A 227,052-nucleotide genomic window follows, 5' to 3' on the forward strand; every position below is an offset into this window, starting at 1 on the left:
TGGTACAGGGTTTGGACAAGAGGGACAGTTAATATACGGCTCATCATATACCACAGGCTGTCCCATATCTAAAACAGTCTGTATGAGGTTGTATGAGGGGTTCTGGATTGCTGTGCCAGAGTTGGAGAGGATGGAGACCCCGTTGTGTGAGGAGAGGATGTGGTGGAGTGTACTGGAGGGGTTTTGCTCGGTTGCTGGTTGTAGTATACATGAGGAGCTGGGACATCTGAGTATATGCTGGATATGGCACCCTCCTCCATCTAGGTTCCAGCATCATTCTCTGGTGCAGCTTCACCAGACTGCCCTGGGTCACACACTATATCAATCTCACTGTGATGACAATGATCCACATAGAGGATTTGGTGGCCATGGTCCACCTGGAAAACAGGTAAAGAAAGACAGGGTTGCAAAATTCCGGTAACTTTCCCAAAATTCCCTGGTTTTCCAGGAAATCCTGGTTGGAAGATGACTGGAATTAAGAAGAAATAAGGGAAAAAATCCAAGAATCCTCCAACCAGGATTTTTTGAAAACCAGGGAGGAAAGTTACCGGAATTTTGCAACCCTAATCAGGATATAACTGCAGCAAGAACTGCTTTCTAGTGCAGGGTTCTATACTGAACAAAAATGTAAATGCAACAATTTTTATTTATTTATTTATTTTTATTTCACCTTTATTTAACCAGTTACGCCAGTTGAGAACAAGTTCTCATTTACAACTGCGACCTGGCCAAGATAAAGCAAAACAGTGCGACAAAAACAACAACACAGAGTTACATACAAACAAACGTACAGTCAAAAACACAATAGAAAAGAAAAACAGAAAAATCTATGTACAGTGTGTGCAAATGTAGAGGAGTACGGAGGTAGACAATAAATAGGCCATAGAGGTGAAATAATTGCAATTTATCATTAATACTGGAGTGATAGATGTGCAGATGATGATGTGCAAGTAAGGATACTGGGGTGCAAAAGAGCAAGAGGGTAAATAATAAAATGGGGATGAGGTAGTTGGGTGTGCTATTTACAGATTGGCTGTGTACAGGTACAGTGCTCTGACAGCTGATACTAAAGTTAGAGAGGGAGATATAAGACAGTGATCTTTTCAATTTGTTCCAGTCATTGGCAGCAGAGAACTGGAAGGAAAGGCGGCCAAAGGAAGTGTTGGCTTTGGGGATGACCAGTACAATATATCTGCTGGAGTGTGTGCTACGGGTGGGTGTTGCTATGGTGACCAGTGTGCTGAGATAAGACGGGGCTTTACCTAGCAAAGACTTATAGATGACCTGGAGCCAGTGGGTTTGGCGAAGGATATGTAGTGAGGGACAGCCAACGAGAGCATACAGGTCGCAGTGGTGGGTAGTATATGGGGCTTTGGTGTCAAAAAGGATGGTACTGTGATAGACTACATCCAGTTTGCTGAGTAGAGTGTTGGGTGCTATTTTGTAAATGACATCGCCAAAGTCAAGGATCGGTAGGATTGTCAGTTTTACGAGGCTATGTTTGGCAGCATGAGCGAAGGAGGCTTTGTTGCGATAGGAAGACGATTCTAGATTTAAATTTGGATTGGAGAAGCTTAATGTGAGTCTGCAAGGAGAGTTTACAGTCTAACCAGACACCTAGGTATTTGTAGTTGTCCATATATCCTAGGTCAGAACCGTCAAGAGTAGCGATGCTAGTCGGGCGGGAGGGTGCGGGCAGCAATCAGCTGAAGAGCATGCACTTTTAAAAGCAGTTGGAGGCAACGGGAGGAGTGTTGTATGGCATTGAAGCTCGTTTCGAGGTTTGTTAGCACAGTGTCCAAAGAAGGGCCAGATGTATACAGAATGGTGTCGTCTGCGTAGAGGTGGATCAGAGAATCACCAGCAGCAAGAGCGACATCATTGATATATACAGAGAAAAGAGTTGGCCCGAGAATTGAACAGTGTGACACCCCCATGGAGACTGCCAGAGGTCCGGACAACAGGCCCTCCGATTTGAAACACTGAACTCGATCTGAGAAGTAGAATGTGAACCAGGTGAGACAGTAGTTTGAGAAGCCAAGGTTATTGAGTCTGCCGATAAGAATGTGATGATTGACAGAGTCAAAAGCCTAGGCCAGGTCGATGAAGACGGCTGCACAGTACTGTCATTTATCGATGGTGGTTATGATATCGTTTAGGACCTTGAGCGTGGCTGAGGTGCACCCATGGCCAGCTCGGAAACCAGATTGCATAGTGGAGAAGGTAAGGTGGGATTCGAAATGGTCAGTGATCTGTTTGTTCACTTGGCTTTCGAAGATTTTAGAAGGGCAGGGCAGGATGGATATAGGTCTATAACAGTTTGGGTCTAGAGTGTCTCCCCCTTTGAAGAGGGGGATGACCGCGGCAGCTTTCCAATCTTTGGGGATCTCAGACGATACAAAAGAGAGGTTGAACAGGCTAGTAATGGGGGTTTCTGCGGATAATTTTAGAAAGAGAGGGTCCAGATTGTCCAGCCCAGCTGATTTGTAGGGCTCCAGATTTTGCATCTCTTTCAGAACATCAGTTGTCTGGATTTGGGTGATGGAGAAGCGGAGGGAGGGGGGCTTGGGAAAGTTGCTGCAGGGGGTGCTGAGATGTTGGCCCGGGGTAGGGGTAGCCAGCTGGAAAACATGGCCAGCCGTAAACAAAATGCTTATTGAAATTATCGATTATCGTGGATTTATCGGAGGTGACAGTATTTCCTATGGTGAGTGCAGTGGACATCTGGGAGGGGGTGCATTAATTCTCCATGGACTTTACAGTGTCCCTAAACTTTTTGGAATTAGTGCTGCGGGAAGAAAATTTCTGTTTGAAAAAGCTAGCCTTAGCTTTCCTAACTGACTGAGTATATTGGTTCCTGACTTCCCTGAAAAGTTGTATATCGCGGGGGCTATTCGATGCGAATGCAGAACGCCACAGTATGTTTTTTGTGCTGGTCAAGGGCAGTCAAGTCTGAGGTGAAGAGCAACCAGGCATTCTCTACTGGGTGAAGAGCAACCAGGCATCCTCTACTGATGGGAGGAGGTCAATATCCTTCCAGGATACTCGGGCCAGGTCGATTAGAAAGGCCTGCTCGCTGAAGTGTTTTAGGGAGCGTTTGACAGTGATGAGGGTTGGTCGTTTGACCGCGGACCCATTACGCACTCAGGCAATGAGGCAGTGATCGCTGAGATTCTCGTTGAAGACAGCAGAGGTGTATTTAGAGGGCAAGTTGGTCAGGATGATATCCAAGAGGGTGCCCATGGTTACAGATTTAGCGTTGTACTTGGTAGGTTCCTTGATCATTTGTGTGAGATTGAGGGCATCTAGGTTAGATTGTAAGATGGCCGGGGTGTTAAACATGTCCCAGTTTAAGTCACCTAACAGTACGAACGCCAAAGATAGATGGGGGGGGGGTATTTTACTAAGTTACAGTTCATATCAGGAAATCAGTCAATTGAAATAAATTCATGAGGCCCCAATCTATGAATTTTACATGACAGGGAATACAGATATGCATCTGTTGGTCACAGATACCTTTTAAAAAAGGTAGGGGTGTGGATCAGAAAACCAGTAAGTATCTAGTGTGACTACCATTTTCCTCAGGCAGTGTGACACATCTCCTTCACATAGAGTTGATCAGGCTGTTGATTGTGACCTGTGTAATGTTGTTGGCTCTGCGAAGTTGCTGGATATTGGTGGGAACTGGAACACACTGTTGATCCAGAGCATCTCAAACATGCTTAATGGGTGACATGTCTGGTGAGTATGTGGGGGGCATGTAGCCTAGTGGTTAGAGCGTTGGGCCAGTAACCGAAAGGTTGCTGGATCGAATCCCCGAGCTGACAAGGTAAAAATATGTCGTTCTGCCCCTGAACAAGTCAGTTAACCCACTGTTGCCCGGTAGGAAGTCATTGTAAATAACAATTTGTTCTTAACTGACTTGCCTAGTTAAATAAAGTTTTTTTTTTTTTTTTAAATATATATGCAGGCAATAGAAGAACTGGGACGTTTTCAGAATTGTCTACAGATCCTTGTGACATGGGCCGTGCATTATCATGCTGAAACATGAGTTGATGGCGGCGGATGAATGGCACAACAATGGGCCTCAGGATCTCGCCACGGTATCGCTGTGCATTCAGATTGCCAACAATAAAATGCTATTGTGTTTTTTGTCTGTAGCTTATGCCTGCCATAACCCCACCGCCACCACGGGGCAACGTTGATATTATCAAACTGCTCTCCCACACAATTCTCTAAAACGAGGTTGGTCATGGTAGAGAAATTAACATTTAATTATTTGGCAACAGCTCTGGTGGACATTCCTGCAGTGAGCATGTCAATTGCATGCTCCCTTAAAACTTGAGACATCTGTGGCATTGTGTTGTGTGACATAACTGCACATTTTAGAATGACCTTTTATTGTCCACAGTACAAGGTGCACCTGTGTAATAATGATCATGCTGTTTAATCAGCTTCTTGATATGACACACCTGACATATTGAAAACAGGTTTTTGACATTTTTGCTAATGTATTAAAAGACCTGCTCCAGAATGCTCAGGACCTCAGACTGGAGCGAAGGTTCACCTTCCAACAGGACCACCACCCTAAGCACACAGCCAAGACAGTGCAGGAGTGGCTTCAGGACAAATCTCTGAATGTCCTTGAGTGGCCCAGCCAGAGCCTGATCGAACATCTCTAGAGAGACCTGAAAATAGCTGTGCAGTAACACTCCCCATCCCAAAAAAAACACACAATGACATAAAAATGGTGAACTGTATGTATTCAAATACAATGCACACTGAAATCTTTGTGTGTCTAATCTGTCTTCCTTTTTACTCTTATTTGAAAAGGTGTGTGTATGTAGTTGCATAGGGATTTGATACTCACTGTCCTCCGTGGTTTGGAAGGTACTCTCTCTACTCCAGTCGCCTCATTTCCAGAGGTTCTGTTTTAATCCACAAAGCACCTGCACTTTATGTCTGGGCAGGTGCTAGGTCACGTAAAACTACTGACGTAACACCTATGCCAGAATATCTCCTCTGTGAATAGAGTGTAAATGGGTGTGGCATTAGTAATGCCTAGTTAATAACTCTATTGTTCAGACTTTGTGAATGGGTGAACCATTCTACTGTAGGTGTCCTACTGTAACTCACCATGCGTATGTATCCACTGTGGTTCAGCTGTACTTTACAAACCATTAACAGCATATTGTACTGCTGCCTATCCCAGCTCCACTGAACACGGGCATTTCTGGCATTCTTATCTGAAGCTACCACTTCCATGGGAGCCAGTAAACTCACTTGAATGTAGAACCACACAACATTGTAAATAAATAGACAGAGTAAAGAACAGATTTGTATGCAGTGTGAGGAGTAGCTGTCACACTACTCTACCTCTCTTCTTCAGGTCAGCTGTGTCTCTGAGCGGGTTTCTGGCAGTCAATGTCCAATTCCTCTCCCCCTGATCCACGCGTACTGTTTGATAGCAGTTTGAGACTGTATCGTGTGGACAAGTTCTGAAAAGTACATGGACGGAGAATGTCACCTCAAGTGATTACTGCACAATGATAGCATGGTAGTGCTTTACCCTTTCATCTTATCTTTATTTAACTAGGCAATTCTAGACCTGGGAACAGTGGGTTAACTGCCTTGTTCAGGGGCAGAACGACAGATTTTTACATTGTCAGCTCGGGGATTCGAGCTTGCAACTTTTGTCACAAGTCCAACGCTCTAACCACAAGGCTACCTGCCACCTCACCCTAACGAAGACAGCTTGCTGTCGAAATGTTGGTGAAGAAATGATTGTATCTGTAATAGTACTGTACCTTCCATGTAGTTGATAAAAAGTCTTCCTCTGTTTAGTCAGACTGGTGGCCCCCCCTGTGTCCCAGTGACACTCCACTGACTCCAGGTCCTGGGTCTCACACACAAGATTCCTGTCACCAGGGGGGCCTTCAGAGAGGATGAGGTTTGAACACAGACTGCATTTACACAGGCAGCCCAATTCAGATATTTTTTTCACTCATAGGTCTTCGGACTATAAAAAAAGATATATAATATCATTCATTGGGCAAAAGGTCAGAATTGGGCTGCCTGTGTAAATGCAGCCATTTAGATCCTACAATTGTGAAGTGAATTACGGATCTCTACTTTTAAACATGTAATTTCCTCAATGATCACACTCAAATGATTCAGTAAACTGCACAGTAACGCAAGGGACTAGAGTTGTTTACCTGTTAGATGAGCTTTGATTGGTAACAGGGAGGCTTACAAGCAGTTTATACTTACGTCCCACGTAAACACAGGTGCCATACAGAAATGAATTACAGTAGACATTGATGCAACTGGATGGAGAGGGAGATTTCATGTGCACAACCATGGCATAACTCTGGTCACTGATGTGAGTGGTGTTCATTGCAATGTTGTATTTCATATATTCAAGTCTCTGTCCCGGCCCAACAATACAGCAGAAGGTGAAGTTGCTATCAACTTTAACCACTCTGCTCTTTGGGTAAACCTGTGGGTGTGATGACGAGGCTATCCCTGTAGAAAATAATGTTACTGATGTGAATGACCAACATCGTGTGTGTGCTTGTGTGTGTCTGTGACATGAAATACAAACACTAACCAGTGATGTTCTGTAGGGGGCTCCATTGACTGGTATAGCTCTGGTATCAGGAGCAGAGCCTGACTGAGTGGGAGGTGCACTCCAGGGGTAAAGCAGAGGTCCAATTCCAGTGATGTTTACTGCCAACCTGGTCTGGTGTGACATCCACAGTTTCCTGAGGGCACCCACACCCAGTCACTGGTACTATACTTGCTACTATATAATAACCTTGAAATAGCAACCAGTTGTAGTAAGAAGGTCCATTGTTGTAATGTGCATATTATTTATTGATTTAACAAACACTCACATTGTATAATTCTTTCATATTGTGTTTTAAGAGACCCGCCACAGCATAAATCCGTTTGTCCGGTACTCTGTAGGTAGAAGGGTCATCTTCCCATGTTACAGAGATCCTCTGGTGTTGTAATCCACCCTCACATTCAGAGGTCCAGAAAGCATGACCCCTGGAGCTACATAGTTGTCTCAAAATACAATTCAACATGACATACAATACTTTTGATTGATACAATACTGTAACGATAAAGTTTTGGACTCACCATCCTGACAGTTCTGTTCTTGGATGCTTGAGGGGAACAGTGAAGCCCATAGCAGGAAATCCAACATGTTAATTCCATAAGATATATTTTGGTGAGGTGTTGGTTTATAGAGCTAGCCTCAGTAGTCTCTGGTCATTGTTTGATGTGCCTATACTATGAGTTTTGTTTCAGAATTAAAATCTAAATTAAAGCGTGGTTCATTTAGGCTGACCAAGATAGGCAGTATGTCACGTTGGTAATAAGGACGGGACCAAGGCGCAGCGTGTGTAGAGTTCCACATCTTTATTACAGTGAAACTTTAAACAATAAACCAATAACGAAATGTGAAAGTAGTGGTGCACATGCAAACACAAAACAATATCCCACAAACACAGGTGGGAAAAATGGCTCCCTAATTATGATCCCCAATTATAGGCAACGATTACCAGATGCCTCTAATTGGGAACCATACAAAAGACCAACATAGAAATATTGAGCTAGAACACCCCCTAGTTACACCCTGACCTAAGACACCATAGAGAACCAAGGGCTCTCTATGGTCGAGCCGGATCCGACCATGGCACCGGGCTGAAAGCTGTGCCTGGACTGGGCACCGGCGCAGAGGAAGGCTCCGGCCTAGGAGCTGGGTTGGACGCGGTGCCCAGTCAGAGGAAGGCTCCGGCCATGGCGCCAGGCTGAACGCCGTGCCTGGACTGGGCATCGGCGCAGAGGAAGGCCCCGGCCTTGGAGTGGGGAGACGCACTGGAGGCCTGGTGCATGGAGCTGGCACAGGTGGCACCGGACTGGTGACACGCACTTCAGGGCGAGTGCGGGGAGCTGGCACAAGACGTACCGGACTGGGGAGGCGCACTGGATGCCTGGTGCGTGGAGCCGGCACAGGTGGCACTGGACTGGTGACACGCACTTCAGGAAGGGTGCGGAGAGCTGGCACAGATTGCACCGGACTGATGACGACCTCTTCCACTCTCCGCTGCTCCGCCAACCTCTCTCATGCCCCCCCCAAAAATAATCTTGGGGTTTCTGTGGCCGCGGTCCCCGGCGGCGTTGCTATCCTTCCACCTTCCTTGGTGTCTCCTTCCAAGGAAGGGTCTCACAACCTCCCATAATTTCTTCCCAGGTCCAAACTCCTTTACCTCTGTCACATGCTGCTTGGTGGGATATTCTGTTACAATCGTCCTAATGAGCGGACCAAGGCGCAGCGTGTGTAGAGCGCCACTTCTTTATTACGGTGAAACTTTAAACAAAAACCAATAACGAAACGTGAAAGTAGTGATGCACAAACAAAACAATATCCCACAAACACAGGTGGGGAAAAATGGCTACCTAAATATGATCTCCAATTAGAGGCAACGATTACCAGCTGCCTCTAATTGGGAACCATACAAAATACCAACATAGAAATATTGAGCTAGAACACCCCCTAGTTACACCCTGATCAACTACACCATAGAGAACCAAGGGCTCTCTATGGTCAGGGCGTGACACAGTATACTTACAAAGAGCGGTAATGTTTTTGGAACTGGAGATGTGAGGCGTTGCTAGGGGAGGTCTTTCCTGTAAAGCAGTGTTGAAACAGAGGATGTTTTTCCTGGTGAGAAGTTGAAGAAATTATGCAATACATGAAAACAGCCCTGGAAGTCATGGGCCAGACTGCTTAAATTACACATAAACAAGTTAACTCCCACACACTGGTTTTGGATGATCCAACTCCATACCAAAATCTAAACTCATAGTTGAAGACACATTGATACAATAAAATACAGTGACGTATAAGTGAGTAGATTGTTTTTATTATCAATGCATCCCTTTAATAAGAATGATTCTAATGGCCTATATAAAATGCCAAAAACATACATGGTTCTGTACAAGGAAAAGCACAAATTGGGGGGAGACACACAGACTTATATACATCTTCTTGAAAATGTTTTCACTTGAGGAAAAATATAAATAACACTTCTCTTATCTTTGTCTCTCTGTTCCTAAACGGTCCAGGTTCAATAAAGGCTTTGTTTTCACATCCCCATACAGTGCTTTATCAGCAAAAGTCCACTTCAAATCACTCAAATGTAGACAAAGTTAAATATTTAAGTTACTACTTCCTTTTGTTTCAAACAATTGCTAGATAACAAATAATTATTGGCTTTTCAGTTTAGCTTTTTGGTCCCCAACAGAAAGTAGTACAATTATGTTCCCAAATAATTGACCTTATTCAATATATATCTGAAACATCAGTATTATGTTCAAATGTGTGTCTAACTATGAAATGTACTGTAGACTTGACAAAAAACATTTAACCACTATTTAGAATTTTGCAGTTTGTGGAAAAGGTGAACTGAGGTCTCTTAGAATGCAAACGTGCAAAATAAGGTTATATGAAGGTATAGTTGAGTGGGAATCTGCGATATTAAATATCCACATTTATTTTTCATTTCGAGCAGTGATCCACTATGCACATTGTGGGCTGCAACTATACAATTCTCTGCTCGCAGAGGACCTAACTTTTAACATTACGCATTTATACAGAAATATATTTTCTGTAGTAATTGCATACTTAGTTCATGTTGATTGCTAAGTGCAATTGCAGTGCACCCCAATCCTATTTTCACCAGTCCATTTCTCTAACCAATTCATCACTTAACCAAGGCCATTTTTAACAGTAGGCCTAAACACTTCCCTTGTCAGAATAGTCATACGTGCATGTTGAAGGATTCAGTGCAGCAAGTACCATCTTCAGTCAAAGTGAATCATGTTGGAAAGGACCACACAATGGTAGCCACCACTTCTTTAAAACAGTAATGAAACAATGAGTCAACAGCTAAACAAAATTCAAACAAAAGCTGAAATATATCAAACCAGTTAATAACCTATACATGTACATTTGGGCTCACAATTAACAGGCATCTTGCATAGCAAAAAAACCCCAGTACAGTGACTGTTTTAAACCGTCATTTTACAAACATGTAGCTAGATTTCGACCCGGAAGTGGCTGAGTTTTCCAATTAAACGAGTGTTCTTATTGGACATGTTCAGGCAGTACCTGAGCTCCACTTCAAAACGTTTACTCCAGTTTCATTATTCCCCAGTTTTACCAGATTAAGAACAAGCAGACAGTGACTCCCAAGGACACTGTCTAAGGAACAGCAAACTAACACAGGAATTAATGGCAACTGACTGAGAAATGGACAGAAATGAATGGAAACTGATGGGAATGGCAACTGACAGGAATGAATGGAAACGGACAAGAATGAATGGAAACGGACAGGAATGGCTACTGAATGACTGTGGAATGAAGCAGCAACTCTACATGGCCATCAAATAGTGACTGTTTTCATGAACCATGTTCTGAAGAAATTTATGACAGAAGGGGTAGCAATCATACAGGTCTTCCTCCACTTTGATGAGAACCAAATCTCTTGTTTCAACCCTGCACTTTTATTTTAGGGTTTAAATTTCTAGGTCGTAAACAAAAATAAACACAGCCGTAGTTTCAATCATCAGTTGAGTAACTGACCGTTAATAACTCTTCTGTGCTGAAACACACAGACAGATGTTCAATGGCAATGTTTTGGTAGATTTCACTCTGACATGTAGTTGTTCAGTTCTTAATATAAATGCTTAAAAACACAGACAAACAAAGTCCTAAACAAAATAACAAAACAAAATCCAGCAAAGGGCAAGGAGGAACATTTCCTCTTTAGCACATCAACAAATAAGAGAGACAACCACCAAACTATCTGCCATCATTAAATAGAGCAATACTAAAAGTATTTATCACTATTCTCCTTCACCGTTCTTTGTTCAGGCGCAATGATTTTCACAATGGCATGGTCCTCTCTCCAGATGCAGAGAGGTTTTAGTGTTATGCAGAGGAACCCTACTCTTTAGTGTTTTAGTCAAAGTCAATGGATCCACTTTGGGAGAAGCCAAGCCAAAAACAACATGCTGTGGTATTTCACACCAGTGGTTGGGATGCAGTCATATATTAAAAATAACTGAGGAAGCCCTCAGGAATGATGGACCGTTTTAAGTCATTTGGATTTGATTGTGATCCAAGTTCAGTTTGTGAAGAATTTCCCAAAAATGAGCTCTGTTAAAAACATAGCTGGCTGCAATCATTTGATCAGATAAAAAAAAAAAAAAAAGAATATTTGTTCATCCTGCGTTATCATCCATCATATCTAAAACTTAGTCAATAGGAAGAACATATTTCTTCCCTCCATATTTTCATTTTAGTCCAAATCCCAGGAGGACATACAGTGAGTGCACTCTGGTATGGAGAGGTAAGGGAGGATGTGGGTGTGGAAGGTGACTCAGGCCCTACAGAGCTGTGGTTGGTAGTGACTCAAGCATTTGTGGTTGAGGGGTTAGGGTTGTCTCACACGTCAGAGGTGTGGGTTGACTGAAGTTTGAGGGCTACAAAGTCCAAGGTTCAGGGGGGTGTGGGTTGAGGGTTAACTGAAGGGTCATGGGGGTTGAGGTTTGAGTGTTAAATGAAGGTCCCGGGGTGGGGGTTAAATGAAGGTTCCGGGGTTGAGGTTTGAGGGTTAGCTGAAGGTCCCGGGGTGGGGGTTGAGGGTTAAATGAAGGTTCCGGGGGTTGAGGTTTGAGGGTTAGCTGAAGGTTCCGGAGGTGGGGTGTGATTCAGGCTTTAGGGGTTGTGGTTGACTGGAAGATCAGTAGTGGTGACTCAGGGTTTGACAGGCTGTGAGACAGAAGGGAAGGGCAGTAGGGTTGACTCAGGGCTCAGTGGGAGGGTCAGCCGGTCCATTCTTTGGGGGCTTGGAGAGGATGGCCTCTGCCTCTTCGTACATCTGAAGAAGAGACAGAAGTGACTAGAAGAACAGCCAACATGAAATGTTTATTATTTTTGAATGTGTGTGTTGTTTACCGGAATGAATGGCACGTCTTGAAAGAGCTCCTGGATGAAGCGGCGTGCGGACAGACGGAACATGCAGTGGGCAAGCAGGTAAGACACCTCAGAATAGAGACAGATGTCATCGAATGCATATGGGAATTTCTCCTTGATCCTGTCAAGACAACAGACACAGGGATATCAACCTCAGTTTGTGTGTGTGTGTGTGTGTGTGTGTGTGTGTGTGTGTGTGTGTGTGTGGGTCTCTTACGTTAGCAGGTTAGTCTCGTGGCCTTTGATCCCCACAGAGGAGCTGAGGTTGACCACGAGACGCAGGACCTCCTTCCTGAGGAGAACCCTGCCGGCTGGAGATTCCTCTGGAATGGACTTCACTCCTGAGGGGGGAGATAGACCGCAGAGAGCCAGTAGGTTTAGTCCATCCATCTTCAACTACAAAAGAAAACCCTTCGCTTGGACAAAAGCATGATATGAGAGAAAACAAAAACATGACATTTACCCAAAATCAGTTCAGTGCTGCGGGTGCTTCCTGGGGAGCCCTGAGACACAGCATCACTGCACCCGGACACCCCTGACAGTTTGGTTTGGCCCATGACCTCCAGGTGGTTCTGCACAGGCGGACCGCACCATTCTGAGAAAGGGGGTTCCTCTGTCAAGTCTGATGGAGAAACGTGACTTTAGGTTGTTTATCGGTTTCTGACTGCTAATAATATAAACATACAAGGAAGTACAAGGATGCAAACAGCAGGAATTGATAAGCAGCAGGAATTGATAAACAGCATAATGTTCTGTGTTTGTATCTGCCGCTGACCTGGGCTGCTATTGGAAGCGCTGAAGCCGAGCACAGAGAGCCCAGTGCAGTAGAGGCAGTTGTCATCGTTGTGTTCCTGTAGACCAGTCTCCTCTGAGCCCAGCAACTTCTGCTGCTCTGCCCGGCTCACTCCCATCAGCTCTGTGATGCTCAGCTGGGAGCGAAGCACTGCATGCCTGGAGTGAGGGCTGGGGCCTGGGAGAAGGGGCACATATCCACATGATCATGCATTTCCCCCCTTTTTATTCAAGCCTGTTGGTCCTCAGTGGGCCTCTTTTATCAGTAGCAGAGCCATCATTCATCCTGTGCTAAACTCAGTGTTATACAACTCCTTACTGAAGAAAACAGATTGTGTTGGCCCCGGGCTGTTTCTTACCATCTGAGTCTCCAGAGAAGAATTTGGCAGATCTGTCCTCAGAGGGAGGGCTGGTCCTCTTCAGGAAATATGGTGTTTCTTTTATCTAGGAACAAAACACTCAGCTTTATCCAAATATTAACATGGAGTTATGACACAACTTTAAATAGAGGTCTTAAATAGCTTGGTAAACAAATTACATTTATTGTAAAATAAAAGGATAGATGAGGGATGAGAGGGGAAAGAGGGGTCATACGATGGTCAGTACCTGGAACATGTTGTTAATGTCCACTGGCAGCGCCAGGCCGATGAAGTCATCAGAGCTGCCGTAGGTAGCGCTGGACACCATGGATCTCACTGAGGAGGACCGCTGCAGAGTGTTCTGGCTGATGGGGCTCAGCAGATCCTCCTTGTCCAGGGAGGCAAAACTCAGAGCCTTCAGGAACCTGGAGATAAAATAAACATTCAGTGAGTTAGGAGGCAGGAAAGGTCCACCTGTTCGTCTTACACCTCATTCCAAAATCATATTCGTTTGTGGGACAAACGATTCTGACACTACAGACATTTTCGTGAGAAGACCAATTTTCCTGTGTCTTGTGGTCTGATAATCATCACTGTAGCTCAGCAACCTTCCACCGCTATGCACTAGGCTGACATAGGAAGATGCAGTGGATTGAGACACAGCCCATGCAAAAAAAACAAATACACTATACATTCAAAATTATGTAGACACCCCTTCAAATTATTGGATTCAGCCAGACCTGTTGCTGACAGGTGTATAAAATCGAGCATACAGCCATACAATCTTCATAGACAAATATTGGCAGTATAATGGCCCGTACTAAAGAGTTCAGTGACGTTCAATGTGGCACTTTCCAACAAGTCAGTTCATCAAATTTCTACCCTGCTAGAGCTGTCCCGGTAAACTATAAGTGCTGTTGAAGTGGAAGCGTTTAGGAGCAACAACGGTTAAACCATGAAGTGGTAGGCCACAAAAGCTCACAGACCGGAACAGCCGAGTGCTGAAGCGCGTAAAAATCGTCTGTCCTCGGTTACAACACTCACTACAGAGTTCCAAACTGCCTTTGGAAGCAACGTCAGCACAATAATTGTTCGTCGGGAGCTTCATGAAATGGATTTCCAAGGCCGAGCAGACGCACACAAGCCTAAGATCACCATGCGCAATGCCAAGCGTCGGCTGGAGTGGTATAAAGCTCGCCGCCATTGGACTCTGGAGCAGTGGAAACGCCTTCTCTGGAGTGATGAATCACGATTCACCTTCTGGAAGTCCGACAGACCAATCTGGATTTGGCAGTTGCCAGGAAAACGCTACCTGCCCCAATGCACAGTGCCAACTGTAAAGTTTGGTGGAGGAGGAATAATAGTCTGGGGCTGTTTTTCATGGTTTGGGCCAGGACCCTTAGTTCCAGTGAAAAAAAAGGGAAATCTTAACGCTACAGCATACAATGATATTCTATACGATTCTGTGCTTACAAGCTTGTCGCAACAGTTTGGGCAAGGCCCTTTCCTGTTTCAGGAAAACAACACTCAATATTGTTACAGAAGGAAAACCTAATTCAAGCCAGAGCAGAGGTCAAACTCAGTTGATCTTGTCAAAGAATGAGAAGCCTCTAAAGAGAAAGAGGAGCAACAAGAGGAAGTAAGAGAAACGGCAACTGAAGATCTGAGAAAGAGGGAGGGGGGAGTATTCAGAGAAGTAGTAGTCAATACTAGTCATGGGAGATTCTAGGAAAGGAGTTCTTAAGGGAGTGTGTGTGTGGACAAGTACAAGTCAAGGGGGACTGAGTGAGTGTGTATGTGTGTGTTACCGCCGTGGGGTGAGTCTGGAGTCCAGGCTGCCTGTCTTCATGGTGATGGTATCAGTGAAGAGCACGTCTTTGGCTGGGGAGGCCAGAGCCTCGCTATGGGACAGGGACGAGTGGATCCTCTGCTGCTGCAGCCTCTTCAGAGTAGCATAGCCCAGCGCATCACGCTGACTGGCGTACGTGTCACAGGAAGTGGCGTACTTCAGCGTGGCGTAGCCCAGCGCGTCGCGGGAGTTGGAGTACATGAGGCTGCAGTCAGTCAGGCCGCTCAGGGTGGTCAACGAAGGCGACTTGAGAGACTGGGCGCGGCGGGGGAGGGTGTGGGAGGAGCCGGGGGGCACCAGGGAGGTAGAGCTAGACTTGGACAGGGAGGAGAGGTGGGCGGTGTGGGGCTGGGGGGTGAGGGAGGTCAGGGTCTGGATGGTCTGGGCGCTGATCACACTGTTGAGGCTGACACCGTCCGTGTCGATGGTGGAGGGCAGGGTCTCCCTGGAGGGGCTGGAACTCATAGAGCTGATGCCGCTGGTGGTCGTGTCCGTGTTGAAGCTCTGACTGCGTGATTTAAACTGAGCCCCCCCGCCCCCCCCGGACGGGCCATCCCCGGCCAGGCGTTCCCGGCTAGTCTGCTCTCTCTGGTTCTCCCCCACCCCTGACCCTCCTACCCCCACTGACCGGCCTGGCAGCCTCCTCTCCCCATCTCCCTCACCGAAGTTGGGGGTGCTGCCCTGGTTTTCAGGGGTCTTGCTGCCCACAATGGAAGTTTCTAGGTTGACAGGGTGGCTTTCGGGCAGGTGGCCGTCATTATAGATTGGGAAGACATCTGAAGATCCAAAGGTGTAGCTGGGTTCAGTAACGGTGCGTTTGCGCCCCTGATCCTCTTCCATCCCTCCTCCGTGGTCCCTGGTGGTGCCCTTGGGGTCGCTGGTGCTGCGCAGCATCTTCCCGGAGAGCGACAGAGAGTGGAGGAGGCGGTTACGGAAGTGGCTGGAAGCCAGGAGGGTGAAGGGGCTGCGGTCCTTGTACTTGGGTCTCATGTACATGGGAGGATCGTCCGACAGGTCACAGTTCTCCAGCCGCTCATCGTCCATGATGTACATACCTGGAAATAACCACTCAAGGTTAACTCTTAGTAGTATGGAGTAAATATTTGGCGATACTGTACAGGTTCAAAATAAATGAATACCAGTACTATGATTACAGACTTACTGGGCTGAGACTTACTGGGCTGTGTGGAGTCACTCTCACTGTTGTGTCTAGAGCTGGTGGAGTCAGAGGCGAGGCTGAGGGTGGAGGGGACAGAGGACAGCAGGCTGGGCGGGTTGGGGGAGGGCTCCATGTCGTCTGGGACAACAGGCCACAGCGTCCGCCGGCTGTGTCTTACAGCGTCCCAGCCGTGCTGCTTCAGCATGTCACAGCCCTGACGTGTCTTTGAGATCAGCCCCAACACGTACAGACACGTCCTACACAGAGACAGCAGACAGACATTATAGAGAGATCCTGGACAGAGATATAGTACTCTTTTGGGACAGTACTAGCATGCTGCTTCGTTAGAAGCACCTTGAATTGGAGTTGCAAATATCAATGTGCCTTACCCCCTGATGGAGAGAACCTCACAGTGCTGGGCCAGAACCACTATGTCAGGGATCACCCCCTCCTCCTGTAAGAGGTTCAACCCCCAGTTTGATGACCCTATGTTACCCTGGAAACAAACAGTTTAACAACATTAATACTCATGTTATTATGAAAACTATGTGAGAATCTTATCAATAATTGGCACATAACTGTGGAACTCTGATGACAACAGATATGGTAGTTATTATTCTCCATTATTCCAGCCCTGAATGCAGATTGGCTGACAGCCGTGGTATATGAGAGCATATAGCATGGGTATGACAAAACATTTGTTTTTATTGCTTTAATTACTTTAGTAACCAGTTTATAATAGCAATAAGGAACCTTAGGGGGTTTGTGGTATATGGCCAATATACCATGGCTAATGGCTGTATACAGGCACTCCGCGATGCGTTGTGCATAAGAACAGCCCTTAGCTGTGGTATATTGGCCATATACCACACCCCCTCGGGCCTTATTGCTTAATTATACTGACCAAGGCCCAAAGTGCTGCCTTTAGCTGTTTGATGCCCTCCCACTTGTCCAGCATTGGGGAACGGACAGTGTAGCTTAGGTCAGGAACCACATTCTGAAGAGAAAGACAAAACGGGTTTATACGCATTATGCTTGTAATTGCTCCTCGACTAGTGTAATAGTGAATGGTTCAAGTAGATGCAGTTACCTGGACTTCCAGTAGATGGCAGCCTGTCTTATCATGGACAAGCTGGCCATACAGATGAACAGGAAGATAAACATTTGGCCTCTGTAACCTTTGGTTGCTTCGGCGTACATAGTTGTCTCCATCGACAGGCTTGCGGTACGTGGTGAGAGCCTCGTTCAGCTGCTCCTCTATCATGTCCACATACTTCAGGTTATAGTCCTGCAAAACACAATGATATAAAAATGAATTTTCTATGCTTTCATGTGACAGCGAAAAGATGCAAATCATCATTTATGGCATTGTTGGTTGAGTATAAATGTACCTTCTGCCATTTCTCTAGCTGCTTGGTGACGTAACCCCTCTCACTTAGGTAGGAGAAGCCCTTTGGAATGGACAAGAACCTGGAGATAAGAATCACAGCGGTCAGAGACAAAGGGACCTAATAGAGAAAAGCAAACAATAGCTCAGTTTTCTCCCAGCAGCTTACCGTAGCAGCAGCAGGACACCCTTGTCCCCCAGGTGTGTGAGAGCTGGCTTCATCTGGATCAGAGCATGGAGGTTTGCCTGGAGGGAAAAAAACACCAGCTAATACACTTCTGGACTCAAAAGCTGCTGGACTAAACTAAAGTACAAGACTGTAAGGTATAACAGTGCCCAGGAAACAGCACATAGCAAGGTACCACAACAGACACTCAGGCCCCTCATCCCTCACCTTGTCCTCGCAGGCCTCGTCCAGTATGTCCAATGCCTCCATGGAGATGGTCTTGTTGCGGTCGTGGAGCTGGGTGACCAGCAGCTCGATGCCCCAGTTACTGAAGAACTCCACATTGGCACGAAGCAACACTCGCAGGTGTTTAGTGGCATACAACCTGCAGTTCTGTGGCACACCATCACAGGGTGGAAGAGGACAGACTGTCATTCAAAAACACTAACATATGCTCCACTGAAAACACAACAAACCAAATTGCTCATAATGTTGCTTTTCAAACACCTGTGCAAGCTACTCCGACCACCTCTAGGAAACCAAGATTTATCAATTAATGTTTGAATTCCATCTGTGTGTTTTCTGTGTTAGTGGTGGGGTTCTTACGTCAGTGGCAGCAGTGAGGATCTTGGACAGGATGACCCTGGACAGCCCGTCACGGCTGTAGTCCAGTATGGAGACAGTGAGTTTCAGCAGGTGGTCCTGATTTTTCAGAGTACAGATGTTCAACAGGCTAGTAGGAGAGCACAGGATACAGAGAATCAATGTACTGCTCCATACACTCCAACACAATGACTTGAGTGAAGATGAAGTGAGTGTGAAAGAGGACAAAGGAAACTCTGCAGCAGCTTAAAAAGGCATCTTTAAATGGGACAGTTTCCAAGATATTAGGGATCTCCCAAGAGGTACGATCAGAGTACCTGTTTGGAAAAACAGACTAGTGGACAGTGAGAGACTGACCACTGGAAGACACTGCACTTCTCCAGCATCTTGACGCCGTGCGGGTGTGAGGAAAGAGTGCCCAGGAACAGGAAGTAGTGCTGGCTGAGAGTGGTGAGCAACCCGTTGCTCTGGAGACCACGGTCAGGCTTGAGCCCCGAGGAAGAGGAGAGCCATTGGACTATGTCCTTCACCAGGTCCTCCAGGTATGCCTGCCCATCCTGACACACACAGGGGTAATGTTTAGGTAATGTTGGACATTGATAGAGAGGTCACGTAAAGTCATGTAACTCAATTTTTTATGATCAATGGAGTTCCAATATAAAATTGTTTAACTTTGTGTACGTATCATTAATAGGTCTGGATAGTGCAATTCTAGTCCGCTGTGTGTAAATATCAGTAGTCTTTTCAAATTTTGCCTCATAGTAAACCCTCTCACCTCCTCAGACTCCAGGAGGAACTCGATGAACTGACATCCTACCACAGTGAGCTGCCTGGCCTTACTGTGGTCCAGCTCCAGGCTGGAGTACAGCTTACTGCTGGGCTTATAGAAGAACAGCAGCCTGCGTACAAACCTGCAGAAACAGAACCCGGGGTCAGACAGAGGGGGAACCCGGTGTCAGACAGAGAGAACATTTGGTTTGCTACAGTTACAAACAGGAGGTGAAAGAAGTGGTTATAATGGTACTTACCTGTGCATTTGTTCATCTTTATTGCTCCGCAGGTTAACGTTTGGCCACTACAGATGGGAAAAGGAAACATTTAAAAAAATAACAATTGTAAAAGGACAGTATTGTAAAAGATACTAACTGGAATAAGTATTTATATTGCAGTTGTAGTCCACTCACCTTCAATATTGTTGCGATGAGAACCCAGTTCCAGTCCAGGTTCTCTTTGTGGTTGAGGATGTGGCTGTCTCTCAGGTTCATCATAAGAGCATCCTCAGTGTCCTTCAATGCAAACAAGGACAGCATTACAAATACCACTCCAAGAAATCCAAGAAGCTTGTGTTGCAACACAGGGGCATGGTTTGATATGTACCTTAATGATAAAGATATCTCTCTGTGGTCTAAAGTGCTGATCTCTACAGTAGTGAGAAGCCTTCGATTTGCGGATGATGTGGTCCAGGTACAGGCTGTTGGGTTTGGGTCCTCTCTTCTTCTTCTCGTGGAAACGTTTCAGGTAGTTGACCGCTGCACTTGCCCGTCTGAAAAATTATGAAAACAGCTGTTGTGTCAGTGTCCGTGTTAATAATATGAAACTCTTGTAGCACATGCATTGGATGTACAAAACATTAGGAACACCTTCCTAATTTGAGTTGCATGGACTCTACAAGGGGTTGAAAGCATTCCACAGGGATGCTGGCCCATGTTGACTACAATGCTTCCCACGGTTGTGGCAAGTTGGCTGGATGTCCTTTGGGTGGTGGACCATTCTTGATACACACGGGAAACTGTTGAGAGTGAAAAACCCAGCAACATTTAAGTTGTTGACACACTCAAAGCCCATTCAAAGGCACTTAAATATTTTGTCTTGCCCAGTCACCCTCTGAATGGCACACATACAATCCATGTCCATGTCTCAAGGCTTAAAAATCTTTTTAACTTGTCTGCTCCCCTTCATCTACACTGATTGAAGTGGATTTAACAAGTGACATCAATAAGGGATCATAGCTTTCAGCTGAATTCACGTTGTCAGTCTGTCATGGAAAGAGCAGCTGTTCCTAATGTTTTGTACACTCAGTGTATATTGTTAAATGAGGATTAGGTTAGAGAGTTTCATGTAACTAGTCATAGTCTTTTCTCCTGTCTGCGAGAGAGTAAATTCCTCAATGGTCCCTGTCTATAGTGACCCCAAGAAATGTCCTCAGTACTCTATGGTAGGTAGTTGTCACTCACAGTCTCTTCTCCTGGGCGATGTCGAAGGAGGCAGCCTTGTTGATGAGTGTGGGTAGACAGTGCAGGTGGTGGCTGTGGGAGTGGGGGAGGATGGTGTTGGCCTGGGAGGGAAACAGAAATAAACAGTTACAACAACAATGGGGACCATGCAAAACAAATTCAAAATTGGGACCATAAAAACGTGTCAAAAACTCCTAGAGCATATCCTCCTCTGGACCAGCTCTGACCTCACAATGTTAACAGCTGAGCAAACAGGGAGTTGAGTTACCATGTGAAGCAGTTCTCCCAGTAGAATGATGGCTCGCACAGAGATGGGGTCATCAGTGCTTGTGATAACCTCAACGAGACCCTGTTGAGAGGTGCACAGGCTTTACACGACAGACAATAGCGGTTTGTGTGTGGGATCTTTAGGTACCAATAGACAGCTATGCAACTGCCATTTTTGGTTGAATATACACATACTTATCGATCCTGATATTGATGACCATACCTCAAGAAGTCCACTCTTGATGAAGGCAGACAGTACCAACGCCAGGTAATTATCCATTAAGTCAGGCCTAAGGGCAGTAAGAGAACAAATGGAGTTTATGCAGACAATGTTTTCCTCAATCATGAGTTAAAGAGTTCAAATAAGTGATGGTTCTCACCTTGATCGAGCTCGATGTGGAAGGATAACTTTTGCTTCAGAAGCCACAAAGCCATCTGATAACCTCCAATTGTCTTGGAACCTGCTAGGGTCTACAGGAGGAATATAGACAAGTATACTTTGTTACCTAATAATACATGGTACATGAGATATATGATAAGAAAAGAAAGGCTCTTAACTTGAATAAAGACAAAAAGTGAAAAAAAGTGACATTGCACCCACCCACACTGATAAGTGCTTCAATAAAGTCGGCAGTCGCAACCGGCATGGGGAGCCGAAATATATCATATATCACCTCTAATAAGCCTTTCTGTGGGAGGTCGAGAGGAACCAGGTTTACACACATTAATAGAGACTTCATTCATTTTAGAACATTTTTATGAGAAGACAGAAAATAATGAGTTTTAGGGGTGTGCCCTACATCATTCTTACATTAAACTGATTAACATTGTTATCGATGTTATTGAGCACAACCATAAAGTAATCTTGAGGTAAACTGGAGGACACTGCATTCTCTTTCACCTCAGTTGTCAGGTGCTGATAATGTTTATTTGATGCTATACTTACCCTTACTTCCATATTTGGTATACAGAGCAGGCCAATAAGAGACTGGATTCCAGAGTTGCCTGACTTGCACAGGTTAATGATGCCTGGAGTGAGATGTAGAGAGTAGGGTCAGATAGGAACATGTTCATCCTGTTTATACCACACCACTAATATCACATAAGAGCTATCAGGGTATATACACACTCAAACTCAGATATCATTGAATATGAAGGGGTAAAGTTTACCTGACCAGGAGCGAAAGGAAGCAACTATGGACATTTTACTTGCCAGGAAACGAGCCTCCCTGTCTTCCCTGGGGTGGACAGCAAAATGCATGATTAAAATCTCCCAAATTATTGAAACAGTCAATACAACACTCCATAAAATACACTGCATAGGACATAATTAAATATACTGCACTATCATGCACACTGACTTGAGCTGCCCCTCTGCCGTGTCTGCATTGTGTCTGTAGTGGAAGTCAGTGTAAGGGGCCAGGATTTGCTGGAAGAGAAACAGAAAAAGAACAATCTCATTCAATGAGGAAATAATCCAATTCATCAAATTCCTGTTAATGAATGCTGCTCTGTGTGCAAGACTGTATGTGTGTTGTCAGTACCTCGAGCTCCACATCCGAGTGCACATACTGGCGTGTGTGTGGGTGGTTGAGGAGGTGTAGGATGGTAGTGATGAGTGCCTCGTTGATGCGGCTCAGCTGACAGTCGATCACGTTCTTCAGAATGGTGCTGAGACCACGCCTCTGGGCCACCACCACAGGGTTCTTCACAGCTGCAGAACAAAGGAATCACACAGGGTTTAACCATACCACCTATAGTATAGATAAGTGTGTGTGTTTGCTCGTCACCTACCAAGTTCACAGATGATGGCAATACAGGCGCGAACCATGCGGTCTCGCTCCTGTAGCCCATCGTTGCCCACGGCAATGAGGGAGTTGGTGACAGACGAGGGGAAGAGCAGTGCATTCACAGTGATCATCTGTAGAGGGACAGCAGAGAGGGGACAGATGTGTGTCTCACACTCATCTCACATAGTAGTACTCGGGTGATAGAGGGATGTTTATCAGATAGACATCTAACTGGTCACAGCTCTACATATTACCGAACGGTACATTACGAATATCAATTTAGTTAGGGAGAGGCTGGGGTGTCTCACCTTTCGCACCAGCCTGAGAGCCTGTGTCCTCTCCACCTCATTGCTTTGCTGGATGTCTATGCACCTGGAGATAAAAATACACAATTAGTGGTTGAAAGGTTAAGTGGGCTCAACATTGGCATAAGACACACAGCATAGATGTAGCACTCACCTGGCGATCAGGTAGTCCACCTGAAGACGGAGGACCTTCTGGAGAATAGTGCTGTCTCTGATCAGGTAGCGTAGAGCCCTCAGCCCTGCAGCTCGCACTTCCTTAGCCTCGTTCAACAGCGCTAACCGGAGACTAGAACAGGGGAAGGACAGAAAGTGTGTGTGTGTGTGTGTGTGTGTGTGTGTGTGTATATATATATATAGAGAGATAGAATGAGAAACAATTCATCTGCATTTTAAATCATGGTATAGTGCAAACATCCCAAAATCAACCCAGAGAAACAGCTAGTACTGTACATGTAGCACTGGTGAAGATTAATTTCTCAAAAGACTCACCAAATTATGATCTCTTCATGTGTAAACCCAAGCTTCTCTTCTGAGTGGCCAACCTTGCAGAGAAGCTGTGACAGATGGAAAAAAAAAACTGATAAGAACACATCCAAACACAAACAACCAAACATTACATCCACTTAAAGGGATTATTTGGGATTTTGGGAATGAGGACTCGTGGATACCATTTTTAGGTTTATGTGTCCAGTATGAAGGAAGTTAGAGGTAGTTTCAAAAGCCAATAGTAATTAGAGTTAACGCAATGACTGGTTGTCTATGGGCATCTGAATGGCATGCTGGCAGACACCATAGACTTCCAGTCATTTCACTAATGCTAGTTAGCAGTTGAGCTAGCACTCGTTAGTAACTTCCTTCAAACTTCACATAAACATATAAAAATGGTATCTGTGAGTTCATCTGACTCTGGGGAAGTAGATAAAGGGACTCATTGCCAAAATCCTAAAGTATCCCTTTGCAGTCTTTCCAACACTTGGTCCTTGGGACCCCAAGGTGTGCACGTTTTTGTTTTTGCCCTAGCACTACACAGCTGATTCAAATAATCAAAGCTTAATGATGAGATGATTATTTGAATCAGCTGTGTAGTACGAGGGCAACAATCAAAACGTGACCACTTGGGGTCCCCAGGACTGAGTTTGGGAAACACTGCTTTAATGGTCTGCTGAGATGTTGCCCCACAAACCTTTATGAAGTTGTTCAGGTGACCGAGTTTGCGCATGTTGGAGACTCCTTGTTGCTTGGCAACATTCTGTAGGATTTCCCGGAGGTTGTCTGAAGGATCTGAAATGATACATCAAGGTCAATAAGTGGTCAGTAAGTTTATTCACCTGGCTCAACTCTGTTCCAAAACATTACAGTAACAAAACACAGTGTTCAGGTGAGACCAGCATGAGCATGACAAAGCCTCATTAGTGAATGTGACCTGCAATAAACTGGAAACAGAAACACATTTGGGATCAGGGCACACCTAAATAAAAAGGTAGCCCCACCGAAAGAAGAGTTTGTAATGACACAAGACTGTAAAGTCTGGTGTGAATAAAAGTACCCACAGGTTCTATATACATGCTAGTGTGTTATTTGAAGGTCCCTGTCATGATTCAACAAATTGTACCATGTTGTTATGTCAACACTACTTGGGATAAATGCAAAACATGTGTTTGAGGAACAGGGTTTAATCAAATATATTCAACTAAAATTCAGAATGTTAGCACTGTAGTTTGTCTGTTTGAAAACAACCATGCCATGTTTATTATATCCTGAGGTAAACAATTCTTCAGAGTGAGGGGTAGCAACAGACAAATTAGAGCTATACATGATTAAAACATTACAATTCTTCAATGGACAGAATGTATTATTCTATGCTTCAGACAAGTGACTTCAACTTTGGAGCATGAAGTGAATTAGTGTAAAGTGTCCCGGAGGAAATATAGGCTATCACAGGGACAGTGTATTTCTGTAAAAAGGACAGTTACATTTTCTCCCATGATGTAAAAACATAAACACTGCATAAAGGGCCTTAGCATTTGGATCATGATGATAAGGTAGGACAGTCCTAACTGCTGGTATTAAGCTTCAATACAAGGCATGAGCCTATTCTACAAAAATAAAGGAACGGAGTGGGACACATTTCTCAAGTTGAAAACCAGTGGCATTGAATTAGCGTTGAATTGTAGCTATACAAGCCATATTCAGGAAGATAGAAACAATGAATGACATTAGCTAGAATCCTATCTATTTCGCTATCACTGTTAGCTATTACTGCAAATCAGATGCATCCAAACAACAATGTGATGATAATGTTATGAATTACTGCTAGCTATGCTAACTAGCTAAATGTAAATAAAGGGGAAAGAAACCCTGTTAGTAACAAGGATGTTGTATGCAGATACATTAGGATGTTCGGCCATTTATTAGCTAGCTAGCAGCATTTTAATAATAGGATAGCTATCTACGATTCAATAAATGGGATGCTGAATATCCAATTTCCAATCTGATTCACCCACCTCTGGAAAGATCGAGTGGTACATTTTCCTCCCCACTGTCATTCCGACCTGTCAAAGCAAAGCAAGCACAACAACCAATAAAGGTTAGTAGTGAGACCACAACTAACAGGCACAATGAAAATTCAGCTTTATGTTTTGGAGGATTGCTAATCTCTGGTCCAGATTGAAATATCCCTTGTCTCACCTCGCATCCGAACGCTTCGGCTCGGACGGCCTCGGATGCTGACCGCCATCTTTCCAGAATCATTCAGCACTAACCGGATCGGAATCAACAGGGATTATCGCGAGAAATCCCGCACTCATTGCCTCTTGCCCAACCACAGTTGTCTCATGAAAGAAAAACTATTTTTGCAGCAAATATATACATTATGGGTTTACGTGTTTTGCATATGTGCTCTCTGTCTGCACCTTGCAATCCAGACATTTCGTGTATTCATTTTTGAGGACAGTGTGGATTTATGACAGCCGGAATTCGGCAAGTTTTTGTTGTGTTTCTGTCTGGCCCGTAATTCTCTGAAATGTATTGTATGATTTTGGTACCTGGAAATGTGTCTCCTGTCCTACGTACAGCCAAAGACGCAAGTTTACACTTAGAAGTTGTTAGGAGTACTTCCCTACTTTCCACAGTGTGATGCGACGTTGCGCCACTGAGGTATATTAACCATAGACTTAGATAGATGTCGCATCATTGTATATGCCCCATTATGGTGACTGTAAGAGCAGGGCAGCGCAATCTCCATTTTGAAGTAATACATTTTCTTATTCCACTACTTTTATGAGTCTCACAGGACGTATAACTCCGTAGCATCCATTTAGAACTTCCACTCGCCACCAAATATGGTGATGAGAGGAAGTCCAGTGGCAGGCAGTGTGAGAAGATAGATGAAGCTAGATGAAAATTGGCCAAAGTTCTGGAAATGTTTCTGTTCCCAAAACTAAAATATTGTTTTCTTGACCCTTTGCCATTTAAAAAAAATGTGCTTATAAGGAATGCAAGGGTGAATTGCTTGACTGCATACATGCACTTTACAGAGAAGGCATTCCCTAACGGAAATATGCAAATAATGCTAAAATGCACCAATAGGATCTCACTAGCTTTTGGTTGACTCTGCCCACCTCATTTATTTATTTGTATTTAACCTTTATTTAAACAGGGAGTGCCATTGAGATTAAAAATCTATTTTACAAGAGAGCCCTCTATACATTACAATAAAAACAGAATAATAAAACATACACTAATATGTATAAAACAATATAATTCAGCACACAATAACAAAATAAACATATTTAATAAAAACATTCACATTCAACTACAAAAAGAGGTCCATAATCAATCATGAACTCTGCAGATTGTTCTACAAATTAGGGGCCCAAAAAAACCCCGCTGATTTTCCCAAATCTGTGGAGACCGAATGGATCTCTGGTGTTATACATTCCTGAGAAAGTTTTTGGTATCTTATATGGCTCTTTAATTATTATTATTATTTTTTAATCTCTTTCCTTTTTATGTATTGTCTTAAAACTGCATTGTTGGTTAAAGACTTGTAAGTAAGCATTTCATTCGGCACATGTGACAAATACAATTTTATTTTATTTATGATTCTTAACTTTATTAATTAAGTTACATATGAAGGGTGTTTGAATGCTAAGATTGCTTTGTAAATAAATAAAAGAGAATGCAGCTCTCTTTTTACAGACAGAGATTTCCATCCCACATTTTTATACGGACTACAGTAATGAGTCCTAAAATTGTCCGCTGTGATAAAACGTCGTTGCTTGTTCTGCCCACTATACTTAATTTGCTCCCATTGGAAACGATGCCAATGATATATCTTGGGTTAGTTAACAGTATCTTCGCTAAAAATGTGCATTCTGCCACTAGTGTTGCCAACCAGATTTTCAGTGAGAATCAGTGGTGTATTTCGCCTAACAGTCTACCCACCTTTGAGGGAAAATATATTGAAAGAATATGAAGCGTTTTTTTCACCGCGACCGGCGATCAGAGTTTAGCGACCAATTGTTTTACCACTACATCACTGATGAGAATTGACGTTGTCTTTTTGATTTGTCGCTAGATTACAATTTGCCGTTGCTGGGAAGATGTCACCGCACCAATTTTCCTTGCTGCGGCACAGCTACCGTACCTGACATAGCGTGTTCGTCCCCCTCTCCCGCCGCACAGCCCCTTCCCTTATGCTTCTCTGGCTGTGTGTGCGCATTGCTATGAGTGACTTATTTTGCTAAAACAGCTTCTCAAATCAAAAGCTAATCTAATCATGTTTTATTTGTCACGTGCGCCTAATACAACAGGTGTAGACCAGAGTTGGAAATGTTTCCACTTGCCTCTAAATAAATGTATATTTAATGTTCAAGCTCTCTTATTGGTTGGTTCAATTCCGATTACAATAAAGCGTGTTATTGGCCCCGCCTGCAGATAGGGGGAGATCGCGAACGTTAGGTCTCCCCAGTATGAAAATGTGATACAAGGGATTTTACCATCAACATCATTAAGCCAAGCACATCTAACGTGCTGTTTCCTATTTAATCACAGATAATAAATAACGCTCAACTGGTACCACTGGCTGGGGTGATTTCTTTGAACTAAACACAACAGGAAATGCTAACAAGCCATTAACCAACAATGCAGTTTTAAGAAAAAAAGTGTTAAGAAAGTATTTACTACTTTCGTTTGCTGCAGAATTAAATGCTATACAAATCATAGATAGAAACCCCGTGTCAATACTCCCCAAAGGCAGGAGAAGTAGCTGAATTTGTTGCTAGACTCTTTAACCAATAAAAGTGTCTGGAGTATGTTGTTTTAACAGGTATAAAGCCGTGGTTGGCGATTTATCGCCACCTGCAGTTATGGAACGTTAGCTCCCTCCTGGTGACAATTATGTGATCCTTTCTTAACCCAAAGGAAGTCCCACCCTATGGACTACTTCCAGAAATACTTATGCTACTTCAAAATGGTGCAAGTCATCAATGGCGCTGTCCATGCTAAAATAGGCTTTTGGGTACCAGAGTCCTCTATCTATCTCTATGATATGAACCCCGTGAGCTCTTGTTCCTTAGCAGTCTCATAAAAAAATTGAGTTGTTCAATTAAAATTAAACGCCGGTGGACCGGTGTATGGGTCGTGACGTGTACGGCAAAGCGGTGACGAGAGGAGTGATCTTCTCAAATCGAACCGTAATCTGCGCCTCTCGATAACGTTATCAACAACAACAATAATGGTGCATTTTTCAGAAACATACATATCTTTTCAGTACAATTATATGTTCGACTTTTCAAATTCGTTTTCAGTGGAAAGGCAGGTAAAGTAATTGTATCAAAAAGCAATCACTTTTGCATTTGAAAACACAGAATCCTACTCATTACTCATGTGCTTAAAGTACGTCACTTTTGGTTTGAGACGATTTCGCCGTCGGCCAGAGCGGGGCACCTGGTTTACGCCTGGGAGGCAGCCCAGTGTTCCAAAACGAATTCAATCATTTTCACCCGAAAAAAACTCGGGACAGTTAATCGAATCTTCAAACATTAAAAAGAAGATTTGTTCAAGAGGCCGTTTGCGTCACTTCCTCTTGCACGAAGATTTTCAGCCAATCACAGCACGCTGCAGAGCTGAGGGCGGGCGATCACGAGTGAGGTTTAAACAGTCTGGTTTCGGTTCAGAGGAGTAAAGTTGTCTGGTTACTTATTTTCTATTGATTTCTAACACGGATTTTTAGGTTTCCTATTTCAGCAAATACCCGGGAAGATGTCACACGAAGGGTATGTTTTAAAATTCACAACCATTTTTAGATTTTTAAGCTATTGATTGCATGGTGTGGGTGGAAGCATTCTAAAATGCAGTGCGGATGGTTCCAGCTTGAATTTACCCAACATATTATTACTAGTCATATTTGGTCGATTCGTCGTGCTATGCAAGCCTCAAATTAAAATAGTAATTCTTGATTTTTAATTACGATGATAAGAACACAAGTACTGTTCGAGAAAATAATACCACAAATGCATTGGCAGACAGAGCAATCGAAACCGCGCGCGCCCAACACAAGGAGGTGGCTAGCACGTCAGCATTCGATAATTTATACAGAAAACACTTTTTATTGCTAGGTAGTAGGAACGCTAGCTAATGTATTATTTGTATTGCATACTTACCTATCTATTTAAACGCTTCTTTGTTGGTGTGATATGGCGCGATCTTTTTGGAGATTACTCAAATGGAACGCCTGCAAACATTATGGCGGGCCATCCATTGTAGCTAGCTAACGTTACCTAATTTGGCTTGCTAATTCTTACTTCATGTAAGGATGGGAATTAAAATAGGTTTTGTTTTAACTACATCAGTCGTTACATCCCGTGTAATACAACATGCGTACACACACACAAGGACTGTCCCCCTTTTTGTATTAGGCCTCTGCAGGAGTTGCCCTGCCTGAATGAGTATTTGGAGGGATCAATGTTGTCCATATCCCAGAAGAGCAAACGGAAAAAAAGAGAACGCATCGGAGACGGTCTGGACACCGAGAACACCCCTCACGAGCTCATTCACCAGTGGTCACCACCTCACAAGCAGCGGGTGGTCTGCAAGGGCAAAGAGAATGAGGAGAACCAGTTTGTGCTTGCCAGGCGACCAAGGAAAAGGAGGGAGTTCTCAGGTGTGTATAGATATACATGTGTTGGAAGGAATACAATAAGCTCAGAAGTACACTTGCTTACTACTTGTAGAAATATATCTGGAATTATGTTTCAGAGAAGTCACACTTGTTTTTAGTTATTGATGATGTTTTTATGATAGGCTTGTCCTGGGACACACTACCAGATGAGTTACTGTTGGGAATCCTTTCCTGCCTTCCCCTGCAGGACCTCCTCCGGATGTCCCGGGTCTGCAAGCGTTGGCATCGCTTGGCGTAAGTCTGCAACAATTCAATCATGCTTGTAAAGTACTTAGTCCCGTGGGGCTCAGTTGGTAGAACATGGTGCTTGCAATGCCAGGGTTGTGGGTTCGATTCCTATGGTGGACCAGTATGAAAAAGTCTAAAATATGTATGCGCTCACTACTGTAAGTTGCTCTGGATAAGAGCATCTGCTAAATGACTCAAATGTATGACTACATTGCAGTATTTCTGCATATTAGATATCGCACTCATATCTCCTAACACAGTCAAATGGGTCAACAAAACCTGTCATTAAGTCAATGCATGCCTTTGTGCCTGTCAGGTTTGACGAGTCTCTGTGGCATAGTGTGGATCTTGTAGGGAACCCCCAGCTGGATCAAGCTCTTGGGCAGGTGCTTATGGCTGGAGTACTGAGACTGCGCTGCCCCTGTACCTGCATAGGAGAACCACATTTCACCCACACACAGTGAGTCCTCATACATACATGCCTATTATGGGGATACAGAGCTTTATTTTCCAACTGTTGAAGATGAACCCAGACAACTTAGGTTGTGGTGCTGTATGTCCCCCCTTTTTTAGACACCTGCGTGTCCAGCACATGGATCTCTCCAGCTGCACTGTCTCAAGCCCGTTTCTAGATGACATCATCTCCCGCTGCAGGCGACTAGAGAATCTAAGCTTGGAGGGACTGGAGCTCTCGGACTGGATCATTCAGTGAGTAAAGAAGACATGCCCTGTTGCAATGATCTGTCAAATGATGTAGTGTAAATGTTACCAGCCATTTTAGACAACATTCGGCACGATTCTTAACATGGTTACTCTACAGGTCCCTATCCCAGAATACTGAGCTGGTACGGCTCAACCTGTGTGGCTGCTCTGGCTTCTCACCCGACTCGCTTGGTGAGATGCTCAAATCCTGCTCACGGTAAGCTTGGGGTCTGTCAAATTGTATTTCTGTTTTGTTAAGACTGTTTGAGTCCTATGTCTATTTCTGAATGACAGCATAATCATTGTATTTAACTCACTGTTTAAACCGTCGGTGCATTGTAAACTAATGCAGAAATGTCCCTTTTCCATTCCTACACCAAGGCTTGAAGAGCTGAACTTGTCATGGTGTGACTTCAGTACTGATCATGTGAAGGCTGTTGTCAGTAACATCCCCTCCAATATCACTCAGCTCAACCTTAGTGGCTACAGACAGAACCTTACTATGGAAGGTGAGGAAGCCTGAGACATTGAACATTTCCCTCTGCCCATATTTATATTGAATGTTTACATATATCTATTGATGTTAAACTTACCAATGGCCTCTTTTCAGATCTGAAAGACTTGGTGGAGAGATGTCCTCACCTTGTAAATCTGGATTTAAGGTGAGGAATTCCTAATGCAGGTCATGACCTGGGCTGAACTGTGGATCCAGATGATTGCTTTGACTGATGTGATTTGACATGGATACTGTGCAACTACTGTGTTCTATCCCATAATTTCATTATGATAACTGACTGTATTTGTGTTACAGTGACAGTGTTCTGATGACGACCTCAAGTTTCCCCATCCTGCAGCGGCTGCAGTCTCTTAGACACTTAGCGTTGAGCCGTTGCTACCAGATCCACCCTGCTGCCTTAGCGTAAGTCACTTATTTTTTTAATGTGATAACAGGAACGATTCTTAGCTGCAAATGTCCCTCTTTATAATTTGTGCAGTACTAACTAAACCTGTTTATTTCAGTGACTTTGAGAAGTTTCCAGAGCTGCAGACGTTAGAGGTGTATGGGCTGGTCCAGGACACTTACCTGCCAATCCTGAGTAAAAGTTTGCCCCGTCTCCAAATCAACACCCGGCCATTCTCGGGCGTGGCCCGTCCCACCGAGGCTACCCGGCGGGACCGCGCCATGTGGGGTATGACCTGTCGACTGGTGTTCAGGTCCTAGTCACAACGCCTTCCTAACGCTGTCACTAACCTGTCATAACTTATTTCTGTCTGATGCAGTCATTCTATACAGGGAATGTAAGCTATGTTTTTGTCTGCCATTGTGTGTATGCACATTAATTTGAGCCGTACACAATTTGTGGTACACTGACCCCAATTGTTCTCCCTGCTGATGGAGATTTGTTTTGTGTTTTTGGCAACACTTTGTTTTTATAATGGTGGGCATTGGTTCAAAGTTACTCTAAGGTCAGTAATAGGACATGGCCTTCATATAGTGGGAATTCTAAATGTTGGTAGATTGCATTTCTCCACAGTAATCTTCCTTGAATAACATGCAACTGAATTTTAAAGGGGTACCTGTTTTAGACAATTTAACCCTGATAATGTTGAAGACTGGGCGTGTAGTCGTAAGGGAAATGCCTTATTTTTTACTTGCTATAATAATACATTCTGATTTATAGGATACGTTATCAGGATCGTATGATCTGTCCAATATCTTGACTTTCAAACATTCCAAAGACAGATATAATAGATAATGTTGGTTCGTTCTGTAACATTTGATTAGCTGGATATAGTAAAGTTAATTTCAGTTCAGGTCTATCAACTCTAAGGCGGGTTTGCCAGAAAGACACGCTAGGAAGATTGGTCTGTTAGACATCTTTCCCTCCATGATGCAGTGTTTTATAAAATTCAAATTAACAATGATGTCATTTACTTGATATATTTTGTTTTGTATTTTAAAGTTGGAGACAATAAGAAATCAATGAAGCCACGCTGTTTGTATTATATTTTAAATCCAGCGCTACGTCCGTTTTGACTGAATGAAAGCTGAGGCGGCTCTAACAAAATATGCTAGAATCGTTGGCATTTTTGTGGAAATTAACATTTTAATCTTGTCCCTAAATTAGGTACGATATGAGAATGTGCACTACACCTATGTAGTAAATGGTAGCATTAGCCACAAGGGGGCAGTAGCTCTGTATCGGTGCCATGTTTGGTATGTTTCCTGTTCATGCTCACATTTATTTGAGAAACTATTTTTTCTTCTATTCATGTGTTTAAAAAATAAGATTTACTATGTTAAATACTAAAATGTGAAACTTGCCAATTTTATGTAAATAAATGTTTTATTTAAAGTTGTGATCATGAGTTGATTTGCCAACTTTGTTTTCACACCATTTAATAATCAGACATTCCTCCTGTGTTGTAGGTTCAGGACCTGGCACCATAAGGAGCATACACATCAGTTATGTCACTTTAGCTGTAGAAATGGAACCACAAAGTAGTCCATATAGTAAACATGGAAGAATTCACAACACAATAGGGATTTAGTTACATTACCCCCTTTGGCATATTAATCTTATTACACTTAATTATAAATAACCATTCCTGTTAACTCCAGGATGTTTTCCAAAAGACCCCATGGTGAAGGCTGGAACCAACTATATTTAACTCTGTTTCCTAAAGTGTCAGATTGGTCCAGGCACATTCTGTTTTGACGAGGCCCTGGCCTTTTCGGTGCAATACAATGCCTTCAGTTTCATATTGTCCTCTAGTCTGGTTAAAGCCAAGCTGCTCAATAATTCAATTTGTTGTTGAAATTAGCGAAATTGAATGTACTGTAATTAGGTTGACTGATTATGATTTTTCAACACCGATACTGATTATTGGATCAAAAAAAGCTGATACAAATTAATAGGCTGTATTTGTAATGACAATTACAACAATACTGAATGAATGAACACTAATAAAATCAATTTAGTCTCCTAAATAATGCAAAAACAGTGTTGAAAGTAAAAGTGCAATATGTACCATGTAAAAAAGCTAATGTTTAAGTTCCTTGCTCAGAACATGAAAGCTGGTGGTTCAATATTCCCTGGTAAGAAGTTGTTATAGGAATTATGACGGTCGACTATTTCATATACCTTTGACTATTAGATGTTCTTATAGGCACTTTATTACCAGCCTAATCTCGGGAGTTGATAGGCTTGAAGTCATAAACAGCGCTGTGCTTCAAGCAATGCTAAGAGCTGCTGGCAAAACACAGTAAACTGCTGTTTGAATAAATGCTTACGAGCGTGCTGTTGCCCACCATCGCTCAGTCAGGCTTATCTATCAAATCAGACTTAATTATAATAAAAACATAGATATATGAGCCTTGGGTCATTAATATGGTCAAATCCGGAAACTATTTTGAAAACAAAACGTTTATTCTTTCAGTGAAACACTGAACTGTTCCGTATTTTAACGAACGGGTGGCAACCCTAAGTCTAAATATTGCTGTTACATTGCACAACGTTCAATATTATGTCGTAATTCTGGCAAATTAGTTTGCAACGAGCCAGGCGGCCCAAACCGATGCATTTTCCCCGACTCTGCTTGCACTGAACGCAAGAGAAGTGACACAATTTCCCTAGTTAATATTGCCTGCTAGCATGAATTTTAACTAAATATGCAGGTTTAAAAAATATATACTTTGTGTATTGATTTTAAGAAAGCCATTGATGTTTATGGTTAGATAAGGTAAACTCATACATTGCCTTGGTCCGTACAACTTCCCTTATTTTAGCGCCCCAAAAACCTAATACTTCCAGATAAACTAATGTCAATACCATTGTAAAGCACAATTTCTCCCCTTTCTAAAATAATCAATTGCATGACCTAAACGCTGCCCGTTTCTTCATAATTCAAGCAGGCAATGAGCCCCGTCGGGTGTTTTTAAAAATGGCGGGTGGGGAAGCGAAACTAATACGTAATAGTGAGGACAGATGTGTGGGAAAATTGCTTTTTTTTCACTCGATCTGTCCACCTTATCGCCTCTAAAATGTCAATAAAACACTACAAAGAGTTTATATAATGTGTCATTACATACCTATTTGAAGGTTTGTGTCGAATTTGAATCGGGTTTTTAGGGCGGTGCTAAAGTGATCGTATAAATTCTTTTTAAAAAGAGGGAACTTGCACTTGTCTTTAACTATATAATTGAGGGGGGAAAAAGTACTTAGGATGACTGATGTGGTTGTTTCCCACACCTGTAGCTATCTTAAGATGAATGCATTAACTAAGTCGCTCTGGATCAGAGGGTCTACTAAATGACTAAAATGTACATGTAAAATGTCTACCAGGCTTTAGATCCGGTCCCTGTGCAGATGCTGAGGCCAGAGCTCTTTTGCTTCTCCCACGGTCCGTCGTCCACAGAGATCTCATAGTAGGAAGCCCTACTGAGCAAGAGGGTGAGATGGGGATTCAAGGATTTACACTTCACCCTAAGAGTCACGGACAGAAATCCACCAATGAGTGTATCGCGAGATGGGTGGGCGTGATAGTAGTGCAGGGGTAGGGTTGATGAACAGAAAAACAGGCATTCATGCTTAGGGGGGGGGGGGTCATGATGCTATGGCTTGGTTGAATGACAACGGTACCTTGAGGAGAGAGATTCCCCAATGAAGATCTCATTCAGTCCTCTGACAGGGAGTAGGGCTTGGATAAGCAGTAAACCTCACCTGTATCAAAGAAACAGATTAAGTGACAGTTAGAGAAGGGCTTTTTGACAAATTACATGAAAATAATTGTCAATGAATGACGACAGACTGAACACACAGCTGTAAGTCAAGAAGACAGGTTATTCATTCAAAACATTGCACCGTCCATTCAATAAGTGTTAGATTTGTCTCAAGGGCCCAGACAGAGACTGATACAGGTACATATAGGAGGCAGAGGGGCTGTACTGCGCTAGGCCTCCATGAGGGTGATGCGGTGTGCCTGGTTGTGTTGCTCCAGGCTGAGCTGCTGTTCATGTAGGTCTACTGGGATGGGGTTAATCCCGGTGCCCTCAAGGTGTAGACGGATCCTATGCTGCCACTGCCACCTGCATGAAGTAGACAGGAGAGGGGGGGGTGGAGAGGAGAGAGAATGGGGGAGGAGTGGATAGGGAAGTAAATTAATCAAAGGAGTTAAGTAGTAGAATATGCAGTAGACCGGGAGAGGAACATATGGAGAAAGAAGAGGGGGTGGTGAAACATGCCATGATATTAATACGCATTACTGTTCCTGGAATCAGAAACTCATGTCTGACAGTTCAGCAACAGTAACACTAGAGGGCAGAGTAGTAAGACCAGGGGTGTAATAGTTATGCCGATCCTGGTGCAAAAGATTTAGTCTGTTGCAAATGCTATGCAACAAAAAACATCAACTTTAAACTGAAAACGCAAAAAATACTTTCTATTGGACATATTCAGGTTATGTCCATCCCCGCCAGGTTATGTCCATCCCCGCTCCGTTTGGTCCTTAAATGATAATCATTAGTCCAAAACGTTTTGCAACGGAAACAAGTTTATATATTAGACAAATTCAGGTAGGTCCCACCCTGTTTCGCTCCTAGTGAATACGCCTCAGGCAAGTGAAACAACATTTTAGAGGTGTGGTAAAGAAATCATCCGACTATTCTTTACACATAAACTAGAGGTCGACCAATTAATCGGAATGGCCGATTAATTAGGGCCGATTTCAAGTTTTCATAATCGGAAATATGTATTTTTGGACACCGATTTGGATGATTTAAAAAATATATATCTTTATTTATCCTTTATTTAACTAGGCAAGTCAGTTAAGAACACATTCTTATTTTCAATGACGGCCTACTACCTTGTTCAGGGGCAGAATGACAGATTTTTACCCTGTCAGCTCTGGGATTCAATCTTGCAACCTTACAGTTAACTAGTCCAACGCTCTAACCACCTGATTACATTGCACTCCACGAGGAGACTGCCTGTTACGTGAATGCAGTAAGAAGCCAAGGTAAGTTGCTAGCTAGCATTAAACTTATCTTATAAAAAACAATCAATCACTAGTTAACTACACATGGTTGATAATATTACTAGTTTCTCTAGCGTGTCCTGCGTTGCATATAATCGATGCGGTGCGTATTTGCGAAAAAGGGACAGTCTTGCTCCAATGTGTACCTAACCATAAACATCAATGCCTTTCTTAAAATCAATACACATGTATACATTTTTAAACCTGCATATTTAGTTAATATTGCCTGCTAACCTGGCTCGTTGCGAACTCTGTGAAGACTATTTCTTCCTAACAAAGACAGCCAACTTCGTCAAACGGGGGATGATTTAACAAAAGCACATTTGCGAAAAAAGCACAATTGTTGCACGACTGTACCTAACCATAAACATCAATGCCTTTCTTAAAATCAATACACAGAAGTATATATTTTTAAACCTGCATATTTTGCTAAAAGAAATCCAGGTTAGCAGGTTATATTAACCAGGTGAAATTGTGTCACTTCTCTTGCGTTCATTGCACGCATAGTCAGTGTATACGCAACAGTTTGGGCTGCCTAATTTGCCAGAATTTTACGTAATTATGACATAACATTGAAGGTTGTGCAATGTAACAGGAATATTTAGATTTATGGATGCCACCCGTTAGATAAAATACGTAACGGTTCCGTATTTCACTGAAAGAATAAACGTCTTGTTTTCGAGATGTTAGTTTCCGGATTTGACCATATTAATGACCTAAGGCTCGCATTTGTGTGTTATTATGTTATAACTAAGTCTATGATTTGATAGAGCAGTCTGACTGAGCGATGGTAGGCACCAGCAGACTCGTAAGCATTCATTCAAACAGCACTTTCGTGAGTTTTGCCAGCAGCTCGTCGCTGTGCATCAAGCATTGAGCTGTTTATGACTTCAAGCCTATCAACTCCCGAGATTAGGCTGGTGTAACTGATGTGAAATGGCTAGGTAGTTAGCGGGGTGCGGGTTAATAGCGTTTCAAACGTCACTCGCTCTGAGACCTTGAAGTAGTTGTTCCCCTTGCTCTGCAAGGGCCGCGGCTTTTGTGGAGCGATGGGTAACACTGCTTTGAGGGTGGCTGTTGTCGATGTGTTCCTGGTTCGAGCCCAGGTAGGGGTGAGGAGAGGGACGGAAGCTATACTGTTACACTGGCAATACTAAAGTGCCTATAACAACATCCAATAGTCAAAGGTATATGAAATACAAATCGTATAGAGAGAAATTGTCCTATAATTCCTATAACTACAACCTAAAACTTCTTACCTGGGAATATTGAAGACTCATGTTAAAAGGAACCACTACCTTTCATATATTCTCATGTTCTGAGCAAGGAACTTAAACGTTAGCTTTTTTACATGGCACATATTGCACTTTTCCTTTCTTCTCCAACACTTTGTTTTTGCATTATTTAAACCAAATTGAACATGTTTCATTTTATTTGAGGCTAAATTTATTTTATTGATGTATTATGTTAAGTTAAAATAAGTGTTAATTCAGTATTGTTGTAATTGTCATTATTACAAATACATGTATTATTATTTTTTTAAAATTGTTATTATTATTATTTATTTATTTATAAAAAATAAAATAAAAATCCAAAAAATCATATTCGGTCGACCTCTAACATAAACATAGCCTTTCTAACAGCAGTATTATGGTCAGGGAAGTGAAAGGGGAAATCCCACCTGAACTGACCACGATGGAGTTTCTGTAGTGCCTCAGGGAAGGCATGTGTGTAACACACAGGAAGGCACAGATGTCCCTCTGACCTTCATGCAACAACAAAAAAAAAGAAGAAAAAGACACTTGTAATATGAGCACTTTTTTCACCAAACTAGATAGTTATTTATCTCTTCTCATTCTATAACAAAATGCTGAAATTCACAACAATGAATTCCCCAACCTGTCTCTTCTAAACTAGCTAAGAACCTGTCGATGTGTTCCTGGTTCGAGCCCAGGTAGGGGTGAGGAGAGGGACGGAAGCTATACTGTTACACTGGCAATACTAAAGTGCCTATAACAACATCCAATAGTCAAAGGTATATGAAATACAAATCGTATAGAGAGAAATTGTCCTATAATTCCTATAACTACAACCTAAAACTTCTTACCTGGGAATATTGAAGACTCATGTTAAAAGGAACCACTACCTTTCATATATTCTCATGTTCTGAGCAAGGAACTTAAACGTTAGCTTTTTTACATGGCACATATTGCACTTTTCCTTTCTTCTCCAACACTTTGTTTTTGCATTATTTAAACCAAATTGAACATGTTTCATTTTATTTGAGGCTAAATTTATTTTATTGATGTATTATGTTAAGTTAAAATAAGTGTTAATTCAGTATTGTTGTAATTGTCATTATTACAAATACATGTATTATTATTTTTTTTAAATTGTTATTATTATTATTTATTTATTTATAAAAATAAAATAAAAATCCGAAAAATCATATTCGGTCGACCTCTAACATAAACATAGCCTTTCTAACAGCAGTATTATGGTCAGGGAAGTGAAAGGGGAAATCCCACCTGAACTGACCACGATGGAGTTTCTGTAGTGCCTCAGGGAAGGCATGTGTGTAACACACAGGAAGGCACAGATGTCCCTCTGACCTTCATGCAACAACAAAAAAAAAGAAGAAAAAGACACTTGTAATATGAGCACTTTTTTCACCAAACTAGATAGTTATTTATCTCTTCTCATTCTATAACAAAATGCTGAAATTCACAACAATGAATTCCCCAACCTGTCTCTTCTAAACTAGCTAAGAACCTTACCAGGCAAGTAAACTTACCACCTGCCCAAACCCATATCACCACTTTATATTCACTAACCAATTTTGTTGTGAGTTATTACCTTTCAGGGTCTGTATTAACCCCAAGAACCGATTGGTCTTTATTGAAAACCTTACTGGCAACAAGTAGAGGTATGGTCCCATCCCCTAACAGAAGGAATGGGAGGTCAACAAGGTCTCAGGGTGAAATTGGCCTATTAATGGAATGAGTTGACCCTTCTCTGAGCACTGTATGAACGCAATTTATTTTGAATAGTTTTTTTACCCCTCAGCGGGAACATGACCATGTAAATATAACAGTATAGACTTTACGTCCGTCCCCTCGGCCGTTGCAGAGCAAGGGGAACAACTACTTCTAGGTCTCAGAGCAAGTGACGTCACCAACTGAAACCCTATTAGCGCGCACCACCGCTAACTAGCTAGCCATTTCACATCGGCCACACTCACCCCCCTTTTGACCTGCTCCTTTTCCTCAGCAACCAGTGATCCGGGTCACGGCACCAATGTAACAGTATAGACTTTACGTCCGTCCCCTCGCCCCGACCTGGGCGCGAACCAGGGACGCTCTGCACACGTCAACAGTCACCCTCGAAGCATCGTTACCCATCGCTCCACAAAAGCCACGGCCCTTGCAGAGCAAGGGGAACAACTACTTCTAGGTCTCAGAGCGAGTGACGTCACCAACTGAAACACTATTAGCGCACACCACCGATAACTAGCTAGCCATTTCACGTCGGACACATAAAGGATCAGCTATTATTCTCAAACTCTTAAAACGGGAACACTTGCCCCCTGCCGAGATAATGGCGTTGCTCATTGCACTGTTTCTTCATCATATTCCCCTCTCTTCTCCACACACACCTCAATCCCCTCTTTCCTAGAGGGGACACAGAGAGACACACAAAGGTCATGTGGCCACTTACACATCTTCATTACCTTTTGTAGACAGTACACCACAACAATATCCGTGAATCCTTGTGTTTTAGCATAAAAAACTCAACATTGAGAAAGGAATCTGACATCCTCAGTGAATATTTGTCTATGACCAGCATTTACCTATCGGATCACCTGGGTTTCCATGTCTAAGCTGAAAGTGAAACTGGTGTGTGCTGATGACTTGTTATGGGGGTGTTTTACTGTCAATAACGAACACATTAACACACGAGGGAGTTTGAGAGTAAGTACCACTTATATCACATCGTTTTCCATTCCTTTACCAGTTGTTTTAGGTCCTCTTCTGAGAGCTCTGAAAAGCGATATCTTTGCTGGTCGAATTCATGCCTTGTCATCTTTGTCACCACAGCAACTTTTGCGGGTTTAAAACCAATTTCAGCCTGTGATGCAATACTTTGTATCTCCATCTGGATGTGACGTGAGCTCCCATTTAAAATAGTGACAGCTCGATGCCCAAGGCACAGACAGTTTATAAAGGAACGGGGAGTCATTCTTGTAAATTATTAGAAAAATTAAATAAATGAAACAAAAGTTATTAGTTGTTGGTCCCCATTTAATGTAGTTGTTGGCCAATGTCGGTGTTAATCCAATCTGATGTCCTAGCTATTTGACCTGGGTCCCTCATGCACTACGATCGTCGAATCCAGATACGGCGACACCTACTCTCACCCAGCTAGTGGACTGCACCCAGCTGCAAGGACCTACAAGCTACAACACCATCTTTGAAGCACGCACGCTTGCGGAATGCGCTTGCACGCTTATTTCATTACGTACAACAACGTGCTTTTTAGGGGTGGAGCCTGTCTTCACTAGTTACCACACCCAATATAAAGGTCATAATTTAATTTTTAAATTTGACCTGGATTTGTTTATTAAGTATGACTACCGGTAAACCCCGCCAAATTCTACCATGTATCTTCCTAAAATATGAGTTTAAACCTAACATCAACATCAACCCTCACCTTAACTGTTCTGCTAACCTTATGCCTAACGTTAAAAATTAAGACTAAAAAAACATTTGTTGTTGTTGCAATTATGACTTTGTGGCTGTGGGATCTGACTTTGTGTCTGTGTTATCTAATGGAAACCGGTGGAGCCAGAGCATTGTTGTCTAAATAGCTTCCTTTCCTAGACTCCTTTCCTTTTGTCACCTGAAAACACTAGAAATATGAGACCAATATGAATGGAACCTTACCAGTCCTTCAGTGTTCATGAAGGAAAATTAGCAGCTATTAATTTGGCAAACATTGTCCAAAGTGGGATACCTTTGTCTTCTCTCCTTCGCCTGCACTGATCTGAAAACACTGGATAGATGAAAGCAGGCCTACTAGACTAGAGGACAATATACCTTTTTTGTTAGTTACATCAGCTCAGCAACAACAACCATGAAAAATTATGATAAACTCAAAAGTTGTATCAGAAAATCAGTTTTATCAATCACGATGACATAACTGCTCACATAACATGGTGATATTACCAGAAGCAGATTAATATAATATATACATATCAGAATATGAACTAGATGCTAGTCATGTTTGCTTTTATGCAGGATTACCCTTTTAAGTTAATTGCTTTTGACAATACACTAGGTAATAGAACTTAAAATCCATTAAAAACATTTAAATGTTTTCTCACATTTGTAGCAATTAGAGGTAGGCAGAGGCATGCATTTAGTACTGTGTAGAAAAGGTGAGTGTACCACAACTTTGAGATTGTTGTTTATGTCAGTAATGTACTGTATAAATGAAACAGCTAACAAAAGCTATTTTGTTTGTTTCACAGTTGAAATAGATAGATACATATTATATTCTGTTTGTAGTGGAAGACCTACAAAAATGGTTTCAAAATCATTACGTTGATCATAAGGTGTTTTTAAAACACTTACAACATATAAAACATAATGCTTATAAAAGAAATACAGAAGAACAAAACCTTTTGGGAATATTCTAAATATATTTCAAATAAGGTTAATGTGGGTGCTTCAGCCACAAATAGCACTTGCATGAACAGTTGGATTCATTATAAATGCATAATAAAATAACAAAAATAAATACAATTGTTTATCAGTCATTACATCTAGATTCCCTATGTCATAATGTGGCAGTTTACCTTCCCCTTGCACACTGCCACAATAACGTGAAGTACAAAAGTAAGTACGGCAATAGAATGATCATATATTTTTGTTGTTGTTAAAAGGCAGTCATGATAGCTCAATAGACAGTAAGTACTTGCAAGCTGTCTCTTGATGTTTTGTCCCGCTGTTCCATTACAGCCAAAGTTCTGTTCAGATGGTCCAGGTCAGGATATGATGTCATGTCACCAAGAATCCAAACTAGGTTTACTGTGGATCCAATCACAAACCACTGCAAAGGAGAAAGACAGTCATGTTATGGAACGTGTGTAAGTGAAAATATTGTAATATTTATATACAATAGCTTTATGTTTTGCAGCACAGTGTTTTGTCTGGTAAATGCACAATGACAAAATGGCCATGTTAAGGGTTGTTCAGGATGAATTCTCATGTCATGTAGGTCTCCACTAAGTTTCTACAGGGACAACACATGTTTTGCTTCAGAGGAAATAAGTTGTCCTCCACTGGAATGTGATTTATGCAGTGTTAGCTGATATGGGGCTAATTTTAGCTTCTTTAGGTGTCTTGTTGACATACAAGTTCAAGGAGGCTGAAGGAGAGGTTGTTGCAAGGAATAACAAGTGGACAATTATTTAGATAAACAGCAATACCTAGTTCTCATCTCTAGTGCAGTGGTTCCCAACCTTTTTTAAAAACTGTGCCACAACTTGATGGGATAAACGATCCTCCGGCACACCTAAAATTTCCATATTCATTTATTTAGTGGTAATGACCTCCATCTCATTTGATCCATACAGCAAATCATCTATTTCCTGTGACAATGTTTTTATATACAGTTGAAGTCGGAAGTTTACATACACCTTAGCCAAATACATTTAAACTCCGTTTTTCACAATTCCTGAAATTTAGTCCTAGTAAAAAATCCCTGTTTTATGTCAGTTAGGAGCACCACTTTATTTTAAGAATGTGAAAGGTCAGAATAATAGTAAAATGATTTATTTCAGCTTTTATTTCTTTCATAACATTTCTAGTGGGTCAGAAGTTTACATACACTCAATTAGTATTTGGTAGCATTGCCTTTAAATTGTTTAACCTGAGTCAAATGTTTCGGGTAGCCAGTCCCTCCTGCAGCAAAGCACGCTCACAACATGATGCCACCACCCCCGTGCTTCACGGTTAGGATGGTGTTCTTTGGCTTGCAAGCCTCCCCCTTTTCCCTCCAAACACAACGATGGTCATTATGGCCAAACAGTTCTATTTTTGTTTCATCAGACCAGAGAACATTTCTCCAAAAAGTACAAACTTTGTCTCCATGTGCAGTTGCAATTCGTAGTCTGGCTTTTTTATGGCGGTTTTGGAGCAGTGGCTTCTTCCTTGTCGAGTGGCCTTTCAGGTTATGTCGATATAGGACTTGTTTTACTGTGGATATAGATACTTTTGTACCTGTTTCCTCCAGCATCTTCACAAGGTCCTTTGTTGTTGTTCTGGGATTGATTTTCACTTTTCGCACCAAAGTACGTTCATCACTAGGAGACAGAACGCGTCTCCTTCCTGAGCGGTATGATGGCTGCGTGGTCCCATGGTGTTTATACTTGTGTACTATTGTTTGTACAGATAAACATGGTACCTTCAGGCGTTTGGAAATTGCTCCGAAGGATGAACCAGACTTGTGGAGGTCTAAAAAAATAAAATCTGAGGTCTTGGCTGATTTCTTTTGATTTTCCCATGCTGTCAAGCAAAGAGGCACTGAGTTTGAAGGTAGGCCTTGAAATACATCCACAGGTACATCTCCAATTGACTCAAATGATGTCAATTAGCCTATCAGAAGCTTCTAAAGCCATGACATAATTTTCTGGAATTTTCCAAGCTGTTTAAAGGCACTGTCAACTTAGTGTATGTAAACATCTGACCCACTGGAATTGTGATACAGTGAATTATACGTGAAATAATCTGTCTGTAAACAATTGTTGGAAAAAATATAATTTTTCCAACAACATAATTTGCAACATAATTTGCAAATAAATTCATTAAAAATCCTACAATGTGATTTTCTGGATTTCTTTTTCTCATTTTGTCTGTCATAGTTGAAGTGTACCTATAATGAAAATTACAGGCCTCATCTTTTTAAGTGGGAGAACTTGCACAATTGGTGACTGACTAAATACTTTTTTGCCCCATTGTATGGCTTTTTCTTTGCAACTCTGCCTAGAAGGCCAGCATCCCGGAGTCGCCTCTTCACTGTTGACGTTGAGACGGGTGTTTTGAGGATACTATTTAATGAAGCTGCCAGTTGAGGACTTGTGAGGTGGCTGCTTCTCAAACTAGACACTCTAATGTACTTGTCCTCTTGCTCAGTTGTGCACCGGGGCCTCCCACTCCTCTTTCTATTCTGGTTAGGGCTAGTTTGCGCTGTTCTGTGACGGGAGTAGTGGACAGCGTTGTACGAAATCTTCAATTTCTTGACAATTTCTCACATGGAATAGCCTTTATTTCTCAGAACAAGAATAGACTGATGAGTTTCAGAAGAAAGGGCTTTGTTTCTGGCCATTTTGAGCCTGTAATCGAACCCACAAATACTGATGCTCCAGATACGCAACTAGTCTAAAGAAGGCCCGTTTTAGTGCTTCTTTAATCAGAACGACAGTTTTCAGCTGTGCTAACATAATTGCAAAAGGGTTTTCTAATGATCAATTAGCCTTTTAAAATTATAAACTTGGATTAGCTAACACAACGTGCCATTGGAACACAGGAGTGATAGTTTCTGATAATGGGCCTCTGTACGCCTGTGTAGATATTCCATAAAAAATCTGACGTTTCCAGCTAAAATAGTCATTTACAACATTAAATGTCTACACTGTATTTCTAATCAATTTGATGTTATTTGAATGGACAAAAAATGTTTTCTTTCAAAACGAGGACATTTCTAAGTAACCCCAAACTTTTGAACGGTAGTGTATGCATAGTCACTTTAAATTACCTCAAACCTGTACCCCCGCACACTGACTCGGTCCCGATACCCACTGTATATAGCCCTGTTATTATGTTATTGTGTTACTTTTTATTATTTTTTACTTTATTTGGTAAATATTTTCTTAACCTTTCTGGCGCAGGCGTTCCGCTAGCGACTCACCTCGACAACATCCGGTGAAATTGCAGAGTGCCAAATTCAAAATACAGAAATAGTCGTAATAAACCTTCATAAAAAATACAACTCTTATACATCGGCTTAAAGATGAACTTCTTGTTAATCCAGACGATTTGTCAGATTTCAAAAAGGCTTTACGGCGAAAGCATACCATGTGATTATCTGAGGACAGCGCCCCGCTTACAAAAGCATACAAACATTTTACAACCAAGTAAAGGAATTACAAAAGTCAGAAATAGCGATAAAATTGATCACTTACCTTTGAAGATCTTCATATGGTAGCAGTCACAAGTGTCCCAGCTACATAATAAATGTTTGTTTTGTTCGATAAAGTCCTTCTTTATATCCCAAAAACTCAGTTTTGTTGGCGTGTTATGTTCAGTAATCCACTGGCTCCAAGGCAGTCAAAACATGCAGACGAATACATCCTAATAGTACTGGTAAAGTTTGTCGAAACATGTCAAACGATGTTTATAATTAATCGATAATATTTCAACAGGACAATAGTGTATTCAATAGAAAGGAAAAACAACGAAGGGCATGCAATCGGTCAAGAGCGCAAACCAGCTCTGCATTCTTCCTCAGTCCACTGACAAAAAGGGTCTCATTCTTCTTCATTATTCAGAAAACAAGCCTGAAACAATGTCTAAAGACTGTTGACATCTAGTGGAAGCCATAGGAACTGCAATCTGGGTCCTAACCATTTAGATACTCTATAGGCATTCAATTGAAAATACTCACATCAAAAAAATCCCACTTCCTGGATGGATTTTCCTCAGGTTTTTGCCTGCCATATCATTTCTGTTATACTCACAGACATTCTTTTAACAGTTTTGGAAACTTTAGTGTTTTCTATCCAAATCTACCAATATGCATATTTTATCTTCTGGGCCTGAGTAACAGGCAGTTTACTTTAGGCACAGTTCTCATCCAGATGTCAAAATACTGCCCCCAAGCCATCTTCTTGAACTGCACTGTTGGTTAAGGGCTTGTAAGTAAGCATTTCACGGTAAGGTCTCCCTACACTTGTTGTATTCGGTGCATGGGGCGGCAGGGTAGCCTAGTGGTTAGAGCGTTGGACTAGTAACCAGCCCCTGACTAGCCCCTGAACAGGCAGTTAACCCACTGTTCCTAGGCCGTCATTGAAAATAAGAATGTGTTCTTAACTGACTTGCCTAGTCAAATAAAGGTTAAAAAAAAGTGACAAATAAAGTTACTGTAACTCAGTCAAATTCTCTGAAATGGTTGCATGTTGCTTTATATTTTGGTTCTGTGTATTATCTGAGCAGCATTGATGATCCCAAGTCAAAATTCCATGTGCATTCAACAGGTCACGTTTAGAAGTGAGTGTTCAAAAAAATTATCAAGATTGGGAAAAGTTTTGCGGCACACCTGAGAGTTCCTCAAGGTACATCAATTAAAAACCACTAATCTAGTGTTCTCTTCTCTTTTTCATAATGGTACAAAAAAATAACCTAATCTTTTTAGGCCTGGGACCTTTAGGGATGTAATCCACCATGATGGGGATCCATCTGTTACTCAGTTTTTTATGTGGCACGGTTTGCCAGTGGCAGATTGAAGGTCTATGACTACAACCTGCTAACAGCTCCCCCTGGGAAAGGGAAAAGGGAAGGCGGGTATCTAGTCAGTTGTCCAACTGAATGTAATTCAACTGAAATGTGTCTTCCGCATTTAACCCAACCCCTCTGACTCTGGAATGTGGACTGGGGATTAGTAACGTGACTTCCCACCAGACATCTATTGGAGGATGAGTGTTCCCTTACTCAAACTAAGCAAAAATTCCAAACATGTTTTTTTTTTACACAGGACAAACAATGCGCTAAACATTGGACTTAGTCGTAGACATACAAGTGTGTAGGTGAAAGAGCAAGGGATAATCTCAGACAACTGTAGAGTACATCCCTATCACTGTTGCTATTCACTCTTACCAGGTCGTAATCGTGTCAATAGCAGCCTTTCTTCTCTTTCTTTCTGTTGTTTCTCCTCTTCCTCCTCCTCTTCATTCTCACTGTTGCAGTGCTCCTCCCTGGTCCTGTCCCCTGCAGCCTCTGCCTCCCTCCCAGCAGCACTGGCCCGTAGGCCTACCAGCCGATGGTGGATGGCCACGTAGAGGCGAGCCACGTCCCTGGCGCTGGCCTGAATGAGGAACACCCGAACGGCCTGAGTCTCCACGTCAGTGGCCGTCACCTGGAGGTTCCGGCGGGCAGGACGACGTAGGTGTGTGTGTGGCCAGAGCTTGGTGTTGAGGATAACCTTGAGACTGCCCTGGTGCCTCATCACTGTTTTGATCAGAGGGCGACAGGTGTAAGAGATTTACTGAGGATGAGAAACATTAAGAATCACAGAAAGATGTTGGTCAGAGTGATGGGAATAATAAACTACCTCATGGTAAACTCACCTATCCTGGACTGAAGCCCTCTTTTGGTCCCTGATGCTAGATCATTGAGTCGCAGGACTCCTCTTCCTCGCTCAGTCCATGACGGAGTTCCTTTTTCCAGGACAAACAGTCTGCAGGTCAGCTAAAAGAAGAAAAAAAATGAAAAAGGTACACCACTGTCTTTAGCAACATCAGAAGGCATTGGTCACTTCCTATTTCAACATAATGGTCACATTCCCCTGCTCAGACATTGCATGCCACGTTATCGACTGTGCCGTCAGGCACCAGGCATTGCAAGAGCTGGCATGAGTCAGTCCTATAGGTCTTCACCTGGACCACATTGCTTTCCTTCTCCTCCCCAGTGAACAGCTGAACCCGCCTGAGCCTGAGCACATGCTGCCTCCCACAGGATGCTGTGTAAGCTGCAGCAGACTCCCTCAGACTGCTCCACACAGCACCTATCAGCAAACAGACAGAACTTCAGCTGCAGTTCTGAAAGGCATCCACTAAGAGGCAGTCAATCGCTATTAGAACAGAGGTGCACAACTCTAGTCCTCTATGGCAGGGTTACACAGGCGGCCCAGTTCTAATATTTTTCTACTAATTGGTCTTTTGACTGATCGGGTCATCTCTTTTCCCAATAATTGTATAAATGCAGCCTAGGACCACAGTCTTGGTGGATCAGCAGACACTGTGGCCATTAAGGTACTGGCTCTCGAGGACCAGAGTTGTGTACTCATGTAAAAACACTGACCCGCTTAATGATTTACCTTTATAACTTGACTCAGAGGTGGAAGACTCAGAATCAGAGCTGCAATCAGAATCTTCACTGCTAGGGGATTTCTGTGGTCTCTATATGAGGGTGAGAAAGTGAGAGCATTTCTGTAAATATGATGTGTTTGGTAACACAGTTAAACTCATACAAATGTGATGACATCATATATTTCATAGTCATCCTATGCAAATTGCTACTGTATAAGTACAATATATATACAAAAGTATGTGGACACCCCTTAGTAGATTTGGCTATTTCAGTCACACCTAAATCGAGCACACAGCCATGAAATCTCCATAGACAAACAATGGCAGTAGAATGGCCTTACTGAAGAGCTCAGAGACTTTCAACGTGGCACCGTCATAGGATTCCAACAAGTCAGTTCATCAAATTTCTGCCCTGCTAGAGCTGCCCCGGTCCACTGTATGTGCTTTTATTATGACATGGAAATGTCTATTGGCCTAAATGTTCACAGAACAGGAACACCGAGTGCTGAAGCGCATAAAAATCATCTGTCCTCGGTTGAAACATTCACTACCGAGTTCCAAACTGGCTCTGGAAGCAACATCGGCACAACAACTGTTTGTCTGGAGCTACATAAAATGGGTTTCCATGGCCGAGTGGCCGAACACCAGCCTAAGATCATGCGCAATGCCAAGCGTCGGCTGGAGTGGTGTAAAGCTCACCGCTATTGGACTCTGGACTCTGGATCAGTGGAAACGCGTTCTCTGGAGTGATGAATCACGCTTCACCATCTCGCAGTCAGACGGACAAATTTGGATTTGGCGGATGCCAGGAGAACGCTACCTGCCCCAATGCATAGTGCCAAATGTAAAGTTTGGTGGAGGAGGAATAATGGTCTGCAGCTGTTTTTCATGGTTCGGGCCCCTTAGTTCCAGTGAAGGGAAATCTTAACGCTACAGCATACAATGACATTCTAGTCGATTCTGTGCTACTAACTTTGTGGCAACAGTTTGGGGAAGGCCCTTTCCTGTTTCAGCATGACAATGCCCCCGTGCACAAAGCGAGGTCCATACAGAAATGGTTTGTCGAGTGAGGTGTGGAAGAACTTGACTGGCTTGCATAGAGCCCTGACCTTAACCACATCAAACACCTTTGGGATGAATTGGAACGCCGACTGCGAACCAGGCCAAATCGGCCAACGTCAGTGCCCGACCTCACTGATGCTCTTGTGGCTGAATGGAAGCAAGTCCCCGCATCAATGTTCCAACATCTAGTGGAAAGCCTTCCCAGACGAGTGGAGGCTGTTACAGCGGCAAAGGGGGGACCAACTCCATATTAATGCTCATGATTTTGGAATGAGATGTTCGACTAGCAGGTGCCCACATACTTTTGGTCATGTAGTGTATGTCAGTGGTGCTTGCTGAACTCACCAAGACTCTTTCACTCATGTTTTCCCCAAACACAAACTGGACCCTGTCTGAGGTGGTACTGTCTGGCTTCGATCTGTGGAGTGTGAACCAGAGGTCAGCAGGTTTAGAATCACTGCTGGGAACTAAAACCCCTAGACCCCACATAGCTCTGACAGATGAAAACTCTAAGGCCTCTGGATTGAAGCAAGGCTGTCCAGTCCTGGGTCTGGACTGAAAATTAACACGTAACCCAAAACCCCTGGTTTAACTAATCCATGCCTTGACCTGGAGTGGGTAGCCCTCAATTAGAATGTCAACTGTCAAATATACAGTTTAAAGTGGCTGTGAGGCTGTAAAAATGAAATATTGCACAGACTTGACCCAACTAGACACCCTGCATCTTTACTGTTACATTAACCAGGTCCTCTGCGTACCTGTGAACTTGACAGGGTTTATTTTGATGTAATAGACCAACAGTGGAGGAGCAGTCTGTTGAGATGCTGGAGACATCATTTGAAGGATCATGGCTCACCTGTGGGAATGGGACAAAAGAAACAATGCAAATGATTATTTTACAGTCCGATTAGCTTTCTGAATTTACAGTCGTGGCCCGAAGTTTTGAGAATCACACAAATATGAATTTTCACAAAGTCTGCTGCCTTAGTTTGTATGATGGTAATTTGCATATACTCCAGAATGTTATGAAGAGTGATCAGATGAATTGCAATTAATTGCAAAGTCCCTCTTTGCCATGTAAATGAACTGAATCTCCCCAAAAACATTTCCACTGCATTTCGTTAACACAGGTGTGAGTGTTGATGAGGACAAGGCTGGAGATCACTCTGTCATGCTGATTGAGTTCGAATAACAGACTGGAAGCTTCATAAGGAGGGTGGTGCTTGGAATCATTGTTCTTCCTTTGTTAACCAAGGTTACCTGCAAGGAAACACGTGTCGTCATCATTGCTTTGCACAAAAAGGGCTTGACAGGCAAGGTTATTGCTGCCAGTAAGAATGCACCTAAATCAACCATTTATCGGATCATCAAGAACTTCAATGAGAGCAGTTCAATTGTTGTGAAGAAGGCTTCAGGGCGCCCAAGAAAGTCCAGCAAGCGCCAGGACCGTCTCCTAAAGCTGATTCAGCTGCGGGATCCGGGCACCACCAGTACAAAGCTTGCTCTGGAATGGCAGCAGGCAGGTGTGAGTGCATCTGCACGTACAGTGAGGCAAAGACTTTTTGGAGGATTTTTGAAGAACACAGCCATGAATAAAGAATGGTACCAACACATCCTCCGAGAGAAACTTCTCCCAACCATCCAGGAACAGTTTGGTGATGAACAATGCCTTTTCCAGTATGATGGAGCACCTTGCCAAAAGGCAAAAGTGATAGCTAAGTGGCTCGGGGAACAAAACCTCTATATTTTGGGTCCATGGCCAGGAAACTCCCCAGACCTTAATCCCATTGAGAACTTGTGGTCAATCCTCAAGAGGCGGGTGGACAAACGAAAACCCACAAATTCTGACAAACTCCAAGCATTGATTATGCAAGAATGGGCTGCCATCAGTCAAGATGTGGCCCAGAAGTTAATTGACAGCATGCCATGGCGGATTTCAGAGGTCTTGAAAAAAAAGGGTCAACACTGCAAATATTGACTCTTTGCATCAACTTCATGTAATTGTCAATAAAAGCCTTTGACACTTATGAAATGCTTGTAATTATACTTCAGTATTCCATAGTAACATCTGACAAAAATATCTAAAGACACTTATATAGCAAATTCTCAACTTTTGGCCACGACTGTACATTGGATTGGTACTTTCTTGAGTCAAATAATTCAACACAATGCTTGTGTAAATAGAAAATAAAATACATTTTGCAGCCATAAGCTATTAAATAATTGAGTGTGTTGATGTGGCAAGTTTGGGAGTAGAGAGAAAGCGATTTAAGCATTCAGAGAGACCTTAACTAAAAAAACATTGCACAATAATTTCCAATAGACAGAACTGATTCAAACCGGTTTTGGTGTTTGGGTTTATAAACTGGCAGTGAGTGAATAGGTTTCTCTGAGAAGAGTATGTGGGTCCCTCAGGCAATGACACAACTCCAACTAATAATAATTTTATTATTGAAATACTTTTAAGGCCTGAGAGAGTTCTCTTAATTTTTTACCTGAGAGAGTTTTCTCGTTTCACTCTGTGTGAGGGGGCGAAGGGAGTTGTAGAATACCTCAGATAGGTGTGGCTGTGAGGAGATGTTCCAGGGTTGAGGGGCGAGGAGACTTGCAGGCTGAAGTAATGACCTTCTGACCCTGTTCAGAGGTGTCACTACACAGAAGATGAGAGGAATAGAAAAGGAGGGAAGGAGAAGGAAGGAGGAGTAAAAAGAGACTTAAATCAAATTCTGTCCTTCGAAGTCAGTCTTACGATCAGGTATGAATAAAAATATACTATACTGAGCATTCGGAAAGTATTCAGACTCTGACTTTTTCCACATTTTCTTATTTATTTAATTTCACCTTTATTTAACCAGGTAGGCCAGTTGAGAACAAGTTCTCATTTACAACTGCGACCTGGCCAAGATAAAGCAAAGCAGTGCTACAAAAACAACACAGAGTTATGGGATAAACAAACGTACAGTCAATAACACAATTGAAAATCTGTATACAGTGTCTGCAAATGAAGTAAGGAGGGAAGGCAATAAATAGGCCATAGTGGCGAAGTAATTACAATTTAGCAATTAACACTGGAGTGATAGATGTGCAGATGAGGATGTGCAAGTAGAAATACTGGTGTGCAAAAGAGCAGAAAAACAAATATGGATGGGCTGTGTACAGCTGCAGCGATCTGTAAGCTGCTCTGACAGCTGATGCTTAAAGTTAGTGAGGGACATATACGTCTCCAACTTCAGTGATTTTTGCAATTTGTTCCAGTCATTGGCAGCAGAGAACTGGAAGGAAAGGCGGACAAAGGGGGTGTTGGTTTTGGGGGTGACCAGTGAAATATACCTGCTGGAGTGCGTGTTACGGGTGGGTGTTGCTAAGGTGACCAGTGAGCTGAGATAAGGCAGAGCTTTACCTAGCAATGACTTATAGATGACCTGGAGCCAGTGAGTTTGGCGACAAATATGTAGCGAGGACCAGCCAACGAGAGCATACAGGTCGCAGTGGTGGGTAGTATATGGGGCTTTGGTGACAAAACGGATGGTACTCTAATAGACTGCATCCAATTTGCTGAGTAGAGTGTTGGAGGCTATTTTGTAAATGACATCGCCGAAGTCAAGGATCGGTAGGATAGTCAATTTTACAAAGGTTTGTTTGGCAGCATGAGTGAAGGAGGCTTTGTTGCGAAATAGGAAGCCGTTTCTAGATTTAATTTTGGATTGGAGATGCTTAATATGAGTCTGGAAGTAAAGTTTACAGTCTAGCCAGACACCTAGGTATTTATAGTTGTATAAATATACACATATCCACATATTCTAAGTCAGAACCATCCAGAGTAGTGATGCTAGTTTGTCAGGCGGGTGCGGGCAGCGAGTGCGGGCAGCGAAGAGAATGCATTTAGTTTTACTAGCATTTAAGAGCACTTGGAGGCCATGGAAGGAGTGTTGTATGGCATTGAAGCTCATTTGGAGGTTTGTTAACACAGTGTCCAAGGAAGGGCCAGATATATATACAGAATGGTGTCATCTGCGTAGAAGTGGATCAGAGAATCACCCACAGCAAGAGCGACATCATTGATATATACAGAGAAAAGAGTCTGCCTGAGAATTGAACCCTGTGGCACCCCCATAGAGACTGCCAGAGGTCCAGACAACAGGCCCTCCGATTTGACACACTGAACTCTATCTGAGAAGTAGTTAGTGAACCAGGCGAGGCAGTCATTAGAGAAACCAAGGTTGTTGAGTCTGCCGATAAGAATACGGTGATTGACAGAGTCGAAAGCCTTGGCCAGGTCGATGAAGACGGCTGCACAGTACAGTCTTTTATCGATGGCGGTTATGATATCATTTAGGATCTTGAGAGTGGCTGAGGTGCACCCGTGACCAGCTCGGAAACCGGATTGCATATTGGGGAAGGTACGGTGGGTTTCGAAATGGTCGGTGATCAGTTTGTTCACTTGGCTTTCGAAGACTTTAGAAAGACAGGACAGGATGGATATAGGTCTGTAACAGTTTGGGTCTAGAATGTCTCCCCCTTTGAAGAGGGGGATGACCGCGTCCACTTTCCAATCTTTAGGAATCTCAGACGATACGAAAGAGGGGTTTTAGGGGTTGCAACAATGACGGCGGATAATTTTAGGAAGAGAGGGTCCATATTGTCTATCCCAGCTGATTCGCAGGGATCCAGATTTTGCAGCTCTATCAGAACATCAGCTGTCTGGATATGGGTGAAGGAGAAGAGGGAGGGCATGGGCCAGTTGCTGCGGGGAGTGCAGAGCTGTTGGCCATGGTTTGGGGTAGCCAGGTGGAAAGCATGGCCAGCCGTAGAGCTTATTGAAATTCTCGATTATCGTGGATTTATCGGTGGTGACAGTGTTTTCTAGCCTCAGTGCAGTGGGCATCTGGGAGGAAGTGCTCTTATTCTCCATGGACTTTAGTGTCCCAAAACATTTTGGAATTAGTGCTGCAGGATGCAAATTTCTGTTTGAAAAAGCTATCCTTTGCTTTCCAAACTGACTGTGTATATTGGTTCCTGACTTCCCTGAAAATATTAATATCGCAGGGACTATTTAAAGCTAGTGCAGTACACCACAGGATGTTTTTGTGCTGGTCAAGGGCAGTCAAGTCTGGAGTGAACTAAGGGCTATATCTGTTTTTAGTTCAACATTTTTTGAAAGGGGCATGCTTATTTAAGATGGTGAGGAAAGCACTTTTAAATAACAACCAGGCATCCTCTACTGATGGGATATCCTTCCAGGATACCCAGGCCAGGTCGATTAGAAAGGCCTGCTTGCAGAAGTGTTATGTTACAGAATGATTCTTAAATGAATTAAATAGTCATCAATTTACACACACTACTGCATAATAACAAGGCAAAAACAGGTTTTTAGAAATGTTTGCAAATGTATTAAAAATAAACTGAAATATCACATTTACATAAGTATTCAGACCCTTTACTCAGTACTTTGTTGAAGCACCTTTGGCAGCGTTTACAGCCTCAAGTCTTCTTGGGTATGGCGCTACAAGCTTGGCACACCTATATTTTGGGAGTTTCTCCCCTTTTTCTTTGCAGATCCTCTCAAGGTCTGTCAAGATGGATGGGGAGTGTTGCTGCACAGCTATTTTCAGGTCTCTCCAGAGATGTTCGATCAAGTTCAAGTCCGGGCTCTGGCTGGGCCACTCGAGGACATTCAGAGACTTGTCCTGAAGCCACTCCAGCGTTGTCTTGGCTGTGTGCTTAGAGTTGTTGTCCTGTTGGAAGGTGACCAGTCTATGGTCCTAAGTGCTCTGAAGCAGGTTTTCACCCCAGTCTATGGTCCTGAGCGCTCTGAAGCAGGTTTTCATCAAGGACCTCTCTATACTTTGCTCCGTTCATCTTTCCCTCGATCCTGACTAGTCTCCCAGTCCCTGCCTCTGAAAAACATCCCCACAGCATGATGCTACCACCACCATGCTTCACCATAGGGATGGTGCCAGGTTTCCTCCAGACGTGACGTTTGGCATTCACGCCAAATAGTTAAATCTTGGTTTCATCAGACCAGAGAATTTTGTTTCTCATGGTCTGAGAGTCCTTTAGGTGCATTTTGATAAACTCCAACCAGGCTGTCATGTGCCTTTTACTGAGGAGTGGCTTCCGTCTGGCCACTTTACCATAAAGGCCTGATTGGTGGAGTGCTGCAGAGATGGTTGTCCTTCTGGAAGGTTCTCCATCTCTCCATCTGGAAGTCCCATCTCCACAGAGGAACTCTGGCGCTCTTTCAGATTGACCATTGGATTCTTGGTCACCTCCCTGACCAAGGCCCTTCTCCCCCGATTGCTCAGTTTGTCCGGTCGGCCAGCTCTAGGAAGAGTCTTGGTGATTCCAAACTTCTTCCATTTAAGAATGATGGAGAACACAGTGGTCATGGGGACCTTCAATGCTGCATATATGTGTCTTGACACAATCCTGTCTCGTTGCTCTACAGACAAGTCTTTCGACCTCATGTGGGACCTTATATAGACAGGTGTGTGACTTTCCAAATCTTGTCCAATCAATTTAATTTACCACAGGTGGACTCCAATCAAGTTGTAGAAACATCTCAAGGATGCACCTGAGCGCAATTTCGAGACTCATAGCAAAAGGTCTGAATACTTACAGTAGAAGTCGGAAGTTTGCATACACTTAGGTTGGAGTCATTAAAACTTGTTTTTCATACACTCCACAAATGTCTTGTTTATTAACTGTAGTTTTGGCAAGTCGGTTAGGATATCTACTTAGTGCATGACACAAGTAGTTTTTACAACAATTGTTTACAGACAGATTATTTCACTTATAATTCACTATCACAATTCCAGAGGGTCAAACGTTTTCATACACTAAGTTGACTGTGCCTTTAAACAGCTTGGAAAATTCCAGAAAATGATGTCATGGCTTTAGAAGCTTCTGATAGGCTAATTGACATTATTTGACTCAATTGGAGGTGTACCTGTGGATGTATTTCAAGGCCAACCTTCAAACTCAGTGCCTCTTTGCTTGACATCATGGGAAAATCAAAAGAAATCAGCCAAGACCTCAAATTATTGTAGACCTCCACAAGTCTGGTTCATCCTTTGGAGCAATTTCCAAATGCCTGAAGGTACCACGTTCATCTGTACAAACAATAGTATGCAAGTATCAACACCATGGGACCACGAAGCCGTCATACCTCTCAGGAAGGAAAAACGTTCTGTCTCCTAGAGATGAACGTACTTTGGTGCGAAAAGTTCAAATCAATCCCAGAACAACAGCAAAGGACCATGTGAAAATGCTGGAGGAAACTGGTAAAAAAGTATCTATATCCACAGTAAAACGAGTCCTATATCGACCTAACCTGAAAAGCCGCTCAGCAAGGAAGAAGCCACTGCTCCAAAACCGCCATAAAAAAGCCAGATTACGGTTTGCAACTGCACATGGGGACAAAGATTGTACTTTTTGGAGATAACAAAAATAGAACTGTTTGGCCATAATGACCATAGTTATGTTTGGAGGAAAAAGGGGGAGGCTTGCAAGCCGAAGAACACCATCCCAACCGTGAAGCACGGGGGTGGCAGCATCATGTTGTGGGGGTGCTTTGCTGCAGGAGGGACTGGTGCACTTCACAAAATAGATGGCATCATGAGGCAGGAAAATGATGTGGATATATTGAAGCAACATCTTAAGACATCAGTCAGGAAGTTGATGGGTCTTCCAAATGGACAATGACCCCAAGCATACTTCCAAAGTTGTGGAAAAATGGCTTAAGGACAACAAAGTCAAGGTATTGGAGTGGCCATCACAAAGCCCTGACCTCAATCCTATAGAACATTTGTGGGCAGAACTGAAAAAGCGTGTGCGAGCAAGGAAGCCTACAAACCGGACTCCGTTACACCAGCTCTGTCAGGAGGAATGGGCCAAAATTCACCCAACTTATTGTGGGAAGCTTGTGGAAGGCTACCCAAAACGTTTGACCCACGTTAAACAATTCAAAGGTAATGCTACAAAATACTAATTGAGTGTATGTAAACTTCTGACCCACTGGGGAAAACTTCTGACTTCAACTGTATGTAAATAAGGTATCTGTTTTTAATTTTTAATAATTTAGCAAACATTTCTTAAACCTGGTTTTGCTTTGTCATTATGGGGTATTGTGTGTAGATTGAGTTTTTGTAAAAATGTTGAATCAATTTTAGAATAAGGCTGTGAGGTAACAAAATGAGGAAAAAGTCAAGGGGTCTGAATACTCACCGAATGTATTAGTATGTAGAATAGTGATTCAGTGTGGTTTGTAAGTTGTTTAGATATCTTGGCCATGTTCTGTTATAATCTCCACCCGGCACAGCCAGAAGAGGACTGGCACCCCTCATAGCCTGGTTCCGCTCTAGGTTTCTTCCTAGGTTTTGGCCTTTCTAGGGAGTTTTTCCTAGCCACCGTGCTTCTACATCTGCATTGCTTGCTGTTTGGGGTTTTAGGCTGGGTTTCTGTACAGCACTTTGATATATCAGCTGATGTAAGAAGGGCTATATAAATACATTTGATTTGATTTGACATTTGATTCGATAATTAGAGGTATTTTAGCACATCAAAAGGTAAACATAAGACCAAAGAATGGATATTTGCCTCTGTTTGGGGAAATGTTGGCCCGGTTGCACAGATTTGAAGGCATGAAGACATTTGATCTTGAGACTAGGAAAGAGCGGAGAGGAGATCCGTCAGAAGAGTTCACACAGACAGACATATCATATATGATTAAAGTTAAAACATGCTCCACAATTATGTCAAAGTGACCGCCAGACTTGGCACATGACAACATACAACATGCTTGGCCAACAATGAGCAGTGAGGGTTCCACGGTACCAATAGTGTGTCATGTTGGTGATTTGTGATGAGCAGGTGAGGGCTGCAGTGACAGAGTGAAACTGAAACGGATCAGGGGAAAGAGATACTGGGGGCTGCATTGATGTGGCTGCTGGGAATCTACACACTTTTTTTTCTAAAAGGGTCCTTCGGCTGTCCCCATAGGAGAAGCAATTTTGGTTCCAGGAAGAACCCTTTTTAGTTCCAGGTAGAACCTTTTTGGTTTCCAAATATAACCCTCTATAGAAAGGATTCTACCTGCAACCAAAAATGGCTCTTCAAAGGGTTCTTCTATGGGGACAGCCAAAAGAACCCTTTGCATGGATGGTGTGACTGGAATGTATGGACCTAGAGGAAATACTGGCAGTGAATATAGACAGGAAACCCTTTAAGAGAGTTTGATCATGACGCTTAACCGCGGGAAGTAGGGGTGCTGAGGGTGCTGCAGCACCCCTGAAAAATCATTATTATTATTTCTCACAAAAGTAGTGCACTGGGCCTTTACTAGTACTGCATTAGCCGACTGAAATATCAATTTGTAGCGCCAAACATCTTCCAGTGGCTACGTCATGGTGCACTGCTTCGGTTCATTTCAAAGATACAGTATTTTATCCCAGTAAGATCCCAGTTTTATTAAGGCTACAATCATCTGCAGGCGAGTCAAGGAATCAGGCAACTAGACTCAGTATGCCCTAGGGGACAGTATGCTGTATGCCCTAGGGGACAGCTTAGAAAGGATGGATGAAAGGATAGAGATAAGAGTACACTAGAGAGATGACAGGTCTTGTGTAGGGGGTGCGGTTGTTTACCTGGAGGCGGTGGGGGAAAAGAGTGGGAATTTGTTCGCACTCGTCTACTGCCGTCACAGGAGCCTGTCAGAGACGCAGAGAAAAAATAAAAGTAATGTTAACCAGCAGCATTGTGTGTATACTGTAGATGAAATGTCAGTAGAGATTGTACAAAAAAAATTGCCTTTATCAAAGGAGAGTAACACTGAGGAACAGGAATTATAATTCAATCCTCAAATGTTTACGTTTGGTGGTAATAATACCATAATATGTATATATGTATTTTTTTAATAGAGTAGGCAGAGAATTTCTGCAAATTGATATTTCTGAACACTCACCTTTCCTCATTCTGCTGTTAGGATTAGGGTATGTGAAGGATCGGACTCGTTTGTTTGGACTGATTCCCACAACTATTGGAGAACAAGCCAAGTACACATAAATACATTACTGCCAATGCAATAGAAAGCAACAGAGATTCATCAAAATGTTTGCTCGTTATGACATGCAGCAGATATAATGCTGACCTGATCCCTCCTCCCATCTCTCTGCTCTCCTCTGTAGAAAATCAGTTCAGAAAGAAAGTTCAGAAATAAAAACTAGTGATACATATTCTTCCATTACATGTTTCTGAATGTATCCTTTTGATTAGCAACTGCTTTTTAATAATGCATGTGCATCATCTGTCAACATGTTACCCTTCAGGATATGATTCAGATTACCTTCATGGATAGCGTGAAAGACTTCTGAAATACGAACACCGGTGGGGCAAGCACCGTTTTCTCTGTGAAAAGACAGATTATAGCACAGTTAGAGAATTATCCTTGTTGAAGTTTGATACAGCGACTGAGTCATTATCCATGAGTGAATCTTAGCTAAACCGTAACTGAGTTTAAAAGCGTTTACTTAGATTCAAATAGGAAAACACTTTTCCTAATTTTGTCACTGAAACCACAAAGACGTAACCAGGGAAATGACTTGACTGTGATCTGTCGGTACACACTGTTCTGCCAAGACACTAAAATGCAAAGTTAGGAAAATCAACAGTAGCACTGTTCTGAATTTAAGACTAGTTTCCTACTACATTTATTATTCCTCAATTAACCCTCAAAACACACAGCCAACTAAACAAGGACCCAAAGAGCGGTGAGATCTCTAGGCTCGCCCACAGTTCTGACCACAGTTATGACTGGAGATGTCCATCGTCATCCCACCCCAATGTATTATTCTAATCAATGGAGGCTTTGACATCCAAGGCCTCTTATGTAACCACGCAGCCTGACAACAGGCCCTGGACGCTGGGGACAAGCCCACCGTGGCAGGGCTGAGTGATGGGATAGCAGTGGAGGTGTGAGCCAACTATGCACCAGACGCCAAGGCTTGGCTCTGGGTCAAACTGACTGAGACTGGTCCAGACCTGTATGGAGGCTATAAATACACAGGGACTCTGTCACTGATCTGACCTCATATGATCAACTCAGCTTAGAGTCAATTATTAATGTCTTGTGGTGTGCTAATTCACATGTGGAGATTTGCCAGTGCTGTGTCAGTCAGTGACTGTGTTCACTATGGGCATGGAGAAAGATGGCATTCACACTTCACAGTCAGTGACAGATGATCACTTGGAATTCACCAAAGTCCATGGTGTGAGCAGCCTATTCTAAAGACAACTGACTGTTCAGATGCAACTGATTAATATGTGTCCTATATACTGATGATTAACATTGAAATGTGTTTGCTTTTTGCATTTATGCAGTTGTTCAGCTTTCTTTGACAGATAAAAAGTACAGTAATGGGTCAATGGAGGCTATTTCTACCACAAGCCACAGTAATCCTGTCTGTGACCTCCTGGGGAAATCAGAGCAAGCTCTACTTATTAACTCTACAGTCCAACTCTAAAGGCTTCCAGTCACATGACCTACTGTAGACAAACAGCAGGGCACCACAAATGGAATTGCAATTAGTTTACACAACACTCCAACAGTCAAGTGGTGCCAGAGACAAGTGCCTATTACTCTGAATGTAACAGCATAGAAGGGTGGTCATCAGTGTATAAGGTAGAGTGTTTTTGCTGAGTGTCAATAGGAGCACTGTGTATCCTCCCTGACACATAGGTGATGCCATCGCTGCTGTGGGAAAATACTTATTCACAGGTCAGGTACCGTACTACTCACAGTTGAGTTTGGTCACCCCAGACAATGCAAATATACAGTAACAATTAAACCCATTGCATCTCAACTCTTCTTTCCCGAATCTCCACAAACCTTTCCTACTCTTCTCTCCTTTTCATCCCCCCGTATCCTATCTTCTGTCTGGGCAGACAGTGTCTCAGTTACCATAGGTCTGAGTGTCCAGAGGTCAGACAGCCCCGGACCTCGGCTGAGGGCCATACGTAACAGACATCATGAGAAAATCCTGACATGATGCACACTGTCAGGCTAGCGCCAGAGAGCAGGCAACTCTTTATGACAGCCACTCTTTTTCCACATCATGGATTGAAAGGGTCATTACATAAGTGAGAGAGGAGAGTACTAAATAAACACGTTTCACGAACAAACATGCTTGCCATTTATGAAATGAAAAATAAATTAAGCTAGCTTCCTTTGAGCTTAAAAGAGCATTCCTTGGAATATTGCTGACAAGGTCTGTCTATACATTAATCCATTTTTACATTTTATTTTCTCAAAGAGAAAAAACCCTAACATGCTTGTATCTGGTAGAAAAACCTGAGGAGCACTGCAAACTAAGGCAAGACCCAATCACTCAGAGACGAGGACCATTAAATGGTGATCTATGAAGATTGACATCAATAGAAATGCACATGCCCTGTTTATGCTCATTGCAGGAGCGGATCATAAATATTTCCTGAGGCTTCTCAAAGAGAATTGATACTCACAGGTAGAACATTCTATTGAAGACTTTATAAGGAAGGCACAACTAACTAGTCTTTATTGTATGAAGACCTCAACAGAGCCTTTCAGCAGCAGGTACTAAAAAAACAGTAGGCCTACTCTAAAAGTGAATCATGTCATTTTTCCATGGTAATACTTTCATTTGGTTGGAATGTGTTTTCTGTACAGATTTTGAATAAAATATTGTTTAATGTCCACTAGTTTCAGGTTTTGGAAGGCACAGAGGAGAGATTGAACTGTTTGTTGAAGTATGTTTTGTTCTCTCTGTCCTCTGCTAGTGGTAACTTAACGGGCCTGTAAAGAAGCAGTGAGCTTCTCTTCTGGCAGACTCTGAATATGCCATAAACACCACTGCCAGCAGTGGCAGGGCTCCACAAACCGCTGCCCTGAGAAAGAGACGCACAGGAGAGCCCATTAAACACACATGCACGCACGTACATTTTCTCAAATTTCCTTGTCTCTGTTAGGAGCAGGAGTGGGTTGGTGCGGGGGGCACTCCCCCTAAAAGCTGCCTCAAACTAGGCTACTCTGGTCTCAATCAGAATGTCACTCCGGGGCTGGGCGGGGTTAAAGGGGCAGAGGACCAGGAAAAAAAATCACTCCGCCATGTCACAACCAGCAGCTGCCCACACAACACTCACGTGGGGGGACAATGCTTTGCTCCAAGCCCCCACCAAGCCCAGTCCCCTTCATAAAGCTGCCTTGCCTCCCCCTGTCTTCCCCCTAATTGAGCGTACCTACTGTCAATTGTTATGAAGACAGCCTCTATTCACACACGTGCTGGCTGTGGGCCCAAGTGGGGTTTCAGTGGTTCCAGCAACCGTTCTCAGATCTTCCAAACGAGAGCAACACAACAATAGCTCAATCTAGCAGAACATCTGGGCTTCATTTGGGGAGCTGGGGTAACATAAGGACAAAACAACTTGAAAGACCACGTGGCCAGCATACAGTTGCATCACAGCCTTATGGTCAGAAAGATGGTTACAGACATGGATATAAACCAGTCAGACAAAAACAGCATTATTCTTCTAATAGAAGAATGTGAGTTCTGGATTTGGGAACTCAACAAAACAATATTTACAGTGTGAATTTCAGCCACAAGCCTGAACTAATAAATGTCACCCACCAGTGCAATACACCAGGCGTTTTCCCTCATACCCTACGAAGTCCGGAGCCTGCTGGTTTTCTGTTCTACCTGATACTTAATTGGACCTACCTAGTGTCCCAGGTCTTAAATCAGTCCTTGATTAGAGGGGAATAATGAAAAAAAGCGGAACTAGCTTCGATGTCTATTCCTGAACCAACTCAGTGGCCTTGTGGTAAGAGTGTCTGCCCTGAGATTGCAAGATTGGGAGTTTGATCCCTGGTTGAGTCATACCAAAGCTGTAAAATTGTGACCTGATGCGTCTCTGCTTGGCACTCAACATTAAGGAGATAGATTGGGGGTAAGGCCCTGTGATAGAGTAGTGTCCTGTCCAGGGGGTGTCCTTGTACCAAGGCTTGTGCAAGGCTACTTACTCTTTCTGATAAAAGAGAGGGCTTTCCTAATATATATATAGGGACCTCACACTGTATGAACACAGATACCATTTTAGGAAAATGTTTGGGGCCTCCTGTAGAACAGGAAATGCTGCAAGGAAAACCTTAACTCTGCTGGTGCCCCAGATTCCAGCCAAGGACCTCCTGCAAAGGGTCTAACACATGCAAGCACACACACACACGGAGCTCCCCCTGGATGCTGTCTTACTCCTGAGCCCATAAGCCAGACTGGGCCTCTAACAGGCTATTATAAGGGGTGCTTCACCACCATAGGAATGCAGGGCTACTTACAACAACTTCCAACTATGGGAACGGGCATATCTAACTCACTGAGGCCTCAGTCACACCCTCATGAATCACTTGTCATATCTCTGTTAGCTCTGCAGCTCTGGACGAAAACAGACTTTTACTGAGAAATTAGGAGAAAATAAGATCTTACCGGATTGAATGTCCTAAGAGCATTTGATTTTCCTGGGAATATCAGGAATTATTTGTAATTTATTGATGAGCTATTGTGCTAATCTTTAATAATTTGGTTACCTCGATGGCCTCTTAACTCAACCTTAACACTATCTCAGCCTGCTTATTATTTCCCCTACAGCAAACAGAGGGGCTAAACATGGTTACCATTGAAAGTACCGGTAACGAGACAGTATTTCTGAACTTACTGAGAGCTATACATCCAAATCACTCTAGTTAAGGCCCCTGGGAAAACATTCAAATCCAGAACTTCTGGTTAACTGCTCTGCTTCTCTTGTAGATGTTTTTTCTTCTTCTCCACCTAGCAATAGAATAATCTAGTATGTTTCGTCACTTCAGTCTGAAACATGAACAGACGTGTGATTTGGAAATCTAAAAGGGGACGGTGGGTGCCTATAACACTATAAGGAGGGGGACTGTAGTTTGGGTATGGAGGAGGGAGGGGGGATATCTCAGTGTTCACGCTGGAACATGAGAAAGAGCCTAGTCATTGGCCATTACCAGAGCTAGCTAGTTTGGTAGCTTGGTGGAGAAAACTGGAATTAACTAGCCTGACCTGGTCCTCGTTTTCATTAGTGGAGTCTATAACCTCAAGTGGGGGGTAAATAATAACCACTCCCCCTGGGATGAGATGTGATCACGTCTTACACATACAGTACTTCTCCAATGCACTCATTTCATCCCTGATTCCTGACACATCCCACTGTGTTACACCAGGGTGACACAGAGCGGCATATGACAACCCTGCAGCCATAGAATGTCAACTCATCCCTATAGGTTAGACATGAATGTGCAAAAGGTTACAGGCTTGGTTCAAAAGCAACACGTACCAAGCTATACCTGTATTATAAATGTACCAAGATCAAACTAAAACTGTATTATAAATATACCAAGATCCAAGTTAAAACTGTATTATAAATATACCAAGATCCAAGCTATAACTGTATTATAAATATACCAAGATCCAAGCTATAACTGTATTATAAATATACCAAGATCCAAGCTAAAACTGTATTATAAATGTACCAAGATCAAACTAAAACTGTATTATAAATATACCAAGATCCAAGCTAAAACTGTATTATAAATATACCAAGATCCTAGCTAAAACTGTATTATAAATATACCAAGATCCAAGCTAAAACTGTATTATAAATATACCAAGATCCAAGCTATAACTGTATTATAAATATACCAAGATCCAAGCTAAAACTGTATTATAAATATACCAAGATCCAAGCTAAAACTGTATTATAAATCAGGTAAATTACTGAACCATACGTTCCTCCTCCTGCATTGTTTTCCAGAAAATCAACAGGCCTGAGCTAAGAACCTGTCCAGAGCACACATATACTGTGTCCATGCTTCTGTGCATGTGTGCTCTATGAAGTTAAATAAGATAAGAACCCTAGAGATATTGCATCAGGATACAATGTGTGTGTATGTATGTATGTATGTTATGTATGTATGTGTGTGTTCATTATGAGTGTCGACTAAATATTGATGTCACTACTGAAAGAGCAAAGAAGAGCAATGATATGTACATGTGCTAAGGTAAACAATTGTGTATTTTTCCAAATATTTTTCTGTGAATGAGTTTCGTGTTTGCAGTAGGGCCTACTAAGATCAAGCTATAAATAAACCTCAAAACCGGAGAGAGACAGGACTCTTCAGTGTGCATTTAGTATTTAAAGTATGATTAGTAAGGCTGCTGTGTTTTAAAATGCCCATGAAACCAAATATATGTGAATATATGGGGAATATTAATCACGTGGCATTATGGCACTAAAACCATAATCTCAAAAAATAAAAACAAAACCTTGATTATATTAAGGTCTACACATCTATTCATATTATTATCTAGCAGTCAAGATCTGTTCAAGTCACTTTAAAAATGTGAGACGCAATGACAACCATACCGTTTAACTCCTCAGCTCCGTCCTGCGCGCATCCTCCATCCCCAGAGTGATGCCACGAAGAGGTGTTCCCCATCAGCGGTCTGGCGGTGACAGCTCCTCCCGCTCCACACATACTGTCCGCGGGCTCCATCGTACAGGAAGGCTTTGCATGGAAGTCCGAGACAGGCATCATTGAATAACACCCTGAAATATCTTCGTTCGGGGAAAGATTCCCTCTCATTCTTCGGATCTGAAGATTTGATAAACTACCGTAGTAAAATAAACACAGCCTCAAGAAAATGAATTAGAATCCAGATAAAGGTGGTGATTTGCTCCTTTGGTGTCAAAAGCTTGATACTCCTGATTTGTTGATTTTGGCACTCTCCAGTCAGTTGTCTGTCGCGTAGCCTTTGCTGCGTGTGTAAATGAACAGTCATATCCCGTGTTTACTACCGAGCATGGCTCCTGGCTGCTTGTGAAATGTGGGCGTGGTAAGGTTTGAGTGATTTAGCCAGGGCAGCACCCTCAATCAGTTTGTAGCGCTAAATTCACTCTTCTCTTATGCCATTAAAAACATTTCCCAAAAATACAAATAAATGCTATTCTGAGCAAACCTACAGATTTACCCGCTATAGCTTAGACGATGTAACCTATTAAGTAGGTAATACATCATAAAGAAACATAGATTCTGCCATGATGGGTACTACATGAAAGTAATATGCCCAGGCAAAGAAATTGGATGTCTCTACCATGCTCTAGATTAGAAATAGGCGTAAATGAACCTTTGACAACATATGCTCAATTTGCAAGTGCGGAATTCCAATGGTTGTGTGCTAGAACGAACAGTGTGCTAGAACAAAAAGGGATGAACAATGGCATGATGCTCTGTGTGTTATTGCCTTATCCCCACTGGAATGGAATTTATGGAACTTTGCCCAAAGATCACCTGAATCTAAGTAGGTTACACAGGCCTGGCCTACTGTACTTGAGTTACATGCAGCTGCATCAACTTTTGAATGGCAGTTGAGCTGCTTCTCAACTGTTTCTGTATAATGCCTTATTGTGGCTTGGGCTTTTGCAAACTGCTTAACTTGAACTTTGAGTTCTACTCATGAGAGACGACTTGGGAAATGTCCAGAGTGAGCTTGTATTCAATTGTTGTTGGATTCCCCAAATCATGAGGGAGAAACAGGATATGAATCTGTGTAGCATTTGCTCAACGAAAGACAATAGTGGCAACTTCACTCTGTGCTGCAACTTCATTCCCACTATTCCCAAATTCCATGGTAGCTGCACTACTTATTTATTATTGAAAGTAGATGGTGACACAGAGCCTTGATTCTTATTATAGTAGATGCATAATGACACTTATTAACACAATTTTCATCATTTAATAAAGCATTCTGTCTTTCTATTGATCCTAACTTGGTCTTGTCTGTTCAGTGTGTAGTTTACCCGGTGATAGGAATGGTAAATGTGGCTCAGTACCCATAGCTATTAATAACCTGGAGTGGACTGCTTGAGCTCTATCATTAAGAATAGTTTTATGAATTGCCAGCTAAATAAATCAACATTTGTTTATTAGGTTTCTTTTACAAATTGTCCCAAGACAGCTAAGGATTACTGTGATATCAGGAGACATTTTAAAATGCCAAGCAGCATTAGAACACACAGTTCATGCTGGTGCCTGCCTGGTTGTCATGTGAGATCCCCCAGCTGGTGATTGTGATTCATTGACTATACAGGGACAGGCTCTGAGTGAAGGGTGCAGGACTGGAATGGGCTGGTTTTCAGAGCATGCTCAGTTGGAGCGGGAGGAATTTTCCACTGTGTCCATGCAGCAGCCATAGAGGGGGCAAATGCTCTCTGTTCAGAGGGGCTGCCTGTGTGCATGAGTTATGTTGTAGTATGTTATTGTGTGTGACTGTGCATTCATTTTTACTTCATGTGTTTAGTGGTATAACTACTGTGGACGATGAGTGTATCTGTTTATGTGTGTACAGTATGTATGAGCTCTTGTGTTCTGCGCATGTTTTTTTTTAGTTCATGGCTTTTTTTCACAATATGTTTTTATGTCATTGGGGGATGTTAGGGTTTCTATGTCTGTTTGTTGTGTTTGTCTATGTGTGGTCTGAATGTGCTTGCTCTGACTGTGAGCATTTCACAATCATGGTTTGTTTTTAACTCTCAGGGCCAGGCTCCCCCTTGACTATCTCTCTCTCTCTGGGCCAGAGGGTATTCCTTTTTAGTTCCATTACACATTACACAACCCTTTCTGCCCTTCATCTATCTCAGCTGATAACAATCAGCAGGTCTCTCTCTCTCTCACCGACCTTGCCACAGAACACTATAATTGGGCTATAGCCGTGTGTGTGTGAGTCCACAACATACCCTGCTAATGCTCAGATCTGACCAGGCCATTATAACCAATAAAACAGATGTCACTGAACCTTTTACTTCCACAATCCTCTGAAGTCCCATCATATTGCAGTATTGAAAGGGAATTCAGTCATGTTTTAAATGTGTACATTATATGAATTATGCTAATAAAAAAAAGTAATTTACCTGTATGCACTGAGGGAGAAATAAGTGAAAACACTACATTTGTAGAAAATGTGACCTCCTCATTAATCAGTGCACCTGGGATCGGATGGGAGTGACAATTTTGCCAGTTGAATATTTCAAGACATCTGGGTTAATACAGTGCCATCTATTGGTGAAAGGTTCTCAATGTTATTTATCAAATAAAAAATGAAATGTTATTAGTCACATGCACTGAATACAACAGGTGTAGTAGACCTTACATTGAAATACTTGCTTACAAGCTCTTTCCCAAAGAGATAAATAAGAAGATACAAACATAAGAGAAATTAAACACACAAGAATGCAGCTATATACAGGGAGTACCAATAAAATAACATGTTTAATTAACTAAATTACATGTTAGTTGAGGTAGGTATGTACATGTAGGCAAGTGTAAAGTGACTAGGCATCAGGATAGATAATAATAGCATGTTGTGTACTTTTCTTTGTTGTGCTACTGTTACTTTTTGCTGACTGCTAATACATGGTTCAGTAACACAGCTATAAATTCCTTAGTGATTCAATGTTCTTTTTTCATTTGGATCACAGACAAACTGAATTCCTGCACCTGAATACTTATACACCATTGGAAAGAAAACTGAACCACTTTGCAGATGTTCCTTGACCACCCATATAGGCATTTGAAGCTGAACACCAATCTATCCATTGCCAAAAATTGAGAACAAAACTGAAAAGATGCCTAGAATAAGGTGTAGAGAATCTAAAGAGGTAGAGTAGTTTTGTCCATACAGGAGTTGGGATCCTAAAGTAGTCTACAATTAATTAGGATGCTAATAGTTTCCCATAGTCTCTCTAGCAGGACAACGAACTGAAGTAAACTTCAATATCAGTATCCTATGGAGTGATTTAAACATATACAGTTGTAGTCGGAAGTGTACATACACTTAGGTTGGAGTCACAAACTTGTTTTTCAACCACTCCACAAATTTCTTGTTAACAAACTATAGTTTTGGCAAGTCGGTTAGGACATCTATTTTGTGCATGACACAAGTAATTTTTCCAACAATTGTTTACAGACAGATTATTTCACTTATAATTCACTGTATCATAATTCCAGTGGGTCAGCAGTTTACATACACTAAGTTGACTGTGCCTTTACACAGCTTGGAAAATTCCAGAAAATGATGTCATGGCTTTAGAAGCTTCTGATAGGCTAATAGACATCATTTGAGTCAATTGGAGGTGTACCTGTGAATGTATTTAAAGGCCAACCTTCAAACTCAGTGCCTCTTTGCTTGACATCATGGGAAAATCAAAAGAAATCAGCCAAGACCTCAGAAAAAAAATTGTAGACCTCCACAAGTCTCATTCATCCTTGGGAGCAATTTCCAAACACCTGAAGGTACCACATTCATCTGTACAAACAATAGGACGCAAGTAGAACATCATGGGACTACGCAGCCATCATACCGCTCAGGAAGGAGACGCGTTCTGTCTCCTAGAGATGAACATACTTTGGTGTGAAAAGTGCAAATCAATCCCAGAACAACAGCAAAGGACCTTGTGAAGATGCTGGAGGAAACAGGTACAAAAGTATCTATATCCACAGTAAAACGATACCTATATCGACCTAACCTGAAAGGCCGCTCAGCAAGGAAGAAGCCACTGCTCCAAAACCGCCACAAAAAAGCCAGACTACGGTTTGCAACTGCACATGGGGACAAACATGGTACTTTTTGGAGAAATGTCCTCTGGTCTGATGAAACAAAAATAGAATTGTTTGGCCATAATGACCATTGTTATGTTTGGAGGAAAAAGGGGGAGGCTTGCCGAAGAACTCCATCCCAACCATGAAGCACGAGGGTGACAGCATCATGTTGTGGGGGTGCTTTGCTGCAGGAGGGAGCTATACACAAAATAGATGGCATCTGACACCCACAGGTCCTGTAAATAAAATAAAAAATCAATACCGATCTGATTCGGTTCCGAGGTGGATCAGATCATGAACCAGATTTGACCCAAAATATATAAGAGATGAGGGAGAATCAGATCCAAATTGGGTCAGGTCTGTATCAGACCCAAATGGATCTGAAAGATTAAAAATGCAGCTTTATTGCTGTGCAAGCCATCAGAATTGTTTTGACTTGTCTGGCAGGCAGTCACCTAAGACAGGGAATTTTTACTAGGATTAAGTGTCAGGAATTGTGAAAAACTGACTTTAAATGTATTTGGGTAAGGTGTATGTAAACTTCTGACATCAACTGTAACTTCACCCAGTTTTGCACAGGCTCTTATATGGCACCTTTTATGCAGATGTGCAAGTCTTCCTTCTTACCACATGGTGACACCAATGTCTTGCTGCATAATCAAGGCCGCCATAAAAAAAAAATCACCTGTTTTATTTAGGCCATACACTAGCATATCAATTTCAAGTTCATGCATGCGCACTATTCCTTTAGCAGGCACTCCCAACAACAAAAAAACAGTTAAAAAACATAAAATGTAAGCCTGGGTACATTGAAATACAATTGCTATGACACAGTCATAGGGATATAATTAACTGATTTGTTATCTGTGCATTCCAAATCGCTCACACCCAAAAGTCCTTAGCGTTATAATAGTATTCTATTGTGTCTAGGAGCATAGATCCATACAATGCCTTCCTTATCTGACTGAGGGAAACCCCAGGGAGGGGCCAGACCTTTGGACCACAGGTGGGGCTGACAGATGAGGTCAGTGTTAAGTGCTGAGAATAAGGCAAGACTAATTCACACCACATAAGGTAAACCAGGTAAAGTCATAGACAACCATCAGTCAATGGGATTCAGCTTGTATCTTTCAATGGACTTTGTGTTCGACAGTGCCTCATGACAGTGCCTCGTGAAATTGTCTATAAAAACAAAATGCTCACCATTTTCTGTTTTCTATTGTATAATAAATATATGAAATGACAATCACAACAAATCCTTGCAAAGGAAGAAGGACCTGAACTTGAACAGATGGTTGAAAAACTCCCTGCTTGACATTTGTATTTATTATGCACTACTGTTCAAAAGTTTGAGATTTTTGAAAGAAAAGCTACATTTTTGTCCATTAAAATAACAAAAAATATATCAGAAATACAGTGTTGACATTGTTAATGTTGTAAATGACTATTGTAGCTGGAAACAGCTGATTTTTATGGAATATCTACATAGGCGTACAGAGGCCCATTATCAGCAACCATCACTACTGTGTTCCAATGGCACGTTGTGTTAGCTAATCTAAGTTTATAATTTTAAAAGGCTAATTGATCATTAGAAAACCCTTTTGCAATTATGTTAGCACAGCTGAAAACTGTCGTTCTGTTTAAAGAAGCAATAAAACTGGCCTTCTTTAGACTAGTTGAGTATGTGGAGCATCAGCATTTGTGGGTTTGATTACAGGCTCAAAATGGTCAGAAACAAAGAACTATCTTCTGAAACACGTCAGTCTATTCTTGTTCTGAGAAATGAAGACTATACCATGCGAGAAATTGTCAAGAAACTGAAGATCTCGTACAACGCCGTGTACTACTCCCTTCACAGAACAGCGCAAACTGGCCCTAACCAGAATAGAAAGAGGAGTGGGAGGCCCCGGTGCACAACTGAGCAAGAGGACAAGTACATTAGAGTGTCTAGTTTGAGAAGCAGACACCCCACAAGTCATCAACTGGCAGCTTCATTAAATAGTACCCACAAAACACCAGTCTCAACATCAACAGTGAAGAGGCAACTCCGGGATGCTGGTCTTCTAGGCAGAGTTCCTCTGTCCAGTGTCTGTGTTCTTTTTGCTCAGCTTAATCTTTTCTTTTTATTGACCAGTCTGAGATATGGCTTTTTCTTTGCAACTCCTCCTAGAAGGCCAGCATCCCGGAGTCGCCTCTCCCCTGTTGACGTTGAGACGGGTGTTTTTTGGTTACTAAGTCCCTCTTTGTGGCACCTGACCACACAACTGAACAGTAGTCCAGGTGTGACAAAAATAGGGCCTGTAGGACCTGCCTTGTTGATAGTGCTGTTAAGAAGGCAGAGCAGCACTTTATTATAGACATACGTCTCCCCATCTTAGCTACTGTTGTGTCAATATGTTTTGACCATGACTGTTTATCCATTTAATTTCTCCAAGCAGTTTAGTCACCTCAACTTGATCAATTTCCACATTCTTCATTACATGATTTAGTTGAGGTTGAATGTTTAGTGAATAATTTGTCCCAAATACAATGCTTTTAGTTTTTGAAAGATTTAGGACTAACTTATCCCTTGCCACCCATTCTGAAACTAACTGTAGCTCTTTGTTAAGTAATGTAGTAATTTCAGTCGCTGTAGTAGCTGACGTGTATAGTGTTGAGTCATCCTCATACATAGACACACTGGCCTTACTCAAAGCCAGTAGCATGTCATTTGTAAGTTTGGAAAAAGGGGCCTAGACAGCTGCCCTGGGTAATTCCTGATTCCACCTGGATTATGACAGACAGCACTCTTTTGACAGGTCAACAAACAGGACATGTTGTTGATGTCTTCACTGCTCCGGAAGGGCCTGTACAGGCGAGCTTTGTACATGTGAGAGTGAAATACAGTAAAGCACTTTCTCAGCTCCGGACCATGGGGTGTGGGAGTAATTGTATTGAAAGTGTTCTTCCCATCCCATGGATTAGCTCTGTGTGAGTAATTTCTGATGACATTAGCCGATGCCATTATATAACTCCTTTAGCAGTGGATGGGGAGATGGATGGAGCACGGTGGAGTGGAGTCCCCCACTTTTTGGAAACAGAGAACACAATTTGAAGACATGACAAATGGCTTTTAAAAAAAGTGTATTATTTTACCTTTATTTAACTAGGGAAGTCAGGTAAGAACAAATTCTTATTTTCAATGACGGCCTAGGAACAGTGGGTTAACTGCCTTGTTCAGGGGCAGAACAACAGATTTTTACCTTGTCGGCTCAGGGATTCGATTTTGCAACCTTTCAGTTACTAGTCCAACGCTCTAACCACTAGGCTACCTACCTACCAGATTAAATTCTTGAATTCTCTCATAAAGTGGATAATTTACATTGAATTCAATTCAAATTTCAACAATCTTCAAGTTCTGGAATTAAAATTAGACTGTTTGGGCTGATTGAATTGTAATTTAATTGTAATTGTAAAAAAATATATATTCGGAATTGAGTATTTGTACATTTCCCAATTCATGGAATGAATGCCCTTATCAAAAAATGGATTGCAGGATTTGTTTGAAAACATTTCTACATTTCCATATAGCGCTGACATGATCAGCATGAAAGTTTGAGGGAATAGAATTTGAATTTGTGGAATTGTTGGGGATAATATTAAATTGGGAATTGAATTATTGGAATTGACCTAACATGGGAATTGAGAGGAATTGAAATATCTTAGAATTCAAAGACTGACCTGGAATTTGAATTGAATTATAGGGAATTTACCAGGAGAGATCATTTAATTTATGGAATTAACCTCATCCCTGCTTGAGGCCACTAGGGATCATAGATAATAACCATTTTCTTACTACAAAGAAAATTGGTCAGCTGTGTGGTGAGCATGGCTTTGCAGTCAAACTGTGGGCCCCTGACACAGACTCACACTAATACCCTATTCTCACTACAAGATATGAAGCAATCTGAGGAGCGGGGTGGCGAAAGAGAATTCTACCTTTCAATTCACATTACATCCTTACCTCATCTTTCATTGTGGCTGGCAACACAACATTCTTGGTCCGCAGCTCAAATTGACCCTAAATACACAGTAACCACTAACCAGTAAGCACAACCTACTTAACAATGACATAGATTTTTCTTCTAAAACATATTACAATATTGAATAATGCAACCAAAACATATTACACTGTTGAATAATGCAACAATTCACAAGCATGTATTGTGACGGCCCTGAATTTTTCTGAACCGTCTCAGTGCTTCTCCTTCCAATAGGACGCTTTCCCTTTAATTCCCAATTAAATAGCCAGCATCAGCTGCGCAAAAGTGGGGTTGTGATGGAGACGTGAATGAGGATGTGTTCAACCCTCAGTTCCGAAGCTTCTCTATTCCGTTTGTTTTGTTGCCTAATAGAGTTTACCCAGGATCGGATCCACTCTTTGCGTCCGTGGACTACACCTCTCCGTTCTTCGTGGCCTTTCTCCGCTGGAGATCTGTTGGCGGATTGGATTATCTGACTGACCACAACCTTTTTGTATACGGTATTTCATTTGTTTTGATGTATACTGTGATTTATGTAGTTAGTTGTAGTTGAGGACTTATTAAGAGTTGATACGCTTTAAAGTTCTGTGGTAAAATAATTGTTATATTGATTGTATGATTTAATACTGGGTTTACGCTACACGGAATGAACGGACAAACATTGCGTGACTAAGGTCACGGGAGTTCCCTGAACTCCTTTACCGGGCGGGACTCCTTTTAGGCCCGAGGTACAGGACATTTCTGGAGGAACCAGAACTCATTGTGATATTATTATATGTGTGTGTAATCATTGATGTTGCTAATACAACCCACACAAAAGAATAGAGTTGTTTTTGAAGTTCTTTCCAATTTATGAAAAGTTTATTTCCATCTTGACTTTTACATAAGTCCTTTGTATTGGTGTAGACTTGACGGACCAGATGGGACTCATTCCCTCCCAAACAAAAAGAAGAAACCAATGTTTTCTCTGGTAGGCCTCAACCTACCTGGCACCCCTATAAATAATAACCTCAAGTCAAAACCGTTACAGTATATGCAGACAATTAAAGTGTTTATTTTCCTGTTTGTAAGCTACACTCATTACATGTTAGCTTCAAGATAAAAGCACAGTTGTTATAACAGCATGTTGCTTCATCAAGTAATGTCACCCTATCAAAAATGAACAATGAACTCTCTCACACGAATATACAGTGCATTTGGAAAGTATTCAGACCCATTCACTTTTTTCATATTTTTATACGTTACAGCCTTATTCCAAAATTGATTAAATTGTTTATTTTCCTCATCAATCTAAACACAATATCCCATGTTGGATGAGGAGCGTCACTGTACAGCTATTTTCAGGTATCTCCAGAGATGTTTGTTTAGGTTGAAGTCCGAACTTTGTCTGGGCCATTCAAGGACATTCAGAGACTTGTCCTGAAGCCACTTCTGAGCTGTCTTGGCTGTGTGCTTAGGGTCGTTGTCCTTCGCCCCAGTCTGAGAGCCTGAGCGCCCTGGAGCAGGTTTTCATCAAGAATCTCTGTACTTTGCTCCTTTCATCTTTCCCTCGATCCTGAATAGTCTCTCTGTCCCTGCCACTGAAGAACATCCCCACAGCATGATGCAACCACCACCATGCTTCACTGTAGGGATGGTGCTAGGTTTCCTCCAAAAGTGACACTTGGCATTCAGGCCAAATAGTTCAATCTTGGTTTTATCAGACCAGAGAATCTTGTTTCTCATGGTCTGAGATTCCTTGAGGTGCCTTTTGGCAAACTCCAAGTGGGCAGTCATGTGCTTTTTACTGAGGAGTGGCCACTCTATTATAAAGGCCTGATTGGTGAGTTAAAAAAAAAAAAAAATGTATTTAAAAAAAAAAAAAATGGTATTACTATGTCATACGCTACAACTAGGGTCCAGAGTTGGTTAGGTTACCCTACTACCAGGTTAGGAAAAACTCTGGGCCCAAAGAAAACAACCCCCCTCCACCACCACTCTAGGACATATCCTATTTGTATGATCTACATTTGACATGTTTTGGTGGTGGGGATTGCCTTCCATAGTTTTACGTGGCTCAGTGCAGCCGACAGCTACTGCAAAGGTTCAGAAGGTAACAAGTAAAAACTCAATAAAACAAGTCTCATACATTTCAGCTGTTTCAAAAACATTGTTCTGCTATTACCATTTATACTGTAAGAGTGTTGCCTCAACAAGACAATTCCGTTTACACTGCCGTGCTTCAAGGGGGGGGCAACAGTCCGCCGCAAGACGTAGCAAGTACGCAAGTTTGCATTTTGAGTAATATGTTTAGTCAATGGTATTTTTTAGGAAAAGTCTAAGCGTGAAGAGGCTAAAAATCACCTAAGATACCAGCATGAGTTGGCTTTGTTTGCTTTTAAGTCTGTTAGATCTTCTAACGTGGACATTCATTGAGCATCACAAAGAGGATAAGCCTTAGTGACTGTCTTGCTCTCCTAGACTGTGCTGGTCTGCCCAGCCTGGATTCTCCTGCCAAAGCATTGTGTGTGACTGGCAAACTAATGACACTCTTCAGCTATTGGCAGCCCCACTTTTCATTTTAACAGTGCAAAGGTATTTAGGCCTGGATTTGATTTTGTCTGGACTGGAACTTTGAAGAATAAACAATGAACACAAGGCTCCCTTGCAGATTCAATAGCAAGTGGTGGTGATGGGGGGCAGGGCCCCTTGAAATGTGCCCCTCATTGAATTCTACAGGACTGGCTACAGGCATATTACCTCTACTGTTATTGTGCAGGTCATGAAACGTCAATTAACACTTGAATTCGATACATGAAAGATATGTCAGCATTGTGAAGATTTTGACATCCCACAGAATGATTTGCATTTTTGGATCACTAAAAAACATATTCTCCATTGGAGTAAATTTTCATTCATTTATCTGACAGTTTTATTTGTAAGTGGATACGTGGCCTGATTTCATGGGTATTATTCACTAATTATACTCTACTTCACAGGGGAATACATTTTCCTTGCAGTGAGGTCACCCACTACTGCACAAGTTACAGTTTTTTCAACTAACTATAATTGGCTTTCTTGTCAGTTACTCTGTGGATTTACTTTGAACTATAATAATAGTTCTCAATGAGCTGTTTTGCATCATTAAAGCAGGGGTTTTCAACATAGGTGGGGTCACAGAGGTACTGCAGGGGGTCTGCAAAAATTTATTTTTAAAGTTTTTTTCTTTATGACTATAGCTAGGAACAACAACACACATTGAACTACATACCTACAGTAGAAAAGAGGATAATATCTTCATTCATAATATCAACTCCTAATATTGAGCAAATTACACTCACTGGAGTATCTGACATAGACCCTGGCCATGACCCCACTGTCCGAGGGTTTCTCAGGGAGAGTTGGGATATGCAAAACACACTTTCCAATTCACACATGCGTATTAATACATACGTTTAATGGTCTACCCAAAACGCTGCATGCATAGGCGCGGTAGATGAGCTGGAATCCTGGTGAGACTGAGACGAAGAGAAAATCAACCGGCACTCCTCTCCATTCCATTGGCAAATGTCCAGTCATTGAGAATCAGATGGATGAGCCTCGATCGAGAGTCTCCTACTACATGAGAGACTTGAAAAGCTGCAATATTGTATGCCTTCCAGAGACGTGGCTGGATGACTCACTGGGCTCAATTTTCGGCTGGCGCTAGTATCAAATGCACGTTAATTTGCAATTTCGTTATGTAAAAACTGGCGCAGTGGCATTTTCCAGCCGTAACGCCAGGTTCGGCAATTTACCTGTCTTGGATCTGCTCGCTTGCGCTCAGATGCGCGGGGTGGAAATATTTTAGGCGTGTCCTTTAAAAATATGATCCAAAGTGTTAACTTCAGGCAGCGCTGATCGGGTCAAGACCAATCAAAAGCAGGTTTTAGCGGTAATGCAGTTGGTTATGGCATTCATTTTCACAGCGTAAAAGCAGCCTATCCAGCAGTGATGCACACTGCCCATATGCCCATGGAATAAGAGTAGCCTCATGTGCTTTTGGTGCCTGTATACTTTGTATTTAGAAGCATAAAAAACGAAACGTTTTTTCACATTTAATTTGATTAAAAACCAAGCATAGCCTCCCTTCCTCTCAATTAAGGCTTATTTTGCCTGCCCAATGCAATGGCGAAGTAATCAAGACTGTCGATAAAGTGTTTGGCTCCTGAGGCCGCTTGAAAATAAATCTTAATCACCAAAGCCTTTTTTTAAATTTCATGTTTGAGAGAAGTGACACAGAGCTGACATGACCTTTTTATCTGTGCATTGTAGGCTGGCCCATATGATTTTTTTGCGGGTCCCGTTTTGGGCGTGCGTAAACCCCCTTCCATAATATAGGCTACGTGTCCATGCCCATCATGAAACGAGAGATGAGAACCTATGTGAATAAGGTGAACCTCATATTTAGAAGTTATCTGTAACCTGTAAAAAGTGCTTGTTTTCCGTTTCATATGTTTAAAACCCAAGCCCTCCCTTAGGCCTAATATAGCGAAGGCTGGTTCAACAGCAATGCGCGTCTTTTTTTTTATCCTGGTGTTTTTATGATTTCATTTTACATCTATTTAGTATTGTTGTAGTTTTTATAAACTGATAGCTTTTTTTCGTGAAATGTTATTACACGTTCCTGGTATTATGGCGACAACGTCCGTAGCACACTTGCAATGCAACTTCAGGCGATTATGTTCATAAGACAGGCCTATTTGGGAGCTGTATAAAGGTGAGTTGGCCTTCTCTCTTTCTATTTATATTGAATCTTTGTCCAGCTACTGTGACAAGTTTGGATGTGGTAAAAACCTCCATAGTCTGCATTGTTTTAATATTATATGCCCATGGGGAGAAATGATGGTGCCTGTAAGTGTGACATAGCCTATTTAAAATAAGTTGTTTTGTTTAGAATTTTATTAGAACTATTCATTCTCTTTATTAGGCCTTATTAAATTCATTATTGATATTGCTTATTGACAATGTTTGTGTGAGGCTCGACACTGGAGACGAGAAACAACAGCCATGAAACAGAACAGAAACAGCATCTGGACAGGGGGAAAATGACTACATCAATGCTGACACTGGAAACAAACTGAGGAGCAGACACATATAGAGGGGGTAATCAACAAGGTAATGGAGTCCAGGTGAGTCCAATATTACGCAGCTGCATGTAATGATGGTGACAGGTGTGTGTAATGAAGGGTAGCCTGGCGCCCTTGAGCGCCAGAGGAGCAGGTGTGACAGTTTGTCATGTCCATGCTCAGTCATAATGCAATTTACAGTAGGCTTAGCCCCTATATCAGTATGAATGCTATTGAAGCCATGCAATTACTTAGAACAATGTGGACTGCAAATTGGTTGAAGTTAACGTATTTCTCAAAAATAGGTCTACATTTTGTTATTTCATTTCTGTAAGCCACTAAACAAACTATAGTGGACTAATATTGGAATTGGAGTTGATTCCAAGGTAATACATAAAAGACCGTAAGTACACAACTTGAAGCAGCAACTACTAATTTCGCCATTGAACACGTTCTGATTGGCCAGTGAGGGGCCAAGCCCCGACACCCACAACTTGTTTATTCATCAAAATCCAGCCCTTTCACGGCAACGCCAGCAAGTGTGCTGATAATTGTGATAGTGAAAATTGCAAAAATATTTCTCACACACCCCTGAACCTATGCGCCTCCTGGGCTTAGATTTACCATTGCATTAGGTTTGTTAAAATAGAGCCCTATGTATATAGAACTCAGTGGTTTCTCCATGCAGCGGCACAATCGAATGAAGGCGGCCTCAGGCAAGTTCAAAGGGAGAGGGGTCTGCCTCTTCATAAACAACTGGTGCGCTGCTTCTAGCGAAGGAGTTCTCATCTGTAATTATCATGGTTGTCTACATCCCTCCACAAGCCAACACCACTTTGGAAATCAACAAACAGTATAGGGCCATAAACAAACAAACAAACCACTCACCAAGAAGCGTTTCTGGTGGGCGGAGATTTTAACATGGGGAGACTTTTTACCAACACGTCTCCAGCATCACTAGGGGTGCTAAAACTCTAGACCACTTTTTTTCTAACCACAGAAACGCATACATGGTCCTCCCTTCGGCAAATCTGACCACGAGTCTATTCACCTGCTTCCTGTTTAAAAACAAAAGCTCAAACAGGAAGTACCAGTGACACGCTCAATACGGAAATGGTCTGATGAAGCATACGCGAGGCTACAAGACGGTTTTGCTAGTACATGCTGGGATATGTTCCAGGATTCATCTGACAGCTTTGAGGAGTTTACCACATCAGTCACAGGCTTCATCAATAAGTGCATAGATGACGTCCCCCCCCCACAGTGACTATACGAATGTATGCAAATCAAAAACCACATATTTACAGGCAATATCCTCACTGGGCTAAAGGCTAGCGCTACCGCTTACAAGAAACAGGACACGGACGCATACAAGAAAGTCTGCTACGACCTCCAACGAGACATCAAACATGCAAAAGGACAATATACCAGGAAAGTGGAATCCTATTACACCGGCTTCAATGCTCGTCCTATGTGGCAGGGCTTGCAAATGATAATGGATTACAAATGGAAACGCAAGTGTGAAATGCCCAGTGATGCAGAACTCCCAAATGAGCTTAATACCTGTTATGCTTGCTTTTGAGGAAAACAACACTTGCATGAAAGCCCCTGTTGTTCCGGATGACTGTGACCTTGCTCTCAATGGCCGATGTGAGTAAAACTTTTAAACAAGCAGCATACCACCCTGAATCCCACTGCTGGCTTGCTTCTGAAGCTAAGCAGGTTTGGTCCCTGGATGGGAGAACAGATGCTGCTAGAGGTGGTGTTGGAGGGCCAGTAGAAGGCATCCTTTCCTCTGGTCTAAATACCCCAGGGCAATGATTGGGGACGTTGCCCTGTGTAGGGTGCCATCTTTTGGATGGGACGTTAAACGGGTGTCCTGACTCTCTGTGGTCACTAAAGATCCCATGGCACTTATCGTAAAAGTAGGGGTGTTAACGCCAGTGTTCTGGCTAAATTCCCTATCTGTCCCTCATACCATCACGGTCACCTAATCATCCCCAGCTTACAATTGGCTCATTCATCCTCTCCCCTGGTCGTTGCTGTAAATGAGAATGTGTTCTCAGTCAACTAACCAGGTTAAATAAACACATTTAAAATAAATACACTCACTGGGCCAGATGGAATACCAGGGCGCGTTCTCAAATAATGTGCAGACCAGCTGGAAAGTGTCTTCACTGACATTTTTAATCTCTACTTGTCCCAGTCTGTAATCCCAATATGTTTCAAATTGACCCCCATTGTCCCTGTTCTCCAAAGTAACCTGCCTAAATGACTATCGCCCTGTAGCACTCACATCTGTAATTATGAAATGCTTTGATAGGCTGGGCTCTCACACACACACTACACTAACACACACACATTAATGATATGCTGCTGCTACTCTGTTCTTTATTTTATTCTTAGATAATAATATATCTTGATGCCTAGTCACTTTACCCTGCCTTCATGTACATACAGTTAGAGTCTGAGGTTTACATACACTTAGGTTGGAGTCATTAAAACTTGTTTTCCAACCACTCCACAAATTTCTTGTTAACAAACTATAGTTTTGGCATGTCAGTTAGGACATCTACTTTGTGCATGACAAGTAATTTTTCCAACAGTTGTTTACAGACAGATTATTTCACTTATAACTCACTGTATCAATTCCAGTGGGTCAGAAGTTTACATACACTAAATTGACTATGCCTTTTAAACAGCTTGGAAAATTCCAGAAAATGATGTCATGGCTTTAGAAGCTTCTGATAGGCTAATTGACATTATTTGACTCAATTGGAGGTGTACCTGTGGATGTATTTCAAGGCCAACCTTCAAACTAAGTGCCTCTTTGCTTGACATCATGGGAAAATCAAAAGAAATCAGCCAAGACCTCAGAATTTTATTTTGTAGACCTCCACAAGTCTGGTTCATCCTTCGGAGCAATTTCCAAACGCCTGCAGGTACCACGTTCATCTGTAAAACAATAGTACACAAGTATAAACACCATGGGACTACACAGCCGTCATACCGCTCAGGAAGGAGATGTGTTCTGTCTCCTAGAGATTAACATACTTTGGTGCGAAAAGTACAAATCAATCCCAGAACAGCAAAGGACCTTGTGAAGAGGCTGGAGGAAACGGGTACAAAAGTATCTATATCCACAGTAAAAACAAGTCTTATGTCGACATAACCTGAAAGGCCGCTCAGCAAGGAAGAAGCCACTGCTCCAAAACCGCCATAAAAATGCCAGACTACGGTTTGCAACTGCACATGGGGACAAAGATCGTACTTTTGGAGAAATGTCCTCTGGTCTGATGAAACAAAAATAGAACTGTTTGGCCATAATGACCATCGTTATGTTTGGAGGAAAAAGGGAGGCTTGCAAGCTGAAGAACACCATCCCAACCGTGAAGCACGGGGGTGGCAGCAGCATCATGTTGTGGGGGTGCTTTGCTGCAGGAGGGACTGGTGTACTTCACAAAATGGATGGCATCGTGAGGAAGTAAAATGGTGTGGATATATTGAAGCAACATCTCAAGACATCAGTCAGGAAGTTACAGATTGGTTGCAAATGTGTCTTCTAAATGGACAATGACCCCAAGCATCCTTCTAAAGTTGTGGCAAAATGGCTTAAGGACAACAAAGTCAAGGTATTGGAATGGCCATCACATAGCCCTGACCTCAATCCCATAGAAAATCTGTGTGAAAAAGCGTGTGTGAGCAAGGAGGCATACAAACCTGACTCTACACCAGCTCTGTCAAGGGGAATGGGCCAAAATTCCCACAACTTATTGTGAGAAGCTTGTGGAAGGCTACCTGAAACATTTGACCCAAATTAAACAATTTAAAGGCAATGCTACCAAAAACTAATTGAGTGTATGTAAACTTCTGACCCACTGGGAATGTGATGAAAGAAATAAAAGCTGAAATAATTCTCGTGTCACGTTTTGACCTTTTTCCTTTGTTTTGTCGTTATTTAGTATGGTCAGGGCGTGAGCAGTCTGTTTTTCTATGATTTTGGGATTTCTATGTTTCGGCCTAGTATGGTTCTCAATCAGAGGCAGGTGTCATTAGTTGTCTCTGATTGAGAATCATACTTAGGTAGCCTGGGTTTCACTTTGTTTGTGGGTGATTGTCTATGTTAGTTGCTTGTGTCAGCACAGTTCTCATTATAGCTTCACGGTCGTTATTTCGTTTATTGTTTTGTATAGTTTGTGTTCAGTGCTCAGTGCTTTCTTTTATTAAAAAATCATCATGAACACATACCACGCTGCATTTTGGTCCGCTTCATACGACGATCGTGACATCTCTACTATTAATAATTTCACATTCTTAAAATAGTGGTGATCCTAACTGACCTAAAACAGGGAATTTTTACTAGGATTAAATGACTTTAAATCTATTTGGCTAAGGTGTACGTAAACCTCCGACTTAACCTGAAGTGGTATGAGGTAAATACAGTTGTTCTCGGATACCGAAATTAAGATCTGAACCAAATTGGATATGTGAAATTCCCATCTGACACCAAAGGGTCCTGTTAAAAAAAAAGAATTGCTGTGTAAGCCATCAAAATAATTTTGACTTGTCTGGCAGGCAGTGAACCTTTTCACATGCATTTTCTGTTGTAGGCCATTTTCAAATAATTGAGTTGTGGTCTACACTACAGCTTCGAATTTTCATAAATGACATGCCTAATTTAAAATGTCGGCACCATACGGGAAGGGGTGTGTCACGAAGATGCACTATAGGCACCTCTCTGCCAACAATGAGCTTTCTGTCTCCCGCTACTTCATGCACATTCATTGTGTCAATTGTTTGCCCTTTTGTTAATGTTTATTTTGATTGAGCAAGCATAGAAGTACCTGGCCTGAGCACAAATGTAGGTCTATGAAAGTTCACATTTCGGGATGTCTAATAGTATTTCTGATTGCTGACTCAGTTTTTTTTCATCACCTCACACAGAAAGTCAAGTGTTTCCATCCACTGCGAATAACACTAGTTATTCACTGTATTTGAAAAATCTTTCCAACACTTTCCTTCTTTATAGGCCTAATTAACCACCTTGCCTCAGTGTGAAATAGAAAAATGCTGATCCCATATCTCCAGTGGAAATGTCAGAAAATGGGCTACCTGAACCCTTCTCCCTTGTGCAAATACAGCTGTGTCAATTCCAAGCTCATTTGCGTGGAAAAGGGTGAGGACCCAGTTGAAATAATCTTGCAAGTTCGCTATAGCTAGAGAGAGGCAGACATGCGGAAGATATATTTTAATGCTATTGCCTGAACCAACTGCGATGCTTAGCAAATGTGATGCAGAGGATATTTATTTTCGTCAGGATATTTTATTCTTCAAATGTAATTTCAGATCTGGATGGTATTTCACACATTTTCAGACATATCCCAGGTCCGTGGCTACAAAGCCTGATCCGACCCAGGATCTGAGAGTCAACGAAAGAATTTCGGATTCAACCTGTTCAGATACTGAGTTGGATCTCGGGTAATCTCGGGTACTGGTACGCCCTGTATATATTCGGCGCATGTGACAAATAAAATGTGATTTGATTTGACAGAAACACAGAACCAAGCATAGTCTTGTTTAGACTGTTGGGAGCCATGTTCGTGTATGTACCCCATCAGCCTTTAACCCAAACCAGCAGCATACCACCTTGCATCCCACTGCTGGCTTACCTCTGAAGTTAAGCAGGGTTAGTTCTGGATGGGAGACCAGATGCTGCTGGATGTGGTGTAGGAGGCACTCTTTCCTAAGGTGTAAAAATATGTCATAGGGCAGTGATTGGGAACATTTCCCTGTGTAGGGTGCTGTCTTTTGGATGGGATGTTGAACGCGTGTCCTGACTCTCCGAGGTCACTAAAGATCCTATGGCACTTATTGTAAGAATAGGGGTGTTAACCCTGGTGTCCTGGCTGAATTCCAAATCTGGCCACCTAATCACCCCCAGCTTCCAATTGGCTCATTCATCCTCCCTCTGACCTGTAACTATTCCCTACATTGTTGCTGTAAATGAGAATGTATTCTCAGTCAACTTACCTGGTTAAATAAAAACCATGTGTATGGAGTTGTTAGATCCTTATTGAGTTTTCCTTGTGGACTGCCAATGCGTGTCCCAGAGGAGGCCACTACCACAGTAACGACACATTCTGCTGGACCAACTTAGCTCTGTGTATTTGATGATTCTAGAGAGTTGTAGAGGTGATTCTACTATTGATCTCAATATCTGATAAAGATTTACTGGGCATTTGAAATGGTGCACTGTTGTCAAACATTTTGTGACACACTCAGAATGATCTTTCAATTTTTCAAAGTATCTTGGAACTAATGCTGATCTTGCGGCACCAGACACTGACAGTCAGATCCAGGGCTTCCTTCACCAGCAACATCACTGCTGCTGATGATGAAAGGTCCTGTTTGTCAGGACTGTGGGAGAGGTTACACTGAAGCAGAGGGTGACAGTCCTACCACCTTGGGCTTAAGTTACACTGAAGCAGAGGGTGACAGTCCTACCACCTTGGGCTTAAGTTACACTGAAGCAGAGGGTGACAGTCCTACCACCTTGGGCTTAAGTTACACTGAAGCAGAGGGTGACAGTCCTACCACCTTGGGCTTAAGTTACACTGAAGCAGAGGGTGACAGTCCTACCACATTGGGCTGAGGTTACACTGAAGCAGAGGGAGAGAGCCCTACCACATTGGGCTGGAGCAGAGCTCGCCTACGGGTCCACAGGCTTTATCTGAAGCACCCCAGTGAGGGATGAATAGCCCGGAGGAGAGGATGGGGAGGAGGGAAGATGGGGAAAGGAAACTATAGGTGGGAGGAGGAGAGCAGGGGAGAGCGAGAAGAGGTGTAGTGAGAGGTAAGTGGAGATGAAAGATATGCGTTCTGAGTAAAATGCAGCAGTTTGCATGAGAAAGCAACCCTTTTGAGTTCTAGATAGCACCTTTTTTTCTTCTAAGAGTGTATAAGGAATAGCCTACTGTCCACTCTTACTCACTTCTGCTTTCTGAGCATCACTGAGGGCAGTCTCATTGGAATGAGTTAGGTACATAACATTCCCCAAATCATAGAGCGAGTGTGTCAACTGAAACAGTGTAAAATGAATAGAAAAACAATAAATAGGAAGGGCTGTCATCTCCCCTCACTGCCTCCTCCTCCCTCTCTGAGTTTTAAAGTCTCCTCCCTCTTCAGAGAATGGGAGTATGAGGGATTGCTTCAGTCGTCTTAAGAGAACATATACGCACATCTACCATTCTGTGTCCCCGTCTCTCTCACTCCATCTCCCAGTCTCCATCTCTCCTCCCTTCTCTGCCTTCTTGACGGACCCACTGCTGCTCCCTGCCTGACCTGTCCTCAGGCTGAGGATAACCCTGAGCATCGTCAGGAATAGGAGTTTGTCTAAAGAAGGAACATCTACACTGGTGAAGGTCAGTGTTTTGTTTTGGTTTTCTTGAAGTTCCTAACAACTGAGAGTTGTTGGTGGTGTTGAGCAAGGGAATGGTCAGGTCTGTGTGGACCTTGTGTTGTTGTATCTGTATATCAGGGGTACATACTGTTGTGACCACGCATGAAAGGTCTCATCCTTTGTTCCGATTTTCATTACATTTGACACTATCCATAGTAACATGTGCACATAATTTACATTAATTGAAATGCAAACAAAATCTTTGTATATAAATGTGCAGTTTGTTCAGAGTGTTGCCAACTGGCATTTTCAATCAAACAACTGATTGACAAATTGTGCCTTTCCAATGAGAACATACAGAGCTGTAAGGTGCTTTCTGTTAAGTTTCTTTAATGCATGATGGGGCATCTATTAAATGTATGAGGGCACAAACACATTTCCTCTAACAGTAATGTTTTTTTTAAAGAAGGCACAAAAATATTGTTTTTGTTATTCCATTATTTTGGTGTGCATGAGTTTTTGTATTTATAATCCTCCAGGATAGACTAATGATTTGCCATGGTGTATTATGGATGCAGATCTGCACCTGCAGGGTTCCATGCTTCCTGTGTTCAGGGTCTTCGATGCTTGTCATGGATGGATTCATAATGGAAAAAAATGCTGTCTTTTTTTGTTACACTAAAATTACTTGCTCTCTTCTCAAGGTTCTGTGATTATTTTATCATATCAATTTATGTACATTATTTTGATTACACACCATATGGTCAAGATTTGCGATAAGAAAAAGAAGCTATCCTTTTTTTCTCTTATCAACTGCATTGCAATGTCAATGTGAACGTCTGCATGTGCCATTTCAACTGCATGTGTATTGTCATTTCATCTATCTCCAGTAGCTATCACCAAGGTAAGGTTCAGTCCGACCCATTGGTTCAGGTTCTCTGGGTGTTTAAGAGGTGTGTGTGTGTGTGAGACACCCCTAGTCCCGTCTGCAGTAATGACCAGTAATGAGGAAATTCCCCCGGCTTTGTTTTTCCACACTAGGATGCAGCGGATCCGGGAGGGCATCCACATAAGGACCATGAAGGCCAAAAGGAAAGTGGAGGACATCTCTAAAGAAGATGTCCAGGCCTTCTTCAAGAAGCACGCCTTCGTGCTCTTTACTGTAGCTGCCGTCATTGCAGGTGAGTGACCCCCCTCTCCCCCTCCCCCAGACAGGCCTACATACACAATACACACAAACGGGCCTACATACTCACGGACACGCACACACCCACACACTTTGAAACCCATGCTCTTCTATTGCAATCCAAAATCCAATAGGGAGACTCACCTACAAACCTCATTCTAGAGGTGATTGAGAGACAGAGCCTCTCATTGTCCTCTGTTCTACATGTAGTTTCAAGCCCACTAATCAGCCCTTCTGATTCTCCAGGTATAATCCTAGGCTTTGCACTGCGTCCCTATAAAATGACCTACCGAGAGGTGAAGTACTTCTCTTTCCCCGGAGAGCTGCTGATGAGGATGCTACAGATGCTGGTGCTTCCCCTGCTAGTATCCAGTCTAATCACAGGTACACCAAGTCACTATACGGATGCCCTCCACCAGAGGCAAGTTTAGATGTTTTGAGCATGCAGATGAGGGGTGGATTTAGTGGTGTTTGAAAGACAGGTGTGGAGGCCCAAAGGAAAAGGGAGAATGCCAAAGGGGCTTGAGGCACAAGCACAGGTACTGTAACTTGTTCTTGATCCGTGTGAAATGTATTTTTCTCCAGATTCCCATTGGTCTCTAGGCTCTGGTATGGAGACAGTCACTTCATTGTACTTCTTTTCTATTAAAATGCAGTGTAGAGAATGAGGGAAGAGGGATGGAGGGAGTGGGGTTAGCTTCAGTAGAAAAGACACCCACTGCCTGTGGGTCTGAGAGGGTAGCTTTGGGATGGGTACCCCCTTGAACCTCTTCCTCCTGCTTCACTTCACAAGGATAAAAGCACACAATGTGCCACTCTGCCACTTTCTACACAGCTGTATTGTTTTGTGGCATTCCATGACACCCAGCACCAAAATACAGAAAATGGTTTGGAGGGTGGTGGGACAAGAGGTTACGACCTAGAAAAAAGGGGCCACTGCCCAGGTACACAAGCAGACATGTAACTACACCATCTAGTATCTTCCTGAGTCCTCAACAAGGTTAGGATCCATATGACCTAGCTTGGTATGACGTATAGTATAAATGACATCACTATGCTAACGCAGAGTGATTTACTGTGACCTTGAAACTAGACCTACAGCAGCAAGCTCTAGTCATTTCTCAAAGTAAGATTGAGCTGATCTGTATCTAATTTTCTTTTCAAACGAACCACTTTTTAAACTAACCTAATTTGTGAATGTTCACACTGGCTTGAAAGAAGCAGTGAATGTTTACTTAGAATCCTTTCTCTGATCACATTTTAAACACTAAAAAACAGTAGAACTGTGGAGAGCGGCAGAAAAATTGACCCCACACATCTCCTTTTGTTTCATCCTTCGTCTTTGTAGTAACCCCTGAAAAGAACCCACAAGTAATTTCTTTAGTCCTGTGAAAGTGGTCACACAGGCTTGTTTGCAGTTTCCATGGCAATGTGGAGATGCAAAGTCGTTATGGGCGCATGGCAAGTGGACAAGTTTTCTGAGGACTCAGAGAGAGGATGGAGGGAAGAGACAGAAAAAGAGAAAGGGAGAAACAGGGAGAGCTAGTGAAATAAAGAGGCACAGAACAGAGAGAGACACAGAAAGGAGCAGAGGCACAGGTCAGCAGAGGGGTGATTGTGGGAGAGGGAAGCGGGATGAAGGAGATTGAGAGTTGAACGAGGGTTAAATGGAGGGTGAGGAGGTTTAGTCTAATGGCAGTGCCCCTAACAGAATTAAAGCACAGACATCTCGCTTACACAAAAAACGCTTACTCCATCAGCACACTGAATTGGTATAACACACCAGAACGGCCCCTGACACCTTGGAAAATCCAAAGCAAACTTTATTGCAATGCTTTTTCAGGTAGAGGTCTTTCTCTATAATGGCTCTTACCCATGGCCTATTTGTAAGATTGAGAGATGTCAGTCGGGAGAAGCAAACCATAATCCTTATCTAATTTCAGATGGAGAACGTCAATACATTTGCTCGCCTGTATGTTTTGCTATTAACCTGATTTATGATTTCTGTCAGATGACTGTCAGGCAGCCCGTTAATCTGCACACCTGTTGACTCTTTGTATTAGGCTGCATCCTCCAGCTTGTCAGAATCTCTGGTCTACAATAATGAGAGATGATAAATAATCTCTGAGAAATAGGAGGAGAGTGACTGCCATGGCAGTAGACTAGTTCACACTGAGGTCATCTATTAGTCTCTTGCAGTGGTGATTTCAGCATGTACTGTACATCTTGGTCTGGCAAAAATAATAAAAAAGTGGGATGCATGCCAGCAAAGCCACTGCACAACACTAAACAATACATGAATTGCACTATAATGTGACAAACAGTGCCCACAAACTCTTAGGGCCTCTTAGCTGTCCCAACAGCAGTCCCAACATCTTACCACTGCTGCACCTGGCTATCAGCGGAGCCTTGTCTGGCAGTGAAACAGTTCACTCAGCCTCATTTACTTCCTTTTTTATAAAAACATAGCTGATATGGCTAACTTGCTTAAACAAATTTGGTTTCTAATGACAAATGAGATGTACAAACTATGGCATAAGGGGACGACAAGAGGATGACGCAATCCGTCATTTCGATTAAGACATTAACGAGCGAGCTAAGATGGATGTAGTCGATATAACTATTTGTTTAGCACTTTTGAAATGTACAGTGACAGAATTCAGAACGTGGGTCGTTCTTAGTGTTCTCCCTGTACACCAAGTCAGAACCGTAGGATAAATAAAGGGGGCATATAAGCAGACTGAAAGCTCTTACAATATTCAATGATGACATTTCTCTAAAACAGGCTATATAGGCTACATGTGCACCACCATGTCAGAACAGTAGGCAAAATTTAAATAGACCAAATTATTAGGGTGAGGCACATGGGCTACTAACATCTTACTACACAACATACCCATAGTCTAATCAAATGGCTACCCAGACTATTTGCATTGTTCCTCCCCTCTTTTACGCTGCTGCTATTCTGTGTTTATTATCTATGCATAGTCACTTTAACTCTATATGTACATATTACCTCAATTTTCACGACTAACCAGTGCCCCCACACATTGACTCTGCCGGTACCCCCTGTATATAGCCTCGCTATTGTTATTTTACTGCTGCCCTATAATTATGTTACTTTTTTATTTCTTCTTAAAACTGCATTGTTGGTTAAGGGCTTGTAAGTAAGCATTTCACTGTTAGGTCTACACATGTATTTGTTGCATGTGACAAATACATTTTGATTTGGAATTACTTTCTTAGCTACAGTAAACATATCTCCCTGGCATATTACATAATTTATGCAGCATCATACAATACATTTTTGGACTCACCTTGTTGTGCTGTGTTCACTTGAACAGGAAGGTGGCACGGTGGTCCTTCGTGGGCAAATTTTGTCATCAAAGTCTGGCATTCTCTGGATTTATGGTGCTTTCAAAACAACTCAGAAAAAAACAAGGTTGAATCTTGATTACTTCATTCTTCAGGTCGTAGCTCTAGAAAGAGGCCAGATTTACAATTCCGAGTTGGATGACCGTTTAAAACACTTTTTCCCAGTCGGAGCTTGTTTAATCCCGACTGCCCAGTTGTCTTGATCTCACGTTTTCGCAGTTCCGAGAAGTTGTTTTGAGCGCAGCACAAAGCCCCTTAACCGCAGATTTGGGACCACACAGCCCGTCACTGATTCCTTCCAAACCACTCATTGGTGAATTTGCGATTTCCAACTTGTTGTGTAATGTTTATGTCCAATATATGTTTTATCTATAGTCTCTTCATTATTTCTCTTCATATGACAAGGATTAAAAAGGAGTTGCCAGTAGATTGTTGACTTGATTCATAATGACTGCTAGCTAGGATTTTGAAAGTATGATGTTGACATGAACAGTCCAATCAAAGCTACTGTACATACAGTTGAAGTCAGAAGTTTACATCCACTTATGTTGGAGTCATTAAAACTCATTTTCCATCCACTCCACACATTTCTTGTTTACAAACTAGAGTTTTCGCAAGTTGATTAAGACATCTACTTTGTGCATGACACAAGTCATTGTTCCAACAATTGTTTACAGACATATTATTTCACTTATAATTCACTGTATCACAATTCCACTTGGGTCAGAAGTTTACATACACTAAGTTGACTGTGCCTTTAAACGGCTTGAAAAATTCCAGAAAATATTGTCATGGCTTTAGAAGTTTCTGATAGGCTAATTGACATCATTGGAGGTGTACCTGTGGATGTATTTCAAGGCATACCTTCAAACTCAATCAGCCAAGACCTCAAAAATAATTGTAGACCTCCACAAGTCTGGTTCATCCTTCGGAGCAATTTCCAAATGCCTGAAGGAACCATGTTCATCTGTACAAACAATAGTATGCAAGTAGAAACACCATGGGACCATGCAGCTGTCATACCGCTCAGGAAGGAGACACGTTCTGTCTCCTAGAGATGAACGTACTTTGGTGCGAAAAGTGCAAATCAATCTCAGAACAACAGCAAAGGACCTTGTGAAGATGCTGGAGGAAACGGGTACAAAAGTATCTATATCCACAGTAAAATGAGTCCTATATCGACATAACCTAAAAGGCCGCTCAGCAAGGAAGAAACCACTGCCACAAAACCGCCATAAAAAAGCCAGACTACGGTTTGCAACTGCACATGGGGACAAAGATCGTACTTTTGGAGAAATGTCCTCTGGTCTGATGAAACAAAAATAGAACAGTTTGGCCATAATGACCATCGTTATGTTTGGAGGAAAAAGGGGGACACTTGCAAGCCGAAGAACACCATCCCAACCGTGAAGCACGGGGGTGGCAGCATCATGTTGTGGGGGTGCTTTGCTGCAGGAGGGACTGGTGCAAGGACAACAAAGTCAAGGTATTGGAGTGGCCATCACAAAGCCCTGACCTCGATCCTATAGAACATTTGTGGGCAGAACTGAAAAAGCATGTGAGCAAGGAGGCCTACAAACCTGACTCACTTACACCAGCTCTGTCAGGAGGAATGGGCCAAAATTCACCCAACTTATTGTGGGAAGCTTGTGAAAGCCTACCCGAAACATTTGACTCAAGTTAAACAATTTAAAGGCATTGCTACCAAATAATAATTGATTGTATGTAAACTTCTGACTCACTGGGAATGTGAAGAAAATAAATAAAAGCTAAAATAAATCACTCTCTACTATTATTATGACATTTCACATTCTTAACATAAAGTGGTGATCCTAACTGTCCCAAGACAGGGAATTAAAAAAAAAAACTGACATTAAATGTATTTGGCTAAGGTGTATGTAAACTTCTGACTTATATCTGTGGCCAATGACCTTGAGACTTCTTGGATGGGCACTTCTAATGTATCGCTATGGCAACACCCAAATGGCTAGAATTTTCGAGGTCTACCCATAGACTTGGCGGTGATGGGTAGCCTAGTGGTTAGAGCGTTGGACTAGTAACCGGAAGGTTGCAAGTTCAAATCCCCGAGCTGACAAGGTACAAATCTGTCATTCTGCAGTTAACCCACTGTTCCTAGGCCGTCATTGAAAATAAGAATTTGTTCTTAACTGACTTGCCTAGTTAAATAAAGAAAATGTAGTGTCCCCATGAGAGCAGAGCTCTGTATTTTCTGCTGGCTTGCCCCACCACAGAAAGCACTGAGCTAGGCTGAAACACCTGCAATTTGGAGCTGCCTTACTCAAGAAAATAAAAAAGAGACCATGTTTGTATGCATCTTTATTAACTCAATCCAATTTTATTTTTTTAAACATTATTTGCGAACTGATATGTATTAATGCCAAAATAACATGCAAAACAGGCAAGCCCCCCCAAAAAATCAAATATATTTATACTTTTTTTGCTAAAAAATGTGGGGCTCAAAACGGAATGACGGGTCGCCACTGGTCTCTTGATGTTACACCTGATAGCCCCAGTTCACTGAGTTCAACCTCATTTTCACCTATGATGAGATATCTGAGAACCCTGCTGTTCCAATACCAGCCAACAATTGCCTGTTCTGGCATAGACACTTCTCAACAATTCTGTGGCCCCTCAGTTCTCAGTGTTCCTGTATCTGCCTTAGGGCATTGGGTTTTTCTTGACCAGAGCAAGGACTCACCCTTCTGTCTCTCTGGCTCCAACACCATCCAACACATCAGCATTGCTTCAGGAGCTATCCAGAATGCAGGCTAATATGGCTAGGCAATTGCTATTTCAAGTGTTTTCATACCACTGCTATGAAGAAATGTTGCACAATGGGATAATACTGTTCTTCTAAACAACATCTCCCCTGTCTCTCCCAACCAGGCATGGCAGCACTGGACAGTAAGGCTTCAGGAAAGATGGGCATGCGAGCTGTGGTGTATTACATGACCACCACCATTATCGCTGTCATCATAGGCATCATTGTGGTGCTCATCATCCACCCTGGGAAAGGATCTAAGGATGAGTTCATGAAACAGTCGAAGATAGAGGATATCAGCCCTGCCGACGCCTTCCTGGATCTCATCAGGTAGCTAGCTGCATACTAGAGTAGGAGGAGGGTCAGGGGTTTAGTAGAGGAAATATGAACTGTTTTTGTGCCATTGTACCCCTGTGATCATTCATTGTGACGATCATGCTCTTTCATTTCAGAAACATGTTTCCACCAAACATGGTCCAGGCCTGCACACAGCAGGTAAAGCATTTAATGACTTTGTTACTACAAACGGATGCTACAAATTTAACTATGGTTCTACGAATTCCTTGAAGACCGTCAGTACGGTTTAAATTGTGGATGATATCCCTCGCACTCCCCACAGGTTGAGTAATAACAACAACAAAGTCACGTCGGTGATGTGACAGCATGGTAGGACGTGCCCCCGCAGTTCATATAAAACCGTACATCAGACCACACACAGTCTCAAATCTTCTTGCCTAAAGATTCAGAGTGACAGGAAAGTACTGACGGTCTTACAGATATTCGTAGAACCATAATTACAATCGTAACTTCTGTTCTACTTCATACCTTTCAGACGTCAGTACAGTTATAGTACTATTAACCTCTGATTAATGCGACAATGTCACTGGGAAAATGGCAGGTCCCATGGTGTGGCAGGATGAGACGTTGACCTTGTAAAATCTTAAGAACGAGCAGGGCGACGACCAGGTAGCAGCTGCACATATCTCATTCATGGGGACGCCTTTTAGCGGAGCACTGGATGTGGTGACACTTCTGGTAGAGTGACATATCACACTCCTACACCATTATAGGCCTAAGCGATGACATCCACAACCCAGTGTGAAAACTTCTGCTTGGACAATGCAAGGCCTTCTGACACAGGAACAGCTGGTCTGACTTCCTGTAGTGCTCCGAGGCTTGCATATAGAGTTTTGTGGGCTTTCCCTCTCTTGGTGGCCCTGGGTGGGTACTGGTGAACAATGCTATGAAACCACACCCTATTGCAGAGACTTTGATATTACTAGCCACAATCGATATGGTGAAAAAACGGTGTGGGGGAGACAGAGGCACAGAGACTCAAATTATCTGTGAAAACCAGGCCCTCAACTCTGGCTAGCTGCACTTCCCTCACCTTTACAGGCATGATGGTGCAGTTCATGATGTGGTCAGAGAGTGCATCTCGCAGGTGGCCAATGCCTAGGCAGGCGGGGAACAGGTCATGACCATCTTCCACTTGTAGTTCAAATCCAAATGAGGAGCAGCCATGCATGCCCAGTAATGGTGATGTGGTAGTCTCTCAGCTAAGAATGTGAATAAAAAAATATATTCTCATGCAAATATACTAATGAATCAAATGAACTAATATAATAGTAACCGGAAGCTGTACAACAGAGCAGCTACCAGTAAAGGTAGAGGGCCACAATAATCTGGCAGGAGTTGTACAGCAACCTCAAAATAATTTGTGGGCCTCCTGGGTGGCGCAGTGCTAGCTGTGCTACCAGAGACTCTGGGTTCAAGCCCAGACTCTATTGCAGCCGGCCGCGACCGGGAGGTCCATGGGGCGACGAACAATTGACTTAGCGTCGTCTGGGTTCGGGAGGGTAGGGATATCCTTATCTCATCGCGAGTCCTGTGGAGGGCCGGGTGCAGTGCACGCTAACCAGGTCGCCAGGTGCACAATGTTTCTTCCGACACATTGGTGCAGCTGGCTTCCGGGTTGGATGCGCGCTGTGTTAAGAAGCAGTACTGCTTGGTTGGGTTGTGTTTCGGCGCTTCATCTCTCCCGAGCCCGTACGGGAGTTGTAGCGATGTCTCATCGCTACAACTCCCGTACTGGCTCGGGAGAGACGAAGCTCTCAATTTATGAAAAACACTCACAAACGGCTGTCGTTTGGTAAGCCGCTAGGTTGAGTGTTTAGCTAGCTGAGAACACACAGTGACAGCTAGGTTGAGTTGGTTAGCTAGATAGCTTGTAGTGTCCTAGAGGAGGAGAGGGATGCCTGGGGGAGGCAGTTCGAATCTCACTTCGTATAGCTGGCTAGGCTAACAATCTTCCTAGACGGCCTGCACGCTATGAGACGTGGTTATCTAGGGAAAGGGACTCGTTTTGAGATTTAAACAGTCGAAGGATGACTAGTGCCCCGTGGTCTCGATAACAAGCATGTCAGTGGAGGATATCTTGACAAGGTTAGCACACACACACATACATACACACACTACCGTTCAAAAGTTTGGGTCACTTAAAAATGTTATTGTTTTTGAAAGCAAAGCAAATTTTTTGTCAATTAAAATAACATTAAATTGTACAGAAATACAGTGTAGACATTGTTAATGTTCTAAATGACTATTGTAGCTGGAAACGGCAGATTTTTTTATGGAATATCTACATAGGTGTACAGAGGCCCATTATCAGCAACCATTACTCCTGTGTTCCAATGACCCGTTGTGTTAGCTAATCCAAGTTTAGAATTTTAAAAGGCTAATTGATCATTAGAAAACCCTTTTGCAATTATGTTAGCACAGCTGAAAACTGTTGTTCTGATTAAAGAAGCAATACAACTGGCCTTCTTTAGACTAGTTGAGTATGTGGAGCATCAGCATTTGTGGGTTCGATTACAGGCTCAAAATGGCCAGAAACAAAGAACTTTCTATTATTGTTCTGAGAAATGAAAGCTATTCCATGCGAGAAATTGCCAAGAAACTGAAGATCTCGTACAACGTTGTGTACTACGCCCTTCACAGAACTGCGCAAACTGGCTCTAACCAAAATAGAAAGAGGAGTGGGAGACCATGGTGCACAACTGAGCAAGAGGACAAGTACATTAGAGTGTCTAGTTTGAGAAACCGATGCCTCACAAGTCAACTGGCAGCTTCATTAAATAGTGTCGTGGAAATTTCCTCTCTTTACCAAATCATGAGCGCAAACCACACACACAAGTCAGAGTTAGTTATCAAAGTCCATCTTTAATTATATAAGCTCTATCACAACCCTGTGACTCTCAGGTAATTCAGTGTCTCTCAATGAATTCTCTGAGAGCCCCCTCCACATTGCAATAGCATTTTGACTTTCAACAGTTCAGTATCTCTAATGAAAAGTTGAGTCCCCACATAATGGCAAATGGGATCCTTTATAGCAAAGATACACAGGATAAGACAGCATCGGCCTAATTCATTGTTCAGCTTTGTCTCCTTTCTCAAACTCAGAACCATAAACCAATCCTCCATATCAACAGGCATATATCAAATTGTCATTTAGATACAACCAATCCTGGACAAACTCACAGAGAGGAGAATGATTGCTATAGGTTAAGATAGGGACAACATTAGAGGGAGCATAGAATGATTCCAGACACTGCCATCTCCTCTCCCCGATGGGAAAAGTAGGGAGTGACTCCACACAGACACAGTGGAGCAAAAGATATGTTTACACATGATGACACTTTGACCTCTCCCCTCTCTGCAGCCCATGCAACTTAGTCTTGACATAGAACAGATACTGCAACCCTGCCACAGTATTATACAAAAATACCATTCTGATGAGAAGTAACTTACAAACATATGATGAATATAAAACATCTTACCTATGTTACCAACAAATTCTGATTATTCCCTAACAATCGTGCCTGCGAAACACCAGTCTCAAAATCAACAATGAAGAGGCGACTCAAGGATGCTTATCTTCTAGGCAGTTCCTCTCTCCAGTGTCTGTGTTTTGCCCATCTTAATCTTTTCTTTTTATTGGCCAGTCTGAGATATGGCTTTTTTCTTGCAACTCTGCCTAGAAGGCCAGCATCCTGGATTCACCTCTTCACTGTTGATGTTGAGACTGGTGTTTTGCAGGTATATTATAATATTGTCTTTGTATCTCAAAATCACTAATGTGATTAACCTTAAAAATCTAAATGAAAATGATTCTAATCTAAAAAATCAAATTCAACCAGAAAGCCCTTAGATCATGGGAAAAGGCTGCACTTGACCGTTGCATTTGAATCATTCCCACAGTGAATGATTAGGCCCGCTACGCTATGAATCCACACACTATTGCAGAGACTTTGATATTACCGGCCACAATTGATATGGTGAAAAAACAATGTGTGGGGAGGCAGAGGCACCGAGACTCAAATCAATACCTTTGTGAGATAACACTGTTAAACGAACAATTTTTGCTATTGTTAGCAATCAAGAGGAAACTAACTGAATGACTCAAAACTCCCCAGCTTATGCTCTCCAAATGGAGAGATATACTGCAGCAGGTAACTTCGATTGTAAACTTTATCAAACCACATCCACTGTGTGCACGCCTGTTTGCAAAACTATGTGGAGGCATGACAATGTTCTATTTCATACTGAGGCTTGATGGTAATCGAGTGTTAGAACAATTTTTCTCATTGAGAGAGGGGACTGTTGTCATTCACATTGTATGTAAAAGAAACTGACTTTGTGTAATGAAAAGAAAATGCGTCTCCCTGACTATGTAACAGACATATTTGGGAAACTGAACGAACTGAACACAAACATGCAGGGGAAATACAAAAACATTCTATGGGTGGCCTCCCGAGTGGCGCAGCAGTCTGAGGCAGTGCTAAAGGCGTCACTACAGACCCGGGTTCGATCCTAGGCTGTGTCGCAGCTTGCCGCGACCAGAAGAACCATGAGGCGGCGCATGATCGGCCCACAATCATCCAGGTTAGGGAAGGGTTTGGCCTGCCGGGATGTCCTTGTACCATTGCGCTCTAGTGACTCCTTGTGGGGGGCTGGGCATGCATGCTGACCTTACGGTATTTCTTCCGACACATTGTTGTGGCTGGCTTCCAGGGTAAGCAAGCAGTGCAGGTTGTGTTTTGGAGGATGCATGGCTCTTGACCTTTGCCTCTCCTCAGTCTATACAGGAGTTGCAGTGATAGACCAAGACTAAAAAAAAAAGTACTAAAAAACATTTTTTTAAAACAACAACATTCTACCGATGAGTGACCGAATCAGTGGATTCAGAGGAAAGAATTCTTATTGGAGAGTCTTCCAAAAGCCATGCCCCCTCCCCTCGCCTGTGCATGTTACTGACAGAAAACAGCATCTGTATGTGTCCAACATGAGTGATGATTGCTCACCTCCAATGCTTGGAAGAGCACTTTAGGACCTACTTCCCAATCTGTTTGACTGTGATCCTGGCTCAGTTGACATACCGGTAAGTGAAATCGAACAGCTAATCGAGCGGTCATGTGACCGAATGCATTCACGGGTCACTCCGGAGCAGTTTTTGTTCCTGACTCAAAGGTAATACCGCCGTCTCCCTCTAAGCATTTATGCCACATTCAAAACAACTGGGAACTTGTAAGTGGGAACTCGGAAATCTCCGACTTCAGTGCATTCAAGACTACTGGGAACTCTGGAAAAAAAAACAAGCGCCGACTGGGAAAAATCATTTTGAAAAATCGTTTCTCGAGCTCCAAATTTCCGACCTGAAGATCACTGAAGCCATGATTTTGAGCTCGTATTTTTCCAGAGTTCCCAGTTGTTTTGAAAGCACTATAAACCTCATGGTACCCTTCACCAGCTCATATGTGTGAAGCTAGATTCAGTGCTATCGTCTGCATTAAAACCAAATATAAATCCAGGTTGGATGTGACCGCAGATATGAGGTGCGCACTGTCGACCACACCCCCTGATTTTTGAGAATCTCTGACGTGACATGCATCAAGCACACCCATTTTATTAGTGGTGGTGAGATAAGAGACATTATGTCAGACTAATTTGGAATTGACTGTCACAGCCCCACATTAAAAGTATATGATGGTGAGTTGAGAAGCCAATCAGAAAAACTGTTAGAATGTTTTTCAATTCTGCCAAAGCCCCAAATAAAAAAGTAAACATTTGCTGTTTAATTACATTTTTTTCACATGGGGTTGGGCTCGCAAGAATTTTCAGATATCAAAATGGGGTCGTGGTCCAAAAAAGTTTGGGAACCCCTGCTTTACCGGGACCTGGGAAAATGCAATTCGAAAAATGGGAGCAGCGAAGCAGTCAATTTGAGCAATATGGCTAAAATAACTTTGCGAGAAGAAATCAGAGACCGTGCGTGGTCTGACGTATGGTTTGTTATGAACCGCGGGCACGTCTTCTCAAGCTGTCACATCAACAGCGTGACTGTTTTAATTATTACCTGACCTGCGTGGAGCGCGAGGGATATAATCCATACTTTCAACTGTACCAGTCTGAAAGGTATAAAGTAAAACCGCTTTCCTCATTCAATAAGCAGATTAACCCCTAAGTAAAAGTTTGCCACGGGATATGGTTCTGTTGAAATAATGATGGCAATGAAAAAGGATACGTTTTGCGAAATACTTTTTGTGAATGGACACATTATTGACACTTTCAGAAGAAGCTTTCTGGTTTTGGAATTTCTGAGTAGAGAGAAATCATTACATAAGAGACATACAATTAAAACTGAGGGCGACTTTTATTTACACTGGAAGAAAAATTCAGACCACTAGGAACAAATGACAATCTGATTTTTAAAAAAAAAAAAGTTATATTTTTTTTAAAAATTGAACCTTTATTTAACTAGGCAAGTCAGTTAAGAACAAATTCTTATTTGCAATGACTGCCTATCCCGGCCAAACCCTAACCCGGGCGACGCTGGCCAATTGTGCGCCGCCCTATGGGACTCCCAATCACGGCCGGTTGTGATACAGCCTGGACTTCTGCTGTAAATAAAAAATGATCACCAGCGGCAGATAAGAAAGAACCCACTTCCATTATTCATTTGAATGTTTTGGAGTTGTTGTGGTATGGTTGATGGACACGGTGGGGTCTGAACTGCAATGAAGCATTGGCAGTGTTGCAATAGTAGCATTGTGGGGGTCATGGCGTACCGCAGTTTCGCAGGGACCCGGGCAAGGTCTGAGCTAATTTCCTGTCATTCTAAACCTTTTTTCCATGGCTTTTTGTGTTGGTGTGGGGTGCGGCGGCATGTCCATGGGGAGCTCAACACTTTGTGGTCTGGACCCTCTACCCATACAGGGTCATCATAGATCCAGCTGAACCTTACAGAATACTGCTCCAGCCATACAGAGGCCCATTGTTTAATTCACAAGGCTGTGATGAGTGGAGCAGGTGCCTTTTAGAGTTTTTGCTCTCTAGTCTATCGAAAGGGCACAAGTCTGACAACCTTCCCTAGACACCTTATCTATGTTCAGTAGATGCACATCAAAATCCAACTTGAAGACTGGAGCACAGGCCAAAATGAAGAGGCTGAGTTAATATTCAGTAACATTACATAAAAAATACTATTTCAGTAACACTTTCACTAAAGGAAATGACATGCTATCATCACTTTAACAAGACAATGATAACCCATCACTCACGTAACCGGCTCTTTCCCTCCAGTTCAAAACCAAATACGGGAAGCGAATTGTCCATGTAACGGTGACGGTGAATGACTCGGTCTTCAACCTGACCAACCTGACTGAGCAGATTACCCGGGAGGAGGTGATCCCTATCCCAGGCACAGTGAACGGGGTCAACGCCCTGGGACTGGTGGTCTTCTCCATGTGCTTTGGCCTCATCATCGGCAACATGAAGGAGCAGGGCCAGCCCCTCAGGGATTTCTTCGACAGCCTCAATGAGGCTATCATGAGACTGGTGGCAATTATCATGTGGTGAGTAGTTGGTGTGTGTGTGTATAGGTGTTTTATAAGGATGATGTGTGTGTGTGTTATGATGATGGTCCAATAATCATTCATTAGGTGTGTGTGTTTATGCAAACCCCCTGCATTGCATGTGGTTCATGATTAGATCAGGCACAGATAAATCTACACATCTATGCTTTGAAATGCTAAGTCTACCTATAGAGTGCCTGTAGAATTGGGAGTTACTATGTGTATCTCTCCCTCTCAATTCAATCAAATGGCTTTATTTAGCCTCTTGCCTGAGGTATTGCTATGAATTATCTGGTAACTATAAACTGGCATGATCTGATATAGGTCTTTAGGGTTACTGAGATAATTGCAGGACCACAATCTCATAATTGGCCAACAGAACCATCTCGGGGCATGTAGCTTCCTGATGCTAAATGATTCCACAGATGAATTACAAGGCTTTGTAACCAAGACCAGTGACATGTTCACTCAAATAAATCCAAAATATTCCCATTCAGATATTTGACAGATTTAAACCAAGTTTTGTTTATGAATAAAGGTAATTTCATAGCCCACGCTCTGCACTCTCAGAATGCACTGATGATTTCTCAAATGTCTGTCCGTGAGAGACTAAACATTTTACTTTTTCAGGCCTACAGTATTACACAGAAAAATAAGTCCCTTTTTAACTATGTAACCATATCCTTCCCAAGCATAACCTCTTCTCCGTCCTCTGCTCTACAGGTATGCACCAATCGGCATCATGTTCCTCATATCGGGGAAGATCGTGGAGATGGATGACATCACTGAGATGGGTGGTCAGCTGGCCATGTACACCATTACGGTGATCATAGGCCTGTCCATCCACGCTTTCATCATCCTCCCCGGCCTGTACTTCGCCATCACACGGCTGAACCCCTTCATCTTCATCATGGGGCTGGTGGAGGCCCTCATCACAGCCCTGGGAACCTCCTCCAGGTTGGTCCCCTTACATTAATCTCCTTCCTGGCCTGCTCGGACTACGCCACACTGTAGCCTCGCCTGACTTGGCCCTGACTCATGTCAAATCAAAGCCTATTATAGTAGGGCCAGGAGTGTGTTCTTGATCAGATTGTGCCTATAAGATATCACCATCCCCGTTAGTAGTGTTACTAAAGCTTACCCCTGGAGAATATGATGAATAGATCTAATACAAGAAATCTAAAACAACAACCACTCAAACACCATCTGTTTCTCTCTCCGTCTCTATCTCAGCTCAGCAACCCTTCCCATCACCTTCAAGTGTCTGGAGGTAAACAACAAGGTGGATAAGCGCATCACGCGGTTTGTGTTGCCGGTCGGCGCAACCATTAACATGGATGGAACAGCACTTTACGAGGCTCTGGCAGCGATCTTCATAGCTCAGGTTAACAACATGGACATGAACTTAGGTCAGATCATTACAATCAGGTAAGAATTAGTATCTAAGGTTAATAAGCTAAAGTTTATGTTTACAGAATCAAAAGATGTTGATATGATTACAATTACATTACATGATTTATCAAGATAAGAGTTTAAAATATATCATTTTGTGCTATAAAATAGCATCACAGCCACTGCAGCAAGTATTGGAGCTGCTGGGATACCACAGGCTGGACTGGTCACCATGGTGATTGTGTTGACCTCTGTTGGACTTCCCACTGATGACATCACCCTCATCATTGCAGTTGATTGGTTCCTGTGAGTAATTTTTCCCATTTTCAGATTGAGACATAAGAATAGATAAATTATATTTGAATAATGCTAAATTGATTATGGTGCAAATATACGCACACTACTTATTGTGTATAGTATACAAATTGTATAATGACTGGAACTGAAACGCAAACCATTTATCTTTCATTTTAAAGGTCGAACATCCTTTTATTTTAATCAACTACAACCCTAGTGACACACTTGTACTATCCCTCGGGTCTTGCTCCACTTTTTGGAATTACATTTTTTTTTAGTTTTAACATAGAAACATAATTAGGTTGCCCAAATTAATGATTTCAATTAGAATTCCCTTCCCAGAAATTACACAGCTAATTGGGTAGTGAGAAAAAATCCCATTCTCCATAAACTAGGAGGGATGGAATGTGCAGACAGAGTCAAAGCCTCATTTAATGAAAACATGGATGTTTCTCACAGTGATTAGAATATGAGATAGCCTATAGGGAGTGTTCTGACTACTCTTAAACAGGATATATTGTAATTGTCTCTGCTGATAATGGTGTGGACTATTTCCCCTCTGCATTCGTTTGACTATGAGTAATCTAAAGATGTTAGTTTACCTTTTAATCAAAAGCAGGAAATAGGTAAATGTTTTGACCTGTTCAATATAACATGACCAAACATCCCAGCGGACATAGGCTGGGGTTTTCTTTTAAAAACTGTATGTCCCGCCACCCCTCTCGACCTCGGTCTCTCCTCCCACTGTATATGACTCCTTCACCCTGGTTAAGCTTTTTCTTCTTATGTTATTCCTGGATTGTAGTGATCGGCTGCGTACCACAACCAACGTCTTGGGTGACTCCATTGGGGCTGGCATTGTGGAATTCCTATCTCGACAGGAGCTGCAGGCCAAGGATGTGGAGATGGGGAACATTGTGCTGGAGGAGAGAAAGAAACCATACCAGCTCATCTCTCAGGAAAACGACCACGAAAACGCCAAACGTCCGAAAACTGAAAGCAAGATGTAGAGCAACGCTCAATCGTGCACACAAGCACACGCAAGCACACACACGGAATGTTTTGGTTCATTTTTGTTTTCAAGCTGTCATATTTGTCCAGTTATTTTCACTCTACCATATTTCCTTTCCTTCATTATTTTGTCATTCATAAAGTAACTTTTCTATTTACTATCCAACTTTAAAAAAAAGTTTCTTTCTCTGAAGTTGCCCAATCAAATTACTTACATCCGCCACCTCTCTACGAGATAGATAGGCCACCTGTTTTATGGTTTGTCTGGGTATTTTTGTGTTGAGTTAAGTCATGGCCTAGAATATGTATATGGTATAAATAATGAGGAAAGTGATATGGGGTGTTGATGTCCAAAAGGAATTTTGTAAAATTATGAAAGGACAACCTATGTTTGAATGACTTCATCCTTCAAAAAAAGCAACAGAGAACACATTTGTATATAACTACCTTAATTTAGGTGGACCCCAGGAAGAGAAGCTGCTGCCTTGGCAGCAGCTAATGGGGATCCATAATAAATACAATTACATTTGATTTGCTACAACTAATGAAATGAGGCCCTATGAGCTGTTTCTGGTGAAAAACAACCAACTTCCTATCATGGGTTAAATAAGCAGTAATTTAAATAACAATCCCCAAGTGGTATGTATTTTTTTAATCTGATTAACTTTTTTCATGCTGTCTATTCCTGTTGCATATGACAACTCCAATTGTATTTGTACTTTATTTTGATTGATCAAATTCTTGAAGGTGGTGCTGTGATGCTGACAATATGGTTAAAACGAGATGTATCCAACAATCGTCATCACTATATATGTATCCAACAATTGTTATCACTATATATTCCCTCTTTTGTAGCCAGCCCTAAGACAAACGAGTCTTTGAAATATCCTTCACTATTTAGTACATCATTATTTTAACATAGCAGGTGTTTAATATTTTTAAGGCTTTGTAGAGTGATTGTATGTCGATATATGTGTAAATTAACTATATAATATGGATAGTTGTTTACGTGAATATGTCTTCTTTAATCTCAATTCAGAAAGATATTTGTTTTCAGGGCCGAAATGCCACTCCAATGCCTTGGTTAGGAACATAGTTCGTGATAATTACAGTATGTGTGAACTAACTCACGGATTTAGAAAATATGTTATTTTCTTTCTTTTTTTTCTTTAAGTTTTGAGATATGATGGTTCACTTTCTGTAAAGGCAACATTTGTGGTGAAAAGGAACTAAATTGACGGGTAGATTTGTCTTTGGTGAATAACATTTTGAATAAAATGTAAAAAGGAAGCAATGTTTGATTTTGGTGATTTGTATTCCATGACACACATACAGTAATAAACTGTTACATAACATGTGTTATAGCAATTATAATAAAGTATTACCCTATACAGCACACAATGAAAAGTAATACATGTGCAATAGGACAAAGGTAACCCAATTTAACAAATGTCTCAAAGTGCCTTAAAGCCACACTCTGACTTATATGAGAACACAACCATAACAATGAAGTAATATGCCTAGGTCTTTATTTTATTGTCTAGTTATGATAAGGTAATAAAGACAGTTGTACTATTCATCTCATTATAGTATGAGCTACGAGTCACATTCTTCTAAATCAAGGGGTATATTTAATTAGTTGAAATTACTGGAAACGTATAGACTGTGGCTTTAAAAGGTAAATGTAATATCTTATTTATAGTAATGTAATGGTTTCATACACTGAATAATCTACATTCGTGTAGTTATGTGCGAAGATCTATGATGGATGTTAGAAAAAAAAGTTGATTATTTATCTAAATGCGACATCCTAGTTAAATATTACGTTTGGAAGAGAAAGAAGCAACAGTAGTCCCCTCTATTCTCACAATCAAGCTGTTCTGGGAACAGCAGGTTGCAATTAAATCGTTTGTGGACATTTGCTGCCATCTTGTGGTAAGACTTGAGCAGCACTATATGTGAGCTGATATAGATACAGCATCTACCGGCATGTGGGCTTTACCAACAGTATTTCATTAAAATGTTGACCCAACTCTGGTTGATACTCTAGCTGATAAGCACCTGCAGAAGCTAAAATCAGGTAAAACCATCCATACTTACATGGAACATCCATATTTACCATGCGCCGTTGCCGTTTTATTTTTCACTCTTCTTTCACTGACCGACCCTACACTTGCAACTCACTCTGGGAGAGTGATGTCATGTGACTTGACGATCCTGGCGCGCGAAATATAATTAATATATTTCTGTTTTTTAGCATCCTGTGAGACGTTGTCGTGAGGAAAACAAAACAAACATTGGCAAGCTACCTAGCTATCTGCTTGCAAATATATATATATATATATATATATTTTTTTTTTTTTTTTTTTTTTGGGGTAAATTACTTGCTCTCAAATGGTATTTACAATGTCCATTTGTTAGACGGTGTTAAAAAGAAAAGCCCGTTCTCTGCTTGCTAGCTTAGCTAGCTAACGTTAGCGCTCAGCGGTTACCACACGGTAACGTACTTTACAAACTGAGGGGAAATTTAGTTTGCTAGCTACCTCGGCTTGCCAGCTCGCGAATTACTTGTATACACAGGAGCATCCATGTTGATGGGATGACAAGAAACAGGAAGAAACACAAAAAAGGTAAGACAGAAAAAAAGTGTGTTTTTCTACTGTTTGTAGATTTTCTGAACTCAGACCTGTTCAGTCAATGACGTCAGTTCGCGCACTTTCAAGTCCTTCCACAAGAGGGAGCTGTCGTAATGTTGTTTGGGCTACATTTATGCCCTGGCACAATTTTTATATATACACTAGATGACTGTTGGAGCGCTGTGTTGACGACACCGTGCCTCCATCTTGGCACTCCCCACCGTTGTAAAAACATATTTGGAAGCTATAAAATGGCATTTATACTGAACAAAAATATAAACACAACATGCAACAATTTCAACGATTTTACTAAGTTACAGTTCATATAAGGAATTCAGTCAATTGAAATATATTCATTAGCCACTAATCTATGGATTTCACATGACTGGGCAGTGGCACAGTCATGGGTGGACCTGGAAGGGCATAGGCCTGCCCACTTGGGAGCCAGGCCCAGCCAATCAGAATGAGTTTTTCCCCACAAAAGGGCTTTATTAGAGGCAGAAATACTCCTCAGTTCATCAGCTGTCCAGGTGACTGGCCTCAGATGATCCCGCAGGTGAAGAAGCCAGATGTGGGGGTCCTGGGCTGGCGTGGTTACACAAGGTCTGTGGTTGTGAGGCCGGTTGGACGTCTTGCCTAATTCTCTAAAACAATATTGGAAGTGATTTATGGTAGAGAAATTAACATTCAATTCTCTTGCAACAGCTCTGGTGGACATTCCTGCAGTCAGCATGCCAATTGCATGCTCCCTAAAAACTTGAGACATCTGTGGCATTGTGTTGTGTGATAAAACTGCACATTTTAGAGTTGCCTTTTATTGTCCCCAGCACAAGGGTTACCTGTGTAATGATCATGCTGTTTAATCCGCTTCTTCATGTCACACCTGTTAGGTGGATGGATTATATTGGCAAAGGAGAAATGCTCACTAACAGATGTTAACAAATTTGTGTACAAAATTGGAGAGAAATAAGCTTTTTATGAAACAAGGGATCAACATTTTACATGTTGCGTTTATTTTTTTGTTCAGTATATTAATATCTACATTTGTTTTTGCCACATTTATTACATTACAGATACCTTAATGCATACTTTTAAATTGTATTATGTGAGCAAAACATAAACATTTAAAATGACAAAATATATAACTTTTTCCTTAACTTAGAATTCCTAAAAGTAGAATTTTTAGAGATTACTAATGCCACTGTCCCCTCTACAACAAATACTTAACATGCAATTTTGTCCTTTTAACATTTAATTGAAATACTGTAAAATTCCATTAATTCTTATGGAGCACTACTCCTACTGGGAGTGCAAATATGTCCGATTGGTGACTTCAAAGCCTCTCAATGGCCAATACATAGCATCAGAATTCCAGAGTTTATATACATATTACTCCTTTTCTATTAGTGTTATGCTGATTACATCTTCGATTAACTCAGGTACTGTTGAATCTTTATCATAGGCAGAATGCAGTGTTAGGTCTGACTTAAACTAACATTACCTGTCAATCAAAAGTCAAGCGTGAAAGCGTGTGCTTGTGGGTGCATGCAACAGGAGATAACACCAACATATCTGGAATTATTTGCTATCATGGTGGTCATCATATCTTTATTTCTAAGAACCTCCATAAAGTAACTGTTTTGTAAAGTTTTGTAAAGTGTGTGTGTGTTTTGTAAAGTGTGAGAGAGTGCCTGTTGATGATTGTTTATTTAATTGTCTCAAAACACTGATAGGTTTCATGCCAGTCCAAATTCCAAATGTTCTTGTACAGTAAATAATAGAATACACAACTACTATGCATGTACAGTCATGTGAAAAAGTGAGTACACCCCCTAGAAAGTAATTTGTTTTTGTAAAAATTTGGACAAATGGATATGTTATCTTCACTTCAACACTATTGACAGATAAAGGTAACCTAATTTAACAAATTAAACTGAAAGATGATACTTTTCAATCATTTATTAATCAAAAATCAACAGAAATGCAATTCCATAGTGCAGAAAAAATAAATACACCCCAAGCTTCAATAGATGGTGTTGCCCACTTTGGCAGAAAAACTTAATGTAACCATTTCTTTTAACTGTCTATCAGTCTCTTATATCGAGATTTTTTCCCACTCCTCTTTACAGTACTGCATCGACTGTGTCAAGTTCGAGGGATTTCTTGCATGCACTGCCCCCTTCAAGTCCCCCCACAACATTTGGACAGGATTGAGATCTTGGCTTTGACTCAGCCATTCTATAACCCTCCATTGCTTATTGTTTGAGCCATTCTGTTGTATCTTAGCTTGTGTGTTTTGGATCATTGTCCCATTGCAAGATCCATGTTTAGTTCAGCTTTAGCTTTTTGACAGATGGCCTCACATTCTCCTCAAGAATTCTCTGATACAATATGGAATTCATGGCTGACTAAATGATGGTAAGTTGGCCAGGCCCTCAGACAGCCCCAAACCATAATGCCACCGCCTCCATGCTTTATGGTACTTCTGTTCAAAGGCAGTGTTTTGTATTTGCCAAAGATGGTGTCTGGCATTGCAGCCGAACAACTCCACCTTTGACTCATCTGTCCAGAGCACATTGTTCCAGTAGTTTTGGTCCTGTCTTAGTTTTCTTCCTTCCTGACTGCCCATGTAGGCCAACTTTGTGCAGTCTCTTTCTGACAGTTGACTCATGTACTTCGATATTGATTGTGGCACGAGAGGCCTGTAGATCCCTTGATGTTACCTTAGGGTTCTTAGAGACTTCTATGAGCATCTTTCAGTCAGTTCTTGGGCTGAATTTGGTAGAATGACCTGTCCTAGGTAGATTGCCAGTGGTCTGGAATTTTCTTCATTTGTAGATGATCTGTTGGACAGTGGAACAATGTACTTTGAATTGCTTGGAAATGGATTTGTAACCTCTCACGGGCATCAACAATCTTTCTTCTGAGGGCCTCTCAGGTCTTTTGATCTTTACATGATGTGTTATCACACACCCATATGGTTATGACCAAAGTTTATAATCTTTATGGAAGGCTGGACCCTCCCAAGGTACTCTCCAATGATTTCATAATGATTTGCACCTGTTTTGATGCACTTGCTCCTGGTTTTAGTCATTTTAGGTGATGGTAAAAGGTAGGGGTGTACACTTTTTTCTGCATAAGGAAATTGCATTTTTGTTTATTTTAATTGCATAACATTTTCAAAGTAACATTTTTTTTGTGTGATTTGTTAAATTGGGTTACCTTTATCAATGAATGTGGTTGGAATTTTGCTAAAATATCCGTGTCCAAATATGTAAAAAAATTAATAAATAAATATATATATATATTATACTTTCCAAAGAGTGTACTTACTTTTTCACAAGACTATATTGGAAACGATGTATGTATTGGAATTTTCATTATGCTAACGTTACTTATTTTATTAACTAGCAACAACTACTTACATTGGTTTTACTCGTTGCATACACAAGTGACCTCGACCTCTCCAAAACATTTACTGTAGTTGTGTGGATGTTATCAGTGTACAGTAGAAATCCTAGCAAAGGGTAGCAATGCAGAAAGCGGCGGAAGTAACTGTTACTGGCTATGGTTGCTGCTGCTAGTTGGTTTGGCGCCGGTGGAGGGAGTTATTCCTGCAGCAGTTCTTCCGGTCGGCATTTTGTTCTGCGAGAGAAGGGGGATAGTCTGAGTGGATCCCTTTTATCACCGCGTCAATAGCGTTCCTGTTTTTCACATTGGATTGTTTTCCGAAACCAGTCGGAATTTGCACTCACTTTCTGCTGGGGTAGGGAAACCGGTGCAAGTACCGGTTATGGGAACGTTTGCCCCCTTTAAGCATAGATGTTTGCAGTGAGAAGGAAGACGAACGAACCCTCCCGACCCGGATTATTGTTGTTATATTATTACTGGTACTCGGAGGAGCTGTTAGAGCGATAGAACGGAGAGGGAGCTAGAGACACGGTTCGAACCACTTTGCAACCATTTCTTTTTATCAACACATCCAGAGGTAAATATGATTGTATAAAATAGATTTAGCAGCACCATCACCAAACAATTCCGATCGGCTACACGGGTGTTGTTAATATTCAGTGAACCAGGTTAGATGCTATGGAATGCACCGATAGGTCATTTCTCCCTTTATTTTGCTTATTGCCTTGTATCCGCTCATAGGCGTCAGGTCGGGGTTACGCTTCCTCAGGCAAGTCCGAGGTTCAGTTAGCAAGCTAATAGGCCGACGTAGGCCATTGAGACGGTGAAAATAAAATCCTTATCTGCACGAACAATCATGATAACAAACCAAAAGGGATGGCCTTACCGTGGCTAAGGAACGACTGTGTGGGCGAGTCAAAGCAAGCATGGTTTCGGTTGCAGCCTCGGTAGTTAGCTAACGTTAGCTAGCTACAGCTAACTTTTGTTAGCTATCTAGCGAGGTTTGGAATATTATAGCTAGCTAGGTGCGTAACCCAACGAGGTAGTTGTTAGCTATTTAGACAAAACTAACAAATGCAACTACACGATTTTCTCATTAGTTTAATGTTTGCTGACGTTTATGGTGGAGCCAGATGTGCTGAGAAATAGGCGTTTAGCTAGTTATCTAGTGACTAATGCTACACACTAGCTAGTGCTAGGAGATTTTTTGCAAAGATGGCAACTAAACTGGTTGAAACGTTTGCCTAACAAGACGGGCAAGCTTCCTTTTCAGTTTAGAGGCTACCAAATTGTACACATTCAGCATAATTTACATTCACTTATACAATTATAGATGCAGCTTTATTTACCAAGTCATCTAGTTACAATTTATCAAATGGAATCATCACATACACCACAGATATTTAACATGTCTTGTCTCGTTGATAACATGTTAAATATACCTATAGCCATTCCCTCTGCACTGGATTGGTTACTTCAAACAAAGTTGATGAATTTGTTTCCATGGAAATTAGCAACATATCAATGTAGATATTAATCTAACTTAATAAAGAATATACATATAGGTACATTGCTTGCAAATCTTGGAACGATCTTCAGGAAAAAGGATGTGCAACACTGGGTTCTTGTAAACACTAAGTTTGATGATAGTAGATGATAAGAAAGTTGCTGAAATACGTTGGACCCTAATTGGTTTTGGGCTGTGCAATTAGTAACCTACTGGCTACTGTATCCGATTAATGTTACTGTGTTGCCAGAGAGGGAGAGAGACAGATGTGCTGCTATGTTGTCAACCCGAGCAGCAGAGTGTAAAATCAAGAGTCTATCCGTAATCATGAATCCTGCTTGCCTTCAAACGGTTCTCAACCATCTGGGTGATCAAAGGCATGTCATATTGATCATGGCATCCAAGTATAGCTAGATGAGCTAACTATAACTATGTACCTAGCTGATGTTACTCAAGGAGTGAGTCTCAGTTGCTAACAATGGTTAGCATCCTGGCTAGCAAATTATGCTTAGAAGGCCCTCACTGGATCAATCCCAATACCCCCCCCACTTAGCCCTCCCCCTCATTTGAGTGCCCCTTGTTAGGGGAGTGTCCCTCAAATAGAGCAACTAGTGGTAGGGAGAGATAAATAATCCTATGGCATGAGACATCACTCACCAACAGCAGAATCCACCAAAGGATAGCCTACCACACAGTTCATTGACGAGAAGCTTTGTGTTTTTCACAATGCCTGTACTGGCGGCAGTAATAGCTTAATTTATATTTCTCATGCAGCAAATACGTACTTAACATATGAGAACTGCAAAACAACAATGTGCCAGTAAAGTACCCATGCTCTGGCTGTAGTTCAATGTAGAATAGTACTGAAGCAGCAGGATTAAGGACACTATTGGTCACACAAGGTCCAACCAAAATGTTACTTCTGCTTTTAACACAACCCCTCCAAAAGGCACACATGCATACACATATACTGTTTTTTTGTAGTGGTGCGGGGGGCTGCCACACTGGGCGCTTGTTCTTATGGGGGTTAAGTGCCTTGCTCAAGGGCACAACAGCAGACAATGGTATCTTGGATTTGATACCAGCTACTCTCTGGTTAATTAACAGCTCACTTCCCACCAATTCTTCCATTTGGACCCGGGATTCAAACTGGCAACCCTCCAATTGCTGGCACACCTCTCTAACCTTTAGGCTACCTGACGCTCCTTTCCATAATAGCTGGTTGACATATAACGGTCAAATTTCCTTCACGCTGTCATTTTCTGCAATTTCTTGGCAATTAATGTTGAGTTAATTAGCTACGTTACTTCAGCTGCAATTGCATGACAAATAACTTCAATCTAACGTTACTACTACAATAAAGAACAATGACACATCAGATTTTTTATTTTTATGAACAGCAAGGCAAGCTTACAAAATGGTTTATTAAATTTGCAGTAAAGTTCAATGCTTATCCACTGGTTTTCACAAGATTACAGGTTGGTTTGCTCAGTCCCTAAAGCATTAATCAACACGAATTACAATTCATACAAATGGCAAATGCCCATATAGCAAGCTAAATGTATAACTAGCTGGCTAATGTTAGTTGGTCAGATATCTTTTGAAATGGAAATGTACTTTTATTCTTTACTTCACACTTAACATGTAAGCATTTCACTCTAGTAGAATCCATCAGAACTAACTAACCTGCTCCGGGGCATGCTAACTCCACTTACCCTGAATGAAATGACTGAGCCACGAGTTGAGGACCAATGAAATCAGATCCCTCTTGTGTCATCATCCTGTTAATTTGAGGAGGAAAACTGATTAAATATTTAATTAATCAAGCGTTTCTGTGTGTGCAAAAATTGTAATGTTAAAATATATCACATGACAAATTTTGGAATGACAATGCATTTTAAACTTCACGCACAGTAACACTTTTGTATGACGTAATACAATTATTTTATCGATAGGAGTGGGGAAAAAGGTGGTTGTGCATTGATAAGCACACCAAAGTTGGAATTAATGATAAGTAATAAAATGAAGACGGCACTTCTAAAAGCCTATTTCACACCATAGCCTGCTGAATTTTCAAGATAACTTTTCTTTCATTTTGATTTCGGAACAAATTAAAATGTGACACTGACTCGCCCATTGATATTTCACCATTGTCTCAATGAAGAGTTCGGCGTTTGACAAGCCATGTGCCACATGCACGCACAGTTACAGGCATATATCCACCATCGTAGTACGGTTGAAGCCTGAGCTGGAATGTGAAGCTAACTGAAGCTGGTTAGCTTTGGAAAACCCTGAGTAGATCTAGCTTGCCTTGTACGAAACCCCTCTGGTATGACATCAACCCATACTTTGGTTTAGTTTACCTGGCCACTGTTTCAATTGCTAACTTTAGCATTTATGTCACAAATCAAATGCAAGTCTATATTAAAATGTTCACTCCTCATGTCCAAATCATCTTAAAGTATCGAAAAATTGATTGTGGAATGCAATGAATTGCAAAAATGCTAACCTAGGTACCATTGACTTGAATTGGATTTGTGCCACAAATGCAAAAAAAGTTTGCATTTAAAACACTGGCCAAGTAAACAAGCAACCCATGGGGGGGGTGTTTTTTATATCACCTAATAACAAGAACTGCACCATTTAGAGATCAGAAACTCGTTGTTGAAGTGGGGGGTCCGTGGATGACTTTTGACCACCTCTTTGGATTCCTCATGTCTTGCTCATTGTTTTAAAAAGTTTGGTAATGCTTCCGGAATGCTTATCTGTTTCAAACAGAAACAATTTCAGAACAATCTGAGATGGTGGGTGTCATTGCATGCTGAAATTAAATGGAACGACCCAGCAACTCTCCAGGGTTGGGTCACAGAGTTCAATGGAGTTTTGGGAATCGCTCAATAGAAAGCCTGCATCTCGATTCGCTTGGAGGACCAAATAGTGGGCTGAAAGGGCACTACACCTCGCTGAAAGTTGAATTGGAATAACACTACGACACGCAGGATCATGCTAAAGGGGGGTATTGAGATTGAGCCACTATCTCATGTTAGGCATAAAAGAAATACCAAATAGTTCTGTAGCTAGAGCTAGTTGGCTAATAAAGGTTGCGTGCACATGTTAGCTAAATTAACAACCTCATTATTAACCATGTTTATTGAGTAGCGTATGCAAATGATGGCAATGTTCACCCGTCTGTTACGCTGCCGCGTATTTACAGGGAAGAGGACTAGTTTGACTTGCTTTTGCTAGTTAAATAGCCAGTGTAGCTACTTTTTCAATGTTATTTAATTCAGCTAGTACATTAGCTTCTTCTTGCATAACTAAGCTAAATGGCCCATTATCTGTGGAAAATGTTGTGGCTATCCCATATGACTGAATTAGTTTACCGTGTTGGATTGTCATTGACCAACACATTTTAGCCTACTCATACAAGCTGCAGGTCTGCTATATTCATGGAAAATGTACTTGTATTAACATATCTATCAAAGTACAATGGCAATGCCTGAATGTTACTGCTTGAATGATGGTTATTGACCGGAAAGAAACACCTTAAAGTAATAGTATAGCTATAGTAGCTACCTGCAAATGCAGTTAGGGAGCAATTCAAGGAAAGTGTTTTCAAGAAGACCCTGCTGCTCCAGAGGAATTGCCTTCTTTCTTTCAACCAGATAATCCTTTGTGCTGCTTGCTCGCCCACCCTCTTACCCAACTAGCACAGCCCCAGAGTGACCATAAGCATTTGGGTCCAGAAAGGGGTGGCAGTTTTCATTTAAGCACGCATGGGCACACACCTCTTTCTAGGATTGTCAAGGAACTACCCCAGTAACCACTGATAACGGAGCTGTACCATGTCACGTCATCTAGGCCTATTGCTATGTGTTGCCGATCCTTGTCTCTACTGTCAATCTCGTGTTGATGATGCTATAGTGGGATAATTACTCCCCTGGTTGTCTTCTCCTCTGAAAGTGGCTTCAAAGAAAATAGTAGTGAATGATAATGAGGTGTTCAGTCCAAATGCAAAAGGTTTGGGAAAATTCTTTAAATGCACTGCAGTTCAGTCCTGATGAAAAATGGGTTGCTTTGATGACACCCCTGAAACTTTTCAGGGCAAGCACCACCAGTACTATGCACATGCATGTCTGCAAAAGTGTTGTACTAATAGTGTGTTTGCTCTGCCATTCATCGACCACTTTCCCCATGTGTACAAAAAGTAGCCTTTTTTTTACTCAGTTTCACTACTCTTTACTCTGTGAAATCACCTCAGCCCTGGCTGAATTATAGTGTCTAATTAATGTAAACCCATTTGTTCATCTCTGTCTACTGATGAATCTTGCTCCTCTTGATTCTGTTTTTGCCAAGACGTTGGTTTAAAGGGATAGTTCTGGATTACTTTCTCTGAGTCCGACAAACTCCTGGATACCATTTATATGTGTCTGTGTCCAGAATGAAGGAAGTTAAGAGGTAGTTTAGTGTGCCAATGCTAACTATCCCTTTAACATGCTCTAGCACCTCTGAGGACAGTGTTGCATATTGAGGAGCGTTGTGTGATATTGTGAATAGGGCATTGCCGGTGGCTGTTCTAATGAAGTCCTCTCTGTTCTGCAGCGGTCGGGAGATGTGAGGAACAGTTGGAGGGCAACGACATTGAGCAACCTGTGCATCGACACGACCCCCACACCCCTATCTTCAGCATGAATGGGGATATGCCTCATGTTCCCATCACTACTCTTGCTGGGATCGCTAGCCTTACTGACTGTAAGTATTACACTGCCACTCACACATTAACTGATATACAGTGCATTCGGAAAGTTAACTGATTTCCTTATATGAACTCAGTAAAATCTTGGAAATTGTTGCATGTTGTGTTTATTTTTGTTCAGTATATTATGAAAGGTACAGTGCATTCGGAAAGTATTCAGACTTTCAGTATTCCACATTTGGTTACGTTACATCCTTCTCCTGAAATGGATTACGTGTGTGTGTCCCATCAATCTACACACAATACCCCATAATGACAAAGCAAAAACAGGTCTTCAGAAATCTTTGCAAATGTATAGATAATAAACTGAAATATCACATTTACATAAGTATTCAGACCCTTTACTCAGTACTTTGTTGAAGCACCTTTGGTAGCGTTTACAGCCTTGAGTCTTTTTGGGTATGACGCTACATGCTTAGCACACCTGTATTTGGGGAGTTTCTCCCATTCTTCTTTGCAGATCCTCTCAAGCTCTGTCAAGTTGGATGGGGAGCGTCGCTGCACAGCTATTTTCAGGTCACTCCAGAGATGTTTGATTGGGTTCAAGTCTGGGCTCTGGCTGGGCCACTCAAGGACATTCAGAGACTTGTCCCGAAACCACTCCTGCGTTGTCTTGGTTGTGTGCTTAAGGTTGTTTTCCTGTTGTAAAGTGTACCTTCGCCCCAGTCTGAGGTCGGGAGCACTCTGGAGCAGGTTTTCATCAAGGATCTCTCTGTACTTTTCTCTGTTCATCTTTCCCTCGACCTTGACTAGTCTCCCAGACCCTGCCGCTGAAAAACATCCCCACAGCATGATGCTGCCACCACCATACTTCACTGTAGGGATGGTGCCAGGTTTCCTCCAGACGTGACGATTGGCATTTAGGACAAAGTTTTTCATGGTCTGAGAGTCCTTGAGGTGCCTTTTGGCAAACTCCAAGTGGGGTGTCATGTGCCTTTTACTGAGGAGTGACTTCCGTCTTGCCACTCTACCATAACGCCCTGATTGGTGGAGTGCTGCAAAGATGGTGGTCCTTCTGGAAGGTTCTCCCATCTCCACAGAGGAACCCTGGAGCTCTGTCAGAGTGACCATCAGGTTCTTGATCACCTCCCTGACCAAGGCCCTTCTCCCCCGATTGCTCACTGTGGCCGGGTGGCCAGCTCTAGGAAGAGTCTTGGTGGTTCCAAACTTTTTCCATTTAAGAATGATGGAGGCCACTGTATTCTTGGGGATCTTCAATGCTGCAGACATTTTTTTGGTACCCTTTCTCAGATCTGTGCCTCGATAAAATCCTGTCTTGGAGCTCTACGGACAATTCCTTCAACCTCATGGCTTGGTTTTTTCAATTACATGCACTGTCAACTGTGGGACCTTATAGACTGGTGTGTGCCTTTCCAAATGATGTCCAATCAATTGAATTGGAAACATCTCTCAGATGATCAATGGAACCAGGATTTACCTGAGCTCAATTTCGAGTCTCATATTTGCAAACATTGCTAAACCTGTTTTCGCTTTGTCATTATGGGTTATTTTGTGTAGATTGATGAGGGGAAAAAATATTTAATCCATTTTAGAATAAGGCAGCCACGTAACAACATTTGGAAAAGGGGGAACGGGTCTGAATATTTTCCAAATCAATGCAGCTAAATTTTTAACAAAGGCTCTACTTACGGGTACCTCGAAAGCAAGTGAAAAGATGTTAGCAGGGCCAGGCTATTTTTCAGGACTGCGTCTACTGACATTTAGACCAGCTGCAAGCTTTGATGGTACATTGGTAAAGTACATTAGTCGTGGTATCAGACTATACCACGGGCATGACAAAATATTTATTTTTACTGCTCTAATTACGTTCGTATCTAGTTTATAATAGCAATAAGGCTCCTCTGGGGTTTGTGACATATGGGCAATATACCATGGCTATGGGGTGTGTCCAGACTCAGCTTGCGTCATGCCTAAGAACAGGTCTTAGCTGTGGTATATTGGCCATATACCACATCTCAGGCCTTATTGTATAGCATGGCTTACACTACTTCAAAGGTAAAAACTAAGACATATTTATCTACAACCTTATGAGGCTAAACATAGTCAGGTTTCAGGGGAGATCTATTGACAGCATGGGAGTCAATTCAACCATTCTAGGAATATTTATATTGTTGTCAGAATTACACGGACAATGATGAATAGCTGGGAATCCCAGTTTTCCAACAGTCAGATTTTTCTTATCTACCAATATTGAGCATTTGAGAGGAGGTTTTACAAATGTATTTATCAGTGGTTAATTAACGCATCCATTCATCAATTCACAATTCTGACATGACAATGACATTAATAGATGCTAAACGGTAGGCTGTCATTGTAAATAAGAATTTGTTCTGAACTGACTTGCCGAGTTAAATAAAGAATAATGGTTAAATAGGCCTACCAAGAAAACTAGTCAGGCTACATGATATGTTTTTCGTTGGCTATCTATTGTAGTTAGTCTGTCTATCATTATTTTATAGGCTAGGCTACCTGTTTCTACAGTGTCTCTCTTTCTCCTAGGCCTGGGCACGAACGCAGATTCACGACTTTTCTGGGGTTTTCATGATCATGCGAACTCGAAAAATAAGCTAGAACTGGGAAAATAACTCCTTACTGTCACAGAATATCAATATATGGACTCGTGGCTTTGCTTTTTGTGATCTTTTTATTTTTTTACTTGTCCATTCAAACAATTTTAAAATTATATATTTTTTGTCTGACTTTAAAAAAATTAAAAATTTTTTTACTTGTCCCGCCCTGTATAGTTTGCAAAGTTATAGAATATACAAAGCTGTTTTCCAAATGTATACAATTCTCTACAAAAAAGTCAGGACCATTTTGCTTGCTTTATGGTCAGTGCTGCCAGCCGCAAAGTTCATTTCTTGGTATTTAGATCATTAATTTACCAAGTTGGCAAGATTGAATTTAGCTTGTTTTTATTGCACTTTTGTTTCCTGTTGTAATAAAACATGAATGTTCTCTTCATGAATATTGCCGTCTTGATATTTAGGACACTATTATTGATGGTACTTTTCAATAGCCTTTGCTTTAGAGTGACATGGGTAGTGTAATGTGATGTATAGTGCCGATAGATAGTATCCACCTGTGCACATTTTGTTGCCTTAGTGCTTGGACTTTCAATGCAATAAATTACACCGTGGCTAAGTGTCAAAGTCTGGATGGCAATTTCTCTTGACTACAATTCCAGGCAAATGTTCTGTGCTAGTTATCCAATTGCTTAGGTAGCTTGAATACAAATATGATCTCTGACAAAGAGCCATGAGGCTGAAACATTGGCACAAAATAAACAAGTGACTTTGCAAGTACTGTGTGTGAGAACATCTTTTCTTTTAATTATTCTTTGATGTTTCCTATCCACCTGCTAAGCAATCCCAAGAAGTGCATTTCAGTTTTACAGGGGTTGCATTAGAGTTCAGAAATCTGCATTTTCAAAAGGCTGACCGCCATAAAAAAATATATAAAATGTCCATTTGTGAATTCTCATCCGTGTGAGATGCAACTTTTAGATCTGCGTTTAAAAAAGCAGCAATATATTTCTTAGGTGTTTTTATTAAAAAAAACATGCATGGGAAAACGTTGAATTCTGCATTAACGCAACCCCTGCTTGTAGGTTATTGTTCTGCCAAAAGGTGCATTTCTCTCCAGGTGTTAGGTCTTTAGCAGACGGAAGCAGGATTTCCTCTATTGTTCATGCTTAAAACCTATGGGTTGTTTTATGCAGTGATGTGTAGTGTTGGATTTACCCCTAACCTAATACTTTAACCTAAACAATATCGGGGAGTAGCTGGGATGTTGATCCATCCATGCACTATTTTTCCCATCTCAGGTGTTTTATTAGTCACCCAGACAGCTATCAGGCTAAAGCGCATATCAGAGTCCAAAATTCGCCACATTCAAATCAATAGGAGCTGCGTACGTGGAGCGGCATTGGTTGGGAATTTTAGGGGGTTGCGCGACGGGGGCTGTACACGGATGGTGGTCTCTAAGCTGCGTAGCTATATCACAATGTGGGGCTGTACCATCTCAGCTCCGGCCTTTGAATTATGCGTAACCGGTCTGCTCTTCCTCTTTGCAGTGTTAAACCAGCTGCCCCTGCCATCCCCTCTCCCCGCCACCACCACTAAGAGTCTGCTGTTCAATGGGAGGATTGCGGAGGAAGTCAACTGTCTGCTGGCCTGCCGGGATGAGAACCTGGTGTCCCAGCTGGCTCATAGCCTCAACCAGGTTTCCACAGAGCACATGTGAGTACCCTCATCACCGCGCACCTTTCAACGCTAGGGGTCACAACCGCTGATAAGAGTGGGAGCTGTTGTCTCTTATTATGAGCCACAGTTGCATTAGTTGATTTCCCCCCTCCATTGCAGAGAGCTGAAGGACAACCTGGGCAGTGATGACCCGGAGGGAGACGTGCCTGTGCTGCTGCAGACAGTGCTGTCTAGGAACCCCAACATCTTCAGGGAGAAAAGTAAGTTAGCCCAATACTGGGTTCAGGATGATAAGGAGAGAGTGCCTCTGACTCTGCATTGGAGCACAGTGTATGGCCTAACACAGCGCTGACTGTGTCTCTGCCTCTTAGGGCCTTGATTTGTTGTCCTCAGTAACATTTTCTGGGTCGAATGTGTTTTGTGAGTCAAAACTGCTTCTTGAGGTGTTGCAAGGCAAGCTTTGCTGTCTTTATCATTTTTAGAGTTGGCGCTGTACTTGTAGCTTGAAGAGAGTTTGTAGTGGATTTAGTTGGCATCTTGATTGCCTTGAGTATACTTGATAGACATTTAATTGCTTTGTGAAATATAGCACTGTTGGGCAGTAGGGTTGGACGATGTCAACCTTTAACCTATCGTGATTATGTACTCATAAAGCATTGTGATATATGGTGGTATGGCCCCTTATTGGCCAACCAAAATGTATATAAAATATAAAAGAAACATCTGCTAAAACCACCATTGGGCTAATAGCACGAAATCGGATGGTACTATTTAGGGCTGGGAATTGCCAGGGACCTCACTATACGATTTTGTCATGATACTTAGGTGCCGATATGTATTGCAATTGTCACGATTCTAAACTCAGCAAAAAAAGAAACATCCCTTTTTCAGGACCCTGTCTTTCAAAGATAATTCGTAAAAATCCAAATAACTTCATAGATCTTCATTGTAAAGGGTTTAAACACTGTTTCCCATGCTTGTTCAATGAACCATAAACAATTAATGAACATGCACCTGTGGAACGGTTGTTAAAGACACTAACAGTTTACAGACAGTAGGCAATTAAGGTCACAGTTATGAAAGCTTAGGACACTAAAGAGGCCTTTCTACTGACTCTGAAAAACACCAAAAGCCCAGGGTCCCTGCTCATCTGCATGAACGTGCCTTAGGCATGCTGCAAGGAGGCATGAGGACTGCAGATGTGGTCAGGGCAAAAAATTGCAATGTCCGTACAGTGAGACGCCTAAGACAGCGCTACAGGGAGGCAGGAAGACAGCTGATCGTCCTCGCAGTGGCAGACCACATGTAACAATACCTGCACAGGATTGGTACATCCGAACATCACACCTGCGGGACAGGTACAGGATGGCAACAACAACTACCCGAGTTACACTAGGAACGCACAATCCATCAGTGCTCAGACTGTCCGCAATAGGCTGAGAGAGGCTGGAAGGGGGCTTGTAGCCTTACCAGACATCACTGACAACAACGTCACCTATGGACACAAACCCACCGTTGCTGGACCAGACAGGACTGGCAAAAAGTTCTCACTGATGAGTCGCGGTTTTGCCTCACTGGGAATGGTGGTCGGATTCACGTTTATCGTCGACGGAATGAGCGTTACACCAAGGCCTGTACTCTGGAGTGGGATTGATTTGGAGGTGGAGGGTCCATCATGGTCTGGGGCGGTGTGTCACATCATCACCGCTGTGAGTTACAGGGAAGACATCCTCTTCCCTCATGTGGTATCCTTCCTGCAGGCTCATCCTGACATGACCCTCCAGCATGACAATGCCACCAGCCATACTGCTCATTCTGTGAGTGATTCCCTACAAGACAGGAATGTCAGTGTTCTGCCATGGCTAGCGAAGAGCCTGGATCTCAATCCCATTGAGCACATCTGGGACCTGTTGGATCGGAGGATGAGGGCTAGGACCATTCCCCCCAGAAATGCCTGGGAACTTGCAGGTGCCTTGGTGGAAGAGTGGGGTAACATCTCACAGCAAGGACAGGCAAATCTGGTGCAGTCCACGAGGAGGAGATGCACTGCAGTGCTTAATGCAGCTGGTGGCCACACCAGATACTGACTTACTTTTGATTTTGACCCCCCTTTTTGTTCAGGGACACATTATTCAATTTCTGTTCGTCACATGTCTGTGGAACTTGTTTAGTTTATGTCTCAGTTGTTGAATCTTATGTTCATACAAATATTTACACATGTTAAGTTTGCTGAAAATAAACGCAGTTGACAGTAAAAGGACGTTTATTTTTTTGCTGAGTTTATATGTATTGCGGTTTTATAGTAATTTGATGTTCCAAACATTGCTAATGATATGTCTGCTGCAGAGACACGAGAGAGCATGAGAAAATTAGTTTTGATCAATCATTGAATTGAAAGTCCTGAAAACATGTTGGCTCACTATTTAGAAAGAAGATGGAGAAAAATCTATAGGATGAAAAATACTGGAGTTTCAGTGCAGGTACAGCCAACTAGCACTAGCTAATGTTAAAGTAAAACCATATATATATATATAAATAATAATATACACTTTTTTCCCCCTTCAGTATCAATATATAATATATATATATATATTTATATATTTTTTTTACCTCTATCACTACAACAACTGGAAGAATCATGATGAAAGATAATGTTGTTGAAAGCCTAGGCAGAGCAAAGTAACAGTCAACAAACAGTACAGTAGTGAGTTAGGTTTTATATCTACCGTCTTAAGATCTAGATGATGGCTTCATTTGCCTCATCCTCCTGTCTTAAGGGTGTGTAGCATAAATGTAATCAAATTTAACATATGGATTTGCATTAGTATATGAATTAAAAGTCCCAATGCAAAGTTACCTCACTTTTCATTTATCGAGTTATGACATAAAACTGTAAAGAATTCCGAAGACATGTCGGAAAATGTTTTTCCGAGGTCTGGTGTAATATGGAGGACCCGACAAGCCACCCTATTCCCTATAACGTAAACTCCAACAGCAATAACTTCAAATTAAACCAATTTTCATTCAAGTTACCATCAAATACTTGAATTTATTGTAACAAATCAATTTGCAAGTTTGCTAGCCAACCAAATTTAGTCCTAGTAGTCTGCTAACGTTAGCCCTACTAGCCTGCTAACGTAGCCCTACTAGCCTGAGTCAGCCAGTTGCTATCAACACCTAGTTTACAGCTACATTCAAGTAAACTAATGTTTTGTAAAAACATAACGTCATCTAACCAGTTATCAAAGATTATTAGCTGGCTAAGTGCATATAGCTATTTAGCTAACTAGCTATTAGCCTATCCAGCCAAGCCTGCTAACAACTGTAGACCAGATTGAACACAACACAAACTAAACGGCAGATCAAAAGCAAAGAGAGAGCAGAGACTTAGAGATTGATGTCTGGAGCCCAATCGAAGGTAAAACCTTTAAAATAGTGCAGGCTGAGTTGGCTACCAAAGCGAGGGGAGGCTGGCGCTTCACCGGGCCGGGGGAGAGTCAGTGAGGGAAATCATATAGCTATAATGAGAAAAATCCCAAGTAGATTTGATGTCAGTCATCTAGTGCGCTAAGTCAAGGTGGAAAATGTTTCAAAACTTGCATAGCCTACTTCACAGAGAACATGTCAAAGTTGACCAAACAAAAAGAACAGACAATGTACTACATACACAATTAGAGCAAGCAGCTATGATTTTCTTTCGTTTTGAGCCCAACCTGCCTGCCGGGCTAACAGGTTCCCACTAGATAACACAGCCACAAAGTATGTGAACCGCATGGCGTTGGCCAGCTTGAGCTAGTTATCGAGCTAGCATATGAACTAACATATGACGTTGAGAAATAGCACTTTGTGGGTAGTTCAGAATATATCCGGAAATAAGTTAAGAAATATCTAATAACCCCAAAACATAACTATGTTTGTAGTTGTATCAAATCCAATCAAATTGTATTTCTTACATGCGCTGATTACAACATGTATAGATCTTACCGTGAAATGCTTTCTTATAAGCCCAACAATGCAGTTCAAGTAATCGAGTTAAGAAAATATTTACTAAATCAACTTTTATTGGTTACATACACATATTTAGCAGATGTTATTGCGGGTGTAGCGAAAAGCTTGTACCACTAAAGTAAAATAAAAAAATAACAATAATGAGTCTATATACAGGGGTTACCGGGTCAGTATACGGGAGTACAGGTTAGTCGAGGTAATTTGTACATGTAGGTAGGGATAAAGTGACTATGCAGAGACAATAAACAGCGAGTAGCAGCAGTGTAAAAAGGGGGGTCAATGTAAATAGTCCGGGTTGCCATTTGATTAACTGTTCAGCAGTCTTATGGCTTGGTGGTAGAAGCTGTTAAGGAGCCTTTTGGACCTAGACTTGGTGCTCTGGTACTGCTTGCAGTGCGGTAGCAGAGAGAACAGTCTATGACTTGGGTGACTGGAGTCTTTGTCAATTTTTTGGGCCTTCCTCTGATACCTCCTAGTATATAGGTCCTGGATGGCAGGAAGCCTGGCTGTACTGGGCCGTACACACTACCCTCTGTAGCGCCTTACGGTCTGATCCCGAGCAGTTGCCATACCAGGTGGTGATGCAACCAGTCAGGATGCTCATGATGGTTTAGTTGTAGAACTTTTTGAGGATCTGGGGACCCGTGCCAAATCTTTTCAGTCTCCTGAAAGGGCAAAGGTGTTGTTGTGCCCTCTTCACGACTTTCTTGGTGTGTTTGGACCATGATAGTTTGTTGGTGATGTGGACACCAAGGAACTTGAAACTCTCGACCCGCTCCACTATAGCGCCGACAATGTTAGTGGGGGCCTGTTCGGCCCTCCTTTTCCTGTAGTCCACGATCAGCTCCTTTTGTCTTTCTCACATTAAGGTAATCACATTATGACCACAACTAAGTTACCACGTCTTTGACCACACTATGTGCTGTTGTTTGTTCTACTTCTCATAAAGTTGTGATTGAAAATACCTTAGGCCTATAGATTTGTCATTGTTCTTTTTGAAAGTGGCAACTTTAGGACAACAGTACAGTTTTTGGGAAATAGGCTAATGTTCATAACTTTCATTTGTCCTAAAGCTTTTATGATAGGCCTAGTCCCCCTTCGTAAAAGGGGGAAACGGAGCGGTCTTCTGGTCAGACTCCGGAGACAGGCACATCGTGCACCACTCCCTAGCATTCTTCTCGCCAATGTCCAGTCTCTTGACAACAAGGTTGATGAAATCCGAGCAAGGGTAGCATTCCAGAGGGACGTCAGAGACTGTAACGTTCTTTGCTTCATGGAAACATGGCTCACTGGAGAGACGCCATCGGAGTCGGTGCAGCCAGCTGGTTTCTCCACGCATCGCGCAGACAGAAACAAACATCTTTCTGGTAAGAAGAGGGGCGGGGGCGTATGCTTCATGGTTAACGTGACGTGGTGTGATCATAACAACATACAGGTACTCAAGTCCTTCTGTTCACCTGATTTAGAATTCCTCACAATCAAATGTTGACCGCATTATCTACCAGGGGAATTCTCTTCGATTATAATCACAGCCGTATATATTCCCCCCCAAGCAGACACATCGATGGCTCTGAACAAACTTTATTTGACTCTTTGCAAACTGGAATCCATTTATCCGGAGGCTGCATTCATTGTAGCTGGGGATTTTAACAAGGCTAATCTGAAAACAAGACTCCCTAAATTTTATCAGCATATCGATTGCGCAACCAGGGCTGGAAAAACCTTGGATCACTGCTATTCTAACTTCCGCGACGCATATAAGGCCCTGCCCCGACCTCCTTTCGGAAAAGCTGACCATGACTCCATTTTGTTGATCCCTGCCTACAGACAGAAACTAAAACAAGAAGCTCCCGCGCTGAGGTCTGTTCAACGCTGGTCCGACCAATCTGATTCCACACTCCAAGACTGCTTCCATCATGTGGACTGGGATATGTTTCGTATTGCGTCAGACAACAACATTGACGAATACGCTGATTCGGTGAGCGAGTTCATTAGAACGTGTGTTGAAGATGTCGTTCCCATAGCAACGATTAAAACATTCCCAAACCAGAAACCGTGGACTGATGGCAGCATTCGCGTGAAACTGAAAGCCCGAACCACTGCTTTTAATCAGGGCAAGGTGACCGGAAACATGACCGAATACAAACAGTGTAACTATTCCCTCCGCAAGGCAATCAAAATCAAATCAAATGTATTTATATAGCCCTTCGTACATCAGCTGATATCTCAAAGTGCTGTACAGAAACCCAGCCTAAAACCCCAAACAGCAAGCAATGCAAGTGTAGAAGCACGGTGGCTAGGAAAAACTCCCTAGAAAGGCCAAAACCTAGGAAGAAACCTAGAGAGGAACCAGGCTATGTGGGGTGGCCAGTCCTCTTCTGGCTGTGCCGGGTGGAGATTATAACAGAACATGGCCAAGATGTTCAAATGTTCATAAATGACCAGCATGGTCGTATAATAATAAGGCAGAACAGTTGAAACTGGAGCAGCAGCACGGTCAGGTAGACTGGGGACAGCAAGGAGTCATCATGTCAGGTAGTCCTGGGGCATGGTCCTAGGGCTCAGGTCCTCCGAGAGAGAGAAAGAAAGAGAGAGCATATGTGGGGTGGCCAGTCCTCTTCTGGCTGTGCCGGGTGGAGATTATAACAGAACATGGCCAAGATGTTCAAATGTTCATAAATGACCAGCATGGTCGAATAATAATAAGGCAGAACAGTTGAAACTGGAGCAGCAGCACGGCCAGGTGGACTGGGGACAGCAAGGAGTCATCATATCAGGTAGTCCTGGGGCATGGTCCTAGGGCTCAGGTCCTCCGAGAGAGAGAGAGAGAATTAGAGAACGCACACTTAGATTCACACAGGACACCGAATAGGACAGGAGAGGTACTCCAGATATAACAAACTGACCCTTGCCCCCGACACATTAACTACTGCAGCATAAATACTGGAGGCTGAGACAGGAGGGGTCAGGAGACTCTGTGGCCCCATCCGAGGACACCCCCAGCCAGGGCCAAACAGGAAGGATATAACCCCACCCACTTTGCCAAAGCACAGCCCCCACACCACTAGAGGGATATCTTCAACCACCATCTTACCATCCTGAGACAAGGCTGAGTATAGCCCACAAAGATCTCCGCCATGGCACAACCCAAGGGGGGGCGCCAACCCAGACAGGATGACCACATCAGTGAATCAACCCACTCAGGTGACGCACCCCTTCCAGGGACGGCATGAGAGAGCCCCAGTAAGCCAGTGACTCAGTCCCTGTAATAGGGTTAAACAAGCTAAGCGTCAGTATAGAGACAAAGTAGAATCGCAATTCAACAGCTCAGACACGAGGTATGTGGCAGGGTCTACATCAATCACGGATTACAAAAAGAAAACCAGCCCCGTCACGGACCAGGATGTCTTGCTCCCAGGCAGACTAAATCACTTTTTTACCCGCTTTGAGGACAATACAGTGCCACTGAGACGGCCCGCAACTAAAACATGCGGACTCTCCTTCACTGCAGCCGACGTGAGGAAAACATTTAAACGTGTCAACCCTCGCAAGGCTGCAGGCCCAGACGGCATCCCCAGCCGCGCCCTCAGAGCATGCGCAGACCAGCTGGCTGGTGTGTTTACGGACATATTCAATCAATCCCTATCCCAGTCTGTTGTTCCCACATGCTTCAAGAGGGCCACCATTGTTCCTGTTCCCAAGAAAGCTAAGGTAACTGAGCTAAACAACTACCGCCCCGTAGCACTTACTTCCGTCATCATGAAGTGCTTTGAGAGACTAGTCAAGGACCATATCACCTCCACCCTACCTGACACCCTAGACCCACTCCAATTTGCTTACCGCCCAAATAGGTCCACAGACGATGCAATCTCAACCACACTGGACACTGCCCTAACCCATCTGCACAAGAAGAATACCTATGTGAGAATGCTGTTCATCGACTACAGCTCGGCATTTAACACCATAGTGCCCTCCAAGCTCGTCATCAAGTTCGAGACCCTGGGTCTCGACCCCGCCCTGTGCAACTGGGTACTGGACTTCCTGACGGGCCGCCCCCAGGTGGTGAGGGTAGGCAACAACATTTCCACCCCGCTGATCCTCAACACTGGGGCCCCACAAGGGTGCGTTCTGAGCCCTCTCCTGTACTCCCTGTTCACCCACGACTGCGTGGCCACGCACGCCTCCAACTCAATCATCAAGTTTGCGGACGACACAACAGTGGTAGGCTTGAAATAAAATGTGATTTGATTTGATTACCAACAACGACGAGACGGCCTACAGGGAGGAGGTGAGGGCCCTCGAGGTGTGGTGTCAGGAAAATAACCTCACACTCAACGTTAACAAAACTAAGGAGATGATTGTGGACTTCAGGAAACACCAGAGGGAACACCCCCCTATCCACATCGATGGAACTTTAGTGGAGAGGGTAGTAAGTTTTAAGTTCCTCGGCGTACACATCACAGACAAACTGAATTGGTCGACCCACACAGACAGCATCGTGAAGAAGGCGCAGCAACGCCTCTTCAACCTCAGGAGGCTGAAGAAATTCGGCTTGTCACCTAAAGCACTCACAAACTTCTACAGATGCACAATCGAGAGCATCCTGTCGGGCTGTATCACCGCCTGGTACGGCAACTGCTCCGCCCACAACCGTAAGGCTCTCCAGAGGGTAGTGAGGTCTGCACAACGCATCACCGGGGGCAAACTACCTGCCCTCCAGGACACCTACCCCACCCGATGTCACAGGAAGGCCATAAAGATCATCAAGGACAACAACCACCCGAGCCACTGCCTGTTCTCCCCGCTATCATCCAGAAGGCGAGGTCAGTACAGGTGCATCAAAGCTGGGACCGAGAGACTGAAAAACAGCTTCTATCTCAAGGCCATCAGACTGTTAAACAGCCACCACTGACATTGAGTGGCTGCTGCCAACACACTGACTCAACTCCAGCCACTTTAATAATGGGAATTGATGGGAAATGATGTAAAATATATCACTAGCCACTTTATACAATGCTACCTAATATAATATTACATACCCTACATTATTCATCTCATATGTATATGTATATACTGTACTCTATATCATCTACTGCATCTTTATGTAATACATGTATCACTAGCCACTTTAACTATGCCACTTTGTTTACATACTCATCTCATATGTATATACTGCACTCAATACCATCTACTGTATCTTGCCTATGCCGCTCTGTACCATCACTCATTCATATATCTTTATGAACATATTCTTTATCCCCTTACACTTGTGTCTATAAGGTAGTAGTTTTGGAATTGTTAGGTTAGATTACTCGTTGGTTATTACGGCATTGTCGGAACTAGAACACAAGCATTTCGCTACACTTGCATTAACATCTGCTAACCATGTGTATGTGACAAATCAAATGTGATTTGATTTGATTTAGTCGGAGGCTGCTGAGGAGAGGACGGTTCATAATAATGGCCGTAATGGAGTACAATGGAATGGCATCAAACACATGGATACCACCGATTCCGCTCCAGATATTACCACAAGCCCGCCCTCCCCAATTAAGGTGCCACCAACCTCCTGTGGTAGGAGGATAGGTTATCAGCCTAAGTTTTTAAACAGCTAGACACAAGATAGTTCAGTGTCTGTAAAAAATAAATGAATAGCCTAGCTTTACGCTATAGGCAAAGGCCCATGCATCCAACATTAGAGAGATAAACAATATTTTCTGATTGAACATTTTGTGCTGCTTTGTTGGAATTCTCTGCTCTGTCTACTAAACATGAAAGAGTAGGCTATATTCCTTGGCCAAGTCAAATCAAATGGGGATTGGGACAAAAAGGGAAATTAAGCTTTTAAAATACCAAGCCGGAGAACAGACTGTCTACTGCAAAAGGTCCATCATCATCTGACATTGGAGAGGTGAGAGCGAGAGAAAAAAATAGGTTATTTTCATGTAAAAGGACCCATGAGCATGTGAAGTTAAAAGGAGCATGTCAAATGAAAGCTAATAGTGTATATTTTGGAAAATGAAGGCATAGATGCATGTTTTTCCATTTTGAAAATTAGGCTTAAGTAAAGGCTTTGATTTCTGGATAAACAGATGGAAAAGGGGTCTTAGAAAACATCTACCAGAAAATGTATTAAAAGGTATCACAAATGCATCAAAACACAATGATGTTGACATAAAGACCCCTGCCAACTAATATCAACACATATTTAGTTTTGGAGAAATTGTTTACCATCTGTAAGTTTAACGCTGCAATATGTAACTTTTTGGGCGACCTGACCAAATTCATATATCTTTAAGGTATTTTCTCTCCCTGATGAGGATAGAGGACAATGAAGTAACAAGTAATGGTAGACCTATCAATTACTGATATCAATTTTGTTGATGAATTATTAAGTGATTGGTAACGGACTTCTGAGTTTCAATCTGTATAGGAATTACTGCCACTGAATTGGCTACAATGGGAAATCACAATAGTCACTAATCACAGTTGGGTCATCTGCTACTGTCCTCCCTTCTGCTGGCATACTGTTATGTTCAGCTCAAAACTGTTTTCTTTCTTTCTTTCTGTTGTCTGGTGGTCAAACCAAGTGTGTTAAAACAGTCTGAGTCTGGACAACCCCTCCTCCGCTCTCTCTATGCCTCTCACGCTCAAGTTAATGTCACCTCTCCCAGCTCTTACTGACACCTACCCATGAGCCCCCCCTCTTTCCATTTACTCTAACCAGCATCCTCACCCACTGAACACTGACCGACACCGGACGTCCATAGACTTTGAAAAGTAGTTTAAATTTGGTCAGTCCACCCTGGTCTTGATGTTACAGTCCACAGACGGACAGGACTGGACCAAATCTGAACCTATCATAAACTTATGTTTCACATTTTTGGATAGCACAGTGAATAGTAGAGCACAGTACAATACAACACAGTACTGTACCCTGTGTGGAGTACAATACAATACAGTAGAGTATAGTATATTGTACTGTACTGAACTATACTCTACTGCAGTGGTTCTCAACTTGTTTTGCCTCACAAAAATTATCGGAAAATACAATCTGTAAAAAATGTTTTATTCTATATTGATAGTAAATGTAGCAATTAAATGACAAGGGAACATTCCCACCTCTTTCATTGTCAATAATAACATTATGCCCATATTCTTGATGAAGAATGTTAGTAAGCTCACTGGTTTGAGATCACAAAATTAGCGCTGCTTAATAGCTCAATAATGAAAATAATGTGATTGAATTTTTTTAATGATTTGAAAATCTAAATTCATTATCATTTATACACACTTTCTACCTTAATTTGTTTAAGTTCGGACTGGAGAATTTATTAATTGTAAAAAAAAAAATCTAATATATGTATGTGTGTATATTTATATATTTCTTTACTCGGACACCCTCGATCCATTCAAGGCCTCAGTTGCGAACCACCAGTTGAGAATCACTGCTCTACTGTGCTCTGATGTCCAAACTTGTGGAACATGAGTAGTTGCATAATTATGCATTTCTGTTTAGTGTTTAGACCCATGATGTACTGTAATTCTGTTACTGGGTGTAAATCCACTTCACTTAATGTAGTTAAAAAATATATTTTTGTTATTCAACTCAAGGTGTCATGTCATAGCTGACCCCATTCTTTCTGCAGACATCTTTGAATCTTAATTCGGAGTAGGGCTGGGCGGTATACTGTATTTTACCATATACTGGTATTTATGCACAGACCGGTTTGAGTTTTTACTTTACCTTCTATAACGGTATTTGACTGTTTGGTTTGTTAAATGTGATATGCCGTGTGTAACTTTCCACTTCGATCTAGTCCCGCCCGCTGTCACTCAAGGATTGCATTTGTTGTTGCTTGACCACGAGACACTTTCGTTCAGTCTTCATGGTCAATGCAGCACATGCAACAATGTTGATGACAACAATGTTGTTTCCACTTTGATCTTAACATAAATCCACAAGCATTCTATAATCACAATATTAGTTTGTGTTTCTCACATCTGCAAACAGCTAGTTTGTATTTTCTTAGCAAGTTAAACCAAATCGTGTTAGCCACTAATGCTAATCGCCAGTTAGCTGGCTCAAAGTACTGAGTCGGAGCAAACGTAGCTAGCTAATACAGCCTTTGATACCAGTACTGGTGGAGGCTTAAATCAGCATGTTGTTTGTGCAACAGTATCTTCTAAATCAAAGAGGAAAGGCAAAGCATGAATATGTTGGCTATATGAATAAATATTTAACATTTGGTTCCTACCCGGTCACAATAACTTGTCCATGGCATTTTCATTCGTTGTCATGTCAAACAACACTGTATTCAAAGTGCCCACTATATTTATATTTTAACTATAGAATTATAATAAACATTCTATTTCCATTATTCCAAAGTTCACTCAAGTGTTTTGATCTAAATCACAATATTTGGTTAAAATAAGGCCGCCTAGTATTTTTGCCCATATCATGGCTGTGTGGAAATGATCTCAAATGAGTGCAGGAAATGCAGAAATTGATGGAAATGCAGGAAATTATTTTAGGTTGAAGTTGAATTGAACAGTATAAAACAATCCGAATGGAGAAAGACCCATTTGAAATCATTTAGAATATATGTATTGCCACCCTAGGGTCACGCACTACTCATAAAGGAAATGTAGAACTTTTATTAATCAAAAGCATAAAATACCGTCAACAGTTTGAAAAATACCATGATTTGATATTTTGGACATATCACCCTGCCCTAATTCGGAGCAGATATTTAAAGAGTTTTGGGGAAATGTGGTTTTACTGTAATTCTGTTACCAAAGTTTGCATCTGCACAGTTCTTCCACTAAATTCGTTTTTGTAAATGTGTCTGTGGAAATTGTTTAAATTAGTCCTTGTGCATAGAGTTGTATGGTTTGTTGAACTTTGAAATCAATCTTTTTTTGTTTGGCATACATTTTAAAGTGGAAAAAAACGGAGTCAAATCGTAATTCCGTTATCGTGGAATTGACCATAAACTTTTGGCCTCCTATCTGACATTCAGCTTTGGTGCTCTCCGCTCTGTCTACAATCTACATTGTTCTCTTGCATTATGTTAATAGTCTACCTACCACATATTTATTGAAATAGGCTATGGCAAATAGAAATAGGCCATATGGTATGTCGTCTGGCCTAACGTGCTAGCTTTACTGCACGGCATCAGTCAAGATCAAATAGGCTAAACTATCATCTGTCACATCACAATGTCGTCACCATCGACAATGACTGTCAAGCATCGTTGATTTACGATTCTGTTGTAATATTGCCCAACCCTATTGGACAGTGCAATAAGTTATTTCAGACAGTGATACCAGTGGTCCTGAGAGCTGGAGAGAATCTGGTGGCAAACTGGTGTCTTGTTGCTGGTGCTATGGGAGAATAGTGTTGTCTGCACTGGTTGCTGGTGTTGGGGGGAATTGTGTATGCACAGACAGTTGAGGCTGGTGCTAGCAGTGTTTTCCATAAGCGCTGGCTGTCGATAAGACTCATTGTCAGCCAGCCACGTTTTCCACTTCATAAAATAACAAGGCAACAGTAAACATGTTGTGCCCCACAAATTATGACGCCCGTCCCCCTTGGGCCATTTAGTGGAATTTTTTGGCAAGACAACGTTTACCCAAGTGTTGACAAAATCGAGCCAGTATTGTCTGAGATAGTGTGGGGTAGCTACACTCATCCCTGAGTATGTGTGCCAAATATAATCACCCTGAATTAACCTTTCTGGGATATGTGTGACTGTAGCGTCCCACCTTGCCAACAGCCAGTGATATTGCAGGGCGCCAAATTCAAAACAACAGAAATCTCATAATTAAAATTCCTCAAACATACAAGTATTTTACACCATTTTAAAGATAAACTTGTTGTAAATCCAGCCACAGTGTCTGATTTCAAAAAGGCTTTACGACAAAAGCACACCAAACGATTATGTTAGGTCAGTATCTAGTCACAGGAAAACACAGCCATTTTTCCAGCCAAAGAGAGGAGTCACAAAAAGCAGGAATAGAGATAAAATTATTCACTACCCTTTGATGATCTTCATCAGATGACACTCATAGGACTTCATGTTACACAATATATGTATGTTTTGTTCGATAAAGCTCATATTTATATCCAAAAATCTCAGTTTACATCGGCGCGTTACATTCAGTAATGTTTTGCTTCCAAAACATCCGGTGATTTTGCAGAGAGCCACATCAATTTACAGAAATACTCATCATAAATGTTGATGAAAATACAAGTGTTATGCATGGAACTTTAACAATTGCTTTACCGAAAAAGCACACCATGCAATACTCTGAGTACAGCGCTCAGACAACAAAACAAGCCATACAGATATCCGCCATGTTGTGGAGTCAACAGAAGTAAGAAATAGCATTATAAATATTCACTTACCTTTGATGATCTTCATCAGAATGCACTCTCAGGAATCCCAGTTCCACAATAAATGTTTGATTTGTTCGATAAAGTCCATAATTTATGTCCAAATACCTCCTTTTTGTTCGCGCGTTTAGTACACAATCCAAACTCACGAGGCGCGAGCAAGTCCAGGCGAAAGTTCCGACAAGTCATATTACAGTTCGTAGAAACATGTCAAACGAAGTATAGAATCAATCTTTAGGATGTTTTTATCATAAATCTTCAATAATGTTTCAACCGGAGAATTCCTTTGTCTGTAGAAATGCAATGGACCGCAGGTCGCTCTCACATGAGAGTGCGTGATCAGCTCATGGCACTCTGCCAGACTCCTGACTTAATCAGCTCTCATTCCCCCCTCCTTCACAGTAGAAGCCTCAAACAAGGTTCTAAAGACTGTTGACATCTAGTGGAAGCCTTAGGAAGTGCAACATGACCCCATAGACACTGTATATTCGATAGGCAATGACTTGAAAAACTACAAACCTCAGATATCCCACTTCCTGGTTGGATTTTTTCTCAGGTTTTTGCCTGCCATATGAGTTCTGTTATACTCACAGACATCATTCAAACAGTTTTAGAAACGTCAGTGTTTTCTATCCAAATATACTAATAATATTAGCAACTGGGCCTGAGTAGCAGGCAGTTTACTCTGGGCACCTTATTCATACAAGCTACTCAATACTGCCCCCCAGTCCCAAAGAAGTTAAACAGATCAAGAGATATAAACATGTACCATTATATCGCCACCGTGTGGACGATATGATTGTTCTTGCATATGTTGGGTCTTGACGGTGTTTGCAACTTGTGTACCAATGGTCGGTTACAATACAAATGTCCTTGACTGATTTATGTGCTAGACCACGTGAATGTTTATTGGTCAATAGCAGCCATATTGTTTTAGAAAATATTGCGTTGACAGAGTGCGAGACCTTTGGCCATAGATGCCACATAAGTTTCATGCAGATCGGTCATTCAGTGCCAGAAGTGTAGCTTTTTAAGTGTTTTTCATAAAATTCAAAATGATGGGTCCCAGATACAAATGTGTTCCTTGTGAGGACCTACGGTACATTCGGAAAGTATTCAGACCCCTTGACCCTTTCCACATTGTGTTACGTTACAGCCTTATTCTAAAATGGATTAAAAACATTTTTCCATCATCAATCTACGCACAATACCCCATAATGGCAAAGCAAAAACATGTTTTTAGAAATTTTAGCAAATGTATTTAAAAAAACACTGGAAATATCACATTTATATAATTATTCAGACCCTTTACTCAGTACTTTGTTGAAGCACATTTGGCAGTGATTAAACCCTTGAATCTTATTGGGTATGACGCTATAAGCTTGGCACACCTGTATTTGGGGAGTTTCTCCCATTCTTCTCTGCAGATCCTCTCAAGCTCTGTCAGGTTGGATGGGGAGCATTGCTGCACAGCTATTTTCAGGTCTCTCCAAGATGTTCGATTGGGTTCAAGTCTTGGCTCTGGCTGTACCACTCAAGGACATTCAGAGACTTGTCCCAAAGCCACTCCCATGTTGTCTTGGCTGTGTGATTAGGGTTGTTTTCCTGTTGGAAGGTGAACCTTCGCCCCGTTCTGAGGTCTTGAGCTCTCTGGAGCAGGTTTTCATCAAGGATCTCTCTGTGCTTTGCTCCATTAATCTTTCCTCCAAACCAGTGTTTCCTCTGGAAAATGTGTTAGCTGTGTGGTGAAAGTTAGCGGGGGTCCCCCTCAAAACAAAATATGTGTAAGTACTGAAAGCCTTGGTTCTAGTGACTTAATAAAAAATAAACCCTCTGAAATATAATTTCCATTCCCATAAATTAGCTCAATAACGTATTGGTAAAATTATTATAGTATACAGGATGCAATTTAAGGCTGAGTGCTGCAGCTATATAAAGAAACATATCAGATACCTTCTTTCTGAAATAAGAAAGTTTATCTTGACAAAATTAACAGAGGAACATTTGACTGAGCATGCGTTTATTTGATTTGAGTTAGAGCCAACCAATTCATGTTTATCACAAAAGGAGGGTGGTGGAAATATCTCCAGGTTCTGACAAAAACCTAGTTCTGACAGGTTACAGCTCTCCCTGCAGTCTGTTCCTCAAATCTTTTTTGACCTGAAATAACAGAAAGAATAAGAAGTGAAGGGGGAGGGACAAAGAGGATCTACTTTCACATTTAAATATAATTGTTTCCTCATGGCTTGTTTTTTTCTCTGACATGCACTGTCAACTGTGGGACCTTATATAGACAGGTGTGTGCCTTCCCAAATCACGTTCAATCAATTGAATTTACCACAGTTGGACTCCGAGTTCAAGGATAATCAATGGAACCCGGATGCATCTGAGCTCAAGTTTGAGTCTCATAGCTAAGAGTCTGAATACTTATGGAAATACGCTATTTCTGTTTTTTTATTTATTTATTTATACATTTACATTATGGGGTATTGTGTGTAGATTTATGAGAATTTTTAAATCCATTTTAGAATAAAAATGTGGAAGGGGTCTGAATACTTTCTGAATGCATTGTATGTACTGAATTTCATGGCTTTAGGTCAAATGGGGTGAGTGGCGTGACCTTTCAAAGTTTGCATTTTGTTATAGTATTATAGCGTCACATCTGACCAATCACTGTAATTTTGTAAATGCTAGATCTCTATGGCAAGACTCAACATTCACCCAAGTTTCACTAAAATCGGGCCAGTGCTATCAGAGATTTCACATGCATCTAATGCCCTGTACACATCGTGATGCATTTCATTATGCAATACATTATTTTCAGAGTCTTGCCCAGCTACTGAACGGACAAGTGTTTATTTATTTTTATTTCACCTTTATTTAAGCAGGTCGGCCAGTTGAGAACCAGTTTTCATTTACAACTGTGACCTGGCCAAGATAAAGCAAAGCAGTGCGACAAAAAACAACACAGAGGGATAAGCAAACGTACAGTCAATAACACAATAGAAAAATATATGTACAGTGTGTGCAAATGTAGTAAGATTAGGGAGGTAAGGCCATAGTGGTGAAGTAATTACAATTTAGCATAAACACTGGAGTGATAGATGTGCAGATGATGATGTGCAAGTAGAGATACTGGGGTGCGAAAGAGCAACAAAAAATAAATAACAATATAGGGATGAGGTAGTTGGGTGTGCTATTTACAGATGGGCTATGTACAGGTACGGTGATCGGTAGGCTGCTCTGACAGCTGATGCTTAAAGTTAGTGAGGGAGATATAAGTCTCCAGCTTCAGTGATTTTTACAATTCGTTCCAGTCATTGGCAGCAGAGAACTGGAAGGAAAGGCGGCTAAAGGGGGTGTTGGCTTTGGGGATGACCGGTGAAATATGCAGAGGAGTCGGAAGTTTACATACACCTTAGCCAAATACATTTAAACTCAGCTTCACAATTCCTGACATTTAATCCTAGTTAAAATTCCCTGTCTTAGGTCAGGTAGGATCACCGCTTTATTTTAAGAATGTGAAATGTCAGAATGATAGTAGAGAGAGTGATTTATTTCAGCTTTTATTTCTTTCATCACATTCCCAGTGGGTCAGAAGTTTACAAACACTCAATTAGCATTTGGTAGCATTGCCTTTAAATTGTTTAACTTGGGTCAAGTGTTTCGGGTAGCCTTACACAATCTTCCCACAATAAGTTGGGTGAATTTTGTCCCATTCCTCCTGACAGAGCTGGTGTAAATGAGTCAGGTTTGTAGGCCTCCTTGCTCACACACGCTTTTTCAGTTCTGCCCACAATTTTTCTATGGGATTGAGGTCAGGGCTTTGTGATGGTCACTCCAATACCTTGACTTTGTTGTCCTTAAGCCATTTTGCCACAACTTTGGAAGTATGCTTGTGGTCATTGTCCATTTGGAAGACACATTTGTGACCAAGCTTTAACTTCCTGACTGATGTCTTGAGATGTTGCTTCAATATATCCACATCATTTTACTTCCTCATGATACCATCTATTTTGTGAAGTGCACCAGTACCTCCTGCAGCAAATCACCCCCACAACATGATGCTGCCACCCCCGTGATTCACGGTTGGGATGGTGTTCTTCAGCTTGCAAGCCTCCCCCTTTTTCCTCCAAACATAACGATGGTCATTATGGCCAAAAAGTTCTATTTTTTGTTTCATCAGACCAGAGGACATTTCTCCAAAAAGTATGATCTTTGTCCCCCTGTGCAGTTTGCAAACTGTAGTCTGGCTTTTTTATGGCGGTTTTGGAGCAGTGGCTTCTTCCTTGCTGAGAGGCCTTTCAGGTTCTGTCGATATAGGACTCGTTCTACTGTGGATATTGATATAGAGACTTTTTTACCGGTTTCCTCCAGCATCTTCACAAGGTCCTTTGCTGATGTTCTGGGATTGATTTGCACTTTTCGCACCAAAGAACGTTCATCTCTAGGAGACTGAACGCGTCTCCTTCCTGAGCGGTATAACAGCTGCGTGGTCCCATGGTGTTTATACTTGCGTACTATGGTTTGTACAGATGAATGTGGTACCTTCAGGCGTTTGGAAATTCCTCCCAAGGATGAACCAGACTTGTGGAGGTCAACAAATCATGGCTGATTTCTTTTTTGATTTTCCCATGATGTCAAGCAAAGAGGCACTGAGTTTGAAGGTAGGCCTTGAAATACATCCACAGGTACACCTCCAATTGACTAAAATTATGTCAATTAGCCTATCAGAAGCTTCTAAAGTCATGACATCATTTTCTGGAATTTTCCAAGTTGTGCAAAGGCACAGTCAACTTAGTGTATGTAAACTTCTGACCACTGCAATTGTGATAGTGAAATAATCTGTCTCTAAACAATTGTTGGAAAAATTACTTGTGTCATGCACAAGGTAGATGTCCTAACCGACATGTTTGGCAGCATGAGTGAAGGTGGCTTTGTTGCGAAATAGGAAGCCGGTTCTAGATTTAATTTTGGATTGGAGATGCTTAATGTGAGTCTGGAAGGAGAGTTTACAGTCTAACCAGACACCTATGTATTTGTAGTTGTCCACATATTCTAAGTCAGAGCTGTCCAAATTAGGGATGCTAGTTGGGTGGGCGGGTACGGGCAGCAATCGGTTGAAGGGCATGCATTTAGTTTTACTAGCATTTAAGAGCACTTGGAGGCCATGGAAGGATTGTTGTATGGCATTGAAGCTCATTTGGAGGTTTGTTAACACAGTGTCCAAGGAAGGGCCAGATGTATACATAATGGTGTCTTCTGCATAGATGTGGATCAGAGAATCACCAGCTGCAAGAGCGACATCATTGATGTATACAGAGAAAAGAGTCGGCCCGAGAGTCGGCCTGAGAATTGAACCCCTATAGAGACTGCCAGACGTCCGGACAACAGGCCCTCCGATTTGACACACTGAACTCTATCTGAGACGTAGTTGGTGAACCAGGCGAGACTGTCATTTGAGAAGCCAAGGCTTTTGAGTCTGCTGATAAGAATGTAATGATTGACAGAGTCAAAAGCCTTGGCCTGGTCAATGAAAACGGCAGCACAGTACTGTCTTTTATCAATGGAGGTTATAATAGCGTTTAGGACCTTGAGCGTGGCTGAGGTGCACCCGTGACCAGCTCGGAAACTAGATTGGATATAGGTCTACAACAGTTTGGGTCTAGAGTGTCTCCCCCTTTGAATAGGGGGATGACCGCGGCAGCTTTCTAATCTTTAGGGATCTCAGACGATACAAAGAGAGGTTGAACGGGCTAGTATTAGGGGTTGCAACAATTTTGGCAGATAATTTTAGAGAGTGTCCAGATTGTCCAGCCCAGCTGATTTGTAGGGATACAGGTTTTGCAGCTCTTTCAGAACATCAGCTATCTGGATTCGGGTGAAGGAGAAGTGGGAGGAAGGGGCTTGGGAGTGCATAGCTTTTGGTAGGGGTTAGAGGTTGACCAATTAATTAGGACCGATTTTCAAGTTTTCATAACAATCTGTAATCAGCATTTTTGGATGCCGATTATGGCTAATTACATTGCAATCCATGAGGAGACTGCTTGGCAGGCTTGACCACTTGTTACCCGAGTGCAGCAAGGAGCCAAGGTAAGGTGCTTGATAGCATTAAACTTATAAAAACAATCCATCTTAACATAATCACTAGTTTACTACACGTGGTTGATGGTATTACTAGTTTAACTAGCTTGTCCTGCATTGCATATAATCAATGCGGTGCCTGTTAATTTATCATTGAATCACAGCCTACTTCGCCAAACGGGTGATGCATTAACAAAAGCACATTCTTGTCAGGGGAAATGCAGCAGTTTTGGCCATCTGGCTCATTGCGAACTGTGTGACGACCATTTCTTCCAAACAAAGACCGTAATTAATTTGCCAGAATTGTACATAATTATGACATAACATTGAAGGTTATATGAGATACAAATGGTATAGAGAGAAATAGTCCTATATTTCCTATAGTAACTACAACCTAAATCTTCTTAACTGGGAATATTGAAGAATCATGTTAAAAGCAACCATCAGCTTTCATATGTTCTCATGTTCTGAGCAAGGAACTTAAACATGAGCCTTTTTTACATGGCAATTATTGCGCTTTTACTTTCTTCTCCATCTGCATTTTTTAAACCAAAAGTGAACATGTTTCATTATTTGAGACTAAATGTATTTTATTTTTCAGTTATATCAAGTTAAAATAAAAGTGTTCATTCAGTATTGTTGTAATTGTCATTATTGCAAATATATATATATATATATATATAAAAATCATCTGATTAATTGGTATCGTCTATTTTTTGTCCTCCAATAATCGGTATCTGCGTTGAAAAATCATAATAGGTCGACCTCTAGTAGGGATAGCCAGGTGGAAAGTATGGCCAGCCATAGAAAAATGCTTATGGAAATGATCAATTATTGTGGATTTATCGGGGGTGACAGTATTTCCTAGCCACAGTGCAGTGGGCAGCTGGGAGGAGCTGCTCTTATTCTCCATGGACTTTACGGTGTCCCAAAACTTTTTGGAATTGATGCTCCAGGATGCTATTTTCTGTTTGAAAAAGCTATCCTTAGCTTTCCTAACTGACTGTGTATATTGGCTCCCGACTTCCCTGAAAAGTTGCATAACGCGGGGCTATTCAATGCTAATGTAGTACGCCACAGGATGTTTTTGTGCTGGTCAAGGGCAGTCAAGTCTGGAGTGAACCAAGGGCTATATCTGTTCTTAGTTCTACATTTTTTGAATGGGGCATGCTTATTTAAGATGGCGAGGAAAGCACTTTTAAAGAACAACCAGGCATCCTTTACTGGCGGGATGAGGTCAGTATCCTTCCAGGATAGGTGTAGTGTTTGTAACGCAAGATGGAGGAGACCCTGTCTCACGTCAGATCACATTCTTTGGGGGGAGATTGCGAAATATGACCTTTTCATTCAAGACAGGATAAATATATTGTTTCAGGTGATAATAAATCAGAGTGGACTAGATTTTGTTTTTGCCACAATACATTAAGTCGAAAGAGTAGACTACTAGTTTTTCTGACTAGATTACTTATCTAAGTCCCTCCCACAGTGATTGATTGACAGATCTGAAACCCTATCGACTCTGTGACTCACAAACATCCTGCTCCTCCCCTGACAATCCCACCCACAGTGATTGATTGACAGGCCAAGTTGTTAAAGGGATAATTCACCCAAATTACCCAGCTTGGAATTCCCTGGCTGGCTACTTTTTCGATTTGGATGGCTACTCCATGTACTTATGGAAAAACACTGTGCCGGTAGGGATCCACTCTGTACTGTACTGTGCTGAGATTGGGATACAGAGCCAGACTGAATCCTCTGAAGGTGTTAAAGCTTCTTGGAACCTCATCATGTCTGAGATGGTTTGTCATCCACAGTCATGCATATTAGTTTTATAACCTCTGTTCCTGAGCTTCTGTTGCATTCGTCATCATCGGGATAATTTAAATAGCTTATCACTGTCTCTCTCATGGTCTGTTTTTTTTAACGGTTATTTTTATGTATGTGTGATTTTTGTTTAAGGACCTTGATTAGGCAAGCTAAGTGTGTTATGATGATGACAGACTTGGTGCCTCTCCTTTGTCATCTCTTCTGTCTGAATGACCCAGGCCATTTGCATCTTCTCTAGTGAAATGTCTCACAAACTATTGCCTGACGCTGTGCTGCTGATGCTGTGCAGTTGTACTCAACAATGAATCAAGCAATATGTTAATTGTACTTCCTTGTACACTGGAAACTGTTATATTACTATAACCTCCAGAACATCAGCAAAGGACCTTGTGAAGATGCTGGAGGAAACCAGTACAAAAGTCTCTATATCCATAGTAAAACGAGTCCTGTATCGACAGAACCTGAAAGGCCTCTCAGCAAGGAAGAAGCCACTGCTCCAAAACCACCATTAAAAAAGCCAGACTACAGTTTGCAACTGCACAAGGGGACAAAGATCATACTTTTTGGAGAAATGTCCTCTGGTCTGATGAAACAAAAATAGAACAGTTTGGCCATAATGACCATCGTTATGTTTGGAGGAAAAAGGGGGATGCTTGCAGGCCGAAGAACACCATCCCAACCGTGAAGCACGGGGGTGGCAGCATCATGTTGTGGGTGTGCTTTGCTGCAGGAGGGACTGGTGCACTTCACAAAATAGATGGCACCATGAGGGGGAAAATGATGTGGATATATTGAAGCAACATCTCAAGACATTAAAGCTTGGTCACAAATGTGTCTTCCAAATGGACAATGACCCCAAGCATACTTCCAAAGTTGTGGCAAAATGGCTTAAGGACAACAAAGTCAAGGTATTGGAGTGGCCATCACAAAGCCCTGACCTTAATCCTATAGAAAAATTGTGGGCAGAACTGAAAAAGCGTGTGCTAGCAAGGTAGCCTAGAAACCTGACTCAGTTACACCAGCTCTGTCAGGAGGAATGGTCTAAAATTCACCCAACTTATTGTGGGAAGATTGTGGAAGGCTACCTGAAACACTTGACCCAAGTTAAACAATTTAAAGGCAATGCTACCAAATGCTAATTGAGTATATGTAAACTTCTGACCCACTGGGAATGTGATGAAAGAAATCAAATCTGAAAGAAATAATTCTCTCTACTACTATTCTGACATTTCGCATTCTTAAAATAAAGTGGTGATCCTAACTGACCTAAGACAGGGAATTTGTACAAGGATTAAATGTTAGGAATTGTGAAAAACTTGAGTTTAAATGTATTTGGCTAAGATATATGTAAACTTCCGACTTCAACTGTACCTATCAAATCGTCTTGAAAAGGAAATATGTACATCCCTACCTAATAGTTTTGAGTGAGGTCTTCTATCTCCCACTCATATAAATAGGACACCCTTCTGTCTTGTTCTTGAGGTTTCCTCAGTGCAATTCCATGCTAGCGGAGTGACGCTGATAGTCAGATTTTTCACTTTAAAATGTATGTCAAACAAAAACCAATGATGCAAAGTTAAACTATACTACTCTAAGCACAAGGGCTGGGATTGGGTGATATGGCCAAAATATATCACAATATTCGCCAAATTTTAAGATATTTTATGTTTTTTTATTTTTATATAATATATAAGTTATAAATATGCTTCATGAGTAGTACATGACCATAGGGTGGATTATTAAAAAAATATATTAAGTGGTTTTAATTTCCTTCTGTTTATGCTGTTCAATCAAACTTCAACCGAAAATTATTTTCAACATTTTTATAAATTACTGCATTTCCTGCACTCAATTGTTATCATTTCCACACTGTGCCACACCTGTTTTGTTTATGTATTCCTTTTTTCAACATTTTTTTTTCTTTATCAGAATAACTATTCTTCTCTCATACCTAGGTTTCTGTCCAATTTGCCATAGATTTCTATGTGAATATTCTAAAATCTGCATAAAACAATCTGTACATTTTCTGTGCATGATGACGTAGTGCACATAAAATAACGTTTGAGGTTAAATTCACATGTGCCGAATAGAAAAATACAAGTTAAATGGGTTTCCATTGCATTTTCAACTCGACTGATGGTTTTGTCACAAACTGTTGCATTATATAGCAAACATGCTCACTCTGGTCTTGGCACATGCGCTCTAGCCACTGGCTTGGCATACAGTGAGGGTAGGCTACCTGCATTATGAGATTATTATGGATAAGAGCAATCATTTTTGTATTTGTCAAACGGCAGCCGAGCATCATCATGTCACCAGAATAAGATATTTATTGGAAGGGAGCATCAAGCTCATGTGCACTTTCACCACCCGGTGAAGTTCATCAAAACTTATTTCATCTGTAGCCTAATAAACTGCGTGGTTTACCGAGTTGTAGTGGAAGGACCAAGTTTACTTCGATATTATGGTTATTATATGAATATTTTCTGCAGAAAGGCGTTTCCACCACTTTTTTTCGCATGATTAATTTTACAGACACAAAAAGATCCCACCATGTCGAACAAAGTAATTGTCTGTCGGCATTTATAAAATTGTACCGGCATATCCTGTTTCCATCAGCCCAGTCATTACTTTCTTCATGTGTCAGGTAATTCATCCACATGAAGTGGTTGGATGGAAACCTGGTTTATGACCATGTATTTTCAATGCATTTAATGGCAGTTCTTACTTTCGCCACCGGGGCGGCAGGGTAGCCTAGTGGTTAGAGCGTTGGACTAGTAACCGAAAGGTTGCAAGTTCGAATCCCCAAGCTGACAAGGTACAAATCTGTCGTTCTGCCCCTGAACAGGCAGTTAACCCACTGTTCCTAGGCCGTCATTGAAAATAAGTATTTGTTCTTAACTGACTTGCCTAGTAAAATAAAGTTAAAAAAATATATATTAAAAAAAGTAGCACTGTGCAGATTTCTAGGGTTCTTTTAGCACCCACATTGCCTCACAGGCAAGTTTCACGGCAAAAAAGTACATGTGCACTATTTCGGCTCCTGCACTGCCCCACAAGCATGATTCATGGCAAAAAATGTACCTAATATGCGCTCCAGAAGCTCTTGCTGGGAAGTTAACAGTTCTCCGCTGTTAGCAGTCTCTTACTGGCGGTAAGAACGGATGATTGCCATCAGTGTTCGAGTTTCATCACTCAATTATTACATTTAGCAAACCAAACGTTGAAATACCGTTATGTAAGGTAAAGTAAAAATCCAAACCGGTCCGTGCATCAAATATGGTTTACCGCCCGGCCCCAACAAGGACTACTTTTAACAATTTCCACAAACATTTACTTGAACAGTGCAAATGCAAACAGAATGACAGTTTATGCTGGACTCCCATGGAGTGATTAATTTTGCAATAATTGTTTTTTATTTGACATACATTTTGTGTGAAGAATCTGTGTCTGTGTCCCTCTGTTACTGTGGAATTGCCCCTCAGTATTGGTGCTGTGCACTGGTCTTCTCTACTCCTCTTTAACCACATCTCTTATTTTCATCTGATAGATATAATGCAGCAGCCAATGATGCCGCAGTACAAGATGTCCCAGAATTCCATGCATGGGAGTCCGGCGTCGACAAACTACCAGCAAACCACTATCTCACACAGCCCTTCTAGGTATGACAATAAATTGCTTGTTCAATTTTCTGTAATGTTACAGTGAGTCCTCTGCTAGTTCATTCAATACTTCTCTCAGATTCCCTTTGAATTGACATGTTCTTCTCATCCTCTTTCTCTACAGTCGCTTTGCCCCTCCACAGATGGGGTCGGATGCCAGGTTCACGCCCCAGCAGAACAGCCCTGTGCCCAGCCCCTATGCCCCCCAAAGCCCTGCTGCTTACATGCAGCAGTACCCTCACCCACCTAGCTACTCTCAGCACCAACAGATCCAGCAAGGTGGGGCTGCACTTCTGCTTTTGTTTTGGAGCATAATGCATGATGGGGAACCTACCAACTAATTCTCAAATAACCATACTGTAACTAACTATTATGCATGTCATTATGTTGATTCTTTGCTGAAGACCCTGTAGAATTTGTACATATGGACAGAAGTGCTCCATGCATTATAAACCAACACAGTTTACCCTGGTGTGTTGTGTTGGTGTTCTGTGGGCGATGAGCTTCATTCTTCTCCTTTCACTTGCACCCTCATATTCAGGAAGCCCCCAGAGGCCTGTGCAGCCCTGCCTAGAGGTGCAGACCCAGCCCCAGGCCTCCCCCCACCAGAACCCCTCCACCCCAACCTTAGGTATGGGAAAACCCTGGGGACATCATATCAAACATCCACAGTCGGGCCCCATCACCTCCAAGCTGTGACCCATCGGCTTGTGTCTCTGTGACGCATTATTTGCATCACAAAATATCCATGCTCTGTCTATCCAATTGCAAACTGTATTTATAACAATAGAGGATGGAGTGTTGGTTAGCAATGTACACTTGCTCGCTGCAAGATTCCTGTAGATAGGCATCATTTTTCAGGTCTCCGTTCTTTGGTGTTGTTATATTTCTTGTTTATCTGCATTCATTCTACCTGTTGAATAAGATGATTAACAGGTGAACCAGTGTTTAGTATGGGTTTTGCGTAGCTGCAAGGTAATTGAATGAAGGTTGATTGATTGTATCTGGGATTTATTTTGGTGTTTGTTCAGTTGCCAGCCCCATGGTTCCTGGCGGCATGCGGAACATCCATGACAACAAGGTCTCCGGGCAAATTTCAAGCAACTCAGCCAATCACAATGCCAGACATGGCTCCAACGATGACTACATGAACATAGTCCACAGATTAGGGAATGAGGTAAACATGAGAATTGATTCATACCAAGATTAAACTACCGAGCAAGGATACCATTTTGACATTAAATACAATTTCCTCTCTTGGATTGTCATTGCTGGTACACTGCCTGAATGTATTTGTTGTGTGGAGTTGTATCCACCCTTGCTGCTTTAGTTATATACAGTACCAGTCAAAAGTTTGGACTTAACTACTTGTTCAAGGGTTTTTCTTTATTTGTACTATTTTCGACATTGTAGAATAATAGTGAAGACATCAAAACTATGAAATAACACATATGGAATCATGTTGTAGCCAAAAAAGTGTTAAACAAATCAAAATATATTTTATATTTGAGATTCTTCAAAGTAGCCACCCTTTGCCTTGATGACAGCTTTGCAAACCCTTGGCATTCTCTCAACCAGCTTCATGAGGTATGCTTTTCCAGTAGTCTTGAAGGAGTTCCCACATAGGCTGAGCACTTGTTGGCTGCTTTTCCTTCACTCTGTGGTCCAACCCAAACCATCTCAATTGGGTTGAGGCTGGGTGATTGTGGAGGCCAGGTCATCTGATGCAGCACTCCATCACGCTCCTTCTTGGTCAAATAGCCCTTAAACAGCCATGCTTCACAGTGGGAACCACCCATGTGGAGACCATCCGTTCACCTACTCTGCGTATCACGAAGACACGGCGGTTAGAACCAAAAATCTTGAATTTGGACTCATCAGACCAAAGAACAGATTTCCACCAGTCTCATGTCCATTGCTCATGTTTCTAGGCTCAAGCAAGTCTCTTGTTATTGGTGTCCTTTAGTAGTGTTTTTTTTTTCTTTCAGCAATTCGACCCCAAAAGGTATACCAACCGAGATTCACGCAGTCTCCTCTGAAAAGTTGATGTTGATGTGTCTGTTACTTGAAATCTGTGAAGCATTTCACAATCTGAGGTGCAGTTAACTAATGAACTTGTCCTCTGCAGCAGAGGTAACTCTGGGTCTTCCATTCCTGTGGCGGTCCTCATAAGAGCCAGTTTCATCATAGCGCCAGATGGTTTTTGTGACGGCACTTGAAGAAACTTTCAGTTCTTGAAATGTTCTGCATTGACTGATCTTCATGTCTTAAAGTAATGATGGACTGTCATTTCTCTATGCTTATTTGAGCTGTTCTTTCCATAATATGGACTTTGATCTTTTACCAAATAGGGCTATCTTCTGTATACCACCCCTACCTTGTCACAACGCAACTGATTGGCTCAAACGCATTAAGAAGGAAAGAAATTCCACAAATTAACAAGGCACACCTGTTTATTGAAATGCATTCCAGGTGACTACCTCATGAAGCTGGTTGAGATAATGCCAGGAATGTGCAAAGCTGTCAAGGTGAAGGGTGGCTACTAAAGAATTTCTAATATAAAATATATTTTGATTTGTTTAACACTTTTTTGGTTACTACTTGATTCCACATGTGTTATTTCATAGTTTTGATGTCTTCACCATTATTCTACGATGTTGAACATATTCAAAATAAAGAAAAACTCTTGAATGAGTAGGTGTGTCCAAACATTTGACTGGTAATGAATATCTGATTCATATTTTTCCAAGGAGAGTGATCCTTCCATGAGAAATGCCTCCTTCCCACTCCGTTCGCCCCAGTCTGTTTGTTCCCCTGCTGGCAGCGAAGGGACCCCAAAAGGTATACCAACCGAGACCGCTAATATGCATAATCATACTGTGGTCTGGAAATCATGAGTCAATCTACATATTCTATGTCCAAGTGTTCATGACTGAATCGATCAGTGTTCATATTTGTAAAAAATCACACACAATTTATTTGTATTTATTTTTTTGGTTTCAGCAGGATTACGACCTAGCCTCATCCTTCACTCCCCAAACCCTTACGCTTCCCCCCGTGACAGCGCTCCCGACCTCCTCCTGGACTCTCCTGACTGCAAGAAGAAGCAGAAGAAGCTAACTAAAGAGGAGAAGGAGCAGTTGGATAAAGCTGCTATGTACGATATTGTCAGCTCTCCCTCTAAAGACTCTACCAAGCTGACCCTCAAACTGTCCCGGGTGAAGTCCACTGAGATGGACCCGTCCGGAGAGCTCCTACCTGGGGCAGAGGACCAGGACACTGACCTGGCCTACAACAGCCTGCAGTTCTCCCGGGCGCAGCAGGACCTTGCCCACAGGTTAGCCCCGGGCCAGGGGGAGCAGTCAGGCTACCAGCAGGTCCCTGTGCTCCAGAACACTAAGCAGGCTGGAGGGGTGATTAGTGGAGCTGTTTACGACGATGCTGAAATGGACGCGCTCGCTGAGATCGAGAGGATAGAACGGGAGACGCTCATAGAAAGGGAGCGTTGCTCCAAAGAGGTTCAGGATAAAGGTGAGTTTACATTCAATGTTGCACTTCAAAATCTATCCTAAAAAATATTTTTTAGTGTGCTGAGAAATAGGAGAAATAACTTGCTGATAAAAATAAGTAATATGTCAGGATCTTTTCTGAGCAATGGTTTCCTCACTGCAGACAAGCCACTGAAGAAGCGGAAGCAGGACTCATATCCCCAAGAGCCTGGAGCTGGAGGTACAGCGGGGGCAACCCAACCTGGCGTGGGAGGGGGAAATGCTGGCAGCAAGCTGGCACCCCAGGAGGCTAGTGCTGCCAGTAATGGTGCGAGCCGGCCTGCCCTAATGGTCAGCATCGACCTGCAGCAAGCAGGTAGAGCTGACGGGCAGCCAGAGGTAAACATAGGCACCCACACCCCTGCCCTGAGGAGCTGGCCTGAGGAACGCCTGTGTCCTGGGGACGGCCCCGACTCCACTGGAGTCCTGCGACTAAACTCCAAGACAGAAGGAGACACACTACAGACTGCAGACGTCCGGCCAGAGGTCATCAAGCAGCGTGCCGACACCCCCAAGAAGCTGGGACCCGACGTCCGACCGGAGACCCCGAAACACAAGCACGAAAACAGACGAGACTCGTCCAAACATCGACACGATGGCAAACCTGACAATAGCAAGGCCCGCCCCGACGCCAGGATGCCTGACAAGCCACGACAACGGCACGAGGGTCGCTCAGACTCTGGTCACAGGGAGGACAGGTCCCGGGACAGTGACCCATCCCGCATCCGCAGGCCAGAGACCCCCAGCAAGTCCAGCAGGGGGGAACATGACTCCAAACATGGACGGGACAGAGACAGGGAGCGGGGGGATAAGGACAGGGAGAGGAAACACAGGACAGAGGCAGGGGATCCACGGGACCGACGATCTCCAGAGCAGCGCTCCAGGCCAGAGAGCCCGCGGGTTAAGCAGGAAGGGCGAGGGGGGGTGGACCACAGTGGGCGCCAGAGGACTGACCGGCCAGGCCCCAACCTCAAATCCCCCAATAAAGAGGAGAGGAGGAGCGGGGAGGAGAGGAGGAGTGGGGACGGCAGCAGGAACCGACAGGACTCTAAGCAACAACCTGCTGAAAACAAGCAGGAGTTCCCTGCTTACCTGCTGGGGGGTGTAAAGTCTGGAGGCTTTAAGAACTTTGTGATTCCCAAAGTGAAGCGGGATAAGGATGGGCATGTGTTGGCAGCTGAGATGAGGAAGCCTGGTCTGGGTTCAGTAGTGGAGGGCTGGAAGGAGCCCCGGGTCAAGCTGGAGCGACTGGGGCTGGTAGAGAAGATGAAGACAGCAGCCAAACCGGTTGTGGTGCTGCAGAAACTCAGCATCGACGAGGTGCAGAAAATCATCAGGGAGAGGAAAGATAGAAGTGCACGTAGCTCCAAGTCCTCCAAGAGCAGACCCTCTCATTGGATATCTGAGAAAGGTAAGAGGAGACATCCTGATGTCTGCATGACAGACTGGGTCAGCTTGTTGTTTGGGTGAACTTAAGGTTTAGCTTTGATAACCTGTGTTGACATGTGTTTTTGACTTATTGCTTTGAGAACTTTGAGAGTTCTAATTACTTTGCACATTGATCCACTAGCAGCACAGAATAACGTTCTGTATTTTATTCTCCTTGAAAGGATTCCAATTTATTGCGGGGTTTATTTGAAATGGTTATGAGGCCTTGCTAATGATCCTGAATACAAGACACTATCTGTTTTAGTTGTGGCACAAATGTGTCATTGTTAGTGTAATTAGCCCTTTCGTACAAGGGCTAATAGATGACTGGGTGGCCTCGCTCTGTGAGGTCTTGATGAATCAGTGTTGAAAGAACTGCCTCCTCATCTGATTGCTGAGACAGAGTCCACCATGCCACTGTGTGAGAGGGTGAAGATGAACAAACGCAAGCGCAGCACCATCAAGGAGAAGCCCAAGTACGCCGAGGTCAACTCCGATGATGACGATGATGACGACGACTCTGTGACGGAGTGTAAGTACCAAACATATAGCTTTTTTTTTTTTGCACAGTCATATCCAAAACGGTGTTCATTCCAATCACAGTATTTGGGGGCGGGCTAATGGTTGATAACAAACCCCTGGTGTTTATGATCAAAGCTTCATCCTTTAACTTGTTGCTCCTTCTCTCTCTTCCTGCAGCTACGCGGAAGCGTCACAAGAAGGAGCGGGAAAAGACATGGGAGCCTGATGAGAGGAGAGGCTCAGGGCGCAGGGGGTCCGGCAGCCGCCACCGTGAACGCAGCCCAGAGGATTCATACGATGAGTCCCCACCGCCCAGCATGAGTGACCGTAAGTCTGGCACTGTCTTTGACTGCCCATCCATCATGAGCATCGATGGTTATCTTTTCCTCTCTCTCTCTCTCATATATACATATATACAGTGCATTCGGAAAGTATTCAGACCCCTTGACTTTTTCCACATTTTGTTATGTTACAGCCTTATTCTGAAATTGATTAAATAGTTTTTTCCCCGCTTCAATCTAGACACAATACCCCATAATGACAAAGCAAAAAAAGGTTTAGACATTCTTGCAAATTTATATAATATATATATTTTTTTAACTGAAATTCATATTTCCGTAAGTAATCAGACCCTTTACTCAGTACTTTGTTGAAACACCTTTGGCAGAGATTACAGCTTTGAATTTGGCACACTTGTATTTTGGGAGTTTTTCCGATTCTTCTCTGCAGATCCTCTCAAGCTTTGTCAGGTTGGCTGTGTGCTTAGGGTCGATGTCCCGTTGGAAGGTGAACCTTCGCCCCCAGTCTGATGTCCTGAGCGCTCTGGAGCAGGTTCATCAAGGATCCTTCTGTACTTTGCTCCGTTCGTCTTTCCCTCAATCCTGACTAGTCTCCCTGACCCTGCCGCTGAGAAACATCCCCACAGCCGGAATGCTGCCACCACCATGTTTCACCGTAGGAATGGTGCCAGGTTTTCTCCAGACGTGGCGCTTGGCATTCAGGCCAAAGAGTTCAATGTTAGTTTCATCAGACCAGAGAATCTTGTTTCTCATGGTCTGAGAGTCCTTTAGGTGCCTTTTGGCAAACTCCAAGCGGGCTGTGCCTTTTACTGAGGAGTGGCTTCCGTATTGCCACTACCATAAAGGCCTGATTGGTGGAGTGCTGCAGAGATGGTTGTCCTTCTGGAAGGTCTCCCACCTCCACAGAGGGAAGTCTTGAGCTCTGTCAGAGTGATCATCGGGTTCTTGGTCCCCTCCCTGACCAAGGCCCTTCTCCCCCGATTGCTCAGTTTGGCCTGGCGGCCAGCTCTAATAAGAGTCTTGGTCAATCAATTGAATTTATCGCAGGTGGACTCCAATCATGTTTTAAAAACAATGAAAACATGATGCACCTGAGTTCAATTTCGAGTTTCATAGCAAAGGGTCTGAATACTTATGTAAATAATGTATTTCTGTTTTTTGGTTAAAAATACATTTTCCCCCAAAATATCAAAATAATAGCTTTGTCGTTTTGGGGTATTGTGTGTAGATTGGTGAGGAAAATATTTAATTTCATCCATTTTAGAATAAGGCTGTAATGTAGCAATACATACATACAGTGCCTTAAATTAAGAAAGTATTAAAATGTAATTGTGTTACAGCCTGAATTTAAAATGGATTGAATTGAGATTGTGTGTCACTGGCCTATACATAATACCCCATCATATCAAGTAGGATTCTGTTTTAAGAATGTTTTACAAATTCATAAAAAATGGAAAGCTGAAATGTCTTGAGTCAATTATGTATTCAACCCCTTTGTTATTGATGGAATGCCTAAATAAGTTTAGGACTAAAAATGTTGCTTAACACATCACAATAAGTTGCATAGGATATAATGGTGTTTAACATGATTTGAATGGCTACCTCATCTCTGTATCCCACACATATATACAATTATCTGTAAGGTCCCTGTACAGAATAAAAATATTCCAAAACATGCATCCTGTTTGAAAGAAGGCACAAAAGTAAAGCTGCAAAATGTGGAAAAGAAATTACATTTATGTCCTGAAAACAAAGCGTTATGTTTGTGGCAAATCCAACACAACATCACTGAGTATCACTCTTCATATTTTCAAGCATGGTGGTGGCTGCATTATGTTATGGATATGCTTGTCATCACCAAGGACTAGGGAGTTTTTATTTTTGTGATAAAAAGAAACGACATAGAGCACAGGCAAAATCCTAGAGGAAAACCTGGTTAGGTCAGCTTTCAGCCACTGGGAGACAAATGTACCTTTCAGCAGGACAATAACCTAATTTCGTGGTATCCAATTGTTGTAGTAGCTACTATCTTGTCTCATCGCTATAACTCCCGTACGGGCTCGGGAGAGACGAAGGTTGAAAGTCATGCGTCCTCCGATACACAACCCAGCCAGCTGTACTGCTTCTTAACACAGCGCGCATCCAACCCGGAAGCCAGCCGCACCAATGTGTCGGAGGGTGCACCTGGCAACCTTGGTTAGCTCGCCCGGCCCGCAACCTTGGCTAGCTGCGCCCGGCCCGCCACAGGAGTCGCTGGTGCGCGATGAGACAAGGACATCCCTACCGACCAAGCCCTCCCTAACCCGGACGACGCTAGGCCAATTGTGCGTCGCCCCACAGACCTCCCGGTCGCGGCCGGTTACGACAGAGCCTGGGCGCGAACCCAGGGACTCTGATGGCACAGCTGGCGCTGCAGTACAGCGCCCTTAACCACTGCGCCACCCGGGAGGCCCCAAGGCCAAATATTCAATGGTTGCTTAGCACGACAACATTGAATGTTCCTGAGTGGCCTAGTTACTGTTTTGACTTAAATTGGTTTGAAAATCTATGACAAGACTTGAAAATAGCTGTCTAGCAATTATCAACAACCAACTTGACAGAGCTGAAAGAATTTTTAAGAGAATAATGTGCAAATCTTGTACGATCCAGGTGTGCAACGCTCTTAGACACTTACCCAGAAAGACTCACTGCTGTAATCACTGCCAAAGGTGCTTCTAACATGCATTGACTCTGGTGTGTGAATACCTATGTAAATGAGATATTTCTGTATTTCATTTTTTCTCTACATTTGCAAAAAGGTATTTGGTTAGAAAACAATTATATTTAATCCGTTTTGAGTTCAGGCTGTAACACAGCAAAATTTGGAATAACTCAAAGGGTATGAATACTTTACGAAGGCACTAAATAGAGCATACACCAGCATGGTATACCTGTGCATTAGATACAGGGTAAAATGCTGAGGATGAGTAGTAGTAATATTTCACTAGATAAGTGTTGCTGTCCAATGTCATTGTCCTAACATGTATCAATCCTGTCCAGTTGCCAGAAAGATGAAGAAGAAGGAGAAACAGAAGAAAAGAAAGGCATACGAGCCCAAGCTGACAGCAGAAGGTAATTTCACTCTAAATTCGGTAATGTCTTTGTTGTATGTCTTTGGTCTCATAAGCGCAGGTTATTCACTTTCTCTGTGTTGTTTACTCAACAGAACTGATGGACTCCTCCACGTTCAAGAGGTTCTCAGCCAGTGTGGACAACATTCTGGAGAGCTTGGAGGACATTGACTTCAATGCCATGGGTATGCATTATTCATTATCTACTTTACATATTTATTTATTTTAAGTTTTCTTCAGAGGTTTGAATCACATTTTTACCAAGAATGGGAAAGATGACATTGTGATTGTTGGATTTCTTTTCAAATGTAATTTGATATCAGCCATAGTAATGCTCAGTTATAAATGACGGTGACAGAACTGCCAACTGTAACTCCACAACTCTCGTCAACAGATGACGATGAGATCCCACAGGAGCTTCTGCTGGGGAAACACCAGCTGAGTGAACTGGCCAGTGAATCTGCTAAGATCAAGGCCATGGGCATCACCTTCAGGGTAAGAAAGGGGAACACTGGATGCAGGTTGATGTCAATCTTTTTGGCATTCTGTTATATTTTTCTCATCTGTCTCCATAGCTTTCATCTGGTAAGTTGGTGAAGGTCCTGAACATCCTGGAGAAAAACATTCAGGACGGGTCCAAACTCTCCACACTGATGAACCATGTAAGTTGTCCCCACATATGGTTTCTCAGACCCAGATTTAGTCTTCTGGCCTAAGAAGCATGTTCCATAGAGAGGTTCCACTTGTCTGAATGTCTTCTCTCTCTGTCCAACAGGACGCAGACGCAGAAGACGAGGAGCGACTGTGGCGTGACCTCATCATGGAGCGCGTGACAAAGTCAGCTGACGCCTGTCTGACTGCCCTCAACATCATGACGTCGGCCCGCATGCCCAAGGCGGTGTACATCGAGGACGTGATTGAGAGGGTGCTGCAGTACACCAAGTTTCACCTGCAAAACACCCTCTACCCTCAGTATGACCCTGTCTACAGAGTGGACCCTCACGGAGGTCAGCACCCTAACCCCACCTTATTATCAAAAGCATTTGGAACAAACCAAATATATATAACATAATGTGGTGAGAACTGGCTACATAAATGTCCAGTCACAGTCTTCATACACTCTGTTAAACTTTGAGTTTGACGGTGGTTTGTTCAAGACCAGAGCACCCAGAACATTTGAAAGACAGTTCATGTGAAGTATATACACGGTGTGTACATACAAAACAGTGTGGTCCACTCGGAACTACCTGGGCCAGTGTTATGCCTATCCCTGCCATGACTGACTGAGGAAAGGGTCTCTGCTCTGCATTTTTTCTGAACTTTTATTCATTGTCTCTCTTCTCCTCCCCTCTCTCACCCAGGTGGCTTGCTGAGCTCCAGGGCTAAGAGAGCTAAAAGCTCTACACACAAGCAGAGGGTGATCATCATGCTCTACAACAAGGTGTGTGACATCGTCAGCAACATCTCTGAGCTCCTGGAGATACAGCTGTTGACTGACACCACCATCCTGCAGGTGAGACTCCGCTCCTAGTGCTTTCCCTGGGGGGGGGTCATGATTTCTGACCTCTGCTTGCTTACCATATAACTCATCTCTCTCTCCTTCCCTCAGGTCTCCTCCATGGGCATCACTCCATTCTTTGTGGAGAGTGTCAGTGAGCTACAGCTGTGTGCCATCAAACTAGTGACTGCGGTAAGAATCCAAACCAGTGTTTCCACGGAGTTCTGCCGTTGTTCTAGAATATATTCCCTTTTATTGTGCTTCCATTACATACATCCCCTGTATAGCAGTGCCAGGGTTGCTCTTGATGTGGTGCCTCAAACCTGGGTTCCCATGGAGTTCTGGATTTGTTCTAGAATACACTATATTCCCTTTCATTGTGTACAGTCGTCGCCAAAAGTTTTGAGAATGACAAAAATATTAATTTTCACCAAGTCTGCTGCCTCAGTTTGTATGATGGCAATTTGCATATACTCCAGAATGTTATGAAGAGTGATCAGATGAATTGCAATTAATTGCAAAGTCCCTCTTTGCCATGCAAATGAACTGAATCCCCCAAAAACATTTCCACTGCATTTCAGCCCTGCCACAAAAAGACCAGCTGACATGTCAGTGATTCTCTCGTTAACACAGGTGTGAGTGTTGACGAGGACAAGTCTGGAGATTACTCTGTCATGCTAATTGAGTTCGAATAACAGACTGGAAGCTTCATAAGGAGGGTGGTGCTTGGAATCATTGTTCTTCCTCTGTCAATCATGGTTACCTGCAAGGAAACACGTGCCGTCATCATTGCTTTGCATAAAAAGGGCTTCACAGGCAAGGATATTGCTGCCAGTAAGATTGCACCTAAATCAACCATTTATCGGATCATCAAGAACTTCAAGGAGAGCGGTTCAATTGTTGTGAAGAAGGCTTCAGAGCGCCCAAGAAAGTCCAGCAAGCACCAGGACCATCTCCTAAAGTTGATTCAGCTGCGGGATCAGGGCACCACCAGTGCAGAGCTTGCTCAGGAATGGCAGCAGGCACGTGTGAGTGCATCTGCACTCACAGTGAGGCGAATACTTTTGGAGGATGGCCTGGTGTCAAGAAGGGCAGCAAAGAAGCCACTTCTCTCCAGGAAAAACATCAGGGACAGACTGATATTCTGCAAAAGGTACAGTGATTGGACTGCTGAGGACTGGGGTAAAGTCATTTTCTCTGATGAATTCCCTTTCCGATTGTTTGGGGCATCCTGAAAAAAGCTTGCCCGGAGAAGACAAGGTGAGCGCTAGCATCAGTCCTGTGTCATGCCAACAGTAAAGCATCCTGAGACCATTCATGTGTGGGGTTGCTTCTCAGCCAAGGGAGTGGGCTCACTCACAATTTTGCCTAAGAAGACAGCCATGAATAAAGAATGGCACCAACACATCCTCCGAGAGCAACTTCTCCCAACCATCCAGGAACAGTTTGATGACGAACAATGCCTTTTTAATCATGACTGAGCACCTTGCCATAAGGCAAAAGTGATAGCTAAGTGGCTCGGGGAACAAAACCTCTATATTTTGGGTCCATGGCCAGGAAACTCCCCAGACCTTAATCCCATTGAGAACTTGTGGTCAATCCTCAAGAGGCTGGTGGACAAACAAAACCCCACAAATTCTGACAAACTCCAAGCATTGATTATGCAAGAATGGGCTGCCATCAGTCAGGATGTGGTCCAGAAGTTAATTGACAGCATGCCAGGGCGGATTTCAGAGGTCTTGGAAAAGAAGGGTCAACACTGCAAATATTGACTCTTTGCATCAACTTCATGTAATTGTCAATAAAAGCCTTTGACACTTGCTTGTAATTATACTTGTAATGATTGTAATTACACTTCAGTATGCCATAGTAACATCTAACAAAAATATCTGAAGACACTGAAGCAGCAAACTTTGGAAATTAATATATGTGTTATTCTCAAAACTTTTGGCCACGACTGTATGTATTATGTATTGCAATGTCAGGGTAACTCTAATGATGACCCTTTCCTCCGGCCCCCCCTCAGGTGTTCTCTCGCTATGAAAAACACAGGCAGCTCATCCTGGAAGAGATCTTCACCTCTCTGGCCAGATTACCCACCAGCAAACGCAGCCTCAGGAACTTCAGGTAACTGCACCGACAGAGAACATGTGCCATGAGAGACCACACAAATCAGGAGTTCTCAAGGAGAATTTCAGAAATGCTAACACTGAACCCAAACCGGCTGCGCGTGTGCGCCAACGTGCGCTATCGTGCATAAATTTATTTTGCCCCCCCACACCAAATGTGATCACGACACGCAGGTTAAAATATCAAAACAAACTCTGAGCCAATGACATTAATTTGGGGACAGGTCGAAAATCATTAAACATGTATGGCAATTTAGGTAGTTAGCTTGCACTTGATAGCTAACGTTAATTTGTCCTATTTAGCTAGCATGATGTTGCTAGCTAATTTGTCCTGGGATATGAACATTGAAATGTTATTTTACCTGAAATGCACAAGGACCTCTACTCGGACAATTAATCCACATATAAAACGGCCAACCGAATCGTTTCTAGTCATCTCTCCTCCTTCCAGGCTTTTTCACCGTTTAACTTATATGGTGATTTGCATAAACTTTCATTGTATTACCACAACTACCGGCAAAACAGTTTGTCTTTCAGTCACCCACGTGGGTATAACCAATGAGGACATGGCACGTGGGTATCTGCTTCTATAAACCAATGAAGAGATGGGAGAGGCAGGACTTTCAGCGCGATCTGCGTCAGAAATAGGAATGAGTTCTATTTTAGCCCTTGGTGTCGCAGACGCTCGTTGGTGCGCGCGAGCAGTGTGGGTGCAATAATTGAATAACATGGCTTTCTAAATTTAATTTGCGACGCTCGCGCATGTGACGTGTCCGGTCTGGTCAGCATGTTATAATGTTATGAAACCATTTTCTTGTTCTTTTCAGAATGTTTATCTAGTTTCAGGTTTTAATGTCACCTACCCAAAGAGAGTGAAATGCCTTTCTTGCTATCTCTAAACCGAAAAATGCCGTAATCAATATCGATGTAGCACTAAAAATAACATAAGGTAGAACAAGAACGCGCTATATCTCACCCATCTACACACAATACCCCATAATGACAAAGTGAAATAAAAAATAATTGGTGGAAATGTATTGAAAATAAAATACAGAAATATCTCATTTACATAAGTATTCACACCCCTGAGACAGTACTTTGTGGAAGCACCTTTGGCAGCAATTTACTTCTGAGTTTTTCTGGGTACGTCTCTAATAGCTTTCCACACCTGGATTGTGTAACATTTGCCCATTATTCTTTTCAAAATCTTCAAGCTCTGTCAAATTGGTTGTTAATCATTGCTAGACAGTCATTTTCAGGTCTTGGCATAGATGTTAATGTAGATTTAAGTCAAAACTGTAACTCGGCCACTCTGGAACATTCACAGTCTTCTTGGTAAGCGACTTCTGTGTAGATTTGGCCGCGTGTTTTAGGTTATTTTCCTGCTGAAAGGTGACTTCATCTCCCAGTGTCTTGTGGAAAGCTGTTCTTAGCTCCATTCTATTTCTTTTTGCCCTGAAAAACTCCCCACTACTTAACCTCTCTGGTACAAGTAGTTGTGCCACCTCGACAACAGCCAGTGAAATTGCAGGGCACCAAATTCAAAACAACAGAAATCCACTTAATTAAAATTCCTCAAACATACAAGTATTATACTCCATTTTAAAGATAAACTTCTTGTAAATCCAACCACAGTGTCTGATGTCAAAAAGGCTTTACTGCGAAAGCACACCATGCGATTATGTTAGGTCAGCACCTAGTCACAGAAAACCATACAGCCATTTTCCAGCCAAGGAGAGGGCTCACAAGTCAGAAATAGCGATTCAATTCATCACTAACCTTTGATGATCTTTATCAGATGGCACTCATAGGACTTCATGTTACACAATACATGTATGTTTTGCTCGATAAAGTTCATATTTATATCCAAAAATCTCAGTTTACATTGGCGAGTTATGTTCAGAAATGCATTGTTTCAAACAAACATCCCGTGAAAGTGCAGAGAGCCACATCAAATTACAGAAATACTCATTATAAACATTGATAAACGATACAAGTGTTAAACATACGAATAAATATAAACTTCTCCTTAACCAGTTGGATTTAGGGGGCGCTATTTTAATTTTTGGATGAAAAACATTCCCGTTTTAAACCAGATATTTTGTCACGAAAAGATGCTCGACTATGCATATAATTGACAGCTTTGGAAAGAAGACACTCTGATGTTTCCAAAACTGCAAATATATTGTCTGTGAGTGCCACAGAACTGATGTTACAGGCGAAACCCAGATAAAAATCCAACCAGGAAGTGCTGCATTTTTTGAAACCGCCTCATGCCAATGACTCCTTATATGGCTGTGAATGAGCTACGAATGAGCTTACGTTTTCCACGTTTTCCCCAAGGTGTCTACAGCATTGTGACGTCTTTTTAGGCATTTCCCTTGAAGAATGGCTGTAAGGGACCATATATGGCATGTGGTCACATGGTGTCTCCCGCAGAAAACCTTGCGTAAAATACTGAGGTAGCCATTTTTCCAATCGCTTCTTTTGAGAAACCAACTGCCTCGACGGATATATTATCGAATATATTTGTTAAAAACACCTTGAGGATGGATCCTAAACAACGTTTGCCGTGTTTCTGTCGATATTATGTAGCTAATTTTGAAAAAAGTTTGGCGTTATAGTTGCAGCAGTTTTGGGTCGATTTCTCAGCCAAGCATGGTGAAGAAACGGGAGCTTTTTCGCCTACAAAAATAATATTTTTGGAAAAAAGGAACATTTGCTATCTAACTGGGAGTCTCTTGAGTGAAAGCATCCAAAGTTCTTCAAAGGTAAATTATTTAATTTGGTTGCTTTTCTTATTTTTGTGAAAATGTTGCCTGCTGCCAGCAGAGCCTAGCATAGCATTATGCCATGATAAACTTACACAAATGCTTGTCTAGCGTTGGCTGTAACGCATATTTTGAAAATCTGAGAAGACAGTGTTGTTAACAAAAGGCTAAGCTTGTGTTTGAATATATTTATTTCATTTCATTTGCGATTTTCATGAATAGGAAAAGTTTCTAGGGATATTTATGTCCGTTGCGTTATGCTAATGCGTTTGAGGCTATGATTACGCTCCCGGATACGGGTTTGCTCGTCGCAACTGATTAATGCAAGGCGTTACAGCGAAAGCACACTTTGCGATTATGTTAGGTCAGCACCTAGCCACAGAAACCCATACAGCCATTTTCCAGCCAAGGAGAGCGTCACAAAAGTCAGAAATAGCATTAAAAATAATCGCTTACCTTTGATGATCTTCATCTGGTGGCACTCCCAGGTCTCCATGTTAGACAATAAATGTTTGTTTTGTTCGATAATGTCCCTCTTTATGACCAGAAACCTCCTTTTTGTTTGCACGTTTTGTCCAGTAATCTGAATGCTCAAGGTGCGTGCACTAAGCCCAGACGAAAAGTCCAGTAAAAGCTAGTAGAAACATGCCAAACGATTGTTAAAATCAATCGTTCGGTTGTTTTTGTCATAAATAATAAATAATATTTCAACCGGACAAAAGCTTTGTCAATAGAAAAAGAGAAACAAGAAAGGCGCGTTCCCGATCAGACCGATGTCCCGGACAGGCTGATGTCTGGAAATTTCCACTGGCCACAGATTGAAAGTGCTGTATCTCCCTCATTTTCAGAGTAAAAGCCTGAAACAATGCCTAAAGACTGGCCACATGTTGAAGAAGCCATAGGGCTCGTGAACTGGGTCCTAAGTCTTTGTATGGTGGATAGGCTTTCAATGGAAAAACAGACTTTCAAAATAATAGTACTTCCTGGTTGGATTTTCCTCTGGTTTTCACCTGCCATATCAGACAGTTCATATCAGATATTATTTTAACGGTTTTGGAAACTTTAGAGTGTTTTCTATCCAAATCTACTAATTATATGCATATCCTATCTTCTGGGCCTGAGTAGCAGGCAGTTTAATTGGGCAAGCTTTTCATTCAAAATATGAATGCTGCCCCCTACCCTAGTGAAGTTAATGATTACATACCCATAATATGATGCAGCCACCACTATGCCACCATGTGGACTACAGGAAAAGGAGGGCCGAACACGCCCCCATTCACATCGACGGTGCTGTAGTGGAGCGGGTCGAGAGATTCAAGTTCCTCGGTGTCAACATCACCAACAAACTATCATGGTCCGAACACACCAAGAAAGTCGTGAAGAGGGCACGACAACTCCTTTTCCCCCTCAGGAGACTGAAAAGATTTGGTATGGGTCCCCAGATCCTCAAAAAGTTCTACAGCTGCACCATCGAGAGCATCCTGACCAGTTGCATCACCGCCTGGTATGGCAACTGCTCGGCCTCCAATCGTAAGTCGCTGCAGAGGGTAGTGCGTACGGCCCAGTACATCACTGGGGCCAAGCTTCCTGCCATCCAGGACCTATATACTAGGCAGTGTCAGAGGAAGGCCCAAGGGATTGTCAAAGACTCCACTCAACCGTAGTCATAGACTGTTCTCTCTGCAACTGCATGGCAAGCAGTACCGGAGCGCCAAATCTAGGTCCAAAAGTATCCTTAACAGCTTCTACCCCCAAACCATAAGACTGCTGAACAATTAATCAAATGGCCACCGGGACTATTTGCATTGATTACCCCCTACCTACATGTACAAATTACCTTGACTGACCTGTACCCCCACACATTGACTCGATACTGGTACCCCCTGTATATAGCCTCATTATTGTTATTTTATAGTGTTACTTTTTAAAATGTCATTAAATGTTTTACTTTAGTTTATTTAGTAAATGTTTTCTTAACTCTCTTAAAACTGCATTGTTGGTTAAGGGCTTGTAAGTAAGCATTTCACTGTTGTATTCGGCACGTGACAAATACATTTGATTTGACTAAGCACTCACCCCTGTGGGGCCCCGTGTTGAGGAACAGCGTGGCTTCCCTCACCACTTGAGGTCGGCCCATCAGGAAGTCCAGGATCCAGCTGCATAGGGAGGTGTTCAGTCCCAGGGTCCTAAGCCTGGTGACGAGCTGAGAGGAGACAATGGTGTTGAACGCTTAGCTGAATAGCATTCTCACATAGGTATTCCTCTTATCTAGGTGAGGGTGCAGTGTGGAGTGCAATTGAGGTTGTCTGTATGTGTATTTGTCTATATTGTGCGTCCCTAGGCTGAACAGCAGTGATAAGGATGGGGAGCCCATGTACATCCAGATGGTCACAGCTCTGGTGCTTCAGCTTATCCAATGTGTGGTGCACCTCCCGAACAACAGGGACAGTCACGACGAGTATGATAAGAAGGTATGTTAGGGATGGCCATGCCGACTGGGCTAGGAATCATCTTATGGACATCTTCACCAAATACTTTTATTCACAATGGCTTGCTCTTTTCCCCAGGTGGACCAAGATGTCCTGATCACAAACTCTTATGAGACGGCAATGCGAGCAGCTCAGAACTTCCTGTCCGTCTTCCTAAAGAAGTAAGATGATCTCTCTTAACAACCTTTCATTATTTCCACAATCAAACTAGATTAGAACTGTTAATAGAAAATGGTCTAAGATATCTCTTTATGATACTGTTAGCTCTTTGACCAAGCCTCTGTGTTCCTCTGTCTGTGTTTCAGGTGTGGCAGTAAGCAGGGAGAGGAGGACTATCGCCCACTGTTTGAAAACTTTGTCCAGGACCTGCTGTCTACGGTGAACAAACCAGAGTGGCCAGCTGCTGAGCTTCTCCTCAGTCTGCTGGGTCGTCTACTGGTGAGTCCATCCGTCATAGCTAAACCAATCAGTTATTGGTCAGCAGTAGAGCTGTTGATACAAGCACATGGGACTCCTCTGGTGAGTGGGGTTATTTGCTGTTGTGGAAGGAAAAGCAGCCTGAATGACACTCTTCTCCCTATCCTCTGGTCCAGGTGCATCAGTTTAGCAATAAGCAGACAGAGATGGCTCTGAGGGTGGCATCGCTAGACTACCTGGGCACTGTCGCTGCCCGCCTGCGCAAAGACGGCGTCACCAGCAAGATGGACCAGCGCTCCATCGACCGCATCCTCAGAGAGGTAGCTAGGCGTTCAGTCTGACCATAACAATCCTCAAAGTCAACTGTCATTCAAGATATACACAGCAAAATGCTAACACAATGTTGTTGCTGTTTCGTTATCAACCTAGACTCAAGGCAATGATGAGACCCAGCAGCTGCAGAAGGCCCTGTTGGACTACATGGATGAGAACGCAGAGACGGATCCATCTCTAGTTGTGAGTGTATTTTTTGAACATACTGTAGTTATAGCTACACTATATTCAGTGGTGTAAAGTACTTAGCCAAGGAAAAATATTTGAAAGTACTACTTAAGTAGTTTTCTGGGGGTATCTGTAATTTACTATTTATATTTTTGACTACTTTTACTTCACTACATTCTTAAAGAAAATAATGTACTTTTTACTCCATACATCTACTCTGACACCCCAAAGTACAGACAAAGGGTCCATTCACACACTTATCAAGAGATCCCTGGTCATCCCTACTGCCGCTGATCTGGCGGACTCACTAAACACACATGCTTTGTTTGTAAATGATGTCCGAGTGTTTGGATCATGCCCCTGGCTATCCGTAAATTAAAATAACTGTAAATAAATTGTGCTGTCTTGTTTGATTAATATTAGGATTTTGAAATTATTTATACTTTTACTTTTGATATCTAAGTATATTTTAGCAATTACGTTTACTTTTGATAAGTATATTTTAAACCAAATACTTTCAGACTTAATCAAGTAGTATTTTACTGGGTGACTAACTTTTACTTGCGTTGTTTTCTATTAAGGTATCTTTACGGTTACTCAAGTATGACAATTGGGTACTTTTTCCACCATTGCCGTTATTCACATATCAGGTTTGAGATGTAACTGTTGATTTCTGCTTCTGCCTTCAGTTTGCCAGGAAGTTCTACATTGCCCAGTGGTTCAGGGACACTTTGACAGAGATGGAGAAGGCCATGAAGTCTCAGAACCAGCGAGGGGACGAGGACTCTTCTGAAGGCCAGCACCACGCCAAGGACATCGAGACCACCGGAGAGATCATGCAGAGAGCCGAGGCACGCAAGAAGTACCTCCGCAACATTATCAAGACCGCGCCCTCGCAGTTCAGCACACTGAGGTAGGACTCAACCCTCACTGTCCCACTGTCAGTGCTTCAACCTCAGTGTTTGCCTGTGTCTCTTTTTTCCAAATGCGTTCTTCTCTTCCTCTCTTCGCCCACAGGATGAACTCTGACACTGTGGACTATGATGACTCTTGCCTGATTGTCAGATATTTGGCCTCTATGAGGCCATTCGCTCAGAGCTTCGATATTTATTTAACACAGGTAAGAGTATGCGAGAGTGATTTGATTAAGTTCCTTCATGTGTGTGTTGTGAACCAGAGTGTGGTTAATTTGGTGCTCTGTGTGTATGGTTTGTAAATAATCCCTCTCTCGCTCCTCTTCAACAGATTCTGAGAGTGCTGGGGGAGAGTGCCATAGCTGTCAGAACTAAAGCCATGAAGTGTTTGTCTGAGGTGGTGGCTGTAGACCCCAGTATTCTGGCCAGGGTGAGTCTGCTCTACCCAACACTAAACCTGATGCACCTAAATATGCTCAGCCTTTTTGTCTGTGCATAAGTGTTTCCTCTGTCCTCATCATCTCCTTCTCTCATCAGTTGGACATGCAGCGCGGGGTCCATGGTCGTCTGATGGACAACTCCACCAGTGTACGCGAGGCTGCGGTGGAGCTGCTGGGGCGTTTTGTGCTGAGCAGACCCCAGCTCACAGAGCAGTACTACGACATGCTGATCGAGAGGATACTGGTAACGAACACACACCATAACACCTCAACAAGCAGGCTAACGCGCATCTTTATACACAGAGACCGAGTCACAGCGGGACATTCACCCTAAACACAGCTGTGAAGTGCAACTATTTGAGCAATACTCAAACAAGCTGTCAGATAGGATAACATGGCTCAGAGCCCTTTCTGTGGGCTGTAGGAGGATGAGAAGGCATCCGCTCACACAGAGCAGTGAGAAATGGAACTGGGCCGATGACTCTTGCCACCTCTAGCTGAGGGTTCATTCCAAGTGTAAAAGTTCATTTAAGGTAATATCCTTTTCTCCACACTGCCACCTATGGCTCTGCTGGAGAACTGCAAGTGCCGATGAGAACCTATCATTTCTGCTCTACTCAACAAGAGTTACTCCGATTTATCTTTAGTTTTTTATATGAAATATATTTCATGTTTAACTTATTTTGGATAATATATATTTTGATTGCTTGTAAGATAATTTAGAAAATACAGGGATAAGTAACCCTGGAGTGACATTGTGTAAATATGGTGGAAGTTGCCTTAGCATCAGCATCTGGGTCCTGTGTGGCTCAGTTGGTAGAGCATGGAGCTGACAACGCCACGGTTGTGGTTTTGATTCCCATGGGGGATCAGTATGAAAAAGTACATAAAATGTATGCACTCATTACTGTAAGTCGCCATGGATAAGATCTGCTAAATTACTAAAATGTAAATGTATTCATTCTGCCCCTCTTTTTCCAGGATACGGGTATCAGTGTGAGGAAGAGGGTGATTAAGATCCTTAGAGACATCTGTCTGGAGCAACCCACCTTCAACAAGATCACTGAGATGTGTGTCAAGATGATCCGCAGGGTCAACGACGAGGAGGGCATCAAGGTGTATATCTGTCTGCATCTGTAAATGCCTGTGTTTCATGTGTGAATGGATACGTTGCAGGGCTTCCAAAAGTTACCTGTCTTTGTTTGCATATTTCAAAATGTTGCACCGCTTTCTTCTTCAGAAACTTGTGAACGAGACCTTCCAGAAACTCTGGTTCACCCCTACACCCAATCACGATAAAGACGCCATGACCCGCAAGATCCTCAACATCACAGATGTGGTGAGTTCCAGGGCTCAAAGCTAAGCACAGAACTACCAAACAGACAAATAACTTTCCAATGTACATATCGGTCTGTGTTACTGTATTTTAGGCGTGACTGTTCAACATGTCTTGACCTGATGACATCCATATTTCCTAGGTGTCTGCATGCAAAGATACAGGCTATGACTGGTTTGAGCAGCTGCTTCAAAATGTGAGTATTTTGAATTGTGTCTGTGTATTTATTACATGGTAATACTTGGCCTGGAGTTTTGTTCATAACTTTTTTAAATCATTGGCTCAGGTTTATTGATTATCACATGTAGGCCTATTTATGGTTATGGAGAGCACAGGAAGTAATGCTGTTTACTTCAGGTCATCCTTGAAATGTCTGTACTGTGACTTATTTATCAGTTTTCTCTAATGAGAGCTGTTGCAAAGGAGTTCAACACAGACTTGTGATGGTTGTGTGCCTCATCTCACAACCTCCCCCTACTTTATCCCTGTTTAGCTGCTGAAGACAGAGGAAGATGCTGCCTATAAGCCAGCCAGAAAGGCCTGCGTTCAGCTGGTGGACAATCTAGTGGAACACATCCTAAAATATGAAGAGTCTCTCACTGGTATGGAGCTCACTCACAGCTATCGTTGGTGTACTCACGGTTTTGATTTCAAATTGCCATTTATACTGACACATGAATGTACTGTTGATTATGATATGATAAACTCACATGGACTGTGAGAAAGTCCAGTTGAGTCTGAAGGAAGGATCTGTGTTTGTGTTTCAGACATTGAGAACAAGGGGGTGAATTCCAACCGTCTGGTGTCCTGCATCACCACCCTCTTTCTGTTCAGTAAAATCCGATCCCAGCTGATGGTCAAACATGCCATGACCATCCAGCCTTATCTCACCACCAAGTGCAACGTAGGGACACTTTCTCTCCTCAATTTGTAGAAATTTACTGTAGTTATTGTGTTGTTTTTTTATCTTCTGAAATAAGTAATTGAATATTGTGCCAGGTGTAAAAGTCCAAGGCAAAAAAACGTCCACTTCATTTTACATAGAGCTCTAGGGCCATCTAGTGGTTGATCGTTGTTGGTACAAGTTTTATACAACAACGTGACCAATGGGGTCAAGCTGCGACTCACAACATAAAAATCTCTCTTGCTGTATCAATTTATTTTCTTTCTTTAACCTTTATTTAGCTAGGCAAGTCAGTTAAGAACAAATTATTATTTTACAATGACGGCCTACGCCGGTCAAACCCTATCAATATGGATTTCTCTTGTGTTTCCAGACCCAGAGTGACTTCATGGTGATCTGTAATGTGGCCAAGATCCTTGAGCTGGTGATCCCTCTGATGGAGCACCCCTCTGAGACCTTCCTCACCACCATAGAGGAAGACCTGATGAAGCTCATCATCAAATACGGCATGACGGTATGTCTCTTGTAAAAGCTACAGCTTGTACCCAGGTTCAATACTAAAATAACCGTGAAGGAACAAATAAAAGGTGTTAAAATGCTGTTTTTAGTTATTCAGTCATCTTGTTTCTCAGGTTGTACAACACTGTGTGAGCTGTCTTGGAGCTGTGGTGAACAGGGTCACTCGCAACTACAAGTTTGTGTGGGCTTGTTTCAACCGTTACTATGGTGCCCTGACCAAGCTGAAGACCCAGCACTCTGAGGACTCCAACAACCCTGTTCTGGCTGCTAACAAACCGGCCTTGCTGCGCTCGCTGTTCACTGTGGGGGCACTCTGTCGCCACTTTGACTTTGACGAGGAGGAATTCAAGGGCCCCACAAAGGTCAGTCCAGAAAGACTCATTTTTCTTAACATTGTTGTGACCAACTGTTCTTTTTTTTTAAGAACATTTGTGTGTTGTAGGTTGTGATAAAGGAAAAAGTGATGGAGCTTTTGCTGTACTTCACTAAGCATGAAGATGAGGAAGTTCAGACCAAGGCCATCATTGGTCTAGGTAAAGCTCACCTCACCCTACCACAGACCATGTGTTGCTCTAACAATGACCCTTCTGTATTGGTATTGCAGCACCTTTCAAACTTCTGTCATTCATCACCAATGGCTTATTTCCCTGGTCCCTCGGTGTTGATATCCCTCTTTCTCCCTATCCCCTTTTCTCCATTCTCCAGGCTTCCAGTTCATCCAGTACCCAGGGCTGATGTTCATGCAGGATGTGATGAGTCTGTACAATGGCATCCTGTCGGACAGGAAGAGCTCTGTCAACTTAAAGATCCAGGTGCTGAAGAACCTGCAGACATACCTGCAGGAGGAAGACTCGCGCATGCAGGAGGCCGACCAACAGTGTGAGTCTCACCTCTGTGTCCATTCAATATAATATATATGCTATTTACTCCAAAGTGACTTACAAAATGAAGTGCAAACATTTTTGTATTTGTGGCCCTAGCTCATTCATTCATATCAATACAGGTAGAAAAGTAGTCCACACAAGCACAGAAATATCTTCAAGTTGATAGAATGGAGCTAAGGATATTGGATGTGTTAGTTAGGGCATGCCTCGATGATGTTGTTGCCTAGTGGCTAGTTTCCTAAATGGCTCTTGTCTTTGTACGTCTGCAGGGAAGAAGCTGTCGAAGCAGGAGGACCTGAAGGAGATGGGTGATATCTCGTCAGGTATGAGCAGCTCCATCATGCAGCTGTACCTGAAGCAGGTGCTGGAGGCCTTCTTCCACACACAGTCCACCGTACGACATTTTGCCCTCAACGTCATTGCCCTGACACTCAACCAGGGCCTCATCCATCCTGTACAGGTACGCTTCCACCTGACAGTACACACCACTGGGCTACTCTTCTCAAACAAGGCATGCACAAACTCTGGTCAGTTAAATAATTAGAAAAGGCTCTGGCATAGGGTGGTGTAGCGGTCTAGGCCGCTGCCTCTGGTGCACATCACCAGTCGGTAAATTAATTAATAGACCAATAAGAAAGAATTCCAAACCTCTCTGCCAATAACAGTTAGTTTTAACTGTCTACTCAGACCACTCCCAGACAGTCCTAGCTAAATTATTGCTTGAAAAATTACTCTTTGCCAAGAAGCTATTTTTGTTTCTTTTTGACCATTTTAATTGAAAACCATGACAGGACGGTACTAAATTGTTACCCCAGAAATGATTTAATGATTTAAAAAACAGTTGCATTGGACCTTTAATAGGTGTAACTGGACATAATGCTGTGCACAGGGTTTTTACTTAATTTAGGACTGGAATAAATAAGTGTTATTATGGATGAAGTACCAGTATACAACCACGTGCTTCCACAGCTTTGTAATCCCTGTTGACCCAACCTCCTGTTTTGTTTCAGTGTGTGCCCTACCTGATTGCCATGGGAACGGACCCAGAGCCCACCATGAGGAATAAGTCAGACCAGCAGCTGGTGGAGATTGATAAGAAATACAGCGGCTTCATCCATGTGAGTGTTTCTGTCTGTAGACTGGTCTCAGGGTAGGAAGAGTAGACTGGCCTCTCAACAGGCTGGTAATGTGATCATCTATTGTACAGTATGTTATCAATGTATAGAACGTGTTTGGTTGTGTGTGTGTGTGTCCAGATGAAGGCCGTGGCGGGGATGAAGATGTCTTACCAGGTGCAGCAGGCTATCTGGTCAGCTAAGGGTACGGTGATCCGGGGTTACCGGCAGGACGAGACAACCTCCGCCCTCTGCGCCCACCTTTTCTCCATGGTCCGATCCAACCGGCAGCACCGACGAGCCTTCCTCATCTCACTGCTCAACTTGTTTGATGACAGCTCGGTGAGTTCCTCCTTCCCCCTAGACATACACTAAGAATAATCAGTATTATAGCAGTAAACATTCATATACAATCCTTATTTTTATAGACAAAATTAACAGTTTTGTGAAGTAATGTTTGGTATTGTGACTTTCCCCCTGCAGAAGATTGAGGTCAACATGCTCCTGTACATGGCAGACAACCTAGCCTGTTTCCCCTACCAGATCCAGGAGGAGCCTCTCTTCATCATGCACCACATTGACATCACCCTGTCTGTGTCCGGCAGCAACCTGCTACAGTCATTCAAGGAGGTAGGTGATACACACGTCACTATGTAGTGTTTGTCAGCAGCCTTGCCATAAGTACTTCAAAGATCACACATAGCCACAAGTGCACAGGCTTGTGAAAACACTGACTATAATGTGACTTTTATAGACTTTTACAAGCTGTCGTGGGTTTTATATCCTATAACAATCCCTAACAATAACCTTTGTTTGGTTGTGAATGACTGACTCACTCCTCTGTCCTCTCTGCAGTCCCTGCTCAAAGAGCCAAGGCAGCGGGAGAAGAAGTCGAAAGAGAGGAAGTACCAGTCAGAGGAGGAGAACTCGTCATCATCGTCGTCATCGGAGGAGGAACATCACCGCCACAGCATCAGCTCCAACAGTAGTGACGAGGACAACGAGGTGGTCCACAGGCCCAAGAAGCCCAAACACCGGGCCCAGGCCCCTGTGGAGTCAGACTCTGACTCTGACCTGGAAATGGAGGACTTGGACAAGGTGATGCAGCGTCTGCCTGACAACCCAATCCCCCTGTTGGACTTTGCCAACGCCTCACAGGGAATACTACTACTATTGGTTCTAAAGCAGCATCTCAAGAACCTCTACGGCTTCTCGGACAGGTACGTCAATGCCAGGAGGAACACAACCACATAACATCTCACCTTACCGCCTCACTGGACATGAAAGACAGAGCTAGGAAGATCACAATATACTGATATGTCTTGTCTTTTTATGTTGCCATGACAATTTCTCAGTTAAAGTTGCACTGTGCAGAAATCGCTCCGCCATTTCCTGGTTGCTAAAATTCTAATGAACTCATCAAAAAAAGAAACGTCAACTGTGTTTATTTTTTCGCAAACTTAACATGTGTAAAAATTTGTATGAACATACGTTTCAACAACTGAGACATAAACTGAACAAGTTCCACAGACATGTGACTAACAGAAATGGAATAATGTGTCCCTGAACAAAAGGGGGGTCAAAATCAAAAGTAACAGTCAGTATCTGGTGTGGCCACCACCTGCATTAAGTACTGCAGTACATCTCCTCCTCGTGGACTGCACCAGATTTGTCAGTTCTTGCTGTGAAATGTTACCCCACTCTTCCACCAAGGCACCTGCAAGTTCTCAGACATTTCTCGGGGGAATGGCCCTAGCCCTCACCCTCCGATCCAACAGGTCCCAGATGTGCTCAATGGGATTGAGATCCGGGCTCTTCGCTGGCCATAGCAGAACACTGACATTCCTGTCTTGCTGGAAATCACGCACAGAACGAGCAGTATGGCTGGTGGCATTGTCATGCTGAAGCCTGCAGGAAGGGTACCACATGAGGGAGGAGGATGTCTTCCCTGTAACGCACAGCCTTGAGATTGCCTGCAATGACAACAAGCTCAGTCCAATGATGCTGTGACACACCGCGCCAGACCATGACGGACCCTCCACCTCCAAATTGATTTCGCTCCAGAGTACAGGCCTCGGTGTAACGCTCATTCCCTTGACGATAAACGCAAATCCGACCATCACCCCTGGTGTGACAAAACTGTGACTCATCAGTGAAGAGTACTTTTTGCCAGTCCTGTCTGGTCCTGCGATGGTGGGTTTGTGTCCATAGGCAACGTTGTTGCCGGTGATGTCTGGTGAGGACCTGCCTTACAACAGGCCTACAGTCCAGCCTCTCAGCCTATTGCGGACAGTCTGAGCACTGATGGAGGGATTGTGCGTTCCTGGTGTAACTCGGGCAGTTGTTGCCATCCTGTACCTGTCCCACAGGTGTGATGTTTGGATGTACCTCTTCTGTGCAGGTGTTGTTACACGTGGTCTGCCACTGCGAGGACCATCAGCTGTCAGTCCTGTCTCCCTGTAGCGCTGTCTCCCAGTACGGATATTGCAATTTCTTGCCCTGGCCACATCTGCAGTCCTCATGCCCCCTTTACAGCACGCCTAAGGCACGTTCACTCAGATGAGCAGGGACCCTGGGCATCTTTCTTTTGGTGTTTTTCAGAGTCAGTAGAAAGGCCTCTTTAGTGTCCTAAGTTTTCATAACTGTGACCTTAATTGCCTACCGTCTGTAAGCTGTTAGTGTCTTAACGACTGTTCCACAGGTGCATGTTCATTAATTGTTTATGGTTAATTGAACAAGCATGGGAAACAGCGTTTAAACACTTTACAATGAAGATCTGTGAAGTTATTTAGATTTTTATTAATTATCTTTGAAAGTCAGTGTCCTGAAAAAGGGACGTTTCTTTTAGTTTGCCTAATTTCAGTTTGTGACAAAATAAGCTAGTATAGTGTAGAGAATCATTGTACCATCTAAACCGCTGTGAAATAACTTTTCCATAACCAAAAATATTGTTGTTTTATCTGTTTGAAGCTCATGTACAATAAAAAAAGTAAAAGACGCAAAAACAAAACTTGAGAACGGGAAGCATAGAGCAGGTCTACAGCCTCTTTACTTGCTTTCAATTAGAATGATCGATCTATAACTGACATTTCTATGTGAATTTGGTCAGGTCGCCCAAAAGGTTACATATTGCCACTTTAATGAGGAATTAACCTAAATCCAACTTCTCCCTCTGCCTACTGAAGTAAAATCCAAAAGTACTCTCCGACGGAATCGGCCAAGGTATACGAGAAGGCGGTGAACAGGAAGGGTCACGTGCACTTCAGCCCTCACCAGACACTGGACTTCCTGACCTCTGACCTGGCCAACGTAGAACTCACCTACGACATCAAGAGGAGGATCGTCAAACAGTACCTAGATGTAAGAGCTCACTCTGACCACATTTCCTTTTTTTTTTAAGTCTTGAGTCGTTTAGTTTAGTTTAGGGTCCTGTAGTGGAGTTAAGGAAAATATGGATTGGAATTCCAATTTACTTCCTGAATTTACTGAATTTATACAGAATTGAACCAGATGGAGTTCCTTTTTGTACTTTGTAAAAGGTGTGCAGTAAATTAAACTAGCCATGTCTGAGCACAGCAGACTGGTTAACATTCTGGTCTCTCTCAGTTCAAGTTACTGATGGAGCATTTGGACCCTGATGAAGAGGATGAGGAAGGTGAGGCGTCAGCCAGCGCTAACGCCAGAAACAAAGCCATCACTTCATTGCTGGGAGGGCCCAGCCACCAGGACCACAAGAACCACCACCAGGACCACAAGAACCACCACCAGGCTCCTATAGAGACGGACGACGACGAGAGCGACGGAGATGAGAAAACCCCAGTGGTGAGCCCTAAGCAGCCTGTTATTGCACTGTCATACAGCTGTTATTGTCCCTGTTAAGGATTTATTAGAAGACTGATAACTGCCATGTTGGCTTCTTAAACCTATGTGCTCTCTCCAGTTTGTTGGATGTTGTAGTAAGTTAATGCTATGTGAGGTGTAACACTGCTGTTTCTCTCCCCAGTCATCACGGCGGTCGAGGAAGCACGGCGACTCTGCAGAGGCATCAGGTCACATGAATGAGACGTTGGCCGCCAGGGACGTCATCGCCCTCTGCTGCCCCAAGTACAAGGACCGGCCGCAGATCGCCCGCATCATCCAGAAGACCAACACCGGCTACAGAGTGCAATGGATGGCTGGCTCCTACTCTGGAGTCTGGGGCGAGGCTAAGAAACGGGACGGACGTAAAACGGTGCCTTGGGTGGACACTATCAAGGAGTCTGACATTATTTACAAGAAAATCGCCTTGACGAGTGCACACAAGCTGACGAACAGAGTGGTGCAGACTTTACGGTCACTGTACTCAGCGAAGGAGGGAACTTCCTAATCGACTATACGGTTATTCTCAGACAAACTCTTTGCAGCCAAACTCTACTATGAGGATACAACGTTTTTCTAATACAGAAAAGACAAATATACTACAGACATGCAAAACATAAATGTAAGCACGAGATAGCAGAGAGAGAGAGGAGAGCAGGTATTGTGAACTTTTGGTCTGTGATGAACATTTTAATCTGGATCCAGGATATGTTTAAGTTAAACAGAAAAAACACAAGAAGGAAATGTTTGGATAACATTGCGTGGAAGCTCCTTCGCTGTTGTACAGCAACTCGGTTGTTTGATTTTCCCACTGTATCAAAGTTTAACACACACAAAAAAAACAATGTTTATCTCTGACAAATTCTGTTTTAAAAAAAATAAACAAAGTGAATGTTGGAAATTAGTCTGTTAATGTTCTAAATAAAGTGTTCTTGGAGTTTAACCTAGCACCGGTTGGATTTCTTTAGCTTAGCTCAGTTTCCAGGGAAGCTACTTTTAAAACCTTTACCTTTTATTTTATGTTTTATTCCCTTTATTTGTTTACCCATGCTGTACAATGGAGTCTCTTGGATATAATTTATTCTGTTGAAAGCGAAGCGTGCAGTATCTGTGGCCTACATGCAGGGGAGTTTTTTGTAAATGTAGAATTTGATGTATTAGGTCAAAGGTCACCCAAGAGAGAAAAGGGATCCCCCAGCACTTCTGGCGGAGCAAATATTGCAATAAATATTTTTTACTTCTCTTTGTTACTTGTCTCGTTTGCAATTGACTTTATTTTATTTTTTCATGGGGATGGTGCGCCACCATGCAGTATCTCTTGTCAACTTGTAATTTGTTTGTAATTTTTGTTTTATTTTTAGATGTTGGTAAAGGCGACAGTATTTTGAATCCCTAGTAGTAGAATTGCAATATGGTCAATTTTGTCTTAGGTTGAATGTGGTGGTTTAGTAGTGCACCATGTTTGATTACCTAGGTGTCTGCAACTCAGAAAAATTGTAAATGCATGACTCATCAACTCTGTTTCAGAGAGGGCCTTGCAAAATGCAGGAATGAACACCTTTGGTATCTTGTTTCTGTATGCCACTGACAGTTTCTGTCATGAACTGGGTTGAGTAAGGTAAAACCATGTATTGTATGAACCTGATGAAGGATCCACACTGGAAAAAATATTCAGAAAAATTGAAATATATGGCTCTAGACCCACTGTTCCATAAATAAAAGGTTTATGCTGCATATGACAGATGCTAAAGGCCAATATGGCTAGCTGCCCATTTGGTTTCAGGCTTAAACAAGATCATGGGACTAACTCAGTACCAGGAAAGGAGAGGCTTTCTAACATTTGGCATATGAGCTGCACCGGAGATAGTCTCCACCTTAACAATGGCAGTCGTCCCAAAGGTGGGAAGGCAGGCGAGGCGGTCTGCTTATTGCTTTATTCCCACGTGGACAAATTTTGACGGGAGTGGACCCTCTTGCCACAGAACAATGAGCCAGATGTTTCACCGGATGTGTAAATATGAAGCATCTGGTTGGCATTTCCACTCGCCACCAAATAAAATGAGAGGAAGCACAGTGGGAGAAGTTGAGTGAGATGGATTTTTGCCGACATTCTGTTATTTTCTCATCAATGAAACATTTGATCTTAATACAATTTTCTGTTCACAAAATTACAGAGTGGACTACGTTTTACCAAAGTATCCAAAAAATCGCATTGTTTAATATGCGTGCAAGGGTGAATTGCGTTATTGAACACGTACACGTCACATAGTAGGCGTTCCCTAACGGAAATATTGAAATACATGCTAGAATGCGCCAATAGGAAGGATATCGCCAGTTTGTGCTTGGCTCTGCCCACTTCCTTGCTTGTTCTGCCCACTATGATTAATTTGCTCCAATTGGAAACGACAGGCTGTGGTCTATCTTGTATTCGTTAAAAATCTTTGCTCTCGCTTCGCCTCTTTCACTCTAGCTGCACACTATTTACCATGTCCAAAAGTATAGCTAAGACTCTGTCTCCACTTAGTGGACATACATTGACATTGCAGTGTCAGTGATGCGACTGACAAATAAAATACAATTCGGAGTCGTGTTCGTTTGCGGAAAGAAAGTTTAGGAAGATTTTTAAAACATCGGTTAAAGAGCGTGGTGGAATTTCGCCTCTAACGGGTAGACTGCTCGCCAGTTTGTAGTAATAAAAAGTTACCTTTGCTTCGTTCAGCCATTTCTATGGGGGGAAATGAATGGGGAAAGAACACTGAGGTATAGGGAAATAATAGGGTTTTGGGATAAACGCCGAAAATAAGGTCTGACAGGCTAGGCTTAACACAGGTTTAGGATCATTTATACGTTTTATTCTTTGAGATAACAATGGTCAGTTAACATTAACTGCATGAATTTTTGTATATATATATGTAACCGTATAACTTTAGACCGTCCCCTCGCCCATACCCGGGCGCGAACCAGGGACCCTCTGCACACATCAACAACAGTCACCCACGAAGCATCGTTACCCATCGCTCCACAAAAGCAGCGGCCCTTGCAGAGCAAGAGGAACCACTACTTCAAGGTCTCAGGGCATTGACGTCACCGATTGAATCGCTATTTAGCGCGCACCACCGCTAACTAGCTAGCAGTTTCACATCCGTTACATATACATAAAAAATATATATATTTAAATGTAACCAGTAAATTAAGAACAAATTCTTATTTACAATGTGTGCCACCCTATGGACCTCATAATCACAGTCGGATGTGATGCGGCAGGTGGCCTAGTGGTTAGTGTTACAGTAACCGAAAGGTTGCTGGTTTGAATCCTGGGCTGACAAGGTAAAAAGCTGCCGCTGAACAAAGCAGTTAACCCACTGTTCCCCGGTAAGGCCTTCATTGTAAATAAGAATTTGTTCTTAACTGACTTGCCTAGTTAAATCGCTTCTTGCACTGAAATGCAGTGCCTTAGACTGCTGCCCCAATTATTTATTTTATTTATGTATCTAAAAACCCTACAAAAAAGGCAATTAATTTCCCCATAGGCTTTGTCCAACGAATCATGACGGATTTTGTGCCTACAAAAAGATAACATCACTAACTCGCTTGAAAGTACACCGGAGGTACTTCATAACCTTTCACCCCTAGCTCTGTTCCAAAGTGGTATGAGGCTGGCAGCAACGTTTGTTTACACTGAAGACTACGGGATCATATTTTGATTTCTGTAGGGTAAGATTACATTTTGTTGCGAGTATCAATAGTAGGGAACGTTATTCAATAAATCTCATTAGTTACCAAGTTAGCTAACATATACAGCAATTGACCCGCGTTTTTAGCTAGCTTACCAACAGGTGCTAGTGTCTTGCCGTTAGGTAACTAGCTAAATTAGTAGGTGAACTGGTCCATTGTTTTCGCAAGCTAGCCACCACACGAACTTGTATCACTTCCAACCGACGTATTTTGATAAACAGAAAAGTTGTTAGTTAACTAACGTTACTGAATCACTGCAGACAGTCCGTAGAGATGGGTTTGGACCAACCCTAGTTTGTCCTTGTAATATGGATATCTTCAAAGTTGAGTGAACAACCCTAGATAACTGGGGCTAGCTAGCTGGCCACTGTCTGTTTGCAATGGAATCAGCCTAGCCAATCAAATCAAACTTTATTTGTCACATGCGCCGAATACAACAAGTGTAGACTTTACCGTGAAATGCTTACTTACAAGACATTAAATTAACCAACATTGCAGTTCAAGAAAAGTTAGGATAAATAAAAAGTAACACAATAAGAATAACAATAACGAGGCTATATACAGGGGGCACCAGTACCGAGTCAGTGTGTGGGGCTAGTTGAGGTAATCTGTACATGTAGGTGGGGGGCAAAGTGACTATGCATTGGTAACAAACAAACAGCGAGTAGCAGAAGTGTACAAAAGCGAGGGGGGTAGACTTGTTCAGCAGTCTTATGGCTTGGGGGTAGAAGCTGTTGAGGAGCCTTTTGGTCCTAGACTTGGCGCTCTGGTACCGCAGGCCGTGCAGTAGCAGAGAAATAGTCTATATGTCTGGGTGACTGGAGTCTCTGACAATTTTATGGGCTTTCCTCGGACACCGCCTATTATATAGGTCCTGGATAGCAGGAAGCTTGGCCCCAGTGATGTACTGGGCCGCTCACATTACCCTCTAGCGCCTTAGTCAGATGCAGAGCAGTTACCATACCAGGCGGTGACGTGACTGGTTGGGATGGTCTCAATGGTGCAGCTGTAGGAACTTTTGAGGATCTGGGGCCCCATGCCAAATCTTTTCAGTCTCCTCAGGGGGAAACTTTCCACCTGCTCCACTACAGCCCTGTCAATGTTAATGGGGGCTCCGATACACAAACCCAACACAGCGCGCATCCAACCTGGAAGTCAGCCGCACCAATGTGTCAGAGGAAACACCGTGCACCTGGCAACCTTGGTTAGCGCGCACTGCGCCCAGCGCGCCACAGGAATCGCTGGTGCGCGATGAGACAAGTATATCCCTGCCGGCCAAACCCTCCCTAACCCGGACGACGCTAGGCCAATTGTGCGTCGCCCCACGGACCTCCCGGTCATGGCCGGGAGGTATGGTGTTCTTTGGATGCAACTCAGCATTCTTTGTCCTCCAAACACGACGAGTTGAGTTTTTACCAAAAAGTTATATTTTGGTTTCATCTGACCATATGATATTCTCCCAATCTTCTGGATCATCCAAATGCTCTCTAGCAAACTTCAGACGGGCCTGGACATGTACTGGCTTAAGCAGGGGGACACGTCTGGCACTGCAGGATTTGAGTCCCTGGCGGCGTAGTATGTTACTGGCTTTGTTACTTTGGTCCCAGCTCTCTGCAGGCAGTTAGATTTTGGTATGTCTTCAGGCGGAAATTGAAAAAAGTAGGGGGTAGCTCTGAGGTTTTAAGAACAAATTCTTATTTACAATGATGGCCAAACGCTAACCGGGACGACGCTGGGCCAATTGCGCAACACCTTAAGGGACTCCCAATCACAGCTGGTTGTGATACAGCCTGGTATTGAACTAGGGTCTGTAGTGATGCCTCTAGCACTGAGATGCTGTGCCTTAGACCGCTGTGCCACTCGAGAGCAGTGTATGGCTGTGGGTTGACTGCATTGTTTGTATGGAATGTTGGCGTATTGGTAGCTATTAAAAATATCACCTGGTCAGACCGTTAATTTGTTAACGGCCATCACCTCCACTGATCTGGGACGCATCTTCCTGGCAGGGAAAGATGGCTGCCTATATGAGGTAGCCTAACAGGCCGAGGCAGGCTGGTTCAGCCAACGCTGCAGGAAGATTAACCACTCCAAAAGCAGCCTGTCCTTCCTCGTCCCCTCTCTGCTCCAGTTCTCCTTCTCTGAGGATGGTAAGGATAGTTTTCAGGCTCCTTGTGGAGTTGGAACGTTCTTGTGTTATGCTCTAGTTCTTAAATTAAATTTGACATCACATTTCTATCTTTGTGCTCCACAGACCCGGTAGTGCAGATTGCCATTGACAACTCCCATAACACTCTCTTCACCTGCTCAGAGAAGGGGGTTCTACAGGTATATAACCCATAAGAGTTTAACAATTTGAATGGTAGCACTGTAGTAAATATCCATATGTGTGAGTATTTGCAGAATGACATTGCATTGGTTAGAACTTTGTCAGACATTTGAAAAGGTTCTTCTGAATAGGACCTTGAGTATAAAGCTGCTGCGTGTTCCAGGTGTATGACCTGGGTGCAGATGGGCAGGGTCTGAGCCGTGTGGCGGCCATGTCACAGAGCTCCATCGCGGCTGCAGCAGGAAACATTGCCAGGTCTGTCTGCTACTCCTCACCTCTGGATAATATCCGGAGGGCTAGTGAATGGTCAATCAATACAATGTACTTCAAGCCCTTTTTACATCAGCCAATGTCACAAAGTGCTATACAGAAACCCAGCCTAAAACAGCAAGCAATGCAGATGTAGAAAAACTCCCTGGTCAAAGGTTACCACTGCTTAAGAACAGGTCAAATTAATCGATTTATTTTATCTCTCTATAGGACCATTGATTGCTCTGTGTTTAAACCCATCGCACAGATCTCTGTGATAGACAGATTTGAGTCCTCCGTCTGCCACCGGTTGGCTGTCACTCACACAGGTAAGGAGACGGACTGACATTGTAGACGCTTATCCTGTAATGAAAACAAAGACCTTATGATGACCTTACTGTAGCTCTCTATCTGTGCTTCTAGGAGTGTGTCTCTACTTCAGCACTACTCCCTTTGCCCCACCGCATGCCAAGCACCCAGCGGCACGCCCTAGTCTGCTAGCTCTGGTCCATGTCCGCCTGCCTCCAGGCTTCTCTGCCTCCTCCACCCTGCAGAAACCTGCTAAGGTCCACAAGGCTCTGTACATCAAAGGTAAAGCCACTGAAGTCTGTATGCTATCCTGCAGTGGAGTCTAGTGGGAGGAGCTATAGGAGGACTGGCTCATTGTTATGGCTGGAATGGTATCAAAACTATTGAAAACGCACGTTTCAATCAGTTCTATTTTCATTCCAGCCATTTACAATGAGCCCATCCTCCTATAGCTCCTCCCACGAGCCTCCAATGCGATCCTTTTATAATTGATTCGCGAGCATCGCCCTAGTTAAATGGTCAATCTGCAGTTGCTATGTCAATTTTTTTACTTACATATAGAATATACCCATTTTGATTTTTGAAAAATACCACCTACAGTGCATTCGGAACGTATTCAGAATGCTTGACTTTTTCCACATTTTGTTATGTTACAGCCTTATTCTATATATGTATATATATATATATAGAGAATATCTCCATAAAACTGCACAAAATACCCCATAATGACAACACGAAAACAGGTTTTATTTTTGCCAATGTATTTGAAATCTAAACATACCTTATTTACAGAAGTATTCAGACCCTTAGCTATGAAACTTGAAATTGAGCTCAGGTGCATCCTGTTTCCATTGATCATCCTTGGGATGTTTCTACAACTTGATTGGAGTCCACCGGCGGTAAATTCAATTGATTGCACATGATTTGTGAAGGTACCACCTGTCTATATAAGATCCCACAATTGACAGTGCATGTCAGAGCAAAAACCAAACCATGAGTTCGAAGGAATTGTCTGTAGAGCTCTGAAACACAATTGTGTCCTAGCACAGGTCTGGGGAAGGGTACCAAAAATGTCTGCAGCATTGAAGGTCCCCCAAGAACACGGTGGCCGCCATCATGCTTAAATGGAAGCTTTTTGGAACCACCAATACTCTTCCTTGAGCTGTGCCCGGCCAAATCGGAGGAGAAGGTCCTTATTCATGGATTTGACCAAGAACCCGTTCACTCTGACAGAGCTCTGGAGTTCCTCTGTAGAGATGGTTGTGCTTCTGGAAGGTTCTCCCATCTCTGCAGTGTTTTTCAGAGGCAGGGACTGGGAGACTAGTCAGGATCGAGGGAAAGATGAACAGAGATCCTTGATGAAAATCTGCTCCAGAGTGCTAAGTACCTCAGACTGGGGCGACGGTTCACCTTCCAACAGGATAATGAGCCTGAGTACACAGCCAAGACAATGCAAGCGTGGCTTCTGGACAAGTCTCCCAATGTTCTTGAGTGGCCCAACCTGAGCCTAGACTTGAATCCAATCGAACATCTCTGGAGTGACCTGAAAATAGCTATGCAGCGATGCTCCCCATCCAACCTGACAAAGCTTGAGAGAATCCTCAGAGAAGAATGGGAGAAACTCCCCAAATACAGGTGTGCCAAGGTTGTAGCTTCATACCCAAGAAGACTCGAGGCTGAAAGCACTGCCAAAGGTGCTTCAACAAAGTACTGAGTAAAGGGTTTGAGTACCTTAAAAAAAAAAATTATATGTTTGCAAGAATGTCTAATCCTGTTTTTGCTTTGTCATTATGGTGTATTGTGTGTAGATTGAGGGGGGGGCAATTTTAATCAATTTTAGAATAAGGCTGTAACGTATCCACATTTTGTTAAAGTCAAGGGATCTGAATACTTTCCGAATCCACTGTATAAATGTCCCATGAACTTAGTTCAACTGTTGTACCCCATCAGAACCCAAAATATCTAAGGTTGTTTTTTTCTGCTGTTTGTAAATAAACACCGTGTAGCCTCAAAACATGCGTAAAACTATAATTGTAATATTATGGATGGTCAGTCCTTCTATCCATCTCCCCAAGCCCATCCCTCAGAATTTTACCAAAACAGAGACAGGGTGGCTGCTTTGTTAGTGATTCAATAGCAGATTGCCCCCTTTAAAAAAAAAAGTTTACTCGTGTCTCTCTGGTGTTGATCCCTACAGGAGTTCTCCTCATGGCAGCTTCTGAGACTGAGAACAGTGACATCCTGTGGTGTATCAACCACGACTCCTTCCCCTTTAAGAAACCCCTGATGGAGGCACAGGTGGGAGCTGACAGTTAGGGTCATACTAAGCAGTATTACACCAGATCCACACACACTTTGATGTCATGTCAAAACCGAGCTTACTTTGCGATTTGAGTTGCAAAGGGTCGTAAACTTTCAGGTAAATGTCCATGGGAAGTTATGCCAGGGAATTTTACTTAAATTCATCAAAAAACGTCAGCTTATAACAGTGAACTTTTTTTGTGGGGTACGCATAAGGCAATTCTAGGAATTGCAACCCTCTGCATGCACAGTGCACTCTTCCATCACATGTACAGCTGATTCTCAAGATCTTGCACACTAATGAGATGCTATTGAGCCCACACTACTACACTGTCTGAGTCAAAGACTACATGCTTTCTGGTAAGTTTTGATTACAATACTGTGTGGGGTGAATATATTTTATGACATGATTTAGTAAATAGTAGCCTACAGCGAAGTCTAACTTATCAACAATTTCTGCTAGTTAGTTTTTGCTACCATGTGGGTTTTAGCTTGCTTGAGTCTGCTAACTGAGGAATGTTAGTATACATGTTTCATTTTAAAACATATCTTACAAAGGAGTTGTTTAATCTAACTGCTTAACTATTTATCTGTACATGGAATTGTTTGTTTTTGTTTTACTCGTTTTTTTTCTAGTCTTTACAGGAAAGTGCTATGATCACTATCTGATGTGTGGAGACATTTCACTGAAGCTAATGTGGGATGAAAAGCTGTGTACATTTGCAAATACTGTGCAAATCATATGTGAAGAATGCAACAAAGATGCAGAATCAATTGGCCAAGTGCATAATGTTCCCTCAGCATTCACAACCAGCAACCTCTGTCAAAAGTCCCTCTACTTCTATTTGAGGTGAAAATGATGAATCAGACACCTTATTGATAGCAACAGCTCATGGTCCTCCTGGAATCCGAAGTTTTTTTTGACTCAATGGAGGAACGTAGTCAGAGATGCTGATGAATGTCTTACTCGAGCTGTGTATGCAACTGGTTCACCTCTGATGCTCACAAGCAATGTGTATTGGAAGAGATTTCTGAATGTTCTTCGCCCAGCATAACCCCTCTTACAGACATGCTTTATCTACTAATTTGCTGGATGCAGAGTTCAAGTGAAAGTCAAGCAAATCATAGAGAAAGCAGTCTGTATCGCAATCAGCTCTGATGGGTGGTCAAATGTTTGTGGGCAAGGAATAATTAACTAAATCTCCACCCCTCAACCAGTATTCTACAAGAGCACAGACACAAGGGACAACAGACATACCAGGTCTCTACATTGCAGATGAGCTGAAGGCCGTCATCAATGATCTTTGACCACAGAAGGTATTTGCACTGGTGACAGACAATGCTGCGACCATGAAGGCTGCTTGGTCTAAAGTGGAGGATTCCTACCCTCACATCACACCCATTAGCTGTGCTGTTAATGCATTGAATCTGCTCCTCAAGGACATCATAGCACTGAAAACAATGGATACACTCTGCAAGAGAGCCAAGGAAATGGTTAGGTATGTGAAGGGTAATCAAGTTAAAGCAGCAATCTACCTCGCCAAGCAAAGTGAAGAATAAGAGCACCACATTGAAGCTGCCCAACAACACCTGTTGGTGTGGTGTCATCATGTTTGACAGTCTCCAGGAGGGGAAGGAGTCTCTCCTAGAAATGGCCATACCACACTCTGCTGACGTGGACAGCCCCATCAAGAGGATCCTCCTGGATGATGTTTTTTGGGAGAGAGTGGTAAGCAGCCTGAAACTCCTGAAACCTATAGCAGTAGCCATTGCACGGATTGAGGGAGATGATGCCATCCTGTCTGATGTTCAGACTCTGCTTGTTTGGGAACACGCATACCAAAGCACACAATAGGCTGATCAATACAAGGGTGGAAAAATTGGTGGACATCCAGGCAAATTTGAGGCTTTTTGAGCCTGACAACGAGCCATCCTCAACAGGGTTGGAAAGTGACGATGAGGCTTCAGAGTCTGATGTTCAAGAGGTGGACATTGAGGAGGTCCAGAGAGAAGACAACCAAAGCTTTATTTTCGAGACTATCATTTTACCGATGTATGTTGAATTTTTTTTTGGAAGATGCGATGGATCGTTCAATATTCCGTTTCTTTTGTTGTTCAGGGAAATCATCCCATGTGAAGTCAACTCATTTAATTAAAGTTCAATTCGTAACTAAATTGTTTATTTCTATTGGAAGGATTTAATCACTTACAATTATGTCTACTTATGGTAAGGTAAAGGTTTGTTTCGGTCTCCATATGGTTAATATATTGAATGCGAAAATCTACGTTTTAAATGGTATTCATATTAATTTGCATATTTCCGTTAATTCCCATATATTCCCACGGAAAGTTTCCACCTCTGAACCCTATTTGCGATGCATATGCTATGGTTTAGATTTTTTTTTTTTAATTCATTTTGACTTTAAAAAAATATTGTAGCGCATATTGTCTGTATTTAATTTCAGATGATGTCCAATGTAGATGGCCACTCCTGGGCGCTATGTGCCATCGAGGAGGAGAAAGCACCTAAAATCTCTACCCCCCTGAATAAGGACCAGGTTCCCCTCACTGACACTCCTGTCGTGGTGCAGCAACACAATGTCCCTCCACAGAAGTTTGTCCTTGTCTCTGCCAAGGTACAGTCAAGATTTTACAGTTTATTTTATACTGTGTGAATGGCACTGTAAATTCACACAGTCAATGAAACTTGTTCAGTCCTGTCTGTAATTTTGTGAACAAAGGCAAAAATCTATAAACTTGTTGTTAATCATGGTCTTCCAGGGACGTCACATATTCCACAAGTTGCGGCCGGTGGACTAGCTGCGCCACCTACTGGTGTGCGGTACTGGTGGAGAGAGTGAAGAAGTCGAACGCTTCTTCAAACTGCACAGGGTATGAATCTCATTACTCAATGTCTTGTTAGTGCAAGTACCCCTAAACACACTGTCTTTATTTCTCTGTTTATTGATCTAATCCTCTCTCCTCAGGAGGACCAGGCGTGTGCTACTGCTCTGATTCTGTCCTTTTCCAGTGCTGCCTGTGACAGAGAGGTGTCTCAGTGGGCCACCAGAGCCTTCTTTAGGTATGGAGGAGAGGCTCAGATGAGGTTCCCCTCGGCTCATTCTGCTCCTAGCAGCATTGGAGCGCTGTTCGGCTCTCCTGTACCAGGTGAGGGGCATCTGAGGAAGGATTTCTACTTGTAGCACTTTAGCATTATATGAATTCCCAATTGTTGTAACATGGCAATGTCGTAGTGGAAATCCCTTGTGTAAGTTGTACAGATTTGAATGAGAAGTTGTCTGTCTGCATCACTTGTCTGACCCCCTGCCTGTTATTTTTATAGGATCCCATATGTCTGTTGGTAGCAGCCCCATTCCTAACCTTAGTTTCCTTACTACACCGGCTCCAGGTACACTACCCTCATTTTCCTCCATATGATTGCAGAGTGCCTTGCAGTCAACAGTACTAAACAGTCAATGGAATGGTATCAACCACATTTTTTGTGTTTGTTACCATTCCATTGACTCCATTCCAATCATTATTACTCCCCTCCGCAGCCTCCACTGACACATTCACCCACTGAATATTGGCAACATTGAGTGAATTACTTAGGAACATTTGAGTATTTTTAATGTGTGTGTGTTTTTTGCCATTGACAACAATATCTCAGGTATGATGCCCCGGTGTGTGTCTATGCCCCATGTACCAGCCATGCCCTCCGCCCCCATCGCTGGCTTGTCCTCTGGGCCAGAGGTGGTCTTCTCAGGGAAGCACAACGGCATCAGTGTCTACTTCACACGTATACTGGGGTGAGTCACCTCACTAGTACATTGCTCAGGTCTCACCTCCATACTGGGGTAAGTCACCTCAGCTGGACAACGTACTGTACGGTACTCAGGTCTCACCTCCATACTGGGGTGAGTCACCTCAGCTGGACAATGTACTGTATGGTACTCAGGTCTCACCTCCATACTGGGGTAAGTCACCTCAGCTGGACAACGTACTGTACGGTACTCAGGTCTCACCTCCATACTGGGGTGAGTCACCTCAGCTGGACAACGTACTCGGGCCTCACCTCCAACTGGGGAAATACAATTTTCTGGCAGGTTTAAACGGATAGTTCACCCAAATTACAAAATTATATGTTGGTGTCCTTACCCTGTAAGCAGTCTTTGGACTAGGTATGACATCAACCCATGCTTTGGTTTATTAGTATTTGTGGTACAAATCCTATTCAAGTCATGTTACTGATATAATCATTTTTATTTGGGTGAACTATCCCTTTACCTTTTTGTACTGGACTCAAACATTAATGTGTCACTTATGGCTTGAGTCACTTGATTAAGTTAACTTATTGATTAACAGTAATATCTGGGACGGGAGTCTTGCTATTGAGAAGATCGTCATGAAAGGAAATCAGGCTGTCAGTACTGTGAGTATTACATGAACTGCAAATTAGTCTTCCTTTGCAAGTTAATTTGATGATGACGGTCAATCTCGCTCTCCCAGTTGGCGAGCACAGCCAGCTCATCTGATCTGGAGTCAGTTCTTCTGGAGCTCTGTGGTCTGAAGGACTTCCTGGATAAGAACTCCCAGTTCAGCCCTTCGTTTCTGGGTACAGCCAGGTAAGACAGACCCTTGGGCCCTGCTTCTCCCTGTGTCCAAGCCCTGGGCTGGCTACTATAGAAAATATAGCTACACTTCTATGGTCATCGGGTGAAATAAATACGGTTTGAATGGCATCTTATGCTCTACAGTTTTAGCTCACCAGCCAATCTGCAGCAGCGGCTGCTAGGGTTCATGCAGCCTGATGGAGGAGCCAGTTCTCAGCAAGTTCAGCAGGAACTCCAGAGGAAGTACCACAGTAAGTAATGTGTGGGTGTTAAAGGTAAACTGCCACCCACATCAAGGAGCAACCAGAATTACAGCAGGGTCTGAGTATAATCATAACACTATTAAGAACACACTGTTCTTGAATTATTTTATGGTCTCCGACTGTCTGATCCTTATTTTTATCCTTTCCCCGTCCCCAGCCGAGGCTCAGGTCTATGAGAAGATGTCCCTGCAGGGTATCCAGCAGCTGGTGCATCGCTCCTGTCAGACCCTGGCCCTGTGGAAGCTGCTGTATGACCACCAGTTCAGCCTCATTGTCTCTGAACTACCCAAGGTAAATTCTAGATCCATAACCTCACTGGAGACTGGTTCCCCAGACATAGATTAACCCTAGTCCACTCCATTGGGATTGATTTTTAATCCAAGACCAGGTTTAATCTGTGCCCGGGGAAACCAGCGCTGGATATTCAGGATGTGCAGGAATACATTGACAGCACAATCACTGACTGATTCATCCCATTGTTTAATCGTCCAAGTATTTAGTCAAGATGTCTCTCTTGTATCCTGTTTATAACCCCTGTGCCTTGCGTTCTAGGAGTTCCAGGACCAGATGAAGGGGGTGAGTTTTAAGGACGTGGTGATCCGGGGTCGGGTGCTGACCGGAGCCCTGATCACAGGCCTCATCAACGTCTACATCAAAGAATTTGCCTCTGTAGATGCCATAAGCACCCACCTCAGAGACAATCTGCCCCCTACTGTACAGCAGTGACGACAGCATCTGCTCAAAGGTAGAGTATACTCACACCTGTTTTTTTCTTTCTTTTCTATATGACGGATGATGTACAACAGACATTGCATCAGATTTTAGTCTGTGGGCAGACTTTGGTAGCATCCACTGCCCTCGTTTCTCCCTGTATAACAGTACCTGAGAACTGAATGTCTCCCTCCCAGGCTAATGAGTTGCTGCAGGGCTCCAGACAGATCCAGACTAGGACAGATAAGGAGAGAACACTGAGAGAGTCACTACAGCTCTACCAGCTGATCAGCCATCACACAGACCTGCCACTGGTCTGCTCCCAGTACAGACAGGGTAAGGCTGCCATCATACTGGCCCGGAGCCAGTAAAAACAAAGTCATGCTATTTCTATTTGAGCAATATGATTGGCTGTTCATTCAAGCCCCACCACGCTCCCCCGAGTCACTTCTCGAGCCGTGCATGAGTTGATGCCATCAATCTACTTGCTCAGCTTATTTATTTTAGTTAAGGAAAGGTATTTACAAAAGTAAACCTTCAATAGTGAACATGCTACTGTTGCTGGTCTGCAAATGAAAGCTATAAAAAGACATCTAGCATTTGTCTCAGCTAGCCTACTGTAGCTAGGTCTAGCTCTTTTGGAACACAGTTGTCTTAAAGGGGCAGTGTCCTAATATGAGATGTATAAAAAAATATTCTTCAAATGACACTTAAGAAACAAACTAATGCAATTCTAAAGAATAATGCCTAATGCCTTCCATTGCACAATTTATACTACACAGCTTTTTATACATATCATAATAACTAAATGTAGCCAATAATAGCTGCATATAGAGAGAGAGCATGCCAACCTAGAGACCCTGCATGACCCCAGTGCATTTAGAAACTACACCATGTCCGGGCCAGTAGAAATTATTTTTGGTCCAGTATGACCAGACCAGTAAGAAAATAAGATGAAGGAAAATTGTAACGATTTTTCATCTCCATAGTCATAATCTCCAGGACCACCCAAACATAAACATGTGAGAATGGCATGTTTCTATGTTTTGTAGTCAAAAAGATAGAGGAAGATAAGTGTTTCCAATGTCTACTAATTGGTTGATGATGTCAATGCCTACACATCATTGGTTAAAATCACACAATGCTTATCTTCCCCTCTTCCCCCCCACAAACACAGAAATATGCCATTTTCACATGTGTTGATTTTGGGGTGGGGCTGGAGATGAACATAAATTTGGAACTTAGAAATTTCCCTTTAACATTGGACCATGCAAATATTACTCTTAATGCTTACTGTGTGGATGGATGCTAACAATGTTTCTCTCCCTCTCAGTGCGTTTCTATGAGGGAGTGCTGGAGCTGTGCCTGACTGCAGCGGATAAGAAGGGTCCTCAGAGGCTGGGACCTCACTTCTATAAGAACGGAGAGCCAGAGGAGGATCAGACTGGAGCACTGGCCTTCCAGGAGAGGTAACCTACTACCTGTTCACATTGAATATGAAATACTGTGGTAATAGATATCTGTTAAGGGATATCCTGGCCCTTTATTTTCTCCTTTGTGCTGACATCGACTGACAACCCCCTCCTCTCCTCCTGTAGGTTGTCATGTTATAAGTGTATCACAGACACCATACAGGAGCTGGTGAACCAAAGTAAAGCTGCTGTCTCCCAGCGTCCCTAAGCAGCCAGGGGGTCCCCCTGTCATGACCTCTGACCCTAACATGCTGAGCAACGAGGATGCCACCTCCCATGTGAGTGCTGCTGAGAGGAGACTTGCCCCCAATGGCAATAGCAAGATTTTGTTTACTTATTTTTTTAAATTTTTTGTGAATGTGTGTTAGTTCCAAGATTTTGGCCTCAATTCATGAATAAGCTGATCATGATGTTCTTTCTCCCTGGTAGTTTGAGCAGATTATTTGTCTGGCCCAGAGGTCACAGGATGAACTCTTCCACATAGCCCTCTACAACTGGCTTATACAGGCTGACCTCACCGACAAGCTTCTGGAGGTAAGAACCTTCTGGCATTGTCCTGCAGTCACAGCCTGAGATGCCTAGTTCTGAATTATTTTTGTATTTCATTTAACTGGTCTTTTATTGCTGGATATCCTCAGTAAGAGGTGGGTCACCCAGCACACCACAAACACAGTGGCCACAGCCACCACGCTCTTGGCTGCCTTCACCTGCGTGCCTGGGCTGAGCTTAGCTGGAGGCTGGGAGGTCCTCTCGAGATCTGGTGAAGCTCTGACTCGGCTCTCACCAACCTCAACCTGGTAGAGGGGGGAACTGATTGAGCCAGGTGGTTTAATATTCTCCTCGCACTCTGTCTGTGTGGTCTATCCAGGTGAACTCTCCTTACCTGGAGGAACACCTGATGCACATGATCAAACAGGAGCAGAGTAAGGTGCGGAACATGGACCTGCTGTGGAGATACTATGAGAAGAGTCGCAGCTTTGGGAAGGCAGCTCACGTCCTGGCCAGGCTTGCGGACATGCTCAGGTAAAAAGGCCTAACAGGCTGAGTCTTTATACATGATGGGCCATTTGCACACACTGGTCCTGTGTTGCTCAGTTGGTAGAGCACGGTGCTAACAAGGCTAAGGATCGATTCCCTCTGGAGACAACCATAAAAATAAAAACATGTAGACACGTGATTTAAGGCCTTTGGATAAGTGTCAGCTAAATGGCTTTTATTTTTATCCTCTCCAACAGTCATGAAAATGTCCTCATTCTTGTTGATTCTGAGCAATGTTAAATGTGTCGTTTCTGTTTGTTCAGTACTGAGATCTCGCTGAAGCAGAGGCTGGAGTACATCTCCAGGGCCATCCTGTCAGCCAAGAGCTCCTCCTGCATCTCTGCCCAGGGAGCTGAGGGGAAGTTCCTGCACCAACTGGAGGAGAAGATGGAGGTACGGGGAGGGGAGATTCTAGCTCTATTCTTGAAATTTATTAGGTTTTTAGATTTTTCACCCTTTGATACAGCTTAGATGTATTTTTTTTTTTTTAAACTCAAGCTGATATGGTTTCATCCCTCCCAGGTGGTCCGTATTCAGGTCCAGATCCAGGATACTCTGAGCAGACAGTACCCCCAGCATCCCTCTGTACAGGGAGCCGTGTCACAACTGGATTCAGAGATTATGGACATCACCAAGGTAACAGTGCATGAATATCTAACATTATCCTTGACTCTAATAGTTTTTTTTAATACTCTATCCTTTGTCCTCCAATCTAGCTATATGGGGAGTTTGCAGATCACTTCCAGTTGTCTGAATGCAAGCTGGCCATCATCCACTGTGCGGGCCACTCTGACCCCATCCTGGTGCACTCTCTGTGGCAGGAGGTCATGGAGAAAGGTGTGTACAGACAAATACACATGGTAGCACCTGATGCCATCCCACTTGTTTGTCTCTGACACTTTGGTCTTTTAGAACCTTCTATTGCATTCTGAACTATTTCTTAAAGGAACAATTCAGGATTTTGGCATCGTGGATACCATTTTTATGTCTATGCATGCAGTTTGAAGGAAGTTGCTAACTAACATTAGTGCAATTGCAGAATGCTAGCTGTTCCTGTAAACCATAAAAAATATATGCCAGCAGCATACCACCCTGCATACCACTGCTGGCTTGCTTCTGAAGCTAAGCAGGGTTGGTCCTGGTCAATCCTTGGATGGGAGACCAGATGCTGCTGGAAGTGGTGTTGGAGGGCCAGTAGGAGCCACTCTTTCCTCTGGTCTAAAAAAATATCCCAATGCCCCTGGCCAGTGATTGGGGACACTGCCCTGTGTAGGGTGCCGTCTTTCGGATGGGATGTTAAACGGGTGTCCTGACTCTGCAGTCATTAAAGATCCTATGGCACTTATCGTAAGAGTAGGGGTGTTAACCCTGGTGTCCTGGCTAAATTCCCAATCTGACCCTCAAACCATCACGGTCACCTAATAATCCCCAGTTTACAATTGGCTCATTCATCCCCCTCCTCTCCCCTGTAACTATTCCCCAGGTCGTTGATGCAAATGAGAACGTGCTCTCAGTCAATTTACCTGGTAAAATAACAGATAAATAAAAATAATAAATATCCATGCGATGATCTAACTCTGGGGAAGTAGATAAAGGGCTTCCATTTCTAAATACCCAAAATTACTTTTTCTATTTGTTCCAGAGCTGGGTGACAGTTTGGCCATGAGTCCAGCTGACAGAATGAGAGCTCTAAATCTCAAACTGGTGTCTCTTGGAAAGATCTATGCTGGAACACCCAGATACTTCCCTCTAGGTAAAACCCCAGGTCTACTTTCCATCTATTTACTCCATGATTTCTCTACAGATTTCCCTGTATGTAAAATATCCCCACTTAGTGTAATTACATTCGCAATTCATGAAGTCAACATGCATAGTATGTCTCTACGGTGTGTCTCTGTAAGGACTGGGAGTGTAATCTGTGTTTTGCCTAATTGTCCACCAACGCTGTGGCCTGTCGTAGCTTGTCTGCTATTGGACTACAGAGATCTGTTGCATGTGCAAATGATTTAATGTCGCTAGTCTGTCTTGTGCATCCAGAATTCCTGGTGAAGTTTTTGGAACAGGAGGTGTGTCGTCTGAACTGGGACGTGAGCTTTGTCACGTTCACCATGCAGGAGATAGGCTTACAGCTGCCTTGTCTGCTGGAGGTCTACGACCAACTCTTCAAGACACGGGTATATCTCTCAATTCAATTTCATAAACTTTATTCATCCCTGAGTGGCAATTACAGCTGGCAGGCATAGGATACGAACAGTGGCGTAGCGCAGTTTTGCGGTGTACCCTGCAAGGTCTGAGCACGGCTCCCCCCAATTATTTTATTTATTGGATTATTTTGTTGCCTTGGGGCAGAGAATTTTTTTGTTGCTATTTCATAGCTAATTTCCTGCTATTCTACACATTTTGCCACGAGGCCAAGGGTCATTTCCTATAATAAAATGTATATAAAATCCAGGCTTATGACATGTTCATATGCTACCCCCCCTCCCCCTTGATATGAATAGATACCCTTAATAATAAAGGGTTATAATGAATTTCAGATTTTGCATTATTTAATAAGGAATGGCGCTGTACACTTAATATTGGATGTCTCCAACTCTGGCTGTGTGTATCCCAGGATCCGTGTTGGCAGCGTCTAAAGAAGCCTCTCCACCTGGTAGAGTGTATCCATGTGCTGCTGTCAGGATCCGTGTTGGCAAGCGTCTAAAGAAGCCTCTCCACCTGGTAGAGTGTATTCATGTGCTGCTGTCAGGATACGTGGACGATCCCAGGAAAGTACCAACATACCGGTAACTAACCCACCACCAAGTGTTAACCTTTTCTCCTGTCTCCATTAGAAATGCTCCTTATTTGGAAACATATCAACCTGTTTACATAGTAATGAGAATGTAAGTGTTTGTGAAATGTGTTTTAATATGCACTGTCTTACTCATATTTCTCTCTGTCCCTTTCAGACGGCGGTTCACTAATGTGTGTCTGGATAACATCTGTGGTTACCTGGTGGAGCTGCAGTCCCTGAGTCCCAACGCTGCCCTGCAGGTCACCATCGGCAACTTCAAGGCCCTGCAGGCCAAGCTGGAGAAAGTTTACTAAGGAGGTCTCCAGGGGTCACAGGAGGATCCTCAATTAAAGGGACAGATTGAGACACTGCAACTTTTGCAGTGCTAAATACAGAGACCTCAAGATTGATAGAGAGGTTTACAGTTGTGAATAATATGATTTGTACGATTCCCTTCCTCTCTTTCTATATCTTCTGTTGTGGCTGATTTCTGAGAGTGGCGTGACATTGAGAACAGTTTGGTCTCTGACTGCAGTTACATCTCGAAGGATTAACACCCCCACATTTCTCATGAAGATGGGTGTATTGACCAGCTCGCTCTACACCCCTATCTTCAGATGTTTTACATCCTGTTTTTAACTTATTTTATAAGTACAGTATGCATTTTGTTTTGAACAAAAAGCCTAGAAGTTATGTTAAGAGGTTAGGACAACCACTTATTGGTGGCTGAGGGAATTGTATTGTTCTCACAAAAATGTATGTTGGGAAAACAACATGAACTGTTGTTCAGACACCGAATGAGAGTACAATACTTTAAGGATGGGATCTTCATTTAAATCCACATCATGGAGTTACTGTTCTTCTCATGTGGGTAAAGTATTGAATGTACGTATGTTGAGGAGAAATGCACTTACATGATTGCTCTCAGATGGCTTGGTCATTTTGTTTGAACTTAAATCCATATGCTGATGTCTTTCCCTCTACATGCCATGATTGAGTCCTAAGTATTGCCGTGTGTTACATGGACATTGTGATTAAGACCGCATCCTCCACTCATTTAAGCCCCTTTTAATTCCCCCCCAGTTTAGATGTCAAGAATACTTTCTTAAGCTGTTTGTATTTGGGTTTGTCTGTACAAATCAACCTCTCTGTAATAGAAAGGGGAATATTTGTACTCCAAATATTCCGCTCGGAAGGCCTTCTCTTCTGCCAAAGGCTTATAACAACAATGACAACTAAACCCTTCTTTTACATGTTTTGTTTGTATTTTCTCTTTTTCTAAATGACCAGACACCTTGAACAGTCTGTTTGCTTTGGGCTGACTAGTTAAGTAGCATTTGAGTGTTTGTCTGATTTATGTATCTTGTACTCAACTGAGATTTCGTGGTTATGCCAGAAGTCCTTGATCCTTGTATAATGGTGCTGTTCAAAGGACTTTAGTCTGACAACTTAGGCATGCAATTTTATATTTTACAAATTGAATCAAAATTAATTGAATTAAAATTTGTCAAGTTTCTTTGGTTGAAAGTTTTGTATAATTTCTAAGTATAATAAAACCTGCAACCTGTTCAGTATAATAAAAACACACTTTTTGTACAAGTGAATCTTCAGAGATCCATTTTATGGTAACTGTAGTGATTTGACTGCAGGACCAACATCATAGTTGTCAATTAACAAAGTTCCCCAGCTTAAAGGTTCATACTTTGTGTCCCTGCTGGTTTTGTTGACATAATTACCCTTAATGGAGGATAATTGTACCTCAGGGCTGGTTGCTGTCACTGCAACGTAGTAATTATTGTTGGATGTTTTTCTCCCAAGTACTCAGGCACGGGCCTTTGATTTTAATTTGCTGGAAACAAAATAATTAAAGTAGCTTCTGCTCCAGAGTTGCAGAATTGATTTCCCAACCTCATGAAGCACTTAAATTAAACTCACCTGAAGTTGAAATGCTGTTAACAAAAACTTTTATAGTATGTAATATCTATAGTGTATTTTATGTAGCTTACATTCTGCAGGGTTGACAACATTAACATTCTTGTGATTGTCACCATTGCCAAAAATAGGTTTTGTCACACACCAGATAGGTGCAGTGAAATGTGTTTTATAGGGTTGTGTCTTGCTCAACGGCACACTGACAGATTTTTCACGCTGTCGGTTCAGATATTCAAACCAACGACCTTTCAGTTGCTGGGCCAATGTTCTAACTGCTAGGCTACCTGCCACCCTAGCTGTATCTTTCAGAGAGTAGTTAGAGTTCGCTGATATTCACTTAGATGTGATAGTATATACATCAAAGATGGATAAATAATATAGTTCACTCAGGCTGTTAACCATTGAAAAGAATGGTCATGGTTCCTGTCTGCGTAAGTGGGCGTTCCCCGTTACGTGAGCATGCTTTCTCGTTCCTTCATGATCACTGGCATGCTCAATCGAGAGGGAACAGCCAGCTTTTATCTACTTAAAGGGTGTGTTCGTCTACCCAGGCGTTGTCAGCCACCCCTCCGCTGGGCAGGGGCAATAAGTAGACCAGAGCAGCCCCGCCATGACCAGAAAAATGTGGATATACTGCCTGTTTACAGTAGTATAATAACACTAATGAAATCATGGTGATTAGCCAATCTAAATTCGGCTTGTCACCAAAAGCACTCACAAACTTCTACAGATGCACAATCGAGAGCATCCTGGCGGGCTGTATCACCGCCTGGTACGGCAACTGCTCCGCCCTCAACCGTAAGGCTCTCCAGAGGGTAGTGAGGTCTGCACAACGCATCAAGCTGGGACCGAGAGACTGAAAAACAGCTTCTATCTCAAGGCCATCAGACTGTTAAACAGCCACCACTAACATTGAGTGGCTGCTGCCAACACACTGACACTGACACTGACTCAACTCCAGCCACTTTAATAATGGGAATTGATGGGAAATTATGTAAATATATCACTAGCCACTTTAAACAATGCTACCTTATATAATGTTTACATACCCTACATTATTCATCTCATATGCATACGTATATACTGTACTCTATATCATCGACTGCATCCTTATGTAATACATGTATCACTAGCCACTTTAACTATGCCACTTTGTTTACATACTCATCTCATATGTATATACTGTACTTGATACCATCTACTGTATCTTGCCTATGCTGCTCTGTACCATCACTCATTCATATATCCTTATGTACATATTCTTTATCCCCTTACACTGTGTATAAGACAGTAGTTTTGGAATTGTTAGTTAGATTACTTGTTGGTTATTACTGCATTGTCGGAACTAGAAGCACAAGCATTTCGCTACACTCACATTAACATCTGCTAACCATGTGTATGTGACAAATAAAATTTGATTTGATTTGATTTCAATTTATTTTCAGACAACACAGATGTCCTAAAGAGCAGCAGTTCTACGTAACAGTGGGTCTGGGTTGATGCCAGTAAATTAGCAATGTGTGTATAACCATGTCTATCTACCTTCAGCAGGAGCAAGACAGTTTCTTTACTCCATAGAGGAAGATGTAAGGTATGATGCAGGTGTAAGAGGATGCGATGTAGCTGGCCACCTCCACCACTACGGAGGACTTGTGGATGTTGCTGGATATCCTTAGTAAGAGGTGGGTCACCCAGCACACCACAAACACAGTGGCCACAGCCACCACGCTCTTGGCTGCCTTCACCTGCGTGCCTGGGCTGAGCTTAGCTGGAGGCTGGGAGGTCCTCTGGAGATCTGGTGAAGCTCTGACTCTGCTCTCACCAACCTCAACCTGGTAGAGGGGGGAACTGATTGAGCTGTGTACAACAGAGGGTCCTGCACAAGGTAGGACAGAGCAGGAGACACCAGGCAGGTTGGGGCGGATGTCTGAAATCCTCTGGTTTCTAGAACTCTGAGGGAAATCTGGAGAAGCGACTATTGGTAAATCTGCCTCTTTATCAGAAGTCTTGATGCCTGTTTCATCATATTTCTCTGAGATGTCCATCTTCTCCCGCTGGTTAGGTAGAGCATTATCTGGCCCCTTGTGATGGTCAGAAGTCAGGCCCTTGATACGCATCTGGTTCCTTAGCAGAGTGATCACAATCTGGATGCTGGAGAACACTATACCAGCGATGGGGAGGGCATTAGCGAGGGTCAGATACAATGTCTCATAGGTCTGCCTTGCAGTTTGGGAGGGAAATACTTCTATACAGTCCTTGTGGCTCTCATTCCCACTGTCCACCTGGACAAAGAAGAAGTGTGGAACACTGAAGACCCCAGCCACTGTCCAGCTGCCAGCCAGGAGACAGGCTACGAGACAGAGGCTGTCCAGCTGGACCGGAGCTCCTCCGCGTTTCAGAGAGCCCACCAGCTTCTGGTACCAGAACACACTAATAAACAAGGTAGAGAAGATACTGCTGGTCTCCGACAGGTCCGAGCAGAACCGGAACACACCGCAGTAGGCTTCCCCCAGGAACCAGCGGCCAGCAAAGTCAGCCATGGTATCAGGGAGGTCCACCAGGTAGTTGGTGATGAGGTTGGAGACGGCCAGGTTGATGAAGAGGAGCTCGTTGGTGCGGAGATGGGACTTAGGTCCAGGGAGAGAGCGGAGACCCAGCCAGTTGTTCCCCAGGATCCCTACTAGGCACATCAGCCCTCGGGTTAAGGCTTCGATCCAATCCTTTGCATCCATCACACCTGAGGCATCTATGTCTGAGCCTTATTTGATGGCTCAACATGTATAAGGGATGTTAATATCATGCTTCAGGTCCAACCCCACAACAAGTCCTTAGAGACTCAACCTCACATTTGCTATACATTTCTTGTCTTCAGTACTTGGAGAACACATGAGGCTCATTGTATCACAATACAGAAGAGAAAAACCTAACTAAACTTGGATCAGTGTAAAGGAGTAACCTGACCACCATATACTGTACCAGGGTGTGAATAGCCTATGTTTAGGTTGTTAGCATTCAACTATGTACAAATGTGTAATATTCTATCTCTGACTATAGTGCAACATTATTGTCCATTTCTAATGACACAAATGCATTTCCATGGTAAAGCAAATTACATTTTTAATCAAGAGTATGATTAAAAAATTACATTAATATGAAATTAAATAATTGTTGTATTTTTGGGGGGTTAACATACAGCACAACGTGGTTTAGCCTGCTATAGTGTAGTTTACGTAAATCATTCTTCCCCCCGGCGAAACCCCCACAAACAGAGCCCTGACCAGTAAGCTGCGCGGCTTCGCTAAGTTTTTCGGGACCAGTCGGGACTGTGGGATTTCCAAGACGGTCACAGTTCATTGGACTTTTTCACCATGCATTCGTTTGCATTTGATCCATCGAAAACCAGGACAGAGATCAGGACATAGAAGAGTGGGAATACATCGTATCGTGGATCATTATTTTATCTTGGTGTAATCGTTTCGTTAGAATAAACTGCTGATGTTTGTGGAAAGTAGGCTACAGAATGCCCACCAGCGGCGATGCGAGAATTAAAGCCAGCGCGTTTATTCCAGTGTCCACCGCTGCCGTACTCCTCGTTGGGTCCACCACTTTATTCTTCGTATTTACGTAAGTTGACCACTATGTCTCCTTCAGGAAAAGTAGTTAAAAACAGACACGAATGTAGGCCTACCATTTCGAAACTACAGTATACTATTCCATACATGAATTGGTCTGGAGATTTAAAGAGAATTCAATGGATAAGGCAATGAGCATGCACGTTTACTCCAAACTGTAGCTTTCTCCAGTGAAATATTGTGATAAAATAGGTTATGTTGCTCACGCACTATGCAAACTAGTATAAACATTTTACACATTCACATTCGGAATTTAGAACATTCCCCAGTGTTTTTGTAGCGTTCAATCGGACAGAAGTGTAACGATGACACAATTTTGGGGGGCGAGAATAAGCAATTTAGTAAAAAGACCCCCAAAAATATTCTGGTGTAATTTTATTTGCATATCAATATGCAATATTATTCATACAACAGTTCAGCAATACTGTACCCAAAGCTGTCCATTAGTAGTTACCAGTGGTGGAAAAATTACCCATTTGTCATACTTGAATAAAAGTAAAGATACCTTAAATAGAAAATGACTCAAGTAAGACTGAAAAGTCACCCAGTAAAATACTACTTGAGTAAAAGTCTAAAAGTATTTGGTTTTAAATATACCTAAGTATCAAAAGAAAATGTAATTGGTAAAATATACATAAGTATCAAAGTAAAAGTATATATAAATTCTAATTCTTTATATTAAGCAAGCCTGAAGGCACTATTTTCTCGTTTTTCATTTGTTTACATATAACCAGGGGCACACTCCAACACTCAGACATAATTGACCAAAGAGTCATGTGTTTAGTGAGTCAGCCAGATCAGATGCAGTAGGGATGACCTCTTGATAAGTGTGTGAATTGGACCATTTTCTTGTACTGCCAACATTCAAAGTGTAACTTTTGGGTGTCAGGGAAAATGTATGGAGTTAAAAGTACATTATTTTTTTTAGGAATGTAATGAAGTAAAAGTACACTACTTGACCAAAAATATGTGGACACCTGCTCGTTGAACATCTCATTTCAACATCATGGGAATTAATATGGAGTTGGTGCCCCCTTTGCTGCTATAACTACCTCCACTCTTCTGGGAAGGATTTATACTAGATGTGGGAACATTGCTGCAGCCACAAGTGCTTTAGTGAGGTCGGGCACTAATGTTAGGCCATTAGGCCTGGCTCGCAGTCGGCGTTCCAATTCACCCCAAAGATTTTCGATGGGGTTGAGGTCAGGGCTCTGTGCAGGCCAGTCAAGTTATTCCATGCCAATGTCGATAAACCATTTCTGTATGGACCTTGCTTTGTGCACAGGACATTGTCATGCTGATAAAGGAAAGGGCCTTCCACAAACTGTTGCCACAAAGTTGGAACCACAGAATCGTCTAAAATACCATTGTGTCATTTAGCGTTAAGACTTCCCTTCACTGGCAGTGTTCTGGCATCCACCAAACCCAGATTCATCGTCGGACTGCCAGATGGTGAAGCGTGATTCGTCACTCCAGAGAACACGTTTCCACTGCTCCAGAGTCCAATTGCGGCGAGCTTTACACCACTCCAGCCGATGCTTGGCATTGCGCATGGTGATCTAAGGCTGTGTGCGGCTGCTCAGCCATGGAAACCCATTTCATGACCGAAACAGTTCTTGTGCTGACGTTGCTTCCAGAGGGAGTTTGGAACTCGGTAGTGCGTGCTGCAACTGAGGACAGACAATTTTTTACGCGCTACACACTTCAGCACTCCGCTGTCCCGTTCTGTGAGCTTGTGTGGCCTACCATTTCGCGGCTGAGCCGTTGTTGCTCCTGGATGTTTCCACTTCACATTTCACAGCACTTACAGTTGACCGGGGCAGCTCTAGCAGGGCAGTAATTTGACGAACTGACTTGCTGGAAAGGTCACATCCTATGACAGTGCCACATTGAAAGTCACTGAGCTCTTCAGTAAGGCTATTGTACTGACAATGTTTGTCTAAAGAGATTGCATGGCGGTGTGCTCGATTTTATACACCTGTCAGCAACAGGTGTGGCTGAAACAGAAACATGCATTTGTATATATAGCATATAAATTGTAAAATATAAAATATAAATTGTAAAGTACAAGAACCCTCAAAAAAAGACTTAAGTAGTACTTTAAAGTATTTTTACTCAAGTATTTTACGTCACTGGTAGTTACATTTCATTGCCTAATATCATGTTGATCCTCTTAATCTGAGCTACTGTAGGCTATTTGAATTTGGTATAAAAACTATGTTAACTTCTTCCAGAGTGCAATGATGCTGAGAACTTAGAGTCAGGTATATTTCCTTGAAGTCAGACTGGGTCAGTTTAGAGCAAAACGGGTTCCCGAATGAATCCCTTGTATTCTCAAAACTACCTTTTAGTAATGTGAGGATCACTGCCAACATTATCCCCTAGATTGCTAGTAGAGCCTTGGTGAGTAGACCTAATACCATAACAGCTGTTAACTAAGTCCACTGAACCCTGACCCCTGTAGCCAGATATGTCCAAGTTTCCTCCTCTGTTGTTTTTCAAGCAAAGTTTCAATTGGGTCCTCTAGCACAGTGGTATTCAAAAAAATTCAGCGGTGACCCATTTCTTTCACAATAATATCTGGGATTCCTACCCCCCCGCAAATCTAATGACACAAGCTCAATATCAGTACATTTAGATTTTCACATCAACAAATAACCTTTAATTCATTACACTTTCATCTCGCTTATCAAAATAAAGGGAACCAATAAATAAATTTACTCAATAAAAAAACATTTGTGTATTGTCCCATAAAAGAAACTACTCTTAAAGTTTGGTTCCCTCCAAAAAGTATTATTAACCTCGCAACCCCAACTTCGAATACCAGTGCTCTAGCATATGTGACGTTTCGGATTAGGATCACGATTTTCTGGTCCATGCCCTTTGATTCAGGAGCCTTAGTTTCAACACTACTTCCCACAGATGGATGAAGTTCGGAACCACCAAGACTCTTCCTAGATCTGGCCGCCCAGCCAAACTGAGCAATCGGGGGAGGAGGGCCTTGGTCAGGGAGGTGACCAAGAACCCGATGGTCACTCTGACAGAGCTTTGGAGTTCCTCTGTGGAGATGGGAGAACCTTTCAGAAGGACAACCATCTCTGCAGCACTCCACCAATCAGGCCTTTATGGTAGAGTGGTCAGACGGAAGCCACTCCTCAGTAAAAGGCACATAACAGCCCGCTTGCTGTTATGTGCCTAAAAGGCCCCTAAAGACTCTCAGACCATGAGAAACAAGGTTCTCTGGTTTGATGAAACCAAGATTGAACTCTTTGGCCTGAATGCCAAGCGTCACATCTGGAAGAAACCTGGCACCATCCCTACAGTGAAACATGGTGGTGGCAGCAACATGCTGTGGGGATGTTTTCAGCGGCAGGGACTGGGAGACTAGTCAGGATCGAGGCAAAGAAGAACGGAGGAAAGTACAGAGAAATCCTTGATGAAAACCTGCTCCAGAGTGCATCATACCCAAGAAGACTCAAGGCTATAATTGCTACCAAAGGTGCTTCAACAAAGTACTGAGTAAAGAGTCTGAATAGTAATGTAAATGTGATATACCCGATTTTATTTTTTATAAATTACAAACATTTCTTAAAACCTGTTTCTGCTTTGTCATTATGGGGTATTGTGAGTAGATAGATGATGGAAAAAACCATTTCATCAATTTTAGAAGAAGGCTGTAACTAACAACATTTGGAAAAAGTCAAGGAGTCTGAATAGTTTCCGAAGGCACTGTATGTCTGAAATTGTCTATTCCATGAACAGCCATTACTCATAGATAAGGTCATGTTGAAACAGAGCAGTCCAGCCCAATCACACAAGCTCTTTGTTTTCCCTTTCACTCAGGAAGCAGTGGAGGCCCGTTTCATCAACACTTTGCAGGAAGCACATTTATTTATTTGGACATGACCCCAGATCTTTGGGAACCACCCTTTGCTGTAAATTATATAATTATTTGGCAGCAGCAGAAGAAATGGAATCTGGAGGGACAATCTTTTGCCATTACATCATATGTAGGCCTACATTACTGTTAGACAGGCCTTTACTGTTAGACAGGCCTTTACTGTTAGACAGGCCTTTACTTAGTTCCTTTAAAAGCAGGGATGGACAGATGACAGCTCCTGCCAGTGTCTTGACCAAATACAAGCCCAACTTAGTACCACTGAGGAAAAGGGACATTGGTTGTCTCCCGTCATAAAATCAACCTTGGTTCAGCCAAGGGGTGGGGAGGTGAGGGTGACGGTGCAATTAGGCACCCCAGGGTTTGTGGTATATGGCTAATATACCACGATTAAGGGCTGTATCCAGGCACTCCGTGTTGCGTTGTGCATAAGAACAGCCCTTAGCCGTGGTATATTGGCCATATACCACAACCCCCTCTGGCCTTATTGCTTAATTACTCCAAGCGAGATGGACATTTCACTTCTGCTTTTATCCTATTCACAAAAGGCATACAAAGGCCAAAGGGCCTTGGATAAAGCTACAGAATGTCATTTTGTATGTTTGATTGTTGGTGCAGGAGAATTAATGTAGTTTTTTTACAAAGCTAGTTTTTTTTATAAAGCTACATTCGTTGGACATTCAAGCATCACTAAACACTTATAGTGTTTGTTACTAAGGGTAGAACCACAAACAAGCAAAGATTCTTACAAATGGTAACGTCAAGGGTGTTTCCTAGTAACAATTTGTCAGTTAATCTCAACATTTAATGTCGCTGAGATGTTGCAAAGTTCTGTACGTAGAAGCCTTCTTGACCTTTCATTCTGAGTTAATTATGGGACCATGTGCAGAGGGTAGGAGGTCAGATGTGATACACACCCGTAGTGGGTCAGATATTAATAGAATTATACTCCTCTCTATCCCTCCCCACCCAAACAAACATTTGTTTTTTTTCCCACCTACACATCGATCCCTACACATACAACATTATTATATGTAATAGAAATATGTCGTTGATATTCAAGCCGTAGTTTTTATAGTTCAATGAAGTAGTCTCTCCAAACCATCTTATAACAGTGTTATGTGTTCATTCAGTGTAATCAATTGTGGCTAAAGTCAAGTCAAATCAAATCAAATCAAATTTTATTTGTCACATACACATGGTTAGCAGATGTTAATGCGAGTGTAGCGAAATGCTTGTGCTTCTAGTTCCGACAATGCAGTAATAACCAACAAGTAATCTAACTAACAATTCCAAAACTACTGTCTTATACACAGTGTAAGGGGATAAAGAATATGTACATAAGGATATATTAATGAGTGATGGTACAGAGCAGCATAGGCAAGATACAGTAGCTGATATCGAGTACAGTATATACATATGAGATGAGTATGTAAACAAAGTGGCATAGTTAAAGTGGCTAGTGATACATGTATTACATAAGGATGCAGTCGAGGATATAGAGTACAGTATATACGTATGCATATGAGATGAATAATGTAGGGTATGTAAACATTATATAAGGTAGCATTGTTTAAAGTGGCTAGTGATATATTTACATCATTTCCCATCAATTCCCATTATTAAAGTGGCTGGAGTTGAGTCAGTGTCAGTGTCAGTGTGTTGGCAGCAGCCACTCAATGTTAGTGGTGGCTGTTTAACAGTCTGATGGCCTTGAGATAGAAGCTGTTTTTCAGTCTCTCGGTCCCAGCTTTGATGCACCTGTACTGACCTCGCCTTCTGGATGATAGCGGGGTGAACAGGCAGTGGCTCGGGTGGTTGATGTCCTTGATGATCTTTATGGCCTTCCTGTAACATCGGGTGGTGTAGGTGGTGTAGGTGTCCTGGAGGGCAGGTAGTTTGCCCCCGGTGATGCGTTGTGCAGACCTCACTACCCTCTGGAGAGCCTTACGGTTGAGGGCGGAGCAGTTGCCGTACCAGGCGGTGATACAGCCCGCCAGGATGCTCTCGATTGTGCATCTGTAGAAGTTTGTGAGTGCTTTTGGTGACAAGCCGAATTTCTTCAGCCTCCTGAGGTTGAAGAGGCGCTGCTGCACCTTCTTCACGATGCTGTCTGTGTGAGTGGACCAATTCAGTTTGTCTGTGATGTGTATGCCGAGGAACTTAAAACTTGCTACCCTCTCCACTACTGTTCCATCGATGTGGATAGGGGGGTGTTCCCTCTGCTGTTTCCTGAAGTCCACAATCATCTCCTTAGTTTTGTTGACGTTGAGTGTGAGGTTATTTTCCTGACACCACACTCCGAGGGCCCTCACCTCCTCCCTGTAGGCCGTCTCGTCGTTGTTGGTAATCAAGCCTACCACTGTTGTGTCGTCCGCAAACTTGATGATTGAGTTGGAGGCGTGCGTGGCCACGCAGTCGTGGGTGAACAGGGAGTACAAGAGAGGGCTCAGAACGCACCCTTGTGGGGCCCCAGTGTTGAGGATCAGCGGGGAGGAGATGTTGTTGCCTACCCTCACCACCTGGGGGCGGCCCATCAGGAAGTCCAGTACCCAGTTGCACAGGGGCGGGGTCGAGACCCAGGGTCTCGAGCTTGATGACGAGCTTGGAGGGTACTATGGTGTTGAATGCCGAGCTGTAGTCGATGAACAGCATTCTCACATAGGTATTCCTCTTGTCCAGATGGGTTAGGGCAGTGTGCAGTGTGGTTGAGATTGCATCGTCTGTGGACCTATTTGGGCGGTAAGCAAATTGGAGTGGGTCTAGGGTGTCAGGTAGGGTGGAGGTGATATGGTCCTTGACTAGTCTCTCAAAGCACTTCATGATGACGGATGTGAGTGCTACGGGGCGGTAGTCGTTTAGCTCAGTTACCTTAGCTTTCTTGGGAACAGGAACAATGGTGGCCCTCTTGAAGCATGTGGGAACAGCAGACTGGTATAGGGATTGATTGAATATGTCCGTAAACACACCGGCCAGCTGGTCTGCGCATGCTCTGAGGGCGCGGCTGGGGATGCCGTCTGGGCCTGCAGCCTTGCGAGGGTTAACACGTTTAAATGTCTTACTCACCTCGGCTGCAGTGAAGGAGAGACCGCATGTTTTCATTGCAGGCCGTGTCAGTGGCACTGTATTGTCCTCAAAGCGGGCAAAAAGTTATTTAGTCTGCCTGGGAGCAAGACATCCTGGTCCGTGACTGGGCTGGATTTCTTCCTGTAGTCCGTGATTGACTGTAGACCCTGCCACATGCCTCTTGTGTCTGAGCCGTTGAATTGAGATTCTACTTTGTCTCTGTACTGACGCTTAGCTTGTTTAATAGCCTTGCGGAGGGAATAGCTGCACTGTTTGTATTCAGTCATGTCACCAGACACCTTGCCCTGATTAAAAGCAGTGGTTCGCGCTTTCAGTTTCACACGAATGCTGCCATCAATCCACGGTTTCTGGTTAGGGAATGTTTTAATCGTTGCTATGGGAACGACATCTTCAACGCACGTTCTAATGAACTCGCACACCGAATCAGCGTATTCGTCAATGTTGTTGTCTGACGCAATACGAAACATCTCCCAGTCCACGTGATGGAAGCAGTCTTGGAGTGTGGAGTCAGCTTGGTCAGACCAGCGTTGGACAGACCTCAGCATGGGAGCTTCTTGTTTTAGTTTCTGTCTGTAGGCAGGGATCAACAAAATGGAGTCGTGGTCAGCTTTTCCGAAAGGGGGACGGGGCAGGGCCTTATATGCGTCGCGGAAGTTAGAGTAACAATGATCCAAGGTCTTTCCACCCCTGGTTGCGCAATCGATATGCTGATAAAATTTAGGGAGTCTTGTTTTCAGATTAGCCTTGTTAAAATCCCCAGCTACAATGAATGCAGCCTCCGGATAAATCGTTTCCAGTTTGCAGAGAGTTAAATAAAGTTTGTTCAGAGCCATCGATGTGTCTGCTTGGGGGGATATATACGGCTGTGATTATAATCGAAGAGAATTCTCTTGGTAGATAATGCGGTCTACATTTGATTGTGAGGAATTCTAAATCAGGTGAACAGAAGGATTTGAGTTCCTGTATGTTTCTTTCATCACACCATGTCACGTTGGCCATAAGGCATACGCCCCCGCCCCTCTTCTTACCAGAAAGATGTTTGTTTCTGTCGGCGCGATGCGTGGAGAAACCCGCTGGCTGCACCGCTTCGGATAGCGTCTCTCCAGTGAGCCATGTTTCCGTGAAACAAAGAACGTTACAGTCTCTGATGTCCCTCTGGAATGCTACCCTTGCTCGGATTTCATCAACCTTGTTGTCAAGAGACTGGACATTGGCAAGAAGAATGCTAGGGAGTGGTGCACGGTGTGCCCGTCTCCGGAGTCTGACCAGAAGACCGCCTCGTTTCCCTCTTTTTCGGAGTCGTCTTTTTGGGTCGCTGCATGGAATCCACTCCGTTGTCCTGTTTGTAAGGCAGAACACAGGATCTGCGTCGTGAAAAACATATTCTTGGTCGTACTGATGGTGAGTTGACGCTGATCTTATATTCAGTAGTTCTTCTCGACTGTATGTAATGAAACCTAAGATGACCTGGGGTACTAATGTAAGAAATAACACGTAGAAAAACAAAAACCTGCATAGTTTCCTAGGAACGCGAAGCGAGGCGGCCATCTCTGTCGGCGCCTTCCGGCGCCGACAGTACCTTCCATAGGTCTGAAGATCACATCTTATTCAACATATCTAACATCCATGAAATGTTCAAGGATCTGTAGTTGTGAGAATCTCTAATGCTCTCCTCTGCTTGCTGCTTGACCGATGCGACAGTGGTGGTGTTGACTCGCTGACCAACAGCTGGGCTCTTCTCAGGCATGGCAGTGTGCAGATTGGACAGTCTCAGCAGCAGTTTACCCTTCTGGATGATTTAATACAGCTCTGCTGTCTGTTTCATTAGGCGCAGGGCAGTGGCTTGTCTACCCGCCTGGCCACACTGCAGCGTGAGGAACTCTCCATGTGCAGTTGCTCCAGATGGTCACAAACCAATGATGGTCCAGGCAGCAGGGCCACTCATGCAAAGGCTTCCACAGGAATAATCCATTTGATAAGAAAACAATCAGTCGCGGGCCGACCCTCCGCACTCATCCCAAATGAGTTTGACTGATTTCTACTTATTTGGAATCCAATATCATTATCTTCCATACTGTGCTCATTTAGTATTTTTAGGTGATGCATCCATTATTTGACAGATGGGTGAAATGGTAGGGGAATCAACCAGATAAATCATTTGTTTTAAAAAGATGAACAGTGCCAGTATACTTATTCCTAATTGCCTTTTTGGCTCCTTGTTTTCCCCACTACACATTGGTCTTGCTGGTATAGGAGGGCAGTGAAAGTGGTATGCAGGCACATGAACACCACTCCAGACTGACTGGGCTTGATCCCCACACTATTTAGTGCTGCCCAGCTGGCAGCTACCCCTGAATCTGCCAACTTAATCCACATTTCCTATTTATACTGTAGGGTGGCTAGACTTGCAAGTACAGTATACTGTAGATATACTGGGACAAGTACAGTATACTGTAGATATACTGGGACAAGTACAGTATACTGTAGATATACTGGGACAAGTACAGTATACTGTAGATATACTGGGACAAGTACAGTATACTGTAGATATACTGGGACAAGTACAGTATACTGTAGATATACTGGGACAAGTACAGTATACTGTAGATATACTGGGACAAGTACAGTATACTGTAGATATACTGAGACAAGTACAGTATACTGTAGATATACTGGGACAAGTACAGTATGGACTCTGTGTAGTACAAGGGTACAGTATAATGTGTAGTACAAGGGTACAGTATAATGCACATATCCATGTAATCTAGCTCTGTTATGACAATTTAAGTACAACTCAAACATGACAATATTTAGTGAAATGTTTATTCAGAGAAGATATAGATATGAATCCCCTCCTCCAGTTTTGGGAACCTACTGTTCTGTTCTCCTCATTAATCTGGCTTACTCAGTAGTACAATTATGTGTTAATCTGTTTCAAATAAAGGCCCAGTGCAGTCAAAAACATCTATATACAGTGGGGCAAAAAAGTATTTAGTCAGCCACCAATTGTGCAAGTTCTCCCACTTAAAAAGATGAGAAGCCTGTAATTTTCATCATAGGTACACTTCAACTATGACAGACAAAATGAGAAAAAAAATCCAGAAAATCACATTGTAGGATTTTTAATTTATTTATTTGCAAATTATGGTGGAAAATAAGTATTTGGTCGCCTACAAACAAGCAAGATTTCTGGCTCTCACAGACCTGTAACTTCTTCTTTAAGAAGCTCCTCTGTCCTCCACTCGTTACCTGTATTAATGGCACCTGTTTGAACTTGTTATCAGTATAAAAGACACCTGTCCACAACCTCAAACAGTCACACTCCAAACTCCACTATGGCCAAGACCAAAGAGCTGTCAAAGGACACCAGAAACAAAATTGTAGACCTGCACCAGGTTGGGAAGACTGAATCTGCAATAGGTAAGCAGCTTGGTTTGAAGAAATCAACTGTGGGATCAATTATTAGGAAATGGAAGACATACAAGGCCACTGATAATCTCCCTCGATCTGGGGCTCCACGCAAGATCTCACCCCGTGGGGTCAAAATGATCACAAGAACGGTGAGCAAAAATCCCAGAACCACACGGGGGGACCTAGTGAATGACCTGCAGAGAGCTGGGACCAAAGTAACAAAGCCTACCATCAGTAACACACTATGCCGCCAGGGACCCAAATCCTGCAGTGCCAGACGTGTCCCCCTGCTTAAGCCAGTACATGTCCAGGCCCGTCTGAAGTTTGCTAGAGATCATTTGGATGATCCAGAAGAAGATTGGGAGAATGTCATATGGTCAGATGAAACCAAAATAGAACTTTTTGGTAAAAACTCGTGTTTGGAGGACAAATAATGCTGAGTTGCAACCAAAGAACAGCATACCTACTGTAAAGCATGAGGGTGGAAACATCATGCTTTGGGGCTGTTTTTCTGCAAAGGGACCAGGACGACTGATCCGTGTAAAGGAAAGAATGAATGGGGCCATGTATCGTGAGATTTTGAGTGAAAACCTCCTTCCATCAGCAAGGGCATTGAATATGAAACGTGGCTGGGTCATTCAGCATGACAATGATCCCAAACACACCGCCCGGGCAATGAAGGAGTGGCTTCGTAAGAAGCATTTCAAGGTCCTGGAGTGGCCTAGCCAGTCTCCAGATCTCAACCCCATAGAAAATCTTTGGAGGGAGTTGAAAGTCCGTGTTGCCCAGCAACAGCCCCAAAACATCACTGCTCTAGAGGAGATCTGCATGGAGGAATGGGCCAAAATACCAGCAACAGTGTGTGAAAACCTTGTGAAGACTTACAGAAAACATTTGACCTCTGTCATTGCCAACAAAGGGTATATAACAAAGTATTGAGATAAACTTTTGTTATTGACCAAATACTTATTTTCCACCATAATTTGCAAATAAATTCATTAAAAATCCTACAATGTGATTTTCTGGATTTTTTTGTCTCAGTTCGTCTGTCATAGTTGAAGTGTACCTATGATGAAAATTACAGGCCTCTCTCATCTTTTTAAGTGGGAGGACTTGCGCAGTTGGTGGCTGACTAAATACTTGTTTGCCCCACTGTATATTTACACACTATGAGGTTGGAATAATACTGTTAAATTGTGAAAATTATGATAATGCCTTTTTAGTGTAAGAGCTGTTTGCAAAGACCGACTAAAATGTCAGCCTGTTTTGGTGGAATGGAGATTTGGCCTGCCTGGTGCCATCACCAGGCGGTAAATTAGTTTATAGACCAATAAGAAAGAGAGTTCCAAACATCTCTGCCAATAATGTCTAGTTTTCCGTTTTCCCCTACCCACTCAGACCACACCTAGACAGTCCTAGCAAAATTCTTGCTTGAGAAATTTCTCTTTGCTAAAGGGCTCTTTTTTTTTTTTTTGACCATTTTAATTGAAAACAATCACAGTAAGGTACTTAGTTGCTACCCAGAGATAATTTGATATTGAGATAAAAACTGCTGCGTTGGGCCTTTAAGTAAATCCTTATAGAGGAGCATTACTCTGACAGATCTTCAGACACAGCTGTTTCTCCAGTACATAACTATACTGTACTTGCCTTTGAAGGCTGTTTGTCTTTAAAGGCAGGCATGTCTGTTGCAGCTGTATAGGTGATGGAGTATGTATGGTTTATTTTATTCTATATGCATGGAATGGGGTCTTTTGGGCTATGTGTGCTGCTGGCCGCTGACAGCAGGTTCTGTGTGTTTGGCGTCTGATGCGAGGATGCCACCATTGTGGGCTGGCAGAGTGGTCTGTAATCCAGAGTCCATAATCCTGGGATTATTGGGATTGCAGCTGGCATTTCATTACCAGGCATTCCTTCCGGGGTAACCACCTTCCCCCACACTCTCATCCTAACTGGGGCTGTTCTGTAGGGCTTGGGGATCTTGCACTACGCTGGGCTGGAGCTAGAGCTGGGGAAGGGACTCTAAATTTGGTCAAAATGTTGTCTGTTTCACAGTCACGGTCAGTCTAAAGACATTCCATTGGAGTTCAGTTCACACATACAGTGCATTCAGAAAGTATTCAGACCCCTTAACTTTTTCCACATTTTGTTACGTTACAGCCTTATTCTAAAATTGATCAAATAAAAACATGTCCCTCATCAATCTACACATAATACCCCATAATGTCAAAGCGAAAACAGGTTTTTATAAATGTTTGCAAATATATTTGCTATGTGACACGAAATTGAGCTTAGGTGCATCCTGTTTCCATTGATCATCCATGAGACGTCTCTACAACTTGATTGAAGTCCACATGTGGTAAATTCCATTGGTTGGACATGATTTGGAAAGGCACACACCTGTCTATATAAGGTCCCACAGTTGACAGTGCATGTCAGAGAAAAAATCCAGCCATGAGGTCGAAGAACACTGTGGCCGCCATCATTCTTAAATGGAAAAAGTTTAGAACCACCAAGACTCTTCCTAGAGCTGGCTGACCGGCCCAACTGAGCAATCAGAGGAGAAGGGCCAAGAACCCGATGATCACTCTGACAGAGCTCCAGAGTTCCTCTTTGGAGATGGGAGAAACTTCCAGAAGGACAACCATTTCTGCAGCACTCCATCAATCAGGCCTTTATGGTAGAGTGGCCAGACGGAAGCCACTCCTCAGAAAAAGGCACATGACAGCCCATTTAGAGTTTGCCAAAAGGCACCTAAAGGACTCTCAGACCATGAGAAACAAGATTCTCTGCTCTAATGAAACCAAGATTGAACTCTGTAATGTGAATGTCAAGCATCACATGGAGGAAACCAGGCATTACTCATCACCTGGCCAATACCATCCCTATAGTGAAGCAAGGTGGTGGCAGCATCATGCTGTGGGGATGTTTTTCAGCGGTAGAGACTGGAAGACTAGTCAGGATTGAGGGAAAGATGAATGGAACAAAGTACAGAGTCATACCCAATAAGACTCGAGGCTGTAATCGCTGCCAAAGGTGCTTCAACAAACTACTGAGTAAAGGGTCTGAATAATTATGTAAATGTGATGTTTATTTTTATACATTTGCAAAAGTGTCTAAAAACCTGTTTTTGCTTTGTCATTATGGGGTGTTGTGTGTAGATTGATGAGGGTGAAAAAAACATTTAATCAATTTTAGAATAAGGCTTTAACGTAACAAAATCTGGAAAAGGGGAAGGGTTCTGAATACCTTCCAAATGCACTGTACATGTTCTGCCCTCGTCACATCCTGACCCTTGACATTTGCAGCTTTGGGTCATGTGGGGTGGAGGAGCCGTCCAGTTTCTGTTTTCACACTGATCACGGTCCTGTTACGGTCACTGTTACATTCATGGTCATTAATACACAGTCTGCACTTCAATGGCATACCACACTACTGCTGTTGTTATTGTCCCTAAAAATAAAATAGCCACAGGAAGGATATGCTAATACCAGTTGTGATAATGTAAGAGGCAAAGTTTTTTAGGTGAAGATAAAATCTTCACAGCAGCATGGCTTTGAACTCAATTCCACTGTACAATACATTTGTTCTTAAAATGCAGATAATGCATAGGTTACTCATGCTGAAATGTAATCATTATACTGTAATTCACTGTGCCTTTTATCTGTGTCTCCTTCAGGAACCCTGATTAATGTACAGAGCCTCTATTTCATCTCACACTGTAGATATATAATCATGGAATCCTCACAGCAAATCTAATTCTCTAGTTTTAAACTTATTTGCTTTATGGCAGTGCAAACGCCATGAAGTTCGAGATCAGACTGAATTTGGCATTGCCGAGTTCGGAAACTAGTGTAAGTTTTGGACAGTAAAACAATATAAATGTATTCAATTACATTTTCCTGCTGAGGCAACCAAATATTTATGATAATGACTGTTGATTTATTCTTACACTGAGCCAGAGAGCTATAGATTTATGCCCCTTTGAACACATTCAACCTAGGTATATTACTGTGTGTGTGCTGTGTGTATACTGAGTGTAATGTGTGTATACTGTGTGTGTGCTGTGTGTATACTGTGAGTGTAATGTGTGTGTACTGTGAGTGTAATGTGTGTGTACTGTGAGTGTAATGTGTGTGTACTGTGAGTGTAATGTGTGTGTACTGTGAGTGTAATGTGAGTGTAATGTGTGTATACTGTGAGTGTAATGTGTGTATACTGTGAGTGTAATGTGTGTATACTGTGAGTGTAATGTGTGTATACTGTGTGTATAATGTGTGTATACTGTGTGTGTGCTGTGTGTGTACTGTGAGTGTAATGTGTGTGTACTGTGAGTGTAATGTGTGTGTACTGTGAGTGTAATGTGTGTATACTGTGTGTGTGCTGTGTGTATACTGTGAGTGTAATGTGTGTATACTGTGAGTGTAATGTGTGTGTACTGTGAGTGTAATGTGTGTGTACTGTGAGTGTAATGTGTGTATACTGTGAGTGTAATGTGTGTATACTGTGAGTGTAATGTGTGTATACTGTGAGTATAATGTGTGTATACTGTGTGTGTGCTGTGTGTATACTGTGAGTGTAATGTGTGTATACTGTGGGTATAATGTGTGTATACTGTGTGTGTGCTGTGTGTGTACTGTGAGTGTAATGTGTGTGTACTGTGAGTGTAATGTGCGTGTACTGTGAGTGTAATGTGTGTGTACTGTGAGTGTAATGTGCGTGTACTGTGAGTGTAATGTGTGTGTACTGTGAGTGTAATGTGTGTGTATTGTGAGTGTAATGTGTGTGTATTGTGAGTGTAATGTGTGTGCATTGTGAGTCCACTGATCTGCATCTTGTCTCTGTCCCAGGTGCCCGTGGCTGGCAGTGACTGTGTCAACCTACGTACCACCATGCAGTGCCATCTTGTTCTTCCTTGTCTTGGCCAACTTCACCATGGCAACCTTTATGGATGCAGGCGTTCTCCCCATGGGTGAATAACTACTATACTATGCACAAGTCTATTCAGTACTGTAAATTACAGTTCAACTGTATTGAATTATTGTCTACTAGTTATAACATACTAGCTAGTGCATTGGATTTATTCTTGAATATAATGACAAACTACACACAGATGTACACTACCATTCAAAAGTTTGGGGTCACATAGAAAAGTCCTTGTTGTTGAAAGAAAAGCACATTTTCTGTCCATTAAAATAACATCATATTGATCAGAAATACAATGTAGACATTGTTAATGTTGTAAACTATTGTAGCTGGAAACGTCAGATTTGTTATGGAATATCTACATAGGCGTACAGAGGCCCTTTATCAACAACCATCCCTCCTGTGTTCCAATGGCACGTTGTGTTAGCTAATCTAAGTTGATCATTTTAAAAGGGTAATTGATCGTTAGAAAACCCTTTTACAATTATGTTAGCACAGCTGAAAACTGTTGTTCTGATTAAAGAAGCAATAAAACTGTCCTTCTTTAGACTAGTTGAGTATCTGAAACAAAGCCCTGGACTGGAGACCCTCGCTGCAGGCCGTGGAGCAGGCACAGGACTCACCAGGCTGGGGAGACCAACTAGAGGCCTGGTCCGTGGAGCAGGCACAGGACTCACCAGGCTGGGGAGACCAACTGGAGGCCTGGTCCATGGAGCAGGCACAGGATGAACCAGGCTGTTTATTTTTATTTATTTCACCTTTATTTAACCAGGTAGGCTAGTTGAGAACAAGTTCTCATTTACAACTGCGACCTGGCCAAGATAAAGCATAGCAGTGTGAGCAGACAACACAGAGTTACACATGGAATAAACAAATTAACAAGTCAATAACACAGTAGAAAACAAAGGGGGAGTCTATATACAATGTACAATGTGTGCAAAAGGCATGAGGAGGTAGACGAATAGTTACAATTTTGCAGATTAACACTGGAGTGATAAACAATCAGATGGTCATGTATCCAGGTAGAGATATTGGTGTGCAAAAGAGCAGAAAAGTAAATAAATAAAAACAGTATGGGGATGAGGTAGGTGAAAATGGGTGGGCTATTTACCAATAGACTATGTACAGCTGCAGCGATCGGTTAGCTGCTCAGATAGCTGATGTTTGAAGTTGGTGAGGGAGATAAAAGTCTCCAACTTCAGCGATTTTTGCAATTCGTTCCAGTCACAGGCAGCAGAGTACTGGAACGAAAGGCGGCCAAATGAGGTGTTGGCTTTAGGGATGATCAGTGAGATACACCTGCTGGAGCGCATGCTACGGATGGGTGTTGCCATCGTGACCAGTGAACTGAGATAAGGCGGAGCTTTACCTAGCATGGACTTGTAGATGACCTGGAGCCAGTGGGTCTGGCGACGAATATGTAGCGAGGGCCAGCCGACTAGAGCATACAAGTCGCAGTGGTGGGTGGTATAAGGTGCTTTAGTGACAAAACGGATGGCACTGTGATATACTGCATCCAGTTTGCTGAGTAGAGTGTTGGAAGCCATTTTGTAGATGACATCGCCGAAGTCGAGGATTGGTAGGATAGTCAGTTTTACTAGGGTAAGCTTGGCGGCGTGAGTGAAGGAGGCTTTGTTGCGGAATAGAAAGCCGACTCTTGATTTGATTTTTGATTGGAGGTGTTTGATATGAGTCTGGAAGGAGAGTTTGCAGTCTAGCCAGACACCTAGGTACTTATAGATGTCCACATATTCAAGGTCGGAACCATCCAGGGTGGTGATGCTAGTCGGGCATGCGGGTGCAGGCAGCGATCGGTTGAAAAGCATGCATTTGGTTTTACTAGCGTTTAAGAGGAGTTGGAGGCCACGGAAGGAGTGTTGTATGGCATTGAAGCTTGTTTGGAGGTTAGATAGCACAGTGTCCAATGACGGGCCGAAAGTATATAGAATGGTGTCGTCTGCGTAGAGGTGGATCAGGGAATCGTGGGGGTGCACTGGAGATCTGGTGCTTATAACTTGCACCGCTCTTCGTGGCTGAATGCCCACTTTCTAAATGTTTTTTTTTTTAACCTTTATTTAACTAGGCAAGTCAGTTAAGAACAAATTCTTATTTTCAATGACGGCCTAGGAACAGTGGGTTAACTGCCTGTTCAGGGGCAGAATGACAGATTTGTTCCTTGTCAGCTCGGGGATTGCAACCTTCCGGTTACTAGTCCAACGCTCTAACCACTAGGCTACCCTGCCGCCCACTTTAGCCTGGCACGTGCGGAACGCAGGCACAGGACTCACTGAGCTGTCACAGCGCACCGGATACACAGTGCGCAGAGCCGGTGCAGGATACCCTGAGCCGAACCGGCGCACCGGAGACCAAGAGCGCTGAGCTGGCACAATCTGCCCTGGCTGGATGCCCACTCTAGCGTGGCACTTGCGGAGAGCTGGCTCCGAGCGCACTTGGCTGTGCACGCGCACTGGAGACACCGTGCGCTTTACCGCATAACACGGTGCCTGACCAGTACCACGCTACTTGCAGTGAGTTAGCTCCGCCAACCTCCCCTTGTGGCCCTCGCCCAATTTTTTGGGGAGTGGCTTCTCTGGCTTCCGTCGATGGCTTGCCTCCTCATATCGTCGCCGCTCCTCCTTCGCTACCTCTATCTCTTTCTTTGGACGGCGATATTCTCCAGCCTGCGTCCAGGGTCCTTTACCGTCCAGGATCTCTTCCCAGATCCACTCGTCCTGTCCAAGCTGCTTGAACGTAACATTCAGTAGGCTACACAGAGCACCCCACACAGAACATCCCACAAAACTAAGGTGGCAAAACAGGCTGCCTAAGTATGATTCCCAATCAGAGACAACGATAGACAGCTGTCCCTGATTGAGAACCATACCCGGCCAAAATAAAGAACATAGAGTTTCCCACCCGAGTCACACCCTGACCAACCAAACATAGAGAATAAAAAGATCTCTGCGTTCAGGGCGTGACAAACGTCAACAGTGAAGAGGCGACACTGGGATGCTGGCCTTGTAGGCAGAGTTACAAATGAAAAAGCCATATCTCAGACTTGCCAATAAAAATAAAAGATTAAGATGGGCAAAAGAACAAAGACACTGGACAGAGGAACTCTGCCTAGAAGGCCAGCATCCCGGAGTCACCTCTTCACTGTTGACTTTAAGACTGGTGTTTTGCGGCTACTATTGAATGAATCCTGCCAGTTGAGGCCTTGTGAGGCATCTGTTTCTCAAACTAGACACTAAAATGTATTTGAACTCTTGCTCAGTTGTGCACCGGGGCCTCCCACTCTTCTTTCTATTCTCGTTAGAGCCAGTTTGCGCTGTTCTGTGAAGGGAGTAGTACACAGCGTTGTACGAGATCTTCCGTTCCTTGCCAATTTCTTCCATGGAATAGCCTTAATTTCTCAGAACAAGAATAGACTGACGAGTTTCAGAAGAAAGGGCTTTGTTTCTGGCCATTTTGAGTCTGTCATCGAACCGACAAATGCTGATGCTCCAGATAATCAACTTGTCTAAAGAAGGCCAGTTTTATTGCTTCTTTAATCAGAACAACACATTTCAGCTGTGCTAACATAATTGCAAAAGGGTTTTCTAATGATCAATGAGCCTTTTAAAATTATAAACTTGGATTAGCTAACACGACGTGACATTGGAACACAGGAGTTGCTGATAATGGGCCTCTGTACACCTATGTAGATATTCCATAAAAGAATAATCAGTTTCCAACTACGATAGTCATTTACAACATTAACAATGTCTACATTGTATTTCTGATCAATTTGATGTTATTTTAATGGACATAAAATGTGCTTTTCCTTCAAAAACGAGGACATTTCTAATGACCCCAAACTTTCGAACGGTAGTGTATGTCTAGTGTTACCCCACTCCCAGTGTTGTGCCATTGATCTGTATTTCATGTTGAGCTGTGTGTTTGTGTTTCAGCTAATGAGGACGAGGACAAGGATGATGACCTCCGCGCTCCGCTCTACAAGAATGTGGATGTGAAGGGTGTCCAGGTCAGGCTGAAGTGGTGTGCCTCCTGCCACTTCTACAGACCTCCACGATGCTCCCACTGCAGTGTCTGTGACCACTGTGTAGAGGTGAGAGGGAGGAGAGAGGGAGAGGGAAGGAGGAGAAAGGGAGGACGGGTTAGAAAGTGATAAAGGGAGAGAGGGAGGAAAGCGAGAAAGAACAAGCAAGGGGTAGTGGAGAGGGGGAGGACTGGGTGGTGGGGAGAGAGAGGAAGGGGTGGTGGGGAGGAGAGGGGGAGAAAGGGGTGGTGGGGAGGAAGGGTTGGTGGAGAAGGGTAGGAAGGGGTGGAGGAGAGGGTGATGAGGGAGGGTGGAGGGTGGAGGGAGGGGAGGGAGGGTGTGCTGTAGTTGTTGAGGGGGAGGGTGGGTCTGAGTAGGGTCAATAGTCAAATCAAATTGATTTGTCACATACACATGGTTAGCAGATGTTAATGCGAGTGTAGCGAAATGCTTGTGCTTCTAGTTCCGACAATGCAGTAATAACCAACGAGTAATCTAACCTAACAATTCCAAAACTACTACCTTATACACATAAGTGTAAAGGGATAAAGAATATGTACATAAAGATATGCATGAGTGATGGTACAGAACGGCATAGGCAAGATGCAGTAGATGGTATCGAGTACAGTATATACATATGAGATGAGTAATGTAGGGTATGTAAACAAAGTGGCATAGTTTAAAGTGGCTAGTGATACATGTATTACATAAAGATGCAGTAGATGATATAGAGTACAGTATATACATATACATATGAGATGAATAATGTAGGGTATGTAAACATTATATTAAGTAGCATTGTTTAAAGTGGCTAGTGATATATTTTACATCAATTTCCATCAATTCCCATTATTAAAGTGGCTGGAGTTGAGTCAGTGTGTTGGCAGCACTCAATGTTAGTGGTGGCTGTTTAACAGTCTGATGGCCTTGAGATAGAAGCTGTTTTTCAGTTTCTCGGTCCCTGCTTTGATGCACCTGTACTGACCTCGCCTTCTGGATGATAGCGGGGTGAACAGGCAGTGGCTTGGGTGGTTGTTGTCCTTGATGATCTTTATGGCCTTCCTGTGACATCGGGTGGTGTAGGTGTCCTGGAGGGCAGGTAGTTTGCCCCCGGTGATGCGTTGTGCAGACCTCACTACCCTCTGGAGAGCCTTACGGTTGTGGGCGGTGCAGTTGCCGTACCAGGCGGTGATACAGCCCGACAGGATGCTCTCGATTGTGCATCTGTAGAAGTTTGTGAGTGCTTTTGGTGACATGCCGTATTTCTTCAGTCCCCCCTCGGTTGAAGAGGCGCTGCTGCGCCTTCTTCACGATGCTGTCTGTGTGGGTGGACAAATTCAGTTTGTCTGTGATGTGTGTGTGTGGCTGTAGGGTAATGGTGGATGGGGGAGAGAGAATGATGGAGGGATAGAGGGGGAGGGGTGAGAGAGGGATCACATTAATCAGGTTAATCCCTTTCCCCCAATCCTTTATTGTCCCTGGAGCGGAGAGAGATATTTAAAAAGGGTTGGGACAATCTGTGTGTGTACACGGAGGTATATTAAGACAGCTAAGTGCATATCGACATTTGTATGATATTTGACTTCTGATGATAATGTTTTTTCATTGTCCAATCATTATCAATACCATGTGTAAGTGGCTAGCTAGACTTCTCCAAAATACTGTTTGTAGCATGGATACACAATGTTGGACAGAGTCATGGAAAGTAGGCTGCTACAATATGTCATAATTCTCAGAGTGATTGAATGTTTTATCTAATGTTGTATTCCATTGTGTCATAATCGCATGCAGGACTTTGACCACCACTGTCCCTGGGTGAACAACTGTATCGGGAGGCGGAACTACCGCTACTTCTTCCTGTTTCTGCTGTCACTCACGATGCACATGGTGGGCGTGTTCTCCGGTAGCCTGCTCTACATTCTACACCATCAGGAAGACCTGTTGAAGCTGCACTGTACTGTCACGTATCCTTACTTACACACACTCTGTGTGCTCAGTGTGTGTGTGTGTTCATACAGTATGTGCAGTATGATCATGGTCATTCATCTGCAAAGCTTCCTAAAGAGAGCTGTTGAGTCTCCTTTACTGCTTCGTCCAGCTTGGTGGTGATGAGTGTATCAGGCCTGTTCTTCATTCCTGTCCTGGGCCTCACAGTGTTCCACCTCTATCTGGTATCTAGGGGCAGAACCACCAATGAACAGGTCAGACAAACCCTGGGCTGTACTTCATTCCATGTTACTCATGCTTTTAAATGACTAGATAAAAGGTTTCTGTACTATATAATGGGGTGACACTAGGTTGAGTCCTCACTTTAATTAGGAAATTGTTGGTTACTTTTTCACAGGTTACTGGGAAGTTTCAAGGAGGGGTCAACCCTTTCACTCTAGGTTGCTGTGGCAACTTGGAGTATCTCATATGTAGTCCCATCTCTCCAAAGTAAGAAACATTTCATGTTTTATGTAAACATCATGTACAGTATAATATATTGTAAACGGACCCTAAATTGGAGCTCATTAACTCATCAATTTGCTTGGACCATACCAGGTATACAGCGAGGCCCATTAAGAAATCAGCAGTTCACATCATGCCTCCTTTCCTGAAACCAGAGACTGACAGACAGATCCCAATTATTAGGGTCAGGGATAACGGTGTCCAGCGTCATGATCTCCAAAGTAAAGTAAGTCTGTCCACCCCAAATACCCTCAGTAGGGAAGATCCCCCACACACACACACACACACACACACACACACACACACACACACACACACACACACACACACACACACACACACACACACACACACACACACACACACACACACACACACACACACACACACACACACACACACACACACACACACAGCATCGATATTAGACTTCATCAGCAGATCAGATATAATGAACTGTGTTTCCTTCTCTTCCGCTCTCAGCGCCCGTCTGCTGACGGTATGGACGAGCCAGATATTAAACGCCTGAACACCCCACCCCCACTGCACCCCAAACCAGACCCCAAACTGCTGAAGAGCCACCTAGCAGCCCTAGAGGGTAGGGTCACGTTACTAATCTGACAAACAAGCATACAGTACCTGTATTTATGCACCTCGTATTATAGATGACTTGAGGAAATTATCATGAAGAAACTTGAAACAGTCCAGAAACCCCTCAAACGGTCATCCACTGCTCTCAACACTGCATCATGGTGGTGACATTATTTCATGTACCATGAAAGGCTTGTGTTAGATTCCACATACATTACTGTCTCTCTCTGGACTAGCTCAGTCCCACTAGATACGATTGTCATTTATTTCACATTTATTTTGGTGAATATTAATCCTCCTTCCTCTGTGTTTCAGTTCCAGAGAGTAGTCTTCATCCCAAACCATTGAGCCCTCCCCCTGGGCAGATCCTGCAGCAGCTCAGGCCACCACCGCAATCCCCCACCAAGCCAACACCCCCCTTATCTGTCCAACAGGTCAGTCATATCATTCGCAATAACATCAGATACATTGTGCAGCCGTTTTCACAGATCGTGGTTGTGGTTTGAGAGCTCTCTGACGGTCTGTTATATGTTGTGGTTGTGGTTACATCTAGGTGGCACCAGAGCAACAGGGGGGCAGCAGTAGAGGTCATTACTTGTCATCAGAACCCATCCTGGCCAGAGTGGACCAGCAGCTAGCCTTCCAGTCGGGTCCCATGTCCTCTCCACACCAGCTCAACTCTCTCACCCTTAACTCCCGCTTCCTCACCCATAAACACGCCTATAGACATGGAAACAAGTTGCCGGCCTTGCACTCAGAGGGTCTGATCTCCCAAAAGGTGTCTCCGGGTGGGTTCCCCCCTCACAACCCCCTGTCCAGCCGCAGCAGCTTCTCCTACAGCAACCTGGTGAACCCAGGTGACCCTAACTACCTGCCCCAGCGAGGGGGACCGCCACTTCACTACCACCCCCAATTCTTGACCCTGGGCCTCGATGGCAGTGTGCTGCAAGGGTCCCCTTCACATTCCTACAGCCCCGTGTTCATGGGGGTCAGCAGACAATCTCCCCAGACAAGGGACACTTTACCCAGGGACCCCTCTCTACGGGACGTCACCCCTCAGGCCCTGATGCACAGGGACCTCTCCCCACAGACCTTGATCCATCGGGAGGCCTCTCCGATCCGCTACGATAACCTCTCCAAGTCCATCGTGGCCTCCATTAAGGAGCGGCAGGAGATGGAGGCGAAGGACAGGATGCTGCGGATACAGGCCAGGTCCCAGGCCCTATATGGCTGCCCAGACATGGGGGTCTACGACATCCCCAGCAGACGCAGCCTCCCTGCAGACAGCATGCGCCCCCCGGGTTCCCGCGCCCCCACCCCGCCCTCATACGGCTCCAGGGAGTTCATGATGAGCACAGGTATTTTGGGGTACGCAGGTACGAGGTCGCCCCTCTCCAGCGCCTCATCATCCTCTCTGACCCGAGCCCCCAGGACTTCCAGCTCCCCACTGCAGAGCAACAGTAGCCTACAGAGTAAGGGTCGTTCACCCTCCCCATCTTACCTTCCCCCAGACAGGCAGGCCCAGCCCTCACCCTCCTCCTCCACCCTTCTCCACACCCCCTCCTCTTCCTCTGCCCCATGCGTCCCCCCAAAACGCCCCTCACTCATATGCGCCATGGAGGGCAAGGACTCAGCACCCCTGGCTCTATCCAAGTAGGAAACACTAAGTCTTCTTGAGGGTGTATGCAGCCAGTCAGCCACACCACTCTGCAGTGTTAGCCTGTATATCCACAACTTCCCAGCACGGTGTAAGTGTGTCTGTGTGGGAGTCGAGAGGACATCAATATGCAGTTATGGGAATAATTTTGTACAGATATTTATACTTGGTCCTCTTGCTAGACAAGGGTGTTTTGAATAAAGACCGAGTGTTAACCAACACCATATGCAGATATCTGATTCTCAGGACAGTGGCCAATTGGCAGACAGTTGTGCCTCCTCATGTAGTCAAAGGAACCAATAAGCTCAACTAGAACAGAGTTCAGAATACTTATCTTTGATTGTTGATATACAGTACCAGTCAAAAGTTTGGACACACCTACTCATTCAAGTGTTTTTCTTTATTTTGACTATTTTCTACATTGTAGAATAATAGTGAAGACATCGAAACTATGAAATAACACATATGCAATCATGTAGTAACCAAAAAAGTGTTAAACAAATATATTTTATATTTGAGATTCTTCAAAGTAGTCACCCTTTTCCTTGATGACAGCTTTGCACACTTTTGGCATTCTCTCAACCAGCTTCACGAGGTAGTCATGTCACGTCCTGACCTTAGTTCCTTTTTTATGTCTCTATTTTGGTTTGGTCAGGGCGTGAGTTGGGGTGGGCATTCTGTTTTGTTTTAGGCTTTGTATTTCTATGTGTTTGGCCTGGTATGGTTCCCAATCATCGTTGTCTCTGATTGAGAACCATACTTAGGTAGCCTGTTCCCACCTGTGTTGGTGGGTAGTTGTTTTGTGTTGTTTCACCTGACAGCACTGTTTCGTTTCTTACATTCTCGTTGTTATTTTTGTTTCGTGTTCTGTTATATTAAAATATTAACATGGACACTTACCACGCTGCTTGTTGGTCCGATCTTGACTGCTCTTCCTCAGACGAAGAGGAGAT

At 42.8% G+C, this 227,052-nt stretch overlaps 7 protein-coding genes and 2 pseudogenes across 13 annotated transcripts; 5 read left to right on the forward strand and 4 right to left on the reverse strand.

Annotated features, from left to right (window-relative positions):
• Nucleotides 1-8,914: 8,914 nt before the first annotated feature.
• On the reverse strand, nucleotides 8,915-26,070 carry LOC112257529 (rapamycin-insensitive companion of mTOR). 3 transcript variants are annotated; one of them, XM_024431167.2, is made up of 37 exons: nucleotides 25,652-26,070; nucleotides 25,468-25,515; nucleotides 24,147-24,244; nucleotides 23,453-23,517; nucleotides 23,118-23,249; nucleotides 22,967-23,030; nucleotides 22,663-22,789; nucleotides 22,413-22,582; nucleotides 22,230-22,297; nucleotides 22,039-22,106; nucleotides 21,815-21,897; nucleotides 21,470-21,557; nucleotides 21,249-21,339; nucleotides 21,092-21,158; nucleotides 20,870-20,950; nucleotides 20,602-20,702; nucleotides 19,745-19,910; nucleotides 19,552-19,653; nucleotides 19,396-19,442; nucleotides 19,143-19,278; nucleotides 18,725-18,924; nucleotides 18,371-18,497; nucleotides 17,993-18,157; nucleotides 17,768-17,844; nucleotides 17,603-17,681; nucleotides 17,302-17,499; nucleotides 17,116-17,208; nucleotides 16,601-16,707; nucleotides 16,215-16,468; nucleotides 15,012-16,107; nucleotides 13,451-13,628; nucleotides 13,204-13,288; nucleotides 12,828-13,022; nucleotides 12,516-12,674; nucleotides 12,270-12,393; nucleotides 12,035-12,173; nucleotides 8,915-11,957 (listed from the first exon to the last, which is right to left on the reverse strand). In XM_024431167.2, the coding sequence occupies exons 1-37, from the start codon at nucleotides 25,698-25,700 to the stop codon at nucleotides 11,883-11,885; spliced, it is 5,202 nt and encodes a 1,733-aa protein (XP_024286935.1). In that variant the 5' UTR covers nucleotides 25,701-26,070; the 3' UTR covers nucleotides 8,915-11,882. The 3 variants fall into 3 exon arrangements, with proteins under 3 accessions (XP_024286935.1, XP_024286936.1, XP_024286937.1); XM_024431168.2 differs by having other exon boundaries at nucleotides 16,230-16,468; nucleotides 25,652-26,068; XM_024431169.2 differs by lacking the exons at nucleotides 24,147-24,244; nucleotides 25,468-25,515; nucleotides 25,652-26,070 and adding an exon at nucleotides 23,632-23,948.
• Nucleotides 26,071-29,070: 3,000 nt separating this feature from the next.
• Nucleotides 29,071-33,440, forward strand: LOC112257530 (S-phase kinase-associated protein 2, E3 ubiquitin protein ligase). The gene is made up of 10 exons (XM_024431170.2): nucleotides 29,071-29,241; nucleotides 29,884-30,128; nucleotides 30,269-30,380; nucleotides 30,691-30,834; nucleotides 30,948-31,082; nucleotides 31,195-31,293; nucleotides 31,458-31,585; nucleotides 31,687-31,738; nucleotides 31,888-31,995; nucleotides 32,097-33,440. Exons 1-10 carry the CDS (start codon nucleotides 29,228-29,230, stop codon nucleotides 32,296-32,298), a joined length of 1,239 nt encoding a protein of 412 aa, XP_024286938.1. The 5' UTR covers nucleotides 29,071-29,227; the 3' UTR covers nucleotides 32,299-33,440.
• A 1,975-nt stretch (nucleotides 33,441-35,415) lies between these two features.
• LOC112257532 lies at nucleotides 35,416-40,833 on the reverse strand (annotated as a pseudogene).
• A 1,438-nt stretch (nucleotides 40,834-42,271) lies between these two features.
• On the reverse strand, nucleotides 42,272-67,229 carry LOC112257531 (ran-binding protein 3-like). Of its 3 annotated transcripts, none has more exons than XM_024431173.2 (14): nucleotides 66,790-67,229; nucleotides 60,662-60,723; nucleotides 60,467-60,497; nucleotides 60,281-60,352; nucleotides 59,964-60,026; nucleotides 58,918-58,983; nucleotides 52,872-52,969; nucleotides 51,078-51,175; nucleotides 50,665-50,737; nucleotides 49,266-49,347; nucleotides 48,826-48,953; nucleotides 48,517-48,637; nucleotides 48,047-48,397; nucleotides 42,272-43,223 (listed from the first exon to the last, which is right to left on the reverse strand). In XM_024431173.2, exons 1-14 carry the CDS (start codon nucleotides 67,007-67,009, stop codon nucleotides 43,177-43,179), a joined length of 1,512 nt encoding a protein of 503 aa, XP_024286941.1. In that variant the 5' UTR covers nucleotides 67,010-67,229; the 3' UTR covers nucleotides 42,272-43,176. The 3 variants fall into 3 exon arrangements, with proteins under 3 accessions (XP_024286941.1, XP_024286939.1, XP_024286942.1); XM_024431171.2 differs by having other exon boundaries at nucleotides 52,815-52,969; nucleotides 66,790-67,228; XM_024431174.2 differs by lacking the exon at nucleotides 58,918-58,983 and having other exon boundaries at nucleotides 52,815-52,969; nucleotides 66,790-67,228.
• Nucleotides 67,230-86,954: 19,725 nt separating this feature from the next.
• On the forward strand, nucleotides 86,955-106,790 carry LOC112257533 (excitatory amino acid transporter 1-like). The gene is made up of 10 exons (XM_042326661.1): nucleotides 86,955-87,550; nucleotides 88,570-88,709; nucleotides 88,961-89,098; nucleotides 94,997-95,201; nucleotides 95,324-95,366; nucleotides 102,513-102,784; nucleotides 103,508-103,741; nucleotides 104,018-104,212; nucleotides 104,348-104,482; nucleotides 105,279-106,790. The coding sequence occupies exons 2-10, from the start codon at nucleotides 88,571-88,573 to the stop codon at nucleotides 105,481-105,483; spliced, it is 1,566 nt and encodes a 521-aa protein (XP_042182595.1). The 5' UTR covers nucleotides 86,955-87,550; nucleotide 88,570; the 3' UTR covers nucleotides 105,484-106,790.
• Nucleotides 106,791-107,901: 1,111 nt separating this feature from the next.
• On the forward strand, nucleotides 107,902-177,932 carry LOC112257534 (nipped-B-like protein B). Of its 3 annotated transcripts, none has more exons than XM_042326662.1 (47): nucleotides 107,902-108,114; nucleotides 117,641-117,790; nucleotides 121,891-122,056; nucleotides 122,180-122,280; nucleotides 147,889-148,000; nucleotides 148,125-148,279; nucleotides 148,542-148,631; nucleotides 149,032-149,177; nucleotides 150,751-150,841; nucleotides 151,004-151,531; nucleotides 151,673-152,959; nucleotides 153,380-153,508; nucleotides 153,676-153,825; nucleotides 156,837-156,908; nucleotides 157,003-157,092; nucleotides 157,302-157,402; nucleotides 157,483-157,569; nucleotides 157,683-157,914; nucleotides 158,269-158,420; nucleotides 158,517-158,597; nucleotides 160,432-160,532; nucleotides 165,647-165,776; nucleotides 165,873-165,955; nucleotides 166,100-166,232; nucleotides 166,388-166,531; nucleotides 166,641-166,727; nucleotides 167,402-167,625; nucleotides 167,730-167,832; nucleotides 167,958-168,056; nucleotides 168,164-168,310; nucleotides 169,048-169,182; nucleotides 169,307-169,405; nucleotides 169,545-169,598; nucleotides 169,896-170,004; nucleotides 170,170-170,306; nucleotides 170,680-170,820; nucleotides 170,939-171,187; nucleotides 171,268-171,358; nucleotides 171,531-171,704; nucleotides 171,979-172,169; nucleotides 172,720-172,827; nucleotides 172,966-173,166; nucleotides 173,308-173,454; nucleotides 173,680-174,044; nucleotides 176,010-176,184; nucleotides 176,431-176,646; nucleotides 176,828-177,932. In XM_042326662.1, the coding sequence occupies exons 1-47, from the start codon at nucleotides 108,084-108,086 to the stop codon at nucleotides 177,188-177,190; spliced, it is 8,157 nt and encodes a 2,718-aa protein (XP_042182596.1). In that variant the 5' UTR covers nucleotides 107,902-108,083; the 3' UTR covers nucleotides 177,191-177,932. The 3 variants fall into 3 exon arrangements, with proteins under 3 accessions (XP_042182596.1, XP_042182597.1, XP_024286943.1); XM_042326663.1 differs by having other exon boundaries at nucleotides 151,007-151,531; XM_024431175.1 differs by lacking the exon at nucleotides 107,902-108,114 and adding an exon at nucleotides 111,743-112,108.
• A 631-nt stretch (nucleotides 177,933-178,563) lies between these two features.
• On the forward strand, nucleotides 178,564-197,991 carry LOC112257275 (annotated as a pseudogene).
• Nucleotides 197,992-199,951: 1,960 nt separating this feature from the next.
• Nucleotides 199,952-201,139, reverse strand: LOC112257276 (rhodopsin-like). Its single transcript, XM_024430770.1, has one exon. The coding sequence runs from the start codon at nucleotides 201,137-201,139 to the stop codon at nucleotides 199,952-199,954; it is 1,188 nt and encodes a 395-aa protein (XP_024286538.1).
• A 555-nt stretch (nucleotides 201,140-201,694) lies between these two features.
• Nucleotides 201,695-226,516, forward strand: LOC112257535 (palmitoyltransferase ZDHHC8B). Its single transcript, XM_042326664.1, has 10 exons — nucleotides 201,695-202,031; nucleotides 217,286-217,407; nucleotides 221,312-221,469; nucleotides 223,192-223,364; nucleotides 223,499-223,601; nucleotides 223,745-223,836; nucleotides 223,945-224,077; nucleotides 224,335-224,449; nucleotides 224,758-224,876; nucleotides 224,996-226,516. Exons 1-10 carry the CDS (start codon nucleotides 201,928-201,930, stop codon nucleotides 226,097-226,099), a joined length of 2,223 nt encoding a protein of 740 aa, XP_042182598.1. The 5' UTR covers nucleotides 201,695-201,927; the 3' UTR covers nucleotides 226,100-226,516.
• Nucleotides 226,517-227,052: the final 536 nt, after the last annotated feature.

The sequence above is a fragment of the Oncorhynchus tshawytscha genome, linkage group LG09 (genome assembly GCF_018296145.1).
Source record: "Oncorhynchus tshawytscha isolate Ot180627B linkage group LG09, Otsh_v2.0, whole genome shotgun sequence".
In the NCBI taxonomy this organism is placed as follows: domain Eukaryota; kingdom Metazoa; phylum Chordata; class Actinopteri; order Salmoniformes; family Salmonidae; genus Oncorhynchus; species Oncorhynchus tshawytscha.

Bases quoted from the DNA above. Each gene is read 5' to 3' on its own strand.
- LOC112257530 (XM_024431170.2), top strand. The intron at 30,381-30,690 runs GTAAGTCTGCAA...TGTGCCTGTCAG, and splicing joins AAGCGTTGGCATCGCTTGGC to GTTTGACGAGTCTCTGTGGC. The intron at 31,996-32,096 runs GTAAGTCACTTA...TGTTTATTTCAG, and splicing joins ATCCACCCTGCTGCCTTAGC to TGACTTTGAGAAGTTTCCAG.
- LOC112257533 (XM_042326661.1), top strand. From the start codon at position 88,571: ATGCAGCGGATCCGGGAGGGCATCCACATAAGGACCATGAAGGCCAAA. The intron at 95,367-102,512 runs GTAAAGCATTTA...CTTTCCCTCCAG, and splicing joins TCCAGGCCTGCACACAGCAG to TTCAAAACCAAATACGGGAA. The intron at 104,483-105,278 runs GTGAGTAATTTT...CCTGGATTGTAG, and splicing joins ATTGCAGTTGATTGGTTCCT to TGATCGGCTGCGTACCACAA.
- LOC112257535 (XM_042326664.1), top strand. From the start codon at position 201,928: ATGCCCACCAGCGGCGATGCGAGAATTAAAGCCAGCGCGTTTATTCCA. The intron at 217,408-221,311 runs GTGAATAACTAC...TTTGTGTTTCAG, and splicing joins TGCAGGCGTTCTCCCCATGG to CTAATGAGGACGAGGACAAG. The intron at 223,837-223,944 runs GTAAGAAACATT...GGACCATACCAG, and splicing joins TGTAGTCCCATCTCTCCAAA to GTATACAGCGAGGCCCATTA.
- LOC112257531 (XM_024431171.2), bottom strand. From the start codon at position 67,009: ATGAGAGGGAATCTTTCCCCGAACGAAGATATTTCAGGGTGTTATTCA. The intron at 48,638-48,825 runs GTGAAGACCTAT...TTCTTCTTTTAG, and splicing joins AGGAAAGCAATGTGGTCCAG to CTGACCTGCAGACTGTTTGT. The intron at 43,224-48,046 runs GTAAGAGTGAAT...TCTCCTTTGCAG, and splicing joins ATTGACACGATTACGACCTG to TGGTTTGTGATTGGATCCAC.
- LOC112257534 (XM_042326662.1), top strand. From the start codon at position 108,084: ATGACAAGAAACAGGAAGAAACACAAAAAAG. The intron at 152,960-153,379 runs GTAAGAGGAGAC...TTGCTGAGACAG, and splicing joins TCATTGGATATCTGAGAAAG to AGTCCACCATGCCACTGTGT. The intron at 158,598-160,431 runs GTAAGAATCCAA...GCCCCCCCTCAG, and splicing joins CCATCAAACTAGTGACTGCG to GTGTTCTCTCGCTATGAAAA.
- LOC112257529 (XM_024431167.2), bottom strand. From the start codon at position 25,700: ATGGCGGTCAGCATCCGAGGCCGTCCGAGCCGAAGCGTTCGGATGCGA. The intron at 18,158-18,370 runs GTAAGAACCCCA...GGTGTGCCACAG, and splicing joins TCCTCACTGCTGCCACTGAC to AACTGCAGGTTGTATGCCAC. The intron at 11,958-12,034 runs GTAAACAACACA...TCTCTTCTTCAG, and splicing joins AAGACGTGCCATTCATTCCG to ATGTACGAAGAGGCAGAGGC.
- LOC112257276 (XM_024430770.1), bottom strand. From the start codon at position 201,139: ATGGATGCAAAGGATTGGATCGAAGCCTTAACCCGAGGGCTGATGTGC.